Here is a 279,471-nt window from a genome sequence, read left to right as displayed (position 1 = left end):
TCTAAAAGCCGCTGATGTAGCCAGCCGCTGTGCTGCCTTTCCTTTCAGTCCGAGCTGGGCTGTTCCTACAGCCACCTCCTGTAGAGCCGGGCCCTGTTCGGGTGAGACTTAGTCAGTGAGCCTGGGCTGGGTGGGGCCTCAAAAAGTAGGCCCATGCAGTGCTCCAGTCTGGGTGCACCTGCCATCACAAATGCTGAAGTTCACCTTGTCCTTTTTTGGTCTTTTTAAAACAAACCAGCGCTCTATCTTCAGGGGTAGCCTGAACTTGAGTCGCATAAAAGGAAGTTAGCTTTGTTTCGAGTTTAGTACAAACCGCATTTCCATGTCTATGTAGAGCCGCTTGCTTGTCCCTTTGCTCGTGAGTCGTAGCATCACATCATTGTCATAGCTTGTTGTGAAATTTGTGAAATTTGCATAATGAAGAAAGGCCTCTGCTCACACCTACTCATCTTGTTGCTTGCTACATGACACCACCACGGCTTGTGCACATAAGTCATATGCCGTAGTTTAGAGGTCTATGCAAGCTAGTGCTCTATTGTTTTTGCAATGTGAATTGCATCACCACCTTCCAAATTTTATTCAGCTAGCTCTTTATTATTCATCTTTCAGGCTGTGCATGAAATTTCGTTCTGTTCCTTTTGCGTCGTGACAGATTCTCCAAATTAGCCGTTAAGTGCAGCATACCTTTGTCTTAAGCACAGAACTGGATCCCCTTCTCTATGCTGCCTAGTGCCACCGTTTGTCCTAAATTCTTCTGGTTGGCTGTGTTGAACAGAACCAAATCAAATTTTCTAGGGAAAATAAAATCTTTCCTGTACGGGCATTCATAATCAAGGCCCCCTAGTTTTCAGCAGCGCCGTGACAAATCGTGGATTTATAGCATTTTTCATGGAATTGTATGTTAACAGCCACATTCTTTTTCTGTTACTGTTTTTGTGGACATCAGTATCAGTTTTAGAATGCGAGGATATGTGATCAGTTTATTAGTCTGAATTCTCTTGAAAGGTGAAACCTTTTAATAAAAAAAGTTCTGGTGCTTTGGCATGCTTGCTTCCCTGCCCGCTCGAGGAAGCTAGCGGGTCAAGCTGCTTGTGTGGACAGTTGAAAGCAACATTATCATAATTGCACGAATATAACTAAGTTTTTTTCTTAATTGTGTGCTTTGGAAAGAGCCTCATGTTACATTTGAAACTAAGTTATAAATTTTGTGAAGTTTTTTTTTTTTTTCGCTGTTCTTGGAGATGCCCGCAGACCATTGGTCATCAAAGTGAATTGTGTGGCGAGCACTGGCGAGTAAGAGTTGCTACAAACATGGAAAGAAGGCGGCACAAGCTGTCGAGACAGAGTTAAGAAGAGCAGGCAGTAAAATTGCCGTGAGGAATAGGAAAGAAAAAAAATGTTGGTCGATTTGCATAGATAGGTCAAGTGCGAATTAGGTGCTTTAGCAGACCGGTTTTCTTTTCGGTTCCGGTGTTTGGATCCAGTGTTCACGGATAGCGATAATGGGTTAATGTCCATATACGTGGAATTGGTCATTCACTTCATTCATAGATCCCTGGGCATATTCCTACAACTGCCGGTGCAGTGGTTAAGCGATGCGCCAATGCCTTTCTATGGCAGATGCTGCCATCGGTGGGGCTTGGGTTGCTTGGGTTGGTTTGCGATGCAGGTTGGCCTTCCCAAACAGCCTCTTATGATTAAATGAGCTGCCACCTGACACGGCCGTCCGCTACTACCTGAAAAACTTCCCAGGCTATATTGCAGAGTCTTTGTTCTCAATTATCCTCACTATTCATTGTTCTCAATAGGGGCCTTATTCGTAGTTTTGTTAAAGGAGGTTCAAGCAAAGTGGCTGAACTGGTTGGCTGCAGTGAAACTGAAAAAACCTGGTGCTTGCAGATAATCTAATGAGAAATGCGGCTAGAGAAGTTCCTACTGGATTGTAACGTTGGCCTAAGATATGCAAGCTTTGCTATTGTTATAGCGTGATGTGGCAAGAATTTAACCTTGTAGAAGGTGCTGTACTATACAGAAACTATGTAGATTCTCTCTATTAACCGAAATAGGTTTGCTGGAAAGGTTTGCACTTGGTGATCCATGTGGTGCATCATTGTAAACATGACCACTGTATACTTTTTTGTGAATTTCTTTGCGAACTTTTGTGAATTTTTTTTGCGCTTTGGCAGTCGTGCGGCCTACTCCACCTTTTTCACATGGCCGCTCTGCACAGGTGCACCTCTCTTCCCCTGCTCTGCTGGTTGAAAACAAACCGCCGGTTTGTAGCGTACCTGCGCGGTGCGTGTTGGTGTCAGGTGGAAGCAGAATCGGACATCACATAATCTGAAAAGAATCGGAAAGCGAGTAGGCGTTCAAGTTGTGTTCTCTGCACCATTAAAATTATCAGTTTTATGCAAGAAAACAAACTCATTCTTAACTAAGAAGAGCCTTTGCGGCATTAATCATCAAAACCGCTTCGTCAATTGCCAAGAGGGTGTTGTATATCGCGTGCCTTTATCGAGCGGCCGCGAATATGTCAGACAGGCAGGCAGATGTGTTAACATTAGATTCAGAAAACACAATAACAACGTAAATGAACGAAGCGAGGGTCTGCTCAGTCTGCGCTGCCGTAACTGTGGTAAAACTGTGGACGTCAGCGTCGAAAAAAAGCCATGCGTGCCAGCATTTAATCAATGCACGATTGACAGTAACCATAAGGATCAGGGAGTTAGGGAAATAATCGAGGCAGTGAACATTGCATGTGTGGGGGATAACTGTGTGAGCATGCCATCGGTCGTTTTAACGCAGAAGGAACTCAGATTTTTAGAGGGTTGGAATTAGATTCCTGGAGCTATGCTGTGGCATCATGACGAGTGTTGTTTCCCGTTTGCTCTTTCCCTTTTCTCGGATTTCAGTCTTGCTGGTGTGTGTGTGTGTGTGTGTGTGTGCGTGTGTGCGTGTGTGTGTTTACATGGCACGTTTGGTGAAATAAAGAGTTGGAAGTCGGGCGCTCTTTACTCTTGTGTCCTATCCCGTCCCTTCTTTCTACCTGCGCTGCCACTGAAGTCATGTTTAACCAACCAGCCCAACAAGCATCAATCTTGGAAGCAGTAGCTGCAGTTGCAGGCTTGCTACTCCACATGCGCAATTGATTCCTCGCACAACCGGATCGCGCCTGAGATGTTTGCATACACATGTTTTCAAGCATTTTTTTTGCTTAGCAGTTGAATTTTCGTACTCTTCCTAGAGGGCGCCGTACCTAGTGAAAAAGGTGGATTACAACTGTTCTGTGCCTAGTCTGCAACCAGATCAGAATATTCCGCACTTGTTATGAGGACTGTTATCAGAAGGAGAGCAATTTGTCTTGTCGCCAGGTGCCCTGGCCGCAAGCTGAACCCAGAGGCAATGTGGCCTGCTGAAGAGGAAGGGGAAGCAGAGGTGCGCAAATCCTCACGGCTGCAGGCAGGACCAAAGCCCTCAGCCATGGCTGGCTACCCGTCCCAGCTGGCACAAGTGTACGGGTTCCGGGAAGCCCTGCTCGACCTGGAAGAGAAGCTGTTCAGTGGCAGCCTAGGCATCATCAAGGCATGTGTTTCCTTGTAATGGTTATTTATTTCAGTAGAGTGGCGTAACCAGGGAATAGTAACACATTACATACATTCATTTTGTGTGATGTCGTCGGATCTTTTTTAATCAACCATAGTTGAGCATCCGCCTCGCATGCGGGAGGCACGGGGTTTGATCCCCAGTGTCGCCGGGTGCCCACCGATGATACAGTGGGTACAAGCTTTCCCCTGGTCTGGTGCTTGGCTTATTTGAGGTGAAACGCTTGGGAAATGAGTCTTTGACCCCACATTGAGAAGTCGCAAATACTTTGTGTCATGGCACTTTTTGTCCATAGATGCCCTTGCGCCATAAATATCCATAACCATAATAATCTAATCAACCACAGCGATGTCTGTGCTAACATTTTGTGTCTGGAGTGCTTGAATTTTATCTGTCCTTCTATTTGTCTCTTTTTTTTTCCCCTTATCTCTCAGGTGCTGTTCCATAACAGCAATTTATTTATTTATAGCTTCTAGCTTTACAAAATGCATTGCAGAGGGTTGTGATCCGCCCATTCCAAGAAGTGGGATTTTTCATACAGGATTTCCCATTGTAAACAGGACTGAGGCCGTCTTAGTCTTACTGAACTTGAGCTTGTTTTTCTTCCAAAAAGCAAGAGGCAAAAGGATGCTGCTAATATTGTAGAGGACCCGCAATTGTTTTATGACATGTTCTCTTTTATTTTTTGTGCCAAAGCATGTGCAGCAGCAGCATTGTTTTAGTAATGAAAAATTTCCCAGTATTGGGTTTTGATTTGTAGCTAAAGGGGCTCTGTGATTGTTATGGGTGCATCTTTGCACAGGTTGACAGACTTCCATGGAGGGAAAAGCTGGACTCGCTTTTGGCAGTAGTTGAGGCAGCAAACAAGGACCCTGTGGAACTGTGAGTGTGCTTCATTTTTCAAGTTGAGTTTGATTACCTTTCTGGAAAAATAAAATACTATCGGTCATGTTGAGGACTCGAGGACTCTTATTGGTGGGCTAGTTGAGATTGTTGAGGGCCCTCAGAATTCTCTGCATTCCTCCTCTTTGCAGTATCAAGATCGCGCAGACCCTGGATTACGAATCTGAAGTGCGGTACCTCTCGCAAGCACTGCTTGATGTGTCCTTAGGCATTGAGCCAAAGTTTCTTCAGTCCCCCTTGGGTGAGTTTTAGCCATTGTTTTTTCAGTGCCTAATATCAGTTTTTCTTTCTTTGCATTGTTACGATGCAGCATGAAATTAGCGCACAGCATTTCTGATTTTTGTTAGCAAGTGACTACTTGTGGGTCAAGGATGCTGGATATGCCGAATCATTTCTTATATCATCTTGGCCGCGGTGGTCAAATTTCTATGGAGGTGAAATTGTAGAGGCTTGTGTACTGTGCGATCTCAGTGCACTTTAAAGAACCCCAGGTGGTCAAAATTTCCGGAGCCTGCTCCTGGGAGCTGCATTTCCACAGCTTCCTCAGGATCCTATTAGTGAAAACTCTGCTCTTGGATATCAGTTGTGGGAGCATTCCTGCGTGATAACCGCTCATCACACTAGCCCTTGCAACAAGTGCCAGCTGCCATGCTACTTTTGACACAGCTTGGCTTGGCTTGGCTAACTTCAACTGCAGCAAACACTTAGGGGGGCTACAGGTGCCTCGTGGTATGTTGTTTACTTGTGTGTGTGCACTATTGTTGCATGCAACTTCTGCATTTTTGTCCGGCTTGTATCTTCAGGTGAGACGGAAGAGCAGCGGAAGAAGAGGAAAGCTGCAGAGCTGGCCCGACAGTTGAGGAGAGATGATGGCGAAGGTGAGAGGGTTCAGTTTACAGTAGACTTCTGTTAAGATGAATTCTCTGATAAGATAAGCAGTGTGAGACCATATGGTTGGTTTTGCACAGGGTTCTGTGTAAAAGAAAAAAAACTGCTTGAGTTGAACCGTTTCATGTCTGCTTCAGTGAAGATGGAACTTCTGCAGCAATCGTGAACCATGGCGATCCCGTTCAACGGCATTCTTGCGGAGTGGCGGTGGCCAGCCAGCCGAACTACCTGCCGTTTAAAATGATGATTGCGCTGTTGCGGACATTTTTTCATTTGCTTGCTTATTTATCGAAGGTGCCTTTCCCCTCAATTCCGACTGCGTGACACTTCCATTCTTCCAGCATGCCGAAATTCCTCGCGTGTGTTTTTGTGTTTTTGTGTTTTTAGACGTGAGCTGCCACATGGGAAGAAGCTGCGGTGCATCACGTCATACGCTGAAAGAAACAACGCAAGACGACATTTTTCTAAGAAAAAAAAAAAGTGTGCTAATGATGGTGCTAAGACCCTGTGCACAAAGGGTGTATATCAGGCACAGATGCAATCCCCCTCCCCCAATTCGGTGAAAAAAAATTACCTGGGGTCTTTTCCGGAATAAAAATTTCTTACTACGTATGTGGTACACGTTCGGGTTTCAATGCATTGGCTTACTGAATGACAGTAATGTGGGTGACACGTAATTTTTTACAGCAGTGCATTCTCAGGATTTTGAGTACTCATTTTGTTTGTGTGTCCCTGCGTGTGTGTAGATGTGCCGGACGAGCCACCCGGCAAGCCATCCGTGCTGGAGAACTGGCGCGAGTCCGTCGGAAGCTGCACGTCGGTGGCCCAGCTGTTCCTGCACCTGTCGTCGCTGGAGCGCAGTGTCGCCTGGGACCGGTCGGTGCTGAAGGCCTATTGCCGCATCTGCCGCCGGCGCAGGGACCCCGAGCGCATGCTCCTCTGCGACGGCTGTGACCGGGGCCACCACCTCTACTGCCTCAAGCCTCCGCTTGAAGTGAGCCCTGGCACCGCTAAGATGTGCAGTTTCTGCCTTCGCCGTGAAGTGCACGGGAATTGAGGAATAATGGCGGAGAGGCTTTAATCAGAATGAACTGTAAGCATCAAAGCATATAATATCCAGCAGTAGCAGATTGGGCTAGCGTGGGAGGAACAAAACTAAGATTGGAGGACAAGAATGGAGCTCGTCGTGTGTGTGTTCCTCCCATAATCCCCCTTATCATATGCCGTAGAATTTCGATGATAGAAGCACAGTTGATTTGAATTTCGGGGTGGTAAAAATTTGTAAAGTTCTCTGGATGGAATGCATTGTGCTCAATGTGTTGAATTTCGGGTGTTCTGAGCACCCTTCCACGCTGCTATGGATGATGAGAATGTGTGAGCTGCGACCACACCCTCGAGCACAAGTGTGGCCCGCCATTGCAGGTTTTGAAGGTGAGGGGTGGTGCGCAGCCATAAATAAATCCCATCAGTCGCAAACAGATTTGCAATGAATGCATTTCCCATGCCCTGCATACGGATTTTGTTGGTTTTGGAGGACTCGAATTTCTAGTGATACGAATATTTTCCGTGACCTCATGAGATCCGTATCATCAAGGTTTCACTGTAGTTCCTTTGACAAGGAGGCGTGTATTGAAGTACGCTCAGCTGGACATTATCAAGTTTGTGTAGGAATGGAAGATTGCCTGTATTCTTGCCATTATGACAATTGTAATGCAGTGAAGGGACTGTGCACGCCTGGAAGCAGCAACATTAAGACTTGAAGGTACCTAACTGATAAGGAAACTAAACTTGGCTCTCCAGAGGGCAACAGATTATACTGGTGTCGCATGCTTAATGAGCTTCACAGAGGTAGAGAGAAAGGAGGAAGCTTTAGCTGCAGTGGTCATGTTACAAATCTGATACATGGGAATTGTGTGCAAAGCTTGGAACAACTTTTTATTTACCACTGAAAATGGCGTCGCATTTTGCTTGAATTTTTTGAGCCCGTGCTCTGGGTCAGTGTTGCCCTTTTGTCATAGAATGTACTTGTTGTGGTCTCCTCAGTTGTTGTGGTGGGGAGTGCCAGCATCTGTGCGCCTCCTTCCTGCAGGAAATCCCAAAAGGCGACTGGTACTGCCTTTCCTGTCGTCCCAAGGAGAAGCTTGCCTCTCCCACCAAGCGCAAGTACATTGAGGAAGACGAGGATGACGCAGAGGAGGAGAGGGATGAAGAGTCCGGTGATGAGGACGAGGAGGAGGAAGATGATGAGCAGGAGTCCAATGCTGCTGAAAATGAAAGCGAGTAAGAAGCTGGTTGGTTGTTATTACGCATAGTGATGTCATAAATGCATCTCTAAATTGCATGATTTCGTCAGTAGCATGTTCTTCTACCCACTGATGAAAACCTGACTGGATTTGGCAATGTGATCCTGACAGCTTGTTGGATTGGGGGGTTGAATGTTAAGTAATTTCTCTGGTCCACCCTCCTCCCTTTTTTTGTGCTTTTCTTCTTTTTTGTTGCCTTATCTCTTATCGGTGAGTGGTGGCTCTTGCTTCAGATGCTTTGTCTTCACGTTCTCACGTATTTGTGTGCAGAGCCGAGGGTTCCTCATCTGATGGCAACGAGGATTCGTGCGACGCCTGTGGCAAGGGCGGCACGCTAATCTGCTGCGATTCCTGTCCGCTGGCCTACCACATGGAGTGCACTCGGCCACCGCTGCGTAGGCTACCGCGCGGAACGTGGAACTGCCACAAGTGCAGCGCCGCGAAGCAGCGCTCGTCTGGAGCACCTGCAATTAGGGGTGTGTGCCTTGCCTGTGTTAATGCAGTGAAGCCCATTTATGATGAGCACTCCCCTAGTGCGAGCAAGGATGACGCTTGACTATCTCTGCGTGAACTGTGCTGTTGAAAGCAAAAATGGGGAGTGGGAGATTTATTCCATGACTTGCTGCCGTCCTAATTATTAGTGTTCAACTTAAGTAGAGTGCAGTTAAATCTCAGTCACTGTGCTCTGGATGCAAGAAAATACTAGTGTCGCATTCCATAGACATATAGCTCATGTTTACAATGGTTGATTCGCAGTGTATCGAAGTAGCCTTTTCTATTTGTTTACATTGGCATTTCTGCTTCATTGTCTACGGTATACTAACTCTTACTGGATCTTTCCAAGCTCGCTTTTAGGGACAGTTTTAACGGGTAGAAATAACAGTTGCTCTGCATTGCTTCTTGAGGTAAGGTGAGGAATGAGGACTAAAGATATGGGTTTTATGCCAGGGCGTTGTTTTGGTGCAGTTAAATTCTAGACCTCCACAATTTCTAATGCTTACTTTTACTCGTCAAATTACAAAAACTGCATGCCAAGCATGTCTGTGAGATTGCGGCAGTTTCTGCTGTTCGTTCTAAAACATGGCTATCTGTTCCGAGTTCTGTAGTAGAAAGCGTTTGGAGCACTTCTTGTTGGCCTGTTCACGGGGTGCTTTCTGCCTGGACGACCAGTTATCCTCGGGCAGTCTGCTTAACTTATGTCTTCTCTGTTCAGAAAAAGGCACCAGGACGCGGTCGCAGAGCGCCGCTGCCGAGTCCAAGCGTTACATTGAGAGACGGCAGCAGAAGGCCCACAGTAAGCATCCCACTCCTGCATTGCATGCGCTGTGCTGTAGTCGCAACTTGTGTAAGAGCACCGTGCGACATGTGCTGCATCTTTCGCTTTCAGGCAAAACCCAGCCTCAACCGCCTGCTGACCCATACCGTCCACCACGGATAAGCTTCAAGCGAGCCAGGGTCAGCTGGGATGAAACGTCTAGCGTCAGTGAGGAAGGTATGTTTGGAAAATGGGGCAAATCTTGCCAGATGTTAGACTGCACACATGTAGCTGTAGTGAAGATGACTGGCAGATGCCTCCATGAAATCTTGGCGATCCTTTGACGCTACTGGTTGGAAGGCCTCCTTTGAGGCACATTCGCCGATGCGTTCTTCAGTAGTATCCGACTATAGTAGTTGCCACCCAACTACCCAACCTTATTGACGAAAATCTTTTTGTGCCAGATGTGAAGCATGGGCACTTGTGTGACTGCAAACCTGCTGTGCACTAGTGTCCCGAGTGCGTGTGTTACCAGCGGGAACATAATTTGGACATACCGTAAAAACCGTACTATAGGTCGGACCGGAATATAGGTCGACCCCCCAACCAACCAATTCTAAAAATGAAAAAAAAATCTTTTCCAGTGGAAAAAGTACCGAAAGACACCCTTACCCTGAAACAAATGCAACTCGACAGGTTGCACAATGGTGACAGTATTTATTTTCATTTAAATGCTGCTCGTATGTACACCCGGCCAATTTTTTAACAGTATCGCACGCCCATAGACCCGCGTGTTTGTTTCTGGCACATACAAGTACGGCGCCGTAGAGCAAAGCTCTTCCTCTTCATGAATCACCGCACCCAGGATGGTGAGCCCTTGAATTGCGCCCTCGTGAGTCTAGAGGCACGTGCGATCTCTACTGCTTTTGCGCGGATGCATTCGGCAGTCACAGGCAGCGATCTTGCACGCAGCACAACCTTTCCTTTCAATTCTGGATACGCCGCGGTCTGCCCACAAAATGATGTTTTCTTCTGGTGGCTGCAAGTTGTTATACGCAGCTTCTGCCTTCGCCAGTACTGAATGCTCTTTTCGGATACTGCAAATTCGCGCTGTGCCACCAGGTTGCCGCGATGTTCCGCGTACTCAATCGCGTTTTTCTTGAAGGCGATGGTGAATTGCCGTCGGCTTCCGCTCATTTTTAAACAAAATGTAAAAAAGCAGCCTTTAACCAAAATAGCTTTGCAACTATGGAAATACAAAATGGCGGCACTGCTGCTGATGGCGATGGTGATGGAGGGACGCTGTTGAGTTAAGCCACCTATAGTTTGCAAGTTTTCGGTAGTTTTTCCGCCAATGACCGGTATATGAGACGAGGGTTGACTTTTCACCATGGTTTTTTGAAAAAAAGTTCGACCTATATTCCAGTTTTTACAGTAGTTGAATATGGACCATTTTGGATATACGTTTCAGGTCTTGCATCAAGGGCATCGTCAAGACGCTCCAGCCAAGACCTCCCACTCGACTTCAAGGCCTGTGACGAGATCCTACAGGCTCTTGTGCACGACCAAAACTCTTTTCCTTTCCACTGTGCTGTCAGTCGCCGGGTGAGTTGAATGGCTGCAGTGCTTTCTGTTTCCCTGAAAATAGTCTCCTGTGTGTTGAAAATTTGCTAACATTTCTAGAGGGTTGCCATGCAATCCTGTTTCTTACTTTTTGGTCATACTGGTTGGCGCAGTTGTAGCATTTTGTGGGAACGTTCAAACTTATCGGTAAGGGACTAAAATGCATGATTGACTTGAGATGTAGTAAACGCATAGTCAGCAGCCGCATTGAAAAACAAGAACCATTTTGGGGGTAGGGTCACGATTCAGTCTCATCAAAGCTTTGCTGGCATGCAGTTGATATCACAGGTAATTGTGTATACTTGCAGGCCAATTTCACTGGTTGCAGCACTTTTGCAGCATCGTTATTTTAGCCCGTGTGTAATTACGAGTGTTGTGCATAAATGCTTGTTCATAGGGAGGGCAGAATCTTGGGGGAGTGCTATAGTTTTATTTTTTCATGTGAATTAAGGTCTTTGACAGGTTTCTTCATAGAAGTTTTTCTATTTCTTCGTTGATGCAGCACTGTTACGTGTCCATATCTTTTCTTTGTCCTCGTCTTTTTGGGCTGGAAGTCCGGCCAAGTATGTACCAACTAGCCTGCAAGAAAGTTCTCGCTGGATGACACTAGTGGCTGGAATGAACCAACGTTCTCTATCATTGGGTACTGCTGTATTGCTTGCTCTGTACACACTGGCTGTCATTCCCGAGTATTTGTTTAGTGGCTTAGTATGCAGGGTCTAGGTGGTCATCAAGTAACTGGATGCATTTTAGTGCACGCCTAGGTTCGCAGCATTTGCCCTTTTCTTTGCATGGCAGGATGTTCCCGACTACTACGATGTGATCCGGAAGCCGATGGATCTTGGCAAGATCCGGGGCAAGCTGAGCGGCATGGAGTACCGCGCCACGAGGGAATTCGTCGCCGACATCTACCTCATCTTCCAGAACTGCGGCGTTTACAACCGGCCTGGCTCACTGGAGTACACATCGGGCATGGCCCTCCTGGCCACATTCGAACGCCTCCTCTCCCACCATGGGCTTGGAAAGTTTCCCCACCCGCCGTGCTTTGAGGAGGATGTGCCCGGCAGCAAGCGGACGTCAAAGCGCGCAATCAAGAGGCACTGTTGCGACAGCGACAGTGAGGGAGGTCATAGTGCAGGGGAAAGGCGGTCAGGAGCAAACACTTCCTCCAAAAACGCTGCCTCGACGCCGTCAACATCAACTAGGAACAGCAGCAGTGGTGGTAGCAACAGCAAACGTCGTTCGCGCTGATTCATCAGAGCCCACGCTTGCGTCGGTTTCCTCAAAATTGCTGCGCATTGACCCTTCCTCTCTCCCCAACCTCACTTGCACACAATCATCTTGTACAGTCAATCCTTTCTTCATTTTTGTCCTCTGTTAACGATGAAATTTAGCTTCGTTGAATCAATTGTCCAATTAAACTTGATTGTATGTGATGACAGGCCCTGATGAATTTGTTGGCTTTAAATGCCAGAAGAAAGGCCTTTCTTTCATTTTTTTCACGCAAGCGTCTGCTGCATTTCATTGGAAGCAAAATGTTGGGAATACTTAAAACCGACAGACGTGGGCACGAAGGCACTGGGCAATGAGCCAGACGCCAAGCGGTGCCCAACTGTTGCTGTCCCTTCTTTCCGGTGATCACCAGTACATCTTGACATTCTTTTCTTTTGTGAAATGCTCCGCACGCTTTGTTTTCGCACAGTGTTCATTCATAGTGTGACTCTGACTCGCAAGTTCAATGAATGTTTACCATCAGGATTGAAAGAGCAACAAGACAGATTATTTGAAACTGTTTTCTTCGTGGTTTAATCTCCCATCTGCTTTCCTTTGCCCCTTGCTGTTGTTTCCCATGTTCACTTTGTGGCGCATTGTAATGCAGCTTCGACAGAGCTTTGCATTGTTATTGCTCTTCCCGCAGTGTTATTTTGAATGTCCGCGTCATCCCTGCAAAATGCCCATCATATTGCATGTAGGATTTGCAGTTATATAAACATTTCTTTTTCCTTTCAATCCCTGCTGTTATTTCATTTGGGCTGCGGAGCGCATGTCTTGTTGACACTTTCAATTTCTGTGGGTAATGACTCTCGCTTTGGGTATTGGTGGCTGCCGTTATCGCTGTACCAATGCATAGCTGCAAGCACCTGTTCTGGATGCGTAATCCCTAGGAGTGAGATTGATGTGATGTTGCCTCAACATCACTGAAAGGTTTACAATTGCTCTGCACATATGCGTGCTGGGTACATGGCATGGACATGTCAGCATACAACCCCACCTCTGTAAGGAACAAGTGATTTTCTGCTTCCCATTTTACGGTCTGAGCAGTGGGAATGGTAAGTTGAGTGACAAATCGCAGTGCTCTGTGGTATTTGTGGAAGTGTAGTGTTTGCCAAGTAAGTGATAAGAATGAAGGCTTTCTATACAGCATGGAAACAAGGAGGTAGTGGGTGACACTTCAGCAGGCATACCAGTGTTTTCTTTAAGTGTATACTTGGGCATGTCAAGAAGATTTTAGATACCGGTTCTTGCATACCAGTGTCTTCATGGCGTGTTGGAAAGTTTGAGATATCGAATGTTGCATACCTAGCTGTTCATAGTGCCCTTGATATCAAAGCACTATGGAGATGTAGCAATGTACTAAAAAACAAAAGGTCTTTTTTTGCTGATGGAGGCTTGCTTTATCATTCAGTTCATTTTTTTTTTTCTGGACATGGAAGGCTTATTTCATATTAAAAGCAATGTTCCTGCAAATACCTTTCTAGTTACATTAAAGTGGAACACTCCTTGAGAGCTTGCTCTGAGGGAATGCATGAAATTGTAAGTTGCATATTGCATATTGAAAAGTTCCATAGAAATAGCTTGCATTGTTTCGTTTAGTGGAACTAGACTTTTTCCTGTGACGATGTGTCAAAGCACATCTGCTTTGATGACACTGCAGGTAGGTTGTAATGCCCTTTAATGATGCAAGTGTACAGCACGCATTCAAAATGACACTAAGAGCACCGATGGATTTAGAGTCTTGTATTGCTTGCTTTATGTAGTCTTGCAGCAAGCTCTTGCCTCCCATGTTCTTGTACTGACAGTTCGAGGTAGCTTGCACTGGCTTCCGAGCGTGGCACTCTAAGTGCTATCCAAGGTTCCCCGAACCACCAAAGTAGTACTTGATGTTTATATATATAAAGTCTTCTGGGAGTCGGGAGTATGTTGAACAGTCTTGATATCTGCACACTTCTCATGCAGCTCCCATGAGATGACTCATTAACTGGGTGTCCTCACTTCAAAAGCCACTGGCTTGGATATGCCCCTTATTTAATGCTGTTATGTGCATGAATTCTCTGCAAGCCAGCCTTCCGATTTCCAGAGTGCTGAGACTTTGTATGTGTGCACTTCTGGAGGCAGTGACGACTAGCTGCCACTGTGTACACTTGCCACCGTTATAAGTAGTGAAATAAAAGTGGAACGCATTGTTTGTGCGAGATTGCAACTGAAGGATGCGTATTCTTGGAACACGCGGACACGAGATCTATAGCAGTTTATGAAGGTTGCACTTCGTGGCCAGCGACACTTATCTAGAGCACTTGCAGCAACAGTGCAGTTGTCAGAGTACTCGACAAGGTGTTCACTTCACTCAATCTGGGACTCTTGTGGGATGTGATGCTTTGAGAAATTAGCATGTACGTCGTCGTCGGTACTTCATGAACACTCTCACGGCAGTTGGCGATGCGATTGGCAAATGCAACAGTGGTGAACACCAGTCTGCTTGCGACGCCTGTTTTCAGTACACCAAAGCTGGTGATAGCTGTGGCAGTTAAGGCATGCTCAGTAGTCTGCACCATCAACACTGCTGAATAGATGGGTGTTCGTGTGCAGCATTCTTTCAGTTCTGAAGGAGCTGATGGCTTCAGGCATCGCGACTTGGCATGCTAGTGGTGCAGCGGGAGGTCTTTCCTGCTGGCCACTTTACACGTACAAAGGGCCTAAGCCAGATAGTCCAGGTCAGTTGGGCATCACAACACTTGCCACGCCTTTGATTCTCCGGGCTGCATTTTGTGACTAGCGAGGACTCCAGGTGGCGGTTCGCGTTGGCCATGGCGCAAAATACGAGGCATTGAACCCCACCATCGTGTGGGGGTGCCGGTTGGTCAAGTTAATGCAGGTCACATCCGCGCCGCTACAGCAGCCTTCTTGTCCACCGAAACGTCCGCGTGGTTTCCACACTAGAATCTAACCTTTCGTCTTGATCACGCCCAGAAGACGTGGGCAGAAGAAGGCTTGCGTGTTCACTTCGCGCCACAAGAGTCGCATGTCCCGCGGTCCCAGTTCGTGCGAGGTGACGCGGCCTTCGCGCGTGAAGGCGCAGCTGGCCCTGGCCAGAGTCACCCTGGGCTTCAACGTGATGCCCGGGTGCTCGAGGATGCGCAGGCCGGCCTTGAGCCGGCAGAAGCCGGTCACGTAGGCGTCTTCGATGAAGAAGGTCGGCGTCGCCTGGGATGCCTCGTACAGCCTTCGCGCCGAGGACTGGGAGAAGGCGTAGGCGAATCCGCCGCAGTAGCGGGGGAACAGCTCTCCGGGCAGCTCGTCGCGGGGCACACAGTACTTGAGGTAGCGGCTGGGCAGCGGGCCTTCGCCATGCCTGAGGATGCGGCGGACCGGGTTCGAGTGGCACAGGATGGCGTCCTCCATGGCTGGCCCGTCCAGTGCTGCGAGGATAAAGCAGGTGACCGGTTTAGAACCAGTGACAGCTTGCTGGCTCTTGTGCAACTCGGCAATGACATTTAATCATTCCGATAGCGAAACTATCCGTGCACCTGGCTAAAGATGGTAGCCATCATAGTCGGGATGGTGCATAACGAAAAATAATTAGCGTCACTGTAAGTGCAGCGCATGATTGGCCCTAAGTTAATATTTTTTTAATGGAGCCGAAACGTCATTTAATTCGTACTTTTCTATTTCGTCATTTCCGCCTGATTCAGAATACGGACCCGACAGTTTGCCAAGAATATCTTGCATGGGCACCATGGTCATTAGTTTGAGCACAGCGAAAGCCCGCGCATTGTTCCCTAATCCGCTTATCGCCATCTGCTACAAGCTGCACGCTGTTCGATTTGGCGGCCCTTGCTGCACCAGTTCAAGGACTGCTGCACTTTCGCATTCGTTTTGCAAAGTTGTTGCCCGCCTATAGTGCAGCTCGAGTTCTGGGCTGGCTTGCACCACTTGCACTCTCCGAAGTGGAAGTGCAGTTCTAGTGTAGCAAGATTGCGGAATACGGAATTGCAGCGAGTGGTTTCCCTACACACACCCTTGATTCGTAATGATTTTCTTTTTTTACACACGATGGTGAGGAGCAAGGGCATGTGCGCGAAGGGACACGTCTAGCGGAAGGGGCCATGACTTCCACAGGTTTTACAGCTTTTTACATGTGTTACGTGGGTGGTGATTACCAGCTAGCTTTTTTTTTACAAGGTTTATTTCTAGTAGTCTTAACTGCCGCATAATTCATAGACAACCCCCCCCCCGGAACTGCAAATTTAGTTGCACGTACACCACACTAATTTTGTATGTTATAAAAACACGGCGGGCCAAGTTCGTCGTCTGGACAATTCGGTAAAACCAGCGAATTTTTTTTTTTTTACGCTGGCGTGTGATATGGTGATGTAACCGACATATAAAGCCGCGACAGCGTTCAAGCATCACAGCTCACAGTGCCGCGTGGGAGCCGCATGATGACGTCATCTACGGCGGCAGTGCGCAATTCCGATACGCAAACGCTTGCTCGATTGAAGAAAACTAGCGCCGCAGAAGGTAAGGCCTATGGAGCGTTGTTTGACGGCCTCCGACAACGCAGGGCAGGGCATGGGTGAAGGAAGCGATAATCAAAATCTCGCAGTCCAAGACGTCATAAGTTTCACCGCAATGCTTCGGCGCTGTGAGGAGAAGCCTAAGCATCGTCGCGAATTTAATCGGCCATTATTACATCGCTATTTTGAATTTTAGCACAGAGATGCTTTGCCTATTTTCTATTTCTAACTTATTGGATCTGTTATTAACCACTGTTCTAGATTTTGCAGTAGTATACGTGAACCAGACCAGCTAGCAACATCGCTTGGTTGAGTGAGTTTAACCCAATCTACACTCAAACCATTTCTGTGATCGTGTTATTTAAGATATTTCAAGAGTAGGCAACGTAGTTCCACCCCTTAAATCAGGCGGCAAGCATGCATGCGACAAAGAACTATTGGCCAATATATTTTGTCTTGAAAAGTCATGGAACACATCATTTTTTCTCACCTAGCAATTTGAAAAAAATCCTGTAAAGGAGGAATGCTCCATTTTCAAACTGCATCTTGTCAATACTCCTTTATACTTAACCAACGTCGGAGTGGCCTGGAACGCTGGGGCTCGCCGATAAAATGTTGAGGAATTCAAAAGAGACATATGTATCCAATGCAACGCCGGCCGGTTGATTCTGAATTTCTTTTAGCCAGATGTTTTACGCTACTAAATAATCGGCTTCCATTTTTATTCTTTATTGAGCCGAAAAGTACCGAGTTTTACTGCCTGTATGCTATATCTTGAGCGTCATTGCTTTTTGTTTAGTTTCCTGATTCCGCCTTGCCTTGTGCTTCTGACATCAAATAATTTGCTACTTACGTACGTTTGTAATTTTTGTTTTGCTTGCCAAAGTTATGAAATTTTGATACTGTCTACCCCATTTTGTCATAACCTAGATCTAATGGCATGTACCCCTGTTCTTCCGCCCTCCTTTATTTTTGTTGAGTCCCACTCCCCGCTTGATGCCCACGTGGCCAAAAGGGTAACTGAAATAATTGAATAAAACCATCATACATTAGAGTAATTTCTTGAACACATGTTACATAATCCATTGCGCGCTATAATAAAACGGAAAGCCACTCCAGATACTAACCACTCAGGAGGTTGGGCACGTGAATGAAGATGTCGTCGTCCGTCTTTAGTGCAAACGCGCCGCCGGCGCATCTCGTCACGAACCACTTTAGGCCCATGACGGACTTGAGTGCCAAGTTACCGAAGACCTCAGCGAAGTCCTCCTGCACGATGTCACCATAGGCGTAGCTCTCAGCCAGCAGGTCCTGAGACGTGGCGGGGTCCGCCGGGTCCGCTAGCAGGAACACGACGCGGAAGTTGAGCGCCCTCTGGAGGGACTTCTGGCCCCACGTGTCCCTTATGGCCTGGCGTCGTTCGGCTCCGTTCCTGGCATTGGAGGCGACCAGCACGACCAGCACCGGCGGCCTCTCACCGTCGGCGCAGATCTGGGGGTTGTCCAGGAGGTTGGAGTAGTTGTGCGGGTTGGCGGCGACGCCCCTGTGGACAGTCACGTTGTCCGGCATAACGACCCAGCGCGGTGGACCTGTCCACAGAGCGTTGTTGTGTCCGCCCTTGATGCCCGACGAGTGGTGCTGGCTGACGGACGCCGGGGCGGGTCGGGACACCAGCAGCAGGAACAGCACCAGAGAGCCAAGTGCGCTGGCGCATATCTTGGCGGCGCCAAGCCTCGACCACAGTCGGCGGCTCAGCGGCATCGGACGGCTCTCCTCAGCTTCTCAGCATGTCGTCCGTTGTGTCCATCTGGCAAGGCAGCCCAGCGCTGCGCGTTTAGAATATGTGAGGATCTTTTTTTTATTAAGTGCCTGTGAGAGCTGTTCATGGATAATATAACTGCAAACCAATTTACACCCTTAAAGGCATACTGCTTACTATACCATGCGCTCTTACAACACCCGTAATTTTAGTTAGAGAAGTGTCGTCGACAGCCTACACTCTGAACAGAAAGGAATAAAAAGGGAGCAAGTTCCTTTTTTTTACTCCCATATAAGCGTATTTATGTTTGAGATTAGCATTCATTCTGCACCAAAGTTTTTCGGAGGAGGGTGCTTTAACGGGTTGGTACACTGACAATGTGCCCTTGGAGATTGCTCAAGTGCAGGCGGTCTTGAAGTTCTCTCAGGAGTACATACAGCTGTCCATAATACAGTACGAATAATTACATTTTCTGATGTCTGCAGCTTCACGCCCGCAGTTGTATTTATTGTTTGCGTCGTCAGGGGTTTATTGCAAAGTAGAATACTTTTGCGCAATAGCTGAGCGCCAGTAGCTCTAACTGCGAGGTTCGATATGTGGTCTTTATAATCGTAGTGTATATACTACATGCGTGATGAACACAGAGCGTTCCGGTGCTCTGCAGCCATGCATGCATTGCCCTTTTTCACATGTCCGTACGTGGACACGCGCATTTCTACGTCCCATGTATTCTCAGAACCTTTTGTGTGCGCAGTTAAGTTGCGTATCGTGCATTGTTGTGGTTTATGTCCCATATAACTGTTGCGAGTGAGGTGGACCTCTTGCAATATGGAGGAACAGCTCCTTCATATAATCTGGCAAAAAAATGATGCATGGGAATGACATGCACCCAATGCAACCCATGTTATATTTGCTGCACCCTTTTTGAAGGGTACTGATCCGACCAATACCCTTCTAAAAATGGGTGTGATTATAATATAGTATGGGGGGTTTAGGTCCCAAAGCTGCTCATTGGCTATGAGAGACGCAGTAGTGGAAAGCTGCAGATTAATTTAGATTCTTTGACATGCACTGACACCACATGCCAAAGTATATTTTAGGGCTGTGGGTATATTCGAAATTTTCCAATAGCGAATCGTATTTTCTCCTGTTCTATTATTCGAACAAATCAAATCAGGTTCAAGATTATATGAAGTGCATCTAATGAGTTCTCAAGCTTTCGAATAACTGACACGAAGTTCGAATAAGCTGCTGATGTAAGTGATCTGAGCCACATCTGCCGATATCTCGTTTGTACATTCTAAACACGAATGCGCCTATATAGGAGTAAGGTGTTATCTAGCGCAATCCCTTTTATATAAGGGAGTGCGCTAGAGAACACCTTACTCTCTTTTTTACTCCTTTACGTTTAGAGTGTATTTCGTATCGGAATCGGGCACAAATTTTCTTTTAACTTATGTAGTAGCGTGAAAGCAAAACATGGAATTCGCGGCTCAAATATGTATCATGCTTATGCTGTGTGTTCGCTTTTGCTTTCTCCGCCTCTCGCGCATGTTCAGTCGACACAGCCCGTTCCTTTGTGCGGTTGAGGTGTCCGGCTAAAGTGAGACAGTTACTGCACCATTTCCGTCCCTCAAAAACCACTAATCCCTTAACTGCACGCGGTCTCGAGTCGTCCCAGCACTCCTTATGTGCTTTGGTTTAGGTTAATTTGTTAGGCCAGATTATGGAGAAGGAAAGGCGGCGCAGCTCTCTAATTCCCGGGTTCGAACCCGACCGCGGCGGCTGCGTTTTTATGGAGGAAAAACGCTAGGGCGCCCGTGTGCTGTGCGATGTCAGCGCACGTTAAAGATCCCCAGGTGGTCGAAATTATAGCGGAGCCCTCCACTACGGCACCTCTTCTTCCTTTCTTCTTTCACTCCCTCCTTTGCCCCCTTCCCTTACGGCGCGGTTCAGGTGTCCAACGATATATGAGACAGATACTGCGCCATTTCCTTTCCACCAAAAACCAATTATTATTATTATTATTACTCTAATTCCCGGAAAACATCTGAACCGTGTCGTTTTCCTTCCTCTAGGGGCAAACCGCTACAGTCGGATACAACTCGAACGCAGCGGCTTTTCCCCGTCAAAGGACCCCCTTCCAGCCAATGGTGTCGGCCGATTCTCATGTCCCTGCTAGTGTGAAAAAGCAGGGATCGAATGGTAGATAAAAGAGGATAATCCTTTCCCTCTACGGTCCCCTTTCTCCAATGTGGCGCCGCTCCCTGCATTGTCGCTCTAGGAGGGTCGTGAGAATGGTTATGGTTTTATGAGGGTTTAACGTCCCAAAGCGACTCGAGCTATGAGGGACGCCGTAGTGAAGGGCTCCGGAAACTTCGTCCATCTGGAGTTATTTAACGTGCACTGACATCGCACAGTACACGGGCCTCTAGCATTTCGCCTCCATCGAAATTCGACCGTCGCGGCCGGGATCGAACCCGCGTCCTTCGTGTCAGCAGCCGAGTGCCATAACCGCTGAGCCACCACGGCGACTGGTCATGCGAATCGGCCGACGCCCTTGGCTGGAAGGGGGTCCTTTGACGGGGAAAACCCCCGCGTTCTTGAGTTGTAGCCGACTGTAGCATAGGTATATGTAGTATAGGTATATGTAGTGTATGTATATGTATATGTAGTATATGTAGTCGGTGAAGCAGCTGTGTCAGCACTCCCTAGCTGTGTCTATCGTCCCTCTCTCTACCGCACTCCTATCGAAGCGTCTCGTGCAGAACAGCCTCGAGTGCGCTACAAGGTCGCGGCCGGTTCGCATTGCCGCCGCCGCATGCAGCAGAGGAGGATGTGGTAGTATGCACTGCGTCTCGCAGGGGTGAAAACACTGGACCGGTTCAATCTAGCTCTCTCGACAGAGAAAGGGGAGAGGGAGAGAGGGCGAGGCCAAAGTGGGCGCCCGCGACGATTAGCACGCGGGAACGCGCAGGGCACCTCCGCTTGAGGTGCTCGCTTCGCGCTGATAGGGGCGTTACGTATGGCGGATTTCCAAGAAGGAAGTGACATTCAGCGCTGCTTATGTGATGAACTTTTTGGGAAACACTGGTGGTTAAGCGAAGAAAATGAAGAAATTCGGCTGACACACACAAGACTGCTGACGTGTGGGAATGCGAAAGCATTACTTTCGCAGGGTGCATTGACACACACACACACACACACACCACCTACACACGCGCTTATGACACCACCCGGAACGCTGTACGACGAACGGTTGCATCACAATTTTGATTAAAATCGAAAATTGGTTTTTAGTGAAGGGAAATTGCGCAGTATCTGCCTCATATATCGTTGGACACCTGAACCGCGCCTTAAGAGAAGGGATAAAGGAAGGAGTGAAAGAAGAACGGAAGAAAGAGGTGCCGTAGTGGAGGGCTCCGGAATAATTTCGACCACATGGGGATCTTTAACGTGCACTGACATCGCACAGCACACGGGCGCCTTAGCGTTTTTATGGAGGAAAATTTCAGGAGGAAATTTTATGGAGGAATATTCTGGTACAAAAATTGGTTTTCGTGGAAAGGAAATAGCGCTGTGACTGTTTCATCTCGGTGGGTTCCTGAACCGCGCCTTAAGGGAAGACGTAAATACTCTGGAAGGCATACAGTTGAAAGTGCATATGTCGTCGGTTCGAATCCTTGTCGCAGGTTAGCCTCCGACTTGACTAGCACGTGTAAGGTATATGCAGCAAGAAATCGTATGACACCACCCGGAACGCTGCACGACAAACGGTTGGAAATTGGTTTTGGGGGAAAGGAAATGGCGCAGTATCTGTCTCGCATATCGGCGGACACCTGAACCACGCCGTAAGGGAAGGGATAAAGGACGGAGTGAAAGAAGAAAGAGGTGCCGTAGTGCACGGCTCCGGAATAATTTAGATCACCTGGGGATCTTTAACGTGCACTGACATCGCACAGCACACGGGCGCCTTAGCGTTTTGAATTGATCCAGTTTTTACTTTTTGCGTTTTTTTTATCTCTGGTGCAAGCGCACCCTGGTGGTGTCTTCGTGAAGTTTATCCGTACTCACCGCGCGCCTTTTTTTTTTCTTCAACGAGGAGAGGGCGGTAGTAGTACTGGAATCCGCACAGCGCACTGTATATAAATGCACTGGTTGACGTCACCGGTTTCCCGGTATAATTGGGCAAGCACGTGAGGTCAGGGCAGCATAGCACGGACGTCTCGCTTTCGCTCGGCCGACGGCGCTGTTTCAACAATGCAGCCCTCGAGCAGTTACATGCTCTGCTTAACTAAAACCGTGCAGCACTGCGTCACTTACAAGGTGCGCTAACGTGGTCATTTTACTCAATGGTTTGCATGGTGCCGAATTTCGACGGCTGTTCTGATGTTCGATTGCTGTCATTGGACAATAATTTGATTAGGCGCATTTCAACTGTAACGGCGTTCAGTTGTTAACACCCCGCAACTTAATATTCCCTCTTTGTTCGCGAAATTTTTCATATTCAAATATTTCGTCTTTCTCACTAACTGTAAACTCTTACATTTTATTCTTCATTTTCTATCGGCAACGAGCACGCAAATGTTTTGCTCAGCACGTAGTTTTTTTATTTGTATCGTTATTTCATATGCAATTCCCGTAAGGGCTGTCAAAGTAAATAAAATAATAAATACAGCATGTTTGATACTAAACGAGCTTCGCAAAGCTTATTGCGAAGTGATGATTGAGTGTGTAAGTGGTTACGTAACGAAAAAAAAAAGGTATGTGAGCAGATCGCACTATGGGCGTGCATTGTCGTCTGCTTCTCTCCCGGGGAGCAGACGACGCGAAGAGAGAAGCAGACGACGCGACCTACGGACGCGAAATGCGCATGCGCATTAGTATATAGTGTTTGCTTGATCTGATTGGCTGACGCCGCAGCTCCGGCTTTCAAAACGCTGCACGGTTTTGCTGTAGCTGGAGCGGGGGTCCGACTGAGGAACGAGAGGATACTCTGTTCTCTTATTCGCTCTTATTCTTGGCCGGAATCCCCGCGCAGTCGGGCAGGCTTGGCGAAGAACACGGCAACAGACCACGCGCGCGCTTCCTCTACCCTTGACCGACTTGTTGCTGGCCGCTTATCGGGAAGGCGCGCGCGCGAAGCGAAAATACAAAACCTGTCCTCGGCCCGCGCGGCGACCGCACTGCCAGCCGCAGTAAAAAAACAAAACCAGAAAACGGCCAATGAGAATCGGCCCCCGGGGGCTGCTGCTGCTGCGCGTGCTTGCTCATTCATTAATTGCCGCCGAGCGAGCCGGATTCTTCGTCCGTGCCGTGGCGCTGCTGCCGAGCAGCTCAGTGTCGAGGCCGCGACGTGTGGGCTCGCGTATTATTCGCAGGCTGCGTAACTTGGGCAAGAGGACATCTTCCCTGGTTGGGGGGTAGTGTGTTCACGTGCGGTCACGATGGTTCGTTCGAAGACCTTTCAAGGTCCTTGAATATTGTCCTGCGGTCCTTAAAGTGCTCAAGTATTCGTATTTTCGGATTTTGTCGATTCACAACTATACCAAAGCGCGTGGTCCCGAATTTGTGGTCTTTGGCCCCTCAGTGGTCGTTGAACACAGTCCTAGGGCCCCCAAAGACTGCGCTCTTAATTTGCGCCTCGTATTTTTTTGACTAGATGGCAGTTTCCCATGCGGCTACTTGAGTTTATTCACGCCAGGTAAGTATATCTGAATGAAGCCTCTTCATACACTTAAAATGTCGCCACAATTTGTATGAAATTTCGTGAAATAGTGTATGCAGCCTTCCGCCACAACATTTATAAAACTTCGTTTTCGGGATGAACAGCGGAATGAACTAGTATGTGCACCCTTGCGACAAGCCCAATTCAGGGCCACAAGTTGTTGCATAACTTCTCCTCTGCTCTCATAACAAACATTTCGCACAGCCGAAAGGAAATGCAGCCAGCACGCAAGAAAACTGCCACTGCCGGACAGCTTACCTATAGAGAGTCAACTGTGCCTGCTCAGTGGTAGATGCTAGCCTGCATTTTTCCTTGAGTGCGCGTACTGCAAACGGTAATGCTTTTGCGTACAGGACAAACTGCCGTTAAGCTCTGCTTGAGCCTTAGATTATACAGCACAAACGAACGGTCGAGCGACCCAGCACGCAAAAACATTTAGTCCATGTTGACCCCTTACGCTACTTCGCAGTAGCAAGTACTTCCTGGACCTGGCCCCTCATATCAGCGGAATGGCTACGGCGATGCTTTTGAGTACAGTCCGGGCGGTGATCCGGATGTGCTAAAGCTATTACACAACACGGCCGGAGGTCCACAGGGCCAATTCGTAAGAACATCACCGTTGGCGAACCGCTAAACACTATAGGAGGCAACTGCGTCTGCGTAGTGGAATATGCTCGTCTGCTCCCGACTGGTCGGCTCAAGGAATCGGCAACGAACGCCCTTGAGTACAATGCTTACAATGCAATGGCTGCACTAACACAAGTGAGCACAGCTGGACAGCCGTACAGCCAGTACGCAATGACGATTCCGCTTCCTATATGCTAAACCGGTGAGCTCAATGCACTTCGGCAGTTGCAGAGTGCTAACCTGGTCCCTCGTGTCAGCGGGTGAGCAACATCAGCGCTCTTCGGCAGAGACCATACAAATGGTCCGGCTGCGCCAAAACGATTTCACAATACGGCTGGAGAGCCGTGCTGGCGATACGCGTGAACAGAGCTGCTTCCGGTCCACCAACTCGGGGCGGCCAGTGCTGCTCCGAAGTTGCAACTACTGGCCTGCCCTAACCTCTTATGGCAATGGTTTGGTTTGGGGTTTAGGGGGGTTTAACGTCCCAAAGCGACTCAGGCTATGAGAGACGCGGTAGTGAAGGGCTCCGGAAATTTCGACCACCTGGGGATCTTTAACGTGCACTGACATCGCACAGTACACGGGCCTCTAGGATTTCGCCTCCATCGAAATGCGACCGCCGCGGCCGGTATCGAGTCTTTCGGGCCAGCAGCCGAACGCCATAACCACTCAGCCACATTGGCGGACCCTCTTATGGCAATGGATCGGCAGCAGCGGCGCTCTTGAGCACAGTCCGTACAATAGTCCGGCTGTGCTAAAGCGATCTGCAACACTGCCGGACTACCAATGCCCAAGCCATTTCCTATACCGTCCCCCAGAACCCTGCGACCACACTGGATATCACTCTCAGTGACCGGAAAACAAAGGCTGGAGTTTTCACCTGCTACAAGCTAAGCCGATGTCGTCAACCGAGGTGAAAATATCTTAAACAGCTATCGTTTTATAAACGCCAAGTTTTGACGAAATCTGGATTTGGGACTTGTTTCAGGCATATGATGTGCTGAAGAGGATAACCCTGAGGACGCTTCGCTTGTGCCTAGCCAAAATAAAGTGAAGCAGAAACAAGTGAAGCAGAAACCGAACATTTCCCCGCCAGCAGCCTCTAATAAAGTCGCAACCAATGAACGATAACCCAAGGGTGAGTCGCGCGTTTGCCGTGGAAGTCGCAACTCCAGTGACGTCATCCGTGTAGGGGTAGACCCCCGCCGCCGTGCCGCGCACGTGTTTTTCGTCCCTCCACGGTGCAAAACGCCCCCGGGATAGCAGCAGGCTGTCGACGAGAGCGAGAACTGGTTTCCCGCGACATTTTATGACGCAATCGCGAGCACCCCGAGAAGGCACGAAGGTGGCGGTGGGCGGCGCTTACACAGTGTTGCGCGATGTATGTGCCCTCCGGCCGCCGTCGCGTTGTCTGCGACGTGACGGGCATGTGCCGGGGACCTCACGCGCAGACCAGGCGCTCGGCAGCAGCGCCTCCTCGCGAGCGCCGTATTCTGGTCACGTCCGCCCTGTCCGTTCGAGGAATGTCACAGTCCTTCCTTGCTGCTGGGTGCACGGACGCGGGACGGGGGGAATGGGAGCGTGCTGCTGCTGGGCGGATTACGATTGCCCAACGAGACACCGCCGTCGGTCGGTCGGTCGGTTTTCACTTTCGTCAAAAATTCCGGCTCAGATTGTGACTGGGACGCATGGCTCCGTACGCGTAAGGGAGCGGGAATGTCAGGAACTGACTGACTGACTGATGTTGCTGAGAGGAAGAAGGAAAAGGAAAGAGCACGGGCCTGCCTACTGGCTCAAGCCGAGCCACGCTCGCTGCCGCGTGCTGAAAGTGGGGAAGGGTAAAGGATAGGAGAGCAAAGAATGAAAGAAAAGACACGCCGCGCTATTATGCCCAGGGCCGATCCCGGAGGCAGTGCAATACCGGGCCGACCCGTGCCAGAGTGCTTCAAGCCAAGCACTCCGCCATATTCCAAAAATAAGTTTAATATCTTAGGTCCAAGGACCCGCTGCAGATATTATATCAGGTGGAATGTCAGGAATCTGATCGGTGGGGCTTTATACGCTTGCCTGAAATGCAAACAGATAGATGGAAAGGGAGAAAGTCAAAACAAAACAGGGGCGGGAACGTTGACCAGACGTAAATTCCCGGTTGGCAACCCTGCATTGGGTAAGAAATACAATGTTTACTTCTTGCGATTTTTCGTGGCCTTTCTTTGGAATGGTGGCATTTGTTTATTACGCGCCAATTAACTCATTAATAACTTTTCTTTCCTCTCTTTCACCCCTCTCTATGCCTTCCGGGGTAGGACCCGAACGCGGCGGCCGCGTTTCGATGGAGGCAAAGCGGAAAAGACGCCCGTGTGCTGTGCGATGTCAGCGCACATTAAAGATCCCCAGGTCAGAGAGAGCGAGAAATAACTTTATTTAATAGCAAAGATAAAAACCTTCCGGGGAGGGCTCCTCAGTCCAAGAGTCCTCTGGCCTTCCATTCCAGCCTAGCCCGGTCAATCAGCTTGAACTGTTCAGCGGTTCGTGATGTGGCCCGAGGGGCGGTTTCTCAACTCCCAGGAGGTTGGAGTTAGTGAATGCCCACATCCCGTATGTATCCTCAGGTGGTCAATATTATTCCGGAGCTCTATACTATGGCACTTCTTTCTCTTTTTCTTCTTTCACTCCCACATTCCTCCCTTCCCTCACGGTGCGGTTGAGGTGTACACCCAGAAGTGAGACAGTTACTGTGCCTACCTTTTCCTCAAAAACCAGCAACCGACATGGAACAGTTGAGATGTCCACCCGCAGTGAAATCTTTACTATGCGCCGCTTATTTTGTAACCTCCTTACCCTCCTTTGTAAAAGGGGAAGAGTGACGAGAAAACAGGGAGGAAAGATGGGAGTGAGGATACCGAAAAAAAAAAGCGCGTAGACATCAATGCGCACAGAGTCTATATACAAGGAGCGAGGCCAGTGGACTCCAGGCACATCAGCAAAAGTCGAATGGCTTTTTGCGAGCCATGGAGGGATGCATGAAGCGCCGATCTAAAAGCGATCGTGTTATTACACGTCCGATTTCCGAAAAGAAATCAATCCCTGACGTGATAGCCATTCAGCATCGCAGAACACATCACAGAGTCATGGGATCTGGCGGAGGCTCGAACTGGGCTGGTGATGGTTCTGCACGTATACGCTTTATAGAAAGTGCAGTGTTAAGCAGTAGGTCATTCCACTGGCTGCATACTTTCACCTGGGATGCGAAGTGGCTTGCGTTTAGCGATTGGATTGCTTGCTACAGTTAACTGCATGCTCACTCTCTGCTGGTTGCTCTGTAAATGAGTTCTGCCCAGTGTTGCGCTCACACGGCCTCGAGCAGTTACTTAATTGTAACTATAGGTGCATAGAAAAGGCCCATTCATTTCCCTAAATGCGCTGACATTTCTAGACTCCTCCCACACCCCTCGACATTGCGTGGCATTAGCTCCCAGTGACCTTTGACTCCGCGTCAAGGTCAGAATAGCCTTTTTTCGTTTTGTGGCATTTCGCCCCATCGCGATACGTGTCCGTATGCGTCCTGAAGTAAAGCCCGCAACGTCGCGTGCTCCGCAGGTGTGCATATTTTCTGCTTTAATGCAACAAAAAGGAACAATACAAACAGTGGAGGCACCTCTCGCTAAATCAGTCCTCGAAATGTGGAAGTGTGCACTATGCCCGTGGCGTTCTCTCATACCGAGTCGCGCAGTGCCACTGACCTTGCTAGAGAGCCAACTAGTGCAGTTCTTATCTGTCTGGGAGCAACCGCAAACGCTTGCTGTAATTGAAAGAGTCGCGCGCGTTACGTTAATACACGAGCAGTGAGCTCTTGCGGATTATGGGAGGCATGCAACCAACGTCCTCCAAAATACGCCAGAAAAGAAGGAAGCTAGGAACGAAGGAAGGAAGAAAGAAGGAAGAAATGAAGGAAGGAATGGAGGAAAAGGAAGAAAGAAGGAGGGAGTGAATGAAGGAAGTAAAGCTGTCATGGTGCCAAATGCTGAATTCAATGCAAGTGTTTTATAACTCTGGGTAGGAGTGGTGTCAGATGTCTGGGGTGTGGGGGTAGGGGTGAGACGTAAGCTATGGGGGTAGGGTGTGAGTGACCCACAGTCTCTCGTCCAAAAGGGTGTCCGGGGTGACAAGCGCAGCGAAGGGAAGGTACGAGTGAGGGTAGGAAGAAGTTAGGGCGCGGACGACGACAATAATTTCGCCAAACGTGCCATATACAAATGTTGCTGTATAAAACAAAATAAAAAAAAGAATCCTCTGCAGAACCAGATTTCACGGCCACAAGTATCCGCTTGAACACGCGTGCACGAATCATTTAAAAGAGGAAAAGCACACATATCAGCCACATTAGATCGCCTGGAGCTGTGTCTGTCAGCGCTTGCAAGGCCGGTCTTGACGCGCGCATTCGCTGAGCTCGCGCTCCTCTCGAGACCGGCCGTGGCGCTTGCTACCAAGTGTGGATCCTCGCGACATCACTCAGACTTCATTTAGTCACTAATTACAGCGTTGAAGCCCAATTTTCAATCCAACTGATGCGATGGTCCCTACAGGCAGGTCTGCTTCTCCGTTCTATATCTATTTTGTCTTGCGTGACAGATTTTAAAAGCAGTACCAACGCTTCGCGTGGAGGAGGAGGAGGAAGAAGAGGAAAGGCAGGGAGGTTAACCGGAAGAATAATCGGTTTGCTACCCTGCACGGGGGAAAAAAACTGGCAGTGGCTTAGCTCGGCTATGCCAGGATATACGTAGCGAAAGCTGAGACATGACATGGTTAGCCTTGGTTAATCTTGATTGTATGTCCAGGTTAGTCTGGTTGTCTAGCTATTTTGTTGTCGCATTAAAGACGACACAACTGTGGTTGTGGTGCACGCGAGCTCTCCTTTTCAATCCCCCGACATGCGACGCAGCTGGCGAAGCGAGCGGAGGCGAGCGTAACGACGAGGAACGCGGTGTGACGTCATACCGAACGGCGGCGGTGGCGAGCCGCGCGGTGTGACGTCATGCCAGATGGCGCGGCGAGCGCGCAAATCATAGTAACCGTCTCACATATCTCGGTGGACACCCGAAGCGTGCTTTCTTCTTTCCCTCCCTTTACGGCGCGGTTCGGGTGTCCACCGAGATATGTGATGCGCGCGTTGTGACGTCATGTGCCTCCTCGGAGTGCGGCCACGGTGAAATCGCAAGTTCGCGGCCAGTAAAGCTTTCGCTTTAAAAGGTGAGGGCGCGTTATTAAGCGCGTAAAACCGGATCGGAAGCGCTTCGGGAAAGACTGTGCTAAGGGCCTTCGGAAGCACCTGGGAAATTTTTGTCGGCGCGGTAATGGAACCTGGTTGGTAAAAGTTGACGCCGAGCAACCCTTCTCGGGTCGTCGCTCACAGGTAACTGATTCTATGCAACTCTGAGACCCCGTTGGCTTGGTTTAGGTGCCAGAACGACGTAAATTACTGCACGCGAAGGGGATACTCAAGAATGAGACCACGTGACATGCACGCCACACTCGCACCCTGACGCATGGTGGTGAACGTCATGCCTCTGGGCCTCTCGCCACAAACGTTCTCGTTTCAAGCAGCTTCGGTTAACGTAAAACACTCTCTCCTCGTGTTCCAATTACCGTGATAGGCAGCTAAGTTACACAGGGGTGTGCGATTAGTAATTTTTCAAATTCGAATCAAATACGAATAGCGTAGCTTCGATTTCCAGTCGAATACGGATAGTGTAGCTAAAATCCGTATCCAGTGCGAATCGAATAGCGCTAGAACAGAATGGAATGCGAATCGAATGTCTTTGCAAATATTCGCTATCCTTGCGCGAATATTTGTACAAAAAGAAAAATCGCGCGAGAGGGCGCAGCGCTGGCGGCGGCAGCGCAGTACAGCGCTATAGCTTGTGGAGTCATAGCTACATATGCTATAATACGCAGCACTGTATTAAAACACACAACACTGATTCCCACTAGAGGATACTGGGCAGCACAAAATCAGGGTGACCGTCGTCTCATACCTAGAGGAAAAATTACACTCTAAAATTACACGCTTCTTTGTTAACAAAAAGTCACGCACTCCTTGGCGTACTAAGTTACAAACACGTGTCACTGGAAAGTGTTTTCTTTGTGACAGTTATAACGCTCTAATTAATTGCTCCCTATGGTACGGGACAGTTCTGAGCGCATTGCTGAGAGCGCGGGCAGCGAACTGTGTTATGCGCTCGAACGTATAGCCACACGCGAATAGGCTTGCAAACTTAAAACGCATTGATTCCGTCAGCTATGCTCGCGGTTTCTACGACGTCGAACGGTTTTAATGAGATCGATAAGAGTTTCGAGAGAACGAAAGGCGAAATGCAGCGCCGGCGGACGCTGCTGCTTATAGCAGGAGGGAGGGGGGGACCTGAAAGGGGAGGGAAAGAGTGTGCAATGTCGCCTTTCCTCCTCCCCAGCTCCGGGAACCGGTGCTCACCGAGCGCCTTTTGGATACCAAACAACTCGAGCGAAGACGCAGCCTCCCTTGGGTCAAGGCCGCACACGCCTCTTACAGGCTGAGGGGAATAAAAGGGGAGAGAGAGAGAGAAAGAGAGAGAGAGATGCTGATCCAACGCTGGCGGGGGATGGTGGTAAACGTGCATGGTAGAAACACAGATAGCAAAGGAGAAAGGAGAAAAAAAAGGCTCAGTGCACGGGAGCAGTGGACACAGTGCTTTGCCGCCGACACGTGGCTGGAGAGGAGTTGTTTTTCGACCACGCGTAACCTGTACCAAAGTTAGACGAAAGACGCGTGCAGGTGGAGACGGAGGCAAGACGATGAAATACGACGGGGGGTTTTGTATAGTTCGGAACCTCCTCCTGCAATACTGATAATTTTATTTACGTGTATCTCATGGTGAAAAGAAAATATGATGATGATAACGATTGTGAAGGGTATCGTTTTTATCGTCTGCCTTCGTCTAGTTTCCGTGTCTACCTGCGCAGTGTTCGTCCAGTTGAAAAGTGGTAAGGTTTTAACGTAGTTAAACCGGGTAGAATTTTGCGTAAGCATGCGTTTAACCTGGTTGGCGCATGGTTTTGCTTTGCTGGGTCGTCGGCACGTCTGGCGACGATATTAGTTCGATAGCAGTATTAGTTTATGAAGACGATGTGCACAGCGCGAGCGTTCGTGTATTTGTTCAATAGCGCTATTAGTTGAAGACGACAATGTGCAATGCACAGCGCGAGAGTTGTTGCTGTTTAACATGAGGTTTGTGTGAGGTCAACAACAACAACAACAACAACGACAACAACAACAACATGAGGCGGGATGGGTTGCGGCGACGGCATACCCGAGCAGCACACGCAATCGGCCCAATATTGGAAGTGAATGGTTTCACTCTGGACCAATATAGGACCGGCATTTGCCAATATATGTCCAATATTGGGTCGGTAATTTGTGCTGCTCGGGTAGTGCTCCCGCGCAGTGGCCTGCGAAGCTGATGCGCGTGCGCCGCCGCGAGTTGGCGATTTCCAGTCGCGGCAATATTAATTTATGGCTTGGCCAATGTCACGCTCAAGGTCAAGCTTCGCACAAACTCGGTGAGCCGGTTAGGCTTTGTGGAGCAGTGCTTTCGCGCTAAAACCACGTGATTTAAAGCCTGAGAGAACAGGTTGAGAGTACCTTGCAAACATTTTGACCGCATTCCCAAGATTTAATAATAATAATAATAATTGGTTTTTTGGGGAAAGGAAATGGCGCAGTATCTGTCTCATATATCGTTGGACACCTGAACCACGCCGTAAGGGAAGGGATAAAGGAGGGAGTGAAAGAAGAAAGGAAGAAGGAGGTGCCGTAGTGGAGGGCTCCGGAATAATTTCGACCACCTGGGGATCTTTAACGTGCACTGACATCGCACAGCACACGGGCGCCTTAGCGTTTTTCCTCCTTAAAAACGCAGCCGCCGCGGTCGGGTTCGAGCCCGGGAACTCCGGATCAGTAGTCGAGCGCCCTAACCACTGAGCCACCGCGGCCGGGCACCCACCCCTCCCAAGATTTGCCTGTTTCTGTTTTTAGCAGATCCGATCATGGCAGCGTATACGTATGTTTTGAGGCCAAAGCACCTTGGCTTTCGAACGACGCTTCACAACGTTCACCGGGAAACACGAATGCGAACAAGAGCCCTAATGCACTTGTGCAAAGAGTGAGCGCAATCGTGTAATGAATGCAACCTCCAATGTGATGCATAACTGTGTGGTGTGACACGGAATACATTGGCAACGGAAGCGCGGCCTGCGTGCATCTGTATCGGCACTGCATCGCGGTGCACCGACGGCGGTAGGGCGGGAATATAGGATCGGAATAAATTTCAACGCGAGCGTTGTGCTTGGGAACTCAAGGTCAAGAAGGAAACATAACTGGAATATATTTGTACAGGGACTCTCCGAGAGTTCGATGACCTAAACACTTAGAACGAGAATGATCCGCGGAGGACTTGTTTTTCGGAGAGTATAATTTAAACAAATTAACGGAGTAAGATTGGAGCAACTGGTAAAGAAGCACTCTTCTCGGGCACTTCAAGCATAGGGAAGAAAATGCCGCGAGGACAATTTTAAATACTCGACCAACACAAAAGGTTGGAGGCAATAAAATCGGAATAAATTTTAATGGGATGCTTGTCTTGGTCTTTATTGCTAATCGAAGAGAATACATTTGAACCGTGTTATAACGAAGTTAAGGGGGCCTGGCGATTACTTCTTCATAGCCCGTGTTAACCGAGCTCCCAAAAGGAACTTTCATTACTTCGTTATATCCGTTATTTCGCTATAAACCATTTCGTTATAACGAGGTTCGACTGTACAAGCCAGAGTAATTTTCAACCCAAGTGTTGTCTTGGCCAATTTATACACCGAGGAGGAGTGAAATCCGAACGAATTTCAGTGGAGGTGTCGTCGGCTACGTACATGGTACATGAAAAAATGTCTTGCAAAGGAAAAAACATTCAACTTCAAAAAAAGTCACCCACCTTTCACTGTAAACGTTTTCTGCTTCCATTGTACGGTTCCCATGTGTATTGCATGCGTCATCGGTTACGAGAATAGTTCGGGAACATGTCGTTCTCGTGCTTGGGCGAGCTTTTGCTGTCAAATGTGCAACGCAAAATGCGAAGACATGAAATACATTTTGTTCTCTGCTGCTTCGCCATTAATTCCGGTCTGCCGGTCAAGGTTCGTCATCTTTCAAGCAGCGTGTAACCTCAGTAATTATAACAGCATAAAGCAACACATGTTTGTCCTGGTCGTTTTGAGGGCGCACCGTCAACTGTACAGTCGCCATAAATCTCAACAATCCCTGCAGCTGTGGAGTCCGGCTGCCGAGCCTTAAGTCGCGGGTTTGATCCCGGCCGCGTCGGCACTATACCTTTTCATGGATACGAACAGACAATCAATTCGAAGGAATGTTAGTAACTAAAGCTGCCGGTGCGTCCAAAAGCACTCAACCGTGATGTGACCTTGCGCCAACGCATTCTTCGCACTTGTCCAATTTTAGCCCGTGATTACAGGTGCGCGTCTCCTTTGGCACGTTATTCGCGAGGTGGCCGCGTCAAAAAAACGGTTCCCGTTGGAGGCCGGAAATGCTCGCGTGGTACCCATTAGCGGCGGTGAGTTACACTAATACCCCCGCTTAACGACCAGTATACGCGGCCAGCGCTTCTGGCTTTTTTTTTTTTTGTTCTCTTTCTGGCCGCTCACGCGCCTGACATTTTAAGGCCATGGGAAAACATACGCCAAGAGCCTTTGCGCGACAGCTCATCGACAGCGCCACAGTCCTACAAAACATTGAAGGACTGTGGTATAGCGCTATATATAGCTTACAGACCAACGATCTAGTTCTACCGTTCCGTGGCAAATACAGGTATAAGGAGTATTTATTTTTTACTTATTTATTCACACTGCCCCCAGTCCACTCATTTTGAGGGTGTTACATCTGAGGGACGTGGACCTATGAGAGTATGAAAGCGAAACGCCCTCCAAATTCATACTTTACTCCTTCGTCGACGCCTGTAAAAGTATCAAAGGCGTAACGCGTTCATAAAATAAGTACCCGGAAAAGTAGAATTTTCGCTCAGAAGTCTTTGAATAAAATGAACTGATGCTGGGAAAGATTGAAGGCACATGAAGACGGGGACGGCACAGGATGCAATGAAGCTGAAACTATGTGAACTCCGGAGGATAGTGGGGGAGGACCGGAAGGCCTGGAATAGTCGAACGCGGCTTAACGGCTGAACGATGACGACGACCTGACCTGTTAAGGTTGGGGCTAGTGAGACGCAGAGGTCCGGAGACGAAAAGGGATTTGATGTTGCTGATTTTGGCAAATCTTTTTTGTGCGTGAAGCGCATACGTATATATAGCTTTGTGCAGAGGATGGGGATTGGCTCCACGCTGAGCCGTACAATGCGAGGGGCCTTGAGTTGTGTGCCAGATTCTCGTTTGTGTCCACGGAATAGCCATCCTAGTTTCTCTGGCGAATTATTCGTGTGGGAAGACGAATGTGCAGTTCACATTTTACAGTGGTTCGAGTGGACTGAGTTTCTTCTGACGGAAAAAACAAATCTGGTGAGCAATCGTTGCCAACATGCTAAATAAAGTGTTCTCTTTTGTGTTCGTATCCGTACGTCGAATGCTATCCGGAACACAAGCACACGATGTTACAAATCAGCTCGGGCTGACACCGCCCTTCCATATTGCTTGTTCACATCCGCCGCCAGCTATCCGGAACATAAGCAGACGGCTCAGGAAAACATGACTCCATCCCCTTCGTGTTGGTTGAATTTGCATGTCAGATACCTGTAGCACAGGCATACGACGCCACTAAGTAGCTGAGCATGACATCGTCTTTTTAATTTTGCTTGAGCCTGCACATCGTCAGGTATCCATAATAGAAGCAGACGACACCACAGAGCAGTACTCATTCCGTATTGTTTGAGCCTGCGCATCGTTAGTTATCCCTAACAAAAGCAGACGACACCACAGAGCAGTACTTCTTCCGTATTGTTCGAGGTCAGCTATCCATAATACTAGCAGACGACACCTCACAGGAGCTAAGCGTGACGCTGCCCCTTCCGTATTGCTTGAGCCTGCACACCCGCATCTATCAATAACACAAGCAGACGACGACACTGAGCAGCTAAGAGTGATACTGATGGTTCATTATTGCTTCAGTCTGAACATCGTTAGCTATCCATAACACAAGTAGACAATGCCACAGAGCAGTTACTTTAGCCGCCGCGGTGGCTCAGTGGTAATGGTGATCGGCTGCTGACCCGAAAGACGCGGGTTCGATACCGGCCGCGGCGGTTGCATTTCGATGGAGGCGAAATGCTCGGGAGCCGCTTTAATGCGCGATGTCAGTGCACGTTAAAGAACCCCAGGTGGTCGAAATTTTACTGAGTCCTCCACTACGGCGTTCATTTATAGCTGGGTCGCTTTGGGACGTTAAGCCCCATAAAACATTAATCACTGGGCAGTTACAAGTGACACATACGCCTTTTGTATTGCTTGAGCCTGCACATCGTCAGCTATCCATAATACAAGCAGACGATGCCTCACACCAGCTAAGCGTGATACTGTCCCTTCCGTATTGCTTCAGCCTGCACACCGTCAGCAGCTAAGCGTGATTCTGTCCGTTCTCTATTGCTTGAGCCTGCACATTTCCAGCTACCTGTAACACGACCAGACATTTAAAAAAAGCACGTAACCCAGCATGACTCCATGGACCGCATTTTGTCGCGATTCATATCGTTTTCATTTCATTTGATCCTCTGTCATTTTTCGCCGTTCCCGATGACGTATTGACGTAACGCTGGTTGTGGCAGGCACGCGCCAATGATGCCACTTGCATTACGCACACTGCGCCGATGCTACGCTGACGGACCGATGCTGACGCTGACGAATGAGGGAACACTACGAGCACATTTGACACGCCTAACGAGCTTTACCGACGCTTACCCCCATCTCGGGAAATAAGCATGTGCTGTATGTGCGACGAAATTGGCAAGGTATAATGGCTGTGACTCGGCCGTACTGAATGCAGTGGCGTTGCGACCACACAAGACACGTGCCTACCTTATAAAAGTGGTCTTAAGACTGTCTATAGACTTCTTATAGACTCTATTGCTTTTCTATAGATATCTCCCTTTGTCTAATCATAGTCGATAAACTGTCTATAGACAAAAGTCTACTAAAAGTGTACGGCCATGAATCTATATAGATTGTCTACAGGCTGTGTATAGGATTTGTATTGCCTATAGACTAGTCTGTATGATTTTTCACTAGATTTAATAGACAAAAGTCTATGAACAGTCTATAGACTATGTAAAGATATTTTTGTAAGGGGACTGTGATCGATCGTTTGCTTTCCCGCGTCCCGTTGCTTTCGCCACGATTGACGTCACGACCAGATGAAATAAAAATGAAACGAATAATTACAAAGCATGGCCCCAGAAAGGTTTTTCCTTCAAGTAACAGGCGCGCTGTATGCTATACCTCCGAGCTGTCGAAAGCTCGGCGCTGCTACAATTTTTCAGCGGACTGCACATAGCGGTCGCCTTCAGCGTGCCTCGTGTGCAGCCTAAAGAACGTTTCAGAGCTTCACTGAGACAGTGGCGCCGATTTCCGCGGGTGTGGCAACAACACTTGGAGCACTTCCGCTTCGCGCAATATTCAGTCCCGTGCTCGGGCGAGGCTGCGCACTACATGAACAGCGTAAAATTCCGTTCGTTCCCTCTCTCTGTATACTGCTTTCACTTCAGAGGCTATGGAGCGGTTCTTTCGACTCTGTGTAGCACGAAGTCACGTTGGCCGAGAGTATACACACTCACTACGGCCTGTATTACAAAGGAGGCGCTTTTTATTTCAGATATATTTTTTCTCCTGCTCTGTCACGCTTCGCTCCGTTTCGGGCCTCCCTGTTCGGAACGCCGAGCCGAGTAATTGCGGCCTCGTTCTCGCTATAGAGTTTAAAAAATAAAAAAAAAACATTTGAAAGAGGCTACGTATCCACACTTCCCATTCATTAGAGTGCCAGCCCTGAGGTTATCGATGAAATTCACTGGAGGACGTAATTCGAGGCGACGACAAGAGCCGAGGTGTATTATAAACACAGCTATGTGGAAAAGGAGGGCCAAGTACGTCTGCGAGCAGCCACACGGAAGTGGCCCGTAATTGCGTCCTTAGCCTGAACGCCAGGGGGCGTTACATGCCTTCCGCAAATAAAGCCCCTGCAATGTTATCCTCAAACCGCGAATGCGATGGAAGTTGAAAAGAGGTCTATATATGGTATCGATTGACTTGAAGAAACGCATAATACTGCCAGGCATGGAAAGCTTTAAGCGCGCGTAGAAAATACGCGGGCTTAGCGTTTATACCTAGGGCGGCAGAACATGCAAGCGAACGCAGTTACGCGGATGACGTAACAGCAGTAAGGGTGAAGGGAAGCAGTCGTTAGTACAGAACGGCGACTGACCATGCAATGAATACGTCTCGTTTAAACGTTCGTAAGGACAGTACTTAAAGCTTTTTTCGCATAAAGAGTATCTTAGGTTTGTCGCATAATCGTGCTGTCTCATTCGTACACGTAAGAGTGACAGAAATGCGAAAAAATATATATCAGTGGTCTTTTGTATCGAACGCAGCGTCTCCATCTTTATTACATCTCTTTCGAATATGCATTTCGAATTCCTCTTGAACCTAATTGAGAGCCTATTGACGCTAAACGATATCTACAGCTAGAAGCCCATTTAAAGTTTGAACGTGTCCTCACTATAAAAACTAGCTTTCACTCAAAACTACTTCTGCAGAATTTATAATACATCACTAATGGCTGTAAGGACGTCAGAATTATTCAGCATTTGTTCCGTGCCTTTTGTTTTAGACTCGCTGTATACAGGTACTATATTGATGTAAGGAACTAAGTTATTAAAAAAGTTTAGTTAGTCATTCATTTCTATGAAAACTATAAAATTTTCATCATGCAGCCAACATAGAAAGCCATTTCGTAGCAACACGATACAGTGTGTTAATTATAATCGTTGATTATATCCACATAATCAGCTATCGTGACTTGGTCATACTGGGTGTATTGAATGTATCTTGAGCAAAGGGCACATGAACTCGCTCTATTCCTGACTACTACATATATTCACTGTCCACTGCGTTGTCTTCGTGTAAAAGATGTTTCCAAATGCAAACCGAGCTTTATACTTATTCCCTTTCAGTGTCAATGCTAATCACTCCCTCGCTGGAGTGGCTGTGATCATAATTAGGCAAGACGTTAACGGGCAGCGAGCTCCAAGACTATATCAACTGGCCGCAGGACACGTTGATAAGAAAAAGTTTTGAGATTGGCCCGTAGAACAAAAAAACGTTGAGATTAAGACCTCTCCTCTGGCGAACAACTCTACTTTTTCTTAGGTCCATATAAGCAGCAGCAAGGAGTCTTCGTCATGTCTCTTTTTTTTTTTCTTTTCGCTCCTTTCAGTCCAGTACATGGCTTCGATTTCCTTGAATTCAGGGAAGATATTGATGCTTAAGTGTTGCTTCCTCCTCAACAACCTCGCGCGGTGCTTACGGGAATCCGCGAATGGGGCATCAGACAGGCACAACCCCATCGACTAAGCTTGCCGACGCGCGAGCGCAGGGCGACGCGATCAACTCGTCTACGGACATTCGAAGTGCGGCCACCAGATACAGCCACGCCGGTAACATTCGACAGCGACCAAGCGACACTGGACACTGGTCCCCAGCAAACGTTAGACAGCGGTCACCCGTCATGTGACAAAGATCACCGATAACTGATCGAAGGGCACTGATTACGATTGACGGTGTTGAAAAACAGGAGTTATATATGGCCCTAAGCGAACTCTGGACGAGCTTCGTGAACGTAGCGATCCGCGTGTCTGCGCAGCAGATTGTTAACGAGAAAAAAACACCCCCGAATAGCGCTCGCGGCCTGCCCGGGTATCATAACCGCACATATCACCCTGCACGAATAACATACAAAGCAAGCGTGTTCACTGGCCACTATAATACACAGTCGTGCACACGACCACAGCGCAGCACAGCACAGCGCGGCGAGCGAGTGCCTTCGTACAGCGGCAGGTCGTCGCTAATCCTCGACTCACCCGAGCGCAGTCGGCGGCGGGTGGCGGCGCGCCTTGGGCGAAGCAGCGGCACGGATGCCGTCCTTCCCCGGAGAAAGCATGTTCCACGCTCGTCGCTCGCGGTGGTAGTGGGGGCCCGGCGCGGCGTCGTTGCTCTCCCAGTTGCGAAACGTCGCCGCCGCCGCTGGCTCGTCGAGGGCGGCCGAACTCTGCCGCAAGAGGGCGCTAGTAGTCAGAAAGCGTCCTCCTCCTACGGCTGGCGTGCGCTACAATTAGGTGAGCGCGCGGGGAAAATAATTAGCGGGAGGAGGGTATGCGAGTAAGCGCTCGAGGTGGCGTAGTGGCTCTCCAGTACGAGCGCTGTCTTTCGTGTGGCAGGTTGTATCAATAGTCTGATAGAAGTCAAGAAGAAAAGAGGCAACCTTTTCCCGTCAAAGGACCCGCTTCCAGCCAATAGCGTCGGCCGATTCTCATGAACCTGCTAGAGGGAGAGGCACTATGATGCAGGGAGTGGCGTGACAATGCAGATAGGGTATTATCCCCGACAATGCAGGGCTATCCCTTTTCATCTGCCTCTCCTTGCATTGTCACGTTAGCAGGTTCGTGAGAGTCGGCCGACGCCATTGGCTGGAAGGGGGTCCCTTGACGGGCAAAAACCGCTTCTTTCTTGAGTTGTATCCGACTATAGCACTCCTTTATCACGGAATCGTTCCTCTCCTCTCGCCATCACGTGGTGTACTGCCCTCTGACTTTTTCTGTTCCTTATGCCATTTTCATTTTTCTTTTCTGTCTTGCGAAGACCGTTACAGTGGTTCAACTGCAATGTGAATCCAGTGTCGGTGGTTATGTGATGACGTCTATTACTGTCAGACGTCCAGTAACGGACTTATCGCTACATCGGTACAGCTCAGCACGGCTGTACCGATGTTGCTGTTCCACAGACCAGTACCGCTACTGAATTTTAATGTCGAGGTGTCTGATGCCCATTATTAGGTGTAACCAATATTGATTTTTGGATGTATTGGATATCGACACTGATCAGCATGGCTTCCAGGACCATTATTAAGTTACGATGTCGGAATGGCTGACTGGTATTCAATGTCGGATCTTGCCAAACACTAGAACAGCTCAGGAGGGCTTCCAGAACCTTTATTAAGTTACAATGTCAGTGCGTCTGATTGATATGCAATATTGTATCTAACTAAATATCGATACAACTCAGCGGGACTTGCACAATCTTTGTTAAGTCGTAATGTCTGAGTGTCTGATTGACATCCTATGCTGAACGTACCTAAAAAACCAGCCCAGATTAGCTGGGTTTCTTGAACCTTCGTTACCGATTCCAAAAAAAGGGGGTGGGGGTGATCGCCCGATTATCGTTTCTTTTTTTTCCCCGAATATTTTTTCCCCGTGTTGCTCGGTCAAGCATGGACTAAAACTACTTTTCATCTCCTTAACTTTCCTTCATCCTGTTGGAGTTGCAGAAGCCACAACTATCAAATGTCGAGCTTCCCAAAGTTCTAACGCCGTCCTCTTTCGCCCACCCTTCATGTCTTGAATGGGGGAATGTGGCGGTACATACGTTGAATAGAAACATTTTATTCATTTCGCTATTCTTCCCCCTCTGCCCCGTCCGCATTTCCCAATCTTCTGCCTTCAAGTTCCGCTCTTTTTTTATACCCAGCACATCTCTTGTGGGCACGTGTCGACCTCATCCTGCTCACCCTCCCTCCTTTCAGGATGCGGGAGAAATCAAGCTACTATCAACTGCAATTACCGACAAACCTGGCTCCATCCGCTGCTAGTCCATCCTCACACACGCAAGCACACACCCCTTCGCGTCTACCTGGGACGACAGCGAGACGAACCACGGCCCTCTATAAAATGCGTGCAGTACCACGGAAGCTCCTGCACCTTTTGAAAACGCTGTATGTAGCTACATATAGCTCTGTATCCTGTATCCTCTAATTCATTTTAAATTCTTTCTAATCAGCCCCACCGTATGCATAAACCCTGTCATACAATGTGCTGACTGGAAGATATATACAGCCGTCATCCCAACGGATCAGGGGAATCTCCCTATAGGTGGATCTGAATGCGAAAGCGTTCACACTGGCTGCGCTCGGCCGGATATTAACTGCGATTATTTCCTGCAGGTGGCGCCAGCAGATTGGAAGGGGAAGCATTGTTCGAAGGTGCTCGCACGTTACTGTAACGGTCTGCCACTGGCCGGAGTCTGATACAAGTACGAGCAGTTCAAAAGGAAACGCTTAGTTTGTGATCAAGAGCCAACATTTTGTTTACTTCTGTACATAATTTGGAAGGGTATTCAAAAGACCATAAGTTTAAACAAAACTAGCGTACAACCTATGATTTTCTCACTAGTACTTGAAGAGCTAATAGTCTTTTTCCTTTCATATTGATTCGGCCTGTGCGTGCTGTTCCCAATAAACTAGAACAGCGGTACAGAATAGAACGGCCTACCAAAGTGAATGGAACAGGCAATTGAAGGTGAGCCACACTCCCGTTGTCATGTACAATGGTGAGCTTCTGAATCTTTACGGGGCTGACTGAAGGTTTTTTTTTACTTCTTTTGTACAGGTGCAAGTATACCATTGTTGCGAATGTGTATGCATTTCTCGTTTGTTCATTTTTTAAAAATAAATCTTCAGTTGCTAGCCAGCGCTAATCTCTAAAAAAAAAAAGTCTGCATTCAGCCATGACATGTACAACATGCCCGGGAAATGACGCAGTGTGCTTACTGACTGGATTAAAGAGTTTTTGAGTGGGAAACAGTTTATATGAACGCAATTTTTTCATATAATGGAAGAGTTCACTATAATAATCAACATATCCGCAGATCACACGACGGCAGCCTTGTGTTTTTTTTTATTCACGTTTTTGCTATCAAAGGCGTTCCCCATTGGTTTTCTATGGCAGTCTTAACTGTTATATGCGATCGCTGGAAACACTTTAAAAGATTTTTGCTACACATCAGAATAATTGATCATTACCTTCAATATTTCCATAACAGTGTCTTACCTTTTTCAAAATTTTTGCCCGAGAAAGCTGGACATGATTCGGTCCTTGATCTGTCTGGTGGCAGACAGGGAACAGTGCGGCAGCTAGCTAGCGCATAGCCTTCCCAGCACTGCATAGTTTTAACGATACAAAAGCGTGGTTTCCAACGTTTCTTTTTCCCCACGGTCCGTTACTTTCGGTTTACCAGGAAGTAGCGAGCGGCGGGCGAAGGAACGTACGCGTGTGTGCGAGCGCGGCTTACGCACCAAGAAAGAAATCCGGCTGACACTCGCGGCCTCCTCTTCTTGGCGGATCGCGCGCGCCGCGGGCGGCGAATAGTCGTACTAGCGAGATTAAGGACGACCTGGGCAGGGTCGTGCTCGGAGCAGAGAGCAAACCGACGCCTAGGCACACACGCATACTTGACTGAAGGCTCGCGTCGCTGCTACGTACCCGTATGTGTGTACGGTGTTGGCCCCGGGGGCGTTCTTTGAGTCTCCTCTTGCTAGGTGTCGCCCCCTCCCCTTCTTTCTCTCTCTCTCTTTCCTTCCTTCCTTCCCCCGCACACACAATTGCCGCCCACATATACACTCCACGCAGTTGCATCCGGATACCTCTCTTTGCAGAAATACCGCAATGACGCGTACATAACCACCACCACTCCGAGCCCCCGGCCATATAATCCGGCATTTCCTATCATTGCTTCTTTCGAGGAGCGAATTTTATGGACGACAGATAGGAAAAGTTGTGCTGAGCCTAACCGCACTTGGACTCAAAAGAACACCGGCTTCCTCCAGCGTGTTCTTTTCTTTTTTACATCAGTATTCCAGGATACTGCCTTCGCACTATCCGAATGTAATTCCAGGGCATGCGCTTGGTGAAAGAGAAAGTATAAAGGGAAATAGTGAAGGCTGCTTAAATTCGCGTTAAAACGGTATTCCTACGGAGGCGCCAGTTTGTTCCAGCCCGGCGCGTGGAATGTTGCTGCTGGCGCAGAGGTCTTGTATATACACGACTCTCTGTGCATCCCCTGACCCTCTCACCTCATAACACAACTGCCCTGCCGCAATATCTCCGAAAAGGAGAGTCTGAAAACGAACAAAGGACAAAAGCAAAGTATATACTTAAGAAATGAACGGTACAGGTGCGCGAATCTATTCCACGGGTATACGTATGTATCTGACCTCCGATCACCGCTGTGGCCGCCTGCTGCCTTAGGAGCAACCTCGGTTGAGGCCCGAAGACGTGCCACTGATTGCGGCGAAATCGGTGGCCACATCTAGCGCACTCGTGACGGCGTCGCTGTCGCCCGTGTGTCTGTGTTCGCCTGCTGCTGCTCGAGGGTCGGCCTTCGCTCGGGAAAACGGGTCTTCCGGCCAGCAGCAGCTAATGGGAGGACGACGGCGCGATTTTCTCAACCCGACTCCAGCTGCGTATACGAGTTTGCCGTTATTCCGAGACACCTTCTTACAGCGCCTTTTCGGACGGTTGCTGGCGGACGCGGATATATACACTGTGCTTCCAGTTTTGCAGCTGTCTTGGCAGGGAAGACGATGGGGTCGTTAACACCGCAGCGCCGCCCCTGGGCCATGCCCACGAAAAGGTAACGCGCAGAGAGTTCTTGGGGAGAGTTTTAGCACAGCGTTACTCCGCCTCCGTAGGCTGCTCGCGTTCCTTGCAGGCTCGGTAACGGCCGGTAGCAGAGTAGTGCAGGACTGGAAAGTGTTCTGTCTCTTCACGCAGGCAGTGCCCATGCGTATAGCTACTGCCTAAAGGTGGCGGTATGCGGTAACACTATGCTAAAACTCTACACTGCAGTTTTAGCACAGCGTTACTCCACCGTCGTAGGCTGCTCGCGTTCCTTGCAGGCTCGGTAACGGCCAGTAGCCGTAGTGCAGGAACGGAAAGTGTTCTACGATGTGTTCACACAGGCAGCACCCGTGTGTATGGCTATAGTGCCTGAAGGTAGTGGTATTCGGTAACGCTATGCTAAAGCTCTACACTACAGTTTTAGCAACACTTTACACGTTGTGCTAAAGCTCTGGTTCTGCTAACGTCGCTCAGCATTGGTCCCCTAGAGTGCGAACGCGCTAAGTAAGCAGCCTCCGACTGGGCTGTCAACGCGCAGTGGCACCGCAACAGGACTAGTCTGGCGGTACCATAAAACTCTCCAGAAGTCAGGCACTCTGTTTGATTGATGCGTTGCATTAATTATTTCAGGTATAATAGAGAGAGATATAGCGGGATGTCCACGGTGCCGTTATCGCGTGGTGCAGACTTCAGATCGCAAATATATGTGGAGTTCGCGGTGCGCAACAATACTTCTGCGATATCATAACTCACTTCACATCATGCCTCGCATATCTTACCTTTTGCTCCCGTAGGAAAAATTTTTGAGCATGAACTGCATTTGGAACTGTAATTCAGAACGTAGTCGATATATATATATATATATATATATATATATATATATATATATATATATATATATATATATATATATATATATATATATATATATACATATATATATATATATATATATATATATATATATATATATATATATATATATATATATATATATCAAAAATATTTCCAGCAGAATGCCTTCGCAGCTTTAGCACAATGCACCTCTGACGCCTTTCCACTTTTGCAAGATCGAAGAGCGCAGCGGATAGAAGACATTCGCCCCATTGTTCTAAACACGTTCCCGCGATAGGACAGCTTTTTCAGCGTCTACAGAAAGGCACCGGCTCCATTGCAAGAGTTCACTCTCAATGAACGCTACCACGGCACATCGTTATGACACATGCCGGCATGATGAACTACTTCACGAATGAGGTGGAAGTACAGGTGAAGTGTGGGTGCCTATACGTTTAGGATACGGATCAAATTTCTGCTTCTGCGGTCTCTTTGAAGTTCTTCCGCGGCTCGATGAATCTTTGGCAGTGGGTGCCTCAAAGCTGAAAGTGGAAGATAAAGCATTGAGAATAGCGGCAATCTTCAGCGAGGCCAGATCGCACACAAACAGAAGGATCCAGCTAAGAATATCTCTCCAAAAATGACAGCGACGAGGCCATGTGCTCACACGAATGCTCTGCTCATCATGACCCAGTTGATTCATGCAGTGGGGTGCTGGTCCACCACATGCGTGGTGCAGCGTTTGACGAAGTAGGACATTTGGCAGTCACGGTGGTATATCTTGCAATCCACTAAGCCGTTTTGTGCTTAGGTCTGCGTGAAACTGCGTCAGATATTGGGATACAACTCGAGAACCAAGCGACAGACGCAGGGCAGGGCATGTAATGCGAAGGCAAGATAATCGCTGGTCCTTAAGGGTAACGGAGTGCATGGATACGAAGAGAAGGCAAGCGCAGCAGGGCGCGACAGGAAGTTAGGTGGGTGGATGAGATTTAGAAGTCTGCATGGGTAAGGTGGCCGCAGCTGGCACAGGACAGGGTTAATTGGAGAGGTATGGCAGATAACTTTGTCCTGCAGTGGGCGTTTTCAAGCTGATGATGAACTGGGGTAGAACCGATAGCTAGGGAATTAACTTTATGTGGCAATAATAATAATAATTGGTCTTTGTTGAAAGGAAATGACGCAGTATCTGTCTCATATGTCGTTGGACCCCTGAACTGCGCCATAAGAGAAGGGATAAGGGAGGGAGTGAAAGAAGAAAGAGGTGCCGTAGTGGAGGGCTCCGGAATAATTTCGACCACCTGAGGATCTCTAACGTGCACTGACATCGCACAGCACACGGGCGCCTTAGCGTTTTGCCTCCATAAAAACGCAGCCGCCGCGGTCGGGTTCGAACCCGGGAACTCCGGATGAGCAGTCGAGCGCCCTAACCACTGAACCACCGCGGCGGGTAGCTTTATGTGGCAAAAAAATTCATTTGAGCTCTTTTTCCTCAGCATACGAAAGTAATCCGAAGCCCTTCATTGTAAGACGCGCCGTATAAAACCCATTATTGAATGAACCTTTAAGTAATAAATTTATTCTGCAAAGAAGGTGCGTTGTCATATAATGGGAGAAGGGAAAAGTGGTCGGGATTATTTTATGGGATCTTCCTACTGGGGGAGACCAAGACAAGCCTTATAGCACCAACAGTTGTACGACGTCTTAGTCTTATTCCCTTTAACGAGCCAGACGGCACACTCACGAGCGTGTGGAGCTTTGCCGCAGAGTCCAAGTTTCACTGGAATACGGTGGACAACTCAAGGCAAAAATCAATCAATCAATCAAACAATCAAACGCAAGGCCCAAGGAAAAATCAGTCAATGAATCAATCAATCAATTCAGTTCAGTTCAAGGAAAAGCTGGTCTGTGTCCGTTTTAAGAGTGAAGAGTTACTGGTAAATATCTACTAGTAAATCCGTCAATGAATGCTTCAGCAACACCTGCTAAGACAATGAAGAGGGAAGCGGAAATGGATACGCGCCATCTTTTGTAAGGCCAACAACAACAACGGCGGAGAGAGGAAGACGAAGAAATGGCTTCGGCTGGTTGAAACCGCCAGCGCGATCAGAGGCGGTAGGCCGTGGTGCCGGCATGCGGCTCATACTGGCCAACGGGCTCTTCTGGGGCAATGCCCTGGTCGCCGGCCTGGCAGTGGGCGTGGCAGTGCTGGGCGCCGGCTTCGGCGTCCGGTGGAAGAGACACATCCTGGCCCTGATGCCCGGACACCACCTGTCGCTGGTACGTGTATACGCTCCAGCTCTTGAGCCTCATTAAAGGGACACTGAGGAGAAATTGAAGTTGGCTTGTATCCATAGAATACCAGCTCCTGATCACAAGAACGCCACTCTTCCTGAAAACAAAGCTCTTGTAATGTAGAAAATAGCAAGAACAAAAATACAGGTATCGCCGCCACAGGCCAATCTCGCAAGTACAAGCGTGATGACTTCCTAGGACAAGAGGCGCCACCATGGAGGAATTTTCCTTACTTCATGGATGTCACGAATCTCTGAGGCTTGCAAAGGAAGGTTGCGCACCGCACCGCTACCCGCCAGAAATCAGTGTCTCCGTTTACGTCACGTTTCACGTCACTCCGTTCTCGGTCGTCATAAGAGTTCTCCGTGTCGTCATAAGAGTTCTCCAGTTTGAATCGGAGCGGCGGGAAAAAATGTTTCAACTTCGAATCCAAATTTCTTTGAAATAAATGCATCTTTCGCTCCCGGACAAGAGTCAACAAAGCCATGAAATGCCGAACTGTCAGATATTGCTAACAAAAAAATTTGATAGGTTTCTCCTCAGTGTCCCTTTAAAGCGCCAGAGACCCTACGCAGCTGTGCACAAGATGAACTTGATAGAACCTCACTGAGGTTCTGAAAGCCCTCCTCGGGTCTGCCCGTGTTGGGGGCGATCCGATGCTGAGAGTCATCCAGAAGGCAACAGTGAAACTTGATCACCTGTCAGTCTTGCCGTCTCTGTAATTAGTCGCTGCATGCGCATGAGCATCGACGTACACGAAACGTGCACGGCAGGTTTACGGAAGGCGGTATTAGAGAAAAAGTAATTTCGCCGCCAAATTTGCAGGTATGCTGGAATAGATATATGCACCCATCAATTTTTTTTTATTGCGCGGGTTACACAGCGCACCTTTAAATTTTTAGCAACACGCCTGATTTCAAACAGATTTATTTCTTTTCGGCGCGCAGTCGCCTTCCATAAGCTCTTGACGGCGGGTACGTGTACGTCAGGAAAAGTAAGGAAAACAGATTAAAACACGCGAGGAAGAGAGTTCAAAGACGTCACACTGCGCCCATCGGCTGACATTCATTCATTCATTCATTCATTCATTCATTCATTCATTCATTCATTCATATTTATTTCATTCCCATATAGACCATGCATTTTTCTAACCAGGAAAAACAAAATTTAGGGAGGAGGGGGTCGTGCTCGCTAAAGGTAGTGGGACGGGAGTGGGGGGAGAGGGGGTGCCCCTGAAATGTGCGCCTGAGTGCGCCTGATTGATACCCTATGCATTCGGGCTAAAAGCAATGCACATTGACAACCGAAGGCGTGTACAAAGGAGTGGGGAAAAATGTTTCGTTTTAGATAAACACTTCAGAGCGAACACCTCTGTCGCAATGTGCATACCGGAGAACCTAAAGACATTTATACTTTTTGAGAAAGACATTTGTGGTGACACGTTTGCGCGCGAAGGGACTGGTTGTTTGAGCAGCATTGGAACGAAAACGAATTCGCTAAACACAGGTAACCCGCCGCGGTGGCTCAGTGGTTAGGACGCTCGGCTACTGACCCGGAGTTCCCGGGTTCGAAACCGACCGCGGCGGCTGCGTCTTTATGGAGGCAAAACGCTAAGGCGCCCGTGTGCTGTGCGATGCCAGTGCACGTTAAAGATCCCCAGGTGGTCGAAATTATACCGGAGCCCTCCACTACGCCACCTCCTCCTTCCTTTCTTCTATTACTCCCTCCCTTATCCCTTCCCGTACGGTGCGGTTCAGGTGTCCAAAGATATATGAGACAGATACTGCGCCATTTCCTTTCCCCAAAAAACCAATTATTATTATTATTATTATTGCCTGGCAGCAAGCCTTTATTGTTGATACTACGTTTGCTTGAATGTGTCGTCACAACACGTCAATTTGCGCCACACAGCCAAGGTTTGCCCTGCAACAGTTCCGCCGGTCCTCCACGGCTGCGGCGCAGGTCTCCCACTTCCTGGTGGCCAGCGGCCTGGTGCTGTTCGTGGTGGCCGTGTTCGGGCTGTGCGTCTCATGGCGTCTGCGCAGACGCAGTGGCGACGGCGCGACGGCCGAGCGAGGCGCCCGCGGCTGCGGCGTCTACGGCGCCATGGCGCTGGTGGTCATGGCCAACGTGATCATCAGCTCTGCGATCGTCTACCGCTACGTGATGCAGGCCAGGCTGGACGTGGACGAAGACCTCAAGTACGCCATGTACCAGTACTTCGTGGACGCCTCGTCGCGAGACAAACTGGACAGCCTGCACCGCGAGTTCAAATGCTGCGGCGTCAAGAACTACACCGACTGGACCATGGCCACGGCGGGCGCCGTCCTCGGGGGCCGCAAGTGAGCCCAGTCGTCATCGTCATCACTACGCCGCCTTGAAAATTGGAATAGGCTCGAACCCGACCGCGGCGGCTGCGTTTTTATGGAGGAAAAACGCTAAGGCGCCCGTGTGCTGTGCGATGTCAGTGCGCGTTAAAGATCCCCAGGTGGTCGAAATTATTCCGGAGCCCTCCACTACGGCACCCCTTTCTTCCTTTCTTCTTTCACTCCCTCCCTTATCCCTTCCCTTACGGCGCGGTTCAGGTGTCCAACGATATGTGAGACAGATACTGCGCCATTTCCTTTCCCCAAAGAACCAATTAATAATAATAAAAAAGATAGGTGGAGGTGACGACACGTCGGGACAGACTCCGCCGTAGCGTCTCAAAGTTGGCTAGGACTTTGGTGTAAGGTCCGCCCGTTATAAAGGGATAAGCTCCAAAATCCAATCCAATCCAATCCAAAGCTATCATTACGATCATTATCATCCAAGCTAGACCTCCAATTAAGACACCAGGGGACGCATTTTGTAACAATTCTTCGAGGTTGATACCGGTGACTGACATTGGTTGCTTAGCCGTCAGTCATGACGTCTCAACCACCAATGGCAGAAGAGAAAAGTAATTAGGTGTTTAAAGAACCACAGGAAAGGAAAGGGTAGGCTAGTGCTTTTTTATCAGTCACTTTTTAAGTTCTTCCTCCTTTGCTCATTCTTCCAATTCCCTCTTTGCGAGGCCTCGAATCTTTCATCTCGCTATCAAATATGTTCAGTCAGTCAATCAATCAAGCAGTCAGTCAGTCGATCGATCAAAAACTTGGGGGACGTTCAACGCACCTTAAGAGTGGAATGCCACAGCATTAAAGATCCCCATTGTTGTAATTTGGTGTTTCTGTGTCCGAAGCAGGTTAATTATAACCATGGTTTTCCCCCTATTTTCTTGCTTCCCTCTCTTGTCTTTATTGGTTTTTCTGCCTTCTCTTTTTTTCACAGGCAGGTAGTGACAACGTCTCCAGGTCACACGACCTCTTTCAGTCAATCATTAATTTAATGCCCACTTGTCACGGAGGGGGGGCAGGTTCTGATGACGTCACTTAGTCACTTGACTTCTCTCAACCAATCAGCGAATTTCGTTACACAGGCCGCTAATGCCACTGCATCAAAAAATAAGCCTCTCAGTCAGCAAATCAAATCCGTCAGTCCATCACCAATCAATCAATTAATCAATCAATCCCTCTTTCCATCACCCCATGCACGCAGGTCGACAGGCTCGTCTGCGCATACGTTTGTGCCCCGCACCTGCTGCGTGGTGGAGAGCGCGGAGGGCGCCTGCTTCAAGTACTACGAGCAGGGCTGTCGCGACGTTCTCGTAGACTACCTCAACATGATCATGCCGTCTGTGCTGTTCTGCGCTATCTGCGTCGCCGTTTGGATGGTATGTGCGCTGCGGCGCGACGCCGCCACTTCCCGCTAAGCGGCGCCACTATAGACCTTTTCATCCGAGCATGATGGCAACTGCCACCATCCCGCTTCAAAGGGGACGCCACTATCTTCCATCCATCCATCCATCACAGGGCGAGGGAGGTGTCGAAGCACCTCCTCTCTGGGCTGTTGAAAACAGGTTCCGCCGCCACTACCACAGCCCAAAGAGTAATATGGCGACGGCCAGGGAGCCCTCAGTATACCCTCATTGGAAAAGCATACAAGGAGTATGGGGAGTATCCACAAGAAATAATGACGCGGACGCCATTTTGTTGTGCAGCGCGTAGCTTTAGCAGTGAAGGCCGGAGCTAGTGGCGATAAGCCTGTCAGTCATGCGCGCCCTTTTGCTATGCCTCATGTACAACAAAATGGCGACCATGGCCGACCTCGGTGTGCACGTGGACAGTCATGCTCCCTGGAAGTCATGCGCGTAGACAAGCTGGCTGCGCTGGTGCTCAAGCACCTGACCACTGAAATTTTAGAGGGAACACCTTTTTTACACTTTTTGTAAGAAAACGCCCAACGGGAAGAACTTCCTGGCTTCACCCCTCAGGTTGGGGAGGTGACCTACAGGTTCCGGGTGCCGTACGACCTAGCCACGCCACTGATGGCGGTACCCTGGTTGGAAAATGCTATCGCCAGTTCGACCCGCCGCGGTGGCTCGGAGGTTAGATCGCGCGGCTAGTGATCCGGAGTTTCCGGGTTCGAACCCGACCGCGGCTGCTGCGTTTCGATGGAGGCGAAATGCTAAGGCGCCCGTGTGCTGTGCGATGTCAGTGCACGTTAAAGATTCCCAGGTGGTCGAAATTATTCCAGGGCCCTCCACTACGGCACCTCTTTCTTCATTTCTTCTTTCACTCCACTGAGACAACGTTTGACAACGTTTAAGCAAATTGTCACTGAGTTTCGCAATTTATGCAACAAGCACAAACGTCGTCGTTTGTTTTTTGTAGCATTAGAAGCCCCATGGGGCCAAAATGCATTGGCTGAAGGGCAGTGACGTTACCAGATTATAAGTGACGTCGATTCAGGTAAAAGCACCAACATTTGCTAATGATATTGCACTGCCAACGCCGCATAATAGAATTTGGCGTCCCTGTGCATTTTTTTTGCCATCAGTTTTGTGTGCACAAGTTTTCGAAAACCGCGGACGCATGACTTCTGTTAACGTTTAACAGTTTTCTATTTGACACTTGCATGTGTACGCATGCTTGATGTCAACAGCGTTAAATTATTGCATCGGCTGTTATGGAGTAAATACTCATGTCTGCTGGAGACTGTTGGCGGTGCTGTTCGAGTTTCATTTCTCCCCAAAAATGCCGTTTTTTTTAACTGTTAGCTGGCGTCTCCTAGGACGCTCGTATGTACAGATTATAACGTACTTCGTACAACTAATCCGCAAAGCAGGTATTCCTTTAGGCGAAAGCACGCAAATATATTTTCAAGACTGTGCCATGGTAAGTCGAGGAAAACGTGTTCCGCTGTTTACCACTTTCCACACAAGCTGACAAAAGTCGTGTGTGGAAACGTGGTCAGAGCTTTTAATAGAAAAAAAAAAATAGAGCTTTGTGGTCGAAATTAGGCAATTCTTTGTTCGCGTTTTAGCACAGATTTGAGAAGTGGCAAGAACTGTTTCCGTGTCCAGTGCCATGTTGCGAGAAAAAAAGAAAATGGCAGGTCTCACCGAGATTTGAACTCGGATCGCTGGATTCAGAGTCCAGAGTGCTAACCATTACACCATGAGACCCTAACCAAATATTCCGACGCCGGGAATCGAACCCGGGCCTCCTGGGTGAGAGCCAGGTATCCTAGCCACTAGACCACGCCGGAACGGGTGGCGCAGTCTTTACAGGGCGTTTTAACAGCGCTTGAGGTTTCTTTTGCGTTTGATTTAGGTTTAATAATAATCAGCTAAAACGAATGATGTCGGCGACTGTTTCAGCCGCACTTCAACGCTCAGCATGCTCCGCGCTCATGTCTGTAACCTAAGTCTTTCTTAAGTATAGCCTCCGAGAGCACAGACTTTCTTGTGGGCTATCTGAGAGGTCACGTATTACGTTGATTTTTTAAAATTTTTTTGCTGTCATTTTATCAAGCGCTGTATTCTTTCCTGCGAACATGAAGCGCTGCAAAACACAGTGAGCTAGCGTAACTATTTTGCTGCGCCATTAAAGTTGAAAAACTGACAAATTTTGTGCTTCGTCAACGAAGATGTCGTGCCACCTTTCGGCGTTGCTCAACAACTTTATTATATTTAAGCTTACTATCCATAGGTGGCGCGACTTGTTAAATTTTAGGGTAATGTTTTGTGTCTTGATGAGAATGTACATTAAAGCTCAAAAGGATTTCAGGGAAGTTGCGCGCGCCTGTCAGAGCGTTCGGAAACGCACGCTCGTTTATCGCACATGTTGCTTTAGATGCTTACAAGCCAATGAGCACAACGTGACACGCATACAAGCAGCAGCTAGCTGTACAGGTGAAAATTACCGTTTTATTTTGCAGTCATCTATGATACTGACGTCTCATCGGCTGCGCAGGATTCTGCTCGAGAACCCAAACCTGTGAAGGTAAGTTGACAGTGCCTGAAATTGCATGAGCATACTTGCGTGTACTGCACCACCTTTGTGCACGAATCCACGGCCCTCTCTTCTTCTGTTACAGGTGCATTCATCGAAGCTCGAGACCAGCGCAATAAAAGACGAAATCTTCATAATTAAGCGGACGTATTCTTGACCAAAAATAACAGTTAGATATGAACAAAAATGTAATGCGACGGCCGGGAATCGAACCCGGGTCAACTGCTTGGAAGGCAGCTATGCTAACCACTATACCACCGTCGCACAGTTTTCAGCCATGGAATAGGAGGTAAATAAAGATGAGGATATTCATGGCTTTAAATAATTCAATTAATTTGTTGCACGCATAACAAACATACAAGAAAATGACCGTTTTTATTGTTATATTATTTACGCAATATTCACCGTAACATCTGGAAGCCGCGCAAACAAGGAAATAATACAATACTTTCCACTTACTAACATGAATAAAAGCATCGATAAAATGAATGTGGCCTCATGTCCCATACCCCTGCGCTGGCCTAATAACGTCTCCTGTTGCGCCGCACAGAGATCGGACTGTGGCGCGGCTGATCTCAAATAGGAAACTGTTGGCTGTGCCAGTGCTTTTTGATTTATATTAGTTCTGAAACTGCCTCAGTACCCGTGGCCCGTGCATCAAACGCTAGCGACGCTAGCGCTTCAAGTCCTAAAAAAACTATCGCGCCACCTGACGGTGTTTAGAAAATTGTTTCAAATCATAAAAGTTCAAACCACCCTGTTCAATCTAACTTCAAAAAGCATCAATATCTGGCTGGCTCAGTTACAGATGGCGCTACAGTTGGCAATTTTTTAAAGTAATCACGCGCTTACAAAGCGGAATTTCGCGACTGACATAGGGAAGAGCTCTGGGTGGCGCTGCACGTCTTCCGCAACAAGGCGAGCGTCGAGTATCATCGCGAATTTTCTAGATACTCTCCGCTGGTGTACGGGAACAAGCGCGGCTGAACGTCGTCGGTTAGATCTGCGCGGCTGCTCCTGCGGTGAAGGTTTGTCTGTCGCGAAGTCAAACCTACCTGTTCGGTACCGGTACCTAGCGCGAGCAGCCTTCTGAAAATGGCCAAATGGGGCGAAGGTGACCCGCGTTGGATTGTTGAAGAGCGTCCTGATGCGACGAACGTGAACAACTGGCACTGGTGAGCAGATAGTTTGGCTTTCTGCAAAGAGTGTTCTAAGTGCGCACTTCTGTTGCCTGAAACAGTACGTTAACTCCACTGTAGCCTAGCTCTAATGAGGCACCGGATGTGACATGTGCGTGCTTGCCCCACGCTTCAGAATGAATGGGCAAGTCGCTATAATCCCCTTTTTCCCCTTTAGGACTGAAAAGAATGCTTCCTCCTGGTCTAAAGACAAGCTTTCCGAGCTCCTTACCAACCTGGAAGTGAGCGATTCGAGAGGTAAGTCTTTCGAGTTACCTCCCGCTTTTTCACAGGCTTTCTCACCCTTTCTACAGGCCTTTTTGAATGTCGCCTGATCACTGTGATCGTTTAGTGTTTGTTAAAATGGTGAAATTAGTTTTCGTAACTCTGCACCGGTTTTGTTTCTGGTCAGTGCCCCTTAAGTGGCCCTGCGTGATGCACTTGGCAGCCGGCCCATTCGACCAACGTGCTGCGTAGGAGGTCTAGATTTAGTGCAGTATTGTGTAGTGTAATGGCTGGCAATCGTACGAGGGCTGCTTTGTTTTCGCGTTAGATTTGTTCAGACGACGCTTGTAGAATGGCAGTGGCTCTTATATGTGAAGCTAGTTGCTCCCCGTAAGTTGAAATAACAGCTTTTACATAGTGTCCACTGGCCCTCTGGCGAGCTTTGACAATGGAACGACTTTAGGGGGATTGGCACAACCCAGGCTTGTGCCTCAATAATAAACACCTTCATGACAGCGGATGTTATGCTGGGGCAAAAGAAAAATTGAAAGATAAGGATCTCTACTCGTGCCGCTAAAGTGTAAACGGGCAGCAAGTGATTAGTCATTTACAACGGAAATTGGTCAGATTTAGGCACCACTGGGTTTCATGTATCTGTGAGTTGGATGAAGTGAGCAAATAACGATACGCCCTCATGTCTTGACCATAGGAACTTGCAAGATAGTGGACATGCCGAGGTGCGATGGAGACGCAGTCGCCAATAACAGAAAAGCGAAGCTCATCTTCTTCTACGAGTGGGTCATCGAACTCAAGTGGGCGGGTGAGACTGATGACAGTGACGAGACCATCGAGGGAACTGTGGAGATACCCAACCTGAGCGAAGAGCACGACCCAGAGGATGTGGATGTAAGCAGCCGTTGTGCGGCCAGTTTCCACTTTTCCATAGTCACACTGACTGTGGGAAAATATGGTTGGCTCACCTATTCGTTGAGAGTGTGTCTGAAGAATGGAACCCTGTTCTGTCTTTATTTCTTTGTGAACAATTTATGGCTTAATCATTTGTTAATACAGTTACTGGCTTGCCTCAAAGTTTGATAGCTCTTGATAGACCCAGACAGATACGAAGTAGACGGCACGTCCAGCAACTTTCAACTGAAAGCGCAAGTGTTCTCTAATTTGGATCTGTCGATGTCTTTCAAGCGCTACAAGTTTTGTCATGACGAACCAACTCGTCCGAACAATGACTTTGATCAAATTCTGTGACAGTTTGTAAATACTTCCGCTGCCACAATCGTTGGCGCAGCTGTCTACCGCCATGTGCTTTTGAGCGGCGAAATAACGTGACGTGTGCAATTACTTTCAAGTTTTGACTTGAGTGTTGATGTGAAATTTGAAGGAGAATGCTGTCTAGGCTTAAAGCATTTTTTGCTCGTTATACGTGAAATAACACAGCTGAAGAACAGTACAAAAAATTGTTGTTGTTTTTGTTGTTTATTTGAACCTCAAGGGTCCCTGGTGGGACATTACATGAGGGGTGGGTGCAAGAACGGCGGTTAACAATGAAAGTTACGTGGCAATCATGACGATGACATGGCTTCCTCGATGGTAATCTTGAAATGGGCAGGATCAGGAATTAGCACTAAGCCGGAGGGAAGGTCATTCCAGTCGTGAGCTGTGTGCACAAAAAATGACTTCTGGAATGTGGTAGTGCGGGCACGATGTGGGATGACGCTGCTAGGATGGCCTTTGCGGGTTGTTCGACGTCACGGGGTTAACAATGGAAAAACCTATGATAAAGGCAGAGAGGTGAAATTCGGCGACTGGAAGCGAGAGAAGGTAGTTGTAGTTGGAACATTAAGGCGGATATGCTAGAGTATCGCGGGTAGTTTGAAAGAATAAAACGAGTGGCACGATTCTGAACAGATTCAGGGGCGGAGATAAGGTTAGACTGATGGGGGTCAAATATTGTGCATGCGTATTCAACTTTAGGTCGCATAAGTGTTCTATAAGTTAGTAATTTTAAGGAAGAAGGTGCCTTGTGCAGGTTACAATGGAGATACCCAACTGCTCGATTAGATGAATTTATTATGTGGTTAATGTGGCAAGACCATGATAAGTCACTAGTGAGGTTAATACCAAGATACTTAAAAGTTAGTGGAAAATTTTGGCGGCGGTGAAAAGAAATTTGTACAGTCTTTGTAGTATTTAGGGAAATTAGCCACGTAGTGCACCGCTGCTGTATGTTATACTTTTGTCCTGGCCTTCTTGTTGTCTTTAGGAGGTAACTATCTAATTTAATTTACCCCATTATATGAAAAACTGTCGGTGGTTATTTCCACATTTCAGTTGCTGAATCAGTGTGACTTGCTGAACCCTATTTAGAAAGATGCAGCCAGTTTAACCAAACTGCTTTTTTAGAGCGGAAGCTCTACTTCATGACCAAAGCTGCAAAACCTGGGCCATCGCTGATTGAACTTGAATAAATAAATAAAATAAATACTGGCGTGACTGGGATTCAACCCCGCGGCAGTGCGAACAGATCAGCTTTGCTGGCCACTGCAGGAGAACACTGCTATCGAGACAGCCGATCACGCCTCGTGTTAAACTGCAACACACTCTTGCATTGTGCATTGCACATCATTGCCTTCATCAACTTCCATCTGCGGTGCGAACAGATCAGATTAGCTTAAACTCAATCATACTAGTGATACAGTGTTTCATTCTTTTGGTGGTAATAACGTTGTCATGTTCGGTAGCACACTACATTTGCTTGCCTACTTGAAGTGCACTTATTTTGCATTGTGAGGAGTGACTGTCCATCTGTTTCACACATTTTATGTATAATTTAGTAGTATATTTTTATTACACAGCTTGAGTGTAGGCAAAGCTTGTGTAAGCTGAGTTGTTTAAAAGGCAGCAATTGTGTGGCATGTGTTTACTTCTGGAATGTGTCACCCAGTGGTCATCGTAAAGTTTTTAAATGTTACTTTCTAATGGGAACCCTAAAAGGAAGTAGTGACAATTATATTGTGCTGCACTCCTTGGGGCTTTTGCCCTGCAAGTGTTTTGATAAGTTACGCCGGTGTTCGACATACGTGTTAGGATCTTTCTGTTGATAACACTCAGCCTCACCACTTCACTCAAAAAACACTTGTATAATGAGGTAATGATAAGAATCTGTGCTTTGTCGCTTTTATTAAGGAATTGTGTGCAAAGAATTTGCATAAAAATGCCAAAGAGTATGTCTAGAGTTTGTGGTCATATTTGTGGTCTTTTAAAAATGAAAGTTGTTTATATGCGCAATGAGATTGGCATTCAATTAACCCTTCATGACAATAATGCACAGATTCCTGCTGCACTAGCTAATGACAGTGGCTTCAAATTCTCCCTAGAGCCCAGACTGGGCTCCGTAAACTTTTTTCTTTTGTTTGAAAGCTGGGCACACATTTGAAAGTTCTTTATTTCACCCAGTGACCAGCGTCCAAAACCATGACACAGTCTCTGTAACATGTTTCTCGGTGAAGATTTCTAGCTAGAGTACCAAGGATGGTTGGAGTGCTGGAAACTGTGTGTGCATTCTCAAAGGTCATACTTAGACTTGTCAGGCCCTGCATACATTATAATGCACATCTGTCATTTACGCGATTTTTAAAAACCACTTCTGCAGCTTGAGTGCTGCTGGCAGTCATAGAGAGAACTCACTGCATTCTCACATAGTCATCTCCTCAAGAACTGTGTAATAACAAGGCACCGTGAGCAGCCTTCCAAGTTGGTTCATCTGTCTTGATCAGATTTCTGCTCCCAGCAGCCAAATAGCTTTCAAGTTTCTCATGCTTTACCGTGAGATTGTCATTTTGATTTAGATATACATTCTGTTGTGCATGTCTTTAGCTAAATTTACTTCATAAGATGTTGCGTTCTCTTGTAGGCCCCGAAACCCGTAGTAGAGAGCATGGAGAAGACTTATAAAGGAAGAACTTTTGACCTACAGGCGCAGAATTGTGTATATTCATGGGAACACTCAGACTTTAGAAATGTATTTGTATTAAGGCTGACCAGCCAATCTTTTGCTGTGGCCTGACAAGGTTAGAGGGACATGCATCACTGTATAAATTCTTTTCACTGAGACAGTTGCTAAGGGCAGTTATTACTTCGAAAGCTCACCTCATAGTTTAAGGGAAATTAGCGCTGCCTTTGAAACATACCAGCAACGACAGATGTACTAAATTGTGTCATCTTACTGTTGCAGGTGACGGTGACAGTCTCGTCATCGAGCGATAAGGCTGATGCACTGAAGGAACTGATGAGAAGCAAAGGCACCGATCTGATCCGGGAAAGGCTGGCGGCCTATATATCGGCACTTAAAAAAGGTACGATGTCTGTTGTGTCCACTGTATAAGTGAATTGGTTGTATAAGTGAATTGGTTTTTCATCTAGCTTTGAGTAACTAACGTTATTTGGTCTGTATTTTACTTTAAACAACAGGCTGGTATTTATTTCACCTGCTTGTCTAAACGTTCTCTCATGGTGGTGTATTGTTTTTTGAAATCCTAAATCCCGTGCGGGTGTTGTAACGTTGTGAACGGTTCAGTGAAAATGTTGTAACACTCATTAAAGCTGCTAACTGGGCGAGTTGGTATTGATTCATATTTGAACAGCGCAATAAAACAACGGGGCACAACGAAGAAAGGACACCACAAGCGCTGACTCGCAACTAGATTTTTAATACACGTCCAAGCATCTTAAGTACTAAGAACGCCAAACACAAACAAGAGGGAAAAACCAAAAGAAATACGACACAAAGCTGCTAATCATGCCCACAAAGGTGACAATCAGCACGAGCGCGAGACTACACATCTTGGCCGGATAAAAACATCTCTTTATCAGTTAGTGTGACAGAAGGATCACTAATGCAGCTATCAGGTTCCAAGCGGATGTGAAAAGCCTCCAAAATTTCCCGCGTTAGGCTGTCATTATGTTTTCCTAGGATGATGGTGTTAGACAGCAGAGGGGTGCAAGTACCTTCTCTCCAGTGGTGGGCAAGGTTACAAGAAGACCCATTATCTCGGGACCTGTGGTGCTCACTAAGACGAGCGTTGATGCAACGTCCTGTCTGGCCAATATAACTCAACCCGCAAGTGCACGGAAGAAAAAGACTGGGGGTTGTCAGACCAACCATAAGAGCCCTTTTGTGCCCTGTAATGTGGGGGTTGTCTACAGGATTCCGTGCACTTGCGGGTTGAGTTATATTGGCCAGACAGGACGTTGCATCAACGCTCGTCTTAGTGAGCACCACAGGTCCCGAGATAATGGGTCTTCTTGTAACCTTGCCCGCCACTGGAGAGAAGGTACTTGCACCCCTCTGTTGTCTAACACCGTCATCCTAGGAAAACATAATGACAGCCTAACGCGGGAAATTTTGGAGGCTTTTCACATCCGCTTGGAACCTGATAGCTGCATTAGTGATCCTTCTGTCACACTAACTGATAAAGAGATGATGTTTTTATCCAGCCAAGATGTGTAGTCTCGCGCTCGTGCTGATTGTCACCTTTGTGGGCATGATTAGCAGCTTTGTGTCGTTTTTCTTTTGGTTTTTCCCTCTTGTTTGTGTTTGGCGTTCTTAGTATTTAAGATGCTTGGACGTGTGTTAAAAATCTAGTTGCGAGTCAGCGCTTGTGGTGTCCTTTCTTCGTTGTGTTCCGTTGTTTTATTGCGCTGTTCAAATATGAATGTTGTAACACAGTGTGCAGATTTGTTAAGTTTGCAATTTTCGTGCGAGTGTCGACTGACGTTGTTGGAATGGTGCTTATTGCCCACACGGGCAAATTTTGTTTTGTCTATTGCCCTGTCTACAAAAGCATGACGTGTGAAATTTTGCATAAAATAAGAATAAGTTTTGTAGCTTTCCAACAGGAGAAGGCAGTCACGTTTTCTATATGTCTTGGTTGAGTGTTTGTTATATTCTGTTCCTTTCAAACAATAAATCTGTTGTGTAGTTGTGAGAGCTAATTATTTTTCTCACTGTCTGCAGAATTCTCTCAGGGAATGATTTTGCCTACAAAAACCGATTCCATCAACCAGGTGAAGTCTACGGGCACCACTACAATCAACTACAAGAAAACAGTATGTAGCCAAGCTGAGCATGCGAGTTCATGAGCATGTTTAAATAACATGGCGGACTTTCTTTTTTTTGCACGGTGGGTTTGGCTATGCTGCCTTGGGCTATTTTAGCTGTACTTCTGTACAACGTTAGTTCTAAACAATTCACGCCTACTGGTATTGGTTTTGAGAAAAGCAAAGGGTGCAGTAACTGGCTCACTTCTCGGTGGATAACTGAACCGTGCCTTGGGGGAAGGGATAAAGGAGGGTGTGGAAGAAGGAAAATGGAAACAGAGGCCATAGTGAAGGGGTCCGCACTAATTTTGACAACCTGGGGTCCATTCACGCGCACAGACATCACACAGAGCACTGGCATCATTTGCATTTCGCTTCCATTGAAACGTGGCCACCTTGACCCTGGGATGGCCATGGCCCTCAGGCTTGGCAGCCAAGAGCCCTAACCACCGAGTCACCAGGCTGGCTAATTCAGGCATATTCAGTTCAGGATTCCTGTGCTCAGCATTAAGGTAGCACTGTTTTAAAGCTGTGTTGACTGTGCTTTGAAAAGCTCTTAACAAAGTCGTGTGTGCAAAAGTACTTGAACTTGGTCAAATGTGGCAAAAACATGGAAAAAGTATACAAAAAAAAATTACCGGCTGCACTAAGCACGAACTTCATTAGAGGAAAACTGGAATATACAAACTGGTTCACATGTTTATAGCTGTCATTCCTCCAAGTGTCAGCTTTGAGGCGAAATAATTGCACTTTCCACAGCCGGTCAAGTCAGCGGTCATGATTGTGGTGCCACTGTGAAGAGCAATCACGCGAAGATGTGAATAAGCGGTAGACTTGACAGGTGCTGCACGTAACGCTTGATCTTTGTTCATGTTTTGTTCTCTGATAGCAGAGCTTCCAGTTCCTTCTTTTTTTCCATTTTTTTTTTCGGTTGGTGACGAATGGATTCTATGAGAGGATTGTGGCCCGGGCGTCGGCTTCTTGCACCTCATCCATACTCTAAGATTTGTTGAATGAGCTGCTTCCTGAAAGCTAGCTGACCAAATTTGGTGTTGTGGGCAAGCTCTGGAACATCAGGATCGATGAACTTTGATTGATGTGGTTCAAAAGCCAGAGCACTTTCCCAGTCTTGCCAATAGATGCAGCCGCCACTGAATCCTCTGGGCCCGCTACGTGCAGAAAAACAAGCACAGCGAAAAACTGATTTCGGCAAGTGTTATTTGATGGCTGATGGCCAAAATAGATGATTCCTGTATTTCAATAGAGATATAGTCACGGCAGGTCAACAATTCCCATGTGCATGATGATTCCAATGAACTTGTCCAACGGATTCACCTCTTCCCATGAGCCGTCATGCCGAACGTATGTTTGCCTGTCCAAAAACTTCATCAAAGCATACTTATTAGTGTTTTCATACAGTCTTCATCACCTCCACCGTGAAGAACATCAAGAAGTCGAGAGGTCGAGCGAACCTCCGAACGCCGCTCCGCAGCGATGCACCGACATGGACACCTGGCCGTCATCTCGGTTGAAAAAGTGCGACGCGATCTTGAGCATTTGGCAAACTGTCTTGGCCATATATTGTGAAGGCCCGGAAGCACAAAAATAAACCACTCTCAACAGTTACAAACCACATGCACCACAGAAAACACAGAGCGAATGAAAACAAAACTTGCATGCAAATACACGCTGCCGTTCCAGGCCCCTGAGACAGTCTCTCTGTTGGAACTGAAATCCGATGCTTGTGCTTCATTGTCTGACTTATCACCACTGCTTTCATCGCAAAAACCGGAACCGAAACCAGCCGAAGCACTTGGTGTCGGATTTCGATTTCGAGGAGTGCGCAGCAACACGGACGCCATGTTCGCCGACTGACGCTGCTGCGGCAGTTAAATGTTTAATTTTTCATGGCACCCCCTCACATTCTAAACTGAAAACAAAAACTGCAATTATGAACTTGGTTCTATACAAACAACCTAGATGGCGCAGCGTGTCCGCAAGTGGTGAAATTATTTTTCGGCGGCTTTTTCAAAACGTCGATCATATGTGCCCGGTTGCCTATGGCGAAAAAGTTAAGAACCGCTAACCAATCACCGCTGCTGTATCTAATGTTTTTAGTAATCCTGTGGTACCATGGCATGTTGTCGGTTTGCTTAACTTTAAGGGGGGAGTTGGGTCTTGAAAAAAAGTTATTAATGTGGTCACAGTTATAACATCTTTAGGGAACGTGCATTTTTGTGTGCCAATTACAAATATGTCATTTAATTTGATGTAAAACAATTCCTTGAGCAGTTATGCAGTTGTATAAGTTTTTTGTGAAGAGCTTTTAAGAAAATTTGCTGCAGGAAACTTGCTGAAATGTATGTTATCGGCTCTCTTAGCATAAAGGAATGGAATAAAGGTAAACTTGTCTTCCTGCCTGTAATAAAAAGTTGAGTTAATAGTGTTTTGAAGCTGCCACATCAGAAATGCGAAGAAAAGTTTGAATTTCTGTTTATGGAGTGTCTGCTTCAATACTCTATTATTCAAGTTGTATGATAGGCAGGATCACAATTTTACCCTTATTGCATTCCTTTATGTCACGAGAACACAAGGCGTACATTTTAGACCATTCCCCGCTGCAAACTTTTTGAGAGCTCTTCACAAGAAACTTGCATAACAATTACATAAGTGCTCAAGAAACTGTTTTACATGAAATTAAATTATATATTTAGAATGGTATGCAAAAATGCATGTTCCCTGCAGATTTCATAACTGTGACTGCATTAATAAAAATCTTTTTCAAGGCCAGGCTATGTCCTTTTGAAAAAAAATTAGGTGCTCTGCAGAAGTGCTTGTATTGTGTGATAGATTGTCAGAATATAGGTTTAGAGACAGTGCTAAACCAGAATAACCTCATTTACTAATGTGAATGCTTCTTTATTCTGCCCGTCATCATCCCTGCCATTGATTCTAGCAGATTTGAGTGGTTTGGTTGGGAACTGCAGGCCATTTACCAAATTTAGCATTGCCCTTTCTGCCGCCGCAGTGGCTGAGTGGTTATGGCGCTTGGCTGCAGGCCCGAAAGACGCAGGTTCGATTCTGGCCGCAGCGGTCGAATTTCGATGGAGGCGAAATTCTAGAGGCCTATGTACTATGCGATGTCAGTGCACGTTAAAGAACCGTAGGTGGTTGAAATTTCTGGAGCCCTTCACTACGGCGTCTCTCATAGCCAGAGTTGCTTTGGGATGTTAAACCCCCACAAACCATAAACCATTGCCTTTTCTCTTCGTCTTTGTAGCCACTAAATGGGTCATCAGGTGACAGGTCATTAGTGAACGCCAAGGTGGACACCACAACCATCACACAGCAGGAGACATTCAAGTGCACGGCCGAAGAGCTTTACAGAGCCCTGACTGTCAAGGAGGTAAGTTGTTGCAGCCAGGTCGCTTTAGTAAGGCCACAGATTGCACATTCCCTACACCTCTGGTTAGAGTCTCAATTCAGTGAAATTTATACCAGCAGTTGTCACTGCTAAATTGTCTGTGGTCACCAACTTTCTCTAGTGTTTTTAGTTGTTGGTTTTATTGCCTTACCAAAAACTATTCTGTGTGACATTTTGTGCCCATTTCCTGCGTTTTATATTCCTATTATGTATTGTCTTTTTAGACCTTAAATGGTATGTAATTAAACGGTGGTGTCTGGCTGCATGCTGCAAGAAATATGAGAGATGAATTGTAAAACTGATACAAACCGATTGCTCCAGCATGGCCTGTGTGGCTGACTTGAATGAATCACAGTGGCTTATATACTTGTTGAGGAGTGGGCACTTCTGTTGCAAAAACTATGGCCATGTTGGTGTAGTCAGGCTTGATTGATGACATCGAGCCATTTTTATTGAAGTAGTTAGCAGTGAAACAAACGTGTTAAGTTCACAAAAATTTGTCTCCGACAGATGGTGCAAGCATTTAGCCAAGGCTCTTGTGTGTTGGAATTGGAGAAAGGAGGCAAGTTTGAGTTGTTTGGAGGCAACGTCAATGGGACTTTCTTGGAGCTGGTGAGTTCCTTGTTTCGGAGTTGTGGCTGGTGGATAATGCCAAGTTGTCATCCAGTATGTTGACATAGTAGTAGAAAAGGTTTGCAGTATGACTACATTTGCTCCATTTATACCTACATTTAATATTTTTGAAAATCTTCACAACAGTTCTCAGTCCTACTCCTTTGTCAGCATTAAAAAAAAGAAAAATGAAGTGCTTACGTGGGACTTTAGTCGGTGCGCTCGGTTCTTGAAGAACAGGCAAGTGCTACAGACAGCGTAGTAACTAAAAAGACAGGACGTATATGCAACTGCTTTTACTAAGTGCCTAACATGCTTTTGTTGGCATGTTAGTGTAAGTAGAATAGAGTTGCAGAGTATTTTATCACGTCCGTGCATGTCCTTCATCTACTGTGCAATATGGTAGGAGATAGGTGACTCGAGAGCTGTTCAGCTATGTTTGGCAATGGATTTTATGAAGCCAGCCTTTTCTTTTCTGCTACTCCAGCCAGTTATTTGTACATTCAAGAACGTTCACTGCCAGTGTAACAACATTGGGTAGGCTGTTTGGTCTGTGGTGCGAGCTGGCTCCTCGAACTAGCTTGCTTGGTTGTCTTTATGTTTGCAGCACCTTGTCAAATGGCCATGTGTGAATATTTGAAGTTTTCCAAAAAACAAATCGATTACCTTCTTATTCGATTCGGTGAACGAATCATACATGTTATAAATTATTTTAAGCTGTTCGAATATATTTTCAAGTGTTCCAGAAACAGTGCTGTGATACAGTCTGTTCGCGTGCCAACGTTAATAATGCACTTAACAGTATGCGGCCTCCAGACCAAATATCCGAGGCTTTGGTTCATGTCTCATGCCCCTCTCATCTGCTGAGATGGGGGCTAGTTCGTTCACTGTAGTCAGCAGTAACAAGACTTATTCCTAACATGTATCACGTGGTGGCCCTAGAATTAATATTTTGACGCTGCCTTGCTTCTTTTGGCAGCTGTAGCTACAGCTGCACGAGTTATAGTGCTTTACCGCAGTGCCACCACTAGCGCTTCACTGTTTCTGCTCGTGCGACAAAAGTCTAATACATATAATACTCTTAATGTTTTTACCTTTTTATTTATATTCAACTTGGTTCATTTAAAGGGCCCATGACAGCCTATTTTCACGCATACCCTGCTTATCACATTTAATTCTCAACACGTTAAGTTAAAATTCCGCCAAGTTTCTGTTGATTCTGTGCGGTAAATATTTTAAAAACGAATTTTTCCCATTTCTTCTACGAACTGCTTGCTGGTCTGGCAACCTCCGATCGCCGACGTCACTGGGGCATACCTGCCCCGCATTGTCTGCTGCGCGCTGTTGAGGTGCTCGCATGCACACCGTTGACGGCGGTCGCTCGAAGAGTTTTCTTTTTTTAGCTTATCTAAATAAAATACATTTTCCGTGTTTATTTTCGGAAGCCTTCAGCTTAGTACGCGAGCCGAGTGATTCTTGGGCAAGCGGACTTGCTAGTGGCGCCCGTTTTGTAATTGTTGAGGAAACAGAAATCGATGGACCCCTGCTTTGCGCTCGGAAACATGTTTTTTTTTATGTTATGAGTGTGGTCTCTCTTGAGCAGTCAGGTGCTTCCGTACGTGAAAAGCGGCACGTGCCGTGCATGCCTTCGTTGATGTGCGCCGTGAAAGCCGTGGCGTTTTGTAGCTGGCTACCAATTTCTTGTCAGCTATTCAGCAGCTCGATAATTAAACTCAAATTATCCCAAGGTGGCACTAGAGTAACCTTGAAGCAGGAAAGGAGCAGCGAAAAGTGCTGAATGAGACGACTTTCCCGCTGCATGTGTGCATTTGTAAGTCGAACATACATTCCCTTCGGCTCGTAGAACCCGTTTGCAGGAACCAAGCCGCTTGCAAAACCCTACGCGACTCTAATGCTTTCACTGCTTTCACGAAAGGGGCCGGCGGTCCACCGTCGGCCGAAATTTAAGAATCTGGCAAGAGTTCCCTGCTGGTTACTAAGAAAGTGTGAAGATATGAAATGCAGCCGCTCGTTTCGCTTTTTTTTTATACGGATAAGGTACATAAGCGCAGTTTTTTGGGCCGTCTATTCACTGGGAGTCAAGCTTTCGCTCGGCCGCACAAGCCCAGGCGACAACGGCGAGCGACGAGCGGCACCGCCGTGCAACGTTTTCTGCCTGTGTCGCTTGTCTCGCCAATAGGTGCTATGCGCAGGAACCAAATGAAAGCACATCTTCGCTGGTGCACGCACATCGTGTATGTCGCTGTGGCTAGCATGATCAGGTCCAATAAGTTTTGAAGTTCTTAAGTTTATAGAATGTCATACTAACTAGCCTTCAACCACACTCTGCCAGTTCCCACTAAGTTCACTCTTTACACTACTGCGAGACGGGGTCGTCGGTCGGGCTGGCGTCGTCGTCGTCGGTCTAGCGAGACAGACCGGTGCGTCAGCGACGGCATTTGCATACCAACCGACCGCCGATCGCCGTCGCATCGGCCTGGTGTGACCGGACCCTACCTATACCGAAGAGTAACTGCGTTACTGTTATTAACGCTTTTGTGGCACCAGTCACTCATATATGGGGGGCGACTGCTACTTCGATCGCCCGCGAAAGTACAGGGGGGGATGGGACCTTGCTGCGCACATTGCAGCAGTGAGAGTAGACGACGTTGCTCTGAGTTGGCCCTAGTAACGTCACGAGAGCATTCAGTATGGCGGTCGCTGCCGGTGGGAGGAGTTCCCCGTTCTCAATTTTGATTGCATTTTTTGGAATATACAGCGTGTCCAGGGCAGCCAAATTTCGGAAACTGAATTGTAAGCTCTTGTATTAGTTACTGAAGCACAAAACTACGATATGAAGAACGACCATGTCATGGCCCCTTTAATGTTCTATTCATATTCGATTCGGTTGTGAGCTACAATGCTATTCACATTTGACTCATTTTTTGAAAAGTGCTTTTCGTGCGCCCCTAAAATAACTGCCAGCTGTAAGCCTCCTCCATCTTACTTCAAATTCTCGTTAATGGTGCCTGTGAGCTGCTGTGCTTTGTCGGAGCTTCTTTATTTGTTTGGCGAGTTCAGGTTCACTCGAATAAACAATTTTCTTTGCACAAGTTTGTTGCGCTTCATCTCATTCTTCGATCATCACTGTGTTATGGCTATGTTGGCTTAAAGCCAAGCAGCTGTAGTGAGATGTTGCTTCCTTAGCCCTGCAGCGTACTGAGTATGCAGTGTTGGAGAGTCTATCATACATGTAGTACAGTTTTCTTCGTCATTAGTGACAACAAACACTGTTTGCGCAGGTTCCAGACAAGAGGATCCGCATGCGGTGGCGATTTGGCAGCTGGCCTCAAGGGCACTTCTCTGAGGTGACCATCGACATTAATCAGAAAGACGACTGCACCGAGCTGACCCTGACGCAGGAGGGGGTGCCACAGGGAGAGGCTGACCGCACGCGAGACGGCTGGCAGCGTCACTATTGGGACAGCCTGAAGAGAACATTTGGTTTTGGAGCTATCCTGCTCTAAAGTGAAGGCGACGACAGTGCCTGCGCACATGAGGGAGGACAGTTGGTTCCGGAATGCTCCTGACGTGTTGAAGCCACTTCGTATGGATGCTGTGGAAATGTGGGTTGTGCGCTGCAGGCTTGTGCAACATGCTTGTTGTGTTCGCGACGTGGCTGTGCTCCGAATGGGATTTCTGAAGGTATTGGATTGTCGTGCCTATCGGGAACTTTGGCAGACGAATGGGGTCTCTGAACTAGCTAACGTGCACATTTCTACTGCTTCTCATTTTGCATCGCTTGCTCTGAGGACTGCATCACGTCTCATTAATGATGGTATGCGCGCCTCACGGAGTTTGTTTCGTCCCTCATTTTTTCTAACAGCCTTAATTCACTGCCGAATCGAAAACGTTACTGAAGCTGAAAGCTTTCAGCGGCTAAGATGATTGAAGTCACTCGTTTTGTGGCACATTTACAAGCAGGTTTGCTGCACAACTTACAAACTGTCTTGCAGCTTGCGTGGGTAATGACCTGAAACCAGTGGCTGTGTGTTGGTTTGTGATTTAGCTAAGTTCTGCTTTTCTCCCCTGTGCTTTCAGGCTGTTTGTGCCTCTCCATGTCTAAGAGTCCTATGACATTTGTATGACTGGTCATGTGTCACTAGTGCTGGTTTCAACACATTTCATACACAGCATTTCTAACTGCATAGAGCCACGACACGTAAACAAACGCAGCAGGCAACTCTGTTCTGCTCCTCAGACATTGTCCATTTGCTTGGAGGCTATCCAGCTCCTGTGATAAGTCCCAAAACATTTGTGTTCAAGTGTTATTGGAAGGGTGTAAATAAAGTCTACATATATAGGCCTCTGCTGTGGTGTGTGCAAAATTAACTGCACAAGTTCTTTGGAGCAGTCTGTGCGATGCTATGTCAAATTTCGCTTCACTATTTGAAAGCTGTACAGTGATTTAGCATTTTTTTTAAACGGGAAGATCGTGAGGCTTTCATATCGGGAAAATCGTCAATGACCAACGGGTGTATAAGCTGTACACTTCATTGTGTGGGATACTGTAGAGTCCACTTACAACGGACCTGAAAGTCACGCGGATTACGTTCATTGTATCCGAAGTTTGTAGTAAGTGGACTTACCCTAGTACGGCCAGAAAATACACTTTGACAAAAGTGCTGTTTATTTCTTTAAACGTACCATTGATCTACGTTTGTTTCATCGAGACACTATCAAACCGCTTTCTACAAGCTCTCAACTGCGGTCATGTGCTGCAGGCCGAAACCTTTGCTGCGTACGAGCGATTGAAGCGTTCATGGCAGATGAGTGTAGTAGTTCTATGCATCCTCATCTTCGTTCCTCTACAAAGTTGTAAGGATGTAGCGACGAAGCTACCATTACACGCGTGTCTGCCATCTGTGCACTGCCTGCATGCGTCGGCAGCGTGGAAGACTAAGCTTGAATGGCACTGGCGATGTACGCCATGACTGGGTGGGCCAGGAGTGCCTTTCTCGACTAGTATTCAAACATCTCAAATCGCCGTCATTGGTTGGTCACTGGCTGTGTGCAGTGGTTTTGCTTTCAATGCTGCCCCCTTGTCGCATTTGCCAGGCTTCTGCTTCCAGTTCAGATGCTTTACCCAACCAGCACATGTACACACACCAATTGATCTTTTAGCTTGTTGGGGTGTGCTTGGCTGGCAGTTAACTACAGTTTCGATGCCCCATTTTTTGTTGTTTTTTGGCGGTCGGCACTTTATTTGGGAGGATCATGGGAGCTTGGAGACGCTCTTCGGTCTCCTTGCTGACTGGAAACTCATGTTTTTTGACAGCAGTGGCGAGTTTACAGTACCTCCTAGTTCGTTATAACCAAGTGAAGTTGCCACGGTTGTTCGTTTTATCTGAGACGCAATTCCATAGCCATAATACGTACTTTGACAGTAGCCCCACCCTTGTTCGTAAAAAGCGAATGTTCCTTATAACAGCGGTCGTTACAAATGGGCTCTACGGTTAATTTTTTAATTGGTAACACATACTGAAAACATGCATTATGACCTCTGTACCTTAAGTTGGTGTATGGTCTGCATTGTGGCTCAATTTCTTATTCAGTCAGTCATGTCGGTGAATGCTAAATGGTGCTGCAAAAGGGATGCATGTGGCATTCCTCTCCTCGCTTCCGTTAATATGTATTAGAATGGGGATTCACATAGAGGCCCTTTTGTTCCCTCAAGGCTATCGTCCTGTAAGCCTACCAAGCCCTAGCAAATTTTTGTGCTTTGGACAGAACGTTGCAGATGTGACTGACATAATGTCCATGAATTTAGACATTAAATGCATGCCTGCATAAACACCCGGTATATCTGCGCACACCTGGTGCAGTTCTAAAACCAGTGTACAGCAATAGCAAAATACCACAGAGGGAAAACTCGCTTTTTTTTTTTTTTTCGGTGCATGCAGTAGGCTATGCAGCATCACAAGGTGCATGCATCTGCTGCATTGCCACTTTTGACTGGTTTTGGCTTAATGGAGCTTAATGCCCAAATCAACTCTGGCTATGAGGGACACTGTTAGTGGAGGGCTCTGGATAATTTCGTACCACCTGAGATTCTTTAACATGCACTGACATGGTACAGCACATGGGCCTCAATCCATTTCTGATCCAGCTGCCGTGGTGGCTGAGTGGTTATGGCGCTCGGCTGCCGGCCCGAAAGACGCGGTTTCGATCCCGGCCGCAGTGGTCGAATTTAGAGGCCCGTGTGCTGTGCGATGTCGGTGCACGTTAAAGAACCCCAGGTGGTTGAAATTCCCGGAGCCCTTCACTATGGCGTCTCTCATAGCCTGAGTCACTTTGGGGCATTAAACCCCCATAAACCAAACTATTTTTGATCCGATGGCACTCGCTTGAGTACGCGTTTGCTGCATTGGCACCTTTGAGCTATCGAGGTCATAGCTTGGCCCCTGCAATGTAGGTGCTTTATAACTGCTGACAAAGTGCAATGCTTTTACTGTGCAGTGATGACTTCTGAACCACGACAGTGAAACTGCGCGAGACAACATGCATGCTCAGAGAGCAGTCTTCCTATTCATTTCAGTTGTTAGTAGCACTCACATTTTTCATGTTCCGTCTTGTGCGCTGTATTATGTGATGTTTAAATGAATGGATGGGCCAATTGAGCCCGACGCACTTAGTCTATGAAATGGCCATTACGAACATGCTTCATTTGAAGACTCATTTGGTGTTACAACAGCTCACAATACCTTCGGAGGCTGAGCTGCCATATTTTTAGACCGTAGCATTGCAATTCACTCTAGTATGCTCAGTATGAAACTTGGTCTCAGCAACAGAACCTGTGGCAGGGCTTTCTCTCAGGCAACCAAATATCGTTGGCTCCGAGCATTTGTGATGCCACAGATTTGTGGGCCCTGTCATCTGTGAAGCCTAAGCACTCATTTGGGCCATCATGTATTGACTATTTTTCAATTGAGGGCAAGTTTGTACCGTAGAAACTCATGTACGGGCTGCACCCCATTTTGGACTAGACAACTAAGAAAAATATGGTCCACCTCTTCAACCCTTCAGCGTGGCACCACTTGAGCTCCGTGGCGACGCCGTTGGTCACATGGGCTGATCACATGGTGCAGCCATTGGTCACGTGGCACGAAGCAGCTGCTGCTGCCGGCAGCACGGCGTGCAGCAGCTGCAACAAACAGCTGTGCGCATGCGCCCTGTCAAGTGGGATGAAGACGAAGAAGGAACACCCAGCGAAACAGAGCGGCAAAAGACTGACTTTGCAATTCGACTGAGCCACTCGGCCAGATGTAGCTATCGCGTCACTCCAGGTTTAACCAGAGCTAAACCGCCGCCAATTTATTTTTTTTCATTTGTGCATCGGCCACACCTTCAAAATTCTCTCCCGAATAAAAAAAAAACTGTGCAGCCATTACAAGAGTTTATGCGGTAGTCTGTTCTTAGTTTTGCTTGAAGGATTCCCAAAGCTGTTGAATTGCAGAATTTGCATTTGACTTTGTAGAGACAAGTCTGACAGCAGCAGTTCGTTTCCATGGTGAGCTGTTGCAGCTGATATATACAGACCACATCCGAATCGAGAAGCTAAGCAATGCAGAATTCATGAAACGTTTCCGTTCACCCATGTAAACAGGTTGGGAACCGTTAAGGTGGTCTTGTGTACCTGTTCAAAATGACCACCCATACTGACCATTGTAAGCTTGGTGATTGTAAGCCAATGTGCACTATGGCTGCATCACCACATGAACAGATGCAGAGGTTCTCTGCATTCAGGCGACACCTAGCCTGTACTGAGCGCAACTGAGCATTGCAGTAAAAGGTGCAAGCCTTACATAAGGTACTGACAGTTGCATGAGGTGCAGCAGACCATGTTCAAATCAAATTGTCTTTGCCAATTGGACAGAGCTCTTTTAATATGCAAGACCTTGGGTGTCTTGCTTAAGTGCTGGGCTACACCAATCCACTTGTGTTTTTTTTTTTTAACACTACTTTAACTGGCACAGTGAGAAAAAAAAATTGTTTTAGCATTTCAAGTTGAGCACAAACTCAAGGATTCCACTGTGGAATTCATTACGTTAAGCCACAGTAGAGCACACAAGTGGCCTAGCAGCTGCTAAGACTAGACCCTGCAAAACAACACATGTAGTTTTCACAAGAAACTTAACACCTGCTTAACACGTGTAAACGCTTAGACGTGGTGCTTGTATATTTGTATAACACACATTTGATGCTGTTACAGCAAGCCATCAGGAGCTTGCCTTGTCGAATCAAATGTAAACTGCAGTCCCTTGTACACAATTCTAAGCATGTTTATATGGAAAGTTTTTCCTGTTCATGAACATGAGCCCCCCTCCTCCCCTTTTAGCTCACAACACATCCTTGCTTCAACGCTTTGTTGGCTCTGCTGAGCTCTTGCTAGCAATTTGGGCTTGGGCTGCAGCACAGGCTTCGGCTAGTGCGATTTTCTGCACGAGTTCTTCCTTCTCGACACGCATCCGCTCGATCTTGTCTTGGTTCTGCCGCAACCGGTTCTCCAGGCTCTGGAGCAGCGGACCGCTCACAGATTCCGCGATGTTGCACAGAGCCTTGACGAAGACTGAAACATGAACAAAATTGTGCTCACTACCAAAAATCAATGACACACCAAGCATCATAAAAGGGCATTCCAATTAGAGTTCACTTCGGGGACCACCAAATTTTTTGTAACATACGGGTGATGACAAAAAAAGCATGCGGTCCTAAATATTGAAGGTACTCCCTTTCACTGCTATAAAAGGGAGTGCCTCCAATTTCAGAAACAGCAGGATGCACCAAACAAGTACTTCGGAGTACAAATCTGCAATCCCAAATATAAAAAAAAAGCATCTGTGCAGCATGGCAAACACAAGTGGCTCTGACCTGAGTTGTTGTGCATTCTGGTGAGAAGGTCCAACCCCGGCACCTGCTTGGTTAAGCTGTACATGTCCTGCTCTTCTTGGCATAGGATTTCGGGCAGCCTCACCAGGGCGTCCAGGCACGGGTTGCTGATGTGTGTGCTTGGCACAATGTACAGTGGAATCTCCATTCGCACATACCTGGGCAGGCAACACAGTTCCAGCTAGTTTCAACTGTGGCAATGGTTCTACTGCACAATACGCATGTATGCACTATCGGGGACAAAAGTCTCGAGGGCATGTGAAAATCTGTTTAAATGCATACGCTGCACATCTGTCAAAGATTGTTTTATTTGACCGCAACAGATTAGAGCACCTAGAGATGGACGCTGAAGATAAAACGGCATGGGGACGACCAATGAGCAGCCAGAGAGAAATGGTAGACTTAGATCATTCGGAGACGAGGCAGTGCAACATGGCACAATGCTGCACTTTTTACGGCATGTTGTTCACAATACACTCTATACACATTTTCCTCCAAGGCAACACGCCATCCAATGATGGCAGATTATTTCCGTGGTGCCCGTGATAAAGCAGACCTGCAAACATAAGCATAAAAAATGGAGGGAGGGGGAGCATTAATAAAACAAATGAACAATGACTGAACTGTGGGTCTGGGGCTCTGTAAGCAATGGTATTCATAGATTTGAGAGCTTGGAGGCAACCTGTTCAGTCACGGATAGGCATGAAGATGAGAAAACAGAAACACCACCCAAACACAAACTCAAAAAAGAAAATTAAAACCACCACCAGGGCACCCCTGTGCACACTTGCGCCTAACGCCTACATCACATACTGCACTGTAAATAGCTTGTTTCCTTCACTGCCCCAATGCGTGAGCAAGGCTCTAGTGTGGGAACTGAAATATCTCTAGCTTTTAATTTTTCCATTTATGATCGCTGTTTCTCATTTTCAATGGGGGTTCAAACTGATATAAGTCTGCGTACAGCAGTCCCATTCCCCCTGTATTTTTCTGTGCTGGAATAACGAGCATGCTAACGACCAATTCTCAGCGCAGTGCAGCCTTAGGATGACTGCACGTGGGACCCAGTTGTTTGCATCCGGTCTTTTTAGTTGGTATGGCACACAACTTTTCGAGTGGGCACTGAAGTGCATTTGAGGGAAAGCTTAAGCTCACCTCTGTGCTTCGCCATTGGTGGCCTGGTTGACCGACTGAAAGCATGTGACTTGGACTTGGTTGAGCTGCACCAGATTACATCCAGAAATGTAAAAGTTCGCTGGCATGGCGAAAGGATGACAGTAGGGCAAGAATGAAAAGGTGAACGAGGGGGAAGCGGTGAAAGAGTAAGGTTAAAAGTAGAGGAGGAGGGTAAGGCTATACCACCAACAGAATGACCAACATTTCGAAAGTGTTCGGACAACTTTGTGTGCAGCAAAGTCTGGCTGGACACAATTACCAGGCTGACTCTTAGGATGCTTGTTGGCTTACCTTAGAAGTTGCATCTTCACTGAAGACAGAAAATATGAGGCCAACGAACCCTTCGTCCATCAGCTGGTATATGGCTTGCGTCTGGACATCTGCACCAAACATTGTGTGTGAAAATGTTGCACTTGTGGGAATTAATATAAACCAATTCGCACGCATGCACACAACTCACCAACGTGTGAAGGCCACACTGTGATGTGTGGGTGAGAATGGTACCAGCCTAGAACCCTCATCGGTTTCCTTAGGTTTATAGCCAGCGTCTAATAGAAAACGAACACAAACATCGTAACGAAAACGGTCATACAAAACTTGCAACTTACAGCTCATCGACAAAACAAGGGAGCCACTGAGTATTAAAAATTCGCAACACACCTCAGCTTGGGTAGAAGCGTCCGAGAGCTGTTCGGGCGAAATTTCGACGCGATCTTTCCGCTTGTCAGACCGCCGGAGCAAAATGACCGCAGATATGTGTGCCACCCTCGTCTCGTCGATCTGAGGAATATAGAATGAGAGGCGTAAGTATCAGCATTAGAACCTCTCACCGCCGCTTTCTGGGCGTGAGCGTCAGAAAGTAGCGATCCGAAACTTCGCGACGTTACCTCGCCTATCAGGAGTCCCATAACCTCTTCCTTTTCCGTGGACAGTGCATGGCTAAGGCAGACCATATACACATCCGCTGACAAATTAACTCGAACGGTTGCCATTACTGCAGCTGCGGAGCTAAAACGAACAAATGTAATGGCCTAAACAAAGCTGTACGAAGAGCCGCAGCATACTACAACAACGGCCATGACAGGTACTTTGATTTTGGCTTGACTAGATGACTAGATCGCCCAACGACCATAAAGCCGTAAAAGTAATCTTTAAATTAAAACACTTTTGAAATGTATTTTTAAATAAAATAGTACATTTATTGGTTTCTAAATCTTAACTCATATGAAAACTTTTTATTGGACTATTATGCGAGATTTATGTATCACGGACTATCCTCATCATTATCTTAAAAAAAGCGGCGGATGGCGGACGAGCATGGACATGAGCATGTAGGGCGGTCTGCTGCATCGTAAATAACCCGGTTATTTTGCCAAAGGTTCCTGCGGTCCTGAGATAATCGCGTCAGATTTTAGCAGCGCATGTTCGAGAGTTAAATCGTGCGTTATACGCGGCCGTACCTCTCTGCGTGGACATATTGTGCGTACGCTTTCTTTTTTCATTACTCGTAGTTGCCTTAGGTTACGGCTTGACGATAGTGTAGCCGTGCAGGGACGGAGACATCATACTGTATTGCCTACCTTGAATTTGCAGCCTTGTGTCCTGCATCGCCACCGCCGACCCGCAGGCGATCATGGTTCTACCGGCCCTGTACGCTGCCCTTCGAGTCTACGCGCCCTACATCACCTTCCCGGTGGCTGTGATCGTCGGCGTCATCGGGTACAACTTGGAGGGCATCATCTCGGACCGGCGTACGCCCAACAAGAAGCAGAGCATCGACGAAGAACGCAAAGAGCGGCTGCTGCACGAGCTGGACTCGCAGAAGGACGTCACGCTAGTGGATCCGCTCAAGGACAAGACTTTTGTGCCGAAAACCGTGCTCGAAAGGAATGTCTCGCCGTCGCTAAAGACCCTAGACACGTGATCTCGCGAGACCTGCTGTTTGAGTATGTTGTGCATGGAAAGGGGGGGAGGAGGAGGAGGGGGGTTGTCTGTCCCCTCTATGGTTTTAGCAGGATAAGCAGTGACGTCGCAGAACTGTGACTAGTTATTTGTGTCGATCGAAGAAGAAGAAAAGTCTAAGCAATTTTCTGATATAATGGCCAGACGGGGAGCAGTAGGTACGGTTGGAAGTTACGGCACATGGTGCACAGGATCCAAAGATTGCGTCGCTGTCTTGGGCCTTCATGGAACCTATGTGATGTGTACAAGTTAGTTTGCTGGAGTTGAAAAAGTACTGGGTTAAATTTTAGGGGTGCATCATCTTTGCTATAATGAGTGGCTTTTTGGCATGTCATGAAACAACTTTGTCGGTTAGGGTAAAATTATTTTGCTTTCATTTCGTATGCTTAGTGTTTAGGTATTTAAGAACAGCACCAATATGATGTTACCGGATGTCTCAAAGAGTGCAAATGGTGATCACGTTGGCCCACAAACCTTTAATGCATCACATTGGCACCAGCGTCATGTACAGTACAAGAGCTGTCAGAGCAAGCATTTCTCTGACGTTGCTACCTCTTGTCAAAGGTTGAAGACGTACGTCGTGCTCTGTATGCTTTGTTAACTGATGTCTTGATTCGGCCACTTGCATACTATTCAAATTATGTATTAACTTACATAGAAATTGAATCACATGGATAACTTCAGCTTCAAATTTTCTATTCAGCACACCTTCAAAGTCGTTTCTTTCCAAACTATGATGCAGAAATGGCAAATGCGACATATTTACACTGCTAGATAAATGACCACCGTGTGCGCGAACTTCGAGAAACCGTAGTGCAAGGAAATGTTGATAGTCTGTTGGCTTTGCAATTATTAGAAACAAATGTAATGATGGTAGGGCCATGGAGCATACCCTTGCACATCTGTCTATCCATTTTTTACTCGCCCAATGAAAGGCTGCCTCCACAACCATGCTTATTTGTATTGTGCAGGTGTGTTGGCAGCCTCTGCCACATCACATTGGCCTTTCAATGTCTTAAAGCACTTACTGTTGCCAGCAGGTTGCTACAGGAAGAACATAGTGGACGTGAACCATTTTGAGCTGTGCAGTGGAAGTGGAGGCAACATTCTAATATAGGTCATGATCCTTATTTTATTTTGTGGGACTGTTTATTTGTTAGCATCTAGGAATAAAATGAATGGGAATCACAACAGTATGTTTTGCTTGTCATCGGCTTCAGGGCCATTGTCACCGGTCTTGTTTATCTCGTTGGCCACTTCGGTGAAGACGGTATCCCACGTCCATACAACATCTGGCTGCAGATGAAAGAAGTCATGTCATAGATAGTGCACCTAACCAGCATCGTGACCGGATTGCTGTCGGTGAATAAGTGGTTAAGAAAAGCGTGGATGCGAAGTTTATATCCGGCCGTGAGGCCCAGTACTCAGGCTCTATTTCTTGCAATCATTGTCGTGATGCCAGTTAGGTGTCATTGGGGCTTCTATGAACTGCCTGCGTTATCTTGTAAAGAAAAGTCTTGTGTATGATCGTGGACAAATGAATCATGAACAGGATCACCTCGTGCAGTTAGCGCTGCATTGAATAATCGAGAAAGAAGCATGCAACTAAAGACATATGGCTTTTACCTCTTTGAGGTATTCCTCTGGAGTCAGGTACTTTGTGAGTAATCTAAGATCACATCCATCCTGTGGACAACGAAGGGATGAGAAAAATTACCTCGCATACCAGAGAAAGAGGGTTTCATGAAACCAGTGGCTCACAATCCAGAGTGAAAGCAGCTGTAGTGCCTCTTTGTTGCTTCTTTATTTTAAGTGTGCTGCAGTACTCACAAGTGTAGTGAAGGCTGCCTGCTTGAGCAGTTCATTGTCCAGTTGCTGAAAGGTGACAGCCTGGTTCATAGAAACGCTGCAAACATCAAAAGATTACTTAAGAAGGACATGTTTTTGGTTTAGTTGGTGAAACAATCGCTACAAAGTTCTGCACAAAGATATGACGGCGCGAGAAAGAAATGATAGAGTGATTACTGAAAACCACTTATTTCGAACCATTCACATGTAACCGTTCAGCAAGCCTACTAAATTATTTAAGTGGGTCAGATGGTTTGAGCAAAAGCAGGGTGCCTTGTGCTTCAGTCACTGTATGCTTAGTATGCATCTTGTTTGAACTAAAATTTTTCTGTGCTGCTTTTTAAAATGTTAGTAACTGCTCATTATGGTTCTTTCTTGTGGTTCTGTGAATGTGCAGACTGCTTAAACCAATTTTCAGTTAAAAAAGAAAAGGTCTGAACAGAATTATGCTAAGAAATTTCAGTTCCCTGCTTCAAGTAAGCTGCTGTGTCTGATAGATGTATATGATCAAGGGCTCCTTTAGTTAGTTTCATGCATGTCTCTTGTTGGTGCAGGGCCAATGTTTGTGTGCTGCAAAATTTATTTTTTATTTTTACCTGGGGGCTTGGGCCACCTGAGTGGTAAGGTCCTCACGTTCAACATCCCCTAGATCCGGTATGGTTGGCATCTCTGAAAATTTTTGCAGTTTTTTTCAGTAGGTGAACCTATAAGCAAAAGAAATGCTGCACTCGCGGCTGACCTGAGTCGGAGTCATCCCTTTCCAGGACAGTCTCATTCCTTGTCATCTTCGGGACCTCTCTAAGGAATGGCGAAAAACTTGAAACCATGTCTGGCACATATACATTTTTAACGCATTTGTCTGAAACATTTTACTTTTGCTAGATCACTTGTGATCTCCATTGATATGCTTCACACCATGTGCTTCACACACAAGTGACAAAACCGAAGTATCACGTGCTGTGATGGTGCATGCATGTTGGGAACTGCAATGGCCAGATTCAGTTCAATGCATATTACAGAACAGAGCCACAGCATTGGCTGTTGCAGAAGTGCTGACAGTCGTAACAGCAGCCAATAAGAAAAGTGCAGGATAACCATATTGGGACAGACTAACACAACGCAACGGAACGAGAAGAAGCATGAAACACAGGACGGGCGCTGTTTCGTGCTTATTCTTGTCCTCGTTCCGTTGCGCTGTGTTAATCTGTTTCACAGAAAGTATGAACCAACTAGCCCACACCAGAATCCTCTTAGAACCACATTGGCCAATCAATAGCCCTGTTATGTGAGAAGATTCTGAATATCACCCGCGATCTTCCTCCACTGTTTATGCAATGCTATCTAGGGGACATACCACTTATGGAGCTCTGGACATTTAGGCCAGACAGAAAACGTTCACCTTCTCATTGTGGTGGTGCTTGTAGTATACTGAAATTATTGGCTTTTTTGTTTGTTTTTTTCGCAAGCAATATTGTTATATGCCCTGACATTCGATTGTGACAGGTTTCTACATACACGCCCACGCCGTACAATCGATCTGTGCGACTTGGCATCGACTTTTCGTTGTTACTGGCAAGATTGCTCGACAAGCAGTACAGGGTCACCGTTGATATGGATATATGTATATATATATATATATTTCTCGACCTGCTCATGCCAAGAGGGAACCATGCATGAAGGCAACACACAAATGACTCACATCGGGACGGTGCTCTGGGGACGTGCAGAAGACGACCGCCTGAAGCTGTGAGTCGGCAGAAATGGGAGAAATATTGGCCACTGAGTTGTGCGGTTTGGTGCCACGGGTATTTGGTAGAGTGCCCCGTGCGTACCACTTGTCATTGGAGTTTAGGGATGTGGGTTCAATAGGAAGGAAAGTGGTGTATTGAATTTATCTTCTCAAAGAAAAAAAAAACGAACCGAAACAAACCAGACGACGAATTATCTTCAGCCCATCCGCTGTTTCTTCTTGGCTTAGGAGGAGCTTTGGAACTGTCACTACCCTGCAAAATGAAGCAGTCTGTATGGCAATGAAAAGCAAGACCTATGGAAAGTACCGCTCAAACAACGACGCTGAAACATTTCGACGCACCCCATTCGAAGTGAAGGCATTGGTAGGTATGTCGGTAGAGTTGCTACCGAATATGTTCAATCGGCGCGCACGACTGGTAATGGTCTGAAAAAAAAAATAGCAGTTAAGATTCGAGTGAAATTAGTTCATCTCTTTCAGCATACTCCAATAAAGTCATGCTAAAACGCACTTTTTTCACCGGAGACTCCAAATCATCAAGCTCGTCTGCATCCATGGCGTGGCGTAAACAGATTCGTTGCTAGGCGACCAATGCTTAAAAAATATATATAATGTACGTAGTTCTAATATCACACTAAATTAACGCTTAAGAATTACGATAAAAATAAAAAAGTTTATTATCTGAACAGTGTTTGAGGTCTGAGTTTTTGACGCGTAATAGACTGGAAAAGCGATATGGTGGACAGGCTGAAACCGTGCACTTCATTTGAGGTGGCAAGATGGCAGCTTGCGCTCTGGACCGAGCAGTTTCGAGGTAGCTGAAGCTTTTTCCATTTCCGGGGGGCGATCATGGACGACGCCCTCGCTGACAAGCTCCTAAACGAGCCGGCGGTTAACCTGTGCTTCCACAAAGATGTTTTCATGCGTGTGAGTTCTCACTGAATGCTGCTTCTCTCTCGCCAAGATATTTCGGGGTGGGCCGGTGCAAGCTGTCTAGTCGGTTTCGTCCTCTTTACGACAGCTTTTGAACTCTGCCGCTCACGAAATTTACCGCCCGTTTCTTTGTCGCGTTTTTACAGGAGAACTTCTCTGTGGATACGTTCGTCAGCGAGCACAGGAAGCGCGCTAGTTTAGAAAAGCTACGGGATGACCTCGTCGTTCATCTGAAGTTTCTCCGATCGTCTATGATTAAGCTCATCAACAAAGATTACGCCGATTTCGTTAACCTGTCAGCAAATTTGGTAAGCACCGGCGACACCTTGACCTCATATCTGAAGCGCGAACCGTGGTAAATTGCTGCATTGTGTTCCTGCTTTCAGGTTGGGCTGGACAAATTCATAAAGAACATCTCTAAACCACTAGAAGAGCTCAAGCAAGAAGTCAACGTATGCACACTTAATTTTTTTCACAGTTCGTGTGTGACTGACGATTGCGAAATGAGCACCTATTCTGCAGAGACTAACTACATGAGACGTTTGCCTAATTAGAGAAATCGTGTTTTCAGGGTGCCAACGCCACGTTCGAAGCGTCACTGACCCAAGCAAAGAATGAGCTGGCCGCTAGACGCGCTATTCAAGAAAAAAAGGTAAACGGCTTTGCCCTGTTATTTCTCTGCCTGCTGCACCTGAGGTAGCCCACCCAACATCCGCATGTGTAAACAGACTGACCTGCGCCCAGCCATGCCCACACGTTTCGCCCTGATGAAGCATGTAAATTCACATTTAACTTTTCAGCAATCATTCGGAGCCGTTTCTGGAATTTTCGGCCGGTTTCTGTGGCGTTGACTTGGGGTGGTTGAAAATTTGAGACAGTCAGTGTTCTTTAGTGCAAGTGTGCGAAAGAAGCTAACAGCCTTTGAGACCAAATTATAGTTGAAACCAACCTTTAGCTGGATAATGGGGCTGGTAGGTAGTCTGAAACTCGGGCCACATATAGCGTAAATACCTTACATAGTAGAAGGCGGGACAGCCGCCACTGTAGCTTAGTTGGTAGAGCACTGTACACATTATGTGGAGGTTGTGGGTTTGGCACGGGCCGCTGGCATGGAGTTGTTTTCTCTTGTGTTTAAAGTAACTACTGAAATAAATTGTGAGTTGTTTATTTTGGAGTTTAACATTCCAAAGCAACACTAAGGAGCAATGAGAAACGCTGTAGTGGAGGGCTCTGATTTAATTCAGACCGCCTAGGGTCCTTCAACGTGCGTTGACATGGCACAGCACACGTGCATTTTTGTATTGCGCCTCCATTGGAATACGGCTGCCGCGGCAGGAATCGAACTCGCGACCTCGGGATCGGCAGCCTAACCAAAGCCACCACGGTGGACTACTGAACTAATTTCCTTTTCTGTTCATCACCACCATGAAAAGTAATAACACTTGCCCATGCTTCTCTTGATTTCAGAGGCCGTTGGCTTCTTTCGTACAAGTATCCTAATGCCTGCCTCATCTGCCTTATTCTTGTATTGTGTTAATGTATTCCCTCCGTGGTTCTTTCCGTGCAGGCCTTGCTGCAGCAGGCGATAGCTGTTTCCAAGAGTGTGGACAAGATAGAGCGGCTGCTTCCATCTCCCGATCGCATGGATAGGTGAGACATAAATGTCAAGTGCAGTTTGTCCATTTCAGCTGGCTACGTCCAGCCGTTGTGTACCAGTAGCCATACGAGGAGCTCCCTCTAGGACTCATGGCGTTCACTGTTCAGTGCTGAAGATATTGCCCATTTTCAGCGTTGCATATCACTACCAAAAACTCGTCTAGAATGTGATCTATGTCGGCTGTGAAGTTTGGGCAGTCTGGGCAGGGAGTGAAAAAGAGAAAATATCTTTTACACAGCACCAAAGCCAGCATAAAGAATACAGCACAGCTGTACCATGCGTATTTAGGTCTTCCTGGTGCGTATTTCATTTCATTTTATTACCTTGAAATTCTAAAGAAGGGGTGCTACATAAGGGGTGGCAAGAATAAGAAAAAATAGTCACAGTAAAGGGAAATTTTTTTACATTTTCAACAAACTGTGATGAGCAGGTGATGTTGGCAGCGTTGCTTGGGGGTTATTATTTATTTTTTTGTTTATTCAATCTGTCAGTCTCTTCAGGGACTGCAATACAAAAGGGCACTGAAAGGATGCAGACAGAGGCAGTGTGAGGTATCCATTACTCTTATATAAAAGCTTCGACGAGGTTTCCATTTTTAGTGCTCATCATGTTGGAAAAATCTGCCCATCTCTCTCTGAAGTCTTGGTTGGCAGGTGGCAAAGTGGAGAGAGGAAAAAAGGGTAGGGTGTGGTGGGTGGAGAGGGAGTACGGTGTGTCACACTGCAATTTCTTGATTGTATCAGGAAAGGGCCAGCCGTTCGAACAGATCCTTTGGCATTTCAGCCGGGAATAGAGTTTTACATGTATGAAGACTGCCAAGGCACCCTTTTGGTCAGCGCATATTCATGGCATTGCATTTTTCATGTCTACCTTGTTGCTCAAGCTTGAAGCATTAAGACTGTTGGAGATCATTGCTTATTTAAATATACAATAGAATCTTGATGATACTATCACGGTTGATACTAGTTTCGGGATGATGTGAATTGGTAAAATTCGCTCGCCGGAGTGCATTGTGTGCATTATAAATAATTTCGGGTGTTCCAAACACACTCCCACGCTACAGGGAATGATACGAACGCATGAACCGCGACCACACCCTCAAACACATCGCCGATTTCTATTGTATGGTATGCAGCGTGAGCAGTGAATGGTGGTGCGGCCCTAAATAAATCCTGTCAGCTGAAAACAGGTCTTCGTGAATGCACTTCTTTTAGATCTGCATACGGATTTTGTTCGTTTTGAATGATACAAATTTTGGATGATGTGAATGTTTTTCACAGCCCCCGTGAGATTTGCATAATCAACATTCTGCTGTAGTTGTTTTGTCAGTGTGTTAAAGGAGCAGCAGCAAAACGAGCATAAGATGACAAAAGCTGGGTTCCCTAATTATTCATGTCTATGCAATCATAGTTTGTTTATTTATTTATTTAATTGAAATATCATAAAGGCGTAGTTGGGTGTTACATAAGGGGTGAATGGGAAAGCATAAAAGGATCAAAACAACCAGCAGGATAAGAGACCTTGTTATTGTCGAGATAAGCGAGGATAACAAAGCAGCGTTGCAGGTATAAGGAATATATCGGCAGACAAACAATATTTGAATTGAGAAAATTGAGTCCGAAAAAAAGAATCCTCTCAGAGTGGCATCAGCATCTTAGCGATAGACTGAATTAATGTGGGAGGCATTTTCTATAAAAACGAGTCATGACAACACATGTCCAGCTTACCATAAGTGTAACTGTGAAGAGTTTTGTAATACACAAAGCTTCGTTCGAGCACAGTAACTCGGAAGGATTCATTGCTTCTGCGTACAGGTGGACGAATGAACAAGTGGAGCAGGTGGCCATCGAGGTGAACCAGGTACTTTTCTACCTCAGCAAATGCAAGCAGGTTAAGCTGGCTGGAGCACTGGCCGAGGTAAGTTCTTTGCAGAATCTCTTGACCTGGAAGTTTAAACAGAGATTTAAGTACATGTCATGAAAGTTGCAGAGCGAAGAGGGACATAGAAAAGTGTGCCTACCTGTTTTGGTGCGCATCATGTCTCTTCTGCCTCTCACTGCCTCTCAGTGTTGCCACAATACTGTAACAGAAGACGCCACTTATTGTGCCAGTTGCCTTATTGAACTCACTCTTCTCACAAAAAATATGCATGCAGGAAATCAGTGGTTATAGCCTGGAGGCTTTGACCTCTTGTTTGTAGAAGCTAATGGAGAATGCATGAAACCTTCTTTCATTTCTCTTGAGCCACTGTAGCTGCGATGTGGTATAAGAATATTATGGAAGGGCATAAAAAAGGAAAACCACCACTACTTAATTGCATGGATCTTTGATGTAGTCCCTAAATTTAGAAGCACACTGCATCAGGTGATTCCTACTGGCTGATTACTTGTTTTAATTGAGTATGTTCCCAGCACTGGCTTTTGGGTAGTCGATCACATGACAGAAAACCATCGTTTCAGGTGAAATGGGCTGGCTAGTATGGAACCTGGACAAACTTTATTGGGTACACATGTGCCTTCAAAAGAAAATAAGCAAGTCAATGGCAATCGTAGTGACAGCAGCACATGGTGATCATACGGGTCAGAATAACCGTGGCTTTGCGTACGCTCTCTTTAAGCAGGACTTGGGACTTTTGAGGTAGAACTCCTACTTTACTGAGGCCAGTCTGGAACATTGTAGAATCAGCCGTGTATGATTGTGGTTCTTGTGAACGATCTAGCCATTTCCATTGTATGTGTGTTTGTGGCTCCCCTGCATGGAGGACAGAAAATGATGAAGCCTTGCGTTTGTGTCAATAAGCAGAGTTAGAAAAACCAAATGCATTGCCACTGTCTCATCAAATATACACACCTTCCTTCATTTTGAAAGCTTTTCTAAGTGAGTAGATGTGCCTGTCAATTACTGCACTGTCTTGGCGCAGAGGGTGAATGCTGTGACAGAGCTGCTTCAGAGGCACCTGGAGGACAGCTTCCTGCACGGCCTCAAAGTGGACAGCCAGTCCGAGCTGAGCTCCGTGCTCAGGATCTGTGCAACGCTCGACCGAGTGGAGGCAGTTGAAGAGCTCTTTCGCAGGCGCATTGTGACACCCGCTTTGGATGAGGTAGGTAGGAACCACTTATGGGCTAAAATGGAGAGCTCACAGTATGGAAACATTTAGAATTATCATATCTTTATTTGTGTCGGTCAAAGATGCCGCCTTGAAATCAGATTGTTGAAGTTGCAGCACCTTCTGAAACTGATGCGATAATTATCAAGCTATCTGAAATAGTACAGTTAAGCCTCGATGTAACGAACCTACATGTAGTGAATTCCTCAATATTACAAAGTTTTCGAGGTCCCCAGCCCCTCTTTCATTTGAAACACGTGTATTTGGGAATGAAGCTGGTGCAGCGGTTGACTTTGATTAGCGAACTCGCTAAGCCGGCTGTAATAGCTGGCGCTGCTTTGCTTGAAATTTTGTTTAACCACACATATCTTTGATGGCGATGACGAATCGCTTTGAAAGGAACGCCTACTATTGCTCTTCCCAGACAAAAGCAATGCCTACCAGGATCTGTACTACACATTCATCTGTGCTACCCAACCAGATTCAAATGTGGACATGCCTATATGTCATTTCTATTGCATGTAACCTGGCATCAGTGAGTTGCTGAGTGAAGAATGGGCCCTTTACATAAAACGATTAGTCAGACTAGCTACTCGCCAAAGCTGAATATTAAAAAACAAGAAGGTCATGTTTTGTTAACAGGATGCGCTCCGGTTCGATTCCAGCCTGGTACAGTACAGTATGCTTAGTGCAAGCTTCGAAAATGAATACAGGAGGTCAGTACGAGGTAGTTGAAAAATAAAAGCTCGATTTAGGGCTTATTTCAAATGTGCTCCTTAATTAAGACTTGGGATAATTCAAACTGATCTTGCATGTCCGAACTAAAACGGAATTTTAATGGGATTGTCCTGTGCATCATAGTGCTTCCTCAGTTGGCTGTGATAGCTCCTAACCAATGATGGATTCTTGTTTAGATGGTGACCGAGAGAGTGGTTCAGGAGGTTGGACTGGATGGCGTCTACAACCAGGTCATGATGTTTGTCAGTACCCGGTGCCAAACACTTCTTGACCTCACGCTGGGGGCTGCCAGGTTTGTGATCTTCTCCACTGCTTTGCTTGTTTTCATTTGCCTGCCTCGCTGCTTTGCTTTTTTCTCTGCCTAATAGCAAAGAGAGGCAACATGTTACTACCTGCGTGTTCTGTTCTGGCTATTTTGCTTTTCTTTTTTTTGCTCTTTGCTTAATGTGAATGAACTGTGTTATCGTCGTAAGTTATCTAATGTCAACCTATTGATACTATGATCTTTTTTTCCTGACTGCTTTGTCACAGTGCCTCGTGAAATGCCAAATCTTTGGCGAAGCTGATAGTTTCATCAAGAATGTGTACCAATTGGCTTCCTTATGCTGGCATAGTTGCATCAGTTGGGAAACCTGAAGGTGCTAAGAATATGGTCCCTGGAAGCAATGTGTTAACTGTCTCTAAATGTTCTAAATGTTTAATCGCCTCAGTGGCAACTGTACTGCAGTAGATGCTGTCAATTTCAGGCATCATGAAGTGAACAACGAACAGCGAGACACACACAGTAGGACTTAAAATGAGACAAACAAATTTTAAAATATTTTTTTATTTTGGTGCATGCCTGGAACCAGTTCAGTACACAAAATATTGCTGCTTCCCGAATGTTCACTTTAAACTATGGGCCCAAATTTTCACGCACAAGTGTTCTTAAATACTGCTGGTGTGAAGTTCAGCAGCACAACGTGGGCTCTCACTTCATATTTTTTGACCAAGGAGGTTGATTAGAAAATCTATTTTGTCTTAATGAGCTGGCTAGGGTAGCTGCAAGAATGAAATCTTTGCGGTAAGCGCATAGCCTCATCTAGTGTTGTTATAGTCCTCCAGGGACCTGTCGATCATAGGTTGTTTTATTTTCATCTGCTGTTGCCTGCTTAGATGTATTTTTTTTATTTGCTGATACCTGTAAGAGGTGTGTTTCATCTTTTAAGCTTTTACTTTGACATTCATATGTCTGCTACAAAACAGATGGAACCTGCTCCAAAATGAAATTTTTTCTGTTATAAGACCTGCTACAAAGCAGTCATGGCCACTCCCCCACTGTAATGCTGTAAATGGACCGAATGTCTTGTGAAGTATCTTCTGGGCTGAGTACATTGCAAATGTAGACTGATTTCTGCGAGCACTAGAAATTCCAGAATTTTCAGACCACGCAGCAAGAAATGCTAATCGACAATTTTATTGAGATAAATTATTGATAAATGCCTTTGCACCTCATGCAACAGGTGTAGATTTTTCAAACTCTGGCAGATTTGATAATACGTTTTCCTGTATAATATGTTTCGTTCTTTTTTTTGCATTATTTCTGAAAACGTATCAACGACATACTGTATGTAGAAGACGTTGATGATAGTAAATCGTGATGATGTTGATGATAGTAAATCGTGCAGTGGTGCAGGATACACTTGTGCCACGATGATGGCTCCTTCTTAACATATAATACGGAGCATAACGGAATCGCCTTTGCCCCCCCACCCCCACCCCCCCCCGCCCCCCAGAAGAAAGCTAATGTGTCTCTTTCCTTTTTTTTTCTCTTTGCTTTGAGCAGTGTCGCAGATTCGAACGCCAGTGGGTATGCGTTCCTAGAGAGGGCGATCTTGCCCCAGCTGGTGCAGATGCTGGAGGACCGGCTGCCCTGGGTGTTTGGTGCAGGTGATCCCGACTCCTTCCAGCAGCGCTTCGCGGCCAGCCTCGCGTTTCTCGAGCGGCTCGAGCGCCTCTGTCACAATGTCTCTCAGGTGGAGAGCCTGCGGGCTCAGCCATGCTACGTGCGTTTCCTGTCTAAATGGAACCTCGCCATCTACTTTCAGATCAGGTACACGCACTGACACTTCGAAGCATGTTTCTATATTTTTTTCAAGCTTTGAAAGCAGTTTGCTTGGCCGCATAAGGGACAGCCAAGAACTTGCCATAACCACTCTGCAACTGTGGCATTTTGTGGCTCGATATGGCCCCACAGTTTTAGTTTACAGCCATGGTGGTCATATTTTGTCAGGCGTAAATTGCAAATATAAAACGCTCATACATTGTGCTTTTGATACCTGTTAGGGAACCTCAGGTGTGGTCAAAATTACTTCAGGTATGATAAAAATAATCCAAAGCCTTGCTACGGCATGCCTTTCAACTTAGATGTAGTTCTAGTTTCTAAAAATACATTCCTTGTAAAAGCATGCTCAAATACTACAATTATAAATGCAGCTAAGGCATCCAAGGGCGCATTACAGTGAAGCACTGGTATATAGGTAGTAGTGTTGTGCTACTGCTTGCATTGGAATCATGAACCTTGTTGTTGAACCGGTAGTTGCTTTGACTTGCCTAATATTTAAGATAAGGCCACTTTTCTGCACAAAAATCTGGGCTTGAATGAATGAGTGGTTCCTGCTGCTAGATTTTTGCATATAATTGTGCGCTGCATGACCACAGGCACTCAATGCAATGGTCAAGTGGTGATTTTTGTTTTTTCGTAACTGACTTGTTCTTATTTTGTTTGTGTGAAGCAGTTTGCTTATTTGTGTGTAATTACAGTCTCAGTATCGACTAACCTGTTGGCTTATGGACATTGAGAGAGCTTCTGGGGCATATTGCTAATGAAGGCCATTTTGTGCTCCCATAGAATTAACATTGTTCAGAAAGGGTTCTTGAAGAGCTAATTCTGCAGTGGAATCTCTTTAATTTGAATGTCTTTTTTTTTTGAAGCTGATGCTTTTGCAGAGTCTCTCCCTAATTTGAACTCTGCATAATTTTAGCAAGTTTTTAGTCCTCTTCGAGTTTGAGTTATTGAATGTAGACTATGGTGTGAAATTCGGAATCATAACGCTTAGTGGATGGTTATATAAACAGAGCTAGCATTCCAAAGCACTTTCATGTTATACTAATGTTTCTGAGCACTTGTACAAAATGCTTGCTGTAAAAAAAAAAAAGCAACTAGTACCCAAATCCTACTGCCATGTATCAATGTTTTTTTGCCGCATGAATAGGCCCAATACGTAAATTTTATGTATGATTGATATTCACAACCTTTGATGTGGAATTGATATCAATCATCAACACAGCGTCAATCACAAACATTCGCAATGCGCAGCATCATTATGAGATGATTTCAAGTGTCTTGATGCTCTGTGTTGATGAGCAGTGTTAAGTTTATTTTGAGGTTGAGTTTTAATGATGAAGTGTTTTCAAGTAGCATGCTCCTTTTCTGTTGAACGTTTTTGTATTAGGTTCCAGGAGATAGCTGCTCAGCTGGAAACTGCCCTAATCCAGCCATCGCAGCGTAGCAAAGGTAAGAAAAGCAGGTCATCCCCATCAAAGCACTAATGTAAAAGCATCAATATATGCTGACCTTTAGTCTGTGCGGTTGCCCATTTTCCTACATGTGGGACGCTGTTGAAATGTCCTTTTTTTGATGAGTTTGATGAAATTTTGATGAGCTAGTGCAGAAGGGCATTTTCCAGGAGTTGTGTCTCTGGTGTCTATATCTGTGGATAACCTATCTAAGTTCCAAGCGGAGGTATTTCATGAAATTAAATTTTAAGACTGCATCAAGAGAACCATTGTAAATGTTTCTTGGTTAGAAACCCGTTCGGCACAGCTCAGTTGAACTTGACTGCTTAAACTTAAATTCTGTAGCATTTTTATGTGATGCCATGCCTAACAGTAGTGCATACCTGTAGCCAAGATCCTAACAGAAAAGGTAATAAGCAATTCATAGCTGTATTAGTCTATTAGTTCTGTTGGTCCGCGATTGTGGCGATGCCCTCAAGAAATGTAGTAACTCATTTCATGTGAAGACATAAGCAGTAATTACTGTTCATATAAGGAACAGTAGTTACTGCTTATATAGTATCTGTACCGGTAAAAGTTTTGCAGTGCAACGTGCCAGTTTAATATATTATTTGCAAAATAATGTGCAAGAAGTAGCCATTTTTATGTCTGGCGCGAAAACGACTGCTTATTTTAAACTGCCTTCAGCTTAAAATTATGACCTGATAAAACCCGAATTATTGTACCTCGTGTTGAATAATCCGATTTGTACCCAAGTTCTAGCTGGAAAAATATAGCCCGATTTCTACCCCCCAAATCCCCACACGCAACGTGCAGGTGACGAGTTCTTTCTGCTCTGTCACGAGATGCTGTGGAGCGCACTGCGGCACTGTTGGGATGAGGACGTCTTTCTACCGCCACTGTCACACCGATTTTGGAAGCTGACCCTACAGCTGCTGGCTCGGCACAGGGGCTGGCTGCAGCAGTACGTGGCTCGGACAACGGGCGCCCGAGAGGAACCGGCATCGGGACCCGAAGCCGGAGACAGTGAAGACAGCACGTCCTGTGATGCATCGCTCGACCTCTCCAACCCGCAGGGGGCTGTCCTTCTTGTGATGCTTCACTGCGATACGCAGAAGGCTGCTTCCATGGTGAGTTGGGATCGGTTTTGTCAGAGTGGCTGTCTGCCTGCCTTGATGCTCAGAGTAGGTGCGGGCATGACGTGCTTTGCAATATGCAATATTGAAGGAGCAGAGTCTCAGTGGCTGACATAGAACGAAGAAACGAAGCCTATTTATTTGCAACTATAAAGGATCTAATTATACGAGGAGATTACATTACACACACACACATACATACGCACAGTAGTTAACACAAGACAACACATTCGACTATGCACAAGGGTTCTCAGAATTGTTTTAACAAAACCTTTAGAGTGCTTTATGGGTTTCCTGAACACCTGAATCCATGCCTGCCTCAACCGCTACCCTTCCTATGCCCTCCTTTCCTTTTTCTTTCAACGGGAACCTTATTTTATTTGTTTTATTCTTTATTTTTGTTACATAATGTTTTGTGACACAGTGAGAGCTTCTTTCACCATCTGTTATGTCAAGTTCCAGGTTTCTTAAGACCCTGCATACCACTGGTATTACATTGCCACTCTTGAAACATTTTAGTGTGTGCTTGATGGATCTGGGGACTAACATATGTTTACTGTTGCTGCAGAGTTTGCTTGAGCTTTGGTAGGTTTGCTTCTCAAGTTTAGTTTTCGCCTACAGTCGACACCAGAGAAATCGAGCTTGGATACATCAAATTATTGTTTATATCTAACTGTTAGAATGTCCCCTTAAAAATCCTATGCAAAAGTATGGCAGTGTTGTTTGCGTTCATCAGATTCCCATTGCAATACAATCCGACTTACAAAGAATGCGGCGAGATAGCCGGATACGATCACATTCTATGGAGCTGCAAAAAGGCACCGCCACCAGCGGACCTACTACCAGTTTTCCTGTAGAGCGGTGGGAGCTAGGCTATACTGGCCAGCTCAGACCCGTTGACGCAAGTCCGGGCCACTGAGTGGGCTCACAAGGTCGCCGAGAGCCATGGGCTCGAAGTCACCTAGTATAGTGCCCACTAGGGTTCAGTGCTAACAGTAAACGTTTTCCAATTCCATTCAGGGGATCATTCAATATATTGAACTGCGCGCCGTGCCCCTTTATACGGTGCTTCTAATGGCACCCCTGCAATCACTTTTCACACATGGAGCCATGTTGGCTGCGCGGCCTTGGGCACCTGCTGGCAGCGCTAGTGCTCTAAAACCGGATGACGAGGTCAACATGGGGTGTGCTAGAGGTATAGGTTGCTCAATTTCAGCGAGACACTGCTGTCGTACGGGGAAGCCATCATTCGATGCATTGGTTGTCGTGCGGTGAAGCCAGCCTAGTTGACCAAAGGTGACGCAGAAATCAATGGTATCCTAATTTTAATTGAGATATCATTGCATTTATAGTGTACCAGTAACAGAATTGGACATCCTATGATCGGCAGTGGCTTCTCCCAAAGCACCATCCGACGCGGGTTCAATGCGAAGTTAGCTAGGCCTAGTAACACCCAGTGAGTGGCGTGCTGCCAGTATGCTGGCTGGCAACCCATCGCTGAAGGAAGTGCGCTGATAGCTAGGGTGCACTGTATTCACGAATCAGAGTTACAGATAAGCCTATCTGCTACCATGTTTCATATATCGATATATCAAACTATTTCGCTATCCCATCCGAGTTTGATGTATCCGGGATCAACTATATTTGATTTTCTGTTTGTTTTTGCAGTCTTGAAATAGTGAGGTTTCGCTCATTTGTTTAGAGACCACCTTTTCATTTTTGTTTGCAGCTGGGATCCCTCCTCACAGACACAGTGCAGCCAAGATTGCAACGAACAGGCTTCACAGACTTCCAGCTGTTACAAGGTAAGATGTGACTCCGCTTTATATCCTCAGGGTGTCTGGGACCCTTTATCAGTTGTGTTATAAGATCTAAATTTTAGAGTGCTGTCAAGAGAAAGTTCTTTCTATGTCTGCTTGAAATATAGCAATTGTATTTGCAGCTTCCACACCAATTTTGGGTGACGTGATTCCTCGAACTGAAGGGGCCTAAATGCGTATGCATCCTTGCGTCTGCATGAATGAGCTCACATAATCTTTCTTGACTCGGGTCCCCAACTAATAAAATCTGATATCCAAGTTCCCTTCTTTTGCAGCGAGAGTTGTTTCTAGGACATTTTAGCACCATGGCACAAGTTTCCCCGGCCCGGTTTAATCTGCTCAGCATGAGATGGTGCTGCAGGTCTGCTTAACCACGAATGGTGGCGCTTTAGACATGAGGACGTTGTAGACAATGTTCAGCCGCGAATTGCTGCTGTTAAATCGTTCCTCGACCGGTCATTGTTGAATAGATTGGTGATCGGTGAGCAGGCTCCTCTTAGCTCAGATCCCTCGGAGTTCTGCGCCTTACCCTGCAAGGTTAAGCACTGGTGAATTGTTTTCTTATGTCATTGTTACTTGCTGCACTAACTCACGCTAATTGCCAAACTCGCTAATTCAGAGGCTTACTTAGATTTCAATTTCCAATTCCCCAATTCAAGGAAACAACTACTGGTAATAGGATCAGTGGGCACAATCACAATTTTCGCCAAAATTAGCTGTTCCTACCTGTGCGCGAGTACACAGCAACACCTTTCATGCCTAGTTGGTGAACACGGGCTTCCCATTCCTTGTATTTCACCTGATAGATTTTAGAGGTCGGCACATGCCATGTTTTTTTATCTCTTTACAATTCCAACAGAAGGGCTGGACGAGTGCTCGCAGCTTCTCACTAGTCTGGGGCCCAGCATATCTGCCCGCCTGGTGTCTGACGTTGCTAGAGCCTGCTGTGTGCAGCTTAAGATGGTATCTGACATTCCACGACTCTACCGCAGGACCAACCGAGAGGTCAGTTGTAGATTTTATTATTTCCATTGCAGTCGCATTCAGGAAGATGTGGCACATGAAAATGAAGGATTTCTGTTCATTGTAATTTATAGCTAACTTTCCAGTAGTTTTGAGGAAAGTTAAGAGCTCAGAGCTTGCCGTGGCCTCTGCTGAGATCCAGGAGATCCCCGGTCGATGGCTGAGGGGGAGGACATGGCTGGGACCGAGCTGTGTCTCGGGGATCCCCATCAACCCTCGTGTGCTAATAAATGCTCTCTCTCTCTCTCTAGTGTACCCTTGGACCCTATATTTTCACTGTGCTCACGCCTCAAGGGATAATCAGGTGCTTAGCTCACTGCTAGGTGCCTCCTCTTGAGTATCAGTGCTCGAGCTGCTGAATATGTACTTCTTTCTTGGAATCTGAACCCACGAACTAGTAGGCAGTAAACATATTCACAGCTCCGCTGCTGTTACAACATACGAGCTCAGAGTATGCTGCACATTTACTGTGAGGTCCTGAGCAAATGCCCACTTTGCCACCACTGTAATCTGAACACCACCTAGGGATAGAAACATGACTTCTTTACAGACAGTATGAATAGATGCCACTTGTAGGTGATTTCTAACGTACAAGTTTACATGCACAAGTGTTGTCTTGGAAATAAAATAGATTGCCGTTTCTTGTTTGGCATAGTTATGTTTATTAAGAGCCTACTTATATATTGAGCTCAGTCTGTCTGTGCATTTTGTTAGATTAACATACCCTGCTTTGCCTTAAAGTGCTTCCAAAATGGAAACAGTGCAACACATCATAGTTATGGCTGTGCAGTCTAACAGTGCTACGGAGCAGTGCAGTTTATAATGCAATAGCACTAGGAACGCCACGAACTTGAAAACTGTCCGGTGGGGCCGGCAGTGTCGGAGTCTGTGTAAAGCCTCCACCTGCAAGGTGGTGTATACGGAATTTGCCGCTTGTCAACTGACTGTCCCCCTCTCCACTTGGAGGGAGACGCCGCACAAAGAATAACTCAACAAAATTGAAAATTACTAAGAAAATGACTTGGCCAACAGCAGGTCTACATACTAAATATACAGCCTCCTAAAGACCTGACATCTGTGCAAAAATGAGGCTTGCGGGAGGTATTCCTTTTCACAATGCTTGGGAAAAGCAGCCTGGGCCTCACGAGCCACACCAGCGGCTGTGTTTGAAACAGCCACCTGCCTGTGCTGTGGCACATCGCTTAACTCCTGTGCCGCAGTGCCGGTAGTGGTATGAAGACTCGCCACGGTGTATCACTGTTAAACATTTGGCATAGTTGCTTAATCAAAATTGGAATAGGATCATAGTTGAATGGAAATTAGGGAGCGAAAGATAGTGAACTCCAAATCGGAACAGAATCAGAATTGGAATGGGTTCAGAACTGAAATAGATTGGCGACTGAAAGAAGAATGCCACCGCATTTCCCCCGCAGCAGTCCAGTTGATCGCCCCTAAATTTTCTATTTCCTCTCACAGGCTCGTAAAATTTTGTCTCCTTCTTTCAATCGTTACCTTGCAGATGCCATCAAAGCCATCTGGCTATGTCCAGCAGATCCTTATGCCATTGGCAAGCTTGAAAGATCTCGCCATGCAGAATTCCAGCCTGAATTGGGACCCCGAATGGACCACATCAGTCCTTGAAGAGGTCACAAAACAGTGAGTATGGCTATTAGCGCCACTTGCCCCAGAAGAAGATAGTCTTGTGTGGAGATGCTACGCATGTGCAACCTGCAGTAAACTCAGTGTGGAGAGTGAAATATACTTGTGTTAGCTAAGTGAAGTCATTACATAACTTCTGTTCCTTGAATGATGGAGAACTTATTGCCAACCTGAGAGATGCGATGCACTTTGATGGTGGCTGCTGAGGGAGACTTTATGTATAGACCTTTTCAATTAAGAGGTCGATGGGCACTGCTATATTGGGCACTGGGCTGTGCTTGCAGTACAGGAAAGAGCTGAGGATTAAGCTCCCTCAAGTTCTCCTTATAGCCCAGAAAACCTGTTTTCTTGAGTGCCGTGAAAAGGTTTATAGTATAGTTCAATGTTTAGGAGAATCCCCCATGGTGGAGTATATTGGTAAAAGAGAATAAAGTAAATCCCCGTGATGGAGTATATTGGCGGTAAGGGAGTAATTAGCATCCACCGAAGAGGAGACATACAGCTACAAAGGAAGGCTATAGAACTTTTACAGAATCTTTGCAGTTTTTCTGTAGCTGTATCGCTTTGCTTGGGTGGATTCTAATGAGAAATTACTCCCTTATTACGAATATACACCACCTTCAGGGATTCCTCTAAACATTGAACTAACCCAGTTCCCTCTTCAAGTTGCTGATCAACTTGCTCTCGCCCTACTATCCATTAGCCGTCCTGGTTAGCTAAACTGGTTAGCAACTGTCCCAGATGGGCAGTGGTCCTGGGTTTGGTCCTTGGGCCAAGAGGAGGAGGAGGAGAAAACTTTATTGCACTCTGCGGTTTTCGGGCATCTTCAGAGATGTTCTCTCCTTGCCTGTATCCCCAGGAGTCTTCTCTGTCGAGCTCGTCCACTTTTAAGCAATGGTCGGTTGCCCTCAGTCCATGGCTCCGCTGGCCACTGCCGCCCGTTGAGCTCGCTGTACCAGACCTTGTTGGTCTTCATAGCGGCCGCTGGACAGCAGTTTCCCATTGCTCCGCACTCGGGTTTTGTGTTTTGGGGACCACGTCTATGTTTTGACAGGCCTATGTGATGTGATATAGTGTGGGTTTGTCGTCGCAGCAGGGACATTTGTCCATGTATACTGTAAGGTGCATTTTGTTTAGTACGTGTAGGTTTGGGTAAGAGCCTGTCTGTAATTTTTCTTTACCTACAAAGTTCCTGTGAAAGCTAAAGCTGCATAGCTTTCCTTTGTAGCACTATGGCTGCACTTGGGTGGCTGCTAATGAGTAATTACTCTATTGTTACATATATCAATACAGTGAAACCCCGTTATAGTGAAGAAAAAAATAATTGTAAAATAGTTCGCTATAGCCGAAATTTACAGTACAAATTTTGTCAGAAACGTGCGCAACAGCTGCGCAATTCAGTCATTGAAGGGACAGCAATTCTAGCGATTCTTACTAGAGAAAGGGAGAGAGGTTTTCCCAGTTTTTGGCGGCGTTTGAAGGCGCTCGCGGCTATTCCGAAGGCCGCAAAAAACCGAGCCCCAGTTAGGTTGGCTTCCCCGCACAGCACCGCAATCGCAGGTTAAGCGCCGGTTATGATGGCTTCCCCGCGGTACGTCAGAGTGAAAGCTATCGCCTTTTTCACCACCTCCGCGACAGCTGACATGAGCGCAGGATTGTTGCTGCAAGCTTACAACCACCTCCGCTGCTGCTTCCATGGTGCTGTCGACTGATGCCAGAGGCATGAACGCGTGCTGACTGCTGGACTGCAGCCCTACACACCGCGAGTGCAAGATGAAAGTGCAAACCGTGGCGCGAACGCTTGCCGCATCACCACCAGTCACTTGAGTAGTGCGGGGAAAGCCTGCCGCCTGCCATCCGAACGGGTGCAGTTTGGCTCGATATATAAAGTAGAAATTCCATGCGTTTTTCAAAAATATTTGCGAAGAGGTTGATGTGGCCAATACTTCATAATATCCGGGTTCGTTATATCGAGGTTTGACTGTAGTTGGCCCAACTTTTGTTATACGAGGTCTATTTTAGTGCTTGATATGAATGTGCTTCTATTTACATGGCTGACCGTTTGTGGCACCAAAGTACAACATGGAAAATCATTGCTTCGTGGCATTGCAGCATGAAATTTATGTGCTTGTGTACATCCATTTGGAAAAGGAAAAAAATCTACTCTATGAAGTGGTAGTAAGAGTTTCTTTTAGTTGTTTTATATGATCCATAACTTGATGCACATGTACATTAAGCATAAGCACAGCTGGTTCTGCATAGTTTCTGTTGGAACGTAGATTACTTGCCTCAGTTCACAAGGCAGAAAGCCTAATGCTGCTGTCACTAAAATGCCCTCTTGTCTTGACCATGAAAATTTCTGCTGCTTATTGCAATTTTTTTTAATACCAGGTACATGACTGTGACAAAGGATGTGCTTGTATCAGTGAAGAAAATGGAAGACAGCTTGAAGAGGCTGAAGCGAGCTCGGGACCGAACACCACTGCCAGAAGGGGCCGCCTCGGATGATGACAAAATCCGGCTCCAGCTCTACATCGATGTGGAGCACTTTGGCATCAAGGTGAACAGTCTCATCTGCACCATGCTTTTGCAAGGATTAATCTGTAATCGCAGTCGTAGTCGTCGTCATCAGCTAGATCACATCCGCAGCCTGACATGGTTTCATTCCTGTCTTGAACTTTTTTTGAGTGGGAGCAAGTGCCACTCGCTGGGCTGATTGGTACCTGTACAGTTTGCAGAATGCAAAAGGAACACACAGTTCTGTAAGATAACTGTCTAGCAGCTACATTCAGATAATAAATGCTGTCCATTTTACTTTGCATCCATTTTAACATTTTGGTCACCAGTATGAAAGACCAACTCGTACAGCATAGACCTCTGTTTTGGAGTAGCAACAAGATATTTTTATCTCTCTCTCAACAGGTGGAAGAACTTGGAACACCGAAATCAAAACTTCCAAGCTACGGAGCCCTCATGGAAATAGTGGAAGCAGCCAGAAGTTCTCCAGCCTTGTGATGGCTATGATGCAACTGTTGGCACTTTTGCCAGTGACTGCACCAATCCAGCAACGAATTAATGGGACTATGATCACTGGCATGCAAAAGTATCAACCTAGGGTGCCTTTCCCCGAAAAGGCTTGTGTAAATACTGGTGGCGCTGTACATTTCTGTAGAATACTGCGGCTTGTATCACTGCTGAGCAGGTTTTTTTTGCATGACGCTGCATCCGGTTATATAATGGGTACTGTTGGCCCACGCATGTGAAAATAAAGTGAAAGTTAGAAAAAATGGCTTGACTGACGCAAGGTGTACTATTATTCAGGTATTTTTACAAAGGTGTAACTTCCAGACTGCTTGTTTTGGAACACATCGCACTTCCTCTTCATTTATTCGTTTTTCGTGGTGTTCGGGGCTATAATGCAATTCCTTCAAACAGTCGTCATTAATTGGCTGTGCCAGCTACATCTTGCGAGGTATGGCAGTTTTGCTTACAAGTGCACACCAACATTCAAATCGGCACATATATAATAGACAGTTGGCCATGAAGTGCCACTACTGTAATACAGGCCCACATCTGACATATTCTAGCCGGTGAAAACCGAGACGTGTTTATAAGGCTGAAAGCGCAAGCAGCAAGTACAGCAAGGTCAAAAAGGGGCGGCGTGCCGCAGCCAAAACATCGTGCACAGGGTAAGAAATCCGCGCTTCGGTCCTTCGTCAGTGCAGAGGCAGAATACCCATTGTCAATTGCCGCTCCAAATCCTGCGCTGTCACCGACCCGTCGATGGCCTCCACGTTCGGATTGAACACAGAGTAGGCACTCAGCTCCCCGCGCACGCGCGGCCTCTTCCGGAAGTTCGTGAACATCACGTAGAACACGCTGGCCACAAAAAACACGGCGCCGAACTCGAGCACCACGAATAGCGTCATCAAGAGGCACCACAGGGTCAGCTTGGCCGCAAACGTCGCCACGTCGAGCTTGGTCCATCGCGTGCAAGACTGTTCGTCCACCACAGGTTCGTCCGTAATCATTATGCGAGACGACGCCATCGGCGTTTCGGTCACGGTACGCTTCTTTCGGAGCTTGGCCAAGCTGTCTCGCTGAAAAAGAAAATTTGATAAAAATTGGCAAAGCGAGATCACAAACGCATTTGTTGACATCGAACATATGGGTTTCGCTGCAAGACTGAAAGACTCCTCACCGTGTTTTCGATGACGCGATCGCTCGTGTTATCAGATTGAAGTGGTGACTTAGTAGAATCTGAGAGTTCAGGTCCTCTTTCGTTGGATCCCTTCTGTTCTTCTCTGAGCCGCGCTCGAAATTTAGCTAGTTCTTCTTCCATACTTTCCATTTTCGCGAATACTCATGCTGGCAGCTCGTTCGATCGCTCAGCTGTTGCTTCACAATGTTGCCTGCTCTTGTTCCGTTTGTTTCCCATTCTAGTTGTCTTCATATTTTACTCGCTCTCATCGCAACCCCAGCTTTTCGTACGCCTTTCGGCGAATCGGTACTTGACATTAAACGCATAACGTTTAATTTTCTTGCGAATAAAGGATACCATAATTTTGTTTTTATGTTGAGTCTTTGCCTCTCCAAAGGGCAAGCAGGACGACTCGATCTCGCAAGCCCCCAAATATGCCCTAGCGAAAACGCGCAGTAGCAGCAGTGATGTCGGTAAGTTCGATGGCGTAATACAGACGCGTTTGAAGCTCGCGAGGCGCGCTTCGGGCCTTCATCGGTTGGCCTCATCAGGAGAAACCGTCTACCAGGCAAGTTTTTGCGCTGCTATTTCGGTGGGGCGTCTAAATTCGCGATTGTGTGCAACCCCTGTTGCTTCCTGTCTACGGCTCTTCTAGGAGCTGACACCCGAAATCGCAGTACCGGCCGTCACAGACGGGCCATGTGAGTTGACACCCCGTTTTCTAACTTCCTTCAGGTGGAAACCTGCAGTAGATGCTGTTCAGAGGTGTCTTTGGAGTTTTCCTAACGTCCTGTTTTGCAACATTTACTATGGCGTGGAGGTCACACGGCAAAAACAACCTCGATTTGGTGCGCAACCTGAAGCGTAAGTACCGCACCTGCCTGCCCGCATGGGGCAGTGGTCTGGCTTCGTGCGCAACTTAAACGCCGTGCCCGACTTTAACTGTGTGCTTGCTCTCTGCAGAGAATGGTATCATCAGGAGCCAGCGTGTAGAGCAGGTAATGAGCAGTGTTGACAGAGGAAAGTACTGCCCCAACAACCCCTACATGGACTCTCCGCAAAGCATCGGATACGCTGTCACAATCAGCGCACCGCACATGGTAAGACCCCTTTAATCCAGCACAGCCATTGCATTTTAGGTTTAAACTATGGTTTAAGCTTTGGTTCGTGTACTGGGTGTTTTACAACTGTAATCTGCAGCCACAGTACCCTCCCAGAGTGTCGGCTCCTGAGGTTCGTTTATGTCAAATTTTGTAGACCGTTCCAGGGTGAAATTTCGGGACGTTTACACTTTAGTGACAATTTACTGGCGGTGAAGCGTGAACTAAGAAGGTGAGACAACGGCTTCCAGGCCTGTATGGATTGTCTTGAGAGTTCTAGTGCATGTTTGTCATTGTGCAAGGAGCACACATTCTGGCACATCAGCATAAACCATGACAATGTTCATAGCTTGTTTTCTTGTACAGTGTGCATTTTATTTTGTGTCCAAAGGCTTCATTAGACTATATCTTTTACTGATTCCCCATTACAGTGTGTTCAAAGGCTGGGTTGTTGTCCTTAAAACTATTCCATAATTAGATTTTTCAGCCTTTTCTGGTTGTTTCTTGAAATTAAAAGTGTCATTAAATGTAGTTGACCAGTTTTTCTGGGAGTCTGCTTCTGCTTTGTTAACGTCCTGGTTTTCTCTTAAATGAATAAAATTGCTGTTGAACAGAAGGGGTCAGTTTTAAAGCATATCTTTTATAACCACAGCAGTAGGCATGGAAGAAAACCGCATAGAAATGTGATGTCTAATTGATTTACAGTGGTATGTGACTGCGCCGTCCTTATGTCCTTTCCGAGTCTCTTGGATTAATGTGACACATTCTAGGATTGTGTGCTTGGCTTCCACTAGTCAAAGCTGGTGCCCATTCGATGCGCATGTGCAGAGTGTTAATTACGCTTTCAATGGAAACTAATGACACAGGTATCAATATTTTCATTCTGCATACACTGCTTCTCTGTTTGTACAGCATGCTCAAGCATTGGAGTCCCTTAAGGACCACCTCAAAGAAGGATCCAAGGCTCTTGATGTAGGCTCGGGGAGTGGCTACCTCACAGCTTGCATGGGACTTATGGCAAGTCCTTGTGCATATTTGTGCTTGTTTTGTATTTTTTGTCGCCTTTTGAATGTGTAATAACATACAGAAGGTTGCTGTAAAACTACTGTTCTGGAACACTATGTGCTTTAATATGTGGGGTCATACATTTTTGAAATCATTTGCTCATCATCTTAATGAGTGCTTTTACTTGAAGAGTATTTTTTGCCTGCCGTGCAGACTGTAAAACAGAATAACATAGCAACTTAGAATCAGGGATGAAAGCCAACTTTTTTTAGAAGTCCCCTTCCCTTTTCTCTATGCAGAGGGTAATGAACTACTTGTGAGTCTGGTTAACATTCCTGAATTCCCATTATCTGCTGTCACTCAAACACCCTTGTCAAAAGTTTGTAACCAGGGGACGGATAGAGTTTGTGATAGAGAGCCCAGAATATGTGCATTGATGTTAGACTTTAGAAAAGGGATGCAGGTGCTGTTAAAATGTACATTGCTCTGTTGGCATGTTTTTCTAGACCCAGATCCTATAAAAACATGGTGTTCTCATTTTGAGGCCTGTCGGCCAACCTCAGCAATGTGTTGTGGCTTGCGTTTGTGCAGGTTGGCGAGACTGGCTTGGCCGTGGGCATTGACCACATTCCCGAGCTGGTCAATGAGTCGATTGCCAACATAGAGACCGACCAACCTGATCTGATCAAGTCCAAACGGGTCAAGATGATCGGTGCGTAGATGATTGTTTGTTGTGGCCCGTGCCTCTTGCTCTTCTGAGGGGTACAGATGACACTATAATGTTAGATGCATTTTCTTGTTAAGAATTCTACGTAGACAGTGATCATTCATGGTGAATTCATGGTGAATTCATGGTGAATCAAGCAATAATTTATTCATAAGATGATTATTTTCAATTTGGCTTTGGTTTTCAAAGCTATGGGACAGAGTACTGTTGACTGCTGCATGATGCCGCTGAAAAGATGGGAAAACATTGCTAGGTATGCAAAATAGCTTAGTATAATGAAAATTCATTACAAAAATGCATGAATTCTAGCTGAAACAGGTGTGAAGATTTGCACATTGAGATGTTAATGTCCTTCAGGACTGTGTAACCGGCGCCAGTCACCACTAGTATCACGTTAAGGTGCCTGTTTGTTATGAAGCCCACGCATGTAGGAGTAGACGCTTCAGATGAGGTTTGTGCTATTTCAAGAAAATCGATATTGAATCCTTTTTTTTACTCATAGCAGTCTCTTTTTTATTTCAGGCAGAAAAATGAAAACTGAAACTTTAGTGTCAGTGCCATTTAACTTTGTATGTAAAAAATTGTAGACGATACTAGAGCCCCAAACATATTGGCCCGTTTGCACATTCCTTTCGATTCCTATCGCCCCTTTGTGGCGCCTTAGGTGTTCAGGCAGCTTTTGATGGTTCATTAAAAGTAAGCCCTCCACATTTAGCCTGTTTTGTTGTGCGGTTGGCAACCAGGGGACACTTGCTCATAACGGCAGTCGTGCAGTACAAAAGACCAAGGGGTAGCTCAAGAAGACACATGGCAACACAGTTCTTGTGTTGTTCCCTAGTTTTTCATGCAGCGCAGGTGTTGTTGTGAATGCACCAACTAGACCAAAGTAGATCTTAGATGACTCATTTGTGCAGCATTGAAGAAATGTAAGGTATCCTCGATTTGGCTGCACTTTCTGCACAAGTTCAAGAGGTGCAGCACTTTCACATCCCATTTGACAGCGCAGCTAGCGCCACGGCACTCGATTTGACTTCGTGCTGCACGAGTTCTTCTGCACTGCTGCACTAGTCTCCCGGCGAGTTCTTTTCTCGTGCAAGTAGTGCAAGGTGCTTGGTGCGCTTCATAGCAGACGGCTTCGCGGCCATGCTTGTTTTAGTGAGCGGCATTGAGACCATGGTTGAGACGGCCGCGTACCCATGATACACGTGGCATCTGCGTGGTGTCCATCACCAAACAGCTGAAATGGCAGTGCACGTGCATGTGTGTATGCGTACGTGCGTGTGCGTGTCTGTGTACGCGCGAAACGACTGGCTGGCATGGTGCTGCATATGGATCCTCATCTTTCTGTCCAGCTTCGCACTTTGCTTTACACCATTTCTCTTTTGTGTGCCATTATTATTATTGGACGCAGCACCATGGAGCATTTCCATAAGAGGAAGATGGTGAGATGTTTTATAATACGTGGGTAATCGCAACGTTTGTGATGACCCGCTGCGATATCAGTATCTCTGCTTACGTTAGCGACTGGGCTTGAGGTCGTCGTCAGCCCACACCTTCGCGTGCCAGTTTGTCTCTTAGTCACGTCGTCATCACCGTCCGCCGAAAGTGAACGCGATCGAGTTGAGTTCAAGCTATCGGGCAATTCGCTTGGCAGACAACCGCAGTCACTTTTCGATAGAACGGAACAGCCTGAATCACGCTTATGGACTGTAAAAGATTGCATTGAGCGGAAGTCTGAATAACCTCTCGAATTCAAAGTTTGTTGCCTCTTTAAATTAACTGTTGAATCAGTGACGGTCGACCGGCCTGGGCCACTTTTCACAACACAACGGAAAGGACTGTGTCAAATTCTTCACTACTTTTGGAATTAACAAATTTCATAGCCGTTCCACAAGATGTGCCACTTCGAGCAAATGCACAGCGTTCAATACAGCTAGCACAATCCCGCGCAAATGTTAAAACACGACAAACGCGACAAACACCAACACACGGCTGCAGCAGACGAACGTTTCTGCACTTTTGCACTCAATTTGGCCACTGTACAGAGAGCACAAGTGTCAGGCTACACTCGTGCCGCAAGAACTGGCGCTGCACTGGCACTGCACTTTTGTGAACTAGTGCAGAAAGTGCAGCCAAATCGAGGAGACCAGTAAAAGAATGGTAGTGCATTAACATTTGATTGACAGAGCACCATAGCCTTTAGAGATGTGGCTCCAGGCCTGCTCTCGTACCTTCCAGCATGCTAGCGTTGCTGAGCGGACGGAAGTCTCCAAAAGAGAGACAGGTCAGGGCCGACGCAATATATTTGAAAGCTTCTTTACCACGGCATTCATGTGAAAGCTTTATCTTACGTGTTTGTGTGTGTGTGTTTTGCTTGGAATGATTGCAATGTGATTGCTAATAACGAAGCACAGTGGCAGACTTGAGGTTGATAAGAACATAGCTGAAACGGACCCCCAACAATTCTTCACCGGGTGGAAACTGAGGTCCAGACAATAAGATTTACATATTAGAAGTTTTCGGCTGAGTGAAATTTGAGCAAAATAATTTGAAAAGCATATTCCTGCACACTTCTGTCCCTCTGTGGAAGTTCAAAAAAGGCACAAAAGCTCGTCATTTTTCACTGTAATGTGTTTTCACTCTGTTTAGAAATGTCACAGCCATGCTTTGCCGCCGCAACCTCAATTTACTTTGTAGGAGAAACTGTGTGCATTTAAGGGCGGATTTGTGGTCATTGTGAAGATTTAGCAGTCTCGTTGCAATGTTCTTGCTTCTCATCTGCAGTGGGAGATGGTCGTGAAGGATATCCTGAGGAGGCACCCTACGATGCTATCCATGTAGGGGCCGCAGCTCCGGACATGCCGAAAAAGGTCAGTGTTTTGGGTTGTACATTCTCAATATCTAGCCTGCGCTTATTTCTAACTGCTTTAAGAAAAGGTAAGGCACCTGAGATAGTTAAAGGTAATGTAAGTATTGAGTTTATGTTAGGCCAGGACTCAGAAAAAGCCAATGCACTGTGCTTCTTTCACGCGCATACTCGCAAGAACAATCCAAGAAGTATCAGGCAAGGTCATCTTGCTAGCTCCGCTGCGCCGCATTGGTATAACTCAAATGTTCAATACCACGGGCAAATAAGTCCTCATATTTTCCTTTTATCCGGCTTGATCCACTCGTTTTTTTAATAATAATATGCCCTATAGTCTCTTTCATGGTTTGTGTCGAGTGCATCTGTTTATTGTGGTGGGAAGTAAGTTCTTTGTCATTTATGTTACTGTGTGTGACAAGAAAAGTCACTAAAGACTTCCAAATCATCACTCTTTAAATGCACAACTCCCAAAATATGCAGGGTTTAATTAGCATGGTGGACTTGGAATAATTAAAATTCACTTCAAAGGCACCAAAAAGTCAACCGACTGCTGTTTAGGGACCACTGAATTAGAGCTTTGGGCTTGTCGGGGGCAGACGCAGAGAGATTGGTGATCAGCAACAGCGTGTCTGGCAGTTGTGAAAGTGCCTTACAGGGCCTTTCTTTTCTTCTTCCACCTCTCTTAACTAGCTCGCAACTGTGCAACATTAAGCATGCGTTAGCGCCACGTGCGGTGTTTAAGCTTGTCATACTGGTGCGGTGGCGCCACCTTGCAGCTGGTGGAGCAGCTGAAGCCTGGCGGGCGGCTCATCTGCCCCGTGGGACCAGCCGGTGCCAGCCAGACACTGGAGCAGGTGGATAAGCTGCAGGATGGCACTGTGAAGCGCACCTCCCTCATGGGCGTCGTCTACGTGCCACTCACGGACAAGGAGTCCCAGTGGCCTGGAAGGTGGCGTCAGTGATCCTCGCCTCTCTCTCTCTCTTTCTGTCCGCATGTGCACTCTCTCTCACTCGCTCTCTCGCTCTGTGTGTGTGCATGTGTGAAAGTACCTTTCGTTCCTGCCTCTAGTCACGGTGTGAATTCACCTCTTTCTACTTTCTCTTTCTTCTTCTCTTTCCTTGTTTCTTGCAGCAGGGTTACAAAGAAGACGAGTGCCGTATTCTGATAAGGTGCTACCTCTGTACCTATCATTGCACTTGTCTCTGCGGAAAGTGTGTTGTTACCTCTTGTGTCAGTCCTTTTGTTGCGCCTCTTTCCACTGCTCGCCACCCTTTGTGGCTCCCTTTGCATTAAGGTAATGAGTGTCAGCGAGGATTTGAAATAGAGGGCCATCACTGACTGGCTGTTTTTTGCACACTCGTTAGTGCATTACTGGTAAAGGCAGTGGAAGGGATGCAACATGGTAATGTACGATTGGCCAAAAATTGTGAGAATTGCAGCTGCCGCAATGACCCTGCCTTTTATCTTCGGCCATGCTAGTAGTGACTGGGGGAGAGGGTAGAGAGTTGAAAAAATGACAGCCAGTGACTTGATGGGTATTGGAATGCTGGGGCAGTAATAATGCTACGTGGTTCAGTGTTGCGAATTAAGAGTTGTTGCCTCTATTCGTCAATACCAGTTCGAGCGACTCTCAAGGCAGGAGGAGACATGTACTTTGCATATTTTCTTGATGGCACACTGTGCACGTGCACGTTTGTGCCTTGGGAAAAGCAAAGCAAGAGTACAAGGCTGCAGATAAAAATGACAGACTGCTGTACCTCACTTGGCTGTCTTGAGTAGTTACACCACGTTTTTAAAAGTGCAAAACCATCGGGCCTGAATGTCTACACACATTGTGGCATGAATCAGTCCTGCCAAGCAGTGGGCCAGGCGAGCGTGGTTTTGTGTTGGTGCAAAAAAAAAAAAAACAAGACTGCTCATACCTTTTGAGGCAAAGTGGCGGTGGGAGCTGTATTGTACTTTTTTGTTGCACCACATCTGGCTTGACAGTAGTTACTCAGAAGCTGTGCAGCGTATCATGGTCTAAAGAACTGAGACAATGTACCCTTAACGACATCGCACGAGTGCCATACCTATCGCAGTTGAAGCTGTAATTGCTCCATTGCAAAAGTTTGCCAGTGAAGAAAACGGGAGTGTCGCTGCTTACAAGGTTTGTGGTAGGCTCCATGATTTATTGTGCATTCCTTCTGCATTAAGTGAGAGGAATAAGAGCAGCAATTTCTCTTAGCCCCCTGCTCCCTTGAAGGGACACAATTGATTTCAGACATTGTGTGTGTTTGCCTTGAAGAACATGATTGCAGTGTCTCCAGGCCATATTTTCAGTGTTTCGTGCACATTTAGTTTCTTTTTTTTATTTTCCTCAAGGAAAGCACCTTCGGCAAGGCTCTTCATATTGTCTGCGTTCTCAGTGCGGCTTGCAAAATTGTCATTTGCCACAAGTTAAGCTGACATGCTTAAGCCAAAATAATCAAAGAAATATGCAATCATTACATCCAGATCGTTAGTTGTGCAGGAGCAGTAGAGTGGTCGCCTGTGATTTTTTTTTTTCTACATAAATGAAAGCTGTGGAGCCTGGCGTGAAAGCCCAGCAGTGTCGGGTACAGGTCACTGTACAACATACAGAAATAATGGAATTTAATAGGTGACCCTTTAACGAGTAATTAGCTTATATACTTAGGAACAGCAGGGCCAAAGTGGAAACGAACAACAAGCACACTCTCTTACTGTCCCAGGGGCAATGGCCACAAGTCACCCGGTTCGTTCGGGACGAAAACGCCTGCTTCGACCCCGAAGGATAAGATAAGCGCGTCTCCTTCTACTTGCCTGCACTTCACGCCGCGCTTCTCTGCAGCAATGGTCTTGTCTGCGGCTTTAATAAATCTGGCTCACTGAGACGCTTGGTCACAGCGTGTAGCTTTATTCAGCTCTTTACCTAGCTCGGTTGTAGGGCTTTGATTTGGTCAGTGTGTGAAACTTCATTGAGAGACCCGTAGATTTTTTTTTTTTACTTGTTCACTTGGCTACCTTCTGGATGTTGCATGTGTGCAGAATGCTCCTCCAAATGACTGTGATCTTCGTGTTACCATCATATCTGGCCATTTTACTAGTCTCACTCTCCTGAGGCCACTTCGTTTCTGAAGAAATTTTAATGATTTTTTACATTTATTGTATTTTTTATTCCCTGGGACAGCAGGGCTTGCTGCCGTACAGATCATTCAGAAAGACTGTCACATCTGTGGCATCCACTCTAGTACTGTGGAGATTTTGTGCTAACACACTGCTTATCACTAACTGTATCCAGGTCACAGCTCAAGAACTTGTAAGGTAATCTCTCGTAAGAGATAAGCTTTCAGTGAGGACATAGGGTGTACATATTTGTGGACACGAGGTTGCACGGCTGCACTAGAGAACGAGCTAGAGGATCCCACTAACTTTGTCTGCAACTAGCCTCAGGATCCTCCGTTCCACTCTCACTTAGTTCAGATATAGCATTGGATGCAAAGTACGACACTGTGTGGAGTGAGCATGTGGATGACACTGTAACAAGCTTTTGTGTAGAGGATGTCCTTAAAGTTCGCACTAACAAACTGTATTTGACACTATGGTTTGTTTGAAGATCAAGCTCTGTGGGCACTCTTAGTAGGCTAGGCCATCTGTTGTGTTGTTGTGCCTGTTTTGGCCCGCAGTTAATTCTCCCGGTGATTTGTGGTTACTGAAGTCGTGTATCATTTTGTAACGGCTCAGTAAGCTGCCAGGTGAGGCCTGATGCAGATCTTTGTTGAGTGTGCTGCTGTCGGCCAATAGGCTTTTCTGTCCGTTGTACGACTGACATTGGGAGCTGGCTTTGTCATGCATTGGTCTCCAGGGTTGTCTGCACCACGTTGTAAGAGCCGAGTCCCGGTGGCCTGCTTCTTGCAGGTAAATGGCCACGCTTGACCCCCGCGCCCAGCCGTGGGTCTTTTTTTTTTTTGCCGTGCATGCCTAGCACAGCAGGTCTAGACATATGAGTGGAATTATCGAGCATGTCTCAACCGATGGTGTTCTAGGCGGGAGCCTTTTGTGTGTACGTACACAGAGTTGAGCTGTTTGTTGCAATCTGGCGTTTTCCAGCATATAGACAGGTATGCTGCACATAATGTAGTGTTGTTTTTTTGCCAAGTAAGTAGTCGTATATAGTTGGATTTCAGAATGCCAAATGTAGTCGTGCATTTCCACTTTTGCAGCGAATTGTGGATATCCTAGAACAATTTTGTGAAAATTTGAAATTGTTGGCATGCTTTGCAGCATGTGCTCTTCTCACCCCCTTGTTATTTTTCTCTTCTTTTTTTTGCATATATGTTCGCCACTAGTACTTCCTTTCTGTGCATGAGAGTAGGCATATTCTGTTGGTCTTATCAAAATACGAGCAACTGAGCAGTCTATCTTAGTTAGATATTGTCATCAGTGTAATTTCCAGGAAGTGATGACAACAACTGAAAATGCTGTTTAAGGGGCGCAGAGCTGGGATAAACTGTGGTTCCAGTGTGTTGAAAAGTTAATGGCAGAAGACCGAAGAAAGATGTAAGGGCACAGTTCTTGTCTTTCTATTTTTGCATGCAAACTTTTCTTTCCAATTCTGTTGTGGCCTCCTGTGCAGCCAGGTTTTGACGCAGTGTTCCTTTCTTACTGAGTCGATCTAATTATCTTCAGCACTTCTTTTGTTGTTGACTTACATTCATGCTATTTTATTTGTGTGAGCTCTTCGGGCTTGGGATTCAGAAACTTTTTTATTTGATGGACATTGTCGAGATGAAAGTCATAAAATAAATTCAGATGATGCAAGGTGATTACTTTTGTTTGTGCTCAAGTCTAGTGTTAAAGCCACACTCGGTTTATTTAACATTTCATACAAACCAGGATGGTAGGAGTCAAGGCAGAACGGCTTCTAACACTGAAATAAAGAAAAAAAAATTGCCAGCTTTCTTTAGCAGTGTTTTTTAGTGCTCCATAAGCAGAGATTCTCTGTAAAAAAGTGTCACTGACATTTAAGCTTTTCTGACACTATAGTCATTCGTAAGTTTATAATTCTCAACCCTGTCTCGCTGTGAATCATGTTCGTGAGTGGCTTCAAACAAGTTGGAGTGTTGATAGGTTTCTTCCTCCCGCTTGTCTTTTGCAGTGGCCACGGTGATGAACTATAGGAGGCGGGTGGCTGAGAAGAAGTGCAAAGAGTCGTCGTCTCGCCAGGCTGAGTCAGCCGACGAGACCTAGTCCCATCTTGTCCTCCGAGCGGCAGCTCGAACATGCAAGCAAGTGGTGATCACACATTTTGCTCCAGGTTGCCGGTGACACCTGGCCTAGTTGAAACACATCCCTCGCCACCCTTTCTTTGTTTTTTTCTTGGCCCCACACGTGTGCCGACCGTTGACATCGTATTTATGAACTTGACGTTTCCTCGCCAGCTTGACGTTGCTTCACAGGAAGGACTAGACGGCAATCCTTGGAACTGTTGCGGTTAACGACGTTGTGGTGTTCGTGTGGCTGGGGGTGTTCGGAAGGGATGAAGAGAGTGGAACCTATGATGTGTTGTTTCCATACCTCAAAGGATGCAGCGACTCAAACAGGCCTTGTCAATGCTTTTCACCTGTAGCAAGCACTAGCTTTGATTTTTGTTTTCGTGTAAGCACATGCACTGGCCAGCTTACTTTTGGGGCAATATAAGGTGTGCTGTTTCAATAAACCTCTTGCTATGGGTTCCTTTTGACTGTATGTACCGTGTTGTTTCCAGTACGTCTGTATGACTGGAAATGTGTGTATACTTTGGATCGATGGGGAAAGCTTGGTGGATGCTTTACTTTTGTATGACTGGGGCTTGGCACTAAGTGGTTATGCAGCAAGGATGCTTCTAAGTAAGTGTGGAATCTGAGTTTCTATTCTTATAGTTCTCTGTAATGCAGAGGGCATTGTTTGTCCCCTTTGTGCTGTAGCTTACATGCATTGCTCCATTTCTGTCTACGAACAAACCAGACAAAAAAAAAATATTCTCTCTAAAACAGTGAAAAAGCTCCTTTATTCAGGAAAGCTGTCACTGCAACGTACAGTTGCCTTTTGTGTCATCGTGCACCTTTTGCCGAAATTTTCATAGGAAGCCTGCGGCATTGGTGGTGAGTCAATTTGTTGCATGCTAACCCATGGAAATTTAAATATTAGAAATGCTGAGATCTGAAGTTAAGTGATGGGCTAAATGAATCTTGATACTTGTTTGCATTTGTTTAAACTTAATGTGGTGTCTTTATGATGTTATCTTGCTTTTGAAGCTTTCCTCAAAGTAACTTGTTTTCACCTCACTTTGTGAGTGAATGTCTGGGATCCAGAGCTGTGCACTGAACAGCCTGAAATGAAGTGAAAGTTCTTTGCTGATACGTCAAATAAACTGTCGGTGTTACCCGCACTACATCTTCAGTCATTCCTCTCTGCATGAATGTAAAAATGCCCCAAATATGATGGGTTGTCACTAAGTGCTGGGAACTTTTGGGAATGAACTGCTCTAGCATGCATTAGTTTGAACTGCTGTAGTAGCTAGGTGGTTGTTGCAGTGCAGAGCTGAACGCAGGTTTTTGGGTAAAGACCTCGTTCATGGGAACCACATTTCCATCGTGCGAGAACGCAGAAAAATCTGAACTAAGGTTTCAGACCACTGCAATTCTGAAACCCCTGGCGTTCATCAAGCAGTGAAGAAAAAATTATTCGTGTATATATATTTATTCTACGCGAGATGTTTACCACATAATACCTGATGTATTTATTTTATTTATGTACCTTTCCGTCACTTTTTTTATTTGTCTGGTTTTATATGAGTGGGCACTGTTATATTCAGTAGCAAATTGCATGTTCATCTGTAAAAAGAGTTGGTTTCCTCTAAGCCTGTGCAAATATTCAGGCCTCTTGAATTCGATGTTTGATGAAGCTTTGAAATTTGAAAATGCTTAAAGATGCACCTGTGTTTAAATGGACAGGAAGAAAACTTACGGTTATGAAATGACATCTCTTGACAACTGGTACATATCAAAAGTTCCATCATTTGCAATTTTTTTTTTCTATTTGACAGCACTTTTTCAGAGATTTTTCTTATCTAATGTATTTGCTGCACTTTCTTTGTTCTTTACAAATGTGGCAGTGAGGATGCGCAATGATAACGAGGTTCTTCGTTTTTACGAAGAAAAATGTGAAGCTGAATCTCTTGACGGCTTATTTACCCTGTTATAATAAGTGTCCGCAATCAAGTAGACATATTTTATGCACTGTGAAAGAAGAAACAGCAATATTCACAACATTTGTTTTCTATCACTGACTAGCCCATTTTCTGAAGACGATTGATTCCAACTTGTGTTTTTGTTTTCCTGCTTGCACGTTGGTGATTGCTGATACGAGATACTCTTCAATTCAAGAGCTGTTCAAACAAAATATTCAACACTTATTTTTTCTTCAAGTAAGAAACCACTTTTCGCACATGCTCAGTTGTCTCACTGATATCTCAGTTCAGAATCATTGTGTACACACCAATAAAACACAAACCTATGCAAAGCTGCATGTGGAATGCGGAGTACATTTTTTGAAAATTTTTATTTCATCATAAGAACACGAGGACAGCTGCTTGTAATGCTGTTGATAACAGAATTCGCAGAGAATGTACATCCAAAGTTGAAAAAGCAAGATGCATCAGAATCAAGGCAAAGCTGCACTGACATTAGCCTTTACTTGGCTACAGCTACGGCTCGGATTGACAATCTTCTCTCTCAGACCACAGGCTACCTTGCCATAGTACACATCTGCAAAGCTGTACTTTTGGATTCACAATGCTAGCAGTTAGCTCTTATCTTTTCTTGCAAGAATTTTGGTTACAGAGTTCAGATTTGAGGTTGTGGATAATGAATAGAGCCTAAATTTTTTATTTTGCTAGTGATAGTTTTACTTCTTGAAAAAAGGACGTGAGGTAATTAATGTGCCTGTGTTCAAAATTATTTAAGATATTTAAGTGTCTGATTAAGACTGAAGATGTTAGCATTTATCTAATGCATTAGTCACTGATAAGCTATTCGATTCCCATGTACTGCGGACATAAAACAAATGACTGCATATAAAAGACTATGTTGTTTCACACTACATTCACTGTACAAATATTGTCTACACATTAACTGTCTAAACTCTACGCCAAGCCTCCACTGCAGGTTAACAAATGTTGGCTCTGTTAACAACACCTTTTGATCTTGTTCTTGCTCTGAGATCATTGCGACGATTTCATTCTTGGCAAGGCATAGAAAGCAAGGCTTTCCCCATCACCTGGTGACTAAACTATGATCGTTTAAAGTTTCTTTTTCTTTATTATAATCCATGACTGTTAATCCTGCGTTTAATTGCTGGGGAAGTATATACTCAACTTGTGCATCCACGTTGCCACTTCTAACCTTCATTTCATACCTTTGTTTCAAACAGAGGGTTAGTAAGGAACAGTAAATATGTAAAGCGTGCAGATATACAATACATAAAATGTCATTTTTGTGACTCGCAAGAATACTGCGTCCACAGTTAAGTACAACATCCATTCTTCGTGATGCCACAATTAATGCAGTGCCATGTCTAATATAATTTTTTTTTTCAACTTGGTATGTGGTGGTGTGATTTATGTACTTTCTATTAAGTGCACTCTATTGTGAGTCTCATGTAAGCACCAAAACTACCCTTTCTGTTCTTGGTCTGTTGAACATTGACAAGCTGTTGATTTTTTATGCAACTAACCTACTTTAATCTCAGATGTGTTGAATTCTAGCAGATGCCTTTCTCACTTGTAGACTTTATGTTCTTGTGCATTACTTGTAGAAGCTGTGCCTGGATGTTTCTGAGCATATGATTAACACGAACAAAGTTTCACATTCGATTATGAACACGAAAATGAAAGTAGGTATTGAAAATGGAGGTACATCCTGGTTGTCCGATGCCAACAAGTAAAACATTGTTTCCTTCTGCAAAGTTCTTTAACTTTCGACCAGACATATGACATACATCTACATGACATGTGTGTAGCGGTCGTGCCTGTAGCCAGACGTACATTTTCAACAGAAAGTGGAAACCGCAGTTTTTCTTCTCAGGTAATGAACACTTGAAAGGATGCTGTGTGTTCCAGCCTCGTTACATACCTCCCGTGTTCAAAGTGAGCGAGTTTGTCAGAGGTACATCCCATTAACCAAATAGTCTGCATCGTGCGCGAGCGCCGAGCGGCCGCCTCGACGTGCTAGCCGGTGTCGAGCCAGCCTAAGCCGACATCCGACCAGAACCAGGAGGAGGCCTGTGATGCAGAGGCCCAGTGTGAGTGCCAGGACGGCGCTGCCCGATTCCGTTTCAGCTCCGCGACCTCCTTGCTCGACTTGAGTGAAGCTGACCTGAAAAAGAGCACGGCAGAGTTCACCTACGGGGAAGCCAGCATTTCCGGAATAGACCTAAAAGTTCACCTACGGGGAAGCCAGCATTTAGACTTAAAAGTTTAAAAGTTTGACAAAAATTGATTTTTCTGGTGCAGGCAGTGCTGTCGTCGCCTTCAAAACAATGCCAGTGCCATGTTAGTACATGGGCCTATCATTCAAAAACGATGGTTTGTGCTACACAAACCTTTATTTCAATAACATTCATATGTAACTTAGTGAGGATCCTGTGTGTGCATTCAAGCATATAAAGTTAGTTTCATTTATCATCTACGGTAGTTTCAATATTGTAACTGTGGTGTCTCAGCTTGCGGCATGCTCACAGGACAAGCCATCTGTCTTAGTGGCTAAGCAGGCTGCTTGCTGGACTGGATCAAACAAGAATACAGCGTTTGTAATAGTTAACATTGCTCCACTGCCTAGTTTTTAAACAATGAGTAAGTTTCTACCCATAAGAACGCCAAGTTTTTGACCCTGTGTTTGAGACATGATCGCCTTAGTCGGTTTTACGCGAGTAAACCCAGCTATCTTGCTTACTCACTCACCTGCATGTTAGCAACCTCGTGGAGTCTGCTGTACTGAACGGGTCGTTCGTTGTGATGGTGCGGCACTTCAGATCCAGTGGCTGCCTTTGCTTGTTTTGCATTGGGCTCTGTGGGAAGAAGAGAATCGCCGTTGTTCACCGATCGGGTTTGTCATGCCATTAATGTTCCTCTCTTTTCTGGTGCAAGGGTGTTGCAAGACTCACTCTGCAGATGCTTTGTGAGGTGCTTTGAACTACTTTGATGGGGTGCCGGTGCTGGGGGTGCCACCTCGACCACAGGCTGATAGAACGTGTCTGTGCCAACGAGAAGAGTGAGTGCAAATTGAGAGTGCCAAGTTTGTCCGTTGGTACATCTGTCTGAGCAAAACAGTGCACAGACAGAGGATGGGAATGTAAGTGAACAACAGCACTTGCAGTGTTTCAACCACACTTTTCTTTTTACAGTGCCGGAAATTTGTCATGGAAGAGGGTGAACGAGTAAATAATTGAAGTTGATTAATCTAGTGGTACCATGACCAGTGCACGGAGGAATCCTGTGCATTGGTATCAATCTAATTCATGCAAAAGAAGCAGCGTGGTTAAAGGCACCCTCGATTAGCTTATAAAAAAGAGCATCTACCTCATCTGTGGCATTACTGAGGTTTGTCTTTTACATGTATTTATGATCTGGTCCATTTTAAAGCAAAAAAACTTCACTACGATAGACAACACCGCGCCTTCCTTTACGGCGCGGTTCAGGTGTCCACGGAGGTATGTGAGACGGTTACTGTGCCATTTCCTTTCCTCAAAGGCCAAACAAAACAAATGAGCCAACGGCGTTCATAGAGTTCGCAAAGACCGTTCATTTTCAGGAAAGGAAAGGCGCACAACCGGCTCCCTGGGCCACTGGAGACCTCAATCTCGCTTTTGTTTGGTATATCCTGGATTAGCTGGGCTAATCCACATTAATTTTTTTTCTCTGTGAAATTGATTTCCTGTGTTCCGCAAAATAGGCCATATGGCTGAGTTTAGATGAAGTTGCTTGGTATATCCTGGATTAGCTGGGCTAATCCACATCAATTTTTTCTCTGTGGAATTCATTTCCTGTGTTCCGCAAAGTAGGCCATATGGTTGAGTTTAGATTGAAGTCACTGCCTTTGTTGTGAACGCAGGCAACAAATATGTTCTTTCATCCAGAATGTAAAAAATGTAGCATGTTGCATTTTTCATATAAAATACAACAGATGTGGAGACCTGAAAAATCTAGTGGTATGATCAGCATTCTGTTTCTGAACACATTTTTTTTTTATTTTTGTGAAGCCTCGCTTTGCAATACTATCATTTTGGAAATACATACTAGTACAATTAGGTGCATTGCATTTCCTACATACTTTCTGTCGGTACCATTCATAGTAGAATGTGCTTTTGCATGTGTCCATAAGAAGCTGTGTTTCACGCATATTTAACTCTCAGTGCATCATGTGTTCAGTATGACGGGGCTTGCTCACAAAGTTCACTATTTCTTAAACACTAAGGTGAACCAAATTAATTTCTGGCGCTTTCAGAACAGGCTTTGAAAGGATGGCTCGTGTGCAGTTCTTCACCTGTACATGCAGTTCTTGAGATGGAAAGATAAAAATTTCCTTAATCTCCTAAAGTCTCAGGACTCGGCAGAACTCTTGCTGACTCGGACATTTTTCTCTGTATTTCACAGTCTTCAAGATTTGTCCATCAGCTACAGAAATTGACCTTTTTACTCAGGTTTAATTATTGCTTTAGTGAAATGATAAGAGAACAAATTTAAGCTGGATATGAGAAATCATAGATGCATGATTCTTATAATACCGACAGATTTAGTTTTGGTTGATGACTGCACAGCTATTTTGGGCAGTGAAGACAAAAAAAAATTTCACCCATTTTTTGTTCCATGCAGCGTACTGCACTGTGCCTAACCTGCAAAAGCAAAGGCACCTTGCATCTTGTCTGACACATAGAGATGTGTTGAGCTTCCACAGCTGAGCAGCAATTTTTAAAATGTCTCTGATCGCAAGCGAAAACCAAATTATTCTACATTCAACATCTTGATTGAACTCTCAATCTTTCACAGTGGCATTACAAAAAACATGATGCACCAGCTCACTGTATGGTTTCACTTAAGCAGCTGATGAACAGGGCATGCCTCACCATCTTCGCTTGCAGCTGGCGCGACTGGCTTTGCCGGCATGACGGGATGTGGTTTGAGCTTTGGCTGCTCCTGCAGTGAGGGCTGTGGCTCCATCTGTGAGTCGGGCTGTGATTCTTGTGGAAGGCTCTGTTGTGGGCCTGTGGCCTGGTCTGCACCCTTGCTGCTGGGTATGTCCTGCGGTCGGTTCAGGTGGCCTCCTATGCCAGGGTGCAGGTGTCGGCCGTAGGGAGCCACGGTCGGAGGGTACTGCTGCGGTCCATAGTTGTCGCCCTGGTCTACAGGAGGAGACAGTGGCCTGCACAGTATCGTGACATTGTGGCAAGGGCGAGCTGTTCATTTAATGCATATGTAAATGTATTGAGGGCCAATTGATAGAGTAAAAAGAAATTTTGAGTATCTGTCTCTTTGAAGTTACAAACCTTTCCATCGGGCACACCCAGATGCCAGAGCACCTGCTATTTGGAATTTTGCGAGCAAGTGTAGAGATCTTTCACCAGCGCTTTCATCATGCTTGTGCCAGGTTCCTTTAACAGTCCAGCAAGCAATATGGCGACGCCCAGGGGGCACTTGGAAAGGTCTGCACACCATCTATCTAGTTTCCTGATATTTTTTTTTTTATAAGAGGAGGCTTCTTCAGGGCTTCCAAATACTCACTGACATTTCAATAACACCCTTGTTTTGAAAACATTTTTGTCATTGACCCAATTTTTGACCAGGTGGTCACGTTTTGTTCATAGGCCTGCAATACACTACATAGCCCTGCTGTGTTGCACTGAAGAATAAAAAAATGTTCTGGGTATCTTTCCTGTGTAGATAGCATAGCTTTTATTGCATGAATTTTCGAAAGTGTTTTTTGAAATTTGAGCTTCCTTTCATTATTTAAACTTTGCTTCTGACAGATTCTTAACTACTGTCCTTCTAGGCATTTGAAGTACTGGAGATGAATTTTCGAAATAAGTAAATAAATAAATCTTCATGCCCACTGTGTTCAGCAGATTGCCTGCCAGCCTTGGCGCAAGTTGCTCACATAGAGGCCACGAAATTCTCAGCTCACCCACGGCCCATTTTCCAGTGACTGGGCGGGTAGTCCTGTACGGGCGACACTTGCTGCTTCTGTTGCTGCAGCTCATGCTGCAACTGCTTCAGCTGGTGCTGACGAAACTGCTGTTGCTGGAAGCGCTGTTGCTGCAGCCTCTGTTGCTGCTGCTGCTGAAGCTCTTGCTGCTGCTGTTGCTGTTGCTGCTGCTGCTGCTGCTGTTGGTACTGGTGCTGTTGGAGATTCATCCTTGGCTTCTGTGCTCTGAAGTTCTGTGGCTGCATAATGCCTGCTTAAGGAAAGCAGGGCAGTGCGGCACTAAATGAATGATGAACTCGCTTGTTTATGTTAAAGGGACATTGAGGACAAATTGAAGTTGACCTGTAGCAACCGTTTACTACATTCTGTTGAAGACGCTACTTGCTTTAGTGTAATCTCATCATCTGACATAAAAATTGCAAATGTAATGTTTAGGCTCGGGTTGTCATAATGGTCACAAGGGAATTATGTTCACTAACTACTTAGCCTTTGCCAATGTATATTCTCAAGTTCATTCACTCTAGTTTTACACATCCACTATAACTGCAGTTCATACCACAAGGATTGTTCATTATGACCTTACCATCGGCAACCATGGGGTAGAGCTGCGTGTCAGGGTCGTTAATCCAGTATCGGTAGCTCTCTGGGTAGGCCTGCCCATAGTCGTAGTACTTGGCCTGTTCCGGCGTGAAGGGTTCTTCGTACGGGTCCCTGTATTCAGGTCGCAGGTGGTTGCGGCCACTTTCGTCACCCCACCGAAGCCTGTTGTTGTGGGGCAGCGGTGGGAAACTGTTGTGGCCGCCCAGCATGGGCTTGGGCATCCTTCCTGCAATCAGCGAGACAAAGCATTACAAAACAGAAACTTGGCCAAGTTGGCGAATAAAATTTTGGAACATTTCACCAGCGTAAAGGACGGAGACATTGAAGAGGAATACACTGGACAACTGCTAGACTGACGTAACAGAAAGATTCAGACATGAAAGACAGAAAACAGGAGCCTGGTGAACTGGAAAAGACTGATTAAAGCAGAAAGGTCGGCAAAGCCTTATCTTGTTTTTCTCCAACATGGTGCTAAGGGGCACAGTAAGTGGTGCGGCAAACCAGAAGGTACATTTTGCAATTTAAAGGGAGACTCCGGGGGTTTTTCGAACATTTAGACATATGGTCACATCACATTCCTTAGAGTCCCTCACTCCGCCTCAACAATCCGTTTTTCAAAATAGCAAGCAGAACTATTTGAAAACACTGAAAGCAGCAAACTGAAACCATAGCTCAGTCCAGGGATAGGGGCGATGCCTTGCATGAATCAGTGATACGTTACAAACATTAATAGAAAAACAACACTTGATGCGTGTTAAATGGCTGAAGTAGCGACTGATAATCACGACTCCTTTCGTAAAATGCCCGTAAGGACCAAGTACAAGCCTCAAAATTTTGCTAGTGAAGCAAAGGACAGCCATTAACGTGCGGATTATGTTTGTAACATTGCAAATGCAGTTTTGTCTGTATAAATAATCTTAAATGAGGCCACAGAAATGGCAACCTTTAAAATCGGTTTGCATAGGAATGAAATGTCACACGGCTGCCAAATTTGGTGGAAGTGATCAGGAACAAGACAAAACCCTGGAGTATAATTTTCATTAGAATGTGTTACCCTCAAAGAGCCGCCCTTTAATCACAAAGTTTTGTTTTGGCAGAAAAAAAAAAAAAATGTTATCAGAGTTTCTATGCAAGTTTTTGAGTGAGTTCATGCAAAAGATTAAATCAGCTGTTTGACTGGAAGAACTAGATATCTTTCGTAAAAGTAAAGGTGTAAATGCACGCACATATCTAGTGAAGCTTCATGCCACCACACACAAAATGTAGTGGAAGATTTTTAATTTAGGAGGGTAGAAATCTTTTTTTTCACTCCTCCTGTGCATACACTTGTGCTTACAGGACGTCATGGTGTGAGCTACCTGTCAAAATAAGTACACTTATATTGCCAGTACTGAAGTATCTTACCATATGAGGAATTTATTAATTGTGATTGCACATCTGGTGTCACGAACATATCTTTTAGCAGGTGTGTTTGACAGCATATTAAAGAAAACTGACGAGAACCACTGGACTGCACAAATTTGGAACTTCATTTTTACAACCCTGCAGGTCTTTGAGAAAATCAGTTATCAAGACACTTAATAATTTTCACATTTTGCAGTTTATGGCAATCTTTCTCTAAGAACTGAAGGCCTGCATCAATTTCCTTTCCTTTAACTGGTTGCTTGAGTTCAATTTGGTTTATTTAAATATAACAAGTTTAATCCAAATCAGTGAAGCTAGTGCATATAGTGCATCCTACACAGAACGCTCCATTTTTGTGTCTTTGCTGTGAGTTTTGTACTGCACCAACCTCCAACGTCCACTGCCGAGCTATGTCGGGGGCTGTCGTCGGTCAGGGAGGGTTGTGGAGAGTTTGCTGGAGGCAACCTATCTTGCTGTTGCTGCTCGCTGTCTACTGCAGTCGTGCTGCCTGCCTTAGCATGTTCGGCTGTCGTTGGCAAAGTGGTCGTTGGTGTGTTCTTAGCAGCACTGCTGGCCTCGGGTATCTCTGTTACAAAAACACAGAACCCTTGCTGTTAGCTGACCTGTAACAGTAAGCATATGCCACAAAAAGGAAACAGTAACACTTGTAAACTTGGGCATCTTTTTCAATGCGAAGTATGTGTGATGTGTGGCAAAACACATGAGCTTTATATATGGGCACTGTAATTATTATTTGTTTTATCCTTTTTTTACATCATTAACTATATAAATGAGGTTTTCTGAAGTTTACAATAAGGCACTATTGTATTATCAATGGTGCATAGTATCATGAATGGCACACATTTGGTTTAATTGACCATGTTGGGCATTAACCTGGAACGTGAATGATGGTGACCTACTGTGGTAAGGAAATAAATTGTGTTCCGGTAAGATTTTATCATTATAGTGCGAAAATGGGTTTTAGTCGCCCTCAAGCTGTGTTATTGATATATGAGTCTGTGCCTCTTTCATGGTAATGTCAAAGATAGATGGGCTACACAATGAGCAAAAAGTGAAGTTGTCTTAAGAGGTGGAATAAGCTCTTATCGAGCTCTTGAGCTTCGGCTGAAACTTACTAGCTCCAGGGCACTTGAGATCTTCAGCCTCGTCGCTACCATCCACGCACTGCGGAATGCCATCGCAGACGTTGTAGACGGCAATGCATTCACTAGAATTCTGGCAGCGGAACTGGTAGTGTTGACAGCGGTGGGCTGCACAGTAGATTCACAGTCACATTATTATTAGGGGTGTGCATATATCCGAAATTTCAATACAAATTGAATATGTTTGTTCATTTTGAAATCAAAAGATCGATATTTGAGAGTTTTCGAATATTCTAAAATTTTCGAGTAATCGGCAGCATCAAATACTGCAGCGACTTTAATAAATTGGACCGTGGCAAAACCAAACTATCTGGACAAATTATCCGAAGAGTGAGTATAAAATGTCTGCCAGTATACAGTCAGACATCCTGTTCACTTTCTTCTCTGTCATTTATTGCACGGACCGGTCACATTCGGGCACTGCTAGACTTGGACCTCGTGCGGAATTTCAAAAGTGGGCTTTTCCCACATGATGAGACCAAGATAGCCAACCACCCGCTTCGAATAATCAGAACGCGAAAGTGCACATGTTTTTGTGTGATCCATAGTGTGTTACATGCTTAATGCCCACACCCACGGCACTCATACTGTCACCTTCGCAACTTTCGGCGTGAGCTCCGCAATCTCTTTTGTTGCCTGTGATATGCGGGAAAGCCCACTTGAGGAATTTCCAGTGGGGTCCCGAAGTGGAGCAGAGTCGAGATGCCACCGGCTGAGCTAGCTATCTTGTAAAAGTCTCGCCTGTTGTTGTGTGGTGCATAGTAACCCGAGCACTGCTAACGAGCGGGTAACAGCAGGTGTAACGATAGGCCAAAAGATGGCCTCGCTGCGTAGTTTCGGTTTGAGTTTTGCCTACAGCCCATGGCAACGGTGGTTATCAGCCGCACATTACCCAGCCATCCGAACCCATATGCGCGCCACTTTCAAGCACCGACTGGCGTGTCATTGCTTATTAATGCGATAGCATTAGAAGCCTGGGCCAAAATGCGTCGTCGGTCCTAAAATTCACCCATTAATCTGGGCGGAAGTGATGTCACTATATTGGAGCATTTCTATTGGCTGGAGGGAAAGACGTCACTTCTGGTGATGGCATATATACAGCTGCTAATGCTATCACATCGCTAACACGTAATGAAATTAGGTGTTCCTGTAGATTTTTTTTTCTTTTTTGAAGCAGTCACCCCATTCTGACGCCAGTGCGCATTCCTCTCGCTTATGTCCGCGTTGTTTCTTCCATAATACTGAAACTGCGCGCTCCTCACGGGCTTTTCGGAGTTTGTGCAATGGAGCCTCCTCGCAATCTCTCAATATGCTTCACCGCATTTTCCCATATGCGGCAGGTTTTTTTTTTTCTTTGGGGGAATGGGAAGGGGCATTTCATAACTCGACCTTTGGATAATTCAGACATTTCTTTCCTTACCCTTGAAGTTCAAATTAATGAGGTTTTACTACCCGTCATGTTATTTTCAGTATGTTCATGGATTTCATTTTGGTACTCATTTTGCATGACCACATTACTGGTTGCGTACTGCTACTGTCATGCTGTCTAATCAAGCAGTATACATAAAAATGTAATGTTTTTTTTAATCGTGCTGAGTCAGTCTTGTTTTGTTTACTTTTATTGCAAAGGCCATACATTATTTTGAAAAAAATTAGGACAGCAACATTTGCTTACCTTTTTTTGAAGTTTTTTTGCCATACTGAACAGACATTCGATATTCAATTCAATATTTAAAGAAATTTTTTCCTCATATCCATATTCAATTTGTATTCAAAAATTTCAATATTCACACACCATAATTATTACGTTAGCTATTAATGAAAGCATGTTCTTGTAATATGCTTGTCAGCGATAAGGTATCAGATTATGCAATCATGACATGTTCCTGGCACAGTATGAGCTATTTGCATGGCTACATAAGCAGGTAAAATACCTATACTAGGGTTTTTATATATTCCATCATTTTTACTTATTCTTAGGGTGAATATATTGCATTGAAAAGGTAAATGAAGTGTGTATAAAGATAAACAGGAAAGGAAAGGCAAAGAGGTCAAGTAGAGGAAGATTTCAGTTGGCTACAGAAAGTAGCAAAGTAATGTCTGAAACGTGAATATGAAAAAAATATATACGTATCATAGTGTCCTAGCATGTGTAAGAAGAGAAAGAACAAACTGCAACATCGTGCTGCACTGTGAATTTAAACTGTGCACAACAAATTTAGACAGATTAGAACCTTTAGTTGTTGGCTATGGAGGAGAAATGAAATATGGCTCCAATCTTGTGACTCTTATGAGAATTTTCCTGTCCGGGGTAGAGTCATATCTTCTGTATCTTCTGTGTGGAATGGAACAGCTCTTAGCTGGTGAGCTGAGGTATTGAAGCGAAAAGCTTCACTACGCCAGCTTTTCGAGCCATCAGCGGGGCCGCATGTTTGACCTTGAATGTAGCTAGAGGTCAAACCATGAGCATAACTGGTGGTAGTCGGGTTTGACACATGACGTCAGCTACAGCAGTGACACCAGCGGCTGTTACACCAACTATCTCGACTTTGACCTTGACCTTTCGTCAAGCGGGAAAGCATCTGCTGGCATCGCATGCGCAGGTCATGAAAGTGGGTTCTGCATAAAACGCCGGTGCACTTTGATGCGTTCAGCCTAACGCTAGGTGTGTTCGATGCAACGCCTGTGTGGAGACTGCCAGTTGCTCGACCGCAAACGTAGCCAGGGAGATGCAGCTTTTCGCTTTCGACCAGCGTTAACCAGAACTAAACCACCACAAATTTTTTCTTTTGTGTGCTCAGTAAGTTACTTGTTTGCCATTGGTTGCATGACCCTTACTGTCTGATGATTCTTCTTGGTCGCCTTCGGCTTGACCCCCACTGGCCTGATGTGGGCTGCTTGGGGTTGTGGCCAGTTTGGGCGCCTGCGTGACAGCCGAGGGCTCTCTCGCAGGTCCAGCATTGGCGAGGGGGTGGGGCTGGCGCAGTTGTGTCAGTTCTTGCTCATGATGGGAGCCGGGCCAGGCTGGGGCCTCGGTGTTGCGCGCGGGCAGCGTCAGCACAGACACAGTGTAGAATGCGTGGGCCGTGAACAGACACAGGAAGTGGGAGGGCGGGCCACAGTCGAACAGGTAGCAGCTTCCCTTTCCCTGCATTTGAGAAATGGCCGGAAAGGTGTTGCTCTAGCTCCCCATTTAAGTGTTTCGCTAGTGAATTTATAACAAAGCCTTTGGAGAGTTTATACAGTTTCACTGAGTTTGCATCGCCCATCACTTAGCAGTTAAGCTGTAAATCTGTGTTATAAGGCTAGTGATTGTGTGCTTACATATATGCACGTAGATCTTTTACAAACTACGCAATAAACGCACCCCGTTTTGGTTGCCTGTCTTTTTTTTTTTCAGAACTTTGTGAAATGGAACGTTGCCAGCTGCCATATCCTACACACAGGGCAAAAAAAATACATTAGCTCTGGCCAGTTGGCGCATGTTGAATTTGAAAAAAGCCAGTCTGTGTTTAGCACCTCTGTCTTGTGTATGCATCTGTGTATCCACTGGTACCTCCTTTTTCAAGTTCAAATCCTACATGTTCACCTAATTTATTGCAGATATCAAAAATGCATGTTACAGCCATTCTACCGTCAAACACTTCCTGATATAATCATTATTGCTATACTATCATTTTTCTCTGCAAATTTGAGAAGTTGTTTGACTAATGCCACTTGTATGCGCTTGCATACGAAAAAAATTGGTCCTGCATTCGATTGGTTTCATGAATTCCTTGAACTCAAAATTGGTGTCAAACAACCTTGAACGTTTGGCTGCATCATTTTTGTAGCAGTGCATTGGAACTATAGCCGCAATATAGAAACAGAAATGGCAAACTGTAATGAGCCTGTGCTGACTTTATGATTTAATTTAAACTTCAATTTTGTTCATCTATAGTCCACTGTAGGCAGAATTTGCTCTCTTCTGGACCTTCACAAGTATGGTTTCATTTTCTGAAGCCACGTGTACACATTCTCAACTGAATGGTATATAATGAGATGTCATACAGTCTTATCTCCATCAGAGATACATTGCACTAGATATACATATGCGTTTTTTGCTTCAACAAAAAAAATCTAAAAGTAAATGAACCTCAGCATTGAAATCACGCAGATGCTTTAGCATGTGTATTAGTTTGATTAAGTCTGATAATATATTTTATCACTTTTGCTTGCCACTTAAAAATATATGACAGGTGTACCATTGATGAGCGCCTCCATTGCAACCTGTATAAAATTTTTTTGTTGCTCACTGTGAACGAAATAGCGGTGCAGAGGAGTGATTTGGCGAGCTCGTGAGTTACACCATCCAGCATCGTCATTTCTACTATGCATGCACTGCACACAAAATGACCATATAAGTATCTCTAAATTTCTCCACTGATATATATGTGTGTGTATATATACAGCTGGCAATGGCTTCCGGTGCGTTGAGCAAAGGAAACCTACGCTCTCACGTCACGTCAGTGTGCGTACCTTTTCTTCGAACACGGCTACATTGCAGCTGGTGGTCTCCCAGCACCAGAGCAGGCAGTCGCGGTTGGAGCTCAGTTCGGTTTCGTTCAGGTAGCGCGCTCCCATACGCCGGGAGTCCTCGGTGCGAATGATGCGGTTCTCGTTCACCTGGAAGTTCTCCAGCGCGTCCCGCGCTGCTGCCGAGATTGGTCCCGCGAGCGAAGGTGACGGGTTGGGACGCTTCTTGAGCGTGCGACCGCCGCTGGGCACAGCCGCAGCCGCGGCTTGTAAGGGTGGCTTCGCCGCGGTAGCGGTAGGTCTCGCCGTGAAGCCCTCCTGCGCGATCGCAATCGGCAGTGCTGCTAGGAGGAATGTCGCAAGTGCGAGTCCAGCGGCGTTGCGGAAAGCCCGACGCATCTTATCGCCTTTTAAACGCTCCCGTGTATCAGCCTCTGAAGTTTAACCTGAGCCCGGTTTTCTGCGCATTGTACGATGTTACGCCGCGCTTTCGCCGAAGACCGACATCTTGTTTTTTTTTTATTTGCGTGTATGTATGTGTGTTTGCTGCTCGGAACCCATAACGAAGCTGTGCGCATGCGTTCCTAATCGTAAGCGCCCGCTGCTTATAAATTAAGATATTCTATATTATGACACCTCATTTTGCTCGTTATGCAGCAGCATGTTCGAACCAAATTCCATTTATTCACGGAGCCATCCTTCAGCGCGCGCATCCCAAAGTTTCGCTTTCGGTTCTGGTCCATCCCAAAACTAGATAGTACATAGTTCATTACTCCCAACTTAACTGACAATAACGTAGTGTAATCTTTTAGATTGTAAGTTGTTCACTCGTGTTTCGTAAAATAAGGTTCGTTTATTGTTCATGTTTATATGTGAGTGAAATTTTTTTTCCGGCTTGTGTCGTTCCGGGTTTTCCTTGCGGCGTCGCGCGTTGCTTGCGTTTCTCCGGCGACGGAGCGAAAGGCGAAAGCAAGTGAGACATCGCGACGGGTCGTGGCGAGAGGAGCTCCTGTTCGCGATTGTCTTGGTGCGGGTCGTTCACATTTGGTGCCGAACGGATTCGGAGTACTACAACGAGGACGTCGAATTACGCCGTCTCTCTCATAAGGTAAGCACTCACTACGGTTTTTTCGATGTAAACCCAAATGTGTTTCCTCTAGCCTATCGCATCTTTTTTTTCTTCCTGTTGGCACAAAGGCGGGCGCACTGGCGTCATGGACACACGCGGGGTCTATTTAAAAATGAATGAAGTCTTTGTTTTTTCTCGTCGCGATAGCGCCCGCGCTGCATCGTGCGTCGTGTATAAAATCTGCAAAGTCCTTGTGAATGTCTTAACGGCGCACCTCATCGCTGCGCCTCGGAAACAGCGCTAGATCGAGGCGCTTGCAGTACTGATACGGCGGAAGATCGCCTCGGCGGCGGCACACAGTCGCGGTGCAAAACTGCACGCGCGCTGCCTTGTTTGGCTTTTCTTCCTCCGGACGGGTCGAGATTTTTTTCCTCCGTTTGTCTGGGGAACAAAGGGCAGGTGTGGTGCGGTCGTGAGGCGATCGTGAAGGAGTCTTCACGGAGAGCTCTCGGCCATTGTATCGCCTCGACTGTGCTGTTGAGCCAGCGGGGTTGCTTTCTTCTGGTTGTTTATTTCCTGAAGCCTCTTGAGAAGCGTCGGGTGGTTGCCTCGGGGAGCGAAGAAGCTGGTTCGTCTCATCGCACGATCGCGTATAATCGCTTGTGCATGACGGCGCAACTATCCGTTTCACTGCGGCCGCTGGTGAAGGAGGAGGAGGAGGGTGCTCTTTGGTTTGGGTTTTATTTTTATTTTTCACCGGGCACTTCCCGCTTTTGTTTTGCAGTTCTTCCGTCAGGACGCGCGTGAGTTATTTCGCCGAGCGTCATTATCGTCGAGCGCGATGCGGAGATAAAGTTGGCGCTGCCTGAAGCGGAGATAAAGATTGCTCCGTTTTATTTTTTTTTTAAATTATTTTCTCTTTCGTGGAGCTTCGGGGTCGCGAGAGAGGCGTGGTGGCCCGGCCCTGTCGCATGCCTCGGGTATGTGCTGGCCGCTGTTTGTGGTGCTCGGTGGTGAAAGGCGCCCTTGCAAAACTGGTCGCCGTGGTCCCCCCCCGCGCCACTCTTTTATAATCTGGCACCCCCGGCTCTTTTGAAGAGCGCTTTGCCTCGGAGCATCGTCTGCTGCTGATAGAGAACCCCGTCGTCGCGTGCGCGCTGTGAATGCGCAATTTCAAGGCTTGCGTAAAAGGCGCGCCTGCATGAAAGTTCGCGCATTTGACGCAGTCATTTACTTTTTGGCGCGACGAATATTGCTTGCTGAGCCAGGCTGTCCTTTTGCTTGTGTGTGTGATCTTCCGAAGGAACGAGAATATTTACGATGCCACTACGCTGGCGGTCGCCTAGCTAGCTGTATTGTGCTTTGCGAAACTCGGGTCAGCAAATAAGCATAGCAGCGCCTCGTCGTAAATCCTGGCGCTCATTTAGCTGTGGGCACTTTGTGCAGCGTGCTACTACTACTGCTGCGCGAGCTTGGGAAAAGGACGAGCGCCGATTTGTCACGGCGCAGTTCGCTCCGTGCGGTCGTTTGTTTGGAGAAAATACGCTTCGCTAATTAGCCCTCGCAGAAAGAACCGAGGCCGCGTTTAGTTCTGCTGCAGAGATGGCCCAGTGCCCCTTTGCCACTGTCCAACCGAGATGCACCGTTTAGTGCGACACGTGAGAACGGTGTCGCAGTGGTTGTACGGGAGGGATGAAGCGAGCGGCAATTGCACACGCGGCGACCTCAGACTCTCATTATTATTAATCCGGGGCCCAAATGAGCGGCGACCCTCGCTCCAGAAAACTCGTCGCGGCGCCGTTTTGTCTGCGCGGCTGCGCTCCGTTGCTTGCGTCGGTAAAAGGGAGCGCGACGCTCGTTGCTAGGTTGCTTCACGAAAGCATTGTGCCGTTGCGCAAATGGGCCCTGTCGTCGTGCGACACATCCTGCGGACTTGGCGTTTCCTCGCCGCAGCGACGATCAGGCCCCGGGAAAAAGGGAGCGCCGGAAGAGTGATCTGGTTTTTTCGGTTGCGCGCCCAAGAGAGGGGGTTGACAGTCCGCCAGCCTTGTGGTGCCTTCGCAGAGGCGCACATCGCGCTTGCACATGTATAAATAACTGCGGGCTTTTTGCTGGGTGGCTTCGCGCGAGTTTGAGAGGGTGCTTCGAGCGGAATACCTCCACCTGCGCGTCAGCCGCTGGTGGTGCCAGTGTGTATATATATTTCGCGAAAGTCGGTGAGTGGGTGGCTTCTATTATAGCGATTCGCTTGACGACGCTGTTCTTTTTCGTTTTGTTGTTTTTTTTTCTGTTTCTGTGACGAGCGACCGACGCCGTCGACCTTGCGGCGTTTTCTCTCGTTATACCGACACCCGCACATCGCGGCCTTGCAAGGTTATCGGGCAAACGAGCACGACCGAATGGCCGGCCGCACTCGCGGCCAGCTGGCATTGAGGCGGTGATTTAATGACACTTATTGCGGAGGCCGGGAGACCGGCTCTCTCGCATCATGAATGTTCATGAAACGCTTGTCGGGTCTGTCCCCCAGATTGCAAAGAAAGAAAAAATGGCTGGAGAGAATAAGAAGGAAGGCAGAAAGAATTACGCCTCTTAAAACCAACGCAAGAGCGTGCGTGTCGACTGTTTGTTCGGGAGAGGCTCTGCGCAGCGGTCAAGCGAGAGTTCAAAGACCCGCTCTGCATATTGTACAGCACGCGCGTGCTGCTGCCGGCAGAAGCGGGAGCGGCTAGGACCAGTTTCCTGCAGGTGGGGCCTAGAAGCGTTCCTTGGCACGCCGGCGACTGCTCCCCTCTGCTGCTTGCGCTCTTTTTTATTGTTTTTATCCTCCTCTTTGAAGCGTCCGCGACGTCCCCGTCACTGTAGTAGGTCGCTGCTGTTTTTTTTTTTTCGAATGTATTTGTTGATTATTCCCTTACAGGGGCCGCACATTCGCTCCACTAGAATGTCGCAGCAGGCACATTGTGAAAATGTCAGTCTGGGACTAACTGTCCAAGTGCCTCATGATGAAATGCCCGTTTGGTCCCATCTGGAACTCATGGCGGCCATTTTTTTAGGCATTTGCTTCTTATTTCTTTATCAGCCCCAGAACTGCACATTCGCTTCACTGGAATGTTGCAGCGCAGCAGGTATATTAGGAGATTGCGTATAGCTGCGACTAACTCGTCCAATTGCTTTATAGTAAAATCCCCAATTGATCCTGGTTGGACCCGTCCAAATCCATCTGGGAGTTTCGGTTAGACCATTTCATCTAGTTAATATTTTCTCCCAGGAGCTGCACAGTAATCTTTAGATTTGGCTACTGACATACTCAATATATGGTGTGCATATATAGTCAGTCATACACTTGTGTACTGTTTATAAGTGGTGCAATGCAAAGCAAAGAATGCGAAATATGATAGCACCCGATAAGCTGCAGCACTCGTTTCCTTCTACCTAGTATATATTTGTGTAGATACACATGCTCACAAGCATTGTTTGTTGGAAGCCAGTGGCCATTGTCAGACACTGGCTTTTTGCTTGATAGCGCACTGATTGTGAGCTTTAAACAAGTCTGGTTGTATTCTCAGGGCACGTCGGTTCAGCATCCTGTTGAGTGCATGCAGGAAAAAAAGGAATAACCTTGTCAGCTAGGACATAGAAAATAAGGAGTGGTGAATCACACATTCAAAACACACTGTGGTAAAAGCTTATTTCGACTTGGTACAAGCAGTTTGTATAGCTGGAACAAGACTGCAAAGTGTCTTCTTATTGTTCTTGTCAACTTTATGTGCACACAGGAACAGCTGTCAAACAGATGGGAACTTAAGTGCTGACAGGAGGGCTGTAGCATGGTCTTTCCTTGTTTACACAGATTGCTTGTACCAGATATGACCGACAAGAAATAAACGCAAAAGAAAAAGAAAGGGAATTTTCTAAGCCCTGTCATTGTGAGCTTATCAAACTTCTTGACCTTCTGAAACCACCACACATGCGGGCTTTAGCTGGTGAAAACGTAGCCTGAAGTCTTGAGAATGTTCTTTTGGCCCACGTGACCTCTGCTAAAACTATGATTGACCAGACATCAGCCCGCTGTTCCTGGGCACTTTAACTGAGAGCCCGTGTACATAAACTGGTCAGCTGTAAAGCGTGTCTGTTTGCTGCTGCAGAGATGCACTGCTTGGGGTGCAGTTGTCCGCACAGGAAAGGCCGTCAGATATATTTGTTTCTTTTTGCAACCTACGGAAAACTGTGTACTGGCATGCTAAGAGCTACAGCTGCTAGCTCAGAATACATAGATGTCAGGAAAAATTTCTGCTTGTCAAGAGGTTGGAGAGGTGATAAATACTGATATAGCACAAACAATAGCGAAACAATTCTAGAAAGACATACAACCTTATCTGGAAACCTTAGCTGAATGCCTTACTTATCTTGTGTTGTGGCGCACTTATTTCTTTCATGGCCATTCTGTTTCGTCTTCTCTTTTTTTTGTGTGTAAATCAGCACTTGCATCTCTGACGTTTCTTTGGCACTTTGGCACCAATAAACATGAGTTGCAAATGGCACTTGGCTGTCTTGTTCTCCTGATATGCTCTTGCCTTTCCTTCATGTTGTGTCTATGTTTAATTGACCCCTTTAACTGCGTGCTTTTTGGATGAATGGAGCTGTACTTGCACTTTATTTTAAAAAGGAAATCTTCAGGCCGCTTTTGGACAGTGCAACCCTCAGCTCATTTCTGCTCAGCCAGAATTATAGCAGAAGACTTGCACTGGTAGTAAAGAAAACATTTCTTGAAAAAAAATTTGGAGTAGTTGAGGGCTTAAAGGACTATAGACACGTAATATTGTTGCATGTTTTCTTCAGTCAAACTATGCGTTAGACATTAGAATACATGGATTACCGGGTGGTATTTGCCTACAACTGCTAAATAATTTATAATTGAATTTCTTCTCTCATGCTGTTTCGGTTTTGGTTTCATCGACCGAATGACGACTGTGACGTCAAGTTGATGGTTTAGTCATGTGATCCACTAGAAAAGCTGTACTATAATCGCCGATATGTAGTTTTAATTCAATACAACAGTTAATCCAGTGTCTTCCAAGACCTGAAATGATAATAATGACCTGTCAGCAATTATATAGCCAACTTTTTATGCCTCATGTGGCCTAAACACCAACTACACGTCACAATCATCGTTTAACTGATGAAACCGAAACAGTGTCAAGAAGAAATTCAATTATAAATTATTTAGCGGTCGTACACGAATACCACAGGGCGCTGCATGCATACCAGTGTCTTAACGCATCGTTTGAAAGAAGAAAACACGCAAGCGAAAATTTGGTGCCTATAGTCCTTTAATCACAAACGAGCCTTGACCACAGCTAGTTTCCTCGCGTCTGACGGGCTGATTGCTTGCAGGAATACTCTTCTCAGCACCGCCTGAAGACCCAGCCAACGGCCACGCGATGGAGTGTGGTCTGGCAGCAGGCGCAGGCCTCAAAGGCCCCGGGGAGTGTTTGGCCCCCAAGACGCTGCACGTCAACTTCGAAGGGGGCGACAAGGAGGAACTGCAGGATCGCAAGAAGAAGTACCTGACGGCCAAGTACGGCCCACACCAGATGAGCCTCATCAAGAAGCGGCTGCGCGTTGAGATGTGGATGTACGAGCAGTTGCAGCGACTCTTTGCCTGCTCAGTGAGTGTGCCCTTGTGGGTGTTGAAGCTGCGCAGTGCCTGTGCTTGTACTGTGGCTGGGGGAGGAATAACTACATTTGTGGCCTTCGTTGATGCACACATTACTCACACCATATGCCTTGTCTCTCTTATGCTGATGAGCACATTTGTGCAGTTAAAGAAAGAAAAAAAAAACTCCCAAGTAATGCAGGACAACCCTTGCGTGCTTTGGCTTGCAGGGTTCACAAATGTAGTGTGCCCCCCTGTTTTTTTCTGTTCACAGCAGCTATGGGTGGGAGCAGTAAAAGAGTGCTGTAATGTTCATGATGGTGGTGATATTATTTTGCGTAGAGCACGAGAACAATGATGACAGGTTAATGCCTATATAATCAGCATCTTCTGCATAAACTACGATTAAAGTTAGCAGTAGGCATTGATATCAGGTTCAGCAAGAAGTTGCTTTCCGTTTTGTACGGTCCCCTGTGTGTTAGTCGATACAAAATGAGCATGAAAGAGCTCTGGTGTGTGCAGGGTGCTGGCAAAAGGGTGTGAGGTTTGAGTCGTCCTGTGCATGTCTGCCAGGTTGTGCTGTGGACCACGTGTTCATGTACCTCTCACTTTCCTGAGCGAGCTCATTTATAGAGAGTTGGCGTGGTTTCTTTAGCTCCACAACAAGGACTTTGTGCTTAGGCTGACCAGGAGCCTATTAGTATACAAAAAGCTTGCAAGAAATTGCATTGAGTACTGTGAATGCCAGCTTGTGAAAGTCTTGCGACGCTTAGCAGCTGCGTTGCTTTTCGTTTGGTTAGAAAAGGTTCAGAAAATGTTTTTGTTGACACCGTCATTTTAGCCGAGTTTGGCATGCACACGAAGTCTGCGAGAGGTGAACGGAGTTTGGCGCTCATGATTGAATGTGTAAGGATAGTGACTGCAGAAGGGGGCTTTATGGAAGAATGCCAGGGTAGCAGCAGCCCTATTTTTACATTCTTATAAAACGCCAGAAAGAATTGGACAGAGAGGTTTGTCAATTGAGTAAGATGGCCTTGCCCCCGCCCCACTCTGTCTGTACTACAAACGGTTGCTGAATGAACGAGGCGTATGGATGGAGAGGACGGCTTGATCTCATTTGTGCGAGACGACAGGAAGTGTCCCGTGGGGTCAGCGTGGGGGAGCAATCTGTGGTTACGCTCGAGGAAGCGTGACAACAAAGCAGCGACAAAGGGCCACTTTTGCTCTGGGGAGGAGACGTTGACCCCTCCTTCCCACCCTCTCCTTCGGCGTTTCTTTTCATTGAGTAGTCTCCTTCCGTTACGCCGTGCTTCCTCGGACAATGTGACAGGACAAAAGGATATACTCCAGAGCTCACGACTGTCTTAAAGCAGAGCAGGCCTGGTCTCTCGCCTCAGTGGGGATATTCGAATTGTATCGAGAGGCTCCACCATTGTTGCACCGTTGGTAGCTTTCCCATTCTTTTGCTTGGTGTCTGCTTGGTGTCCGTGAGGCACTGACCTGCGTGTAGTAGTATGTTTTATTTGAGCTGAAGCAGCAGCCGCAACATTGTTTTTTCCCTTGTGGCACTTTGCCTTGTCATTTGCATTTGAACGATACATTTGTATTCAGTAGAACTAAATATTTTTTCACATTGACGTGCAGCTTAACTGCAGAAGTATAGGTTTTGTTGGAGCGAGGTAAAGGCAACACTTAATGCAGGTAAAATATGTAAATTGCTAACTTAAGTTTTTAGTGAATGTAGAAAGTAAGGATACGTTCTTGCATTCAAGAACTTCTTATTTTCTCATTTTGTGTAACTCTTTTGCTGTGCTGCTACTTTTTGCTGTATGGAGATAAAATAAATCCTAGAAGGACACTGTAGGTGTCATGTGCTGGCTCAATAATCACATTCTTCGGCAGGCTTGCTACCAGGCTGCTTTGAACATGTTAAAGAGGATTTATGTACCTAAAGTTTGTCTGTGTGAAGAAATAAATCTTTTTAGAGATGGGAAGGGAAGGAAATGGCTAAGTGGATGGGTAAAGTGAAAAAGCACAATAGGTTGCTCTGATGTCATTGCTTTGTTTTTCGCGCGGTCACTCGGACTCACAAGCTAACCTAATGCAAGGAAAAAAGAAGTGTGTTTACCGCAGGCAGCCAGCAGATTGCGCGACGTTGATAACATATGTGTTGTGCTTGTAAGCTTTCCTCCTCTCACGTCCCCTTCCCCTCAGTTTGTCGGTGTGTGTAGCGTCGTTTCGGCGGCAGCGATCCTGCCAGACACGTGCACACTTTTCCTGGATAGACCGCTGCCAACAGGAAGTCTATTCGTCTGCTGCCCCCTGCTTTCACTAGACTCGTTTATATGCGCGGTTGGCGACCTTGGGAGCATCCTTTCATGTTTGCGTTTGAGGACGTTACTCATTTCGTTTCGCGAGCACGCGATGGTGCGCCAGGCACGCTGTCTTGATTCCAGCAACTTTAACACTTGCGGAAAGCTAGTGCTGGTTGAAAAAAAAAAAAACCCATAAAACTCTGCGTAGTTGCTTCCCATTTCTTAGAAGCTTCTCTCTCTTTTTCTCATGGTGCAGTTTTCTTGGCTTGCCTAAGGTGGAATTAGACTATCGGCCAACGTTTTTCTTTTTTGTGCTCGTGTTTTGGAGAAATTGTGAAGACTTTTTTTCCTGCTCTGTGTCAAGGTTTTTTTTTTTAATACTTCAATTTTGGATAAAAAATGGGCATGTTACTGCCATGGTCATGTTGCCAAATGTCAGATGTTATTAGATGACACTTTGGTCAGCCAAAACTTAATTTTCAGAAGCCATTTGTTACCGTAAATGCGGTTACACGTGCACTGTGCTCCAGCCAGTTCTTGAATGCATATACAAGGTGCTTTTCTTTTTTAACAGATTTTTATTTTTAAAACTGAGATATACATCGATGCAGTTCTGCAGGTGGATTTTATATCAAGGCGGACCTTATGTACGCGTTACAGCTCAACTAAAAGATGACTTACTAAAATTAACTGATGAACTTTTTATTTTTGATTTCAGGGGGCAAGATTATATCACGAAATTAAAGGCTATCAACATTGAAGGTGAGCCCAGTGTTTAAATTTTCTTTATTGGCAATGTGGTTCAAAGTACCTAACATTAAAACTAATCATTCCATAGCTCGCTGAGTTCGCTTTCCCACGTTTCATATCTATCAAATGCTATCACTGCGTATAGTATTGTGGAAGGAATTACGTTAGCTGCTTCTATGTCATAAAATACATAAATGGGGTCTGTATTTGCTGCATTGTAAATGTGACTGACACCATTTTATAAATGTGCAATGCAGAAAAACCAACTCAGCGAGCTTTCATATGCATATTTTTGAAATGTTAGATATTTAAAACCACATTGCCGATAAAGTAAATTTAACAAGTAGACTCACCTTCCATGTTGATGGCCTTCAATTTCGTGATATAATCTTTGCCCCTTAAAACAAAAATTAGAAAGTTTGTTAATTAATTTTAGTTAATTAGTTTCTAATTGTTGAGCTCTATCACATATGTAATGTGAGCCTTGTTGTACAGCTCACCTGCACAGACTGCACTGACTTATTTCGTGCTGTTTTTACTCTGCAAAAGCTTTTAAAAAATTGTCCAGTAAATATTGACTGTGTTGAAAAACAGACTTCCACCTATGCAAGAAGTTTCATGCATTCTTTGGTAGCTTTTTGTTTTTATTCTCAAACTGTAGTCATTCTGAAATGTAAAGGCTATATGCCATTGTAGTGACCACTTTTAAGCAAAAGCATTAGTTATGGATAGCATTTGTTGAACTGAAATGGAGGTGCTTCTGAACACTGGTGAGACATGACTGACATGACTGTGGACAGTATTGTTCAAGTTCTAAGTTTGCTGCATTACAGACTGCCCGGACTATCAGTCTGAAATGCTGTGTACAGCTTGAACCTTGTTGTTAGATTAGCTTTCGCTAAAACGGTGACCATGGGTGACGTTATGGTCTGTTATGGATATCTAGCAGATGGTGTCAGCTTGTTTATATTTCTGAAGTAAATTGCTATAAATTAGGTGGGTTTATAATCTGCATTCTATATGATTTTTCTCACGTGTTCTCTCGTTTATAAACCTAATATCATATTAATCACCACACAATTTTTTTATAATTTCAGTTATATTTTTAAAAGTTGCTTCAATGTATGCATGGTAAGTTTGTGTGCTGAAGTGCGCTGACACCACAGGTTCTGGAGCTGTGACAAAGTGTTTTTTTTTTTTTTCCTTTAACTGTGCAGGATGATAACCACGACATTGAGATAGACTTGGACGAGCTCCTTGACATGGAGAGTGACCATCGCCGAAGAGACTTCCTCAGGGTGAGGAATCCGGCTGACTGCTGTATTGTTGGTTCCACCTCATGCTATATGGTTCATTGCCATGAGCGAAATGTTTAATTTGAAGTGAAGTTTGGAGCATAGTGGTGCACATGCCACCATCACTATGCCAGTCTAGAGATGTCGTTTGACTGGACTCCGCAAAGGAAATAAGGGGGGGGGGAGAGGGGGGGGGCGACTACCTGTTTCTCATGTTGAGGTTAGTGACTTGCAGTAGTGCGTTGAGGATAATAATAAAAATAATTGGTTTTTGGGACAGGAAATGAAATGGTGCAGTATCTGTCTCGTATATGGTTAGGTGCCCTAAGGGAAGTGATAAAGGAGGGAGTGAAAGAAAGAAAGAGGTGCCGTAGTGGAGGGCTCCAGAATAATTTCGACCACCTGGGGATCTTTAACGTGCACTGACATCGCACAGCACACGGGCGCCTTACCATTTTGCCTCCATAAACGCGCAGCCGTCGTGGTCGGGTTCGAACCCGGAAACTCCGGATCAGTAGTCGAGCGCCCTAACCACTGAGCCACCGCGGCAGGTGGGTTGAGGAGAATTCCTCATGGTGGAGTACACTGCGCCCTCAGGCATGCTAAGACTGTAAGCTCTTGCTGAATTTTTGGTCACTTACACTAGCCTTCATAGTTAGCTTGGCTGGTGGAGCGACTGAGTCAGTAACGGCAGGATAACTTTTTGTTAAAATGTGAGGATTTGGAAGAGTTGTGGGGCTGTCCTTTGTAGCCTTTGTGCCCATGCTGATGTTAATTTTAGTTTCCCCTGTCTGAGTGATTACTTCCGTGGCAGCTGCTGCGTTTATGGCTGCACTGGTCAAGACAAATGCTTTCTTTGTGAATAATAATAAAAAAAAAACATTGTAAAAACCAGGAAATGTATCCTTTTAACTGGCTGGTCCAGCGGGCTAACGTATGCTTCTTGTATACTAGCGTGAGTAATTGTGATCAGAATTTTGTTGTGAATTCGCTAAAAGAGTGCGCAGTTATAAACTTTGCTGATGAAGGTCCCAGACCCAAAATTCGATGATCAGGCCTTCTGCGAATGGTCATGAATGTGGAGGAAACAAGGAAGGCAGCAAAAGAGCAGAATAAAATGTCAGTGCTACACAGTGTTTGTGGTAATATGCAATAGTCTATGCGAGTTTACTATTGGTAAATGCAAAGTACAGCAAACCTAAGAATGGTGTTGTGCAATAGCAGTTCTTTGGCTTTGCAGGCAAAGCTGGTAGGTGCCAAACAGTCCCGGGACCAAGTTGAGGTAATTTGTCCATTTTGTACTTGCAACACGAAGTGCTTACACTGTTACCCTGTTACGAGTGCACTGGTATTTCTTTGTGCAAGCTTACTTTCAATAGAGCCTCGGGCCAGTTTACTATTTTTGCAATTGCAAAAGCCAAGGGCCAACAGAGATACAATCAGGGTGTTTACTTTTGTGCCGTCCATTCAACTTTGTATTTTGGGGGTGTAATTGTAGTTGCAGTGCAATATTTAGGGGGAAATGCAGGAAAGGCATAAGCCGGGGAAAAGTAAAGTTGATAAGTTGTTCATTGCTACGAAGGACCAGTGATGACTGTCTTGATTCTGTTGAAAGATTAACAGTGTCATAGACTGTAAACAACCCATTTTTTGCGAGCTCAGTATTTTGCGAATTCGGGAAAAGTCTCAAAATCAGAATATTTCACGAGCACTAATTTTTGTTATGCAGAGGTTATAGGCCCATTAGTGCTCAGTTTGCCTAAATTATTCACAGGACCAATTTTTTCGCGATGTCTACGGGATTCACAAAAAAAAGGCGGAAATTAGGTCTTCACGAAAATTAAGTAATTTGCATTACACAGATGTTTGTCTTTATTTCCAGAAAGCTGGAAAACATATTTAAGATCGGGTTTATAAATATTTTAAGAATCAGTGATGCAAAGCAGCATAAGGTTGGTAATGTTTTGACAAGAGTGAGCAAAAGTTGCGAAAGCACTTGGCGGAGGGTAATTGCACATATTAGTTGTAGAATACGTTCACTTGATGACCCTACAAAGTGTGCATGCAGGTTGATGTTCACAGCAAGCTTTTATAGACATCATTAAGCACGTTGCTCGCTTGTTTCGGGGCTTAAAATGAACAGGTAGTAAGTTAAAACCTCAGGAATGGTATGTGCCTCAAGCTCCTCTGTTGCTCATATTTTTGGAATAAAATGCAGTAATAATAACAATAATTGGTTTTTGTGGAAAGGAAATGGCGCAGTATCTCTCTCATATAGCGTTGGACACCTGAACAGCACCATAAGGGAAGGGATAAAGGAGGGAGTGAAAGAAGAAAGGAAGAAGAGGTGCCGTAGTGGAGGGCTCCGGAATAATTTCAACCACCTGGGGATCTTTAACGTGCACTGACATCGTGCACTGACATCGCACAGCACACGGGCGCCTTAGCGTTTTTCCTCCATAAAAACGCCGAACCCGACGACCGACCGCGGCGGCTGCGTTTTTATGGAGGAATAAAATGCAGTAAAATGTGTTTTTTTCCTCAAGGTTTGTCACGCTGATTTTGTTTTCCGTTTGCTTTTTAACGGCACTTATTGTGGATTTGAAGCAGCGTTGCGACAGCCACGGTGGCTTGTCCGTGCTGATGACATCTTCTGACCCACTGCAGATGTTCATCGACGAGCTGATACAGCGCGCCAAGACCCTGTGAAACCTTCCACCGGCCAGGTGTTGTTCGTCCTAGTCATCAGGACCCATGTTCTTTAAAGAAAATCTCACCACCCCCATAAGCTTGTACACTACTCCCCCACGATGTTCTTGACATGTTCTGTTTTTTGTTCGTTTGCACGCTGTTCACACTGTAGACACATCTCCATCACCCCACTACTCATGTTCACCAAAACCTCTTGACCATTTGTGGCAGCTTTATGTTTAGCTGGGACCGGGTTTCTCAGTAAATGAGGTGCACCCAGCCGACGAAGTTAGTCGCAGATAGCTGAGACCATATAACCGCATCAATGTCCGATTTGGCTGAGGACATAGGCTGACGCCAGCTGCTTGAGCTTGACGTGTGCATAGCCAGGTAGTTTGGCTAGGCTCTGCGAATGCGGTCATCATCTTGGCGTCAAAATTGCTGATCTCCATGGAGTGACGTCTACACTGGCCCGAAACATCAACACTAATACACTGCCACGTGTTTTTCGCCACTGTATCCCATTCGGTAAGCTTGGCGCGGAAATAAGCAACCATAGGTAGAAGCACGATTAATTCTAGCACTTTGATGGGTATTCATTGTTGTTTCTGGGGGCAATCACATTGGCACTGGCTGTCTTGTGAGGGTTGCAGGAGTGATTTCTCTCTGCCTGTGTGAGCAATGATGCAACAGAGTTGTTGTCTTGGGACTTCTTTCTTTGAGTAGGTGTATTGGTGAAATGCACCACTGCTGAAGGTGCATCTTTCTTTTTTTACGTAAAGAGCCAGCAGTGGGGTTGCAGTTGACGTAGAGCTCTGTTGTTGGGCTCACATTGCACTTTGAATGCTCTGGAGCTTCATCTACAGGAAGAACTTTCCTCCTCTGTTCCTGTACCTTTGGACCACAGCGAGTGCTATAGTAGCCCTGCCGTACGGCTTGCAGCGAGCCTCGGCAGCATTCTCATTGAACATGGTTTATTTGGATGTACAATATGATCCACACTTGAAGGGAACACCTCAGCAGCATACCAGCGCCATTTGCAGCTTGGATTTAGCGCCAAGTCCTGCAAGCTAATCTTCTTTGGTAGTATTTGTGTGACATATCGTATCGGTTGTTATTTTTCTCATCATGAAATTGGAGTAATTGCTGCTGCTCTATGGGCTTGAAAGCAGCATGGGTGTTCCCTTTAAGTATGGACAGTACTGTAAAAAAAAAAAAAGTTGGAAGGATGATGTCAATGGTAGATGCATGAGGGGATTTTCAAGTACTTTAGTGCACTGTGCTCCACAGTCTTTGGAATTTGTGGAACTCTTTGGAAGCAGTGTACACAAGACAATGAACATGCCTTGACTGTGTTGCACTGTCCACACGTCATTCTGTGCAGTATTTTATGGGTGCAGTTAGTACTTGAGGGGGACTTCGGGAAACCAGCACATCACTCTCATAATATCACTCCTTGCCCGCTAGGAAAACTCTACGCTAATGAGTCCACGTGCAGAAGTAGTTGCGAGAGAACCATATTGAACAAATTCAAGCAAAACCACCTGGGCTGTCTCAAAAAGAAAGCTTGAAGCCAGGCCCATGCACTCGTACCAATTTGCTTGTTTTCCCACACTGTGCTTTGGCTGCTTTTGGCAGTGCAGACACCTGGACAAATGCATCCGGCACTCCTTGATTGGCAGCAGGCTGCCAGTTCTGCGGTGCTGTGCTAAAAGCAAGTGCTGCCGGGCCGAATATGTTTTGCTGCTTAGGATTTAGCAAAGGCAGCACTAAGAAGACTCGCACAGCAGCTTATCGTGCTCCGTTTGCTCCTGTCTGAAGGCTGAACCTCTGCTAAATACTTTTACTGGTTTGTCTCCTCATCGTTGTCACCTTTCTGTCCTTTCAAGATTCTTTTTTCTTTTATGCGATGGGCACTGTCACCGGACAGGTTGCGCAGACAAGCCACCTATGGAGTGTGTCTTTTTTTTTTAATTTGTTTTTGTTCTTCTACCAGTAGAGCGATGAGGGTGGTGCTGAAATTTCACTTTCTGTTGCCTAAAATGGCACACATTTGAGTGTTGTGAACAGAGCGTGTTTTCTTTTTAATTCATCTTTGCAATCAAAGACTGGTCATGTTGCATAAATGGTGGAGGAAATGTGATGATGTCGATAGCGTTTTGCAAAAAAGGCCATATTGGTAGACCTTGTGAGGGTGTGCAGTAAAGGCTAGCTGCACTGGCTTTGCATTTTTTCTCGCTGCGTCCGGATGATGACGGAGGATTCCTGAACTAATGTTGCGTGAATTATGAGAAAACATTTGCTGTCTTTGGTGTGCGCCCTAACCGCCTTCTGCATTTAATTGCGCAGTCACGTCACTTTGTGCAGTTTTCTGCCAATTCCCTAGTGCTTTTGAAGAGTATTTTAAAGGCCTAAATTTCTTCCACAAAAGCTTGCCGAACATTTTGTATACGACATATAATGGTCTTTGGCACATAAAGTGTGCATAACACTTTTTACTCTATAGATACCATGCTGAATTGCAGGTTGTCTGTCATTTCAATTAAGTGCTTTCATAGTTTCTATGCATCTTAAATTTGCAGCTGCAACTGTTACTAAGCGTAAAAAATTTCATGTTGCTACCAGCTACAAAGGAGAGGACATGCTGGTCTTGTTGCTGTGACAAGCTTGTTATAGGCTAGCTTTTATTGAGACTGGAGGAGCAGGTATCAAGCTCCCAAGGCCATTTTACACAACAGTGTTGTTTAGACTCGCCGTGCTGCCTTAATGCAGAAAGTTTGGTATCTGGTGTAGACTAGTTGTCTAGCGGGGTGACCCGACCCCTACCGTACTCTTCTAAAGTGACTTAGTCCTTTCCCAAGTAGTGCATTGTTCGTGTAGGCGCTAGTGTCTTAGCTGCTACACTTTGGAATGGCTGTATGTGCTGGTCTAATAGAGATTCTGCCCACGTCAAGAGGCTAAGGGAAGAAGACTTGTGGAATTAGAACTCCTTGAAAGGTTATACTGAAGTACAAAAGCTTGTTTTAAAGAGTGCACTACACGTAAAAGCCATTAGCAGAGATGTTTGTCATGTAGTCTATCATGGAGGAGGGGCTACGGTTGTTGAGGCAGCGTCAAAGTTCTGGAACGTAAAAATGACCTCAAGTAGACGAAAAACGCTGCTTTAATGTTTAAGCCTGAGAGCCTGTCTGTGTAGAGTATTGCTGCTTGCATAAATTTAATTCTGCTGCAATGATCTGTTGTCCCTCCAGTTGGGTTCCTCAGCCTTTTCTTGTCAGTTATTTCATATTGGAAATGAGGGAAAGTCTTGTTCAGGCACTTGCGGTAATAGAAACGACCTTTTTTTTAAATCTGTTCCCTAGATGCTTGAGCGCGTACACTGCCGTTTTATTTCGCTTGTTTTCAGTTTTTTTTAACCTGCTGGTGCAAGACTCATTTTCAAGGTGCAAGATGTTTTGATGTGGTTCTTTACACGAGATATTTTTGATGTACAAATGTGATTGTATTGTAGTGTGGTGGCTAGGAAGATATTTGACCTGAGGGACTGTCCGATCGAGAACAGTAGTGTTGCATCATTTTGAGATGCATGTTGCTTTTAGGTGGTGTCCCTTCTACTGTTGCTGCCACAACTACAAAACTGAACGTTTGTTGTTGGGAAAGAGAACACCAGAAGTGTTTGCAATTACATTTTTATCTGTTGAAGCATTGTTAACTGAGTGTTGAAGAGTATGGGACAGACATGTCGCAATGAAGTGGCTTTGTCTGAATTGCATACCATCTGTTGCAAAAGAAGCAAAGGCCATTATTGCATTGGTCAGATGCTTTTTTTTTTTTCTTGTAATGAGTGGTACATACGAGCTGGAAGAGTTGAAACATGTTCAAAGCTATCGAAATGTCTCCTTATTTGTTCCTTTTTTTTTAACTGTTTTAATGAGGGGACATTGTGGATATGTGCCATGAACATAACCATAAGTAAACTTTTTCGAATGCTCTTTCCATCACTTTTTTTGCCTCATGTATTTTTTTTTTCTGTCCACATGCACCGTCACAACACAATTAGCTCCCGAATGATTAGTGTGTGGTGCTGTCCCCATCTGTAATACTGCAAAATGCAAACGAATCACATTCTAACTGTTCACCAGACTTGAGTGTTCTTTGCAAAGGTGAAATGCTGTTGCAGCTTCATTTACGCACCGCTTCTCTTTCATTACTGGTCATCCTGTACCCACCTTACTTGACACTTCGTGTTTAGGGCTCGCAGTACAGCATAATCGTAGATGCTGGCTGCTTTGGCTCTTGGCAGTTGTCAGCATGGACAGCAGCTTTTGTCTTTTTACGGGCCGAGGACCAAGCATGCAAATGCTGGTGCCATGCAAGGCGAGATTCTAGGCAGCGAGGACTTACGTTATTCTTCTTATCAATGGCTGGTTAGTACTTGCAGCATTGTGTAGGTGTGGTCACCGACTAATATGGGTAGATAAGACTGTGAATGCTGGTAGTTGGCTCTGTGAACTACAACTTTTGTCCGTAAAGTTTCGAAACTTATTTTCTTCTCTAGAAATGATTCCCCAAAACAAATATTGGTGCATGTGTGTTAAGCCATCTTTTTGGGCTAACCTGAGCTATTTATGTTAATTGCTGTGGCAGCTGCTAGATGGCACTACATGTAGAAAAATACGTTTTCACTAGTGGTCTGCGCATTCTACTGTGAGTGAATGTGGAGAGATGGACATCCACCTCAGACAGCGTGTAAACAAAATTCTGTGCGAAGCTTGGCAAGGCAGCCACACAGACGTATGAGCTCCTTCGTGACGCTTACGGCGACGAGACATTATCGTGGGCACGAGTTCTCGAGTGGCACAAGAGGTTTGTTTCGGGGAGAATGCCGGTGAAAGACTACACAAGACAGGGGCGCCCTTCAACCTCACGGAATGAAAACATGGCTCAGATCAGAGAAATCGTGCAGCGAGACCGCACCATTACAGTCCGCATGCTATCAGATGCTCTCGACATTAGTAAGACAACATGCCACCAAATTTTGCGTGAGAACTTGGGGAAACGAAAGCTGAATGCCAGACTTGTGCCACACTCCCTCATACAGGACCAGAAGGACACGCGGGCATCAGTGAGCACTGATTTGCTCTCCGAGGCAGAGAAGGATGCTGCATTCGTCGACAGCATCACTGCTGAAGACGAAACGTGGTGTTTTCAATACGATCCTCAAACAAAGAGGCAGAGCGCCGAAAGGCGGTCCACAAGCTCTCCGGCATCGAGAAAGGTGCGGCGACAGAAGACCAAAACAAAGACGATGCTGATAGTTTTTTTTTGGATGCCAGAGGTGTCATACACCACGAGTTCATCCCACAAGGGCAGATGGTGAATCAGGAGTTTTATATCTGTGTGCTCCAACACATGCGTGATGCACTGCGACGCTGTCGTCCTGACTTATGGGCATCTGGACAATGCAGCCTTCTCCACGATAACGCAGGGCCGCACACTGCTCTCAGCATGACAAAATTTCTCGCCAAGCTCGGCATTGCTGTACTTCCTATCCGCCACACTAGCCTGACCTCTCCCGATGCAATTTTTTCCTGTTTCCTCGTGTGAAGAGAGCCCTAAAAGGTCGCTGGATGGGGAGAGTGGAGGCCATTCAAGACGCCACGACAAAGGAGCTGACAGCCCTGCCAAAAGGAGCGTTTTCCAACTGTTTCCAAGACCTCAAGAAGCATTGGAAGCAGTGTATAGACTGCAAGGGAGGCTATTTCGAAGGGGTGCTGCACAAATGATTTCAATGTTAAACGCATTTTTTTTTTTTTGGTGGACTCGGTCTCGGAACTTTACGGAGAAAAGTTGTGGTTGTCGAGCATGTGCTAAGCATTGGATTTCATATCTGCAGCTTTTTTTTTTTAATGCAGAGATGTTCAGAATATTGCTTTTTTCCTTTGCTGAATGTTCTTCCAGCACTAGCTGAATTGTTAAAGGAGTAAAGACACCAAATATTTGGGTGCACATTTTTTTCTTTGCAGTGATGCACTGGACAGTGGTATCACTCTAAAGAAAAAATTAAATTTAGATGTCTGTACTCCTTGAAGACTAGAAAAGGAGAGCTGACGTGGCAAGTGCCTACATGTGCACATCCATCAGGCAGTCACTATAAGGGCAGATGCATGCATTGTGTTGCAATGTTTTTAGCCAGCTTTTTATGTGCTGTTTTTTTGTGATTACACTGTTGAGCATAAAGATTACAACTAGTGGTTATTATGAAAGGTGGTCATGACCTGTTTCTGCAAGAGAGGACAAGACAGTGCTTAAAAGAAAAAAAAGGTTGTCATCTTACAATGTCTCATTGTATTTATTTGCAAGCTCATCTACTTAAGGCAGAACATTGTACAGATGTTTTTACATGCTGTGTTATATGAATGTTTTTGTCTTCTATACACAAAATGCTTTGTCACCAAACGAAAGTTTGAAGGCAATAAAAAAAAAAATGTCACCACTCGGTCTAAATCAATTTTTTTTTTTTCATGCCTGGGGAGGCTTTTTCAGGTATTCCACAATGTCGATTAGAGGCTTCCCAAAGTCTATCTTGAGTTTCGTGCGGCCAAAGTAGTTGTTCAACTCTTGCCACCGCTCCTTGGGGGTATGCTCCTCCTTGTAGATGAGACCTGGATGTACGGGAAAACAAACTAGTTTAGTCTCCTTAGCATGAGATGGCGCTGTGAGTCTACTTAACATTCGACAGTGCTGCCACATTCTTTTTTTTTTTGTCTCCTTAACCCAACATTGCACTGCACTGCCATAGAGTTCCCACTGTTCTAGGACACGGCCACTTCGCCAACAAGAAGTCAGTGGGACCAGCAGTGCTGAACCTGCTCTTGACACATCCAAAGCAATCGTAAACAAAAGCAGTTCTCGTAATTGCACTTTGCCCTAATGACAGCCTCACCGGTCTTCACAAAAAGTGCTCAGCTTGCATAAAGCAGCAAGAGGGCAATTTGTACATCAATCGTCTTGAGAAGGAAGCGCAAACTAGGATGACCATAAAAGAAAAGGCAACAAGCATACTAACACAAAGTACACTAATAGCGACTAGACATTTAAATCTCTGTTCCACCATCAAACAGGCACAAGAAATTGCCAGAGTAATGTTTATTAAAGAGGTCCATACTAATGCCAGAGAAATTTTGATGGCCCTCTAGATATTTTGTGCCAAGGAGCAGCTGGCTTCCTTTTCAGGAATTTTCGCCATGTGTCGCTGTGTGCAGCTATGTCACCTTATGTGTCGGTCACGTAAATCTTTATCCCGCGCTAAACATCGCAGGACTCTGAAAATACACATTTCGTTATTGAACGTAACCAAGGCCGTGCCTCGTCAGTATGAACACTTTGTTTTTTTGAGCAAATCCGTCCATAAAGCGAGTTATCTGTAACAACGAATTGTTAAAAAAAGATGTTCAGAATAACTTCATGATTAAGGCCAGTTTCTTTGCAGAGTGAGAGGCCATGAAATAAAAGTTGGACAGAATCTCGGGAGCTCCAAAGGCATTGTCCTAGCCACCATTATCTTAAAAATTATGTGCAATTTCAAGCTTCCGGTGGTCCACGAGATGCATAATGGCGTTTTGTGACTCGGTGATCTACTACGACTGTTCATGTCGCATGAACCAATAGTACATATCTGTACTTGGTCACCTGACAGCTGCTGACGACTGCTTAAAACAAAGCCTTGGCTTAGAGTTTTCTTCACAGCCATTAAAGCAATACAGCAATAGTAAGGTGCATCGAGGGAGACGTTGGCACTTTAAATTAGCCTGAAACCACACACACAAGAAGGCCACAATTTGGACATTAGCACTTTTGCTGCTGTACTGCACTGAAAATATAGGAAAGGAAAGATCTGAAGAGGGCAGTTCAAGATTTTGTTCTTGTCACTGTCCATGATAAACGCAACAAACATACAGCGGGTCCAAATGAACTCGGTGTATTTCCACCTTATCCATTGTTCTGACAGCTGTATTACATAAGTTTGGTCCCCAGAAACACTGTCCATGATTCCAGTTGTCCATATTAACAGGGCACCACAGTATACACATCATTTGATTCCTAACATTCTGACAGCCAAATGAAAGCCGGCATTGGATCGAGGTGGTAACAGTTTCATGTACGGTACATTCCCAGTAGCCATAGCGGTAGAGTGGTCAACACATTGATCCGCCGTACCCTGTCTCCTCAACGCTCCGCTATCAACAGTGAAGCCAACTTAGCAGTCGGCCACCGCCGCGTGGCGAACTAGTTATAGCAAGAACGTCGACCCTACCTGTTCTTTGCGCTTGGTAGAGCAGAGTGCTCACGATTCTGTGTTGCTTAGCGCAGAGTCCCGTTACATCCCGAGGCAGCATGTTTCCTTGAGAGTCCATGAACTGGCTCAGGATCAACACATCCTGGTGGACATCAAGCAGTGGTTCCTTTAGCATCCTCAGATTCACGTTTGGGTTACTCGACTCACCGTGTGCTTTATTTGTTTGAGTCCCAGCCTGCATAGTGGGCAAGCGGAACTGGTGTGTTTAGGCTCGACTACCCGGCCTTTGCGAGGAGAATCCACGAACACGCCTTCGATCACTGTCGTGTTGCCCTCTTGCGACTCTCGAACTGCAAAAACGCACATGGCGAGGAAATCGTTACTTCCGCAGTTAAACAGTATAGCACGGCTTCTTACTCTCTTTCACACGAAGCGTCGTTGCAGTGCTTAACTGCCTTCGAAGCGACGCGCAGCGAAAGATGCGTCCCAGCGCAGGACGAACCACGCTTACGGGCAGCGCCATTTTTCGCAGAGGCGAGAAAAATTAGCCAAGTCCTAAGTGTCGCAGGAATAAAAATTTCGAAAAATTCAGTGCAGAAGAATTTATTGCATTCAAGTTTATCTTTTAATTTGTTGTAAAAATAATTGAAATTTTATGTGGGTTTCATTGCGTTCGCATGGCAAATGTACTTTCTTTTTGACATACGCAACTAAAACAGATTCAGCCATTTCGGCGTTATCGACGTTGTCGGATCGTTGGTGGCGCGCGACAAGTCGGCGTTCTGTACCTCGCGTGCGTTCGATACATTCACTGCCTATGTGTTGCTATTACCAAGCCCCACAACTTGCGCTATGATTTCTGCATTTTATGTCAGTATTCTAGCGCATTGAAGTTGTACCAGTCTTTCCATGTTTTCGCCAACTTGTGCCGGTAGTGGTTAATCTCCATGTAGAAATCCCTCACCCCGAAATTCTGTTTCCTGAGAGCCCTCGTGGCATGAGACAGGGCCTCTTTCCGTGAAAAGAACTTTGTCACCACAACGAGAAGAACAGGGAGCACTTGAAGCGGCAAGATGGATATGTCAAGCCCTGTATTCAGCTTGAACCTGGGCACGCCGCTGTCGGTGTCTGCACAGGCCGACAACGTCGAGGAACAGCACCTTCAGCAGCTCGCGCGGCAGATACAGCCGTCCCCACTTCAGCCCCAGCAGCATGACTCGCCTATGCACCAGTCGCCGTCGACGCAGCAGCGAAATGCGAGTGTGATACAGCCCTATGCGGCGAGCACGGGACTCACTCCGCAATCGCTCATGCAACCGCAGACTCCGGCTGGTCATGTTCACGTAAGAATCGCAGCTCCTCTCAAACCCGCCGCACCGCGCGCGAGCTGCTGTCGGGATTGTATTGTGTCGTGGTACACGATGCTTGCTGCTCTTAATAAAACGCGTTGTAGCTCATCCGAGAAGCTACTCACAGATACCAGGAGATAACATCAAACCGCGTTCAAAAAGAAGAGCGGCAGTACCGTGACGGTATCTTAAGGTGGTAGCAGAAATCGGGAAAGCTGAGGCGTCTTGTGCAGTTCTAGAACTGTCGCGTTGCTGGCTAAGCATAGGTATGACAGTGCGTTGACCCGCCCATGACGGGGAGGAACGCTGTTGTTGTTAGCCTATCAAAAGATGGCCCATACCCACACTGGGGGATCGGCCAAGAAGCGACTCAGGCTATGAGAGACGCCGTAGTGAAGGGTTCCGGAAATTTCGGCCACGTGGGTTTTTTTTAACGTGCATTGACATCGCACAGTGCCCGGGCCTCTAGAATTTCGCCTGCATCGAAATTCGACCGCCGCGGCTGGAATCGAACCCACTTCTTTCGGGTCAGCAGCCGAGCGCCATAACCACTCGGCCACCGCGGCGGCCCGGAAGCAGTAGAAAAGATGTAACAGTGGTATTTGCGCTTCAGCACGTGGACGTGTCCCTCCACCCTGTTCTGAGTGTGCGATGCAACTTTATCACGTACGGTTATACGCTGGTTTCAAAGTTTTCACCGTGTTACGGTTGCTCCGCGATAAGTTTCCTTCAGGCAAGAAGGTGTACTTCCCCTTCTCCTCACTTCAAATAGTCACACTGCTGCTTCAAGCTGAAAACTAATTACATGTTTTGCTACCTTAGGAAATGCACAGAGATGAATATGAATACGGGCATAGGCAAGAAACAACAGGACAAGCGATGTTTGTGAAACAACTACCCCAAATGTCTCCACAGTCGCCATGTGACATTGAACCCGGCTCGCATTGTAAGTCTGTACAACATAAACTGGTGGGCGAGTTGGTCAGACACGGTTCTTGTAAACCAGTGCAACGGCTCGAAGCCAAATCAGCGCTGTGTTTTGTCCCTTTCTGTTTGGCTTCGAGCCGTTGCGCTGGTTTACAAGAACCATCGTAAGTCTGTGGTGCGACCGTGGGCTCAGTGACTTTAACCATGCACTTTAAATGCTATTCATGCAACAGGAGCTTACTCAAAAATGTACCACATTTTGTTCAATGTCCAGATTTAAATGCTTCTTTCTACCGATGGGTATGGCTGCTTAGAAACGTGTGCAGTTTTTTCTTTTGCCATTTTAGAGCTTATGTGTAGCTAGTGTAGGTTCATGTGTAGTGAGCAGGTTGAAGAGAAAACCAGTGTGAAAACAGGATTCAGCACACGGAGACATTGATGAAGGCTCTTTCAACGTGAAAAGAGCTATGTACTGAAGCATGTCCTGGTTAATGGAAAGTGCTATTGATTCAGATTTTATAAGAGTAATCTTTTTCTTCTGTAATTGGCTTGAGTGTTATTCTTGTCACAAAGATCAAGGGTTAAGGTGCTAATGAATGGTGTGACCTACTGAAAATAATACTGGTGATTTTACTATGCTAGCCAAGGAGAAAAAAAAGTTATCATTTTGTGAATAGTGCCATCTCACGTTGCATGTTGTGCTCTCCTGCCACAGCAGTCTTCATCCGGTGCAACGCCAACTGGTGCTGGCTCAACACCTCACTCCACAAGCGCAAGCATCTTTCCATCCACGCCGGGTCCGCCTATGACACCCATCACACCGGCGTCGGCAGACCCTGGCATCGTTCCGCAGCTTCAGTATGTCGTGCTGCTTCTTTGTGGGCTCACCCTTTCCATAACCGTCTGGCTGGCTTCCCTATGTTGCATTTTTCTTTGTTAAAGAGGCAGTTGAAGAGGTTTTAGAAGTCGACGAGTTTAAAAGGGTAGAATGTGTGAAACTTGTAGGTAACGCATGCGAAGTATTTTTGTGCTAAGGTTTGAAATGGTGACGTAATCGTAGAATAAATCCGCATTGGTGCTCAGGCTTCTTTGCAGTGCACAGCGATGGGGCAGAAGCCGCATCGATGACGTCACTTGCGGTGGCGCTGTGTTTCCAGCTAATAAACCTTTTTTTTTTTTTTTCAAGGAATTAAACCAATGCCGCCGACGGTGAGACCCACGAACCATTGTTTGGCGGTGTTGGAAGGCTCATTGCAGCTCGTGGGCGAAGGTAGCGGACATCCGAAATTTCGGCAACAATGACGTCATCGCGAGTTTCTCCGCACTTCTCTCACATAGTGAGGAAAAGCTTGACTATTGCTGCGGTTTTAATCGGCAATGAGGTCACTATTTTAAATGCTGGCGAAAAAATACTTGGCATGCTTTACCTTGAAGCTTCATAGATTCGATTTCTTGAAGAACCTCAAATTCTCAAAAAAACATTTCACCTTCCCTTTATTGGTGTCATTGTCCGTGAGTTAGATGAGGATAAAGATCTGAGCATCTGTGCTTGTGCATGTTATGTTGCCATAGGAATTATGTTGACATGTTCCACGTAGGAGAGAGTGCATGTTAGAATGATACATGCTCATTTTAAAAATTTTATGTTCTGCCACTAGGAGGGTGCACAACGATGGGGTGAAGCCGGTGTTAGAGTTCTGAAAATGTTCTATTTTTTCCCCTCTGTTCACTAGTCCTTAGCTACATAATAGCTTTTTCTCTCTAAATTTTCAGGCATCATCAGAGTTTTGATGAATCTGAAAGCATATACATTTAGTTTACTTTTTGTTTATCACAAACTTGACTCAAAGTCTAAACTGGCAGGATTGGACAAGGTAATGCTCAAAATAAGGTACACAGTATGGTATGGTAAGGCGTAAGGTATGAATACAAAATAAGGGGAGTTTGTTAAATGTCAAGTGGTTAACTGGCTCCAGTTTTTCTGCATGTGAAGAACAAAAATCTGTATGAGAGATGTTGAAGTGTTTGGTTGAGTTTGAAGACCAGGCTTGTGTTGTCATGTTTGTTTGATTATCAATACAGATAAATGTATGCAAGGTATAGTTCAAACTTATTAGAAGTGTGGAAGAGTCATGGTGCAAAGTTGGTATTAAAGACCAGAGAAAGAAATGTAATAATTTTCTTGGTATTTGAGTAGCTCAGCATTGGCTTTGCAAGTATTACAATGCTTGAGTTCATTGTTGAATGTGTACTGTAGAATCTCACTGTCTGCAGATATATAGGTGAAACTGTCAGTAATTCTTAAAAACATGGTTCTGATGATAACAGCATTTTTTTTTCTGTATAATATTGTTACCCGTGGCGGGCATCAGAAAATAGGTAGGACATGTTAACTAGCAACCTGGTTTACTAAAATCTAATGGCTCAGTTTGTAAGAGATTCGTAGCTTGCCGTTACTGATATCCATGTCAGTCTTTAGATTTTCAAAAATAAATTTTGAGCTTCCACCTGCACTGAACTGAAACCACACGGCTCAGGAGTGCCCGCAAGCACGTGTCGCTCGGTGGCGCATGTGTCATGTACGGACTAGTACGAGTAGCCTCGTTCGCTGCTCCCTCCTGGGTATATCTAGTATGCTCTAGCCTCAGGCCCGCGAGGAAGTCACGCGACATTCACGCTGCCAAATCACGCGCGTTTGCCGGCGCATGTGGAGGCTCCAAATTTCTTGTGCTGCAGCGCTGTCATGGCACGTGGTTTCGAAAATCAAAACACTGGATATCACTAACAGCAAGCTGCAGATCTCTAAATAAATAAGGCAGTGGACTCTTAATACTAGATAAAAACCTAACCATTAGATTTTTGTTAATCAGCTTGATTGTTGACGCATCCTACCTATTTTCTGATAGCTGCCATGAGTGACAGTGCTATAGATAGTTTTCGCGTGATGTCACTGGCGCCATCTTTGGGTGCAGCAGAGGCTAGGCAGGAGACGTCCTTTGTCTCCGTGCTGTGAGGAGTGGCCCGCTCAGCACTAGCGACCCCGCACCCTCTCTCCAAGATCCCCCATTTACCCCTACGCACCCCTAGCCTGAACAGTGAACAACCCACTCTCCACAGCACGGTGACTGAAGAACATCTCTCCTTTCCCACGTAGTCTCTGTTGCTTAGCCATAAAAAGTAACCTGTTAGCGATAAACGGATTAGGAAAAAGGCCAAAATTTTGCTGCGTGTTCTGGAAAGATGGCGGCTGCTATGACATCGGTGCAAATTATGTATACAGAAAAAAACTCTTTTAGCTCAGGTAACATGTTCTTAAGGATTAACAACAGTCTTTAGTGAAACATCCTGTATGCTACCTGTTTCTGAATCCATTCAACTTTTCTGGTGTTACATTCACGATGCGAGCCCCGACTAAAACGAGTATGTCTTCCCTCAGGAATATTGTCTCCACGGTAAATCTGGGCTGCAAGCTAGATTTGAAAAAGATTGCCCTGCATGCACGGAATGCCGAGTACAACCCCAAGCGTTTCGCTGCTGTCATTATGCGCATCCGAGAGCCCCGAACGACAGCTCTCATCTTCAGCTCGGGGAAAATGGTCTGCACTGGAGCCAAGAGGTACTAGTTTCCCTCCTCCTCATATTTCTGGTGGCCTAGATACAAGAAGAGTATTTTGTCTAGGCACTTGTGCTGGACTAGACCATGCAGAACAGTGTGTAGCAAGGACATTTATTTCGTCTTTTTGTTATTGCACCAATAGTTATGGCACACTATTCTTTGTGTTGTTGCTGTATCCGTAGGTGCTCTAATTCTAGTCTAATTTGCCACAGTGGATTCAATGACAAAAATAACTTTTAGCAGGGAATAAATGGTCACTTTTTTTGGCACAAATTGCAGCTGTATTATGGATAATAAAAAATTTGTTCCCAAAATTCATCGATACCGTGACTGGCTATTCAGTGTGTGTTAGGCCTGTTTTATTGTTCTGTACCTAACTGTCACTTGTTTAGTCTATTCGTGACAACCTGGCTACATATTTTTCTAGTAAAGCTGACAGTGAGGTATGGATGTAGCTGGCAGAGCACTTCAGAAAATTTTTTATGCAGCCGGTTTAGTAATACCTATAAAAAAAGGTGCAAAGCAAATGCTTGTTAGAGAAGCCTACATTGAGAGGTAAGAAAAGTGTATAAAGGAGCTTTCATTTTGCATACAATCATGTAGCCTTCTCTGTAATGTTTAAGGCTGTTGCAATAAGGGTACTTCTCTTTTTGAAAACAGCCTTGCGAGGAGCTGACAGACTGATTTAACTTGTGCAGTGTGACATGTTTGAAGCCCCGTGTGTTTCAGCGGAGCAGTGTTACAAGCAACAGCGAGGATGTGGCATGTGTATAAATTCATTTCCCCTTTGTATTTTTTTTTTATAGTGAAGAGCAGTCACGGCTGGCAGCAAGGAAATATGCCCGGATCATCCAGAAGTTGGGCTTTGATGTATGTATATTTTTTTTTTTGTCAACTTTGTAAAATATTGCGCTACATTTACTAGCTTACTGATAGAGCATCTTGCAGTGCCAGAGTGCTTCAGTATCTGGGTACTTGGAGTGGGCTAAATTGGGAGCAACGTTTCTCAGAAAATTTTGGTATTTTTTCTATATTTGTGGCTAATACTATCCTGAATGTTTCTTTTCAAAAATTTCTTATTCACTGTATCCTGCTCTGTTACAGCACCAAGTAATTTGATGCGCAATTTATCATGAATGAGTTTTTATCCATGGGAGGTGCACTTGAACTATAAAACACAGCAAAGTGTAGGGTTGCGAATTAATATTCACCACCAGGAATTCTGGCGTGCATTTCAAATCCCAGTACGTAAATGTCCCAGCACCTCACCTGCATCGAAATGCAACCACCAGAGTTGAAACCAAGCCCCGTATTCAGTAACTGAAGTAAACTCTATATCCAATACGCCACCACAGATGGTTTCGGTGGGCTGTTATGACCATGCAGTGTTCAAGGAACAAATATGTCGGGATGCAACTTTTGAACGTCCACCATTCCGTTGTTGAAGGCCCCCTGCATAAACTGGTAGTCTCAGTGGAAAAATTAACATTACTGTATAAAGCTAGCAAGTTAGGCTGATTTCTGAATGCCTTGGAACAATATAACTGTGTACACCTACTCAGGCACATGCAATACATCAGTAGCAAAGTTGAAAACCATCCCATTGCCAACAGAGTTAACAGTACGCCCACAGAGATTTCGATGGAGTTATCCACTGCGTCCCTTTAATCCAAGCTTTGCTAAACCTTGTTGCAGGCAAAGTTTCTTGACTTCAAGATTCAGAACATGGTGGGCAGCTGCGATGTTCGCTTCCCCATACGTCTCGAAGGCCTCGTCCTGACGCACAGCCAATTCTCAAGGTCTGTTCTTGCCTGCTCACTCTCCACTCATTCTTTGAAGGCATGGGAGCTGCTGCAATTGTTGTAGTGATGCACTCCTGGCCTTTTCATTTTACGTTACTTTATTTAATTTGATTTGATAGTTATTTACAGTCAGTAACAAAGAGCATTACAAAAGGGGAGGTGGGAGGTGAGAGCACAGAACACAAATGGAAGCACAAGGGCCACAAATTTACTGGAAGATTTACTGCTCCAAACCTGTGTCTTTTTTTTTCTTTTCTCCTAGATGTTATCTTTTGCTTTTTTGTGTGTGAATAATGGATCACTGCCAACTCACTTTGCTCCTAAGCACCTATGTGAACCACTTATCACTTGCTCCTCTGCTGAGCATTTATTCCTTGATGTTTGGAAAGTGGAAGGGCACCAAAGCATTTCGTTGCCCTTGAGACGGGCCATTACAAGATTTATAGCTTGAAGCGTATGCTGTTGCTGGTAGTTGACTTTACTAGAGACAGGAGCAGAAGTTAGGCAGTGTGGTGGGTGGGCCTCAGCAGACGCACCTGTCTTAGCCACTTTAAGTGATAAATATATAAGCTGTGATTGCAATCCGCATTTATCTGTGTTTTACAGCTATGAGCCTGAGCTTTTTCCGGGTCTCATCTACCGGATGGTCAAGCCGCGCATTGTCCTGCTCATCTTTGTGTCGGGAAAAGTTGTCCTTACAGGTAAATACGATTAGGTGGATGATGTGTCTCAGAAACGAAGAATTAATATTCTTCCAAGTTAGTTGGTAATGTGGAAGTCCTTGCCTTTAGTTCCTGGGAATGTGTGAAGGAACCGTGTCAAATCTCTATATATATAAACGAACACGGATATTACGAACTATCAGCTATATCGAACTCTTCGTAATTGATTTTGACAAACACATACAGTTTCTACTGTATATTTCGAACGCGGCTCGTCGTGAAACGGATATATCGAACCCCCTAGCGCTAAATGGTGCCTGTGCGGATGTCAGGCTTCGCTGCACTGCAAAAGTGACTGGTGGTGATGCGGCAAGCGTTCGCGCCAAGGTTTGCACTTCCGTCACGCACCCGCCAGCAGCATCGCGTAGGGCTGTAGTACGGCAGTCAGCACGCATTCATGCCTAAGGCGTCCATCGACAGCGCCCTGGAAGCAGCAGCGCAGGAGGTTGCAAGCTTGCAGTAACAATACTGCGCTCGTGTCGACTGTCGCGGCGGTGGTGAAAACGGCGATAACTTCCGCTCTGACGTGCCGCTTTCCACGCGACACGGCTGTGTTGCGGGGAAGCCGCCAGCGCTTAACGCGTTTTTTGCGGTGCTGCGCGGGGAAGCCAGCCTTATTGGCGCTCGTTCTTTTGCGGTCACCGGAATAACCGCGAGCGCCTTCCAAACACCACCAAAACCTGGTAAAACGCCGCTTCGTTCCTCTAATAAGGGTCGCCTGAATTGCCGTCCCTTCACTGACTAGATTGTGCCGCTGTTGTGTGCGTTTGGGACGAAATTTTATACTGTAGATTTCGTCTGTATCGAACTATTTTACAATTTTTTACCTGCTCACTATAACGAGGTTTCACTGTATTACCGAGATGCATTTCTGCCGCATCACGCCAAGGCTAGCTGAATATTGGGGTTATCGTTATGAATATTTTTGTTCGCCATGTCAGTTTGTGTTCCAAATCAGTCATGTTGGTAGTGGTGTGCGAGCATTTGAAACTTTCGATTAGCAAATCGAATATCCTCCTATCTGATTCCCTGAGCAAACCAAATGGCGTATTTTAGCAATGATAAGAATCGAATACGTTCTCAAGTTTGCGAATAACTGCCACGAAGTTTGAATTAGGCTCGACGTTGTTTTCTTCTTTGACTGCTTCAAAAGTGGGGCCTGCTTTGGTGCCACGCAGTGTACTGCCGCAGTCAGTGCCTGGGAAGGAGGGTTCAGTGCCATGACAGTGTCCATTCGTGTGGTTGTAATCATAGGGCTTACACAGAGCCTCCAAGATTGGTGGCTGATGCGACTCTGCTCAGGCAGGTTTAGTAAACACTGCCTTTATGCCTGTTCTGGAATCCATGACTCGTACGCAGCTATTGCCTCACTCATATGCTCAGATGTGCTAGCTTACTCATTGTAGTCACCAGTAGTAAGAAGTAATTTCCTTCGTATGACTTGACGATCATAGAGTTAATATATTGACTTCATGTTGCATGCCTCCTCCTAGAGATGAGCCTAGCATTTTTTGACAGCTATGGTTATAACTTCACACGTTATAGCAGCATACCGCAGTGCTGCCACTAGTTCTTATGGGGGTTGCCCAATACTTCTAAAAATATTCAATTATTCAATTCAGTTCCATTGCTGTTCGATTTGTGTTCGATTCTGTTTTTAGCTACAATATTCATGTTCGATTTGGTAGCACAGCTGCACTATTCGTATTTGATTCTGTTTTGAAAAATTAATATTTGCACACCCCTATATTTGGGTGATACAAGAATAGAGAAGGTACGTGCAGTGGTGGGTGGCAGAGAGTCAGTGCCTAGACTAGGGTCGGATTAGAGTGCTAAGTGGCAATCAGTGGGAGAGGCATTTGTGTTGCGGTGGACGATAGGCTGTTCATAATGGGGCCCCCTTGTATGCTTTACCGAGTTATTAAAGAGCTGGCTCATCTTTTACTTCTTCTTTTTTCACTGTGTAGAGAGAGCCACTGCCAGTGGAGAGAGGGGTGGATGCCTTTTCCAGTTAACTAAATTACTGGTCGGTTTGCATTTGTGTGGTACCGGAATGGTATTGTTGCCTGCTTTGCTCAAAATAAACTTGCCACGTGTTTACTGTACTAGTGCCAAAACAAATCTAGAATTTCATACCTTGCAACAAAAGCCATCGCATATTGACAGCGTGTGCGTGAACTCTATACGCGATGTCGAGACACAGAAAACATGTCGTTTACATGTGTGAAAGAGAGGAAGCATTTTTCATTTCAAGGAAGGGGAACTTGTGCGTCAGTGTTTCTTTGACTTGACTCATAAATAGACAGCTTTAATTTTTAGACGAGATATAACGTGTTCTTTTGCTGATTGCCTATGCCGCATTCGGGCACTTTGCACGTGTTTTTGTTTAACCTATGGCTGTATAATTGTATGTGTTTCATGTTAAAATTTTAGTAAGAGACCGCGCTTGTTGTGTGTCTTTGTTAGTGTTGTTGCTTGTGTTCTTTGTACTCTTACGCAGCTTTGCCATCATGTATATTTCAGCCACTTGTTCATGGGAAGGCAAAGTGCCTGTTTTTTTTTTTTTTTGTCTCTCAAAGGGGCTGCCGATGTTGCCACGTTGGCACACTGATTTAGACGATTGGGCTAGTTGGTTCAGTATTTTGTGTGGGGCAGCGCTGGAAAAGGCAAAATTGAGACAAAACACAAGGGCACTGACTTTCAACTGATCTGAAAGTCAGTTGAAATTGAAAGTCAGTGTCCTTGGCTTTGTCATGTCTTTGCCTTCGTTCTCAAGTCCAGCGCTGTTCCACACAAAATAGCAGCTTGCATACAGTGGTATACATACTTCATTTTGTTTTTATGAAAATGGGTGGAGATTTTACTTAACTTTGTGCTGCTGTGCAGAAAGAGACCACCAAGTGCCATTTTTTTGCAAAGCTCATGCCTGCAAGCCAGTGGCCAAAGCAGGACGAGGATTTAAAGCCAAAGCGTAACAGTTAGTACATGTGCACATGAGTGGCTACACTTTGCCATGTAATGCCCATTATTTATGCGTGGTGAAATTTAATATTTATTTCCTTGTGATCACTCTAGTATTGCGCTCAGTATTCACTGATAAACTAACGCATTTTAATTGCTCACAAAAGCAATCTCTGTGCTTCAGCTTGATGGCTGTGTTGTAAACGTACTGGCTTTAACATGAAGTTAGCATGAACCTTGAACCCATACGGGTGAAGAATAATCAGGTATATCTGATTTGATCAATTGTCACAGCCTCGTAGCAGTGCTCACAACATGGAAAGGAAAAGAATAAGGATTGTTTGCAAGAAGAGCACCTTTGTGGAGATTGGAGATAAACACGCGGTATGATAAATCAAATCGCAACAATAGAGGCTCCCACATACATGATAATGCGTTGTTTGCACTAACAGAGTAACTTTACCTTTATCTACAAAGAGGGGAAATTATGACAAAAAAAATTATAGGATTTTAACGTAGTTAAACAGAGTAGACGTACGAAAGCATGTGTTTATTCTTTGCCTCCTCTTACTGGCATCTGCATGAGCATGTAACTGCGTTTCTTGCTGTCCATCGTCACGCCTTCGGCGCATTCTGATGTGGAATAGACGTGGTTTCAATCAATTCTCTCTCCACTCAGCGGCAGCCGGCGTGACGTCCTCCTCCCATTGGCTGCAGCTTGCGCGACTCTCCTCCGAAGTAACCGTAGATTACCCGAGTTACTTTGATGCTTCTCACGTGAGAAGACAAGAAAAGATTCTTGCTCGGGGTTGTTATGTCTGGAGTAGTGCTTTCACTCTAAAAAAGAAACAAAAACAAGCTCCTCTGTGTGTCCTAATGCCACAGCACTAAGTCATTGCACTGCTTAAGCGAAGTACAAAAGGCTTGGCCTTGCATCACTGCTTTCTTCACATAGTTTGGCACATGGGTGTCAGGCTAGCATCCTTTACAGCTGGGCATAATATGTGCAGCCCGTGGAACTTAGCCAAAGAAGCCTGCAGAGCAACGGGAATAGGGGAGCAGCCGATTGAGCTTTTCCCCCTTATGTCCTAGCACCACTCTGTTTGTCGCTTCACATGCTTTTTTTTCATTATTGTTCTTTCTTGTTTTTAATTTGTTTGCTCCTTTTCCTTCTCTTCTAATTTCCTGTCATTCGTAGTGCAGCTGCGTTACTTCTGTCGACTCTCCTCTCCTGCTTATCACAGCTGTGCAGTTTTCATGTTGAGTTAGAAAAGGATGCTGACTCGAAGGCACATTGTGAATAAGGTCGAAGTGGAAAAGGCTGCTGACGTTTATGCTATGCACCTCCTATCATGGCCGTGTGAATTGAATTGGCATAAGTTGCGTCCGAATTGGACTTGAAAATCCGTGACACTTTTTTTTCACACCACTGTTGAGAATAGGCAGGCAAAGCAGTGGTCACATAATTGTTATGAGGCATTTATGGCATCCATGGGGCCATTGGAGAGACATGGCAGAGGCTTCGCCCTGCAGTGGGCGTAGTCAGACTGACGATGATGATTGATGGCCAGCCATTTTAACGGTACCTGAAACACCATTTGCAAGAATCGTTTGTGTGGCATGAGTGTGCCTACAAACACCTGTAGACTAACACTGTCTAAGAAACTGCTTGAAAAACTTGCAGCAGTTATTACTTGCTACACCTACAAACCTTGGGAGCTTGCTCAGCTACACTATGCATACTTTTGTGTGAAGTTTATAAGTGACTGTGCAAATTCAATTCCTGCGCAGGTGCCAAGGTGAGGTCCGAAATCTACGAGGCGTTCGACAACATCTACCCAATATTGAAGGGCTTCCGCAAGCAGTGACCAGTGCTCATTGTTTTTGAGTGGACTTTGTTAGTCATGTTGTTATCGCACATTGTGTATACATCCCTGTCATGATGCACAAACCACCAAGGCCACACCTCCGGACAAGAACTGTGCTGTACTGTGGGTAGTCTTGTGAGGCATGCATTGCCATGTCGCGACATGGACACAAAATTTGTGCTGTGTTGGACTTGAAAGGAGCCCATTGATGGTGTGACTTGTAAAACATCAAAGAAAGTCTGTTTGAAGCTTTTTGATTGCTCCTCCATATGTCATGTGCTTAGCATCGAAAGACTGTTTTCTCTTTCAGATCTATTTCACATTCAGTTCTGACTTTGTATAGGATCATTTGAAGAATTTTGAAATGCTGTTGGTGTTGTATGTTATTCTCTAATGTCAAGCAAGAAGTAAGTGTACTAGTGTTTCATTAAAGGAAAGGTCTCTCCATACCTCTCTGAAGTTTTAATACGAAAGCATTTCTTGTTGCATGAGTGGCATGTATAGGGCCCGTCTGCAGAGCATGTCGGCAGAGCATGTCTGCACGAAAATGATCATTATCATTCAAAAAAATTAATTCGCCGGCATTGCATTTCGAACTCATGCCCTTTTGTGCCTGGCAGGCGCGCAATGCATATGCCAGAAGGGTTATTGGTTAAGCATGTTATGGGGGCACAAAGTGAATGCGTTGTGGTGGGTACAATGGTAAAGGGTGTTGGGGATGTGTACTGATGTAAGACAACGATGACTTGCAAAAGAAAAAGTTGCTGACATTCAGATGCAGATACTTTCACATTTTTCCAATGCAGCAGACTGCAGTGTTCTTTAATTTTTTAAAGTGTGCTGTGTATCCTGCATTTATAACATTATATTTGCAATTTTCTGCAGCCGTTTAACTGCGAAAAAATGAACGTAGTTAAACTGAGTAGATGTGCAAAAGCATGTGTTTAGCCCGTTTGCTCATGGTTTTGCTTTGCTGGGTCGTTGGCACGTCTGGTGTCAATATTAGACTCAGGTTAAGCTCTGGTCGATGTTCAGCTGATCAGATCTCTTCGCGCCGCAGCACGAGTGTGTGTTGCAGTGCAACACGAGGTGTGATCGGCTACGGCAATAGCATAGTGCTCTCATGCAGTGGCCAGCAAAGCTGATCTGTTCATGCCGCCATGGACTTGAATGCTTGTCGCGGCAATATTCATTTTATTTATTTATTCAAGGTCAAGGCTTCAACGATGGCTGGGCTTTTGCAGCCTTGGTCGTGAAGTAGAGCTTTTGGTCTAAAACATTTAAAGCTGGCCTTCAATCATAGCATGCGCAACTTCATGCATAACACCATGAATTCTGATGACTTGTGCAGTATGTTGCATGACATAATAAGCCTGCTGCGGTGCTGTATGTGTTCATAGACAACTGTAGGGTAAAACTGCAAAGGAGCAAAAAGGCTGCAATTTCAGAGCTGTGAAATAATAATGAAATACGAAAAATTAGGTCCTGGTGTCGGTGCTTAGCATCACACCATTGTGCAGGAGTACGTCACTGGCCACTGCTTGCACAGGCTTTTCAAATGGCGTGAAACATGTTGAAAATTGTCTGTCAAATTGCATGCTTAATGAGCCAATCACTCTAGTAAGGCAACATCTATTAACAATGAATGTTATTCTATGAGAGCCTGTTGAAATACTCTGTGGCACGGGCTGGGCCCTTTTATTTTTCATTCTTTTCTCTGCTCTACCATGGCATTTGTTATTAATGTGAAAGCATTTGGTGGCTCATCGATGTGAAAACTTGGCGTCACCCAAAAAGTGGCAGCATTACAAAACTCGCAAATGGTCGAAACAGTGTGACAACGTCAAAGGTGGAAAAATGAAAAATGTTAACCAGTAACAGTGAGTACTAGTACTTACATCTGCACCAACTACAAAGGAGTAAAATAGAATTAAAATAAAATTGAAATAGAATTAGAGTAGAACTGCAATGCTTACGCATTACTTGCACTAAGTAGATTAAGTGCCCTCAGTAATTTTTCTATGTACACATTTGAGCAATATAAAATGGAACACAGACTTCATATTGAAGAAATTCTCCTTTGGAAATGAATGGGTTAGAGGGAGGGCATTTGTGGTCACGTAAGTTTGGTGAAAAACTCGAAGACCATTGAAAGAAAATGGCTACAATGGAAAGAAGAACTTTGTTCGCATTCAGAAAACTTCTTTACTTCTGTATAGAACTTGAAAAGGCATTAAAATGATCACGCGTTTACAAAAAAATACCATATATAAGAAATAAATTGTGCTGCCCACTCAAATTAGTGGTCCTCTTTGTGGCTTCAACATTTACGGTAGAAACACCCATTCATAAGGATTTGTCTTCCTGTCATGTACGTTTAGTTTTGAGAGGTTGGCAAGTATCGCCTTGTGCGAGACGTTATCAAACAGGCGTGGCCTAAATCCGATCGTGTGCAGCATGAGGCGATGGATCTCTGCGTAGTTCTGCAAACACGTGAAAAACACGTGCTCCATGAGCTTACCCAGGCACGACGTGAGGGAGATAAATCGAAGGTTCTCGATGTTCAGCTTCTTGCCGGGTTTCGGTATGAAAGTGACTCTTGCATGTTTCCATGCCGGTGGGAGGCTCCCTTCTTTCCAGCACTTGTTCATGTAGTCTGCTAGAGCCTGAACCGAGTCGTCATCCAGATTTCTGAGGATTTTGTTCGTTACTCCGTACGGCCCTGCGGCTGAGGACGTCCGAATTCGGTCTCCCTATCGCAGCCATCAGTACAGTGCCAGTGATGTCCGCGTCTAGTGCCTCGTTCTGCCCCCCCAGTATACACCATGGCTGTGTTCCCACCCTGTGTCGTATTGAGGCACTTAGGTATCCTTCAAGTCGTTCAGTGGTTCTTCATCCATGCCATTGTATTGATGTACTATCTGGTTCCGGCATGTCTGAGCCGCGGACTTAGTCTGAGTCGGCTCTAGTAGGTGCCGCAGCAGAAGCCACGATTTCCTATTTCCTAGTTGCCTGTTTAATCTGTCGCATATCTGCCACCACTGCAGCCTGTTGAGCTCATTGGCGTGATCTTCAATCTCCCTTTCCAGCCTGGAAATGTTTAGTCTCAGCCACCTATTACGCTTGCCCGACTTCCACCTGCCCACTCAATAGAAACGCTTGCGCCTCCCACATGTACATGAGCCGTTTGTCTGCCACAGGGTTTTTTCCGGTTCTAGTAAGGCAACATTATTAACAGTTAATGTTATTCTATGAGAGTCTGTTGAAATATTCTGTGGCACGGGCTGGGGTCTTATTTTTCATTCTTTTCTCTGCTCTATCATAGCATTTGTTATTAATGTGAAAGCATCTGGCGGCTTATCGAGGTGAAGACTTGGCGTAGCCCAAAAAGTGGCAGAGTTACAAAACTCGCAAATGGTTGAAACAGTGTGATGTTGTCAAAGGTAGGAAAATACAAAATGTCAACCAATAATAGTGAGTACTAGTACTTACAACTGCACCAACTACAAAGGAATACAATAGAATTAGAATAAAACAAATAGAATTAAACTGCAGTGCTTTCACATTACTTGCACTAATTAGCTTAAGTGCCCTCAGTAATTTTTCTATGTACACATGCGAGCAATATGAAATTGAACGCAGAGTTCATACTGAAGAAATTCATTCATCCTTTCTTTGGAAATAAATGGGTTAGAGAGAGAGCATTTGTGGTCACGTAAGTTTGGTGGAAAACTCGAAGGCCATCATTTGCACAAGCAATGGCCATTGAAAGAAAATGGCCAGGATAGAATGAAGAACTTTGTTCACGTTCAGAAAATTTCTTTTTACTTCTGTATAGAACTTGAAAAGGCATTAATACATTTACAAAAAATACCATACATAAAAAATAAATTGTGCTGCACACTCAAATTAGTGGTCCTTGTTATGCCTTCAAATTTTATCGTAGAAACACACATAAGAATCTGCCTTTCTGTCTGTTCACAATTGCTGGCTTATCCGTATGAAATAAGCATATGTAGACACGGTGCGATTGCCAAGAACAAGTCCTTGTGCAACTTCATGCCTCTCTAGTCTTGCTCTATGGCGGTATGCACAGCTTTATAGCAGGGTACTGAGACTGATTATGCACACCACTAGCCTTGCTAGGTGTGTCTTGATAGCACAGTCTGGCTCTGCAGAAGCTTCTGCATTCCCCTCTTTGTTACTACGCACAGGTAAGTGTCGCAAGAGAAAACTGGTCCTGCATATCCTGAATATCACACCTATCACTTAACTACGCTTCGCTTCGGACACTGCGTCGCAATAGTACTACACTGCATCTGTATGCTAGTTTCTGTCAACACTGCTATGCTGTTTTAGGAAGCTCTGCAAGTCTTCCAGCACTTTCTGGTGCAGTTCTCTCATGTCTTGCGTTCCATCGAGGTAGACGATGCCGTTCTGAGTGTCCTTCACCTCTTGTAAGTTCTTGAGGTACATGGGCCAGACGACCTTCTCGAAGTAACCAGGCACGTCGGCTGGGTCATACGTGCGCGTCTGACGCCTAACATAACACTCCTCTCGCGGCAGCGTGAAGAAGTACCGCTTGTCGAAGAATTTCGCCAGCTTGGGGTGGTTGTATATTATGTGGCCGTCGATAATGAGCAGCCTATTCGGCCCTCGCGGCGGCTGCGACGTGCACGTAGCGACAGCCTCGAGAAGCTTGTCCCAGTCGACGCTCGAAAGTGCCTCAAAGTTAGCGTGATTCAGTTCGACGATCATTTCGTGCTTCTTGTCGAATTCGGAGCGGAAGTACGCGTCCTGATGTAATATGACGCAGTCCTCGAACACCTGTTGCAGGTAATTGACGAGCGAAGTCTTGCCACCGTTGGTGACCCCGGAGACTCCGACCAAGATCCAGTCGTTGAGCATGGCAACGCTGAAGTTGTAATGCAGCTTAACACGTAACTGCACAAGCCTTGCGCAAAGGCTGATAAGAGCTTTTCGCTGATGAGAAGCAACCGGAACAGCAGCAAAGGGTCGGCTAGAGGTGAACTTGCCCGCTTTTCCTGCAGCTTGTCCTTCACGGATTGCTCACAGCAGTCGTAAGTTCTGCGCAGAATCGCTTGGAAGGGAGAGAATGATTTCGTGTCAGGAAGGGTGGTCAGCACTTGCGATAGGCGTGGCAATGAGAAAGCAGACGTTCATGGCTCGCACTCATGGGATGCTCATGGGTCATGTTCGTGGCGGAAGACGCTTTCGTCCATGCTTTCGTCACTCGATCTCACCCCGCTGCTCTATGCGCATGCGCAGCGAGGCTACTCGGCGCGTCGTCTGCTTCCCTCGGAGCCGCGGCCCCTCAGCCGTTCGTGGTGCTGGCGGGCGTATATTCTGCGCGTCATATATTGTGCGTAGCTGCGTAGATTCCTCGGCGGTGTCAACGAATATGCACGTAGATGGTGAGCGTTGTCGGATCGCAGTGATGGCTTTGCAGATACAACAGTAAGGAAGTTCTTTGCAGAGTCCTCCCCGCATCTCGGCTCCTCGGCGCTGGCATTTATTTTGTTTTCATTTGCAATCTTTGCGAAGAGCAGGCACTCCGCCGCTCTGTACCTCGTAGACGCTGGTAGAGCTATGCGATAACACCTGCTTCGCGCAGTAATCTTAGCGGCCGCGCTTCGATCGAGGCACTTATGCACTTGCTGGTGATTCGTGTCGACTTTCGATATGCTTTGGCTGTCCAAGCTAACCGGCAAAGGAGCGCTCGGACTAGCGCAGTTGGAGCATGTGCCGACTGTGCCGCAAGCCACGCTCTCTGAGTTTGCATTTCTTTTCATCTTGATTGCACCCTTGCTTCACAGTCTTTGAGACTTTCAAAGCCATTCGCTGTATGTTTATTTTAGCGCCTGCTTTAGAAACTGACTAGACAATGCAAGCACATTGTTAATGGAGATCGCGATTAACAAAAACGGAAGCTAGAAAGCAAGGGTGTATGCTCATTTGTTTTGTTTTAATTTGGCCGGAGCAGATGTTTGTGGGAGGCGGAAGAATTGTGTTGTAGGGACGGTATGCTTCATACTGAACTTTTTTTCTGTTCCTAGCATAAACCTCAACCAATGACACTAAATCCGCCGAAACTCGCCGCAGAACGCCCAGTAATCATAAAAGAGAAAAAGGATAATGATTGGTACACTGTAAACAAAACAGTTAGGGGTTTTTTTTTTGTTGCCTCACAACTATTGTTTTTGACTCTCATGCACTGGCTGTCTCAGCTGGATTATGCTATTTTATCAACAAAATAACTTTTAAAGAAAGGAAGGCTGGCTTATGCAGCAAAATTAGTGAACCATTCATTTATTAGAGTAAGGTCATACCCTTGCACATGCATATGGTGCGCTGCATTATAATAAGCTGTCATGCAATTGACGATTGCCTACTTTTTTTTGTATATGTATATGGTATGTAATGTAGTATCCGAAACTCAAACAAGGCATAGTGTACTATATATGACGGGTGCTGAGGGGAGTTTGGTGGAGTAATTTTATTGCTCTAAAGGTTTATATTCTTTTTAGTGGTTTTCCGTCTTCTTTGGCGTCCGCAGCTCTGTTTGGTGCCCTTATTCCAGGGTACCACTTGCTTCGGCTGCCGTTTGAACACGCTGTACGCGAGACCTTGTTGTGATCTCCACAGCGGTAGCCGGCCAGCTCAGCTTCCCATATTGAAGATGTACGTGGTGCCAATAATACAAAATCCTAGCGACGGATGCGGAAATGTCAAACTTGTAAAAGGGGAGGAATCTGTGCTGCAGCAAGGATCAAATTGCCAACTTAACTTATTTGTTATCAGGTAAATGTGATCTGACTGCATCGGGCGGGCACTATCTGCCTTATCGTTACAGCGCAGTGACTGCCTTGTCATGTCGCGCCCGTAAGCTGTCCGCTTGGCATTGCTAGTGCCCCGCTCCCGTCATCTATATAAAGGCGTACCAATAAACCATAAGCGTTTTTCTTGTTCATGCCACCGTGTACTTGCCTCCGTTCTTAGTTCGACACACATCACGTTACATGGTGTCAGAAGTGGGCCCGACCGACAACGATGGAACTGCTGAAGGCGCCGCCACCCTTGCAAATGACCGGCAACCTCTATGAAAAAGATAAATAGGTCAGGATGCTCGTGTGTAAGCACACCTTCCATTCTCCTCTCAGATAAAGAGCTCGTTTTTCAAAGAAATCGATACTGTTCGCACGTGTGATTCCTGTTTTCTGGTGTATAAATGTGATGCTTCAGGAGAATAAAATTTGTTGGAAGTTAGCGCTCGTGGTGTTCGTCTCTCGTCTCTTGTGTCCTCGTCTTTTGCTGCGCTACAGTGTATTGGAACTATGTACCAACAAGCCCAAAAAGCCACGCTACTGAACTATATTTCTAGTACAACGGGCCCGCTTTTTAATGTTCACCAGAATCCCTGTGCTACGGTTTCACTCATAGCGCTTGCAACATGTCGTGCACGCACAATGTCGTTTTGCATTCGCAACAGGTTGCTGCCTGAAGACGTGAGGCGGTTGTTTGGAGGATTCGTCCCATCGGCTGGTCACGGCATGAGGGCGTGCAAGCTTGCCAAATCCGAGTGGTACAGGCAAGCCTGGCTTTACAGGCAGTGCCTCGAGGCTCAGCTTCTCTCGATTGGCGAAAGTCAGGCAGCCTGGCGAACTGTTCGGGAATACCAGCGTATCACTGCTCAAGCTACCGAATGCTTGTGGGCTCAGCATCTGCCACAACTACGGGCCGACCTTGCGAGCAGGACGAAGACAGCCCGGAGCACCGTCCACACCCTGGAGGCCCTGGATCTACCGGATGACGTGTCAAGGGTTCTATCGTTAGGACCAAAGTTTGCTGTGGAGCCCAAGTCGTCAGCTGCTCAACTACTTGCGATGGTACGCCAAGTATCGCAGCGTGCAACGCAACTGGAACACGACCGCTGCATTTCAGAAGGAGTCGACGTTTTGCAGTGCTCAAAGCCAGGATCTTCCAAGCTACCCCTCAAGCGCGTCTAGTCCTTCATCAAGGAACAGGACCTGGTCGTGCTGCCTGCTGACAAAGAAGGTGGCTTTGCGATTCTATCCTGTGAACTTTACAAGTCCAAGGCTGACGAAGCCGTGTCTTCTGTATTTAACTGCCGCAACAAAGTAATGATGTCAAAAGTAAAAGCTAAAGCGAAGAAGCTATGCAACAAGTTAAACCTTACCAAGCTGGCTAAAGAAATAGGCGATGCACGAAAAGATTTTTTAGACGTGTTTTTCAGTGCAAAAACCCATAAACCGGAAAAACCATTCAGGGTGATCATCTCTGAAACTGGCACATGGCAAAAAACGGTTTCAATGTACTTACAAAGCAAACTTAACCTTTTACCGCTTGACGGCCCCTTTATGGTTAAGAAATCTGACGAAATTTTAGACTGTTCGGTCGCGCTCTGATAACAGCATGGTTGCATTTTCAGTGGATGTTAAGGATCTATATTACTCGCTGCCGAACGACAAGGTGCTGTGCTGTGTAGAGGAGTGCATAGATGAGTTCGGGTGTGTTGCTTTCCAGAATGCGGCCGGTGTGTCGGCGAGCAGTTTAGAAATTTTAGCTATTTACTTGCAGTCAACGTTCATTAACTGGGAAGGAAAACCCTACCTTCAGAAAGAAGGGATATGCATCGGGTCGTGCATAGTGCCAATTCTGAGTAATCTGTTTTTAACAAAGGTTGACAAGGCTGTTTCCAGCCACCTTGACAGCTTGGACGTAATCAAGGTCTTTAGATTTGTTGATGACTTTTTATTCTTGTTAAGTGTGACCAAGGCTCACTTGAGTCAAAGGCTCATAGCATTTTAACTACCATGACAGAACATTTTAAACCGCTTGTTTTAACATGCGAATTGCCCATCGATAACTCCATAAGATTTTTAGATATTAACTTCACCTTTCACGCTCATCACATATGCTGGGCCTACCAGCCGCGAAGCAACAAGCCGATGTTGCCATATCACTCCGCTCATTCAAAATTCAAAACTGATAAAAAGAGGTATTGTCAATTTATGTTTTCGAAATGCTCTCCAGAAATCTTGTCCGCACATGATGACCGATAGTTTTCAAGAGCAGTCCAAGAGGCTTACTAATGCCGGTTACCCCTCCCATGTTCAAGTTTCTGTTGCAGAAAAACTGGTTAAGAGAATGAAACCAGAAAATCAATGTAATCCAAACCCAGTTCCTCGTGAACGGAAAAACCTTGTTGTATTACCGTATCTACACAAGATTTCCCACAATTTAAAAAGAATTGGTCAACGAGCGAATGCGACCGTCGTGTTCTCGGCGCCGAAAAAATTTGCAACGTTGTGCAAACTGGAAAAAACCAACACCAACAAAGCGCGCGGATGCGCAACTAGGCACCAGAAGCCCTACGTCACGTGCGATGAAGGTGTTGTTTATCAAATTCTCTTGTCATGCGGGAAACACTACATCGGCCAGACGGGGGAGATGTCTGAACGAGCGCCTAATGGAACACGCTCGCAACGTCAGAAACGGGCAAGGCGGATCGCTGGTTGACCACATTCTCGCATGCAAGTCAAAACCCTGTCAGCCTCTCTTTGATAAAAGTCTTGTAATAGGAAAAAGTAGAGAAAGGTTAACGCGCGAAATCATTGAAGCCGAAAAGATAAATAGGTCAGGATGCTCGTGTGTAAGCACACCTACCATTCTCCTCTCAGATAAAGAGCTCGTTTTTCTAAGAAATCGATACTGTTCGCACGTGTGATTACTGTTTTCTGGTGTATAAATGTGATGCTTCAGTAGAATAAAATTTGTTGGAAGTTAGCGCTCGTGGTGTTCGTCTCTCGTCTCTTGTGTCCTCGTCTTTTGCTGCGCTACAGTGTATTGGAACTATGTACCAACAAGCCCAGAAAGCCACGCTATTCAAGCAGAAGTTCGACCTGTTCCTGCAGGCAACCACAACGAAGCAGCAACCTCGAAGCGAAGCTGCAGAAGACGCGCTCCTGCTAAGCGTAGCCGGCGACGAAGCGCTAGACGTGTTCAACACGTTCACGTTCGGAGCAGCAGAAAGCATGGACGACTACGCAACGCTCGTGGGGAAGTTCGAGTCCTACTGTGCCGAGGTGAGCAATGAAGTTCACGAACGTTATGTGTTTCGCTCAAGGAAGCAGGCAGAGGGATCGAGCCATATGAGAAGTTCGTCCGTGACCTCAAAAAGCAAACCGCGGGACGCAGTTTCGGAGAGCAGCGAGATTCATTAATCGGGGATCAGATCTTCTTTGGTAAGAATGACTCAAAGCTACGCGGAAAAATGCTTCGAGAAAAGTCTTTAACGTTGCAGAAAGCTGGAGAACTGTGCAAGGCGGCAGAATCTCTGGCACAACGAAACGAGGTCTAGAAAGCTGCAGACGACTGCGTCGATGCTGTTTCAAGGCACGCGCCACCATCGCGAAGCAAAAGCAGTGATGAGTGCAGTAAGCAGTACCGTTGAAAACAGTGCAATCGACGGCACAGGCCTAGACAGTGCCCAGCCTACGGGAAGAGGTGTAATGAATGTCGCAAGCTGCACCACTTCGCGTTGTGCTGTCAAGAAACGTCTAAAGTTGCCCAAGACAGCAGTGACCATGATTTTGACATTCTAGAAGCTGGAACTGACAGAGGAAGTACCAGAAACTGGGTAGTGGAAGCTAAAGTTGCTGGAGGAAATATTTTTTTCAAAGTAGACACCGGGTCTCAGGCCTGCCTGCTACTGTTCTGTGTAGTGCAAGCTTCGTGAGACAGAAAAGTTACAGCCAACAAGTGCGTTGCTGCGAGCTTACACGTCATAACTCACTTCGGGACGACGACATAGGAAGTAACTATTGGCAGCGCTTCCACCACCGTGAAGTTCTTCGTCGTCAAGAATGACCGTCAGGCCATACTTGGACTGGATGCTAGCGAAGCCTTATGACTTGTCCAGCGCACGGTGGCTGAACTGCTTCGGAGTACGAAGCAATTCAGGATTTATGTCTCCCATGGGTTAGGCTGCCTGAAGTGACCCTACGGCATGGTCATGCAACCGTCTGCGGTGCCAGTCGTTCAGTCAGCCCGGCGGGTTCCACTGTCCCTGCGACAGCCACTTCGGGAGGAGCTGCGAAGAATGGAGCGTGCAGGAATCGTCGTGAAAGAGGATGGCCCCACATACTGGGTAAGCCCTTTGGTCTTGGTCAAGAAAAAGAATGGAAAACTTTGGATTTGCATGGACCCAAGAAAAATAAACGAGCACGTAAAAAGACAGCATTACCAGCTCCCAAAACGTGAAGACATGGAAGGGGAATTGGCCGGCGCAGCCTATTTGAGCTGTTTGGATGCTAATTCTGGTTTTCACCAGATACCACTTGACGAGAAGACGTCCAAAATATGCACTTTTTCTACCCCCTTTGGAAGATACTGTTATCTCCGGTTGTCGTTCGGCATTTCATCGGCTCCCGAAGTGTTTTAAAAACAGATGAGCGAAATCTTCGATGGCCTTCCAAGCGTACATGTGTACATCGACGATATTTTGGTCTGGGGTGCAACCAAACAAGAGCATGATCAGACTAGTGGCAGTCACGAAAGCTTCTGGGAAAGTGGGCTAACGTTCAATGCAGAAAGATGCAAGTTTGGCGTCACTGAAGTGCAGTTGCTATAGGTGATATCGTCTCACGCAGGGGCATCTCGCCAAACCCGAAACTTGTTGAGTTTGCAGCTGCAAACGCCCATGCCCAAGCCCAAATCCGCGATCTGCCTTATCGTAGAGCGCAGTGACTGCCTTATCGTAGAGCGCCCGTAAGCCGTCCGCTTGGCATTGTTAGTGCCCTGCCCCATCACGTGTATAAAGGCGTACCAATAAACCCTAAGCGTTCTTCTTGTTCCTGCCACCATGTAGTTGCCTCCGCTCTTAGTTCGACACACATCACGTTACACTGACGACTAGGAAGTCAATTTTTTTGACGTGGCATTTTTTCACAGCGCATATATTTAACAGAACAAATTGCAAATATAATAAATCGGGCCACTTCAGCAACTTGCAGGCATCATGGAAATCTATAGCCTTATACGCTACAGCCGTACCGCTTGGCGTTGGTCGGTCGGCTCCGTGCTTAACACGGTATCTTCCCAAGAGTAAGGGGTGGGGAAAGTTATGGGTGGGACGCCGCCGGGTGGCGTTATGCAGTCTCAAATAGAATGGCACAGTGTAGGTCGATATTCTTAGCAGCTCGGGCATTTGTCCGGGTAGAGGGTGGGGTTAGGATACTTGTGCCTGAAGTTCAGCCTCGGCCTTGGTCAGTGTTGGGTGCGGTGGTAGAACTGTTCCTCTTCATGTATGGCAATACTCTCCGATGTGGGTGCAAGTGCGCAGCGACGCGCAGGCGCCCTCTGTCTGCTTCCTCCTCCGCTACCGTCGACAGCAACACCCGGAAGGTTGCAGTTCGGGCGAGCGCGCGGTCTCGTTGCCAAGAAAGGAGACACGACTAGGGCACGAAGGAAGACGATAAGGAGTGGAAACTGCGCCATCTGCGGCGACCAGAAAAGGTCACATCCCGCGGCGTTACTATCCTGCTGGCGGCGCCTGGCGGCCTGGAAAGAAACTACTGAAATACAACGTCACGGCGTGCCCGCTGAAGCAAACACCCGTTTCGTCTGCTTATCGTCTGCTTTGAGAGCGCGCCGAAGCCGCCTGCCCTAAAGTCACTGGAACGGGAACGGTAACTTTAGCCTGCCCAGCGCTGCATTTTTTTTTTCCTCCTGCTTCTACGAGGCGCCACAAGGCCCCGCCACTGCATGCGCCCCGTCGGCGCATACGTATAATTGTGACTTTATCTGGTCGCCTGCGCTCGCTCGCGCAGACGAGAGTTTCACCTCCTGTATAGTCTTGCTCCGTGGACTAGGACGACCAGGGGTCCAAACGATGCGAACGGTGGGAAATATATTGGGATTGATTGGTGAGAGTGTGTGTGCAGCCTGCAAAGATAAAGTACTCAGGCGCGGTACGCAGCCTGTGAGTCTGCAATTATTGTATATGTCGGACTATACGCGTAGTGTTCGTCATCTGTGGCCATGTGGTGCATGGAAGCGAGTGCTACCGCTGTGGCGGTCTCCTCAGCCGTTGTGCTCGATTTCATGCCCCGAACGGAGCCCCGTAATTCTCATTTGAGCCAGTGGCGTTTGTAACCGCTAGTCCCACATAGCGTCTGTGCCGGACGGGTATTTCACCGCATCGACATATGAGACGTAATTTTGGCCTGAGCCGAAATGGCGCAGCAGTGCCTTGGCCCTGGCTGTCGTACGGCCAGCGTGAAGGTCGGGACTTGTGCGACTCTGATCTAATAGCTTCGAGTTTGGGCGGGATGGCGTGCATGGTACCTCTGCTGCAACGGAGTGGTTGGCTCCGGACAGCCTAGCCGGAGTTAGAATGGTCCGACCTATTCCCGTGTCTCGAAGACGCGTGAGCTGGCCGGTCCTTTGGGCTTCCACCAACTTTTCTACCGCGTTGTGTAAGTCCAGCTGAAGCAAGCGGTGAGTCGACGTGTACAGGGTCAGTCCGAGGGCTGTCCTGACCGCCGATCGCAGGAGGGCATTGAAGCGATTCAGCTCGCTTCGAGTCAGCCGTTGGCAAGGTACGTGGGCATGGGACGTCACACGGCTGATTACATAGCGACGCCTGCACGATTCCCATGGTGTCACTTCTCTTGAGCCCTCCGCGTCTGTTGTAGAGCGGTGGATCAATTTTGCCGCCTGTGCAGATTGGTTCTGGAGCAGCTGTACAATGCAGGTCGGTCGGCCGTTAGACTGAAGGTACAGGCCCACCACCCGCAGCCTGTCTACCCTGGGGGTGGGAGGGCCTGCGAGATGGAGGTCGATATCGGCGTCGACAACTTGGGTCCTCGCGCGCGCGCGCGGATAACTAGCAGTTCCAACTTTTCAGGTGCGCACGTATAAGCACGCTCTCAGTCACGTAGTTTTGCGTCACCTCTATGACTTCTTGAAGGCTTTCTTGAATGTAGCCATCAGAGCCTGTCATCCATACCGTGATGCGTCGTCGGCGCAAAGGGCGTGGTGCACATCAGGAATTCTAGACAGCAGCGGGGGAAGTCCAGCCATCGCCACGTTGAACAACTTGGGCGACACCAACGAGCCATCTGGGGTGCACCCGATCTGTGAGACGGATCGGTTCGGAGCGCACGTCTCCGATGCCCAGGGTAGCGGTTCGATCTGAGTGGAACGCCCTCACGCAGTCGTGAGTGCGCTGGCCACAGTGTGACCTCGCTGGGCCCGCCAAGATGGCATCGTGCGACACGTTGTTGGAGGCCCCCTTCAGGTCTAAGGCCAGCACAGCGCGGGCCTGGGTGCTCCCGGGATGATCGATCACTGCCTCTTTCAGCTGAAGGTGCACATCATGGGTCGAGAGATGCGGCCGGAACCCCAACATCGTGTCTGGGAAGGTTACGTTAGTTTTACAGCGAAAGCTGTTATAGGCGCCCGTCCCTGGCTATCGCTGAATCTCGCGTTACGTAAGCGTAACCGTCCTGTGAGTTTTTTTTTTGTTTAAGTGTGGGTGGAGCCGGTTGAGCACGATGTGTTCCATCAGTTTTCCAACGCACGATGTCAGGGATATGGGACGATTCTGGAGGGCCAGCGGCTTGTCTGGTTCAGGAATTAGGCTGACGTCAGCGTGGCCCCATTCAAGCGGGAGTATTCCGGTCTTCTACGCCTCTTTATAATAATCTTGTTTATTTTCGATGTTGTTTTTGTTGTCAGTGCTTTTTTGGGCAAGCATGCTTTCAACCTTAGTTTCTATCTTGAAGAGCATATGTTTTAAAATCTGGTTTATTTTTGTGGTTTACTTTTTAACCAAATGCCAACCTCAAACACACCCACTACGTGTACCCATATAGACACCAACCCCCATGGCAAATACCATTCTCACGCACAGAGTACGGTCGGCAGCAGCGGGCAAGTTGTACTCTACCTTAACTAATAAACTACTTTGATCAACTAGGTATCGATGTATTGACACTAAATAATCGGCGCCCTTAACAGAATTATTCTTGTAGGTAATATGCATCACATTTCACGAGACAAAAATGAATGAAATGGTCAATTATAAGTGCAATCGTGTTTTCCTGTGTCTCTTGTGTACTACATGCATCTGCCTTCCAAGATTTACATCTATGATAACCATGTGCTATTTCGACACAGTTTTCTGTTACAACATATGTTATCATAAATGAAAGATCTGAGTGGTATTTCTGTCTTTGTAGCTATAGATCAGCATCGATTACATGTTTTATTTTCTTTCGTTATCAGTGTGCGTGCATGCGCGTTTTTTACATGTACTATATCCTGTCACTGCTCGAGGGGCGGACGGGGCTTTTGTCAAGCTGTGAAACTTGCAGCTTTTTCTCCGCCGCCCCTTTAAACCACTTGTACACTTGTTGGCGAAATAAATGCTGATTGATTGATTGATTGATTGATTGATTGATTGATTGATTGTATGACTTTTCCACCCACTACTGCCCGAGACATAGGATAAAGGTGTCTCTAAACTAAAATGAGCATGAGGGAAACATATATTAGCATTGAAAATTCCTGTGTAGGATTATATACTGTCATGCTCACAAAACTCGCTCCGGGTGGATTTATGTTAGGATTGGTAGTACGTATAGAACCAGATACGGAGATCGTGACCACCATAAAGGGACTACAAAGGATGATGTTGGCAAAGCTTGACAGGTTAAGCACATTCAACGAAATGCGTGAATGGCTAATGTACAAAATCAAACAAGGCAATGGAAGGGCATTATAGAACCGCTGTTTATACCAACTCCTCAACCTCCGTTCATTCATCCACGTCGTAATCAGGAGCCCGCATAGGTCTACAGGTTGGCTTAGGGCAATAACTTTCGTTCTCTTTCCATGTTTTATTTATGGTTGCCGAGTGCTCGTTATTAGCATGTCATTTTTCACAGCACAGCGATTTGCTATACAAATACCATGGATTGATAGCAATAAATGGACAGCTATGCAGGGAAGCACTAAAGAAAACGGAGCGTCCTTTGCTACCTGTTGACCTGTGGGTGGGCACCAGCAGTTTCCAAACGAGAACGTGTTTTTTTTTTTTAATGGAAAGGTGCTGTAACTGTCACAATTACGCGTGGAAAAAAATGCGGCAGGCACACATCGGACTGCTTATGCGTGGAAATGCGAAAGTATTACTGCACCCGCCGCGGCAGCTCAGTAGTTAGGGCCCTCGGCTACTGAGCCGGAGTACTCGGGTTCGAACCCGACCGCTGCGGCCCCGTCTCGGTGGAGGTGGTGGTTGTAGTGGTTTTATTAAAAAATAATAGTAAAAAGGAAGGAAAAGATTTTTGCTAGCCCCGGCATCTGCCATCGATACTGAAGCACCTGAGCTGGGGCAGCGGAAATAAAGGATAGCAGTCAGAGCGGAGAAATGAAATGAAAGAGGTGTGGGTACCGGAAGAGAGGATAGGGGGAGAAGTAATATGTACAAACTATTTACACAATAAGAAATGTGTCCAGGTTGTGCGCGTGATTAGTTCATTTTAGAGGAATTAAATCATACACGCGCACAGCACTGTGTAGGTTACAACTGGAGTGGGGCGTCCAGTTATTAATCGTTCAAGGTAGAACTCGCGGAGCGTTCGGTCACTGCGTGTAACTACCTGACGGAGAACAGACGGGACGTCAAGCCCGTGTGTTCGAGGAATGCACAGAGGCTCACCAAAGTTCGCTCACGAGTGCGCGCACTGGCCTGCGGCCACAATAGCGTCTTGATGAAAATTGAAAATTGGTTGTTGGGGAACGGAAATGGCGCAGTATCCGTCTCACATCTGTGCCGACACCTGAACCGCGCCGTAAGGGAACGTATAAAGGAGGGAGTGAAAGAAGAAAGGAAGGAAGAGGTACCGTAGTGGAGGGCTCCGGAATAATTTCGACCACCTGGGGATCTTTAACGTGCACTGACATCGCACAGCACACGGGCGCCTTAGCGTTATGCCTCCATAAAAACGCACCCGCCGCGGCCGGGTTCGAACCCGGGAACTCCGGATCAGTATAGCCGAGCAAAGATCCCCAGGTGGTCGAAATTATTCCGGACACCTCCACACGGCACCTCTTTCACTCCCACCTTTTCCCTTCCCTCACGGCGCGGTTGCGGTGTCCACCGACATATGTGAGACAATTACTGCGCCATTTCCTTTCCTCAAAAACCAATTTTCTTTTCAGCCCTCATACCCCTCCCGGCGCAGTGGTGCAGTGGCAGGGTGGCTTCCTGGCCTTGCGGGCTGGGATCTAGGGGCTCTCACACATGCGGTGAGGGCTAGGGTGCCTCAATGCCAGCGCCGCCGTTCGGGGGTGCTGGCATTGATGTACCCTAGTGAGGGCTCCTTGTCAGGCGGTATCTGTTGCTAAACCGTCGTCATCGCTACATATGACGCGCGTGGTTGTTCCTCTCACATCTTTTACCTCTCCTTCTGCTAGTGGGCGGGCCCGTGCACTTTCCTTTTCATTATTCCTGAAGCCGCAACAACAACAACAACAACATCAACAACAACAACAACGGCTAAGCGATGCGCCACTGCCCTGCGATGGCAGGTGCTCGCAGCGGGGGGCCTTGTCTGCCCAGGTTGCGCTTCCCGAGGGACAATCGCTGATTTGTAACTGCCACCCGCCACGGTGGGCAGGTTGTGATGACGCCACAGGGTAACGTGACCTAGCTAGGTGACCCACCTGCCGCCTAGGTTACTCTCTGGGGACCACCTGCCAGAGCCATGCCCTTAATTTTCCGGCCCCACGGATCCAGACGCTCTAGCTGAGGCTCCCCAGACCTTTGCCGAAATCACCAACCTCCACAGACAGACGAGACGCCAATTCCCGCCTCCCCACCCCGACTTAAACTGAGCGCAAGCCACCATGCTTCGCAGGTTGCAGACACTCGATCCCTAGCCACTGTATACTATTTGACCCACCGCAGACGGCGAATGCGACCCCGCCTGCCAAAATTGTAACCAGGGAGAAATCGCCACCCAGGCGCATATCCTCTGGGTGGTGGTGGTGGTGAAAAACATTTACATAAGGCTATTTACAGGAGAAAGTGGGGACTGGCCTTAAGGGCCAGCTCCTTACAAATTCTATGAGAGGTCCCTAGTCCGGGACCCCTGTAGCTTCCGCGGCAGCTCGGGCACTAGCGAAGAGGTCTCTTTGGCTCTCTAACGTAGAGCAGCCGAGCAGGGCAGCCTCCCAGCTCTCTCGGAAGGTGTGGGGGAAGGGGGGTAAGCAGGGTTAGAGGGGCATGCCCACACCATGTGGTACACGTCCAAGAACGCGCATCCACAATGGGGGCACTCTCCGTGAAAAGCCGGATTCAAATATTGCAGCACTGCCGGGCACAGCACCGTGCTGGTATATAAGGGAAGGAGCCAACACTCCTAGCTTTTGGTGAGCCCTTTCGCAGGAGGATGAAAGCGGCTACGCTGTGTTTGATATAACTAAATAATTTATTTGTAAGTGATAGCCGGATTAGGTTATGATACCTCAGGCGTCGAGTGTCGAGGCGATGTCCGGTGGTTGAACGCGCGGGCTGAGGCGTCTGTGGCCTCGTTTCCCTCTAGTCCCGCATGTGCACATGCTATATATATATATATATATATATATATATATATATATATATATATATATATATATATATATATATATATATATATATATATATATATATATTAAAGGAGGGACTGAAAGAAGAAAGGATAATGGATGGATGGAAACAACTTTTATTAGACGAAAAAAAAATCTTCCAGGGTGGTTCCCTACTAGGGCCGGATTACGCAACTGTCAATTAGGAAAATTGTCAAAAACTTGTCAAAAAGGTTTCAATTAGCCTCGCTCCTATTGGTAGGCCGTGGCCGGCGGCCATTTTGCTTTTTTGCTTCGTGGGTGGCTGCAGATTACGTCACGGATGTGGCAGAAGTGGTGACGTTTCACACCTAACTATACAGGCGCTAATTGACAGTTTTTTTTTTTTGTGACAGACTCGAGGCGGTCAATTTGACCGTTGCGTTTGTGACAGAAAATGGCGGCGGTGTACGCGGCGATACGAGTGAGGAGTGCGCATGAAGACACGTTTGACTTGCCAGACGAGCTGTTGCGACGCCTTTTTCGACTGAAGAAGCAGACGGTGGAGTGGCTATGCGACGAAGTCGCCGATGAACTGGGAGGTTTGCGTGCGAGCGCGCTGTCGGTGCGGCGGCAGGTGCTGTGTGCATGCGGTTATTTGCTACCGGCGGCTTTCAAGCTGCCGTTGGTAACAAGGCGCACGTCGGCATCGCACAACCGATGGTAAGCAAATGCGTGCGGCAGGCGTTGGAGGCAATCTGCAAAGTTAGCACGCAGAAGGGGTGGGTTCCCGCGGTCACCTCTTCGCCACATAAATAAAACACGCTTATGCTGACAAAACACTTTATTTTGCCCAGGAGATCGCACATCGTGGTCGTCTTCTGTTTCCCAAGGGAAAAGAAACAGACAACCACACATCACATACTGCAACTCCTCACCTTTTGGCATTTTTGTCATCGATCGAAAGAGCCGAACAACACAGACTTCAACCAGTTGTGTTCGTCGATTTCGTACCAGCGCTTCTTGCAAGTTCGCTCGGTAGTCAGGTAGCCTTCACTGCATTCGTTGAAGTTTTTGTGCACATTTAGGTCAACCGCACAGTAGCTTGATTTCAGACGCCGCGTAAAAAACAATAACAAGGCGTGGAATCGGCTGCTTTCGTGCAAAGCGGCTTGACGTTTTACCGTCGTCAGCTCATCCCCGCGGCAGCAAAAGTTACCCACCAGCAAATTTATTAGCACAACTTCGAACACTTTTTCTTTTGCTTATTATTTTCCAACTTTAAACACAATGTTTTGGTAAAATAAAATATTAGTTTTATAGCTGCGCATTTCTTTTTTTACAGAAATTTAGCAGACGGCTTGTCGTCCTGAAAAAAAAAATGCTCTCTGGGCACCGTCTTGCTGTATAATTGGCTGATTCCTCGTTGCGTCAAGCGGTGACGTCTTTTCGTTTCGTCATTTTCACGTCACTGTCAATAACTTTTGACAGAATTTGTGACAGTTACGTAATACGGCCCCTGGTCCAGGAGTCCACGGGCTTGTGCCTCACATAAAGTCCGATAAACCAGCCATTTCTGGCCGGTGGGCTGAGCGGTCCGTAAAGCAGCCACCAATAAAGGAAGAAAGAGGTGCCGTAGTGGAGGGCTCCGGAATAATTTCGACCACCTGGGGATCTTTAACCTGCACTGACATCGCACAGCACACTGGCGCCTTTGCGTTTCGCCTCCATCGAAACGCGGCCGCCGCGGTCGGGTTCGAACCCGGGTGCTCCACCTGCCCTAAATCCCGACAGTCTATAGCAAAAAGATTTTTTTCTCTCTATCTCTCGCTCCCAACGACAACGCCGACACTGTGTTTTCTCCTGAACGGGGCAGTTAATGTTATCGCGTTAAAAATGCCCACGTCCTGCAAGGCGTCTAGCACACGTACAGTAGAAACTTTGCTGTTGCAACGCTGTTGAGCTGACAATAATATATGGCTCGCGAAAAAAAAAAATACAGTATTGCACATGTCTGCTAGAATGCGAAAGCCTTTCCCCATCCTCTCTCCCTCCGTCCATCTATAATTTCCTTTCATTTTCTGTCATTTTTTGCCAGCTCAGACCCGGTCGTCCAGACCAGGGCCGTGGAGTGGGCCACCCAGGTCGCCGTCAGCCATGGGCTGATGGCCATCTGACACGGAATCGTCCACACATGCTCTCTGACGAAAATAAAGTTTTTCCATCCATCCAACCATGTCATTTTTTGTTTTGTTTTTCTTTCTAAACCTTTCGCTTGTTTTATTTTTGTTTTCATTTTCCCGCTCTTTTTCTTTTTTACTTTCTCGTGCTTTATTATTTTTTATTCTTATTTCATTAAATATATGTTTCTCAACAACTGTTGCTTGATCGACGACATTTACATTTTTGTTTCGTTCGTCACACAACTTATGATTGGCAGTCCGCGCGGACAACTTTCGCATAATCGTGTTTGCAACGTTCCAACAGCTTTCCCGTTTCTTTTTTTTTCTTGGTACAACACAGTACAACTTCCGTCCCCGCCAACCGTGAGCCAAGAAATGCTCACGCCTTAAAATATGCCACGGCCTCAGTGGACACACTATCCCAGAAGAACCGCCAATTCGGAGCCAGTCAACGCCGCGCAGTGCTCCCAAATGCCCCCAAAATGGACGCTATTTATCGTTCTAGTTTTGCCTGTTATCACCGCGTAATCACTCCACTCCTCACCCTGCGAAATGAATTTGAGCGCAGAATTCATGCTGGGCATCATAAAATGCGCAGGTATTTTTACCGCCTTTGCGTTTTAATTGTCTTTTTCTTCGGGAAAGACGGGTTAACATAAATAAAATTTTACGTAAAACCGGCCGCGGCGGCAGCGTTTCGAAGGCGTTGCCGGCCGAGCTCTGCCATTCTTTACCTTAAACTTACCCTTCTCTCTTGTGCGAAAGCACGGTTTCTTGCAGGTGGACATTACCTCCACGCACGCTAAAGCGCGATTGAGGTGTCCACTAACCCAGGGAGCCAGTTAGGAGCCTTTCCTTTCCTCAGAATAAATGGAGTCTACATACCCGCTGCGGTGGCTCTGGGGTTATGGCGCTAGGCTACTGATCCGGACTAATAATAATAAAAATAATTGGTTTTTGAGGGAAAGGAAATGGCGCAGTATCTGTCTCATATATCGTTGGACACCTGAACCGCGCCTTAAGGGAAGGGACAAAGGAGGGAGTGAAAGAAGAAAGGAAGAAAGGGGTGCCGTAGTGGAGGGCTCCGGAATAATTTCGACCGCCTGAGGATCTTTAACGTGCGCTGACATCGCACAGCACACGGGCGCCTTAGCGTTTTTCCTCCATAAAAACGCAGCCGCCGCGGTCGGATTCGAACCCGGGAACTCCGGATCAGTAGTCGAGCGCCCTAACCACTGAGCCACCGCGGCGGGTGATCCGGACTTCCCGGGTTAGAATCCGGCCGCGGCGGCTGCGTTTGATGGAGGCGAAACGCACGTAAGTGCACGTTAAAGATCCCCAGGTGGTCGAAATTATTCCGGAGCCCTCCACTACGGCACCTCTTTTCTTCCTTTTTTCTCTCTGTCCCTCCTTTATCCCTTGCGGTGCGGTTTGGGTGTCCACCGAGATATACGAGACAATTACTGCGCCATTTCCTTTCCTCGAAAACCAACTTACGGCGTGGTTGTGGTGTCCGCAAGAATTGAGGAAGTTAGTGCGCTATTTCCTTTGTTCAAAAACCAGCCACTTTTTTTTGTAGGTACTACGCATCTGCTTTCTTCACATCATTTATTACTGTTACGATTTTCAATATCCTTGAGCCGATAGCGAGAGAAAAATTAATCGAACAGTCAAATTTAAAGTCCTTCATTAGGTAAGGAAGGCGCATGGCTGGAACAGCTGTTTATAAATTTCACAACACTGTCCGAAATTGGTTGCGCAATAATATTTAAAATATAATGTGTTTGGAGAAAAAATAAATGCGCGATAAATGCGTAGTTAGCCCTTTGGTCCTTTCACGGAGCACTTGTGGAGAGGGGAAAGCGCGTGATATGTTGTCCTTCCAATGTATACTCGCTATTTTATGGAGCCGTAATTATTTTGCCGTTAATAGCTCTGGTTGTAACTAATTTCATCAAATACTATTATTTTATGCTATATATTGCCATGTGCTGGATCAGAGCGATCAAAATGGCGTCGACAGGCCCATTTTCTGCACTCTATCTCCCCTAGTTCAGGAATAGCTATACCGCTAACCGATTAACCGAAAGTTTAGCAACGTAATGGGCAGTTAACCTCCCTAGGACGTCCTGCGGACATCCTGAACGTCCCCATGACGTCCAGAGGAGTTTCAATGCCGATTGGGAAGTTGGTGGTGAAGAAATGCAGACAGTTACGACACAGAGACAGTGCAAACGTTTTACAGTCTGTAGTTGAAGTACGATATAGACATAACGCATACCGAGTGTTGCGGCGCTCAGAGAAAATTCAAGAAAAATTCTCTAGACCAAACTGCTGTCCTCACAAAAATTTCGTACAGATGTGGAATTTGGCAGCATGTTTTGGCTTCATTCTACCTTTATGTCTGGTACAAAGCAGACAGTACAAGCTATTTACAACAGCTTATTAGTTGTCCGCCTGTAGGTATTGATCCGCTAGATGTTTATACAATATTGCAATATTATTTTTATTTCTTTTGAACGCCCAGTCTAATGAGGGCCTGCTTGTGAACACTCTCAAGGTTAGGTCACATGCAAACATAAATGCTGCCATAGCTGCGTTTGATAAAGCACAGGATGCGAAATTCTGAAGTCGTGGGTTCGGATCCCACCGGCAGCATGGCGTTGTTTTTTCTTTGTTTTTCTAATGAATTATATTTAGGCGATAAAATAGTGACTCTATTAAGTTACTATTGATCAACATCACAAATTAAAAAAATAGAAACATTTCCATCTGCTCCTTGGTTTCAGTGACTCTAGGCTCCCTTCGTATGTGTGTCATACCGAACCCCTCATTTCCCTTCCCTAGTCCGCTCTAACTTACGTAACTATTGAGTATTGACCGAGCCGGGCAATGTAATTTTGAGTTTTTTTTTATTAGCTCATTCTATTATTTGCAGCTATTGACTGTACTGCTTGTGCTATATTATTATCCACTTCCTTTCGATGTTATGACTCTCTGTCACCAACCAGTTCGTTGAACGAATCACTCACTCTCAGATGGCGCCACCTCTCAGTCTCGCCCCTCATGTCCTTGACGGCGTCATCTGTCTACTCTCTTTGTGACCTCGCCGCCGCGTCGTCTGCTACACGCGCTCCGTCGGTGCGCTTGGAACGGCGCCAACACGCCCATGTATGTAACTCGCGCGTCATGAGTGCGTCCCCTCCCCCCACTCTTTCCCCGAGGCCGGCCGCCAGCCGGTAGTAGTAGCGAAGAGGTGTGGCCCTTTGACACTTGCGGCGGCGAGATTAATGCTATTCGAGAGGCGGATACACACCGCATAACGTGCAGACGACTCCGGCGAAGAGAAAACCAAACCCGACCGGGCTGGCTGGCGGGAAGCCGCAATGTCGTGTGCGCGCGAGCATTGCGCTGTGCGTCGTCTGCTAGCTCTCATAGCTGCTCACGCATGCACGTTTTGAGCGTCCTCGGTTGACGGAGGTACTACGGGAGGGAGGGGGGGGCGGGTTTGGTCGGTTGGTTGAGCGTGCCGGCCGCGCCCCACCGACGTCGTCCCTCTTCCCGCGGTTCATCGGTTACACCCCGCTGTGACTTCCGGACATGGGAGACCCCCGGCGGAGCAGACGTGCAGCGGCGACGGCTCGATTTCATCGTGCTCGAGGCTTGGGGTCTACGCGGACCTTCGCGAGTAGCAGGTGGGCTAGGCCCACGCGAGGGTGCGTGGGATTACCGCGCCGTGCCGGCGAAGGCAGCAGCCAAGGCCCCTTTCCGCCGTTGCGTCGAGTGTGTGTGTGTGCCTCGGGAAAGTAGGCAGTCGCGCTCGAAGGAGGACAAATACTGACGTTGTGACGCTATCGCTACATGTGGATGGATTCCTGTGCTGGGTACGACTGGATGGACGTGCGGCTTGGGTACGTACTGCGGTGCACCACGTCTGCAAGACTGCATACGCCTCCTACTTCCGCGGCAGAAGTTGTGAGAACTAATTTCACCAGATTGCTTTGAATCTGTGACGTATATTCCCCCTCCTTTCGAGGCCTGAGAGAAGTAGTTCCAACGTCTGCTACTAAGCTGCGTCATCGCCGTAGTTCGAGTTTACAGTACGTGTGACGTCACAGCGAGGCGCGAACTTTTGTGGGCGAGCACGTGATTGTGCCGCTTAAGGTACCAGAGAAATCTGCTTGGACGCCACCAGAGGGAGAGGATACGCGTCACCGCTATTAAATATCGTAGAATGGCAGGAACGCCGATTAGAGGCGTGCAGATTCATCGAACAGGAAAAGTGGACGTGTGTTGCGGGCAACACGCCAACGATTGCTTCGATCTCCAAATGCGCGCGACTCGAGCTCGACGTCTCCGTTCCAAAGGTGTTCGCGATGCTCACAAGGGCAGCAACGAGTGTACAAAGTCTGTGAGGCAAGTCACGTGCAACGGTTTATTCTCCCAGGCGCCAATACCTTCTGCACAAACTGACCCTTCAAGCCACTGTGAATACCGCTTGTACTGATCATATCACGCTCACAACTAAGTGGCACATCGGTGACTATACGGCGACCAGACATGGCTTTTATCCCCGGAAAGTTGAAGAGCGTCAACGTTGTTTGCAGGACCAAAAGCAATCAGCTTGTGAGGCAAAGTTGCCATACGTCTTTCATATACTCGATGGGTGGTTAGAGTCGTCGAGTATTTGGAACAACGACTCGCCGATGAGTGCTGTTTATGGATGAACTTGGGGTCATCGCTGGGAGACTACAGTGTGGGACATTTGTCTATTGCTGTGCAATCCTACATTCCCCGTAGATATTGGTGGAAAGAGATTAGCGGATTCTCAGCAGGTAGTAGCAGAAGCAGCGACGGATCTTTCGGTAAGATGGACATGGCGTGTAGGGTCATCAGGAAGTTGAAACCCAGCCTGCTGGTCGCCATTGCTGTGCTGGGCATCTACGTCCTGCTGAAGACGTCGTCCCCGTCTTCATTCGGACCGTCTCGGCAATCGATGCCGAAACAAAGGGCCGTTCAGCGATGCGTGCACGACCCTATTCCGTGTCCCCGACTCCGCTACAGCGACAGGGACGCCAACTCGCTGATAGACTTGGCCAACTTCACCTACGCGCTGGACGCTCCGCAGTGCACGGGAGAAGAGACCCTGTTGGTGCTGGTGCACTCGGCGGCCGCGCACTTCGCCGAGCGTGACGTCATCCGCACCAGTTGGGGAGCCGGGACCAGCTGGCTGAAGAGCCTCAGGCTCAGGGTCGTCTTCCTGCTCGCCAGGACACCCGCGGACCCCGCGCTAGAAGACAGGATGATCCGTGAGAACCACAGGTAAGCACGCCGCGGTCAGGAACAGTCATTTCATTTATACCATAATATATTAACTCATCGAGAAAGCGGCGGCCACAATCTCATGCACATTCTCTCAATTCTTGCTAGCCGTGGCGGCAGCCTTTAACGGTGACGCCTACCGGTCTGATGCGGCCCAATTTAGGGGCATGCCCAGCAATTCTGGACAAAGGCATTTGTCAACGGGAAAGAGTTTATGAACGCATTTTTTTTTCATATATCGTGAGATTTCGCTACAACAATCAATATATCCGCAGATATCCCGTCGGCAGTCTTGCATTTGTTATTAACATTAATGCTTTTGTTCAAAACGTTTCCCATTTGTTTTCTATGGTTAACGGCCGGGCGCGAGCGACGGGAAAACTTTAAAATATAGATTTTAGTTCGAATTGGAAGAATGGATCATTACGTTCTATATTTTCATAACAGTAGCTTACGATATTCAAATATTCAATTTTTTGTCCAAGAATGTTGGACATGGTACTAATTTGGTAACTACAATAATCTATAAGATCGTGTTATCCCAGCGAGTGTCATTCGAACAGCATTTCTGCGATGTTTTTAGCATCGGAGAATAGTGTTGAAATAGTGAGTCGTTGATTTCGTACCTCTTCTGCGAGCATAGTACCATGTGCATGATGTCGTCGTTGAGGGTTAGTGCAACTTGAGATTTCTACCAGCCCGATTGCCAGATCCCAGGCAAGGGACTGTGAGAACGTCAAAATCTGAGCTAAATTGATTCACTCTTCCAGGGTCTCGCAGTGGCTCTTGAAACTTTTCAAATTACGAAAATGAAGACGACGTTGACACGCGGGTAGATGGGACACGTGTGTTTACAAATCCTCCTTTATAAAAATTGCCTATAGACATTCTATAGATATCTTATAGACTATATTGCCTTTCCATAGATATTTATTTTTGTCTGTTCATTGTCTATAGACTTTCTATAGACAGAAGTCTACTAAAAGTGTATGGCCATAAATCTATAGATAGTATATATGGACGATCTATTGGATTTGTGTTGCCTATATACTGTACTCCAGGATTTCTCCTCGAGTCCAGTCTATACAGAGTCTATAGACTTTATAGATAGAAGTCTACAAACAGTCTGTAGACTGTCTAAAGACATTTTTGCAAGGGCTGACCAGAGCAGGGTGTGACTGCGGCGTCACTGCATCCTGAAACCATCGCCGCCATGGCAGCTTCCGGGTGGTTTGGTTCAATCCGCCAAGTTATCGATGTTACAGGCATTTTTTTTTGTTCTTGTCGATCCCCACATTTTTTGTTTCTTTTGCTTTTCGACCCGCCACGATGGCTTAGTGCCGTTCGGATGGTGAGAGCGCGATTGAATACCGGCTGCAGTTGCCGCATTAATCCGTATTAAACTAATCCGAAGCCCTCCAATGCGGCATCTGTAATAGGCCAGGTGCGGGTTTAGAATGTTAAACCTCACATACCAGATGCCCCTACTTTCGCTTTCGCTACGCACATCCCCTCTCCCAAAGTAAATCAGCTCCTTATCGTGGGAATTTCAAAGTGTTTATCACTCAACTCAAGCATGCACAATCTAGGAAATGCAAGACCACATCCTTTGCCATTTAGGCGGACACATGCGTTATCCGATCCCAATCGGCTGTCGTATAAAAAAGGTTAGGAGGCAAATTTTGCATTTCTTATTGCATAAATAGTTTGTACATATTACTCCTCCCCCTATCCTCTCTTCCTGTCCCCTCACCTCTTTCATTTCATTTCTCTATTCTGCCTGCTATCCTATATTTCCGCTGCCCCAGCTCAGGTGCTTCAGTATCGATGGCAAATGCCGGGGCTAGCAAAAATATTTTCCTTCCTTTTTACTATTATTTTTAATAAAAAAACCACTACCACCACCCAAATTTTGCAAAAAAAAAGGGGCACCACATTTTTCGGAATCAAAGTTGATGTCATGTGCAAAGTGCGAACCCTTACAAAAATTTATTTAGTCTATAGACAGTACATATACTTGTGTCTTTAAAGTCTATATACGTTCCACATACAACTTCTATAGACTCGTAGTCAATAGTCAATACAAATCCTATAGACGGTCTATAGGCAATTTTAGATTTGTGGCCATACACACACCTTTAGTACACCTTTACTATAGACAGTCTATAGACTATGAATTTACACAACGAAATCTCTATAAGAAGGAATGGAGTTCATAACAAGTCTATAGACAGTCTACAGACCATTTTCATTAGGGAACAGCAGCTGCTCAGTGGTTGAACGGCGTCGCGGCAGCACGCTGTACAAATGAGCACGACGGCATTTGCATATAGACACGCGTGCTATGAAATTCGTCAAATAAAAATCCCAAGAAAAACCCAAGGTTAATTGTTTTTTTTTGGGGGGGGGGGAAGGAAATGACGCAGTATCTGTGTCATATATCGGTGGACACCTGAACCGCGCCGTAAGGGAAGGGATAGAGGGAGTGAAAGAAGAAGGGAAGAAGGAGGTGCCGTAGTGGAGGGCTCCGGAATAATTTCGACCACCTGGGGATCTTTAACCTGCACTGACATCGCACAGCACACGGGCGCCTTAGCGTTTTTCCTCCATAAAAACGCAGCCGCCGCGGTCGGGTTCGAACCCGGAAACTCCGGATCAGTAGTCGGGCGCCCTAACCACTGAGCCACCGCGGCGGGGCCCCAAGGTTTATGCCAAGCACATGTCCACGGTGTTTGCGGAACGGAGCCTCAGGACGACGAAATTTCGCGTGGGAAGACAGCCGGCCTTGCCCCACTCGCAAGGCTGGCAAGTCGGCGACGAGGAGTGGGCGCGAGAACGCAGCGCGACAGGCTGCAGCTTGTCCACGCAATTAGCGTCCCCCTATCTTTCACTTAGTATGCGGCCCAGTTCTCGCTCAACGTTGCTTTTTTTGTTCCCGGAATCTCGCTTGTATTTTGTTTCGGTAATATTTTTATTTTCATTATTATTGTTGTTGTCACTATTATCAGCACGGCCAGAGCTTGACACTACCCCTAAGAAAATTTCTCTAGACAGTCTATACACTGTCCATACACTTTTGTCTATTAGGTCTATAGAGTTTCTGTAGAAAAATTCAATAGATTGGTCTATAGACAATACAAATTTTATAGAAAGTCTATAGACAAGTTATGGGATTATGGCCGTACACATTTAGTACACTGTTGTCTATAAAGTCTATAGAGTTTCTGTACAAAACTTTTATAGACTAGTCTATAGAGTATAGAAAGTCCATAGACAATCTATGGATTTATGGATATTTTAGTAAACTTCTGTCTATAGACTATGAATAGGCAAAAGGAAATATCTATACGAAATGCGATGCATTCTATAAGAAATATATAGAAAACCTATAAGTCACTTTTAAAAGGGTACCTTGCACGGCTCGCCAAACACCACTTCAACGCACGACCTACATTCTACTTTTCATTTAATTTATTAAGGTCATAGATGCCTGAAGACGTTACACAAGGCGGGTACAAGAACGACGCAAGTACAAACTTAGACACCAGCTGAGTGAAATGAAAGCGAAGCACGGACAAAGCACAACTAAGATTGTGCAGAGTGAGAAAATCAGGATAAAGCTGTTTGAATGAAACTCTATATCTTTGTTAAATGGCTACTTTTAATGAGTTAGCATTACTAACAACGCTTGGGCAAGATATGTCGGTATTATGTTGCATGATGCCATCGCCACCCTGCAGGAGGCCTCCGCCTATACTGCCACCCTCGTGTACCCTTCACCCACCTTTATTCACCCTCGAGACGCCGCCACTCACCACCCATTCACTTAATTTACACCTTCCAGATTTCTCCACACACAAGAAGGCCACTGTGCACTGGAACGTAACAGCAATGGCGAAGCACATTTCAAAGCCGCAATGGCCAGGCGATCATAGCGGAATAAAAAAGTACTACCAATACTGCTAGCGCAGATTTATCGCATCACCTAGTGCAATCGCCTATGCGTATATTCGTATATTGCGCCTTGATTCCCTTAAAGGTGTTATAATATAGGAGTTCCCCCAGGAATTTAAGTTGCAGCAGGTGTCTAAATCTGTAGGAGGGGTTGGGGGGGGTCCAACGCCATTGGCTGGGAGGGTGGTCGTTTGTCGGTGAAAAGCCGCTTCATTCTTGAGTTGTATCCGACTCTAAGGAAAAAAAAGTGAGCTGACGGCGCTGAACAATTTTTGATACGCTCTATTTTCGGTATAATAATTTAATAATTGGAGTAACGAAGATGTAAAATGCTTCTCCCGCGCGCTTCGTTTTTGCTGCTTCTATTTAGCCCCGAATATGGTAGGCATGAAGCGAGCACAGAGCAAACTTTCCAGGCCTCTTCCATGTACGCCGACTAGGTCTATGGTCCAAAAGCTTTTTCCGCGTTTGGATATTTAGTTAACAAATATGTGAGAAACCTGAAAAATAAAAAAAAGAATGCACACGGCTGAAGCAAAGTTTGTCTTGGCCGGTCAGACACTGTGCTTCCGTGGTGTGTCGTGCTAAGACGGGACAGCTGCCAGGGACAACTTCCCGCAGTGGTACCGTATCTCCATGCTGTTCCGCCCGCCGCTCCGGTCATGTCCACGTCTGTCGAAATGTCGTCCGCGGCAGTGGTTGAGTTGCCACGATTGCATGGGAAAAGCGTGCCGCTGAACGGTTCGTGCTTCACAATGCCGGACAGTGCTGCTGGAGTTGGCATTTAGAGAAGAAGAAGGGAACAAGAAAACTGCCCGTCTTCTTGCTGTCTTCTGGGGTTGCATACAGCCCCCCCCCCCTTCTCCACCCTCTCCCGTCTCCAAACATTTTCGCTGACTAACAGGCGGAATGCGATGTGTTCAAGGCGACACTGCTTCCTCTGGAGACCTACTGTTGGGGACAAAGCCTCAACCCAACGGCCACTGAAACTCCACTGGACGTCCAGAGGACGTCCCACACACGTCCAAAGGACATCCAGTGGATCTTCAGAGCCCATTGGGAAGAAGGCACATCTGCGATTTTGGCCCGTAAGCGCGATGTGAAGCAACAGTCCCTGATTTCTGTTGCTTAAATGGTGGCTCAGTGGTTACAGCGTTCGGCTGCTTACCCGAAAGACGCGGGTTCAACCCCGGCCGCGGCGGTCGCATTTCGATGGAGGCAAAATGCTAAAGGCCCGTCTACTGTGCGTTGTCAGTGCACGTTAAATAGCTGCAGGTGGTCCAAATTTCCGGAGCTCTTCACTACGGCGTTCCTCATAGCTAGCTGAGTCGCTTTGGGACGTTAAAACCCCATAAACTAAACCAAGGAAATGAGAGAACTCAAGTCCAACTTTTACTTCGTCAAGTATGCTCCGAGAACATATTAGCCGTGAAGAAAACCGTACAATTTGATTGTCATTCGGGCGTCCTTTAGGGACTTTTATCCCCACCTAGGTTGCATCTCTGAAAATCTTTCGCTCAAAACGCAGACGATGCCGGATTTTCTGGCCAATGGGAGCCTTAATTATGTCACGTTAATAGATTTTCATCTTGAGGATGACCGCATCTTCAAATGTCCATGTGCGTGTGTATCACGAAGTGTTGTATTAGGCTGTCATGCGCCAAACTGATGCTCAAAGTGTTTGATTTGCGGAAGAAAACTATAACCGCAGTCATGACGGTGCTATCACCGTTTTACTGTGTAGTCATGTGGTACCACCATTAATGTGCCATCACCGTGCAGTCGTGGCGGTAACTGTTTGATGGAACGTTCTAGTCTTTCCAGCGAATGTATTAAGGGCTTAATTGTCATTTATTTTCTGCTGCTCTTTGCTCTTAAGGGGAAAAGTGTACAGTAGAACAGACAGACCCTCCACCTCCGACATGAGGAGATCCTACACTCTAAACAATTATAAGCCCATATGGGAGTAAAAAGGAAGTAAGCTGTCTTCTAGCGCACACCCTTTTGTAAAGGGTGTAAAAAGGACACCTTACTCTCTTTTAATCCTTTCTATTAAGAGTGTAAAGCAGACCAACATGGGAAGCAAGCCGCTAAAATAGAGTGCAGACTATAGATCGTCTAATTTACGGCAGCGGTAATGAAGCGACTGTGTCTATAGAAAAAGAGAGTTATTGTTGGGGGGGGGGGGGGGAGTAAAATTGATGCCTCTCTCGGGTTTCGAATGGCCATTTCCGTGAGGACGAAACGAAACTATGAGATCCGCGCCTCGCGCAGGTACGGCGACACGGTGCAGGGCAACTTCGTCGACTCGTACCGTAACCTGACGTACAAGCACGTGATGGCGCTGCGGTGGGCCTCCGCCCGATGCGGTGACGTCACTAGGGTGCTCAAGATGGACGACGACATCTTCGTGCACATCTTCCAGCTGGGCGCCATATTGGACAGGACGGCGTCGCTGCCGCCCAAGACTCTCGTCTGCTACGTCCAGAAGCAGATGCCCATCTCCAGGAGCGAGGGTGAGGGCGCTGGTTGCCACAACTCAGTGCAAAAAAAAAAATTCTGTGGGCACTTAAGTCTGCTTACGCGGAGGAATGCAAAAGCGTGGAACTTTCTAGAAAGCGGGTTTTTTCCGCTTTTATTTGTATTTATTTTTTATTTTTGAATGTTTTTATTATTATTTTCATTTATTTTTATTTTTTTGATTTATTTTTACCTTATTTGTTTTAGACGTCCAGGTGCTATGCCGACGTCCATGGTTATTGTGTCGTCGAAGTGTAATTAAATTAACTAATTGCAATTCATCAGCCACATTTTTCCCAAGGCAAGATCTTATCACGCACTATCTAACACAATCAAACTTTTGCGCATCTTTACAGAACGGCGTTATCGTGAGGAGAAAGTTTTGCTGACATAAAACACGGGACATAGCCATCAATGCTTTAATAATAATAATTGGTTTTTTTGGGGGGGCGGGGGGGAAGGAAATGGCGCAGTATCTGTCTCATATATCGTTGGACACCTGAACCGCGCCGTAAGGGAAGGGATAGAGGAGGGAGTGAAAGAAGAAAGGAAGAAAGGGGCGCCGTAGTGGAGGGCTCCGGAATAATTTCGACCACCTGGGGATCTTTAACGTGCACTGACATCGCACAGCACACGGGCGCCTTAGCGTTTTTCCTCCATAAAAACGCAGCCGCCGCGGTCGGGTTCGAACCCGGGGAACTCCGGATAAGTAGTCGGGCGCCCTAACCACTGAGCCATCGCGGCGGGGATCATCAATGCTTTCGCATTAATAAAAATTGGAGGAGACACTTAAGCTCCACCTTAACGGTATGACGCGATAGCGTCAATGGGCTGATGCCCATATATGTAGAAGGTCATTCCCTATATTTACATTCATAGATCCTTGGGAGTCCTCGTACCCCCTTCTTCTGCAGTGGTGCAGCGGTTAAGTGATACGCCACTGCCCTGCGATGGCAGGTGCTGCCACTAATGAGGCTTGTGAGACCCGTGTTGCTCTTCCCGAGTGACCAGTCACTAATTTAACTGCCACTGCCACGGTGGGCAGCTTGCTCACGATCCAATGGACAGGTTGTGATGACGCCGCAAGGTCACGTGACCCAGATGGCCCCCACCTGCCTCCTATAGGTTGCTCTCTGCAGGAACCACCTGGCAGAGTCATACCCGGGATTTTTCGCTCACTTCTCCGACAGTGACGACGCCGGATTTTCTGTGTAACGGGGCCTTTAAGCCTGTCACGTTAATAATTAACTGCAACCCAAACTGTATTATCAGCTCATACCAAGCTGCTAGAATCATGGTTTGAGTCTTCGATTAGGCAACCCAATGTTCCAGTACGATCCGACGTGCAGCTCAACAGGTTTCTGCTGGCTTGAAATTGAAGATACGGTAGTGAGCTCCAGTTATCTTCACATGCTCCAGCTGGGGTATCTATTGTGCCGGGAAGGGCCCACGCATAGCCATTGACTCCTGCTAGTTTTCGATGGGAGTGCCTCGGTGGCCTTGACGGGCAGGCCCACCGGAATATTTTTTCTCGGCACTCATATCACACGCTATGGTTGAAAATTGCTCCGTGCGTTAATAGAAGCTTTAGCGCTGACACCTCGCAACTGCGCCTGGCATGCATGCCGTGCATGCTATTCTCACACGACATACTTAGGGCAGGTTACCCGCCATTTTCTTAGCCGCATACTGTCACATAGGCTAAGGCACCTTGGCTTTTTTTTTAATGTGCCACATTTCAGTATCCCGCGTACTGTCGCATAGGATAAGGCGCCTTGGCTTTTTTTAATGTGCCACATTTGAGTAGCCCGCACGGCGGCCACAGACCTGCCCATCCTCTGAACAGTCCCGAAACTTCGCCACTGTGTCCTTGACACGCACAGTGCATGAAATAATCAAAGAGCATGTGAAGACCATGCGACACATATGGAAGTCATGGACATGTATACCTTTATATACAGCGAGTATGAACACTCGGAAATTGAACGCTACACGGTTATTATTCTACTCCGACCTTGGACCCTGGACCTTGCAGCATGTAAGTCAGACTGCGTCTTATTTGTCGGAGAGAGAGAGAGCAAAGAGCGCAGCGGTAAGGGCTTGATGATGATTCTGGATTTTTATGGCGCAAGGCATCTATGGCCAAAGAACGCCATGGCACAAGTTATTTCTGACTTCTCAAGGTGGGGTAAAAGACCCATTTCCCAAGCATTTCACCCCAGATAAGCCGAGCATCAGGTCAGGGGAAAGCTTGCACCAATTGTATCCGGCGGGTACCCGATGGGTATCCGCAGGAACTGGGGATCGAGCCCCGTACCCCCCGCATGCGATGCGGATGCTCAAACCACTGCGACACCGCTGCGGTAGCGGTAAGGCCCTAATGACAACTGCTACCTACTCAATCGCATACGCTATATATGGCTGTCCACTGAAATCTGCCATGTGGTCGTACTTCCGGCAGTTATTTACCCTTAACAAACCTCTATTCTTCATCCACTCTTTTCAGGTAGCAAGTGGAGGGTGACAGAGAGCGAGTACCCCGGCTCCTTCTTCGAGGACTATTGCTCGGGCTGGGCCTACCTGGCTGACATGGCAGCGGTGCGAGCCATGGTGGCCGAAGCCCGGTTCCGACCCTACTTCTGGGTCGACGACGTCCACGTGACCGGCACGCTGGCGCGTATGGGCGGCGTCGCGCTGGCCAGGATGAACAACAAGTACACGACCGAGGCGGACACCTTGGCGTTGTGGGCCAAGCCCGGAGGACCGCGGGACTCTCCACTCCTGGACTGGGCTTACGCCTTCGGTCCCACATGGGGGGACGTGGCGCTCGTGGCCAGGGCGCACCGCAAGGCGCTCTGGTGCAGAAGGAACGCTTGCAAATGCTGCTTCAAGGCCCTTCATGGCAGTGGCACCAACAGCTCGGCGAAGAACGTCGTCATCGGCAAGGCCGTGGTGCAGCCCTTGTCTGGAGTCTAGTCGTTCCTTGAGACCTTCGTCAGTAGAAAATATTTGCTCGGTGCGAGTGGCCCATACTTTGAGTTGTGTTCGGCGAGACAGCTGAAACGTCAGCCAATGGCTGGGACGTGTGTTCACGGAGAGATGCCATTGACTGCCCTATTTGGGTCAGTGGGTTGACGCCAACCATGCACTGTGAACTGTCCACACATGCAAGCGCTTAACGGAGTGCGACTCTTATCATCCGTCACAAGCTTTGCTGGCTGGGTTCGTAGTTTCAGTGTGAAAAAAGTGCACATTGAGGAGCGGCCTCAACATGGACAGAGTTGTTCCGTTCTCCATCCTTCATTCCTCGAAGAATTTGCCTATTTTTCAAACGACTTCATGGTCGGACACATGGCACTTTTTATTCATGCATTTATTTTTCAGCAGGATTTCATAAGTCGACGTCCAGAAAGGAAGACTATACGGGATCACATGCATGGACAAGAGCCAAAATAAGAAAAAAATATTGTTATATCTCTTACGTCATTATTTACCGGGCGAAGTCGGTGTTTTAAAAAGAGCGAGTCTCAAACGCCTCTGATGCAGGAGCAAAAGCGGCGTTCAAGGAATGCTGATTCATTGTCATGTGGGAAAGCTTCGTCAGCATTCGGCGTGGTGTCATGCGCGCGCGCGCGTGCGTCAGTGCACCCAGGGACAGTAATGCTTTCCGCATTCGCACATGTAAGCAGTCTTAATAAGTGTTTCTGCGGAATTTTTTTTTCGCTTGTGAAGTTCACAGCCGGTTTTATTCGTGTAGCCATGGTTGCGTCCCGATTACTAAAAACCGGCAAACCGACCACTACAACACGGTGCAAACGCACAGCTACACCTTCTTGGAGGTAAAAATTAAATGAATTTTTTTTGAGGAAAGGAAATGACGCAGTAACTGTCTCACTTATATCGGTGGACACCCGAACCACGCTGTAAGGGAAGGGGAGTGAAAGAAGAAAGAGGTGCCGTAGTGGAGGGCTTCGGAATAATTACGACCGCCTGGCGATCTTTAACGCGCACTCACATCGCACAGCACACTGGCACCTTCTGCGATTCGCCTCCATCGAAACGCGGCCGCCGCGGTCGGGTTCGAACCCGGGTACACCGTCTCAGTAGACGAGAGCCTTAACCGCTGAGCCACCTTGGCGTGTTGACTCCCCGACGGGTTTTAGGGCGAGAGCTCTACTCCCCTCGGGGTACAACTTCGATTTCGATGTGAATGAGACAATGACCTTCAATGCCTTACAAGGTCAAACCGAACTTGACTGCGTGGTGGTATGGCCCAACCTATGGTAGTATGACCACATGACTATGACCATTGGGTACCTGATCTTGACCTTTGATTTTGACATTTGATTTGCGACAGTGGGCACCACATCGACAATGACTTTCACTGCCTCACATGGGCAAATAACCGAACTTAACTACATTGTGATAGGGCCCAAGATATGGTAGCATGACATGGTACCTAACATTGACCTTTGAACTTGACCCTTGACATTAACATTTGATTTGAGACAGTGGAGACCATGCATAACACAGCTTTCGCTCGCGTAACTAGGTTCGAGCCACGTTGAACCCCAGCCATTTTATTCCTTCACAACATCGCAGGTACAAGTGCAGATCGGACGCCAAGTGCAAAGCTATGCCGAAGCCATACACAACGACGCCACTTTGCTTCTCATCTTTCATTCTCTCCTCTACCCCTTTCCTCACGGCGTGGTTGAAAAATAATAATTGGTTTTTGTGGAAAGGAAATGGCGCAGTATCTGCCTCATATATCGTTGGACAACTCAACCGCGCCGTAAAGAAAGGGATAAAGGAGGGAGTGAAAGAAGGAAGGAAGAGAGAGGTGCCGTAGTGGAGGGCTCCGGAATAATTTCGACCACCTGGGGATCTTTAGCGTGCACTGACATCGCACAGCACACGGGCGCCTTGGCGTTTTGCCTCCATAAAAAGGCAGCCGCCGCGGTCGGGTTCGAACCCGGCAACTCCGGATCAGTAGTCGAGCGCCCTAACCACTGAGCCACCGCGGCGGGTTTTGAAAAATTGAAAAAAAAAAGGTATTTGAGGGAAGTAGCGGCGCAGTAAATGTCTCACTGCTCGGTGGACTCCTCAACCGAACCGAGCCGTGAGGGAAGGGAGGAAGTAGAAGTAAAAGAGGAAAGAAAACTTTATTTACTGAGGTGAAAAAGAAGTTGTGGCTCCAATCCACGCTGTGAAGGTGGTTGGAGAACGAAGCTGTAAAACGACACCCAATCACCCATTGCGACGTCACTTGAAAATTCACACGCGTGGCTCTACAAAGAGTGAAACCAGAGACAAAGTGAAATGCACCTATATTACCTTTTATTACTTCACAACGACATTCACGACTGCGTTTAATCAGTATCCAGAGACAAGTTAAATGTACTTATATTACCGTTTATTATTTCACAAAGACATTCACGGCTGCTTTTGATTAGGATGATATACGATTTCTATGCTGATGGGTACTTTTCAACTCGGAGTAGCTTACACAACCGTAATCTTTACTGCTAAACACACGCGGGAAGAAGGAACGTGCTTTGCCGCAGTTTGTTTGCAGGCGCTGTTATCATGCATTATGCGGCTTGCACTTCACACGAGGGCTTCGAATGACGTCAGCACCGTTCGAAGCAGCTACAAACCTAATGTTTACCGGAAAGCGTCGGACGGTGTTCCCATTGTTCACACATGCCTTATCATTCATGTGGTTTTGATGCTTGTTTCGTGTTTTTGAAGCGAAAGGTTTCACTACGCCAGCTTTTCGAGCCGTCAGCGGGGCCGCAAGCTTGACCTTGGATGTAGCTAGAGGTCAAACCATGAACATAACTGGTGGTAGTCAGGTTCGACACATGACGTCAGCTACAGCAGCCACACCAGCGGCTGATACACCAACTATCTCGACTTTGACCTTCGGTCAAGCGAGAAAGCGTCTGCCGGCTTCGCATGCGCAGGTCATAGAAGTGGGTTCTGCATGAAACGCCGTAGCCGCCGCGGTGGCTCAGTGGTTAGGGCGCTCGACTACTGATCCGGAGTTCCCGGGTTCGAACCCGACCGCGGCGGCTGCGTTTCTATGGAGGAAAAACGCTAAGGCGCCCTTGTGCTGTGCGATGTCAGTGCACGTTAAAGATCCCCAGGTGGTCGAAATTATTCCGGAGCCCTCCACTAAAGTGCGGTGAGGCGAAAGCCTTTAGCGCGGTGTTGCTGCGCGTGTCACTGATGTGTGGTTAAGATGGTAAGTGCACAGTTGTTTGTGAATCTTAAATGCTGGAGGCACTGGAGGACGTTTGAGAGGCATCCGTCTCATTCGACGCCTTTCTGCAAACACTCTCCAGCGTCCCAGACAAGTAGAACTACATATGCGGAAGTAGCGTAGTCGTTGTTAGCACGCTCGGCTGCGGAGCGGACGGATGGTGGCTCGAATCCCACCGTGCACGAATGTTTTCTTTCTTATCGAGTTGAATGTGACGGACGGACGGACACTGCGAGTATGAGCCATTACAGGCTTTCGCCTTAATATATTCCAGTCATCATTACTGGCAATGGAATAATGCAATGAAAGTGCGGTCGCAGTCGACATATGGGTGTCGTATGCTACTCGGCGGAGCACTCAAAGGTGCACCAGGATTTTTTAAATATGGAGCACTTTTTTCCCGCTGCACTGCAATAAAAAAAAAACTCTTTAAATAGAATTTCACACTGGAGGCCCTCCGTTATTCTTTATGGCATGTTTTTTCATATCGCCTTTAATTGAATAGCAGGGCAAAAAAAATTGTGGCTAATAATAATAATAATTGGTTTTTGAGGAAAGAAAATGGCGCAGTATCTGTCTCATATATCGTTGGACACCTGAACCACGCCGTAAGTGAAGGGATAAAGGAGGGAGTGAACGCTGCGAAGGTGGTTGGAAAAAAAAATGGTTTTTGGGGAAAGGAAACGGCGGGAAAGAGTTCCAAATAAAGAGAATTTGGTCCGCCATTCTCTGCAACTAATCACCGATGAAAGCGTGAAAAAACTGCCGTTTATGATTCTCAGGGTCATTTGTTTCGCATTCTGCGCTAGGTAGAGGCCGTTAAGCGCCCAAACGCGTTGATTTATAACCCCGCCGCACGTACCACGGTCGGCGCGCGCGCGCGCCACGGCCTCTTCTATTTCCAAACTTTCCGGCCGCTTCCGACGGTCGCGACTGTTCGCCGAGGTGCGCTCGGCTGACGCCTTTTTGCATCTTTCTGCCGCCTCGCCGCTGCTTCTCCATCTTCGAAGCCGCCGTCGCGCGCGCATGCCTCCAAGTCCGGAAGGACCTGGTCCTCAGGTCTGGAAGTCTGCCAGCAGACCGCCGCTACACGACTCGTCCCCGGGAGCCAAACAGAAACACGAAGCACAAACTCGTTTGCGGCCGCGGCGTTAGAGCCTTGACAGCTGCCTCATCCTACCCTCTCCCAGTGCGCGCTCCCCCTGTTCGCGGTGAAAAAATAGCAGAGCTATGCGCGAAGCGTCAGTGAGGTTCTAACCCCTGCCACAAACCGACCAGGAGCACGGACGTCACCCGACGGTGCCCGACAGTTTAGTTCGCGTACATCAGTTGCTACACTACGGTTCAACAGCCACACGTATGTCCGAAGCCGTATTTAGAAATTAACAGACTTAGCTGCTCTCTGTGGGCTGCATTGTGCAGCAGCTTTGCCAAAGTTTTTAAATAATATTCGTTCTAAAGTTTATATTTTTAAGCATAGGTGGCGCATCAATCTGTAAATAACAAAACGTTGACCATTTAGCGTTGTAGATTTAGGACTTAGTGTCCACGAAAGAAGCTTGGCAAACTAGTAAGTTCAAGAAGCAGTGACGACGGCGACGCCATCGCTGTGGCAGCGTGCCTCGCTTCCTCGCCTTCAAGCTCGTACCGCGGTCCGGGAGACTCTTTCTTTTTTTGAGTGCATGCGGGCGGTCCGCACGTTTCGGGCGCTGCGTGCTGCTGCTGCTGCTACCGTCGAGACGACTGCTGTCGCACGGTTGTTGGGAGCCAGACTGATACACCCCTCGATGCGAGCCCGAGGCGTCGTCAGCCCGGCGCGCTTTCTCAGGTCAGTTAAGATTGAGGGTGCCGCTGCGTCTAGTCTGATTGCGCGCGATTAGAACGACCGCGGCCGACGTCAACGCGTATGAATAGTAGTCGGGCGCCAAGTCGGCGTTGACAGTGGGCGCCGAGGGTCAGCCTGCGCGCGCAGTTTAGTCCGGTGACGTGTCTTTTCTAAAAAAAATACGGGGCGCCGCGGCCGCAGCAAGGATTTCTGGCGTCACGAGTTGTTGAGATTGCTCACTCGCGGAAATTGCAATTGCCAGTGCTGCGATCCTTCTAAAACTGTGGGTAGCGGTGCTGACGGGAAGCAGGACGGGTTAGACATGAGTCGCTTCGTCCCCGTCTCCCTGACGGTAGGAAAGGTGATTCGTGCGGTGCGTGCTGAGTTTTGATCCTCTTACTGCATTTGCGACCCAAGTGGAGTGCCGGTGAGAGATTTGTTTTACTTTCTTTGAACTTGAGTGCATTTAGGGACTTGAAAAGAACGGGGTACATTGTGGTGAGACGGTCTTTATTCCCAAGAGGTAGCAAGAGCAGGAGAAATTGTGATTTTTATTGAACTATCACCCCGTGTTTGGCCCCGTCAGAGTGTTCGGTGTCATCGGCCACGTGCCAGGATAGATAGTTCTGACAAAAATGAACGTGGTATACCATTGCGTTTGTATATGTAACTGCTGTATTCAGATCCGAGGAGGTGCTTATATTCGTATTACTGACGTATATTGTTGCTTTCCGTTACGTTTCCGTTACGTTACGTATAGGGTTGAACTCTGTTACGCTGTTTTCCTGCTATTTCACTTAGGTGTACAGAGAGCTCATTCGAATTGAAAAACAATGGCCATTATTTTTGAAACTCTGGAAGCTTAGATATTGGTTAGGTTCACAGGTCACCTTTTCCGACAATTCTATCTGCCGTTTTGTTTCTGGCTCCTTACTTTGGCATACGTCACCTGTCATATCGCCATTAGGCACACAAATCTTTGTTCCAGATGCGAGTGCACGACGGTCGACTGTTGAGTTTATAGCCTTATCAGATAAGCAGATAAGCCTATGGCGTGATCGACACTTTTTCGCTCACCCATGTAAAAATGAAAGCTTTTGGTAAACCACGCCTTTCTGTTCAGGTTACCCCGGTAACGAGCGGCGCAAGAGTGGTCCCCGATGTGGCTACTCCTGGTGGCCGCCTCGGGCGTAGCCTTTCTCGTGTTCCGCTGGCTCCTGGACAGATCTCGTCAGCCGAGGCGCGGCGATGCGGATTTGCCACCGGGACCGCGGGGACTACCCCTGATCGGCTACTCCCTGGGTCTTAAGCCTCTCGAACAGTTGGATGCGCTGGCCGAAGAGTATGGCCCCGTGTTCATGTTCCGCCTCCTGGGGAAGGACTATGTGCACCTGGGCTCTTACTCGGCCATTCGCGAAGCCTACGTCAAGCTGGGGGATTGCTTTGTCGGACGGCCGCGGGACTCCACAGCCATGGGCTTCCTCCTGGACCACCAAGGTACGTCGTAAATAAAGCCCAAGGAAGTATACAGACACCTAATTTTAATTCCACGTTAAAATTATCTGCAATGATCCGTAAGACATTCGAATACATGTATCATCGCGTGGTATTCGCCTACGGCGGCGAAATAATTTGTATTTGAATTTTAACTCTCATGCTGTTTCGATTAAACTTTCATCAAGCGAACGATGATTTCGACGTGTAAGGTCCGTCTAGGTCACGTAAGGCGTGAAAAAAAACAACTGATATAGCCGCCGATACTTCGTGGTTGCCATTCTGGCTCTTGGACGGCAGGCTTTAAACGAGTTAAAACAATGCATCAGCGAATATATTGCTGCTTTTTTTTATGTCTGATGTGAACTAAACCCGCCTTTCATCTCACAGCCATTGTTCGGTCGTTGAACCGAAATAGTTTGAGAGAATAAATTCAGTTATAAATTATTTAGCAGACTTAGGGGAATACCGAGGGGTTATCCATGTACACTAACGTATTACCCCATCATTACGAAAACATGCAAGTCAGAGATTTGGAGTCTATGCTCCTTTAATTCATTCCTTCGTTCGACAAGCCAAGGGTGCAGGGGCAAAGAATCCAGATCTATACTGATGAATTTGGCGACGGTGAATTGGAATGGTGCGATATGACATGACGTCGATATCGTGATACTCTGGCGGAAATTAAGAGAATGAAATGTACTTGTGCGCGCCTTGTAACGAAGAAGGCAGGACAAGTGTCGGGAACGGAAGGTTAACGGCAGAGAGACAGGGAAATTGCTGGGATATGGTGGGCGCGCCTATATGGCAGTACAGGACTCTTTCGCATTACAATTAAGTTACGAAACTTTCTATAGGGTCCATATATTGGCACTTCGAGTTGGCCAAAATGCGGGTGTTTACAGATTGTCCCGAAGCCCGTGGCCAATAACGTAAACAGTGTTCAAATTAAAAGCTTCTAGATTATTGGTAACAAACATCCGCAGATAAACAGTCAGGGAATAAATTAAGAGGTAAGGCCATTATCCTAGAAGGTATTGGTGAGCGCTAGCAAAATACAGAAAGGAACGAACACACATATATTAATGTGGACAGAGAGAAAAAAGAAAAATAATGTTGTCCAGCTCGCACTGCCTAAGATGAAGCGCTATCGAGGCCATTATCTTTCCCGAATATAATGACGACATATGGCGACATTTTTTATCGGCCACTTCCAGATGGCGCCACCAACCGTAAGCACCCGGATGGTATAAGCGCTCTAAGAATGGTCTTTGTCCTGCTAGTCCTGCAGTGAACGTAACCTGGCCGATGATGATGATGATGATGATGATGATGATGACGATGATCATGTGTGTTTAGGGATCTCAGAGAGCGAGGGTCACGAGTGGACGGAGCACCGGCGGTTCGTGTTGCACACACTGCGCGACTTCTGCTTCGGCAAGCTGAGCGTGCTCGACCGGGTCCAGGAGGCAGCGTACCGGCTCGTCGGCCGAGTGGCCGCACAAGGAGGACGGCCCTTCGACCCGGAGCCGCTGATCTTCGAGGCCGTGGTCGCCACCATGGCGGGTCTCCTGTTCGACGTCGACTACGACGAGGACGCCAGCGACGACGACAACGACGACGTGTGCCTCAAGGAAGACGTCCTCATCGAGTACAACAATGTGGCCGGTGGCGACAAGAGTCACGAGAAAGATGGCGGCGAACCGCCGTCTTCGCAGACGGACAAAATTCCGCCGCCGGCAGCAGACGACGCGAGGAAAGCAGACGATGACGCGAACACCAAGGAGGAGGTTGAAGAGGAAAGAGATCTGGCTCGGCTGGTGCGTCTTGTGGCGAGGGTGACGCCGCTGCTCAACAACGACGTCTTGCCGCAGCTTTGGACGTGGTGAGTGAACGATGGATGAAGTCGCGTGCGCGCTTGTGTATAGTGAAAGATGAGCGGACGCTTGCCAACTTTCTGTGTGCTCGTTCTAAGCGCAGTTTTTGTGCCCTGTGCCTTTCGCCAAGTTTCGCTCATTCACGTGGCGCTGGTGTCTAGCGGAACCGGAAGTTCAAAGACCTAGAGGAGGAGTTAAGAACGTATGGTTATAGTTGTGTTAGTGTAGTGCTGGGCGCTACCTGCCGTGCCATAAGTGTATGGACTCAGCGTTCTGGGAACACCGGGGCCCCGTTTCGGAGTTGCTACTCTGCTGCCCTTCGTTGCGTTTGCCTTGTTGTTTCTGCGTGATTTGAACCAGTGACAACTCGCGCCATATTTCTTGGTGCCGTGAAACTTGAGACAGCTTTGGTTGCACGCGCCAGATGTCACAGTCGCTGCCAGGAATCTGGGACAGCTGTTGAATGCAGTGCTATATGGCTGAACGAAAGCTGTCGATTGAACGCTGACCGCAGCTCTTGCCTGCTATGGACCACGCACATTCTGGCTACGCTTTGAACAGAAAGGAGTAAGAAGGGAGTAAGCTGTTCTCCAGTGCACACCCTTTTGCAAGACGGTGTACGCTAGAGGGCAGCTTACTCTCTTTTTACTCCCATATAGGTGTATTTGTGTTTACCGTGCAATAAACAGCTGTAAATGAGTGGAGGGGAGGAGGTTCCGTGACGTCACGTAGAGCGTACATGTGCGCCACGGCTGAGGGGTGAGGAAGAGTAAAAAAACCGGCGAAGAATTGGAAAAAAAGTTAATCGGAATTGAAATTGGGTGCGGCCTGATCTCGGTGACCAGAACCGACAATGCACTCACTCACCAGAACAGGATTTGGCCACCCTGGAGTAGTACTTGGCCACAACCTTCTATAAACAAACCAATCAACCCTCGACCATCAGTCACCAGCGGCTGCGGAGCAACTGACCATGGCGGCGGTCAGACCTGGGACGCAGCGGAAGGTGCTAAGAATCTCTGGCTCCGGACAGGCCGCCATTGGAATCTGAACCTGGCAGCGTTTAACGCTAGAACCTTACCTAGTACGAAAAGGGTTCAGCTTAAGTTAAGGACAACGCAGCGAGCCATGGAAAGGAAAATGATAGGTGTAACGTTAACAGATCGGAAGCGGGCAGAGTGGCTGAGGGATAAAAACGCGGGTCTATGACATCCTAGTCGAAATCAAGAGGAATAAATGGGCTTGGGCAGGGCATGTGATGCGAAGGCAAGATAACCGATGGTCCTTAAAGGGTAACAGGGTGGATTCCAAGAGAAGCCAAGCGTAGCATGGGGCGGCAGAAGGTTAGGTGGGCGTATGAGATTAAGAAATTTGCAGACATAGGGTGGGCGCAGCTGCCAAAGGACAGGGTTAATTGTAGAGACATATGAGATACCTTTGTCCTGCAGTAGGTGTAGTCAGACTGACAGTGATGATGATGATGAAATTGGAATGGCAGTTAATAATAATAATTGGTTTTAGGGGAAAGGAAATGGCGCAGTATCTGTCTCATATATCGTTGGACACCTGAACCGCGCCGTAAGGGAAGGGAAAAAGGAGGGAGTGAAAGAAGAAAGGAAGAAGAGGTGCCGTAGTGGAGGGCTCCGGAATAATTTCGACCACCTGGGGATCTTTAACGTGCACTGACATCGCACAGCACACGGGCGCCTTAGCGTTTTTCCTCCATCAAAACGCAGCCGCCGCGGTCGGGTTCGAACCCGGGAATAATAATAATTGGTTTTTTGGGGAAAGGAAATGGCGCAGTATCTGTCTCATATATCGTTGGACACCTGAACCGCGCCGTAAGGGAAGGGTAAAGGAGGGAATGAAAGAAGAAAGGAAGAGAGAGGTGTCGTAGTGGAGGGCTCCGGAATAATTTCGACCACCTGGGGATCTTTAACGTGCACTGACATCGCACAGCACACGGGCGTCTTAGCGTTTTTCCTGCATAAAAACGCAGCCGCCGCGGTCGGGTTCTCACTCGGGAACCCGGGAATGGCAGTTGAAAAATTTGGAATTAGGAGAATTGCGATTGGAATTTGAAATAGAACTTGAAGAATTGGAATATCAGTCATAGAATTGGAAAACATGTAATGAAATAATTTCGTGAAAGCGAAACTTAAATTGTCATCACTATTGTACTTTATCATCATTCTGGGGTGTTTTAATTACCTGCGTGCGGTGCACCTGGTTGTGACGTCACGGCCCTCTCGACCAGTGGGGAACTATCGTCCCACAGACACCGAGTTTCGCTTGTAACAAACCTAACGCTAACGCGTTGAAACCGGATCGAACCGGTTTCGCGCAGCGCCTCGCCGGTGGAGCTGAGCCCGGGCTTCTCGGAGCTGCAGCGGATCAAGCGCGAGCTGGACGACTTCCTGGAGCGGCAGATCGCCGAGCACGAGCCCAGCCTGGACGAGTCCCGCCTCAGGGACTACATGGACGTCTACCTGGACGAGCGCCGCAGGGCCATGGAGGAAGGGACGCTGCACAAGAGCACCTTCACCAGTACGTCTCGCATTTTTTAAAAAGCGAAACCTCTCTCATCATCATCATCATCATCATCATCATCATCATCATCATCATCATCATCATCAGCCTGACTATATATACACCCACCGCAGGGCAAATGACTTTCCCATGTCTCTCCAATTCTGTGCTTTGCCAGCTGCACCCACGGTTGAGGTGTCCAAGGATATACGAGACAGATACTGCGCCATTTCCTTCCCCCAAACCAATTATAATTATTATTATTATTATTATTATTATTATTATAATATTATTATTATTATTATTATTATTATTATTAATATTATTATTATTATTATTATTATCATCATCATCAGCTGCGCCCACCCTTGTTCTGCAAATTTCTTCCTCTCATCCGCCCACCTAACCTTCTGCCGCCCCCTGCTACGCTTGCCCTCTCTTGGAATCCACTCCATTACCCTTAAGGACCAGCGGTTATCTTGCCTTCGCATCACATGCCCTGTCCAAGTCCATTTCTTCCTCTTGATTTCGACTAGGATGTCACTAACCCGCGTTTGTTCCCTCTCCCACTCTGCCCTTTACTGCTCCCTTCCGTAGCTTGTTCGGCGTGTTTTGTCATCACGTGACTGTCATGACGTCACTACGGTCCAGCTGCGCCGTGCTGCCGTCGTTGCCGCGCTCGTGTTGCAGCGCTTGGGCCATAGCCTTCAATCGCTACACTCTTCGGTTAGTTCCTAATTAATTTATTAATTAATGTTATTGAATTTATGCAATTGTCAAGTCACGTGCTAACTTGCGACAGAGGTCCGGACCGATGACATATGCACCTTCAGTGGCGTGCTTTAAGGCGCCGCTGAGGTGTTCACCGAGATGTCGAGATCTGAGCTACTGCGCCCTTTCCTTTCGTCAACAACATTTCCTTTCCTCAGAACACATGCTTTCGCATTGCTCCACGTATGCAGACTTAAGTGCCCTCAGAATTTTCGCGCTGCCTTGACGAGGGATTATCTCGAATGTAGAGCGTTCCATAGCAGGATACAAGTCAAGAAAAAGGCGTATTTTCCCCGTCAAAGGAACACCTTCCTGAAGGCTGTGCGCTAAAAAAAAACGTTCACAGGAAAACAAGGAGGACAGACGACAGGAAAGAAGCGCTTCTTTCCTGTCGTCTGTCCTCCTTTTTTTTTCCTGTGAACGTTTTTTTTTTTAGCGCACAGCCTTCAGAAATGAATATGTACCAACTAGCCTGTCAGAAAGTCTTACTAAATCACAGGAACACCTTCCAGCCAATGGCGTCGGCTGACTCTCATGATCCTGCTAGCGTGAGCAGTGGGACAGTGCAGGGGGTGGCGTGACAGTGCAGCGAGGGGACTATCCCCCACAATGCACAGAGGGGACTGTTCCCTTTCATCTACTACTCCATGCATTGTCCGTTAGCAGTGTGATGAGAATCGACCGACGCCATTGGCTGGAAGGGAGTCCTTTGGCGAGGAAAAGCCCATTTTTTCTAGAATTGTATCCGGCTATAGCTGTCTTAACCTCGTTGTCATGGCCCCGTCCGCAGGCCTTCATCTTCTCCTTACGCGCCTGTCGACTGGTTCCAACTGGACCACTATCATTGCCGCGTGCAGACAGATGAGCGTTGGTAGATAAAGATTTAAAAGAAAAGATTGAATGAATAGCAACCGAAGCGATGACACCGGCTGCTGCAGCCATAGATCGATCCCCCACTACCCCCCCTGCCACATGGTATCCCGGTCGTAGAAGCTTATGTGGAAGCCATTGCTCATGAATTGTTAGCTTGCAATTAGTGCGGCGGCTGCGTTTTTACGGAGGAAAAGCGCTAAGGCGTCCGTGTGCTGTGCGATGTCAGTGCACGTTAAAGATCCCCAGGTGGTCGAAATTATTCCGAAGCCCACCACTACGGCACCTCTTTCTTCCTTTCTTCTTTCTTTCCTTCCTTTATCCGTTCCCTTACGGCGCGGTTCAGGTGTCCGCAGATATGTGAGAGATACTGCGTCATTTCCTTTCCCCAAAAACGAAATTTTCAATTTTTAATTTTTACAACCTAAATAGATCCGGAGTTCCCGGGTTCGAAACCGACCGCGGCGGCTGCGTTTTTATGGAGGAAAAACGCTAAGGCGCCCGTGTGCTGTGCGATGTCAGTGCACGTTAAAGATCCCCAGGTGGTCGAAATTATTCCGGAGCCCTCCACTATGACACCTCTTCCTTCCTTTCTTCTTTCACTCCCTCCCTTATCCCTTCCCTAACGGCGAGGTTCAGGTGTCCAACGATACATGAGACAGATACTGCGCCATTTCCTTTCCCCCCAAAAACCAATTATTAGTTTTCAATTTTTACAACCTAAATACTCTCTCATTAAATGGGGCGAGGTGAAAAATGATTGGTTATCAGGAAAGGAAAGGCGTGGTAACTGTCTCACGTACCTCGGTGGACACCTGAACCGCGCCGTGAGGGAAAAGAAGAAAGTGGGAGTGCAAGAGGAAACAGAAAATATGCCATTGTGTGAGGTCAACAACGACAACAACAATGACAACAGAAAATAGGTGCCGTAGTGGAGGGTTCCATAAGAATTAGCTGGGTGCCCATCCCGAGCACGACAATTACTGCGAGTCCTTTCCTTTCCTCACCATCTGCATTCTTTGGGGGGAGTAGACGCGCTGTAAAGCATGAGAAAAGAAAGGGTGGCATTGCAAGGGTGCAACCCACGTGTCCACCCTGAATGGCGCAGTAACTGCACCTTTCCTTTCTTGCTAACGGGCCTTTCTTCAGCGTCAGCCGTCAGGAGCGGTCGAAATCTGCTATCGTTTTCGCGGCCTTTCCCGAGCCAAAAGCGATGAAATGCTTAGGGTGTTTAAAAGGGGTGCGCCGTTTGCTGTGCACGATATGAAATCGTGCTCAACCAAGCGTTTCTTCGTGCACAGTGCTATGATTTGGCTCTTAAAGTTGCGGGGACTAGTGCTATCAATGGCGTTTCCTTGGGGGACCTGTAGGAGAGGATTGCAGGAAGGCGGCTGGCCTCAATGGCGGAACATTTTTCTCTTGGTATGCCTTAGGACTTGTATGGTACCTTTTTAATTGCCTCGACTTACATCCTTAGCGCCACGTCTACTTGTGAATGTCAATGAGTTTCACTCTTCAGTAACTTGTCGGGAAAAAAGAAAGGAAGAGAAAGGTGCCGTAGTGGAGGTCTCCGTAATAATTTCGATTACAGGTGCCGTAGTGGAGGGCTCCGTAATAATGAATTTGGGGCTGACACGCCGCCCTGCCGCGGTGGCTCAGTGGTTAGGGCACTCGACTACTGATCCGGAGTTACCGGGTTCGAACCCGACCGCGGCGGCTGCGTTTTTATGGAGGAAATACGCTAAGGCGCCCGTGTGCTGTGCGATGTCAGTGCACGTTAAAGATCCCCAGGTGGTCGAAATTATTCCGGAGCCCTCCACTACGGCAACTCTTCTTCCTTTCTTCTTTTATTCCCTCCTCTATCCCTTCCCTTACGGCGCGGTTCAGGTGTCCAACGATATATGAGAGAGATACTGCGCCATTTCCTTTCCCCCCAAAAGAACAATTATATTTATTGGCACGCCGGGGTTTGTTTCATTTCATTTATTATTTACTGAGGACGCATTGGTTTTTAACGGTGGATTGCGGTAAAAGCATCGGTATAAAATATGCAGTAGATAAAAAGATAAGTTGGCTCTTGAGGGCCTTACGTGCTGTGAATGCGAAAGCAGCCTTCGACCTAAAGGCCTTAGTCATAAAGGCATTTGACCTAAAGCTCTTTACCACAAAGGCCTTTGACTTAAAGGCCTTAAACCCGAAGGTATTTACCCTGAAGGCATTTACCTTGCAAGCCTTGATGCTAAAACCGTTGACCTAAAGGCTTTTATAATTGCCATTGTCATTAATGATTCTCATCATTATTTAGTAACGTCCTTTATCATTCCAAAATTATAACTATCACTAAATATTACTATAACTATCACTAACTTCTACTGTCTCGTCTAATGTCTTTGCTTCATTGCTTCTGATCACTCGTTACTCTTATGGTCTAGTGCTGAGGGCATGCGAGACCATGGGGACGTCATGAGGTTTCGGTACCATTTTTCTTGGTCAATGGCGCCGGGTTTAGTTGCTGATGCGCGATATAATGCCTTCGCATTAAAACTAAAGAACACAGCAGGCATGGCAATGACAATATCAGAATCCACAGAGGATCGTACCCAGATATTCTGGACAAGCACATTTTTCAACGGGAACTTCTTTATGAACGCAGATTTCTCGCCTATCGTAAGATTTCTTTATTACCATCAATACACCCGCGGATCTCCCCTCGGGAGGCCTGTAGTTTTGCCCCGCCGCGGTGGCTCAGTGGTTAGGGCGCTCGACTACTGATCCGGAGTTGCCGGGTTCGAACCCGACCGCGGCGGCTGCGTTTTTATGGAGGAAAAACGCTAAGGCGCCCGTGTGCTGTGCGATGTCAGTGCACGTTAAAGATCCCCAGGTGGTCGAAATTATTCCGGAGCCCTCCACTACGGCACCTATTCTTCCTTTCTTCTTTCACTCCCTCCTTTATCCCTTCCCTTACGGCGCGGTTCAGGTGTCCAAAGATATATGGGACAGATACTGCGCCATTTCCTTTCCCCAAAAAACCAATTATTATTATTATTAGGCCTGTAGTTTATTTTTCCTTTGCGTTTTTGCCATCATTAAGAACGTTCCCCATTGGTTTTCTATTGCAGCCTTAACTACTCGATGCGAGTGAAGGAAAAGGTTTTACTACCAACCGAAGTATGGAACCATTACCCTCCACATTTCCATACGATTATCCTAAATATTTCACAGTTGTCTCACAATTAAAATTGATGTCCAGGAATCCTGGACATGAGTAGAACACTATGGAAACACTGAGCGGAACACGCGCGTAGCTGCGGCCACGCTATCGCCGCTGTTACACTCTAAACAAGAATACGCCTAAAGGGGAGTAAAAACGTAGTAAACTTCCCTTTTTACTCCTTTCTGTTTCGATCGTCTCTGCTACCAATCCCGCGCCGCTCTCTCCTTGTCCGCGCGGTCGCTTGAAGGGCGCCACTTGCCTCTTTCTCCACCCATAGAAGCGAGCGACTGATCCCTTGTGGACTGTGTGCGCATGCGCAGTCCACCGACTCAAGACCATCTGCGTGGACCTGCTGGTGTCGGGCACGGCTAGCAGCGTGGCTCAGCTGTGCTGGGCGCTGAAGCTGCTGGCGCGTCACCCGCACTGCCAGCGCCGTTGCCAGGAGGAGATGGACGCCGTGCTGGGCTGCGCCGACCAGCTGGGCTCTGTGTTCAGCAAGGACAACCTGCCCTTCACCGAGGCGTGCCTGCTCGAGTGCGCCCGCTTCGCCAGCGTCCACACGGTGGCCGCGCCCAGGACCAGCCTCGGTGAGCCCGCTGACTGGCCGCGCGAGGATTGCGAAGAAATTGTGTATTCCTATGCATACAGCTATACGCACTCTAAACAGGAAGAAGTAAAGAGGGACTAAGCTGTCCTCTATAGCATTCCGCTTTATAACAGGAAGCGCTCCAGAGGACATCTTACTCCGTTTATACTCCCATATAGGCGTATTCGTGTTTAGAGTGTAGGAATCAAGCTAGCTTAATAAGCTATCAAGCTAGCGGTATATTGATAGCAAGCTACAGACTGTATAGCTAAGACCAGCTATACAGGTAGTCGATATCAAGAGCAAGAAGTGGGCGTGGGCGGGGCATGTAATGCGAAGGCAAGATAACCGCTGCTCCTTAAGGGTAATGGAGTGGATTCCAAGAGAAGGCAAGCATAGCAGCGGGGGGGCGGGGGGGGGGGGCAAGTTAGGTGGGCGGGTGAGATTAAGAAGTTTGCAGGAACACGGTGGCCGCAGCTTGCAAAGGGCAGGGTTAATGGAGAGACATGCAAAAGGCCTTAGCTCTGCAGTGGATGCAGTCAGGCTCATGATGATGATGATGATACAGCTTTACACAGCTTTGCTGAATCCCAAGCTGCAAATAAGACGAAGAAACGGCAATCAAGAGGGCATGTAATGCAAAGGAAATATAGCCGATGGTTCCATAGGGTAAGACAGTAGATGTCAAGAGAAGGGCAACGTATACCGGAGACGGGGCGACCGCAGCTGACGCAGGGCAGGGTTGTCTGGAGATAGGTTTCAGAGGTTTTTGCCCTCCAGCGCACGTAGCTAGGCTGCTGACGATAATGATGATGGAGGAACATGGAACATGGTATGGAGCTGGGACAATACGTTTCCTTGTGAGCAGTATAGTGCAGAGCTCGGAGACGTAGGGATGGACAAGACGCTGTATGCGGTTCGGCTCTCTGTCCTCCGGAGAGAAATGGGAAATGACGCCACTGGACAACTGTGAGGATTATATTTCGTAAGAAACGATCTGCCCCGCCGCGGTGGCTCAGTGGTTAGGGCGCCCGGCTACTGATCAGGAGTTCCCGGGTTCGAACCCGACCGCGGCGGCTGCGTTTTTATGGAGGAAAAACGCTAAGGCGCCCGTGTGCTGTGCGATGTCAGTGCACGTTAAAGATCCCCAGGTGGTCGAAATTATTCCGGAGCCCTCCACTACAGCACCTCATTCTTCTTTTCTTCTTTCACTCCCTCCTTTACCCTTCCCTTACGGCGCGGTTCAGGTGTCGGCCGAGATGTGAGACAGATACTGCTCCATTTCCTTTCCCCCAAAAAACAAATTATTATTATTAGAAACGATCTAGGCCCAGCACGCTTCGCGGTATCACAGGAGAATCGCATTATGCGCTGTTCTGCTGTAGATCTTGTGGTCATGCGCTGTCTCGGTTCATGAGCAGCGTTGGGCCAACGTTGGCCCTCGGTACGGTAGCAGGAAGTAGAGCAAGAATAATACTTTGGACCATGGGCATGAGCAGGGCATGTAATGCGAAGGCGAGAGAACCGATGGTGGTCACCGGTGACGGATTCCAAGAGAAGGCAAGCGTAACAGGCGGGACACAATGTTAGCCTGGAGAATGATATTGGGCAGTTTGCGGGGATACGGTGGCCGCGGCTGGCACAGGACCGGTGTTAACAATAGTGAAAACAGCGCTAAAGAAGAAGCCGGAAGGCGAAACGAGGAAGTGACAGGAAAGAGCGCTGACTGACAACTGAATTTATTGAGCGAAACTCGCGCAATATATAGGAAGGCAGTGGCAAATATAGTCAGATGCAGTCAACGTCACATGATGCAAAGAGCCAAAAAGCGATAAAAAACAAAACAAGGTGATAAAGCCAACAGTGAACTGAATCTCAAAAGGGGTGGTAACAAAAAGGAAACTACACTCAATGACTATACACAGTTAATGTCACATGGTGTAAAGAGCCATAAAAGCGATAAAACCACAACAGGGTGAAAAGGCTAAAAGTCCGCAGAAACTCAAAGGGATGGTAATAAAAAAAAAATACACGTTGACTTAAACAGTTACTCGTTTCGACTTCTGGCTTCTTCTTTAGCGCTGTTTTCACTATTGTCAGAATGGACCAACTAGCCCAGCAAAACGTTCTGCTAGACCGGTGTTAATTGGAAGGGTATGGGAGGGGCCTTTGCCCTACAGTAGAGCGTATTCAGGCTGACGGTGATAATGATGGTGACGACCTGGTGATGGCCTTTAGCGAGGACCCGGAGCCTCCTCTCTCCGTGACTCAGCCTCTGTTTTGTTCCGTCCATAATGCGTGGATGCAGGGCGTGCCAAAACGAGGCACACCAATAATAGACTTTATTTTGTTGTTATTCTTTGGTGTTTTTTTTTTTCAAGACAGTACTTTGCGTATTCTCTCGTTCTTTTAGAGGACAGTGTTGAAATGTCCTCTGCAGTGTGAGGGCCGCCCTCACTGTTCTCTCGATGCAAATGAAAAAAGCTAGCCGTTGCTTTTCTCGGCGAAAGCGAAGGCCGCGGCGCGCGCTTTAGCCCTGCCGTAGCAGCCTTGAAGGGGAGGGGAATCCTCCCAAGAACAGAGACGGCATTTTGCAATGTGCCGTATTCTGCGCGCCAACTAATAGCTGTGTCCTTAGGACGCGAAAACTCATCATTGCGACATTAGGATGACGCTGCCAGAGTGTACTGCTTGCTTATTGCGACAGTCGGCAGCACTGGGAAGTGAGAAAGGCATGAAGAAAGGCGGAAACACTGTCGAAGTAGTTCTCGCACCGCACGACAGGAGGCAGCAGCTGAAAATGAAGAGGATCGGATCTTGAGATGGGAAAAGGTTAAAGACTTTGTTCTTCAATTTCTGCTCAACGACATCGCAAAAGAAAAAAAAACTGTCCAGACACAACAACCTGTGCAGCTTTCACAACCACTGCTGCGGAATCACAATTGCCGCTTATACTGCTGCTGCAGCTATCAATATCACCTCTTCGCTTCGGGATAGACAGAAAGCGAAAAATCTATAAGTAGATTTTTGAAAAATTCTTCAGGCAGTTATCGCCGAAGGACGACACTTCTGAACGGAGTAAAATTGGGTGAAGTTGCAGTTATACTCCTTGTTTTTGTGACCGAAGTATTATGGCGGTTTCTGCTTACGCCGAGTTCAGAGGTAATTGTTTTAGTGAATTGGAGTTTAATCAGCGCGTAAGCGTTTTAAAAAGTCCCACGTGAGCTAAATTTTGCTTACGGTGCATATCAGGCACTCGCTCGCATGTCTGCACACGCGAACGAAGATTCTTTGGCCAGACGTTTATACTATATCTTCCACTCGTTAACGCTCGAACTCGGCTGGTTAAGCTGGTACGTGTCACGAATGTGCCAGCGGCTGCAAGCTAACGCGGAAGTGAATACCTCGCCAAGAAAAACTGGCCTTGATAAAGCGAAGTACAGGGTTAACCACGAGGGAACACAGGGCAGTCTCCGCACGCGTTCTGAATCCAGTCGGCTCTGTTCGAAGACACATCACCCGACAGATAGCTCTACACGCTATGCCCTTCTTGTTATGTATAAAGGTACTTTAAAAGCAAAGGAGATAAGGACGGGGCATCAACTCTGCATAAAAAATGGAAGGGGATTAAAGAAGAGCATCTAGTGTGGAGACAGATAAGGTTTTTTCTTTTCTTTTTAGATTAATAGCATTAGTGTCTATATATTCCGCAAAAATGGCGACATGTGTGCCGAAATTTGCTGATTGGTCGAGAGAGGTCACGTGACATTGTGGCGCCGTCAGGACCCGCCCACCGGGCCAGGTGGAAACCGGCCCGCTGGATCGTGAGCAACCTGCCCACTATGGCGTAGGGAAGCAAACCGATTATGCGACCTTCCGGCTAACCTTCCTCCTTCTCCTCCTCTGTGGCATGTGGGAATTAAATTAATGATTGGTAGAGGCCGCCACCGTCTGGAAGACGTTGAAGTAACGAGCGTCAACTGTTTCGTTTACTAGATGAAGAACGCGAAGAAGGACGCCCCGCTCGTCTCGAGAAACGGAATGCAATACCCTTTGAAACGGGGTGCATTGCCACCATCCTCGGCTACGCGTGCACGCACGCCGCCTAGCGGAACGATCGCCACCTAGCGCCATCTATCAGAGAAATTACGATGCACGTCTACCCATTGTCGAGTTGCACCCCCTCAAGGTACGTCCCACACGGAATTTGCTTCGTTTGGGGGGTCAAGGTGGGCCTAGAATTCGGCTTGCGGTGCGATATGGTAGCGCTTCAATTAGTAATTGCATGTATACAATGCTTACCTATTATTTAATTTTGGTTTTATTTCTATACCACAACTAATAGGTTTTATTTGCCTACCAAATTCGGTATACAACTGTCCCTGGATGGGTGCCCGTTGTTGTCGGAGTATATATAGCGGAACGAATGTGCGCATGTATAGCGGTCCCGTAATGGGGCAGTTTCGCTGCCCGTTTTAGGATATTTTTTGGTGTGGGGGGTGGGGGGAGTCTTCCACCATATTGGGCCGTGACATCATCATTGGCACGCGGCAGGTGGTTGTTTCTACAATGCTATTGTAGATGGGCGCTACAAGTCTCAATGCGAGATGCGCTGTTTTCTAGTTGCAGCCACAGATGGCGCTTTGATCTCAGGGTGGTAGGAGACCTAACGAAATCTCGAAATATGATGAGTAGTTGCTGTCACAGATGGCGCTGTGATCAAGGGTGTTAGCAGACCGCACGAAATCTCGAAACGTGATGAGTAAGAGCTAACGCTCTTAAAACACTGTGTGTGGCGCATATGCACTCAATCTCAATTTCAATCTCATCTGATGATTCAGCTGTGTGATCAAAGTGGGCCGCTTGTGTGCTGACGAGTGTCTCAGGAGGAACCCCTAAATGCGTAAGGCACCGTACATAAACGCTAAAGTAGCAACAACAGGAAGAAAGCATAGAGAGAAGAAATTAGAAAAAGAAAATAGGGGACACAGTAAAGGGGATGGGAAAGACGTAAGGAAAGGAGAAGGAAGGGGTTTGCAATGCACAGACGTGCAATTAAAAAAAAAACAGCACACTGATCCTGGTTTCCACGGATGCTCACATCTGTGAACGTATGTATACACTCACGCGCACTGTTCAGTTGCACCAGGTTTAATGTGCCTGAAACACACACACACACACACACACACACACACACACACACACACACACACACACACACACACACACACACACACACACACACACACACACACACACACACACACACACACACACACACACACACACACACACACACACACACACACACACACACACACACACACACACACACACACACACACACACACACACACACACACACACACACACACACAGAGAAATAGGCATAGAGAGAAAGAGAGAGAGGCATAATGCTGTCACACACGCACACACACATACAGATAGACACACACACACAGAGGGATCGACACGCATATCCGGGATGACTATCTTCTCTTTCCCACAGTTCAAGGCCTGTGCACGCAGTCGGCGGCAAGCGCCCGTGATTCCCAGTACAAGGTGCAAAATTAATGTCGACATCGCCGCGGCGTCCCGCGCGGGAGGGCCGTGCGCTCCTGATTATCCATTCGGCGGCTATCCCACGCTCAGCCCTTCTCCCCGGAGACCTTGGCCGCGGAGACAATAGCCGGCTCCGCTTTTGTTTGATTCTTCGCTACCCGCACAAACCCGCTTCGTTTCCGCGTTTGAACTTTCCCGCTCTCTCTATCTCTCTCTATTTGGTGCAGAGAGGCTCACGCATGCATACGTTGTTCCAGCACGTTCTTCTCCCACACGCGACCTGAATACGTGTGCCCTGCAACGCGAGGAAGGCATACGCTTCGTCTCGAAGATTGCTTTGTGTGCGTGGTGTGTGTACATCGGCCAACGACGCAGAAAGAGGCGCTTACCGTCTCTACCCTTGGGGTTTATTGTCGACCCGGAGAAAGGCACTGCTTCGTGCTTGAAAAGACGTGACCAGGCGACTCTGTTGTTCTGAGAAAGTATTACGTGCTTGTGTGATTGGTGTAACAGTGAGGCACACTGATGACGGCGAGCTCTTGCTTATTTTGTTATTTTTAAAGGTAGTGTTAGAATCCTCATCAGAAAAAAAAATGTCTCGTTGGTCATAAAATTCGCCCATTGGTCGGAGGGAAGTGACATCAACAGACCGGATAATTCTCATTGGTTAGAGGAAAGTGACGCAGACAGACCCGACAATTCCCGTTGGATGGATTGATGTGACGTCACCGGACCGGAAGGGACAACTATGCTTTCTTGTCGCCACCTCGAGACACTTGCAGGGGAACCTCTAACTACTTGCTAGATGAGCCGAATGAATTTCTAGTTATGTGCAGACAGACGTGTGGGGGTCCGCGAACGCCGAATGACACAAGGCATCAGCAGCCTCTAATGTTATTGCATTGCCAACACATTACGTAATTATTCTTGTTTTCTGCATACGCGCAAAAAAAAGAGGAATAGTGAACACTGGCGACCGGCACAGGATGCGTAAAGAACGGTCCGACACCATAAAGGGGGCTTTAAACGCACGGTCTGGCACGTGTTTCGTTGTAGGAAGGTCAGTTTCGTATTAGGGGGAGGTGTGCCCCAAATAACTTGTGGTACGAAGCACGGTGAAAAGGATAGTTTGTACGAGCTGAAAAAAAAAGAAGCAAGCAAAAAAGCTTAGAAACGTTCACAGCTGGAGTTAATTGCAGTCCCCTGATTCCGCGAACGGACAGCCATTACCGGAGCGTGCTTCTGAAAGGTACAAAGAGGGGCTGGGGATGGGGACCACTTAGAGCGACGGAAATGGTTCCAGGAAACGCGCTTCTCCCAAGTACTCTCAATGTGGTCGGTGAAGCCCACCTCCTCCTAACTGGAGGGCGTTGGCAGCACACTGGCCGATGATTTACTGATTTGCTGTTCTAATGCACTCTATGTCGGAATAAGAAGGGCCACTTTGTAGCATCATCATTACTTTGTCCCTTTGTGGTAATGCGGTAGCATTAAAAATCCTGCCAAAATGCGTTGTCGGTCATAAATGATTCTCCCATTGGCTGGAGGTAAGTGACGTCACCAGACAGGAAGTGACGTCACTTCTGGTAAGGGCACCAACAGCTGCTTGTGCTATCTTATTGCCAAACGCATAATGGAATAAGGTGTCCCTGTTCATTTCTCTTTTGTTTTCTGTTGCTTTTAAAGGGACTCTGAGGACGAACTGAAGTCGGTTTGTATTCGACAGATTACGGCACAGTGACGACATAGACGCTACTTTCACTGAAAACACACATACTATATATGTAGAGTCTGTTTTGGCCTTTTTGGTGCGGACTTCACAAGTTTGAATCGAGTGTTTGATTCAAATACAATTTTTCTCAACAATAATTGCGTCTTTTGCTGCTGAAAAAGCATCAACATACATTCCAAGGAAGTGAGATATAATCGATTTTCGCCGTGAACGGAAATTGGGTGTAGTCTTCCTCAGGCTTATAGTGTCCTTTAATGCCCAGAACGTTTATTCGTATGACAGATTTTATCTCGGCTGTGCGCCATATGCAGAGAATATGCCGTATGAAGTGATATATTCTCCGATTAACGCAAGCGTGAACGGAAATTGGAGCGTTGCAGCAACTGCAGCTTTTTTTTTGGGGGGGGGGGGGGGGGCGGGAAAGGGGGAGGGGGGAGTCACAACTTTTAAAATGAAGTGTCGATCGAAGCCAGTCGTCTCTTTTTTGTCTTCGTTTTACTTTACGCTCAATCTGTATCACTAAAAACAGCACGTTGCATTGGGGAGCAGAAAAAGTTGACAGCCTCGAATGCGATCACTGTGATGTGCTTCTCCACGCGACATGACTGTCATGCGGTGGAGCCATTTTAGCTGGCGTTTAGTCATTCATCACTTCAAGACTACAATTAAAGCAGCAGCCAACGAGGGACAGTGCACAACCAGGAGACACGACAGATAGTTTTAATTGCAATATGAACCAGCAAGCTCAGGTACAGATCAACCTGCTACCAGCGAAGGGGAGCACTTCAAAGGCTACAATTAAAGCAGCGGCCAACGAGGGACAGTACACAGCCAGGAGACACGACAGATCGTTTTAATTGCAATAGGAACCAACAAGCTCAGGTACAGATCAACCTGCTACCAGCGAGGCCACCCTCCCCATTTGCTGCTGTCATGCAGAGAAGCTAACCTAGCTGGCGTTTAGGCTGCCACCGTTACGGGGCTACTAATGGTTATATGCACTGCTATTGTGCGGTGAAGCCAATCCCAGGTGGTGCTTTGTCTGTCGGCACCATTTTGAGGTTTCCGTTAGCCGCAAGGCACAACTGTCATGCGGCGAAGCCAACCTTGCTGGTGTGGGGTTGAGCGCACGCGTTATGCTTGAGCATAGAACTACGGTTTCAGCGATGAGTACGCAAATGAATGTGCGTCCACCCCCCACCCCCCTTCCTCTTCTTTGCTTGCATGCACTGCAGAAGAGGCGACGGTGTGCGGCTTCCGCATGCCGCCGGGCTGCCGGGTGCTGGCCAACCTGTGGCTGGCGCACAGGGACACCGGCTTCTGGAAGGAGCCGCACCGCTTCGACCCGGCCCGCTTCCTGGCCGAGGACGGCAGACCCGAGAAGAAGGACGCCTTCCTGCCCTTCGGCCTGGGTGCGTAGAGCGCAGTCCGGTGGGACGTCCAGGACTTCAATCAATCAATCAATCAATCAATCAATCAATCAATCAATCAATCAATCAATCAATCAATCAATCAATCAGTCATTCAGTCATACAATAAATAAATAAATAAATAAATAAATAAATCAGTCAGTCAATAAATAAATAAATAAAGCAATCACTCAATCAGTCAGTCAATAAATAAATAAATAAATCAGTCAGTCAGTCAATCAATCAGTCAGTCAATGAATACATATATAAATAAATCAGTCAGTCAGTCAATAAATCAATAAATAAATCAATCAATCAGTCAGTCAATAAATAAATAAATCAACCAATCGATCAGTCAGTCAATAAATAAACAAATAAATAAATAAATCAACATATTTTATTTTGCACAAGCAAAAAGCAGTACAGGAAAGGCACTGAACGGTGCGCAGCGCTCTATGGGTCACTGCGCGTTCACGTGACACAGTTTGATTAGTGGACCCGTCTCGTGAAAAGAGCGAGGAGTTGTAGGAGCCTCACCGTGGGAAGGAGGGGGGGGGGGTGTGAATGTGTTGTTGGCCATAAAATTGTCCCAATGGTTGCAGGGAAGTCAGGTCATCAGCGTGAAAAATTCTCATTGGCGGGATAAAAGTGACGCCACCAGACCGGAAGCGAAGTCAGTTCTGCTAGAGCCATCAACGGCTTTTAATACTATCGCATTGCAAACAAGTAGATTAATAAGACGTCCTTGTGAATTTTTGTGGGTGAAAATTTTTTTTTTCTGAAAGGCGGGCAAGTTTTTATATATGCACGCTTAAAGCGACAGCGCCAAAACACGACAAACAGCAGAGAGTCACACAAACTTCCGCGATGTTATTTCAACTCTGTCTCTTGATGTTTTGGGTGCAATACCTTTTTTTTTTTTGCTCGCTGCTGTGTCAAGCAAGGGTACCTGTTAGGGTAAAAATGCCGTATCACGATCGTCTTTATGCCGTTCGGCTGATAGCAATGTCTAGGAGCGACTAAAGCTATAATGCTACGAGGAGAGTCACCCAGCGTCAATTAATTTTGTTTTGAATTAGTGTGGGCTTACAGTGGCTAGCGCAACCAGCCTCATGATATAAGGGATACAAGAATTGTCGTGACACCTCGTGGCATTGAGGAAAGGAAGCTGAGGAGAGAGAGAAAGCTTGGCGCCAGTCAGCCCAGCCTTCTCAAGACGTTCCCGTAGCGATTGACAAAACTCGGCTTTTGCGGAGCAAAGCCGTGGGAGAAGCCATGAGATACAGGCTGCGGATATCCTTTCTGCCCCACATGTCATTTTTTAACATGCAGCGAAATTTCAGTGGGCTAATGGTAATCCATTAACCATTAATTGATTCCATTATCCACTAGCCACTCACTTAGCAATGAATGGAGTGCCTCGCACCCTGCGGTCTATAGGAAGGACGCTCTTATGGAATGTTTAGAAGCAGTCGCTCAAAGTGTTCTAATTTGAACAAGCAGTTACAAAACAGAATCAAGATATCCTACAATTTTTGAAGGTTAGAAGCAGACCGAGGCGCCCCCTATGCCCCGGGTATTCAGTAGGAGTGTACCGTGACGCTTTTTCTTGATCGGTTATCGAAAATGAAAGGCGCGATAGCTGCCTCACTTTTGGAGGGACACCTCAACCACGCCGTGAGAGAACGGAGGAAGGTTGGAGTGCCGTAGTGGACGTCTCCGTAAATTATTTCGACCGCCTGAGGATATTTAACTTGCGATGACATCCCACAGCACGCGGGTGCCTTTTGCATTTCGCCTCCATCGAAACGCGGCCGAGGCGGCCGGGTTTCAACCTGGATACTCCAGCTCCATAGCCGACCGCTCTAATCACCGAGCCACCGTGGCGGGTACTTTTTCTTCCCCCACACCGTAGGCATGATTTGAGCAGCAGTGAGCCTTCCTTCGCACCTTCCCTTCTCTAACAGCGCGGTTGAGGTGTCCATCCAGAAGTGAGGCAGTTACTGCGCATTTCGTTTCACAGGTGCCTTCGTTTTGCAGTGTGCCAAATGATTATAACGATGATCAAAGAGCCCATGGCATAGCCGGCGTTGCAGTCGCTTAAACAAAGTCTTCTGCGATCACCGCTTGCAGGGAAGCGCGTGTGCATCGGAGAGTCGCTGGCCAAGACGGAGATGTTCGTCTTCGTGACGGAACTGCTGAAGAGGTTCACCCTTACCGTTCCCGAGGAGTTTGCGACGCAGGACCTCAACTTCCGGCCCGCGCAGGGCACACTGAGGTTCCCGGAGCCTTTTCGTCTAGTCGCCACGCCCAAGGTTCTTTCTACTTCTCTGTGAAATACTTGCGTGAAATATATCGTGTATATTCTGGTTGTCTCCGGTTCTTAAAGAACAAGTCTCGTGTCCTTTCTTAATAAGCATGCATTGCTCTTTTTATATCTTTAGTCGTCACGCAGCAGATGTATTTCTTATTCTCGACAATTTGTGATTTAAATGCGTACTGAGAGTCAATAAAGGAGCGAGCTCCACGACTGCCGAGGATGGCACTCTAGTCAATAGAAGTTAAATTGAAATTCGTGTTGTTGTTTTTTCGTATTTACTCATGTTTTTGCAGGCAGGAGGTTTTCTTGGTTCTGTGTCCAGGTATTCTGCTGATAAGATTATTCCTTTATGAGATATGATTCGACTGTCATCATATCGTCTTGTCTGGCTTTGCGAAATCAACCTGGTAATCTGCTCCTCAGTAGATTGTATGTGCAGCTGATTTCGTCTGCCTTCGCTTTTGCGCAGGTTCACCTTTGCGCGCATCTCTACACCGCATACCGTCTCTGGTGAATGAAAAGGCATGCGGTACATTTAATCGTATACTTCTGCTCTAAAAGGACCTTTGATATGCATAAAACGAAATACTTCAGACCGTCGTTCCGACCGTAATTCGAAATGGGCGGCAGCGAATAGTTGTAGCGTGGCGCCCCCTTCGTTACATTACAGAAAGCTTTGCGCTAGTTGACATATTTTCCAGTGGCTGGCGCAGCGGTCGGCAGTTGCACAAAACAAAGCGAAACAAAAACTGAAAGGCACCTGTAGGCAAGGCTCGAGGCGCGTTTGTAGCGGGAACACGAACACGACTTGAGCGCGAAGAGAAGCCTGGCCTTTCCGCGAACAAAACAGGCTCCGTGCGGGGCACCGGCATCCGTGCACGTCTCTCGGGTTGTTCGGCCGCGCAGGCCGGTGCTGTGGTGTCGATAGCGGGGCCCGGAGGAAAAAAAAAGCCGGCTCTAGCGCTGCTCGGAAAGCAGTGTGCACTTTTTTTTCCCGTGGTGGCCGTGCATCTGAGCGGCAGTAGCCGACGACATCGTGCGACCAAGAACGTCGGCGACGCGACGTTGGCAACCGGAGTTGGTTGCGAAAACCTCTTTGGATACGAATGACACGCGGCCACCGGGGCTGCGGTGTGGTGGTGCTTTGGTGTCCCCCTCTCGCCGAGGCCCGCTTGGCGGCTGTCTGCGAGCACCGGCCGACGCGTCGCTCCGTGAAGGTGGCGTCTGCTAGGCCTAAAAGTTCAACTTGACCGCCCGGTAAGTTTTGCGGTTTACTTTTTTGCGCCGCGTTCGAACGCTCGACGCTGCTGCATGCTGCCGGTTATTTCGACGTGTCCGGCCCCGACTACGAGCGCTGAGATAAGGTCGCTTGGTAGCGCGAAGCGGTTGCCGTTGGTGATAACGCGAGCAACGATCGGGCGCCGGCGCGGCGGCTCCTGTTTTGACAAGTGACCATCTTGGGGAGGGGAGACGTTTCGGAACTGCTCCCGCGAAGAAGATGGCTGCTAAAAGTTTGCATACTGCTCCTTGGCACGGATTTTAACGTCGCGCATAACTATTCCGACCCGTAATGCTGGTCTTGTAGTAATCAACGAAGTATTCTAGTGCTCTGGTAGCAGCCGTCGATCCACGTTGAAAAGCAGCCGAAACGTCCTTGGTCGTCTGCAGGCTCCGTTTGAAATCTCAAGCAGTTGCGGTAGTAGTTTAAGTGGGAACGCGGACTTCGCTCCAAATGCTCGTAGTACTCGTTTGCTGGCTGCCAGGACTAGTACGGCATTATCGTTCAGGAGCGTGCTCGGAGTGCAGGAATCCGCCGCGATGTCATGGCATCCCAGCGTTCGTGCCCCCCTTGTACTACGTACGCGTAGATCGATACGGGAGGCCTGTGCTCGGCGCGATGCGCTAGAGTATTTACAGATTGATCCGCCAGCTTCAGAGCAGTGGTGTCAGCGACAAACGAATCGCGCGTGTCCAGTGGTTGGTCGGCTGAGTGAAGTTTGCGCTTTGCTACCGAGTGCTCGAAACCCCACCGTTCCGCACGCTTTTATTTTTTAATTAAGCCCACTTTTTTACGAAGAACGACGGAGTCATGTCTCGCCGTCGAGGCTTTCGATCACCCGCATTCTTTGTCGGAACTGGATGTTGATCGTTAAGATAAGACGTTTTCGGTTTCGTTCTGTATGTTCGCGTTGGCCTTTCCGTGGGCGCTTTCCTCTAGTTTCGGACAGCGGTGTGGTATACGTTTCGCATGCATTAGATGGGCTGATTTACTAAGATCTTTTCTGCCTCCCGAAACGGGGCTTTTTGCAGCGGGTTCGGCGTGAAATAGCGTGTATTCTCGTGACGGATGATGTCCGGAGAGGCCCAGGGACACGCCCATTACTCGCGCTGAGCGGTGGAGCCGACTTCGTGCTAGCTATTACGTGAAGCGTGAAGTTCTCAACGTCGCGTCCGATCGTTATGAATACCCGAGGCCACACTTCGAGTGCTCGGGTGCCCGTCGAATTTTGTTGCAGAAATGTTTGTTTTATGTTTACTTGCGGTTACAGAATACAAAGCTTATTGACGGTGCGACGTGTCTTGGGAAAAAAAAGAGAAAAATGAAAAAAAAAAAGCGGTTTGTTATGTCATGCATTTCAATTGACAATATGTTGAGCGGCGAGTTCGTGGTTGCGCTACCTCCTTGCCTCGAGATGGTGGGGGGTGTAAATGTACTATAGGTGGGATTAGCCCTGCAGTGGCCTGTCAACTGCTCCGCCTGAGTCACTGATTTACGTGATTACGTCTCTACCACTGTTCCAATAGGCCAGTGCCCTCGAAAATCATTCGTCATGCAGTTAGGCTGCCAATAGTCTGCACTCATAAAAGGGAATAACTGCGGTTTAACGTCCCCATAGACGTGGCCGCGCTATTATGAAGGAAAGCTCTATCGGTTGATCAATCAATTGCTTGCCGTCCTGGTCGCCGTAGTTGCCAAAGCCATTATCCCATTGTAGAGATGGTTCCTGTATTTAACTCCACTAGAAGGGTAATTCTTTTTCTATTTTTTTTCCTCTAAAGATAGCGTTACGTTTTTCCTTTTAAGCGTTCATCAGGATGTTACTTGAATGAAATATACTCCACCATGGGGGATTTTCCCGAACTCGTTAGTCCGGAGTCATTGTGTTCTTTCCTGCACGAATTTAAAAGGAGCTCGGCGTTAATTTCGTCCCTGTAATAGCCGCAGGAAAGCCCCTTTGATTTCGTGGCGAGACCTCACGAAAGCAAGCTTTGTGCGAGCTTGCACGTGCTTAATAAAACACTCCGGCAGCTGGTGATTTCCGCGACATTTATAAGGCGCTGCGGCGGAATGTAGGTCTTCCTTTTTTTATTTATTTGCTTCTGCCCGTAACGTTCTTGGTCGGTAGATGGAAAGAAGGATCCGTTGGCCTTTGAGCGTAGCCTTGGGCGTTTCCACTCGTTTCCCCCCCCCCCCCCCCCCCCCCCCCCCCCCCCCCCCCCCCCCGCACCCCCCCCCCCCCCCCCCTTCTTCCCTTATTGAAGCCAGCCGTGCGATGCCATCTGCGCTATTAGCGCGGGGCCGTTGCTTTTCCCGGCCTCTGCCGCTTATTCACCGCCGCCGTGCCGTTCAGGGCGTTGCCTCGACGGTTTGAAAAAAAAAAAGAAGAAGAAAGTACGTAAATGAAAAGTGGGATGGCAGCGCGGCTCAGCAAATGTCACGTTGGAGTGGTATATCGGCACGCTGCAAGAATGTGAGAGCGCGTCGGCGGACCCTCTTCGCGAGGAGTCGTGCTTGGCGTGTGGCTCGCGTCTGCGCTGTGCTCAAGTCGCCCGCTGGTAGGCAGGTCTTTTTTTTTAGCTTTCGTTGTTTTTGTCGTAGTCTGCGGAGATTGTGCGCGCACAAATCAGCCGAGGTTACAGCTAGGAGAAACCGCTCGCGACTGTCTTCGGCTGGCGTGTGTGTCTTCTGCTGGTGGCCGATCGCGTGTGTCGTCTGCTCGTGAGGCCGCGTATTTTCCCCTCTTTGCCTGAATACGGTAATGGTGGTGGCAAACATCGTTGATGGCGATGTCAGTGACGGATTGGAGGGAGTTGAGAGATTTGTCTCGTCTGCAGAACAAAAAAAAAAGGAGGTTTGGTTTTGTTTATTGGAAAGCGTGTCACTGTGTCTCGTCTTCGGAGTTAAAAAAAAAAAGTGATGATAAGGTATATATCAATGAGGATGTGAAGTGACGTGTAATGAAAAGCGGATGATATGATGCGGAATGAAATGTTCTTAATGGGTATATTCTGGTGCGCATTCGTTCCCACGTCGTGCCAAAAATGCCTCGACTTGGACACGCCGCCCTGGACACTTGTCGCCGGGCCAACTTTCTCGCTTGGTGCGGTAAGACGACTTGACGTCGTCTAAAAGTTTCGAAAGCTGGACGAAAGAATTGGCGCACCTATTCTGCGCGTGTCGCGGCCGTTGCGCGCCTACTCGAGCCATTCCGTGTTGGTTTGTTGCCAGCAGCAGCACCCTGTCCGGTCCCAAGCTTCGAGCGTGTTAGTCGCCGAAGAGTGGTCCAATCTGTAATACACAATTTTTTTTTATGAATACCGAATGGTTAAGCTTGCTGAGGCCCCTATTTGTACGTTATATACGCTGCACTTCCTACGTCTTTCTCCGAGTGCGAATTCCGACGCCTTCGGGACCCCTTTTTTATATTTTTTTAAATTTTGTGAATCATTCTTTGTTTGCTGCTGATCACGTTCATGGGCATATTTTAGTTTCGAACGGGCGTCGTCAGCTCTCGCGTAAAAACTTGAAGCGCGGTCAGCGTGATGGCGCAGTCGAAAGCGCAGTTCTCAGCCAAGAAGAACCTCGGCTGTGTGTGACTGTTGTGATGCTTGATGAACCGGTTCTGATCTTGACCGCATTTTTGTTTGCTGTCTGGAGTTGTGGCTGGAGCGCCAGTTCTCATGTTCCGTTTCTATTATTTTAAGGCGAAAGCCTTTAATGGCTCATACTCGCGGCCGTGGATCTGTCCGGCGTCCGTTACATCCAGCAACTAACCAGTTGACTAGTCGTAACTAATACTAGTCATTACTAAATAGTCACTTGAAATGATTAAGCAACCATTAATGAATAGTTAGTAACGAACCATTAAGTAGTAGCTAGTAGACAGTTGACTAGTCGTAACTAATACTAGTCATTACTAAATAGTCACTTGAAATGATTAAGCAACCATTAATGAATAGTTAGTAACGAACCATTAAGTAGTAGCTAGTAGATAATTAACCATTAATGAGTAGTTCACAAAGGCAGCAACCGTAGCAGCCAAAGTCGTGCGGAAAGGCTTTCGCCTCGCGCACATTAGATCGGCCAAGTGCCCCCTGATTTTTTTTTTTTTTGCTGTCTGGGGTTTATTATGTTCCCACGGTATACCCTGAACCGCCGCTTATAACTTCGTCAGTATGAATTTTCGTTGTACACAGTTGGTTACCGTGTAGCTGTCACCAACCTTACCGTACCGTACCATACCATACCATACCATACCATACCATACCATACCATACCATACCATACCATACCATACCATACCATATATCATATCATATACCGTAGCGTAGCATAGCATACGCTGTACCGGTTATCCTGCGCGAAATGCGGAGTGCTTGCGAGACGGCATTGGCGAGACGCCCCAGAACGGTGTGCGACTTTGGAACAACTAAACTGTTGGTGTGCAGGTTATTGCCCTTCCTGGCGAACAGGTGTGGACAGGTGACGCTAATGGGGACATTCGAGAGAGCGTTCAGGGAAAAGTGAGCGAAACTGCCGCGTCTGACCCGATTAGCTCGCCAGATTTTTTTTTTTTTCACGGACTGTAGTCTGCGCCTCCGTTTCTCGTTTGTTTGTTTCTATCGAAATAAAATGGGCTCCTCGCCGCCGGCAGCCTGAGTCGTGTCATGGCTTACGCCGTGAGTGCCGAGGCCTGTGCCAGCTATAACTACGCCCGAGAACTTTCGCTAATTCGAAACTCGCTTAATTTGAACATCCGGTTTATCCGGAGTGGCGTGTTCTCGGTCCCCTTCGAATGTGAATGATCGAATATACGCTGTTAGGCTGAAACTCTAACCCCGCGCGTCTCCAAGGATTGGAACTGACAGTATCATTTTTGTTCAGACTATGTGCTGTGCGCAGTGAATTTGAGCACCGACCCGTGCTCAGTACTACAGCGTCTAGGAGTGCTACGGCTACGGTGTGCTTATTTGTTTTCTATTCACACTGTTTGCCTATTATTGTAATAAAGGTGTTAAATGTCAGGAGGCTAAAATTAGCGAGCCCATCCCTTAAGTAAGTTGTGCCCCCTTGATATGCCTGCTGAAGAAAAGCTCTATGATGCAATAAACCCCATAGGTTTTGTCGTACAAATGGTTTGGTTTATGGGTTTTTTTCGGTTCTTTATGGGGTTTAGGTTTATGGGGTTTAGAGGTTCTTTAAAACGTGCACTGACATCGCACAGTACACGGGCCTCTAGAATTTCGCCGCCATCGAAATTCGACCGTCGTGGCCGGAATCGAACCCGCGTCTTGCGGGCCAGCAGCCGAGCGCCATAACCGCTGAGCCACCGCAGTGGTTAGGCCTGCAAATGTTTACAATAAGTTATAAATTATTATACGAAGTGTATGACAAAGTATGACATTTGTATGATATAATAAAGCGCGTCGTGTTGTTCCACAAGCATGCACCAACTGGCCCCCCACAGTGTGTTACTAAGCTTTATGAGGCTATTGATTCATACAGATTTTTTTCAGCAGAGATATATACGACGCGCCTGGACGACTCCGGTGATGGAGAAACTTTTTGCGCATCAAACTTTTTTACTGTGTTCCCTAAGCTCGGCGGTTCGAGCAATGCACAGGGTGAAAATGCACCGATCTCACTGGGCCAGTATAGGTATTTTTGTCGCGTTAGTGACACCGATGTAAACAAAACATCGACCGGCCTAGGCATATTTTCTGATCACGACACCGTCCGAAAGTCGGAAGGTCCTTCAACACGCGCTGGATGTATTGACATCTCGCCTCCCACCTCTGTGTCTAACACTCTCTCCTACTAAATCATGTTTCATTCGAATTGGAAATAAAGCCACCTTACGGAAAGCTCCCGCTTTAAATTTTACGGTACATAATTCTGTGATTCCTCAGGTAGAAACTGTTCGTATTCTTGGTCTTCTCCTCCATACATCTGGGACTGGCACCCCGTGGCTGACAGCCACCCGTAAATCGGCTCACGCTACTCTAGGTCTGATTCGTCGCATAGCTATGCGCTCTGGTGGCGCACGTGCTCATACGGCCCGCCAGCTTGTGCGCTCTATCCTTCAGCCACGGATAGTATATCAGGCACAATTTAAACGTCTCACCCGCAGACAGTGGGACTCCCTTGAAGCTATCAATCGTGAGGCTATGCGCGTCATAACATATCTGCCTCGTTTAACACCCATACCTGTGCTACAGGAGTTCGCCCAACTTAATACACTCAGTGAGATCATCGACCAACGGGTGGCAAATTGAGCTCGAAAACAGTCTCTCAAACTTCATCGTTTAAAGACACTTCCACCGTGGTCCTATTGCCAGCTCACTGACAATCGCCCCACTGTTTCCCCGTCGGTATCAGCAGCGTATCTGCCTGAAGGGTGCATATTATACACGGATGCATCACATTCTGCAGAGAGGGGAGTTACTGCTGTGTATAGTCCATCTCATCCGCATCTCAACTCTCGCGCGACGTATACTGCGGATACGTGCACTCCCCTGGCATTGGAACTTCAAGCCATTTACAATGCCATTGCTTCCCTTCCGCTCGTTCCAACATTCAATACAGTTCACATTTACACCGACTCCCGCGCCGCCATTAAACAGCTGAAGGCTGTTCGACGAACGTTCCAGATTTCACAATCTATTCATGTGCTCTGCGCAAAGTATCCATGTCCTGTGCGCATACACTGGATTCGCGGCCATGCCCAGGATCCACATAACATTCAAGCGGATGCTATGACTCATCTTCATACATTAGACGATCCGCCACCTTCCCCTCTTCCCCCAGATCCGTTCCTGTCCCATGTTTCCGATTTCGAAGTTTTGTGCCAGCGAACACGCGCTCTAATTCCTCCGTGTTCGCACCCTCTCCCCCGTAGTCTTACTCGGCAGGAGGAGGTATCCGTGCGCCGGATTCGGGCAGGGGCGGCTCTGACACCATCTGTCCGTCATCGGTGGCGTGCCAAAGATCTGCCAGCACCTGACAGGTGCCCTCACTATGGCGCTGCACCGGACATATGTGATGTGCGGCACTTGTTGTGGACGTGCCCAGCGACGGCTGCTATCAGAAAACGGCTCCTCAGGGAGGTGGGCCTGCGGTGGAACCGCGAAAGTGACTTCGTGAAGTGGACAATGGACAACCGTTTCATTAACAACCTCTGCGACTACCTCAGCGCAACGGCTCTTCACTCCTTCTTTTAACTTTCAATCCCGTGCATTCCTTCCCCCCTTTCCTTTTTCAACTTATGCCTCATGGTACACTTCTCGAATAAAAAAAAAAAAAAGTCGGTTCGAAAGCAAAATGCTTAGGTGAGTTTGTTTTGCGATTTAATGCTGTACAATGCCGAGGTATCAAGTTGACACCGCATTCAACACCTGCCAGCCGTGCCGCTAAAGATATGATTGATTAGTGGCTTTTGATGAAAGCAAATGTCTCGCTTGTCCATGGACACCTCAACCGTGCCGTGAGGGAAGAGTAGAAGAGGAGGAAAAGAGGAGAAAGGGATGCCTTGGTGGAGGGCTCCGGAATTATTTCGACCACCTGGGGATCTTTAGCGTGCACTGATATCGCACGGTGCACTGATATCGCACAGCACACGGGCTCATTTTGCGTTTGGCCTCCTTCGAAACGCGACCGCCGCGGTCTGAGTGTCCCGTTATCATTGCCCTTGCATGTTGTGGACCTTGGGGCTCGTCTAACTGCCATGGTTCGAATGGAGAAAGCTGCTTCATGATGTCTTCTTCAGGAAGAACAAATCTATCGTTCTCTCCGCGGTTCACGGATAGTATACGGCAAGGCCGTTTTTCTCAAGAAATGGCTTCGTTGTCGTTTTCTTTTTTTCATCATCGCATCTCCTACAATCAGTTTACAGCTACGTGATATAACCTTCGAACGGCGCGAACTGTAAAACTAGCGGCCGAAGAAAAAAAAATTAATCGTGTAATTCACGTAACGTGACACAGCTTTTCAACATTTGCTGTAAGGTTGTAATGGGGAGGTGGGAAGATAAAACGATAGAACTGTGAAAAGAGTAACGCGTGTGGGAAAGCGGGCACGTGACCATTTCGACGGATCACGTGACCCCGCTGCGAGGTGACGTCATCACTTCATGCGGGCGACGGCCACGGAGTCTGCGGGAGGAGGGACACTGGTGGTGTTGCAGCTGCAACGGCTCACGTTGTACGAGGATCTAAACTAAATAAAAAAAAAAGGCGCGACCTCAAGAGTCGCCCGTACAGGACTGCCCGATATTTATAAGGCCGCACTTCTTTTAATTGTTTCTTTGCCGATTCTTCTGGTGTATACTACCTTCTATTTTTCGCGTCGCTACTTTGTGGGAGATAAGAGATATGGAAGAAAGCCGTGAACCCCCCCCCCCCCCCCCCTCCTCTCTCTCCCTCGGCGACCTTAGCGCTTGCGCCGGGCCGGGCAGCAGGGCAGCGGGGAGAACCTGATTTATATTCTTCGTGGTTTTGTTTCCAGTTTTCTTTTTTTTTTTCGAGCACTCCGAGATCGAGATTCAGCTCGGCGCGCTCGTGTGTGTAGCTCGGCTTCAGAGCGAGAACGGAGTCGAGTGGCACTGGCGGTGGCGGCATTTCCTGATTTCCTCCCGCGAAGTTCCTCTCTCTCTCAACTCCTCTGTGCTTCGCGTACGCCGCCGCAAAGCACGGGAGTCTTCTTTCAGCCTCTCTCTCTCCGCATCCTCTCCCTCCATCTCGCTCCTCTGTTCTCTTCACGCCTTGGTGGCTTTCTTTATTGCTTGCTTTGTGAGAGTGCGTGTGTATACAGTATACTCCTCGGCGGCTCTTAATCTTGTGCCCGTTAATTCCCCTCGGGAAGCTTGTGTTTCATATCTGCCGGTCTCGTTTGGGTTTTCTTGTTTTCATTTTTTTTTTGCGAAATTAGATTTTCGTAATGGACCGCCACCACCGTGCACCTACTTCACTCACTCCCTGCATCTGTCCGCGTGTGCGAACGCCGTGAATCGTGCGTTCGCTCGTGTATATGTGCCCGTCGGCAATCTGGAATCGCGGCTCGTATTTCTCTCCTAAACGGGTAGGATGGGGAGGAGGAGGAGGAGGAGGAGGAGGAGGAGGAGGAGGAGGAGGAAGCGCTCTGCTCGGACGCCGCCGGCGGTCAGGGATTCATTTTCTTTTTTGTAGTTGGCTGTCTTTTTAACGTTTTTTTTTTATTGCACCCGCACTCGCCGTTCATTCCATTTCCTCCTACTTTGCCGCCGTCTGCTCTTGACTTCTTTATATTTATATATATATTTTTCTTACCCCGGGCCACCGCGCTACATTTCCTGCTCGGCATCCTTTCCAGTGTGTGGCATGTATCTCGCGCGATACGACTTTGCCTCCGTGAGCTGGCCGGTTGGTTGGCTCGTCGGTGGGAGGCGGTCCGGTTTTGGAAGCCACGTGTACGTATACGGTACGTGTATGTTTGTCATCGTCTAACGCACACGCACGGGACACACCACTGTCTCGCGCAGGAGGGAACCCCGACCGCCTGTGGATCTCTCATGGAGTGTGGTCGATCCCGCGGCAAAAGAAGCCGTAGCAATGTGCGCGCGTTCGTTCTCGTTTGTTTGTTTGTTTTGTTTAGTTTTGCGAAGGACTGCCGGCTTCAGTGCCAGGCCCCGATGTCAAGAGTGGGGGGCGGTCATCGTGTTGAGTGGTGTGTGGCGTGTTGAATGTTCCAGCCTACACGGAGGGTTTCTCTAAGACTGGTCACTGGCTTCCTCCAACTGCAGAAAGAAAAAAGGAACAAACAAGCAAACAGAGGGAGGCCAGTGTTTCTGTATACTGTCGGGGGATAGAAGTCATTGGCACAGCGTGTGTCAACGACCAGGTCGTTCCATTACCACTAATTAGAGAACGTGGGTCCGACTATATATCGCGTCCACAAGTGTGTAGTCCGGATCTTCCGTCAGATCACAGACGGACCGGTGTTCGTTAGCCTGTGCAAGCTTGGGCGATTTTATTTTTATTTCTTTGTTCCCACACTAACCTATCTCCGATCACAAACCTACAGGCTTCATCTGCCGCTTATGTGAACGGGAGGTTTCTGTCGCTGATAGTGCATGGCAAACACCTGGTTCTGTTAAAAAAGGTTACAATAGGGACAATATTTTTTTCTTATCGCAGTTAGAGTTCTCATTGTAATTGGAAGATGCCCAACTCGCCTCAGTGCAAGCCTTGTCGGTTTTCTGAATTTTTTTGTAGCTCGATTGGTTTCCTTCGAAGAAGCTGCGGTGGGATGTATCTTTACAACCTCAGAGATCACGCAGCGTCGCGCTCCAGAACGTGGCATATCGTAGGCATGTGTGGAATGAAAATTCTGCCCTCATGGAACGACAATCAATAAAACTTGGTGCAATTCTTATTCATAGTAAAATTCGATTTATCGCCTTTCTGTGGCACTCTTAACGTGCATTCTTCAGCGAAAGACTAGTATTTACTTCTAATAAGTTCGAAGTTGATAATGGGAAATATATAATATTCTCCGTACTCTATTCCCTCTTGTGAGTGATTATGACGCCGAGGGAATTGTGGACTCCGTGATTGCTGACCGGAAGCAGATGAGTGGGGTCAGGCCTCTGAGATCAGCCGTAAATAATTATAGCGGGATTGGCGTCAGCTTCCCGTTTGCTTGTGAAAACTTACACTGGCAGGGGTTTCTTTTTCGGTATTTCTTTTAGATTAACGTGAACGCTGTGTTAGCGAGAGCAGCCTGTTTATTAACTGTCATTAGAATGCTGTATTGAGCCGATGCAGGTCAACTTCAATTCGTCCTGGGCCTTCATTTGATAGGGAGTAACCTTGATAGTAAAACTGCAAGGAATAAAAAAAAAGTTAAAGTACAGACGCAAAAAAAAAATCAGCAGAGTGGAGAATGATGTTTCGGTAGCAAGCACGGTCAGCTTATGGGATTCCTGGTCGAAATTTAAAAAAAATACATGCATCGGAATTTCTAAGCCGCGACCTCATCATAAGGCGGAGCTTTGGAATCCCGCTCGCTGACGAGGTGGCCGGCCTTGGCATCAGTTGCGACATGTTAATTAGACCGAGGTATTCTTTCGACGCGGGTGACCTCCATTCATTCCTTCTATCGGGAAAAAAAAAACAAATGTCGGCGTGTTGGCTCGCTCTGCTTTTTTTTTCTTTTTTGTTTAACCTATAGTCGCTTTGATTTCCCCGTGCAGTCGTTGAGTGACACTTTCTCCGACAGTGCTTTCATGACTGTCCGTGCTGTTTTTTCTATTTTTTTAAGGCGCTGTCGTGCCGGCGGCAGCCGAGCTTCGCTCATTCAATGACGTGTAGTCGTGTCTGGAGACCTGTGGAGCCGGAGAGGGCGATTGATCCTGAATGAGGACGTCGACTTGTATACAACGGCCCCTTACAAAAAATTCTATAGACAGTCTATAGACTGTCCGTAGACTTATGTCTGTAAAGTCTATAGACTCTCAATAGGGAAACTCTAGAGAACAGTCTATGGGCAATCTGTAGATTTATGGTCATACACTTTTAGAAGACTTGTCTACAGACAGTGTATGCCCTATGGACAGACAGAAGTATCTATAGGAAGGCAATAGAGTCTATAAGAAGTCTATAGACTGTCTATAGACCATTTAGTATGGGGATTGCCTTTTTTGCTTTGTGCCTTAGTCGTGAGTCGTTCTGTTTCTGCGCGTGGACCCCGAATACCATCCATTGGCTGTCGGTGCAACCGCATTGACCGTATACGTTTTTCCGCGGCGTACGCTTTTCGCGCGTATAGGAATTTTTGGTTTTTATTTTTTGAGAGTTCGCAGGAATTTTTCTCGGCGTTCATTTCTGGGTCCAATCCTGGGTCTTTTTGTTTGCGGCGAAAATCATTTTCGAGGGATGAATGACCCTTTCTTTTTTGGGGGGGAGGGGGGGGGCAGTGATATAATGCAGTATTCGCGCGCGGTCATAAGTCACTGAAGAGTTTATCTCGCCCTTTCAGTGATCAGCCCTATAGCATTCGATTTACAAGCAGTTAACGCCCAACAGGTTTGCAATTCTTGTAGAAGGAAGATGGAAGATAAATGATGGAACGGTCAGACAAAAACTCTAGCGGCAGGAAGTTGACTGCCAGAAAGTGAGTCGTCGTGTTATCGTTGGATTGTTCCTCTGGGTTGAGCGAGATGCATCGCGTGGTCTGCGTGCGGACAGCAGCGACCTCATGGCAAACCTGTCACGTATGATGTCTTACCCCCCCTCTCTCTCTCTCCGCCACACCTGATAAGAGAGAGAAATCTAGGCACTTTTTGAAACTCAAGGGAACCAGGCCCCCTGCTTTTTAGGTTTATGACGGGAAGAGAGACGGTATATCGTGTCGTGCTGACATGACCAAAGCGATATCTGCTCTTTTTAATTCTCGAAATTTAGCGGTTCGAAAGTCATAGCTATGCGTGTAGTCCTGGGGGGGGGGGGGGGGAGGGGGGGGCGGGCTTAAATGCGCGCTAATTCGGTATATGCACACTTTCAACCGAGTAGATTGATCCAGGTGATTTCTAAGCGAGCACAACTGTCTCCGCTAATAGCGGTGGCTTGCGAAGCTTCGGCGTATTACCAGCGAGGCTCGGCCGATAATCGAGGGCAGCCCGTATGCGTATAGTGAGTGCATGCACTGAGCTGCCGAGGTCGGTATTGCTCGCGGGGCAATCGGTGCATGCCATCTTTAGCAGCTAAGAGGTAGATGTGGGCGTGCCTCTATGGGAGACGTTTTGAAAGGGGTCGAACAAGGAACCTTGGTATACCTCAACATAAGTGACGCGCTTGATAATTCTGTTTTTATTTTTTATACTTTTTTTTTACTGAGAAAGAAGCCCCCTAATATTGTGCTTTGACGTCGAGACGAGAGGCCGTCAGAGCAAATCGCTCTGCGAAGTTCGGCTGGCGAATTTCGGAAGCGCTGGCTAGTTGGTTCCGGAGGTTCGGGGTTCGATCCCCTGTGCCGTCGCCGAGTACCCACCGGATTCGAGCGGGCAAAAGCTTTCACCTGGCCTTGTGCTCAGCGCCTCTGGGGTGAAGTGCTCGGAAAATGGGTCTCAGTGACCGTACCTTGAGTAGACCAAGATACCTTGTGCCATGGCGCTCTTTGGCCGAAGCTGCCCTTGCGCCATTAAAGAAAAGAAAAGCAATCATCGTCGTCGTCATTAAAAGGGACCCGTAAATCTGCCCCTGGGGAGCAGCGTCCGTCGCCGTCTTTCCCTTATGCGTGCGTACACGTTTGCGTAAAGCACGTGGTTGCCCTGGTTGTCGTGCCTGTTTATAAACAAACACACACCGAACAGACAGCGTAGTAAATGGGACCGACCGACGGCTCCGCGCTGTGTCCGTTCTAGTCTCCGTATTTCTGTTCTCGCTGTTGCAACCTGCACACAAACAGATCGACTCGCAAAGGGCGGAGTCCCCCCCCCCCCCCCCCCCCCTGCGTAGCGTGGCTTCTTCGGAATAAAAGTCACCAAACAAGGGGAAAAAAAAACGTAGGCGATGTCTGGGCAACAACAACGCTACTTCTCTCTTTCTCTCTCTAAACTGGACCCCCTCTCCTTGTCCCGACTTGAGCATGAAATGAGAAGTTTGCCATTAGCTTCGCTCTCCTTCGGTCAGCGTACGGGGCGGAGCCCTCCGCCGGCTTCATCGAAGGCGACCGTTATTACCTAAGCACCGGCCCCTGTGCATTGTTGGTTTATCGGGGTTGAATGTCCCGAAGCGACTCAGGCTACGAGGGACGCCGTAGTGAAGGGGCTCCGGAAATTTCCACCACCTGGGGTTCTTCTGGGGGCACTGACATCGCACAGTACACGGGCCTGTGGCCGAATCGCGCTTCTTTTTCCATCTTCCCACCGAGGCGGCGACGAAGGCGAAAGCGACATTCGGCAGCCGCTGCGCGTCGAGCTCTCGCCCGTAGACGCGGCTTTTGTGTGTGTGTTGTCGGCGTCCGCCCCCCCCCCCCCCCCCCCCCTCCTCTCCCCAACATCGCGCTTGCGCGGCCTGCAACGTGGCACGTAGCGTGGGACATAAAATGCGCGCGCAATGGAACGACAAGAAAAAAAAAAGAAAAAGGACGGCAAAGGGGACAAACCGGCAGTTCATGTAAGCTGCATCGCCTGTGACGTGTGCGGCGTCCCCGCATCGGCGTGACGACGCGGGGCGTAATATTGCGAATGTACTTCTGGACTTAATGCGAAGGCTTAGGGGGGGGGGGGGGGGGGGGGGTTGCCTACGGATTCACACCTGTGGATTTTCAATGCGCGCGCCGTATTCTTTTCCTTTTTATTTTTACTTGGAAGTAGGTCCGCCTGAGCGTGTGTTTGGCAAGCAGTATGTGTGGTTGCAAACATGCCGCCGCTATTTATAGCGGCACCTCTCTCTCTCCTGTATAAGGTATATCCCGGTGGAGTCGGAGTCGCTGTGTGTATGGTGCTGCGGATGTCATTTCAAATCGCAAGCTGTCACAAGATTGTTGTGCGGTGGTTCCGTCGTTTGCAGGTAATGATGTCATTATTACTTGACTAGAGTCTCGAATATTTTTTTTTTTTTGGTGGAGGGTGGGGGGTTGTGGTTCGTCGGCCTCGTCCTCTTCGAGAATTATGAATCGCCGGGTTGCTGCCTTCAGTATATCGACGAATCACGAGTGGCTGTTAATGCGTACTGGGTCCCTTTAGGTGAACAGACTCGTATCGGGCCCCGTACCCCAGTCCATTCTGTGCGTAATGACACTGATGTACTCGTGCGGCGGAATGTTATCGCCGCGATCACGCCTGGTCCGAATTTTCGGACGGTTCGTTGTAAGCAGTGCGATAGACCTTTGCATGAAGCAAACGCCATTCTTGGGCAATGACGGAGCCGAGAGACGTTTGTTATTTATTTATTTGTGACGCTAAGTGCGCCGCACGGCATAAAACCTGATGTCATTAACGAACGTTATAATGCGCTACAAAAAGGCATGAAGCCCGGTTATGTATAAAAAGTCACATAATTTCGGGCGTAAATGTTTTTCGTTAGCCACAAGTGGAAATCGGAGTAATTGTTCGAGGACAAGCCTCTGCCTCTTGAAGAACGCGAGCGCGCACCAGAGAAGTTTCTGGGCATGTCCACGACAGGTGGTGGACAGTGGTGTCAGAAGCGGGTGCTTCGCAGTGAAGGCATTTTTCCGGCGCAGGAATCTTCTCACTTCGCCACTGGTGGCGAATTGCAGGCGTAAGGGCCACTCCGACCCGCAGCCGCCTCAGAGGGACCTCCTCCACTCGTGATAGGTTGGGGGGAAGGGGGTGGGTATACGGGGGAATAAGAGCACGTGTACGCTGCCTGAGGGAGGCTGAAGAGGTTAAATGTGTCAGAAGTAGACCTGGCGGCAAAGAGGCATGGGGAGTTTGTGGAACGTCCGTTAATCAAATATCGTGTCAGGTGCGATGCTGTCGACATCTGTGCGAGCTTGAACCCAGTGGCTGAGTATTGGCACCGTGTAGGATTGCTAAGCAGCATGCATGGCCTGGGAAACCCGAACGGTACCACGGACTTTCTTTTGATGCTTCAGAGCGTCTTGTGAATGAGACGTTTGCTGGTTTGTAGAATTCGTTGTGCCCTATAGCGTCTAGCATGGTAGCGTTTTCGATGTTCTGAAGAAAAACAAACAAACTGATACGGCTATTGCTGTAAGGGCCAATTACGAAATATCTCATTGCAATCAGGCGCCTAACTGTAATAGGTGAAAACTATAACCACTTCCTCTGGTGAGCACGATTTGCTTGTTTTCTGACTTCCGCCACGTCAGGCCCGCCACGTCAGGCATTACCAGAGTCTTGAGTGTACTGATACGGTTTTGCCGCCGCACTGCTGGCATATTACTAAGCGCCGCTGGTATATCGGCGCCAGATGCAGGTTCCGCAAACGTGTGTGTGTGCGTGCGTGTTCAAACATTTATTGCGAGAAGCGCTGGCCATATACGTGTTTACCAAACGTGGAAGCTAGAGAATAGAACTCTTTGTCGATAGGCTGACGAACACATAAACACACGCTCTATCCTGCGCCATAATCCGGTCTCCCTGGGCCGACTGAGATAGCAGCGCCGCTACATAGCTGGCCAACTGGCCAGTTTCCTTGTTCGACGGCGTTCTTCTCTCTCTCTCTCTCTAACCCCCCCCCCCCTCCGCGTTCTTTGCCTCGTTTTGTTTGCCTTTTCCCAGCCACATTTCTGGTCGTTTTGACCCGTTTAGTCGTGGACGACCGCGCCGCGGCAGCAGCTGCGGCAGCGCGCGTGTACATATTCCCGGCTGCTAATGGTCGTCTGTTACCCTTGTATTTGTTTCTTTTTTTTATCTATCTAAAGAAAAAAAAAACTAGCTGACGGTGACGCGGAACTGTTCCTGCGGCGGAGAACTGTGGCGGCGTGTATTCACGAGGGAAAGCCTGCCGCTTATGTCTGAATCGGCAAAGAAAAAGAAAACACAGGACGAATGGAAAGGTTTCGCCGGTCAGTCCGGTCGGCGATTGCTAGGCCTAACTAAGCATGAAATGTGGCTCCCCTTCTCGTCTGCGCGCCCTCCGCCCTTATAGGCAAACATGCAATCGTCTGCTGTATACCGTCGTCGCTGGCTATATATATCTGCCTGTGCGCTAACCGGCTTTAGCTTTCCGCGTCTAAGCGATTTCGGTGAGACAAGTAAGATGTCGCGTTACGTGCGGGTAACGTGCAACGCGTGGTTCGTTTTGTAAAAATTTTGTGAAAAAAAAGAAAAGGAAATTCAAGGAGAAGCTCTTGTGCTTCAAGTGGCCCTTAGGCGTTTATCTCTACGGTTATGTTTACCCTTTCAGTCGTGGTTTATGTTGTACTATCGAGAAAAATCTGGCGATGCGTGTGTGTGTGTGTGTGTGTGTGTGTGTGTGTGTGTGTGTGTGTGTGTGTGTGTGTGTGTGTGTGGGATGGTGGTTGGGGAAGGGGGGTGTTTAGGATTCCGTATTTCGCGATACGAACATTGGCTCGAAAACCTTGGTAATTTGCTCGGACCACACACTTCCAACCTCGCGTGACTGTAGCCTTATGATCTTCTCTAAAACACACTTGTGTGCAACTAATTATTTTCCTTGTCATCCGAAGTCGTTTCCGCAACGAAAACTCGGCTACGGAGTGCTTTAGTGAAGCTTTCCGCCGCGTCAGAGAAGAAAGAAGTGACAGAACCAGATACCAATTCCTAGGCGCGCCGGAGGACTTATCGACAGCCATCTTTATCCTTTCTTTTGGAAGAGCTGATCTTCTTTCAAGACACTACTGATCCGGAGTTTCCTGGTTCGAACCCGACCGCGGCGGCTGCGTTTTTATGGCGGCAAAACGCTAAGGCGCCCGTGTGCTGTGCGATGCGAGTGCACGTTAAAGATTCCCAGGTGGTCAAAATTATTCCGGAGCCCTCCACTACGGCATCTCTTCCTTTCTTCTCTCAGTCACTCCTTTATCCCTTGCCTTGCGGCGCGGTTCAGGTGTCCAACGATGTGAGACAGATACTGCGCCATTTCCTTTCCCCCAAACCAATTATTATTATTATTATTATTATTATTATTATTATTATTATTATTATTATTATTATTATTATTATTATTTCAGGACACAAAATGACCCTGCCGTTCTGCCCGACAGGAATTGCAAGTTTTCTCGGAATCACGGAATTTGTAAATACAGGACCAGGCGCTTCGGAAAAAAAAAATTATTTGTTGCACCAATGGCCCTGGCATGAATGGCTGAAGACGCTCATGTGCCATGAGGTCTCACTGCACGCTAGAAGAGGTCCAGTTTGTCGAAATCGATTGCGGCGCCCTCTTGTGGGCCGCATGCGGTTATGGTGCGGTTACATTACGCGTACCAAGAAATATGGTCGGTTAGTTTGGCTACGTAATAGGTGTTTGTATGGACGCAAAAGACGTCGCGCCGACACTATACCTGTGTATGCACACCTTACAACATCCAGCGTGTCGCTAATGAACGGAATGCTCCAAGTAGGTCGGAAAGATCTGGCGCAAAAGTTAAGGCTCTTTGATTACGCTTTTGGGGTTGCCCCGTCTTTTCTTTGACCTTGTCTTTAAGTTGAAATTGAAATTGTTTTTTGGGGGGGGAAAGGAAATGGCGCAGTATCTGTCTCATATATCGTTGGACACCTGAACCGCGCCGTAAGGGAAGGGATAAAGGAGGGAGTGAAAGAAGAAAGGATAATAGGTTCCGTAGTGGAGGGCTCCGGAATAATTTCGACCACCTGGGGATCTTTAACGTGCACTGTTGTGCTGTGTTTTATTCCTAGCTGTCATGAATTACGAACTATAACCTGATTGGCTATACGCTCGCGGGTGAAAGAAGAAAGAGAGAAAGAGGTGCCGCAGTGGAGGGCTCCGGAATAATTTAATAATTGTTTTTTGGGGGGAAAGGAAATGGCCCAGTATCTGTCTCATATATCGTTGGACACTTGAACCGCGCCGTTAGGGAAGGGATAAGGGAGGGAGTGAAAGAAGAAAGGAAGAAGGAGGTGCCGTAGTGGAGGGCTCCGGAATAATTTCGACCACCTGGGGATCTTTAACGTGCACTGACATCGCACAGAACACGGGCACCTTAGCGTTTTTCCTCCATAAAAACGCAGCCGCCGCGGTCGGGTTCGAACCCAGGAATAATTTCGACCACCTGCGGGTCTTTAACGTGCACTGGCATCGCGCAGCACACGGGCGCCTTAGCGTTTCGCACCAATCGAAACGCGACCGCCGCGGTCGGGTTCGAATCCGGGAACTCCATAGAAAATAGCCGAGCTCTCTTAACCACTTAGCTACCGCACATCACACGGGCGTCTTTTGCGCACCACGCGGCCGTCTCGCGGCCGGGATTTGGTGTGAGGAAGGAAGGAAGGAAAAAAAAATGGAGCAGGAGCGTAAGACAGATCGGAGGAAAAAAAAATGAAGGAAGGAAAAACGAAAACATGGACAAGTCGGGTGGAAACTGAAACGTGCACGTCTTCTCCAATGAACAACGCGGCGACTGGTGTGTAGCTGAATTCGCGCGCGAAATAGTTTGCCCCGCGCGCTTTCCTTCACAATGGCCGGCCTCTCGCGAATGCATTCGTTGATGCGCACGCCTCCAGCATGCCTGCCTGCCTGCGGTCTTCCTCGGGCGTCCCTTTAACGGCTTGCGGGTGCGCACGCGAGTGGAATACTGAAAAAAACTCCGGGAGCGCGCGCGTGGAAGATGAGAAGGGGGCATACGCACCCTGTACAGAGGCCGCCGCGGAGACCTCCGTTATAACACGGCCCAGTGAGCTAGCTCGCCGCGTCTCGTCTCGAAATCCGGTTCTTGGTGGGGTATTATTTTTTAATTTTTTTTTCTTTGCGGCCTCCAGGGAGCGACCGCATTTCTTCTTCGACGGGGCGGAAAAATGTGAGTGTACGGCGGTCGTGTACGAGCGCCCAACTTCTCGAAATCGTTTCAACGCACGCACACACACACACTCGCTTCCTCCCATGGAGTGACCTCGGCCAGTGTTACCGAGAAAGAGCGCAAGGTGGTCTGCAGCTGTGATCCTCTTGAACTGTTTCTCCTGCTCTATTTCTTTTTCTTTAAAAAAAAAGAAAAAACTTTTACAGCGGTAGATGTACAAGGGAGACTCTGCGTACTCGAAAGCGTCGGTTGCGAGTGTTGCGAGGAAAAAAAAAAATCAGTGATGTGCACCATTAGGTCGTCACGTGGTCGTCTTCTCCTGTCCAATGTAAAACGAAACTTTGCCGTAACGCAATTCGTACGGCGTTCACCGAAAGCGAGCCGCGTCCACGCTCCTCGGGGCGGACTTGTTCGAACACACCGGTTACGAAAGCTCCGAACTAAAAGCCCAGCTTTGACTTGCGGAAAGTTTGTGGAGGATGGATGGATGGATGGATGGATGGATGGATGGATACGGCTGAACCCTTTACATCGGGCGGTGGCTCAAGCCACCTAGCCATGTCTTGTGAAATTTTTTTCCTGTCTTGCTTTTAGCCACCAATCAGATTACCTTCGCTTGGTTACTTCTAACCTCTTAAAATCCACTTTCCCTTCACTGTCCTTAAAACCCAATGCCTTGGATAAATCAGCCCCGCTGCCTTCCACTGTAGGGTGAAGCCCTTTACAGGAAAGTATCAAGTGTTCAGCCGTTTCCTCCTCCACTCTGCACGCAACGCACAACGTGTCTATCTCGTGGCACCTGACTCCATATGTCTTAGTCCGCAAAACTCCAGTCCTGGCCTCAAACAACAAAGAGCTTCCCCTACAATTATTATAGATATTTTCTTTGACAATTTCCTGTTTAAAGGTCCGGTATGTTCCCAGTGCCGATTTCGTCAGCATCCCCGTTTTCCACAAAGCTCTCTCTGTTCCTTTAACCTTTTTCTTAACCGATAATTGCTGATTTGCCCCCTTACTGCTGTCCAGATATTTGTTTGTCAATTTTCTAGTTCGCTTTCTCCATTTCGTGTCAACATTCTTTATATACAGGTATCTGAAAAGTTTCCTAGCCCACCGCTTTTCCTCCATCTTTCTCAATCGTTCCTCAAATGCTATCTTACTGCTAGCCTCTCTGCTCTCGAAAGACGCCCATCCCATATCACCCTGTACCCCCTGATTTGGTGTATTGCCATGTGCTCCCAAAGCTAACCTCCCTGAGGATGGATGGATGGATGGATGGATACGGCTGAACCCTTTACATCGGGCGGTGGCTCAAGCCACCTAGCCATGTCTTTCGTCTGAGGTTGCCAGACAAAAGCGCCACCTGGGATCGTCGCGTGCAAAAAGAAAAAGAGTGAAAAACGAAGCCAACTGTTGCCTCTCGCCGTCTGCACTGATGCACACACGCACGCACGCGCACCTAGCGTAAACTCTCGCTACAGGTGAAGACTCCAGCTCTCAGGGTATGCGTGCGTGCCAAGCATTGTTCGTGGCAGAGGGGGTCGTACGCGCGCACACGCTCGTCTAAAAGGGAGCCGAAGTTGTGTGTGTGGCGGGGGAGGGGGTGCAGGCAGTCCCCCCATTCTCCATCCGTCATCCTCAGACATCCGCGGCGCGGATGCTCCGTCTCGACTGGGGTGCGACGATCTGTCGACGCCGACGCCCCTCGAACGAGCGCGCTTTTCTGCTCGTCTCTCTTTTCCTGTTGTTTTTTTATTTTGTTGTTACTCCTCGAACACTCGCGCCGGCGTTCTTGCGTCTGGCCGCAGTGTGCCAGGTCCGCCCGTTCGCCTTCTCCCCGTCGTCCGTCCGTCCGTCCTTCACGCTGCACTGAGTGCGGTGCACTGCGCTCTGCCTCCCCTGTCAACAACACTGCAGGCATGCCCGGCCGTCCTCTTTCTTTCTTTCTGTCTTTGTTCGGTCGTTCGTTCCTCATGCATTTCCCCCCGTTCGGTTCCTTTTGTTCGCCTGGATCGAGCGTCTGGCGCACAGTTCACTGTTCGTCCCTGGCTGGCATGCTCGCGTAGCGAGTCATTGTTGCTGTGCGAGGAGTGGATTGACGGTGTCTCCTCCGTGGGAATTTGCACGGAGAAATAGGATGGACGGTAACAAAAAGAAAAAAAAATAGAGAACAGTGAAGCGTCCCTAGCGAACGGGAATGCGGGATCCGTTGGTGTGCTGCCTGTGTGGCAAAAATGCTTTTTGTCACGTCAGTCGTCGCTGGAGCTGCGAGCGTGGAAAAGGGGGGGGGGGGGGGGGGGGCTGTAAACACGGCTGGTTGTGTGGATCGCATGATCGAAGAACACAGAGCCCAGACGGGGGTAGTTAATGATATGAGAAACAGACAAGGACGAGGTTGTGATTAGCTGCTACGCGCGTTAACGTCTGGAACTGTCGGCAATGCTGTGGTCGATAGGCTTTTATAATCGTCCTAAATAAGCTCTGCTCGTAAGGTGTGTGCCCGCTATTTTGCTTTGGCTGGTGAACCGCTCACCTTGGAGTGGTGTTATTGGAATAAACTTCATTTGCTTAATTCCCTTACGCAGCCCTCCAGGCGCTTGCGTATTTGCGGAGCGCCTTTGAGGTGGCAGAAGTCAAGCGCATCTCAAATAATAATCAAACTGGAATATTTACCCCCTTCCTTCATAGGGCCCTTCTTTTTTAAGCGTAACTGAGTGGAGAAGTCGATCTCGTGGAAAAACATTTGGCCACATTTTTTTTTTCTCTCTCTGTTCTGTAGTCGTGGCCGGCTGGCTCGGTTCAGGTTGTATTTGCACTGTCTTCGCAATCACAGCCAGTAATCGAAACACCCAATTATCCGTAGTCGCCTTTTCTATTTATTTTTCTATTTCGGTCCGGTAATCACGACTGTCGCGAACGTGTCGCGAGGTCGTCACGCCGTCATTCATACGCTGCAGTCACGGCGCGATGCGTTCACTTGCCAGGGCTGTCACCGAGACCCTTTTTCAAAAGTTCCCTCACTTTGCGCAGAGGTTCTCGATCAGGCGCCCTACTCGGCAACCTGTTTACGAGAGAGAGAGAGAGAGACTTTATTGTTGGAGAGGAAGTCGGGGTACGCCCCTGGGTCTCCGCACGACCCCACTGCACTCAAGTGTTTATGTCCCTAAGGTCCATAACACTGCCAGCCCGGCCGGTGGCGATTCTTCCCCGGCATTTTTTTTTTTTTTTGCCAATCGATTTGATGTAGCCTTTGCGCACATTTTATTCACAGTCTCGTAGTGGATGGATGGTTTCTTAGTGGTCTAGTCGGGAGGCATGGTCCAGTACTTGATGAAATTGAGAGGTCGCAAATCAGTTCTGTGAGGCGGAGGGTTTTTTTTTTGTTATTTACAAATACTGCTATCCCATGAATTGGGAGATTGCAGGAGTGATGCGGAAGGTTTCACATGAAACTAAATTATTAGGAAAGTGCGTGATTACAAATGTGAGTCCAGAAATTACGCTGAAAACAGTACAGTATCAGTAAGAAAATGTATCAGTTGGTAATTCTCGCACAAAGTGATCAACAGGCACCTGACGTAATGTGTTATCCAGATCGTTCCATAATTCGACTGTGAAAGGAAAAAAATGAAAATTTAAAGCAGCATAAGAACGGCATAAACGGCGCGATGTTAACAGGGTTGGTAGGGCGAGTGACTCGTGCTGAAGAACTGGCGAAAGAAAAGGGGCCGTCGATATAAACACGCTTGCTGATGATCTTGCGAAGACGGATAACACGATCACATATGTGTCTGTGTTAAGGGGCGGGAGTGAGCTTTGGGAGAGAATGGCGCTCGTAACGCTTATGTATAAATCTTGTTGCTCTTTTTATTGTACACTTTTTCTTGTAAGTTTAGTGACGTTCTTAGCGAAGTGCGGTGACCAGACCGCCGAGCCATATTCAAGAACAGGCCTTACTAGAGATTTGTACGCCGTCAGCTCGCAGTTCTTGGTTGCACCTTTTAACGTACGTTTTAGAAACCCAAGTTTCTCGAGAGCGTTGGAACAAATTAAATCTCCATGTTTAGACCAATTCATGTTTTGAAGCGTAACGTTACACCTAGGTACTTGAACTCGTTTACGTGCGTTAGTTGATGTGTGTGTTGTTAGTATACGAAAAACAAAACACGGCTGCAGTTTAAACCATCGGGGGAACTACGGCGCTCCCGAAACGTCATATTATTTTCACGGTGAACTTGGTGTCATCAGGTATAGTTGAAATCTGTTGAATCTCAAGAAAATCCTGCGTCCAGCCATTGTCGATAGTTAGAGACCAAGTGGGGGTTTGCTTTTAAGTGGTGCTAAGCCTGGCCCTTGTAGCATCCGCGGAAGTCCTAACCTTCGGAGGGGGGGGGGGGTTAAGGAGTAAAAAGGGAGTGGCGAACTAGAGGGCATCTTAATTCCTTTTTACTCCCATATGCATGTATTCGTGTTTAGAGCGGAGTTTTTCTTAACTTTCGGGAGATTTGAAACGCTGAGGGTGTATAACGAGCCACGCGGTGTTACCCGGACGCAAAACCCCCCGTGGGCTCTAAACTTTTGACGAAGGATGTACGGATGAAACGCGAACAATGCAGTTGGTACACGAACAGCAAAACGAGACGCTCTTTGCTTGGCGTCGAAGACGCGATGACTGTCTTCTATAAGGTTAATGAACCTCACTCGTGATTTCCTGTCCAGGCGCTAATAGGCGCTTTTGTGTTGTTATTTCACTGTGTTCGCATTTCATTTGCTGCTGATGGCATTATGCTTGCGGTGTGATAATAAGTGTCGACGAGCTTGTTTTGTCGCAAAATGCGGAATTGTATTTTGCTGTAACGTTTCGGGAGGCGCCAGCGACAGACACGTGCCAGTCGATATTAATCCGCCGAGCCCATCATCCGGGACTGGCTTTCTTTTATTTTAGGGCGTTAGCTCTACTGGTCGCGTTTCTAGCCTCCGAGTTATGCCGGTTCCGTGGATACAGTCCAAGATGGCGGCCTTTAGGTGGTTGCCATCTTAGAATTTCTTACTATTAACTATAAGGTAAAGCTGGCGCCCCGTCTATGGGAGTTTGCATGGAGCTTTCTCGGAGACCACCCGAGCCACCATGGGCGCTCTAGGCATCGTGGGGCGGAGACCTACCGACTGCAGAATGTTACGTCTCGCCTACCTACGACGCGCGGTATAGCCGGCGCGGATGCAACGGACGCCGCGGCTTCGTTCATCGCTGCCCCAACGCCTCCCGCCAAGCGCGTCCAGGCATGTTTCAGTGCCACGTGTCGTCGTGCGTGCGTGTGTGTGTGTGCTTGTTTTGCCCACGCTTGTCAAAGCGCGGCAGCCGGGGAGAGGAGCTCCTCAACTGGGAGGCGAGGAGGTCTGACCGGCGCCGGCCTGGCGGACGCGCCCGTCACGCCTGAACATGTTCAAGCGTCGCCGTATCGGATGACTCTTCCCAAGCCGTTCCCTCTTGCCCTCGACTCCGAGGGTATAAGAAGCCGCTGCCCCGAACGCCGAGAGAGCCTTCGATTTCGCCCTTCGAGTAACGTGGTCGCCCTGACCGGCTGCTCTTTTGCGATGCCAGAATAAACCAGTTGTTCTGTTGCCAGTCGACTCTTCCTTTGCCGGGACCTTCGGATGTTTCCAGCTTTGCCCCAGGCCGCCAGGCCAACGCTACCCTTGGGGCTTGCAACCCAAATGCAACAACTGGTTGCCAGCGGTGGGATCCCGACAACGGAGGCCAGCAGCGAAGATATGCGTTCAACTGTATGCTGAGCAGCACAACGACCATCCGGGAGCAGTGCAACGAGCCCTGTGTGATGACTGGTTGCCTGCAGCGGAACGACTGCGCTGAATTCGTGGCTGCGAGGTTTGGTGAGTGCGGGACTTTCTTCTTCTGAGTTTTGCCAGGCTTTTGTTAGTGTCAGAAACAGAGCTGGTAATTGTGGTTGTCGTTGCTGCCGGGTTAGTTTGCGGCAAGACAATAGTAGGCAGTAGAGAAAGCAGCATTCGGAGCAGCCATGGATTTGAAGTCGTTGCGCAAACCGAAATTGCTGGAGCTTGCAAGAGAGTTGGGTCTTGATGTCTCAGACAAACTCAGAAAACCGGAACTGCTGAGGGCGATTCTTGAGTTGGAGGCTGAGGATGACGAGCTGTCGGAATGCCTTGAGACCATTGAGGAGAGGGAACAAAAAGAGAAAGAGGAGCGCGAACGTAAAGAACAAAAAGAGAAAGAGGAGCGCGAACGTAAAGAACAAAAAGAGAAAGAGGAGCGCGAACGTAAAGAACAAAAAGAGAAAGACGAGCGCGAACGTAAAGAACAAAAAGAGAAAGAGGAGCGAGAACGTAAAGAACAAAAAGAGAAAGAGAAAGAAGAGCGCGACCGTCAACACGCTTTGGAAATGAAGCGTCTCGAGGTAGAGATGGAACGCGCTCGTAATGGAAGTCAGGCACACGGTGCAGGAGAACGGGTATCGTTCAAAATGACTGACCTGATGCGGCCGTTTAAGCTTGGAGAGGACATTGGTTTGTTCCTGGTTAACTTTGAGCGAACGTGCGAGAAGCAGGGGTTCTCTCGGGAAACGTGGCCACAGCGCTTGCTCACTTTGTTACCCGCCGAGGCGGCCGACGTAGTCGCTCGCTTGAAGAGAGAGGAGGCAGAGGATTTCGACCAAGTGAAATCGAGTCTGCTAAAAAAGTACAGGCTGTCAGCGGAGGCGTTCCGTCGGAAGTTTCGGGAAAATGAAAAAGGCAGAAATGAGTCATATACAGAGTTTGCCTACAGGCTTATGTCAAACATGCAGGAGTGGCTCAAAGAAGAGAAAGCGTTTGGTGACCACGAGAAAATTCTGCAGTGTTTCGGGCTGGAACAGTTTTATAGTCGGTTACCTGAGAACGTGCGGTACTGGGTCTTGGATAGGCCAGACGTTAGTACAGTGGCTAAAGCCGCCGAGCTAGCCGAGGAGTTTGTGACGCGTCGGGCTCGCGGAGCTAAGGACGGTCAAAAGGGTGAATTTGGCTCCAAGTCTGAGAGGCCGAAGTTCACACCCATGAGAGCAAGGGGGGACACACGTAGTGCGGATGCGAGTGAAAGCAGTCCGACCGAACGTAAGGAGACGGCGGCAGCCGAAGCCGAACGCAGAAAGCGGTTCGAGGCGAGGCAAGCGCGCGTGTGTTATACGTGCCAGAAGCCGGGTCACTTTTCGGCGCAGTGTCCAGAAACAAAAACAAAAGTCGTTTTTTTGTCATTATGCAGCACTGACGAGAACATGAAGCTTCTCGAGCCTTACATGCGAGACTTCCTCGTGAACGGGAAAGAGTGCCGAGTGCTTCGTGATTCCGCAGCTACAATGGATGTAGTTCACCCCTCTTACGTAGAACCCGATATGTTCACGGGCGAGTGCGCATGGATCAAGCAAGCCGTGGAAGCTCACAGCGTGTGTCTGCCCGTAGCAAAAGTGCTCATTGAAGGACCTTTCGGAGCAATTGAGACGGAGGCAGCAGTGTCATCTATGCTGCCCCCCCAGTACCCGTACCTATTTTCGAACCGGTCCGATCACCTCCTGCGCGAGAAGGGTCTTTTGTTTGGTGAGGCTAGCGTTCAGACCTTAACCAGATCGAGAGTTCGGGAGCTCGCTGCAAAGGCGGTAGTTTCGGGGCCGACGTTGTCGAACAATGAGAAAGGGTCGGAGGCGCGGCAAGCTGATATTCAGAGCACGTCCGAACTGAATAAAATTGAGCCTGTAGCGTTGAAAACACCAGGTACTGGAGAGGAAATGCCCGACACGGGCAAGTTAGAAGAGCTTCCGGTCGAGCTTCCGGGACTAGGCTCAGTGACGAACAGGGAAGACACTGATCAGGTCATTAGTGACTTAATCATTAAAGCACCGCTGTCGGCTGAGCAGAGAACCGAACTACACCAACTCTTACAAGAGTTTCAAGGTCAGTTCTCTGAGAGGCCTGGTAGGACTTCTGTCCTTACTCATGATATAGAACTTACCTCGCCAGAGCCAGTACGATCCAAGGCGTACCGGGTGTCACCCCGCCAGCGCGATATTATGGAGGCTGAGGTAAAGAAAATGCTACAGCTCGGTGTTATTGAGGCGGGTGAGAGTGATTATACCTCCCCCTTGATTTTAGTTGAGGTACCGGGCAAGGAACCTCGTCCTTGCGTCGACTACCGCAGGCTTAATTCCATTACTAAGGATCAAATTTATCCGATCCCTAACATCGAGGAGCGCCTTGAGAAAGTTAGTAGCGCTCAGTTTATTTCCACCCTAGATCTTGTCAGGGGTTATTGGCAGGTTCCACTTACAGAGGAGGCTAGTAGGTATGCGGCGTTCATTTCACCAATGGGAACATTCCGTCCTAAAGTTTTGAGTTTTGGTTTGAAGAACGCGCCATACTGCTTTTCAAGCCTCATGGACAAAGTGTTGCGGGGACAGGAAGAATTTGCTTTACCGTATTTAGACGACGTAGCGATATTCTCCGCATCCTGGTCTGAGCATATGGCACACTTGCGGGCAGTGCTAACCCGCCTGCGCGAAGCGGGCTTGACAGTCAAGGCTCCCAAGTGCCAATTAGCACAGGCCGAGGTTGTCTACCTCGGTCACGTGATTGGACAGGGTCGTCGCCGCCCCTCTGAAATAAAGGTGGCCGCTGTGCGAGACTTCCCGCAACCGCGCACGAAGACCGATATTCGGTCGTTCTTGGGTGTCGCCGGCTACTATCAGAGGTACATCCCCAGGTACTCCGATATCGCGGCTCCCCTGACGGATGCTCTAAGAAAAACAGAGCCCCAAACAGTCGTCTGGAGCGAGACAAAGGAAAGAGCTTTTAGCGCCTTAAAGAGCGCCCTAACAAGCCAGCCTGTGCTACGATCGCCAGACTACACAAAAGGGTTCGTTGTTCAGTGCGATGCTAGTGAGCGAGGCATGGGCGTTGTACTGTGCCAAAGGGACAGTGGAGAAGTGGAACACCCCGTCCTGTATGCTAGTCGTAAGCTGACATGTCGTGAGCAGGCGTACAGCGCCACCGAGAAAGAGTGTGCGTGTCTCGTGTGGGCCGTTCAGAAATTGTCATGCTACCTAGCCGGCTCGAGGTTTATCATTGAGACGGATCACTGCCCTCTCCAATGGCTGCAGACCATATCTCCCAAAAATGGCCGCCTCCTGCGCTGGAGCCTCGCTTTGCAACAATATTCCTTTGAGGTGCGTTACAAAAAGGGGAGTCTCAACGGTAACGCCGATGGCTTAAGTCGAAGCCCCTAACGTAGGAATCCGCCTCAAAGTTGTTGGTTACTGATGTTTTCTTCCTGAGGCAGGATTTTTAACATATTGCTTTTGTTTAGTGTTTCAAAGTGATTATGTGCTTTCTAGTGCAATTTTCCAATTTGTGGACGCGTTCTGAGTGCTGCTTGACTACTGTAAGGAACTAGGCAGTAGTATAAAAGGGGAAAGAGCCTGGCAGAGCTTAGTGAGGGTTGTCTCGTGCTTGCTGACTGAGCGGTTGCGTTTCGGCGTAGTTCTAACGCTTGCTGGGAACGAGCACAAAAATGGCAACTCTCCCGAAGTGACTTTACAGTGTCCTATGTGATCCTGAACCCGAGGACGAGGCCTTCTCTGTGCGCTGCGCTCAAGCAACGTCGAGGGACTATCGGTTTCGTTTACGAGCATCATCGAGCGACATCCCTCTGGACAGCGGATGCAGTCCCCTGACCATCGGGATCTCCTTCTCCCGGCGGGGCGGTCTGTTACGTCTCGCCTACCTACGACGCGCGGTATAGCCGGCGCGGATGCAACGGACGCCGCGGCTTCGTTCATCGCTGCCCCAACGCCTCCCGCCAAGCGCGTCCAGGCATGTTTCAGTGCCACGTGTCGTCGTGCGTGCGTGTGTGTGTGTGCTTGTTTTGCCCACGCTTGTCAAAGCGCGGCAGCCGGGGAGAGGAGCTCCTCAACTGGGAGGCGAGGAGGTCTGACCGGCGCCGGCCTGGCGGACGCGCCCGTCACGCCTGAACATGTTCAAGCGTCGCCGTATCGGATGACTCTTCCCAAGCCGTTCCCTCTTGCCCTCGACTCCGAGGGTATAAGAAGCCGCTGCCCCGAACGCCGAGAGAGCCTTCGATTTCGCCCTTCGAGTAACGTGGTCGCCCTGACCGGCTGCTCTTTTGCGATGCCAGAATAAACCAGTTGTTCTGTTGCCAGTCGACTCTTCCTTTGCCGGGACCTTCGGATGTTTCCAGCTTTGCCCCAGGCCGCCAGGCCAACGCTACCCTTGGGGCTTGCAACCCAAATGCAACAAGAACCACAACATTTGGCCAAAAAATAATGAGAAAACTTACGTTGTTCGATAATCAAGAGTGCCCTAACATTCAATATACTGTCTGTGAATTGCGACAAACGAGCAGAAAAGCACGTGAATGAAAAGTTTGGCCAAAATAAGAGATGTCTCCGGTTGGCCAACTACTGCAGACCACAAAAGTTAATATTTCGTGCTTACCAGGCGCACTTTTAAAAAGAAATGTTGTCGCATGAACACTTTAAGAGGTTTTTCCACAGCATTTCGGGAAACAAAAACCTTTTATTGGCGCCGTGTGCTGTTGCGTTTTCGCTACTATGACGGCGCTAAAGTCGTCTGCGCGCGGGGCGCACCATGAACGGAATGACACATCTCAGTAACGCCACTCTATGCTCCAGAAAAAAAACAGACTGTCCCGCACTAAGCAGCTCATCGCCCCATGATGCTTTGATCGCCCATGGTGGCTGAGGTGCAGCGCCGCCAGCTTTTCCAATAGTATAAGAAACTGTATGGTTGCCATAGTAATTGAGGTGGTTACATAATGGAATAAATCAACAGCTGGTATCAACGCGATGCCCGAGCACCACAACGAGAGACTAAACCATGTCGATCCGGCATATATATATATATATATATATCTATTTATATTCCCGTCTGACAGGCGTCAAAGTCGGGCCACTTAGTCCCGGCATTTGTGTAAAGATTGCGGGCCAACCGTCTGCCGCGGAATGTTCCGGATGGTGTCGTACGATTCGGCGTTTCGTGCAGCATAAACTTACAAAAGTTAGAACCTAGCTCGCGGCAGGGATTCGAACCGGTGACCTATGTTAGGTGCGCTGACGCTCGATGTTCGATGGCTGCCTCAGCGTCGGCTCATTTCTTTCTTATTTTTTTACTCTCACGTTTTATTTTTTTTTTTTCGAGAAGCCGCGGACGCATTGGCGGCTGCCGCCGTGTCGGCGCAGCTGCACGGAGCTGCGCATGCCTGCGCTCGGTGCGTGTCTTCCCATCCTGTCTGGCGGCCGTGACGTCACTTGCCAGGCAGCAGCTGCGTCAGCAGCCAACTGTAAAACTCTCCGTTCGCTCTGCAGCGCCGCTGCACTGCGGTTGGGCGATGGTTTGCGCACGGCCACGAGAAAGACCGGTGCGTTGCTGGAGTACTCGCCATGCCTTTCTCTCTCTCTCTCTCTTCTCTCTCACTCTCTCGTGTTTGTCACGGCTTGCTGCGAGTCCCCCGTTAGGCGGACTTCTCCGCCTGGCGCCGGAGCCGCGCTGGAATGCCGCTCTGGGAGTGGGCGTGGCACTTGGGAGTCGGGAAGGTTCGTTATTTTGAGTTCGGTTGAATTAATGATGATGATGAAATAACTTCATTTGCACCCGTCAAGGAATCGGAGGGCGATGAAGACTGGAGTCTTGACCGCCGTTATTTTCCTCCCCTGAAATCTATTTTGGGAGATTGGCGTTTACGGGACTCGTGTGTCTTTGCGAGATGGTTGTTGGGGAAGAGGAAAATGTTGCGCTCGGTGCTGAGGTCGCATGGCTTTGCAGTGCATTGTTCGGAATCTACGACTCGTGCATCATGGCGTTCCGCGGTGGTAGAGTGCTCCGTAGTCTCCTCTCGGTGGCATACAATTAGAGCCCAGCAAGGCAACAGCGGGGTCTAGTTGGTGTTTCGTACTGAGGAAATCGCGCTAAGTGGTGCAGAAATACTTTCAGCGTTCACGTCTTTCTGCACCACTCAGCGCGATTTCCTCAGTGCAGCTAGAGCTGTCGCTGTTTTGCTTTGGGCGGTATGGGGACGAAAAGCTTCGGTGTTCTTTGCTCCACACTGTGTTATGGCCGAGGCTGGCAATCGAACCCGCGACCTTGACTGAGCGGCAGATATACGTGAGGGGTCATATGGCTGCGCGGCGACTGCTTCGCGCAGTCGTAGCTCACGCTCACGGACACACCTTACACATGGCGGCCGGCGAACATCAATAACGACGTCGTCCTCCGTCGTGGCGGGCATGCATGTCAGCGCCCGCAGAAAGACTGGCATTCGCCTTCTAGCAGATGCATGAGAGCCGTTGGGTTATTCGCAGCACAGACGGGCTTAGGGGCCATCGAGCAAGCCAGCTGCGTGGCAGATATGCAGACACGCAGGTGTATGTCGCCCCCCCACCTGCCGTCGACTCGTCGCGTTAATATAGTATGTATGTACCGGCACACTCCGATCACCGTGATCATCGGCGATTGGGGGGTCCCCTTTTGCATGCATCCGTCATCGTTGGCCGGCGGAGTGCGCATTTTCCCGCGCTTCGGTCGGAGTTGGGATGTCTCTGTAGAGCGGCGCGTCTTATACCGTCCTTGCCTTGCGTCGATCATCGTGTTACTCTCGGATTGTGCGTTTGTGTGTGTGTGCACTGGCGAGTATCCGTGTAATTCTGTACTACTGTATTTGCGCGCACGTAACTGGTCCCCGCCCAATTATTGCGCCGGTTCATTTTTGCAAAAGGTGTGATCTGTACGTCATTGTGGTTGTGATCATTATTATACGTGTTAAGTTCGCTCCAGGAACGCGCTGCAGGCAAAGGCAGGAGCTGGCGGAAAAAAAAATAAAAAGCTGGCAGACACAGCGGGACACAGCACAGCGGCCAGACCAGCGCGGCTTTGTACGAAAGCAGTACTAATAAAGTGGAGCACCACATATCTAGTCTTACAGAGGAAGGCCGATAGAAGCTTGAAATTTTATCGCTACACAGCGTTTAGCAAAGATTTACCGCATTTATTTGTGTATCGGGAGAATCGGACACAACTCAAGAACGAAACGGCTTTTTTTCCCCGTAAAAAGAGCCCCTTCCAGCCAATGGCGTCGGCCGGTTCTCGTGAACATGCCAGCGTGACAATACAGGGAGCGGCAGATTGAAGGGGGCAGTCTCCTCCTTGCATTGTCACGTTACGATATTCTTGAGAATCGGCCGACGCCATTGCCTTAACACGTTTTGGCGGGCTAGTTGGTTAAGCATCTTGAACAAACAGCGCGAACAAAGACGAGCACAAAAGACAAGAAAGCGAACGACACGGCGCTGACCACCTCTGGAGGAAAGACCCTACGCCGGTTGCAAAAACCGAAATAACGTGCATTGCATGTTGCTGAAGCCACAAGGGGGATAACACGAAGCGGGTCAAGAAGATACCCCGAAGGAACACCCGAAGAACAAGAAACAAGTTGCGTTAACACGTTTTGGCGGGCTAGTTGGTTAAGCATAGGGTTAAGCGTAGGGTCTTTCCTCCAGAGGTGGTCAGCGCCGTGTCGTTCGCTTTCTTGTCTTTTGTGCTCGTCTTTGTTCGCGCTGTTTGTTCAAGATGCTTAACCAACTAGCCCGCCAAAACGTGTTAACGCAACCTGTTTCTTGTTCTTCGGGTGTTCCTTCGGGGTATCTTCTTGACCCGCTTCGTGTTATCCCCCTTGTGGCTTCAGCAACATGCAATGCACGTTATTTCAGTTTTTGCAACCGGCGTAGGGTCTTTCCTCCAGAGGTGGTCAGCGCCGTGTCGTTCGCTTTCTTGTCTTTTGTGCTCGTCTTTGTTCGCGCTGTTTGTTCAAGATGCTTAACCAACTAGCCCGCCAAAACGTGTTAACGCAACTTGTTTCTTGTTCTTCGGGTGTTCCTTCGGGGTATCTTCTTGACCCGCTTCGTGTTATCCCCCTTGTGGCTTCAGCAACATGCAATGCACGTTATTTCGGTTTTTGCAACCGGCGTAGGGTCTTTCCTCCAGAGGTGGTCAGCGCCGTGTCGTTCGCTTTCTTGTCTTTTGTGCTCGTCTTTGTTCGCGCTGTTTGTTCAAGATGCTTAACCAACTAGCCCGCCAAAACGTGTTAACGCAACTTGTTTCTTGTTCTTCGGGTGTTCCTTCGGGGTATCTTCTTGACCCGCTTCGTGTTATCCCCCTTGTGGCTTCAGCAACATGCAATGCACGTTATTTCGGTTTTTGCAACCGGCGTAGGGTCTTTCCTCCAGAGGTGGTCAGCGCCGTGTCGTTCGCTTTCTTGTCTTTTGTGCTCGTCTTTGTTCGCGCTGTTTGTTCAAGATGCTTAACCAACTAGCCCGCCAAAACGTGTTAACGCAACTTGTTTCTTGTTCTTCGGGTGTTCCTTCGGGGTATCTTCTTGACCCGCTTCGTGTTATCCCCCTTGTGGCTTCAGCAACATGCAATGCACGTTATTTCAGTTTTTGCAACCGGCGTAGGGTCTTTCCTCCAGAGGTGGTCAGCGCCGTGTCGTTCGCTTTCTTGTCTTTTGTGCTCGTCTTTGTTCGCGCTGTTTGTTCAAGATGCTTAACCAACTAGCCCGCCAAAACGTGTTAACGCAACCTGTTTCTTGTTCTTCGGGTGTTCCTTCGGGGTATCTTCTTGACCCGCTTCGTGTTATCCCCCTTGTGGCTTCAGCAACATGCAATGCACGTTATTTCAGTTTTTGCAACCGGCGTAGGGTCTTTCCTCCAGAGGTGGTCAGCGCCGTGTCGTTCGCTTTCTTGTCTTTTGTGCTCGTCTTTGTTCGCGCTGTTTGTTCAAGATGCTTAACCAACTAGCCCGCCAAAACGTGTTAACGCAACTTGTTTCTTGTTCTTCGGGTGTTCCTTCGGGGTATCTTCTTGACCCGCTTCGTGTTATCCCCCTTGTGGCTTCAGCAACATGCAATGCACGTTATTTCGGTTTTTTCAACCGGCGTAGGGTCTTTCCTCCAGAGGTGGTCAGCGCCGTGTCGTTCGCTTTCTTGTCTTTTGTGCTCGTCTTTGTTCGCGCTGTTTGTTCAAGATGCTTAACCAACTAGCCCGCCAAAACGTGTTAACGCAACTTGTTTCTTGTTCTTCGGGTGTTCCTTCGGGGTATCTTCTTGACCCGCTTCGTGTTATCCCCCTTGTGGCTTCAGCAACATGCAATGCACGTTATTTCGGTTTTTGCAACCGGCGTAGGGTCTTTCCTCCAGAGGTGGTCAGCGCCGTGTCGTTCGCTTTCTTGTCTTTTGTGCTCGTCTTTGTTCGCGCTGTTTGTTCAAGATGCTTAACCAACTAGCCCGCCAAAACGTGTTAACGCAACCTGTTTCTTGTTCTTCGGGTGTTCCTTCGGGGTATCTTCTTGACCCGCTTCGTGTTATCCCCCTTGGGGCTTCAGCAACATGCAATGCACGTTATTTCAGTTTTTGCAACCGGCGTAGGGTCTTTCCTCCAGAGGTGGTCAGCGCCGTGTCGTTCGCTTTCTTGTCTTTTGTGCTCGTCTTTGTTCGCGCTGTTTGTTCAAGATGCTTAACCAACTAGCCCGCCAAAACGTGTTAACGCAACTTGTTTCTTGTTCTTCGGGTGTTCCTTCGGGGTATCTTCTTGACCCGCTTCGTGTTATCCCCCTTGTGGCTTCAGCAACATGCAATGCACGTTATTTCGGTTTTTTCAACCGGCGTAGGGTCTTTCCTCCAGAGGTGGTCAGCGCCGTGTCGTTCGCTTTCTTGTCTTTTGTGCTCGTCTTTGTTCGCGCTGTTTGTTCAAGATGCTTAACCAACTAGCCCGCCAAAACGTGTTAACGCAACTTGTTTCTTGTTCTTCGGGTGTTCCTTCGGGGTATCTTCTTGACCCGCTTCGTGTTATCCCCCTTGTGGCTTCAGCAACATGCAATGCACGTTATTTCGGTTTTTGCAACCGGCGTAGGGTCTTTCCTCCAGAGGTGGTCAGCGCCGTGTCGTTCGCTTTCTTGTCTTTTGTGCTCGTCTTTGTTCGCGCTGTTTGTTCACGACGCCATTGGCTGGAAGGGGCTCTTTTTACGGTAAAAAAGCCGTTTCGTTCTTGAGTTAGCAGCTATATTTCGAGGTTGTTCTGCGTGTTATACGCGGGTAAATTCGGTACGCGGCGTGCGTGTTACGTCTGCCGGCGCGCGGTTGTATTGGCGGTGGTGGTGGCTGCTGTGATCGACAATGCGCCGACTAGACGTATCGGAAGCGCGCGGCGAGCTTTCGCACGGCCTGCCTCGGCGACGCGTTTACAACAAAGAAAAGAGATGAAATGAAAGGAAAGCTTGAGGCGGCGGTGCTCGCTGGCGTCGCGCGCTCCCGAATGCTTCTGGCTATCGGGGCCACGGTCGTCCGCTCCGCCCGACCCATCGGCCGCCGAAGGAACGGGTAGAATTTCGCCCCCTCACTCTCTCTACACCCCCCTCTCTCCTTCGTACAAGTAAAAAAAGAAAAAAAAGAATAGAGCTCAGTGTTGTGTAAGGTACACGAGACTCAGCGCTGACGGGGCTAATCTGTACACACGTGGGCGGCGGCGGAATGCGGTGCTGATTTCTCGACACAGCTTATGCGTACATGTTACGTACAGCGTGTGATCTCCCTGCTGTTGAGAACAGCACTGGATCTCCCGTTTAGCGACCCCGTGAGTCATGCAAAAGCTAGTAGGCTTAGCGGGGACGTCATTGGAGGCAACGAAAGTGTCTCTGAATAGGTGGAGAGAGTTTTTAAGACCCAGTATAGTTCATGTATATCTAGCTGGTCGGCAGGCGTCGCGTAGCGGTCTGCGATTACTTCTGGAGACTTTTGCCACATCCGGTGTCTCTTTCGCGCCACAGTTTGCGTTATCAGCGCGGCCGCCATGAAAACAGTGGGCACAGAGGCACGTGGAGAATCGGAGGCGTTACTCTTGAGTTGTGGATAGTAATTTGTTTCATTTCAGTAATTCGAGATAATCCTTCGGGAATGGGGCGTTATGTAGTGCTGTTAGACAGGAACGTGGAAAACATAAAACGGGGCCATAACTGTAGATAATGCACGATTAGATAAGCGGCCGATACGGAACAGTCGATCCATACCAGTTGCGAAATGTGCAAAAATATGCAAAGTCACGAGTAACTGGCGGATGCGGCGGAATTGCAGCTTACCGCAAGTGCTCACAAATGTGACTTTCCTTGTGTGTGCTACGAGGTTCCGCGTTCGACGGCGCGGCGTAGACGGAGACCCAGATGACAGCGGCATCATCAATTACCCAGCCATGCTCTTTGAGAGTGACGACCAGAACGAAGGGGTTTAAGCCCAACCGGACCCAACCGGACCCGCCGCCGCCGCCGCGGGGAAACGGGCTTTATCCTCCCCAATTGGCGTGTCGGTTCCAGGGGAGGCCTCCCGAGCACATTCCAGGACAAGGGAACTGTCAGCGGGCCAGAGCGCGCCTTACCTTGAGGAGCGAGTGTCAGTTGATGGATGGAGAGCGGAGGCCGGTGACCCGCGGGAACTGTCAGCGGGCCAGAGCGCGCCTTACCACAGCCGACGCTATGCGCTACCTCGAAGACAACCTTCTTTCCCTCGGACTCCACACGTGGGGGGGGGGGGGGGGGCGAGACCATAAGTGCGGTGGTATGTTTGTGCGCCCAAGTGAAAGCCCTAGCCCCCCTCCTTCCCCTCCGGCGTGGGCGTCTTCACCCTAGGGAGTGTGGAGAAGAGGATATAAAAATCGACAAGCAGTACAGAAGAAGGACGCTCAGGACGACATCGTTCGCCAAGAGGGCCTTCAGCGCCGAAGCCCGACGGCGTGCAGCTTCTGCCAGCAACCGCTCGAGCCCAACTCCGGAGCCACTCCATCGCCCCCATGAAGTCGTCGGCACGTAAGCTCGGACGCCCCAGCCTCTGAATCTTAATCATGTATAATTATTGAATATATCTGTTTGTTTAAACTGAGCCATACGGTGTCTCTTTGCCTCTCCGTCCCGTGTGGACCTGCGCATTATGGGGGTCATCACACAAACTTAGTATTGCGCTATACACTGTAAACATGAATGCACCTATATGCGCTCTTAACACGAATGCACCTATATAGGAATAAAAAAGAAACCAGTTGTCCTCTGGCGCACTAGTCTTACTCCCTTTCTACAGCTTTCTGTTTTGAGTGTATATAGAGGGTTCTTTTGCACGCGTCTTTAGGAGGACAAGAGAATGTAACTGCTGTCGCCGCGGCTGCTGCTGCTGATGATGATGATGGTTCCCCTCCCCTCGCCGGTGTCCTCCGGCGTATACCGAAGGCCCGCTTTTCTGAGTAGCCTTGTACTGACTGGCTATCCCGGATATTGCGCTCTCTCGAGTGTGGGTGCTCGCCGATCGACCCTCGGCCGTCGCTTGCCGATGTGTGTGTGTGTGTCTGGTTCTCCGCCTATTTTTCTGTCTCTCTTTTCTTTTTCTCGCTAATCCGCGGAGATGGGGCCGCCGTGATATGGGTGCTGTTACGCCGATTAAATTATGTATACGCTCTGAAAAAGAGCCGCCTTTTTTTTTTTTTTCAGCCTTGCTTGCGCCTTTTTAACGTTCCGTCGCGAGGGGTCGAGGGGGTCATTTGTGTGTATGCGAGCGTGTCAGTTTACGAACTTGTGTCGTCATCGTGTCGCATCGAAGGGAGGGGAGTGCAGGGCGCTGATTAATAATAATAATTGGTTTTTTGGGGGAAAGGAAATGGCGCAGTATCTGTCTCATATGTCGTTGGAGACCTGAACCGCGCTGTAAGGGAAGGGATAAAGGAGGGAGTGAAAGAAGAAAGGAAGAGAGAGGTGCCGTAGTGGAGGGCTCCGGAATAATTTCGACCACCTGGGGATCTTTAACGTGCACTGACATCGCACTGCACACGGGCGCCTTAGCGTTTTTCCTTCTAGAAAAACGCAGCCGCCGAGATCGGGTTCGAACCCGGGAACTCCGGATCAGTAGTCGAGCGCCCTAACCACTGAGCCACCGCGGCGCGGCAAAAATTGAAAATTGGTTTTTGGGGAAAGGAAATGGCGCAGTATCTGTCTCGCATATCGGCGGACACCTGAACCGCGCCGCAAGGGAAGGGATAAAGGAGGGAGTGAAAGAAGACAGGAAGAAAGAGGTGCCGTAGTGGAGGGCTCCGGAATAATTTCGACCACCTGGGGATCTTTAACGTGCACTGACATCGCACACCATTCGCTGAGCATGCAGCGGCGAATATGTGCGCCCTCTGTTTCGCTTCATGTGGAGTTCGGTGTGCATGCTGTGTCGAACATTGTCTCTCTGTTGCGCTTGCTCCGGAGTTCGAAAGTGTGGCGACGAATGTCCGGTATGCGTTTCGTTCTCCACGGAGTTCGCTTCGTATAGTGCGCAATATTGGCTCTCTGTTTTTGCTTATAATGTGTATAGTTCGGTGCATTCCGGCGAATATTGTCCCCGATTTGTATTCCTGTGCGGTTGGGTTGCCTTGCGGCGAATATTCGATATGTGTTTCGCTCGCTGTGGAGTGCGTTGCGCAGAAACCTATATTGTATGCCTTGTTGCTCAGTGTTGAGCGAAGAACGTTCGCACTTCACTTTTCTCGTTGAGGGCGCTCGCAGCGCAACGGCGAATATTCGACGCGCGTTTAGTCTCCCGTGAAGTTCGACGCGTAGCATCCTCCTTTGGATCTTTGTTCGGCATGGTTCGGAGATGAGCGCATTGTGACGAATATGGGCTCCCTGTTTCGCATGTTGGGATGTTCAGGGCGCAACGACGAGTGTTGTCTTTCTCTTTCGCCGACGCCATGTGAACAGCAGAGAATGCGCACATAACGAGCGCTTGCTTGGGAATGTGAAACTTGGCACACAGACCTTGCGCCTTTTTTGCCCGCATTCCTACCCTGTCGCCGACGGTGATGTGGAACAAAAAAAGATTGGGTGCCGTCGAGAATAATAGGGTGCAGAGGAAAAGAGGCCGGATTGATAAACGGGGTAAATAGTAGGCGTATACGGGCGATAACCTGAGACAAACGAGTGCGTTTAGGTCGTTCGAGATAGGGGCAAGTCTAGAGATGAAGAGGATGTATAGCAGTTATGCTCTTAGTTCTGTGCAGCGTGAAAGGCACGTGAGACGCAAAAAAAAAAGGGGGGGGGGGCGAATCATAGAAACTCCACGACCGGCGCCCGAAGCTCGACTGTAGAATTAAGGAGCTTTAATTATACTGCGCAGGTACCGAAAATTCTTGCGTGCGACTTGGTATTGCTCACACAGCGCGCTCACCCTTATACTCATTGCGCCTGATTCCTTGGCTTTTTCTTTGCTCTTTTTTTGTGCTGTTTCGTCCCGTCGGGTGTTTGATCAGTGTCTATGGCGTTCGGCTGCCGAGATCTAGGTCACAGGTTGGAATCCCGGCCGCGGCGGCTGCCTCTCGATTGACACAAGATTCTGAGTGTCCCCCGTGTTTGCAGGACCCCCGGTGATCGAATTCGGAGCCCTCGACTGCATTGAGCCTCGCAGCCAGCCCCACAGCATTGCGTTAGCGTGTAAGGACTAATAAGGGATCTATAAAAGCGAAATGTCTCTCCTTTACGTGGGGCGGGGGGGGGCAGGATTACATTCAACTGTTCCACCCAAAAACCTAGAAATACAATACAAATACAAAAGCGCAGTGAAATGGATGCCCAAACCACCGACAACCAACACCAGCAAGAAAAAAAAGCAAAATCTCTCCTACGCACAATGGACCCTTTGTACCGAGAATTTGTGTTAGTAAACAAAACACTCGATCTTGAGCGGGTTTGAATGCGACAGTTTGCGGTACAAAAGCATTGAGTCAGTCATTTAATGGATGAACGAGTTATTCGGAAAATCGAGCAGGCAGTGAATTAATATCAATTAATAAGTGAATCTGTTCTTGGAACTACTTTTTGCTCAACCGCCGCGGTGGCTGAGTGGTTGTGGCGCTCGGCTTCTGGCCCGAAAGACGCGGGTTGGATCCCGGCCGCCGCGGTCGAATTTCGATTGAGGCGAAATTCTAGAGGCCCGTGTACTGTGCGATGTCAGTGCACGTTAAAGAACCCCAGGTGGTCGACATTATCCGGAGCCCTTCACTACGGCGTCCCTCATAGCCTGAGTCGCTTTGGGACGTTAAACCCCCATAAACCAAACCAAACCTAATTTTTGCTCGTTCCCATTCTGCGCTCAGATCGCTGCAGTGATTGTCTTCGAGGGTATACGCGAGGCTGCTGTCGCTTGGGGAAGCGATTAGCGGTGGTTGATAGTCAATCCGCGGCCCTCCTGCCTCGATCACCAGCCCGGGGCCAAGGCCGCGGTGCACCGGTCCGACTGTTTACATCTCTCTAGCTGGAGGGCATTCAGCGCCTCTCGAAAGCCTCGCTGTGTAGTATCTCTCTTGTGGGGCGCATATAGCGAGGTTCCCTCTCGTTTGGCGGGGGAAGACCTTCGACGCGAGCGTCATTCGGCGGCCTTCTTTTGCGGTGTGTATAAACCATTGTTTCGTTCGATCGATGCCGCCGATTGTTGCGCGAGCAGCGTGGTCTTTTTGTTTGTTTGTTTTGTTTCGACGTGCGGCGAGGGGAAGGGTGAAGGACGCCACCCGTCCGGCGGAGAGATGCGCGCGCCAAACGAGCCCATTCATCGCGCTGTTATAGGCGCCGACAAACAATGTGGCCGCGATCGTTTTGGCGCGCCGGTTCTTTTCTGGCGGGATTGTATACGATACTATGCTCTCGAAACACTTGTATGTGTGTGGCAGGGCTGGAACAGCCGAGATTAATTAGCCCCGCAAAGGAGGGTAAGCTGCCAGGCGTGACTGTGTGAATGTGTAGCTCCACGTTGGGCTTGACCCTTATGAAAATGCTCTATAGAGTGTGTATAGAAAAAAGTCTGATAAAAGTGTGTGGCTATTAATGTATCGAGTGTCTGCTGACTGTCTGTGGGATTTGTATTGCCTATAGTGGCCTATATATACTGTTTATAGACTGTTACGAAGTTTTCGAGCGGCGGCGACGCCGCTCCAGTAGTGAACGAGACAGTCGTACCATGCAAAAGACAGCAGGTTTATTCACACTCGTGAATATAAAGTAATGGGGAGAGGGAAAACGTGATAGAGATGAAGGAAAGATTGCGCACGTGCGCACTAGAGGGAATAGCTTGGTCGTCAAGTTCAGTTCATGGGTTGTTGCCTTCCTTTAGGTATTTTCTTTTATCAATTCCTAGTCTATAGACTGTATGTAGGATCTGTATCGTCTATAGCTAGTCTATACGATTTGTCTATAGAAAGTTTATAGATTTTATCGCCAAAAGTGTTGGGACGGTCTGTATAGATATAACGGAATAATGGCTATAACGAAGGAATGACGATTCATTCCCCTTGGAAGCTTGCTCAACACAGGCTACAAATAATCTACCGCTATAACGAAGTAATCGCCGGGCCCCTTCAATTTCGTTCTAACGTGGTCCAACTGTATTTTCTCGACTTGTATAATGCAGTATAGGGGCCGATATTAGGTTACCTGCTACCCGAATCTCTTGCAAAATGCTTCCGCCGCTGAATATGTTGAATGAAAAATAAACTTTTCTTTTTCGGTTCGGGAATAAAATGAAATGGATACGCAAAAAGGCTCCGAATAAGTGCCATTCATCGACGGCATGGAACTGCGAACGTATCGCTTCAGAAGAGCAGGCCTCCTAACTGTCGAAGTTTCCGAAAGAAAAAGAAATATAGCTCTATCGCTGAGTGCAAACAATTCTATGCCCTTGGTGCATTTGTTTCAAAACAGCGACCTTCCGAGGATAAAACGCTGCGCGGAGAAGACCGTAAACCTTCGCGATTGGCCGCGAAACAAACACGCAAATACGGTCGACTCTCGTTATAACGAAACGGTTTATAACGAAACAATGGATATAACGAAGGAACGACGATTCCCCTCGGAAGCTCGGTCAACACGGGCTATAACGAAGCTACGGCTATAACGAAGTAATCACCGGGCCCCCTCCAACTTCGTTCTAGTACTTTGCGAGTGCTCAAAGCTAGATAGTCACTGAACCGTGTCCCTGTTTTCAGTGCGCGCTTTTTGTGTGCAGGACATTGAAGCGTTGAGTCACAAAACAGTGCCGACCTCAGGGACCATGCGTGTACTATATGCGCACAGCCGAAGCCTCCTTCTAGAGGGGGGCTGCGGGCCTTTGTCAAGCTGTCGTTTTTCGAACAGCTTTTACCCGCAGCCTCCTCCTAGGTATAACTATTAATGTTATTATACTATTTCTATACATGGTCCTTGAGGTCGGCGTTGTTTTCAGACTAAAAACAGGACGCTCCTGTGTACTGACTGTATATTGTGCCTGTTTAAATCACACCGGCGTTCGAGGTGGCGGTGCATGACACCCCCCTGTCCTTCTCGCTTTTGCGAGGTTTCGATGGATCCCCAAAGTAGGTCGATTGAAGGCTGTAGAAGGTCGTCAGGGCGTCAGCAAAGATTTCCCTCAACGGCTGACAGCTCCAGCTGCCGGCAGTCTACATGTGTTCAATATCCCCTATACGCGCTGGAAGTCGTTAATTGGTTCTGTGCGACCCGCGTATAATAGGATGCCGTCGTAGTGGCGTGGCACGCCAACGATGGGGCTTTTCTCTCTCGCCAGTGCTTGGGAGAAGGGGAGGGGGAATTCTTGCAGCGACGCGACGACGCGGCGCCGATTCGTTGTGCGGTTTCGACGCCCTGTCGCAACCGTTGGGTGCCGTCGATGCGGGAGCAAGGGCCCCGCAGCAGCAGCAGCAGCAGTGACTCCGCGATTGTTGACTGGAACTGAATGGCGGTGTGGCCTGGCCTCAGAGATCCGCGTTTAAAGATCTTCGTTGACGTCACCGCAGTTTGCTTGCGGTAACGGCCACTGGTGGCGACATCTGTGTTTCTTTGTCTGACCTCCTATAGCTTATAAAAGCTCCGCATTCACCCACAAGTAGCCGTTTTGTCATTGCAACGCGGTAATCAGTCGATACAGGTCCACTTCAATTTGACCTCCGCGTCAAGATAGCATCGCTAATCGGCCACACCTGGGCTGCACGGTTATTGTTACAGCCGCAGACACAGCTAATACGATAAGCTAAGAATCTTGTGTGAAGCTCGGAGCAACTCGGGTTCGGAGGAGCGTCGCGCCAGCTGTAGCCAACAAGAGGGTGACCTTGAGGGTGACCTTGGCCAAACCTCGCTTAGCAACAAACAGCAGCAAACACATGCTTTCGGACCATACCACATTTTTTTTTAAATCTCTTCGCGGCACGGAGCCGGCGCAGCTTTTCGTCTACCACGCAGACATGTTCGTCTTGAAGCGAAGAACGCCCCCACGCCTTTTCTTCCACAGCTTGTATCGCTCTCGTAGATCGTCGCGGTCCGTAAGAAGCGCTTGCGGGCCCCGTGTTCCGGTTAGATGAGCAGGCGACTGTAAGCGCGCCAGCTCTGCTGCGATTTGGATTGGAAAACGCTTATTGCCGGCACTGAGCCCTAGTGAGCACTATACTAGATGGCTTCGAGCCCATGGCTCTGGGCGGCCTTGTTGAGCCCACTCAGTGGCCCGGACTTGCGTCAACGGGTCTGAGCTGGCCAGTAGAGCCTGCTGGGAAAATGTGTGCCCCTTGTCCCGTCCCGTATAAGGCGCGGCTGACGGGTGCGCCAAGACGCATGGGCGGACGGTGGCCCTGTTTGTTCGGCCCTCAGAGCTGCAGCTGTACAGGCCGGTCGTGAACGGGACATCTCTGTTCCCCTCCCGCGCTTGAAGACAGCGGAGCGCCACCATTCCGGACTCAGCTAAAGGAGGAGGAGGAGGTGATCTCCGCCCGCGTCGCATGACGAAGTCGTGCGCATGCTTTCGTGCTCGACCGGGCCTTGCGCAATTCGCTTAAAGTGACGGGGAGCGTAGACGCCGGGACGCGTCGAGCTCGATCTGTTCAGTGTCTGACGGGTTGTCATGCCCGGCAGGCGCGCTTTCCCGTCGGCGTCGCTGGTGGGCTTAGCGGTGGCACTCCATAGCGTATACTGTCACCCCCCCCCCCCACTTCTCCACCACACACACTCTTCTCCTCTTCCGCCCCCCTCCAAAAAAAAAAGAAAGCGCAGTAGTAGTACTAAGTGATTATTAAAATAATATTAAAAAGGAAGGAAAAGATTTTCGCTAGCCCTGGCATCTGCGATCGATACTGAAGCACCTGAGCTGGGGCAGCGGAAATAAAGGATAGGAGCCAGAATGGAGAAATTAAATGAAATGAATAAGCTAGGGGGAGAGGTAATATACACAAAATATTTACACAATAAAAAATGTGTACTGGGAAAGCCCAGCGCAAATTCCAGCCGGGGAGCGGGCGTCGGGTCCCTGCTTGGCTGGTTTCTGTAGAGAAACCCTGTAGAAGGCTTGCACTCCAGTTAGTGGCCGACATGTTGGCGTATACATGTATGGGAGAGCGGTGAAAGCCCGCGCGCGTGTCTGTCTGGCTTATCGCCACCTGCGTGGCCCGGCCTTCACCTCTGTGCAACAAGATGGCGCCCGTGACGTCACGCGAATCCTCTCTGTAACAGACTAGGAGGGCCCCAGAGGTGAACACGTAACGGCGGTGTATGTAGCCGTGCTGCACTACGGTTTTACCGACTTGTTTTTCCTTTATCGTCTCGCCTCCTCATTGAAGTGAAACAATCGAACTTGAGGGCCTCACCGTGCTATAGGATCAACAGGAACGCCGTGTAGCCACTGAGTAGCCACGCAAAGCGGCAAAGCTTTGCCGAAATGCGGGCCCCGCCGTTGGCTTTCTGTGTCGATTATTTAAATTGTTTATTTATCGAGCCTGCCTGGCTCTTGTAGGCTGTATGAGGGTGGTTGGAAAGTTGAGAACATGTGCAAGTGATAGCAGCTCTATATTACCGCCCTGAACTTTGAAAACGTTGGTAACATCATACGGAGCAGTTACAGAACACCCATTTTGCCGTCTATAGCCATCTGGGTGGGTTGTTTGTTTCGCAGCACTGTCTGCAATCTCTCCTGGCCACACAGAACGTGAGAGGTCGAGTGAACAAGAGCAAAAGCGAAATAAAAAATTCAGAGGGGGGGGGGGGGGGGTGATGTCGAGTGGAACTCTAAACAGAAAATGTGGCGCCTAAATGTCCCTGTTCATCAGAGGCTCTTTGCGACGAAGCTGCCGTCTGCGAAAGCAGCAGTAGCAGAAAAAAAATGGCAGCGGCTCAACTTGGCTAACCCTGGAATTCAGCGAAAGGCAAGCACGCTTGCTAAGCGTCTGAGGCTCGTCCATTGCAGCTCCGCTACACGCTCGCGACAGCCGTTCTATATATACCCACACAACCACGTGGCTATGATGTGGTATCACATGGTCTCACGACACCCCCATCGGATGTCATCACGTGGCTTCACATCACCCATCGGATGTTCTTAAGGTCATGGGTCAACCCGAAGGTCCCTCAATGTCAAAGGTCAAAGTTCAGAGGTCAACTCAAGGTCAGATATCAACTAAAGGTCACGGATCAAAGTCAGGGGTCAAGGGTTCGATTCCATAACTGTACCACATATGGTCATAGACGGCTAACGTGGTTGGGGCTGAAGGTCGTTCAAGGTCATTCTGCTGCCTACGCGACGACTGCTTTACTTAGCGTAGTGACGCTTTTCGCTTAATAATAATAATAATAATAATAATAAAGCTGAAAAAGAAGACCAGAGATGAAGCTTTCGGGCACTGTCGCAATCCGACGTGATGCCCAGGGCTCTGGCGCAGTGGCAAAGATCCGCATTGGGTGCCTCTGTTCATCGCGATGTGTTTATTTTGGCGACAGAGGGGTGCCGCGCGCTGGTGATATCATCTCCGCGTTCCGCTTGGCGTGTCGTTCGCGCGACTTATGTTTTTCTTGTCCCCCAAGCATTTCGTTGCGGTGCCCTGCCGATGTCACGCACTGGCTGAGTTCTGCCTCCTGACACTGACCTTGGTGGTTCTTTACTAGAAGAAGAGAAAAAAAAGTGTTGGTAGGGTTGCACTAATCAGCACGTCGCCCCATATTTGTGCTCCGGCTGGTGTCAGTGGACGCTTGAACAGGGTATGTATTGATCTCGCCACAACCTCGGTTCATCGTATGGTTGTTGTCTTCGTAATGACGCAAGGGCTGTTTGGCCGGAGAGACCCATGGCTGACTTGTTTTGGTTTGCAGAAGGTGGGGCGAAAGGCCCATTTCTCTAAGCATTAATTGTAGCATTTAAATAAATAAATAATTGGTTTTGGGGGAAAGGAAATGGCGCAGTATCTGTCTCACATATGTAGCATTTAATAATAATAATTGGTTTTGGGGGAAAGGAAATGGCGCAGTATCTGTCTCATATATCTTTGGACACCTGAACCGCGCCGTAAGGGAAGGGATAAAGGAGGGAGTGAAAGAAGAAAGGAAGAATAGGTGCCGTAGTGGAGGGTTCCGGAATAATTTCGACCACCTGGGGATCTTTAACGTGAATTTGTTTTGAGCAAAGGAAACGCGCAGTAACTGTCTCACTTCTTGGCGGACACCTCAGCCGCGCCGCGAGGGAAGGGAGAAAGGTGGGAGTGAAGGAAGAGGTGCACGCGGTGGAGGGTGCTCCGGATTAATTTTGACCGCTATATAGGAGATCTTTAACGTGCATTGACGTCGCACAGCGTATTCGCCCCGAGAACTAGTCGCAAGGTCGAGGCTTCGCTGTGTGAACTCTTATTAAACAGAGAGGAGTAAAAAAGGGAGTAGTTTGTCCTCTAGAACACTCCTTTATTATGAAAGGGAGTGCAATAGAGGACAACTTACTCCCTTTTTACTCCCTTATGGGCGTATTCTTGTGTAGAGAGAATACGCTGCCGGAGCATTCTATGGGATGTGGAGAACGAGAGGGGTTTGGCTAATTATCGGCTGGGATGAAATAATAATAATAATAATAATAATAATAATAATAATAATAATAATAATAATTGTTTTTGGGGGGAAAGGAAATGACGCAGTATCTGTCTCATATATCGTTGGACACCTGAACCGCGCCGTAAGGGAAGGGATAAAGGAGGGAGTGAAAGAAGAAAGGAAGAGAGAGGTGCCGTAGTGGAGGGCTCCGGAATAATTTCGACCACCTGGGGATCTTTAACGTGCGCTGACATCGCACAGCACACGGGCGCCTTAGCGTTTTTCCTCCATAAAAACGCAGCCGCCGCGGTCGGGTTCGGACCCGCGCACGCTGTTTTGCGTGCGGCGATATCGGAGGCCGTGTGACCGCACGCCTCCCCGATACGGCGGGTCATGCGGCTTTTGTGTGACATACGGGTGTCCCGTGCATCATGCACCTTGCTTGTGGTCGGCTACTCGGGGTGTCGCCAAGCGCTTCAGATGGCCCTGGCGGAACACGGTGGTGGGTTGCTGACTCAGGGCATCGGACACGCTATAGCTGCTTTATAGTAAGGGTGCGTGCGACAAGGTTTGCAGCCAAGCCTTTAGGAACAGTGCGAGGGGACAAGTCGTATATACCCAGTGTAGACAGTTGGGGGGCCTTGAACGCTATTAGAAGTGTGTGTGTGTGTGGGGGGGGGGGGGGGCAGCACGTCTTATCGTGTTCAGCCTGTAAACTCCCCTTATAGGACGTCCCGGTAGGGGTCAGTGGCGTTTTAGCAGCGTATGCATTTACGATGCCTGTAAGAATTATTCGTCCTGCGGAGGCCCGATAAATGTGAAGGCTCTTTTTAATTTTGTTACTATTATTTCAAAATGATTGCAGTTACATCCGTGCCTGGACGGCAGTGGCCCGTCGACTGAGTGGAAAAAAAAAGCAAGAACAGGAAACAGTTTCCTCGGAGTTGTTCCCACGTTCTAAAAATCCTTCGAGACTGTCTTATCCGGACTCCAGATGCTGACGGCAGCAGTTGATGTCTACTGTGGGGGATTGTGTGCTTGGCGGTGCAGAGCTCTCCCAGGTAATTACAGATCTGAGCCTGGAATCCCCGATCTTAACACCTAAGTGCCGCTGCGATGGAGTAATTGCCAGCAGAATAATCGCGAGGCTACGACCACCGGTAGCTAACAACCACAACGTCAACTCGACTAAAAAAAAAAAAAAGACCCCCAGAGACATTTTTGGTCTTCTACGCTTTTCGCAGTCAACAGCGTTCTTGTTGTTCTAAACGGAAACCAGCCCGACACGACGGACGCAGAAAAATGAGAGCAGACGGGGCGGGTTATTGCTGAGCGCAGGTGCAATGCGTCTATATGCGCACGTCAGGCGCCTGTCCCTCAACAATGACATATAGACCTCGGATTGAAGGTATCGCATTTTTTAGTGTAGCTGCGAAAAAAAAAAAGGTCTCGGCAGAAACGGTGCCATTATTAATTTTCCCGGGTTCGAACCCGACTGCGGCGGCTGCGTTTCGATGGAGGCAAAACGCTAAGGCGCCCGTGTGCTGTGCGATGTCAGTGCTCGTTAAAGATCCCAAGGTGGTCGAAATTATTCCGGAGCCCTCCACTACGGCACCTCTCTCTTCCTTCTTTCACTCCCTCCTTTATCCCTTCCCTTACGGCGCGGTTCAGCTGTCCAACGATATATGAGACAGACACTGCGCCATTTCCTTTCCCCCAAAACCAATTATTATTATTATTATTATAGTGCGTCGTTATGCCATGCGATGTAGAGATTAATGGCACTTGCCATGAGCCCGCGTATGGGCCGGGACTGCTTTGGGCTGCTTCTGCCAACGACAGGAATGCACATCAGCTGGCGTTTTTATTTCCCCCCCCCCCATCTCTCTCTCTCTCTCTCTCTCTCTCTCTCTCTCTCTCTCTCTCTCTCTCTCTCTCTCTCTCTCTCTCCTTCCTTTCTCTCTCTCTCTTTCTTTCCTTTCTTTCTAAGTTTTTTTCCTTCCTTCTTTCCTTCCCTTTTCTTTCTTTCTAAATCTTTTTTCTTCCTCTTTCTATCTTTCTAATTCTTTTTTCATTCCTTCCTTCCGTTTTCTTTCTTTCTAATTCTTTTTCCTTCCTTCGTTTTTCTTTCTTTCTAATTCTTTTTCCTTTCATTTCCTTCCTTCTTTCTTCCTTCTCCCTTCCTTTCTTTCCCCTTTCTCTCTTCCTTTCTTTCGCTTTCTTTCTAATTATTTCTTTCCTCCTTTCTCTCTTTCCTTCATTTCTTCCTCTTTCGTTCTCTTCCTTTCTCTTTCCTTCTTGCTTTCGTTCTTCTTTCCCTCTTTCTTCTCCGCGTGCATATGTCCTTGTGAGTCAACACTAGGAAAAGGAAAGCGATGTGTCTCTCGGGCCACCACGAGGAATCGCTTGCACGCGCCGCCGTCGTCGACGCCTCGTCGGTCGCCGTCTCTGCGACGGCGCCGTCTCGAGGTGGGCCGACGTCGCTTCGCTTTCTCCCTCGGGTCTCTTCGAGGCGAAACGAACAGAGCCTGGTCTTTCACTCGACTCACTAGCTGGAGCACCGCTGCTGCTGGGAGCGGTTGGACGAGCACGCGTCCACATTCCGGCCGCCCTCCCTCCCGGGCTTCTTAAGAAAACGTCTCTGTGGCTACGAATCCCGCATATAACGGATGCTGCCCTGCACGGGTTCGGAGAAGCAGCTGGAGAGCTGGTGGCTGCGTGTGTGTGCACCGCATAGCTCGGCCCCGGGCTGTTTTCCCTTCCTTGACCTCGTGTCCCCGTTTGGTAACAGCCGAGCCGCGTCTTGTCTGTGACGAGATTGCCCGCACATACGCTGTTCTCCGAGGCAGAATAAAAATGAAAAGTAGTTTTTGCGAAAAGGAAATGGCGCTGTATCTGTCTCACTTCTCGGTGGACACCCGAACCGCGCCGTAAGGGAAGGGATAAAGGAGGGAGTGGAAGAAGAAAGGAAGAAAGAGCTAGATGCCGTGGTGGAGGGCTCCGGAATAATTTCGACCACCTGGGAACCTTTAACGTGCGCTGACATCGCTCAGCACATGGGCACCTTTGCATTTCGCATCCACCGAAACGCGGCCGCCGCGGTCGGGTTCGAACCCGGGAACTCTGGATCAGTAGCCGAGTGCCCTAACCACTGAGCCACCGCGGCGGGTAGCGTCAGAATGGTGGTGGTAGTGGTTTTATTAAAAATAATAGTAAAAAGGCAGGAAAGGATTTTTGGTAGCCCCGGCATCTGCCATCGATACTGAAGCACCTGAGCTGGGGCAGCGGAAATAAAGGATAGCAGGCAGAATGGAGAAATGAAATGAAAGAGGTGAGGGGACAGCGTCAGAATCCGAACGCCGATTTTGTGTATGGTCCGGTAAAAAAAAAAGAAAAACGTATATTTTCTGGGTTTCGATCTGAGAGTCATTGTAGCATTCTCTTACTTTCCGAGAATGCCACAAAGCCCACTTGTGGCTATTTCTTTTTTCCGTGCTTAATTAATCCCATCGGACCTGCTAGTATTACATCCCACCAGGTGGCGGATGAAAGGGAATTAATCACGGCTTAATCGGACTGACCGGGGCTTCATGAAAATCGGTCGACGCCAGTGGCCAGAGGGCGCCCTTTGAGAGTCTTCCGGGGCTCTGTTCCTGAGTTGTATCCGATTGTATTAAGTGAATAAGGCTTGGCTGTAGTAAGACAAGCCCTATTGTCGGCGAGTCTCGTCAATGCCGTCGCTACTACTATGAACGAGCGCAGCACCGACGGTGTCATCGCCGCTAATTCAGCGTCGAGGTCTATGGATGGAAGAGAGAGAGAGAGAGGGGGGGGAGGGGGAGAGACGGGTGTGAGAGCATTGTATGTATAGCGGTGCCGTCAGCGACTTTGTCTCCCTACTGCCGCCTCGCCCTTTTTCGTGTCGTTCCATTGTGTGGTTACGCGGAGGGAGACGCGATGTGTGGCCGAATCGTGCCGGATTCCGCAGCTTGCGAAACTGCGCACGGTTTCCGTTCGGACTCCCTCTCAGGCCCCGCCGCGGTGGCTCAGTGGTTAGGGCGCTCGACTACTGATCCGGAGTTCCCGGGTTCGAACCCGACCGCGGCGGCTGCGTTTTTATGGAGGAAAAACGCTAAGGCGCCCGTGTGCTGTGCGATGTCAGTGCACGTTAAAGATCCCCAGGGGGTCGAAATTATTCCGGAGCCCTCCACTACGGCGCACCTATTCTTCCTTTCTTCTTTCACTCCCTCCTTTATCCCTACCCTTAAGGCGCGGTTCAGGTGTCCAACGATATATATGAGACAGATACTGCGCCATTTCCTTTCCACAAAAAACCAATTATTATAATTATTATTATCATCCCGTCTCGCGGCTGTTGGCTCGGCTTGAGCCAGTAGGCAGGCCCGTGTTCTTTCCTTTCTGTCTTCCTGGCAGCAGCAGTACAGTACATTAGCGGCGTTTGATGCCTTTTACCGGAAGTGACGTCACTTCTCCTTCAGCCAGTGTTTGCGTGTGCGCGCGTTCCGTTCTGGTGAGGTCACTTCCCCTTCATCCAGTGGGAATGTTCCCGTCGGGTGACGTTACTTTTCCTTCAGCCAATGAGCGAACTTTATGACCGACGACGCAGTTTGGCCCCGTAGTAAGTGCGTCTGCGAAGGTGGAGGGGGGGGGGGGGGGGCTTTTCTTTCTCTATATCAACTTAAGACCCGACCAAAAAGTACGGTTTGCCTTCAGTCATCAACGTTCTGTACAAAGGAAATTTCGCAGCTGTAGACGCGACAGTTCTTTCTGTGGGACCTTTTGCTATGCTCGGGGCTGCAAGTTGGTTTCCGTGCCCACAGATACGTGCAGAGACGTCGTGTGACGAGAATTTAGAATTTAAATGCATCCGCGACA

The 279,471-nt window shown here is 47.5% G+C and overlaps 18 protein-coding genes, 3 non-coding genes and 1 pseudogene across 42 annotated transcripts in view; 11 read left to right on the top strand and 11 right to left on the bottom strand.

Moving 5' to 3' along the window:
- Positions 1-14,061, top strand: part of Acf (ATP-dependent chromatin assembly factor large subunit) — a 39,449-nt gene extending 25,388 nt beyond the window's left edge. For both annotated transcript variants that reach the window (XM_077666363.1, XM_077666364.1), the window contains 11 exons: positions 3,372-3,582; positions 4,406-4,485; positions 4,638-4,747; positions 5,310-5,384; positions 6,141-6,388; positions 7,484-7,674; positions 7,968-8,173; positions 8,911-8,991; positions 9,085-9,189; positions 10,424-10,557; positions 11,374-14,061. In XM_077666363.1, coding sequence (XP_077522489.1) covers positions 3,372-3,582; positions 4,406-4,485; positions 4,638-4,747; positions 5,310-5,384; positions 6,141-6,388; positions 7,484-7,674; positions 7,968-8,173; positions 8,911-8,991; positions 9,085-9,189; positions 10,424-10,557; positions 11,374-11,826 — 1,894 coding nt within the window. In that variant the 3' untranslated portion in view covers positions 11,827-14,061. The remainder of the gene's footprint in view (positions 1-3,371; positions 3,583-4,405; positions 4,486-4,637; positions 4,748-5,309; positions 5,385-6,140; positions 6,389-7,483; positions 7,675-7,967; positions 8,174-8,910; positions 8,992-9,084; positions 9,190-10,423; positions 10,558-11,373) is intronic.
- LOC144133351 (beta-1,3-galactosyltransferase 1-like) lies at positions 14,051-39,802 on the bottom strand. 2 transcript variants are annotated; one of them, XM_077666365.1, is made up of 3 exons: positions 39,664-39,799; positions 17,498-18,196; positions 14,051-15,272 (listed from the first exon to the last, which is right to left on the bottom strand). In XM_077666365.1, the coding sequence occupies exons 2-3, from the start codon at positions 18,129-18,131 to the stop codon at positions 14,797-14,799; spliced, it is 1,110 nt and encodes a 369-aa protein (XP_077522491.1). In that variant the 5' UTR covers positions 18,132-18,196; positions 39,664-39,799; the 3' UTR covers positions 14,051-14,796. The 2 variants fall into 2 exon arrangements, with proteins under 2 accessions (XP_077522491.1, XP_077522493.1); XM_077666367.1 differs by having other exon boundaries at positions 14,655-15,272; positions 17,498-18,177; positions 39,664-39,802.
- On the bottom strand, positions 26,372-26,500 carry LOC144135639 (U2 spliceosomal RNA; annotated as a pseudogene).
- Positions 39,803-43,953: 4,151 nt separating the features above from the next.
- Positions 43,954-54,423, top strand: LOC144133349 (CD63 antigen-like). The gene is made up of 6 exons (XM_077666362.1): positions 43,954-44,266; positions 47,124-47,367; positions 49,345-49,724; positions 50,962-51,136; positions 53,686-53,750; positions 53,845-54,423. Exons 1-5 carry the CDS (start codon positions 44,217-44,219, stop codon positions 53,746-53,748), a joined length of 912 nt encoding a protein of 303 aa, XP_077522488.1. The 5' UTR covers positions 43,954-44,216; the 3' UTR covers positions 53,749-53,750; positions 53,845-54,423.
- Positions 52,859-52,930, bottom strand: TRNAQ-CUG (transfer RNA glutamine (anticodon CUG)). Its single transcript has one exon. It is a non-coding gene; the product is annotated as a tRNA-Gln (tRNA).
- TRNAE-CUC (transfer RNA glutamic acid (anticodon CUC)) lies at positions 52,942-53,013 on the bottom strand. The gene has a single exon. It is a non-coding gene; the product is annotated as a tRNA-Glu (tRNA).
- On the bottom strand, positions 53,952-54,023 carry TRNAG-UCC (transfer RNA glycine (anticodon UCC)). Its single transcript has one exon. It is a non-coding gene; the product is annotated as a tRNA-Gly (tRNA).
- A 223-nt stretch (positions 54,424-54,646) lies between the features above and the next one.
- Positions 54,647-69,678, top strand: LOC144133347 (activator of 90 kDa heat shock protein ATPase homolog 1). The gene is made up of 8 exons (XM_077666361.1): positions 54,647-54,934; positions 55,116-55,195; positions 55,872-56,068; positions 59,412-59,532; positions 61,194-61,285; positions 64,557-64,682; positions 65,211-65,312; positions 68,615-69,678. Exons 1-8 carry the CDS (start codon positions 54,855-54,857, stop codon positions 68,837-68,839), a joined length of 1,023 nt encoding a protein of 340 aa, XP_077522487.1. The 5' UTR covers positions 54,647-54,854; the 3' UTR covers positions 68,840-69,678.
- A 3,955-nt stretch (positions 69,679-73,633) lies between these two features.
- Positions 73,634-76,520, bottom strand: LOC144133344 (lys-63-specific deubiquitinase BRCC36-like). Its single transcript, XM_077666357.1, has 7 exons — positions 76,325-76,520; positions 76,098-76,217; positions 75,898-75,985; positions 75,729-75,817; positions 75,417-75,481; positions 74,244-74,419; positions 73,634-73,941 (listed from the first exon to the last, which is right to left on the bottom strand). The coding sequence occupies exons 1-7, from the start codon at positions 76,427-76,429 to the stop codon at positions 73,730-73,732; spliced, it is 855 nt and encodes a 284-aa protein (XP_077522483.1). The 5' UTR covers positions 76,430-76,520; the 3' UTR covers positions 73,634-73,729.
- A 213-nt stretch (positions 76,521-76,733) lies between these two features.
- LOC144133346 (small integral membrane protein 12-A) lies at positions 76,734-78,590 on the top strand. Its single transcript, XM_077666360.1, has 2 exons — positions 76,734-76,916; positions 77,031-78,590. Exon 2 carries the CDS (start codon positions 77,071-77,073, stop codon positions 77,359-77,361), a length of 291 nt encoding a protein of 96 aa, XP_077522486.1. The 5' UTR covers positions 76,734-76,916; positions 77,031-77,070; the 3' UTR covers positions 77,362-78,590.
- IFT43 (intraflagellar transport 43) lies at positions 78,512-81,574 on the bottom strand. 2 transcript variants are annotated; one of them, XM_077666358.1, is made up of 9 exons: positions 81,509-81,574; positions 81,340-81,423; positions 81,168-81,250; positions 80,947-80,991; positions 79,987-80,045; positions 79,844-79,916; positions 79,230-79,305; positions 79,026-79,085; positions 78,512-78,695 (listed from the first exon to the last, which is right to left on the bottom strand). In XM_077666358.1, the coding sequence occupies exons 1-9, from the start codon at positions 81,551-81,553 to the stop codon at positions 78,585-78,587; spliced, it is 636 nt and encodes a 211-aa protein (XP_077522484.1). In that variant the 5' UTR covers positions 81,554-81,574; the 3' UTR covers positions 78,512-78,584. The 2 variants fall into 2 exon arrangements, with proteins under 2 accessions (XP_077522484.1, XP_077522485.1); XM_077666359.1 differs by lacking the exon at positions 80,947-80,991.
- A 186-nt stretch (positions 81,575-81,760) lies between these two features.
- On the top strand, positions 81,761-99,917 carry Cog2 (conserved oligomeric Golgi complex subunit 2). Its single transcript, XM_077666349.1, has 16 exons — positions 81,761-81,924; positions 82,077-82,238; positions 82,317-82,382; positions 82,502-82,582; positions 83,498-83,580; positions 85,402-85,504; positions 86,508-86,687; positions 87,608-87,723; positions 89,257-89,523; positions 90,926-90,987; positions 91,806-92,119; positions 93,855-93,930; positions 94,805-94,950; positions 96,488-96,624; positions 99,019-99,187; positions 99,550-99,917. The coding sequence occupies exons 1-16, from the start codon at positions 81,847-81,849 to the stop codon at positions 99,640-99,642; spliced, it is 2,133 nt and encodes a 710-aa protein (XP_077522475.1). The 5' UTR covers positions 81,761-81,846; the 3' UTR covers positions 99,643-99,917.
- A 289-nt stretch (positions 99,918-100,206) lies between these two features.
- Saysd1 (SAYSVFN motif domain containing 1) lies at positions 100,207-101,064 on the bottom strand. Its single transcript, XM_077666356.1, has 2 exons — positions 100,829-101,064; positions 100,207-100,727 (listed from the first exon to the last, which is right to left on the bottom strand). The coding sequence occupies exons 1-2, from the start codon at positions 100,976-100,978 to the stop codon at positions 100,344-100,346; spliced, it is 534 nt and encodes a 177-aa protein (XP_077522482.1). The 5' UTR covers positions 100,979-101,064; the 3' UTR covers positions 100,207-100,343.
- Pcmt (Protein-L-isoaspartate (D-aspartate) O-methyltransferase) lies at positions 100,492-113,230 on the top strand. Of its 11 annotated transcripts, none has more exons than XR_013315038.1 (10): positions 101,214-101,396; positions 101,564-101,692; positions 101,792-101,928; positions 102,841-102,945; positions 103,525-103,645; positions 106,445-106,530; positions 107,303-107,475; positions 107,662-107,696; positions 109,260-110,445; positions 111,686-112,957. XR_013315038.1 is itself a non-coding variant. In XM_077666353.1 (9 exons), exons 2-8 carry the CDS (start codon positions 101,581-101,583, stop codon positions 110,412-110,414), a joined length of 756 nt encoding a protein of 251 aa, XP_077522479.1. In that variant the 5' UTR covers positions 101,214-101,396; positions 101,564-101,580; the 3' UTR covers positions 110,415-110,445; positions 111,686-113,230. The 11 variants fall into 11 exon arrangements, 5 of the variants coding, with proteins under 5 accessions (XP_077522481.1, XP_077522479.1, XP_077522477.1 ...); XR_013315037.1 differs by having other exon boundaries at positions 107,659-107,696; XR_013315034.1 differs by lacking the exons at positions 101,214-101,396; positions 107,662-107,696 and adding an exon at positions 100,507-100,642.
- Positions 113,231-114,110: 880 nt separating this feature from the next.
- LOC144133339 (uncharacterized) lies at positions 114,111-127,980 on the bottom strand. Of its 2 annotated transcripts, none has more exons than XM_077666348.1 (10): positions 127,451-127,980; positions 125,771-126,080; positions 122,906-123,040; positions 122,158-122,355; positions 120,349-120,591; positions 119,745-120,015; positions 118,690-118,985; positions 116,731-116,820; positions 116,528-116,634; positions 114,111-115,943 (listed from the first exon to the last, which is right to left on the bottom strand). In XM_077666348.1, exons 1-10 carry the CDS (start codon positions 127,844-127,846, stop codon positions 115,728-115,730), a joined length of 2,262 nt encoding a protein of 753 aa, XP_077522474.1. In that variant the 5' UTR covers positions 127,847-127,980; the 3' UTR covers positions 114,111-115,727. The 2 variants fall into 2 exon arrangements, with proteins under 2 accessions (XP_077522474.1, XP_077522473.1); XM_077666347.1 differs by having other exon boundaries at positions 125,765-126,080; positions 127,451-127,955.
- A 404-nt stretch (positions 127,981-128,384) lies between these two features.
- On the top strand, positions 128,385-145,219 carry LOC144133338 (protein phosphatase 1 regulatory subunit 14B). 4 transcript variants are annotated; one of them, XM_077666345.1, is made up of 6 exons: positions 128,385-128,555; positions 133,911-134,185; positions 138,455-138,535; positions 139,773-139,814; positions 141,200-144,139; positions 144,186-145,219. In XM_077666345.1, exons 2-5 carry the CDS (start codon positions 133,958-133,960, stop codon positions 141,239-141,241), a joined length of 393 nt encoding a protein of 130 aa, XP_077522471.1. In that variant the 5' UTR covers positions 128,385-128,555; positions 133,911-133,957; the 3' UTR covers positions 141,242-144,139; positions 144,186-145,219. The 4 variants fall into 4 exon arrangements, with proteins under 4 accessions (XP_077522471.1, XP_077522469.1, XP_077522470.1 ...); XM_077666346.1 differs by lacking the exon at positions 128,385-128,555 and adding an exon at positions 130,640-130,732; XM_077666343.1 differs by having other exon boundaries at positions 128,387-128,555; positions 141,200-145,219.
- A 2,337-nt stretch (positions 145,220-147,556) lies between these two features.
- On the bottom strand, positions 147,557-150,086 carry mRpS18A (mitochondrial ribosomal protein S18A). The gene is made up of 4 exons (XM_077666341.1): positions 149,940-150,086; positions 149,730-149,872; positions 149,541-149,664; positions 147,557-147,888 (listed from the first exon to the last, which is right to left on the bottom strand). Exons 1-4 carry the CDS (start codon positions 150,043-150,045, stop codon positions 147,746-147,748), a joined length of 516 nt encoding a protein of 171 aa, XP_077522467.1. The 5' UTR covers positions 150,046-150,086; the 3' UTR covers positions 147,557-147,745.
- A 171-nt stretch (positions 150,087-150,257) lies between these two features.
- On the top strand, positions 150,258-163,217 carry LOC144133335 (uncharacterized). 2 transcript variants are annotated; one of them, XM_077666339.1, is made up of 7 exons: positions 150,258-150,865; positions 152,517-152,656; positions 155,235-155,414; positions 156,221-156,284; positions 157,110-157,213; positions 157,823-157,917; positions 162,691-163,217. In XM_077666339.1, the coding sequence occupies exons 1-7, from the start codon at positions 150,596-150,598 to the stop codon at positions 162,765-162,767; spliced, it is 930 nt and encodes a 309-aa protein (XP_077522465.1). In that variant the 5' UTR covers positions 150,258-150,595; the 3' UTR covers positions 162,768-163,217. The 2 variants fall into 2 exon arrangements, with proteins under 2 accessions (XP_077522465.1, XP_077522464.1); XM_077666338.1 differs by having other exon boundaries at positions 150,270-150,865; positions 152,514-152,656.
- A 3,348-nt stretch (positions 163,218-166,565) lies between these two features.
- On the bottom strand, positions 166,566-168,013 carry LOC144133336 (nicotinamide riboside kinase 1). Its single transcript, XM_077666340.1, has one exon. The coding sequence runs from the start codon at positions 167,673-167,675 to the stop codon at positions 167,094-167,096; it is 582 nt and encodes a 193-aa protein (XP_077522466.1). The 5' UTR covers positions 167,676-168,013; the 3' UTR covers positions 166,566-167,093.
- Positions 168,014-187,149: 19,136 nt separating this feature from the next.
- On the top strand, positions 187,150-198,895 carry LOC144133334 (lactosylceramide 1,3-N-acetyl-beta-D-glucosaminyltransferase B-like). The gene is made up of 3 exons (XM_077666337.1): positions 187,150-188,929; positions 195,158-195,399; positions 197,910-198,895. Exons 1-3 carry the CDS (start codon positions 188,331-188,333, stop codon positions 198,377-198,379), a joined length of 1,311 nt encoding a protein of 436 aa, XP_077522463.1. The 5' UTR covers positions 187,150-188,330; the 3' UTR covers positions 198,380-198,895.
- A 3,996-nt stretch (positions 198,896-202,891) lies between these two features.
- LOC144133326 (cytochrome P450 2J1-like) lies at positions 202,892-225,915 on the top strand. 4 transcript variants are annotated; one of them, XM_077666323.1, is made up of 7 exons: positions 202,892-203,028; positions 204,620-204,993; positions 206,350-206,875; positions 209,215-209,414; positions 214,572-214,838; positions 223,367-223,543; positions 225,674-225,915. In XM_077666323.1, exons 2-7 carry the CDS (start codon positions 204,657-204,659, stop codon positions 225,874-225,876), a joined length of 1,710 nt encoding a protein of 569 aa, XP_077522449.1. In that variant the 5' UTR covers positions 202,892-203,028; positions 204,620-204,656; the 3' UTR covers positions 225,877-225,915. The 4 variants fall into 4 exon arrangements, with proteins under 4 accessions (XP_077522449.1, XP_077522450.1, XP_077522448.1 ...); XM_077666324.1 differs by lacking the exon at positions 202,892-203,028 and adding an exon at positions 203,158-203,241; XM_077666322.1 differs by lacking the exon at positions 202,892-203,028 and adding an exon at positions 203,260-203,499.
- Positions 225,916-226,617: 702 nt separating this feature from the next.
- kst (spectrin beta chain, non-erythrocytic 5 kst) overlaps positions 226,618-279,471 on the top strand; it is a 214,894-nt gene continuing 162,040 nt past the window's right edge. Inside the window, exon 1 of the mRNA XM_077666319.1 lies at positions 226,618-227,117. The gene's annotated coding sequence lies outside the window, so the exon portion shown is untranslated. The remainder of the gene's footprint in view (positions 227,118-279,471) is intronic.

The sequence above is a fragment of the Amblyomma americanum genome, chromosome 5 (genome assembly GCF_052857255.1).
Source record: "Amblyomma americanum isolate KBUSLIRL-KWMA chromosome 5, ASM5285725v1, whole genome shotgun sequence".
Taxonomy (NCBI): domain Eukaryota; kingdom Metazoa; phylum Arthropoda; class Arachnida; order Ixodida; family Ixodidae; genus Amblyomma; species Amblyomma americanum.
The sequence above is the reverse complement of the archived record's forward strand: the minus strand, read 5'-3'. Positions and strand labels throughout refer to the sequence as shown.

Excerpts from the sequence above, each read along its gene's own strand:
- LOC144133349 (XM_077666362.1), top strand. The coding sequence starts at position 44,217 with ATGGGGTCGTTAACACCGCAGCGCCGCCCCTGGGCCATGCCCACGAAA. Across the intron at positions 47,368-49,344 it reads CCGGACACCACCTGTCGCTG|GTCTCCCACTTCCTGGTGGC; the intron begins GTACGTGTATAC and ends GCTGCGGCGCAG. Across the intron at positions 51,137-53,685 it reads TCTGCGTCGCCGTTTGGATG|TCATCTATGATACTGACGTC; the intron begins GTATGTGCGCTG and ends TTTATTTTGCAG.
- IFT43 (XM_077666358.1), bottom strand. The coding sequence starts at position 81,553 with ATGGATGCAGACGAGCTTGATGATTTGGAGTCTCCGGTGAAAAAA. Across the intron at positions 81,424-81,508 it reads TGGAGTCTCCGGTGAAAAAA|ACCATTACCAGTCGTGCGCG; the intron begins GTGCGTTTTAGC and ends TTTTTTTTTCAG. Across the intron at positions 79,306-79,843 it reads CAGGTGGCCCAAGCCCCCAG|CGTTTCTATGAACCAGGCTG; the intron begins GTAAAAATAAAA and ends TGATGTTTGCAG.
- Cog2 (XM_077666349.1), top strand. The coding sequence starts at position 81,847 with ATGGACGACGCCCTCGCTGACAAGCTCCTAAACGAGCCGGCGGTTAAC. Across the intron at positions 83,581-85,401 it reads TCTCCCGATCGCATGGATAG|GTGGACGAATGAACAAGTGG; the intron begins GTGAGACATAAA and ends TTCTGCGTACAG. Across the intron at positions 99,188-99,549 it reads TGGAGCACTTTGGCATCAAG|GTGGAAGAACTTGGAACACC; the intron begins GTGAACAGTCTC and ends CTCTCTCAACAG.
- LOC144133347 (XM_077666361.1), top strand. The coding sequence starts at position 54,855 with ATGGCCAAATGGGGCGAAGGTGACCCGCGTTGGATTGTTGAAGAGCGT. Across the intron at positions 61,286-64,556 it reads CAATCAACTACAAGAAAACA|CCACTAAATGGGTCATCAGG; the intron begins GTATGTAGCCAA and ends TCGTCTTTGTAG. Across the intron at positions 64,683-65,210 it reads GAGCCCTGACTGTCAAGGAG|ATGGTGCAAGCATTTAGCCA; the intron begins GTAAGTTGTTGC and ends TGTCTCCGACAG.
- LOC144133326 (XM_077666323.1), top strand. The coding sequence starts at position 204,657 with ATGTGGCTACTCCTGGTGGCCGCCTCGGGCGTAGCCTTTCTCGTGTTC. Across the intron at positions 214,839-223,366 it reads CGCGCCCAGGACCAGCCTCG|AAGAGGCGACGGTGTGCGGC; the intron begins GTGAGCCCGCTG and ends CATGCACTGCAG. Across the intron at positions 223,544-225,673 it reads CTTCCTGCCCTTCGGCCTGG|GGAAGCGCGTGTGCATCGGA; the intron begins GTGCGTAGAGCG and ends CACCGCTTGCAG.
- LOC144133338 (XM_077666345.1), top strand. The coding sequence starts at position 133,958 with ATGGAGTGTGGTCTGGCAGCAGGCGCAGGCCTCAAAGGCCCCGGGGAG. Across the intron at positions 134,186-138,454 it reads AGCGACTCTTTGCCTGCTCA|GATGATAACCACGACATTGA; the intron begins GTGAGTGTGCCC and ends TTAACTGTGCAG. Across the intron at positions 139,815-141,199 it reads AGTCCCGGGACCAAGTTGAG|ATGTTCATCGACGAGCTGAT; the intron begins GTAATTTGTCCA and ends GACCCACTGCAG.
- LOC144133344 (XM_077666357.1), bottom strand. The coding sequence starts at position 76,429 with ATGGCAACCGTTCGAGTTAATTTGTCAGCGGATGTGTATATGGTCTGC. Across the intron at positions 75,986-76,097 it reads ACGCTTCTACCCAAGCTGAG|ACGCTGGCTATAAACCTAAG; the intron begins GTGTGTTGCGAA and ends GTTTTCTATTAG. Across the intron at positions 75,818-75,897 it reads AGTGTGGCCTTCACACGTTG|ATGTCCAGACGCAAGCCATA; the intron begins GTGAGTTGTGTG and ends TGTTTGGTGCAG.
- LOC144133334 (XM_077666337.1), top strand. The coding sequence starts at position 188,331 with ATGAACTTGGGGTCATCGCTGGGAGACTACAGTGTGGGACATTTGTCT. Across the intron at positions 188,930-195,157 it reads ATGATCCGTGAGAACCACAG|GTACGGCGACACGGTGCAGG; the intron begins GTAAGCACGCCG and ends CGCCTCGCGCAG. Across the intron at positions 195,400-197,909 it reads GCCCATCTCCAGGAGCGAGG|GTAGCAAGTGGAGGGTGACA; the intron begins GTGAGGGCGCTG and ends CACTCTTTTCAG.
- LOC144133336 (XM_077666340.1), bottom strand. The coding sequence starts at position 167,675 with ATGCTCAACGACTGGATCTTGGTCGGAGTCTCCGGGGTCACCAACGGT.
- LOC144133335 (XM_077666338.1), top strand. The coding sequence starts at position 150,596 with ATGGATATGTCAAGCCCTGTATTCAGCTTGAACCTGGGCACGCCGCTG. Across the intron at positions 150,866-152,513 it reads CTCCGGCTGGTCATGTTCAC|CAGTCTTCATCCGGTGCAAC; the intron begins GTAAGAATCGCA and ends CTCCTGCCACAG. Across the intron at positions 156,285-157,109 it reads TCCAGAAGTTGGGCTTTGAT|GCAAAGTTTCTTGACTTCAA; the intron begins GTATGTATATTT and ends ACCTTGTTGCAG.
- LOC144133346 (XM_077666360.1), top strand. The coding sequence starts at position 77,071 with ATGGTTCTACCGGCCCTGTACGCTGCCCTTCGAGTCTACGCGCCCTAC.
- LOC144133351 (XM_077666367.1), bottom strand. The coding sequence starts at position 18,131 with ATGCCGCTGAGCCGCCGACTGTGGTCGAGGCTTGGCGCCGCCAAGATA. Across the intron at positions 15,273-17,497 it reads CGTGCCCAACCTCCTGAGTG|CACTGGACGGGCCAGCCATG; the intron begins GTTAGTATCTGG and ends TTATCCTCGCAG.
- Pcmt (XM_077666350.1), top strand. The coding sequence starts at position 101,581 with ATGCTGTTCAGAGGTGTCTTTGGAGTTTTCCTAACGTCCTGTTTTGCA. Across the intron at positions 101,693-101,791 it reads TTTGGTGCGCAACCTGAAGC|AGAATGGTATCATCAGGAGC; the intron begins GTAAGTACCGCA and ends TGCTCTCTGCAG. Across the intron at positions 103,646-106,444 it reads CAAACGGGTCAAGATGATCG|TGGGAGATGGTCGTGAAGGA; the intron begins GTGCGTAGATGA and ends TCTCATCTGCAG.
- mRpS18A (XM_077666341.1), bottom strand. The coding sequence starts at position 150,045 with ATGGCGCTGCCCGTAAGCGTGGTTCGTCCTGCGCTGGGACGCATCTTT. Across the intron at positions 149,665-149,729 it reads TCAAACAAATAAAGCACACG|GATGTGTTGATCCTGAGCCA; the intron begins GTGAGTCGAGTA and ends GATGTCCACCAG. Across the intron at positions 147,889-149,540 it reads CTACCAAGCGCAAAGAACAG|GTCTCATCTACAAGGAGGAG; the intron begins GTAGGGTCGACG and ends CCGTACATCCAG.
- LOC144133339 (XM_077666347.1), bottom strand. The coding sequence starts at position 127,846 with ATGCGTCGGGCTTTCCGCAACGCCGCTGGACTCGCACTTGCGACATTC. Across the intron at positions 122,356-122,905 it reads TCTCAAGTGCCCTGGAGCTA|AGATACCCGAGGCCAGCAGT; the intron begins GTAAGTTTCAGC and ends TTTTTGTAACAG. Across the intron at positions 116,635-116,730 it reads CCTCACAAAGCATCTGCAGA|AGCCCAATGCAAAACAAGCA; the intron begins GTGAGTCTTGCA and ends TTCTTCCCACAG.
- Saysd1 (XM_077666356.1), bottom strand. The coding sequence starts at position 100,978 with ATGGAAAGTATGGAAGAAGAACTAGCTAAATTTCGAGCGCGGCTCAGA. Across the intron at positions 100,728-100,828 it reads ATCGCGTCATCGAAAACACG|CGAGACAGCTTGGCCAAGCT; the intron begins GTGAGGAGTCTT and ends TTTCTTTTTCAG.